Source organism: Bicyclus anynana, chromosome 13, assembly GCF_947172395.1.
Source record: "Bicyclus anynana chromosome 13, ilBicAnyn1.1, whole genome shotgun sequence".
Classification (NCBI taxonomy): Eukaryota; Metazoa; Arthropoda; class Insecta; order Lepidoptera; family Nymphalidae; genus Bicyclus; species Bicyclus anynana.
Window position 1 is genome coordinate 9325599 of NC_069095.1, and position 288358 is coordinate 9613956.

The 288358-nt window shown below is 35.0% G+C and overlaps 5 protein-coding genes and 3 long non-coding RNA genes across 11 annotated transcripts; 3 read left to right on the forward strand and 5 right to left on the reverse strand.

Annotated features, from left to right (window-relative positions):
• The first annotated feature begins 294 nt into the window (after positions 1 to 294).
• LOC112053605 (dehydrodolichyl diphosphate synthase complex subunit nus1) lies at positions 295 to 2644 on the forward strand. The gene is made up of 2 exons (XM_024093067.2): positions 295 to 959; positions 1530 to 2644. The coding sequence occupies exons 1-2, from the start codon at positions 662 to 664 to the stop codon at positions 1991 to 1993; spliced, it is 762 nt and encodes a 253-aa protein (XP_023948835.2). The 5' UTR covers positions 295 to 661; the 3' UTR covers positions 1994 to 2644.
• A 1201-nt stretch (positions 2645 to 3845) lies between these two features.
• LOC112053604 (arginine/serine-rich protein PNISR) lies at positions 3846 to 32660 on the reverse strand. Its single transcript, XM_024093066.2, has 12 exons — positions 32184 to 32660; positions 31188 to 31302; positions 30417 to 30569; positions 28857 to 28972; positions 28339 to 28505; positions 26566 to 26706; positions 21418 to 21523; positions 21161 to 21226; positions 15219 to 15289; positions 6158 to 6299; positions 4693 to 5503; positions 3846 to 3949 (listed from the first exon to the last, which is right to left on the reverse strand). Exons 1-11 carry the CDS (start codon positions 32476 to 32478, stop codon positions 4716 to 4718), a joined length of 2160 nt encoding a protein of 719 aa, XP_023948834.2. The 5' UTR covers positions 32479 to 32660; the 3' UTR covers positions 3846 to 3949; positions 4693 to 4715.
• Positions 32661 to 35271: 2611 nt separating this feature from the next.
• Positions 35272 to 113008, reverse strand: LOC112053606 (uncharacterized). The gene is made up of 2 exons (XM_052884972.1): positions 112777 to 113008; positions 35272 to 36373 (listed from the first exon to the last, which is right to left on the reverse strand). The coding sequence occupies exons 1-2, from the start codon at positions 112871 to 112873 to the stop codon at positions 35502 to 35504; spliced, it is 969 nt and encodes a 322-aa protein (XP_052740932.1). The 5' UTR covers positions 112874 to 113008; the 3' UTR covers positions 35272 to 35501.
• Positions 59164 to 60565, reverse strand: LOC128198639 (uncharacterized). Its single transcript, XR_008251371.1, has 2 exons — positions 60268 to 60565; positions 59164 to 59994 (listed from the first exon to the last, which is right to left on the reverse strand). It is a non-coding gene; the product is annotated as an uncharacterized LOC128198639 (long non-coding RNA).
• Positions 113009 to 118425: 5417 nt separating the features above from the next.
• Positions 118426 to 134432, reverse strand: LOC112048019 (uncharacterized). 2 transcript variants are annotated; one of them, XM_024085352.2, is made up of 3 exons: positions 134134 to 134432; positions 126144 to 126520; positions 118426 to 119703 (listed from the first exon to the last, which is right to left on the reverse strand). In XM_024085352.2, exons 1-3 carry the CDS (start codon positions 134192 to 134194, stop codon positions 119245 to 119247), a joined length of 897 nt encoding a protein of 298 aa, XP_023941120.1. In that variant the 5' UTR covers positions 134195 to 134432; the 3' UTR covers positions 118426 to 119244. The 2 variants fall into 2 exon arrangements, with proteins under 2 accessions (XP_023941120.1, XP_023941121.1); XM_024085353.2 differs by lacking the exon at positions 134134 to 134432 and adding an exon at positions 128672 to 128948.
• LOC112048020 (uncharacterized) lies at positions 128963 to 174309 on the forward strand. 3 transcript variants are annotated; one of them, XR_008251378.1, is made up of 4 exons: positions 128963 to 129094; positions 130334 to 130460; positions 130917 to 130983; positions 174226 to 174309. It is a non-coding gene; the product is annotated as an uncharacterized LOC112048020 (long non-coding RNA). The 3 variants fall into 3 exon arrangements; XR_002886998.2 differs by lacking the exon at positions 174226 to 174309 and having other exon boundaries at positions 130917 to 131678; XR_002886997.2 differs by lacking the exon at positions 174226 to 174309 and having other exon boundaries at positions 129026 to 129160; positions 130917 to 131680.
• Positions 174310 to 212461: 38152 nt separating this feature from the next.
• On the reverse strand, positions 212462 to 214035 carry LOC128198645 (uncharacterized). The gene is made up of 2 exons (XM_052884990.1): positions 213236 to 214035; positions 212462 to 212692 (listed from the first exon to the last, which is right to left on the reverse strand). The coding sequence occupies exons 1-2, from the start codon at positions 213783 to 213785 to the stop codon at positions 212502 to 212504; spliced, it is 741 nt and encodes a 246-aa protein (XP_052740950.1). The 5' UTR covers positions 213786 to 214035; the 3' UTR covers positions 212462 to 212501.
• Positions 214036 to 280615: 66580 nt separating this feature from the next.
• Positions 280616 to 282289, forward strand: LOC128198664 (uncharacterized). The gene is made up of 2 exons (XR_008251381.1): positions 280616 to 281068; positions 281871 to 282289. It is a non-coding gene; the product is annotated as an uncharacterized LOC128198664 (long non-coding RNA).
• Positions 282290 to 288358: the final 6069 nt, after the last annotated feature.

Genomic DNA, 288358 nt, shown 5'->3' on the forward strand with positions numbered 1-288358 from the left:
GAGCCCCAAAGTAAGCTTACTGATAGCCTGAATGTAGGCATCACCATTCCAGCACCAGCGTCCGTCATTGTCATCTCTATATTGTATTGTTAGTTCATGTTGACTTGAAGTTTCCGAAAATCTCACAAAAATATTCAAAGGTTGGTCAAATACTTACCCAAATAAGATGGTAACTGCGTTAGCAAGTGGTAACCCTGATTCATTCGCTGTTGTAAAGTTAGTGATGTCACAACACAAGGTTGATTTGGCCTAACCGGCCTAACATTAATCTGTGTTTGTTTGGCCTCGTATGTCATTAAAAATGTTGGAATATAAAAGATAGACGCAATTATAAACTGCACATTATATTAGCTAATTCATTGAAGTCGACTTCTTTAATATCTTACCAAATAAATTAATTTTATTTTTTATACAATCGTGTAGTCATCGATTTTTGAACGAAGGCCTTTATTTTATGTTGGTAATTCTGACATTACACATTTACGCTCGTGATTGGATATCACAAGCGGTTGACGACTTGGATTTTGGAAATTGGTTATTGGAAGCCGACGAAATGATCACATTGAATTAAACCAGAAAATATGTAACTATTTGTAAAAAGCGAAGTGATGTAAAATGGTTAAATAGAGGAATAAAAATCTAGTGTCTGCAAACATCTATCATGCTGTCAAAAATACTTCGCCAGTTCCTATTTATTCTGATACACTTTGTTGTGAAGATACTTGTTGCAGTTCAGAATATTTATTACCAATTTTGTGAAACACGCATTTTACCTGATAAACATGTGACGAAGAGAGATGTTCTAACATTATTAGATAGTGTGCCAAAGTTGAAGAAGAAACTGAAGCATTTAGTGGTATTGGTAGACACTAGTGTACATTCTATGAGTGATCTTGCACTTCTGGTTATCTGGAGTCTTATAGTGGGAGTTCCTTTCGTCAGTTTTCATGATTTAACAGGTAAATAGTAAGAAAATTACCATAGTTACCTTAAGTTATTTGAATGATGTAATAACTAATTCATATATTTTTTCAAGTCTAGTAGCTAGTGTAAAGCTTTAAATCATGATGTCCTGGGTTCGAGTCCTGGAGTAATAGTTTCTTCCAAAAAATCCTCAGTAAAAGTTCTCAGCCCTAAAATGTGGGAGGTTGTTAATGTTACACTAAGCTTCATATTTCTTTTAAATTAAGGTAACCTTAACCTTGTAATGGGCCATTTATATAGCCTGATCATGATGTTTTTTTTGTTATTCTTTACAAGTTAGCCATTGACTACAATCTCAGTTAATGGCAAGTGATGATGCAATCTAAAATGGAAGTGGGCTAACTTGTTGGGAGGATGAAAGTCCACATCCCTTTCGGTGTCTACATCACACCAGAATTCAAAATCTCTTGGCAGTACAATTAAGAAAAAAGCCCAACTGGGGACCCCAAACCCAGGGCCTTCCTCTAGTAAATCTACTTCCCTTACCACTGCACCATGAAAATTATTTTATTTTTAATGTATTTTGTTTTTTTTTTGTATTACAGGCCAATTAAAAAAACATGAAGAGGACTTATTCATGGAAATAGAGAGAAAAAAGAAAGGTGTCCCTGGTTGCATTAAGTGGTCAAATAAACCAGATTTAAACGGTTACACAAATGGCACACAAGCAAACACAGTTTATATTAATATATTCTCACAAAATGACGGCAGACAGAGAATAGTCCAGTGCGTAAATCTTTTAGCCAAAGATAGATTAAAAAGTAGAAGATGTTCCGAGGAATACACGGCACAGGAGTTTAATGATGCTCTAATACAATTGTACCCCAATATACCAGACCCTGAGTTGGTCCTATACACAGGGCCTATGTGTTGTACATATGGTCTTTTGCCCTGGCACATAAGACTTACAGAATTTATCCAGTTGTCTGTCAACCATAATGTTAACATCAACAGTTATTTAGGTGCTCTGTATAAATACAATAAATGTGATCAAAGATTTGGCAAATAATTAAAGGAATTGTTAGTTATAAGACATTAATTATGTACATTTGTGAAAAGGTTGTATCTGTGCATTGTTTAAAACTTTACTCATATATATATAGTGAATGCAAAAAGTAATCTTTTGGAATTGTTTGTGTAAACTATTGGACTGATTTTAGAATTCCAATTTTTATAGCCCCAGGGTAACTAATTTCTAAAGAAATGTTTCTATTATGAGATTCATGTTTCATTCACTGATTACCTTTTAGAAATGCATGGTTACTATAGTCGGATGCATAACTTATGACGCATTGAGAATTAGCTGCAAGTGTGTCAGTGCAGGTCATACATAAAGGATGTGGATGCATAGCCGCTACGCCCTTAGGTTACCGCTGATACCTAAAATATTGTACTGTGCAGCTTAAAGTACGATGTTCCGAAATGTCATAAAGTTTGCATGCATAATACTTATTATACAGTCATGATGATAATATTACCAATTTTTTTTTAAATTTTTAACAAAAAGCTTTCAATGTTGAAAGATGTTTTACAGAATATGAATAATATAATTTATTATCACAGTACAATTTGTCACTGTAGTTACTATTATTTATTGAATGATGTAAATTGTAGATAATATATTTGTACAAATATGGAATATAAGTTATATGCTTAATAAGGTATCTTTTCATTGATCTCCTTAGTAAATATTGCAACCCATGTTTGCGACTTAACCAAGGCTACAGACCTTCAGGCTATCAAGGCTACAGATCTTTCAATCAAAATTATTAGAAAAAAAACGATACAGTTACAACTGATGTAACAGTTCGACTGTACAGTTAAAACTGTAGGTCTGTTGTAACCATTGCATAGGTTTTTGAAAATTTGTTTAGAAAAACGATTACTGTACTTTGTTGTGTTAACCAGTTAGTCGTTAAAATGTAACTCGTGACTACGTGTAACGACTATACATAAATCCCGCGGGAACCTAATGAAATTATGGGTAAAAATTATAATCTATATTTATTCAAGATTTCATCCAAATCTGTACACTATTTGAACAACGTCACGGAGTAATAAAAAACAAACTTTCGCATAGCGTATTTTATGGTGTGAAATTCAAATTAATTTTTAGTGTACCACGCATTTACAGTGCCTCAAACACGTTTAAACGAAAAGTTTTTCCCATGTGCTTACCATATTGATGAGACTGGCGACAAGGAAGCTAGTTTAAAAAATATTTATTGATATATGGTCCAAGATCCGGCATTAGAAGTATAATATACCCTCATCTGTTATTCATTAGTGCTATGAAATAAATGTTAGATAATTTTCAGTGGCACATTGCAAATAGGTTGTCTAGTTAAAAGGCCAAACACATTTTTCATAAAAAATCTAAGAAAACATGAACTAGATGCAAGGCAACCTAATAAAGTTAAATTAAGCATAATAAAATAAGTTTTTATTTGCCATATTAGACGACTAATTATCTGACGAGGGTTATCTCTATAAACATTTTTTTCAACTGTTTATATCTGGCAACCCCACAGTTGCAATGTTAAAGCTGGCCTTTACTTTTTAATTCTTTTGTGTATATATTGTTTTAACTAGTGCACGAATGTTTTTAATTAACCAATGAGGGAAGGAGATTAAATAAAGTAAAAAAAAAAAAAAAAAAATTTAAATTTATATCCCAATAGTTATTTAATATCCCAATTAAATAACAGATAAGGGTATTCTTATGCCGGATCTTGTACTCTGTTCGTCACGACCTTAAAATTGTATATTTTCTTATCGTATGACTTTTTATCATCATTGATTTTTATAGATCAATTGACTGAGATATTTTAATAGGAATATAAAAATAAATTAAAAATCAATTCAGAGTAATAATTTTATTGTAATTATTACACGCTAATTGCAAACGAAATATGCACAAAACACTATTTACATTTGAAGCAATAATCTCTACAGCCACCAGAACCTGCAAGAATAAAGAACACTAATTTATCACAGTTCTTTGATATTTTTCATATACCTACATTATCATAGCAATTTACATTTGATTATTTGAATTGACGTTGGTACTTGTGGAATTCAAGATTAATAAAAACCCATCAATTTTCCTTCTCAATAAATTTGAATAGGTTAAAATTAATCGTATTTTTTATTAGCTTGGAAAACTTATTATATAGTTCGATTAGATTAATTATAAATTATTTAATAATAGGGTAGTTGACTCATTTCAAATTTAATATAAACAATATTAATTTCGTGTAATACATGGAATAAGGGTCTGAAATATATCGATATCAATTAATAAAAGTTAAGGATTTCTTTTAGAACTTTATTTAACTAATATTTTGGTCAAACTCTCTATTTGTATGGGATTTATTGTAGTGACGTCGTAAAATGAAACAGTTGAAATATAGACTGTCATGGCCGACAGGCGTTTTAGCTAGTATTGTTAAAAACACATTTAAAAACTAAAATTTTCATATAATCTCGTCTAAAAAAATATGAAAAAAAAAAGAATTTTTCAGTCTAGTAGAACTATATGATCATTTAAAAAAAGCGTCAACTAGCCTATTGTTTGAAAGGTTTAATTATTATTATAATTTACAACACTTATGTACATACTGGTCGATTGGAATATAAATTAACAAGGGATGAGATTTTTGTCACATGATTAGACATAACTGATAAAAATGGAAATAAAAATACCACCTGAGCAATTGGTAACCTGGTGTTCATCGGCGATGGCGGGAATAGCTGTCGTGGCGGTCGTCCCTAGAGCGCTCATACCTATCGTAGTCTCGAGACCTATCGTAAGACCTATCCCTCTTGAAACTATCCCTATCGTAAGATCTCTTATCGCGCCTACGAGATCTATCTTCGGACCGATCTCTACTTCTCCGTCGTCCGGACCGCGATTCGTAACTAATCGAACGTGATCTTTTCGAACGTTTCTTCGGTCTGTCATCGTCCGATTCTTCCCTATACTTCTCTTTGTGCGACTTCTCGTAATCCCTACTTCTAGATTTATGTTTGTCGTAGTAATCATCCTTTTTTCTAGACTTGGATTTTTCTATTTTCTCGTAGTCGTCTTGATGTTTTGACTTGGTGTAACTTTTTTCACTGGATTTCTGATATTTTTCTTTTTTATTTTTCTTCAGTTTCTTTTGGGATTCACTAGAATTAGAGCTTCTGTGTTTGCGTTTCTTGGGGCGAATGTTCTCTAATTTGACTTCGGGATCACTTTCCAATGACGATTTGCTGGAACTAGACGAGGAATCATCTTCGGAATCACTAGAACTCGAGTTGGAACTGTCTTTGCTAGATTTGCTAGGTTTCTGCGGGCTCGGTGTTTTGTCGTACTTGTTGTTCTTTCTTATTTTCTCTTCTGGAATCACCTCTAATTTTTTTGGACCATCTACTTTATCAATGGCTTTGTGATTCTTTTTATCTTTTGAAAGGCGACGTTCCGGTTTTTTCTCGGGCGTATCACCTTCAATCGGAGGAGGCGGTGTTGTTGACCCTAAAAATAATAACATCTAAATAAAAAAATATGCCCGCTTACATACCTACTTACTCCGTACACGGCATGTCAACTTTTTGATTTAAGATATTATGTTTTAGGAGATCACTGTTAGACTTGCCGTGTAGTATGGATCAGGAAATTGGGCAGCAAAAGGGACCGACCATTAACAGAAGAATTAATGGAAACGAAATGCGTATGTTGAGATGGATGTGTAGTGTGATTAGGATGAATAAAATGAGGAATGAATATATATAAGGGGGAAGTCTGAAAGTGGCACCAGTGACGGAAAAGTTGAGGAGTAAAAGCTTAGCGTGGTATGAACATGAGATGCGGATGAAAGTCATAGTATCAGAAGAATGATTGAAGTTGAAGAGAAATTGCAAGTTTTAGGACACAAGAGGAAAGGAAGGCCAGAATGTTTGGAGTGTGTGAAAGAGGATATGTCTGTAAAAGGAATAGTTGACGAATGTTAGAAGCGAATGAAAGAAATAGATATACCTATTTTGCCGACCCCACTTAAGTGATAAGACCATTGATATATGAAAGATAAGACAAGTGTGATAAGAAAAAGGAATTGATGAAGAAGATGATGATGACGATAACGATGATGATGATAACGGTAATGATGATGATTATTTAAAGAATACTCACGAGGCTGTTTCGGTCTCTCTGGCGTGATGTTGACAGGCGTAGCGGGGTCCTCGCCGCTCTCTCGTAGCTCAGCGCGGCGAACTTCCGCTTCTATGTCGCGCGACGTTCGCTCGAATTCCTGTTTCTTTCGCCTTATGATATCCTAGTACATACAAAAAGCAATAAATAAGTTCTAATTGAAAACTATACCCCGTACATATACAGGGTGCTCGGGAGTATTTCCCATAACTCTAGGGTTATATTCTTCAAGGAAAATTAATTAAAAATGTCTAAGGAACATGTATCCTAAATTGAATATTTTCGAAGTAAAAAAATATTTATTTTGTAAATAGATCTAAATTGTGTCCCTTATATCGCCTCCTTATATTATGACCTAGCCAAACTTATTTATTGATAAATATCATGAAGCAGCTTACTAGTGAAGTGCGGAGTGCCAGTTGCAATATCACATCGATATCGACAGTCTTACCTACGATTACGTATTTTAAAATGCAATGATTAGATAAAGGCGTGTGTTACATGGATAGTCGGAATTATTTGAATTACTTTGTATAAAAACATAAAAAGTTTTCTTTTTAGTTAAAAAAAAAGATATGCAGTTCGGCTCCTATAAGTGAACTTGTCAACACCTTGAAGTTATGGAAATACTCCGGAGCACCCTGTATAATTACATTGTGATAATGGATACGACCCCTGTCTTCGTTTCGGACGGCGTATAGGTTCGAATCCGGTACGGCACCTCCAACTTTTCAGTTAGGTGTGTTTGGTGTCATAAACGGTGAAGGAAAAACATCGGAAACCTGCATACCTAAGAATTTTCATAATTCTCTACGTGTGTGAAGTGTGCCAATCCGCATTGGGCCAGCGTGGTGGAAGGCTTAATCTGAGAGGAGACTCCTGCTCCGAATATGGGTTAATGATGATGACACATATAAAATGGAGACATAAGGACTCTAGTTGCGGGAATTGAACCCATGACCTTTGATGCAGAAGGTTGGGTCACTACCGACATCAAATAATCATCAAATAATTGTTGCAATAATTAATCATTATGGCAAAATAATTGTCTAATTTAAAATATTTAAATCTGTTATAAACAAAATTCTTGCTAAAATTAAAAGTGTGGTTAAAAAAAAAAAAAAATTAAATCTAATTTGCTTATTGTGCGAAATTTTTCACAAACAGGGTTCAGATTGTGGCCACTGTCATTGACCATTGTGAACAGAGTGCATTAGGTATTGAACTTACTAAGGTCATTTTACGTCGTAAGGTCAAAACAATAAATTATTAAGCAAGTTTTGCCACAACAAAATGGTATTTTTACCCGCCTGCAAGAAGGGTTATGTTTTTCACCCGTATCTAGTATGTTTATATGTAATGTTCTTTAATACCTCATATCTTCCAAACCGGTGAACGAATTTACGCAATTAAGATATCGTTAGGTTTGTCTTAATAACCCAAGTGTTCTTAGATAGGTGAAGTTAAAAAAAACCAACACGACGGCTGTGAGACGCTATAGATTTAGGGTGAATATATATATTTTTTTTCCATATAGATATGGGTATCAAATTCAAGGGATCATCAAGGACTTCAAAATGGTATGTCATGACAATATTAAAAATCCTACAATGACTAGGTGCGAGCAGGTGCAGGAGCAGGCAGTCGGGCTATTTTATTATTTTTTTAATTATTGACTTGTTTCCATCTAGTTTCAATTAGGCAAAACTTAACCCTGCTAAGATTTACTAAATTTATTCGGAAGTAATAACTTAACATTTAAAATACAAACCTAGGTTTTTGTTGTATATTCATATCTAGGTATTTCCTCATTTTGTAATCTCGTAGGTACATGTATCTAGACAAAAATAACATAATATACAGTATCAAGTTAGAGATAAAAATCTCAACTTTGTTTTCATTGAAATTTTCATCGTTTTGAAATCGAAATTGAGGAAATGCGTATCAAATTGTTCTAATTTACGAAATACTTAGTATTTTAAGTTTGAAATCTAAATGGTATTCATAGATAAACGATATAAAAGGGAAAGTAATATTTTGAAAACCAACACAAGAAGGTTAATAAAATTAATAGATACCGCTAAATATTAAATAATAATTGGAATACCTACCTAGGTCAAAATAAGCCAAATCAACACATAACATTTGCAATATAAGTAGGTACATAGTAAGTACCCACACGTAATTAATGTCTGGTCTGCAAATTAAACCTAGGATTGTTTGTGCATTAATTATTATTTTTATCATTATTACACTATTGTTTAACTTTAACTCATTAAAAAAAGAAGTTACAATTTAAATGACCATGACTTGAGCTTAGTTTTTTTGTTTTGGTTGTTACTATCTCGAAGTTATTAAACAGCCGATGGACGTCCACGGCTGGACTTAAATGGACTTTCAAACAAAATGGTCTTGAACCGCCATCATCCAGGATGTCCTCAGTCCACCTAGTGGGGGGTCGACCAACACTGAGCTTTCTGGTGCGGGGTCGCCATTCCAGCACCTTGGGGCTCCAAAGTGCATCGGTTTTTCGAACTAGTTGCCCTGCTCATTGCCACTTCAGCTTCGCGACTCGCTGAGCTATGTCAGTGACTTTGGTTCATCTGCGGATCTCTTCATTTCTGATTCGATCACGCAGAGAAACTACAAACATAGATCGCTCCATCGCCCGCTGACTGACTTTGAGCTTTATGGAGGGTCACAGTTAGCGATTAACTAAAACTGAAATGGTTTTGGGGCGTGAGCGATCATGGTTTGAATTCTAGGTCGAGGTGTGAAAAATTGGTTTCTTCTTTCAGAAAAAAATCTCGTTTGCTTAGTAAGTTGATGGTGCCTCGGAGAGCACGTAAAGCTGTCAGTGATTTCACGCCCCGATTCCAACGCCGATTGTAGATCTAGACGCCCAAAAAACGTTCTTTACGAACCTGACGATCACATAAAGAACGATAATGCTCCCCAGGCAACACAAACACAAGCTACATAGCGTCTTCGCCGGCGAAGACGAGGTCCTCAATATCTGACGTCACCCGGACGTGGGCAGTCCGGCCAAAACACCCTTTCCGAAGGACCCTCTAAGCCGAGGTCTGAGTCTCAGAGGACACGTCACTAGAGAGCTCCTAGAGAGTTGGGAGGAGGGTAGTTTATCAAAGGTTGTTGCTGACCAGATGTATTTTTTAATGATGATTAATAGTTATACTACTTAACAGCCACAATATCCTACAAATTGTGTGGCACTTTATCTCGTTCCGGCGCTCAGATTTTTTCATTTTCTGGTAGGTAGAATATTCGTAAATAAAAAAGTTGATCGTCTCATCGAGATGAAGCTATCTATACTCACGAAAAACTGTTCACTGATAGTAATCAGTTGTAAAAAATGTTTTACGGATCCCTGACTATTTTTTTTACACAATTTTGTACGACACTAAGCATATAAAGGTAATTTTAGAATTTAAACTATCGTGAGTGTTATTCATATTAATTGTTTATGAAACACGGCTGACAAACTGAGAGTTTGGATCGTGCCGCGATGCAAGAACCAGCTCATGACTAAGGGCCCCGTATGGGTTCGAAACTAGTCGGGCATACTCCGACGTAATATCACGTGAGTTTTAGCCGTGTTTCATAATCAATTAATATCATATAAAGGTAAACTATAATAACGAATTATGATTTTCTATAATAAACATTATATCTTTAAAAATATGCAATTTGATAGAAAACAAAATAAGTAAAATCAGGATTTTTTAAATAATTAGGTAGGTAAAAAAATAACGTGAAATAAGAACCTGATTGTATGACGTCAAACGATGAAAATGATGATGATGAAGTCAATTGATATTTAAATGAAGTGGACCTATATGGGATTCCTAAAAATGCGTGACCTTGGTTTTTCGCTCTCTATAATATGAGTGTACACATTCGTTATCAAAATTTAAATTAATCATTATTATTTTATCGTATAACTATAATGTATTGTTAGGGTTCCGTGTAGGTGATATTATTATCATCATCATTTATAAATTATTATTAAAAATCTGGGAAATTCGACTAAAATCACAAATAAATAAATAATCAATTATTATTTAATACTTTAGAACAATTCAGGAGTTTAAAATTATTTTTAAATATTAAACCGTCTTCCAAAAAGGAGCAGGAGGTTCTACGTTCGGCTATATGTATGTATTTTTTAAATTTTTTGGGTTGTAGTTATGATATTTTTTTTTTTCAATACAATCAATCAATCAATCAATTTATTTCTTTGCAGATACATACAAGTTAGCCCTTGACTACAATCTTACGTAAGTAAGATGATGGTAAGTGGTGATGCAGTCTAAGATGGAAGCGGGCTAACTTGTTAGGATGAGGATGAAAATCCACACCCCTTTCGGTTTCTACAAGGCATCGTACCGGAACGCTAAATCGCTTGGCGGTACATCTTTGCCGGTAGGGTGGTAACTAACCACGGCCGAAGCCTCCCACCAGCCAGACCTGGACAAATTAAGAAAATCCAAGCCCAGCCGGGGATCGAACCCAGGACCTCCGTCTTGTAAATCCACCGCGCATACCACTGCGCCACGGAGGCCGTCAAACCTACGCCTCTGAGGGCGTAGGTTCGAATCCAGTCCGGTCCAGGTCGAAGGCAGAAGTCATATCTACTGGGTTAGCGAGTAATAAGGGCCTGTAGCCATGTGGCACGTCAATTCTCTTTCTACAAACGCTTCATTCCCATGCATATGTTGCTGTTCGGAGGCCGTAGGTTCGAATCCGGGCCAGGGCATGCACCTCCAACTTTTCAGTTAAGTATGTGCGTTTTAAGAAATTAAATATCATGTCGTGTCTTAAACGGTGAAGGCAAAACATCGTGAGGAGGAGGAGGAGGAACCTGCATATCTGAGCTCGCTGATAATATAGCTTTTCATTGGTGATTTCATTTTTAATCAGTTTAGTGGTGTAGGCGTTTAGAATAACAAACTAAGTCACATTTGCATTTGTAATATTAGTCACGATTTTCTACAGAATTGATATATGTATAATAACAGGCTTTAATAATTATAAAATTGACGTAAAGAAACTTGAAACGCGCAAGTCACGTGAGCCGCTAGTAAGAGTATACTTTAAAGGTCAAAATCAAATCAAACAACGAAATCATCATATTTTTGCATCAAAATTATCTAAAAATTTAATATTTTGAATAACCCCCGAAGGTCATGAAATTAATTATTCCACTCTCGATCAAGTCTTCAATAATCTCTTTCAGTGCGCTTTCATTTGAGACCCCATTAAACAAAATCAATCTTAGATGGATCAAAACGATCCGTCGAGAGTTGAATTTGCAATGCGACTACTTGAAAAGTCCACCTAAAATTTCTTTTTGGCACTCATTTAGTGAGGACGTTTTTGGGTTGCTGATTGTAAGTCTATTTTTCGTTTGTCATTGCCGTATTATCACTAAAAGTAGTCTGCTAGTCGTAGATCTGAATTACAAACATCCTTAACCCATCTGTTTAATGGATGTAAAGTAATTTGTATCAAATATGTTTTGTTTTTTGAGGCAACCTACTCGCAATATATTTTTTTTAACGTAAGTACTAAATTTGTCATGAGACACTTTCATCCATTAAGGTGAAGGTCGTTTCTAATACGAATCTTAGACTATAGGTTAAAACTTTAGATAGCAGACGGGTATAAAAACCGTTGACAAAATATACATAATAGCAAGCGATTTACCCAGGACAAAAGCATCAACATGAATACAGATTTCTAAAAACTAGTAATAATTACAAGATAGGTTTTACCTGTTCCTCTACTGTATTGTTTCTTATCTAGGTGGTCTTAGCATAATATTATTCAAAACGTTAGAATTTAAATTACACTATTTTACTCGTAAAATTACGTTTTGAACGTTAAAACAGGGGCGTAGCTAGCGCCGTAGCGCCGTATCAATGATACGGGACCCCCTAACTACAGGGGCCCTTTACACGTGAAAGCAAAAATTAGTAAAATGTAAGCCAAGGTGCTTATAGAATTTTCACTTCAGAAAAGTAAAAAAAAAAAACAATTTTTTTTTAAGCGTGCGCCCAAAGGTTGGAAATATCCTACATAGATTAACTGTCATTTTTGTTTCTTTTGTGTAGAAAATAATTTGAGCCCTAATTTGATACGCACGCTACGCCACTGCGTTAAAACAAGTGTTGTTAAATAGTAGTCGAGTTAAACAAATATAAATAATAATTAAACTAAATAAAAGTTAAAATAGTACGGTTATCTACTGGAGTGCTTGAAATTTTTATTTAATAAGTTTTCTTGGAATCCTTTCATATCATGCCATACAACACCTGTTTTTGTTCTTTACAAGTTAGCCCTTGACTACAATCACACCTGATGGTTAGTGATGATGCAATCTTAGATGGAAGCGGGCTAACTTGTTAGGAGGAGGACGGAAATTCACACCCTTTTCAGTTTATACACGCCATCGTACCGGAACGCTAAATCGCTTGGCGTTACGTCTTTGTCGGTAGGGTGATAATTAGCCACAGCCGAAGCCCCCCACCAGCCAGACCTGGACCAATTAAGAAAACCACTATCGGCGCAGCCGGGGATCGAACCGAGGACCTCCGTCTTGTAAATCCAACAAGCATACCACTGCGCCACGGAGGGCGTCAAAAGGTTTAAAACGTAATTTTAATAATTATTTAACATAATAATAAATAAATTAATTTAAAAGTTTGGATTAGTTAAATTTATATACGTTAATTAAAGTTTAAACGCACGTGAAACCGAATGGCACAATGAGTATTTTAAATTTATTTAATTACAGTTGCTCAATAGAACATATCAATATCGATAAATTTCACGTTACTGCACATTTTATCAATTGAATACCGTGATTAACTTATTTATATTATTATCAGAGCACAGTATAATGAAATCACTGTGATAAAAACAAATAACACATTTTAATTTAAATACTGGCGGACGCCCGCGACTTCGTCTGCGTGAAAATCGATGTAAACTTTCAACCCCTATTTCACCCCTTCTATTTATATTTTCGCATATAATAAATAGTTCGCTAACCATTTTACAAAACTAGCACTCAAAACATGAACGATTTATATTAAGAAAACTTAAACCCCTTTTTAATCATTTAGGGGCATAATTTTGAAAATTCTCAAATGAATTTATTTGAAGTGTTTTTGTAGTATTTAAATACCAATTTTTACAAAATATGTAACTAGTAAAAGAAGAAGTACAAACTTTCAACCCCCCTTTCGATTTAATTTTCGCAACTGAAACTATCTTATTACTCTACACTTCTATTCGATATATTATGAGCTCAAATCGTGCCAAGTTTCATTTAAATTCATTCAGTAGTTTCAGCGTGATGCCCGGTCAACAAAAGGCACGGACAGTCAGACAGAAAAAAGAAAAATATTTTTGGTTTCAATATCCAAATTTTACTACTAAAATTTTCAAAATATTTTTTATGTACAGAATTTGACGTGTTACATTTTTATTATACGTAAGTACCTATAAATTGTTCACATTTTGACGACCATAAAAAATTATCCATAGCCCATTACCCGACTGTGGTATAGGTTAAAGCGTTTTATAATGGATAATAAAAGTCAATTGGTTTAAAGTATTTTTCATAGGGAAAATCTCTTAGGTAATTTTACCTGATTTAAGAGCAACGTACCAGTATCGAGTACCTACATTTAAACTTTGTATTTTTACTTGATGATTTAGAGAATTCCAAACACACGCTATTAATTTATTTTTTTGTGCATCACTCATAAGCTAATTAACTGGTTTTCGCGGGTAGTTTTTTTTTACGATAATCTGACTCAGGTCTTTGACTCTTTGACTTCTTGAGCCCAAGAAGATACCTACAGTAAAAAAAAGAACCGTGAGTCAGCTCCGACGCACTGTCATTCGTTCATCAAATTTATATATTTTATATTTTTTCATACCGGGGGCTATATATGAAAAAATCCCTTCAACTCCAAAAAAAATACGGGTATGCTTTAACAAGTATGTGTAAATTATAAATATACATAAGTATCATATTTTTTTGTTACCTCACAACTTCGTTATTTATTAACGAATTTTGAAAATAATTTTTCGTTTGAAAGAGTGTACTTCCAGATTGGTTCCATTAAATTTTCACAAAAAACGGTCCATAATAACTAAAATAAGTGAACAAATTGCCCATACTGTGGCGTTTACGTTCACTATGCTTGGACACACTAAAAATAGAATAAATAAAATCTTTTAACAAAAAACAAAGATGCATATATGCAGATACTATAAGAAGCAAAAAATAACATCTTACCTATATCCTTTCTATTGATCGGTTTGATGGCGGTGCCAAAAAAACGATATAAACTTTAAGAGACTATTTGGCAGGTCTTCAAACCGACTTTATAATTGTCGGGCCCGGTCATTATCATCTGACAGTGATTCATCATAAAATTAACATTATTACCACCAACCTGCATTGGAGCAGCATGGAGTGTCTGTCTGTCAGTATGGAGAGGGGATATAGAATCCCCTCTCCTGTAAGGGGCTGGCTCTGTAATGGTCGTTAAAATAGGCTCATAATAATGAGGCTCTAATCCAGAGTTTCCCAAAGATTTTTGTGTCGTAGACCTCTTGCCATGTTTTTCCGTGTTGGGTAGACCCCCTACTAATTTGATATTGATTTTCTGTATCCTACAACTTACACAATTTTATAAACTTGTATAATATTTTTTTTTACTTCATAGTTACTTTTAAAATAATGTATATGTTTTGATATAATATAATACTATCAGTGTAGTCATAGCCTATAGCTTTCCTCGACTATCTAACACTGAAATAATTTTTAAAATCGGACCAGTAGTTCCTGAGGTTAGCGCGTTCAATCAAACAAACAAACATTCTTCAGCTTTATAATATTAGTATAGATTGCTACCTTCCTCCCGGCCCCCGCGGACCATCGGGAGTGTTACGAACGAATTTGCAAAGCTATAGTGAGTTATAAGCTTAAGTATAGTATAGTCACCTGCAGCTGTTGATCGGTGACGTCATTGGTTTCCTCTTCGCTGTCATCGCTGCTCTCGTACGCGCCAAGCCCTGCACACACGCGAGAGCGTCAATACGAATCCAACACGCAAATACTACGATTTCAATTACCTTTCTTTTTTCGCTTTGAACGATAAGAACGCCTTTGTCTATTTATCTATCTATCTTTTCTGTGTTTTACGTATGTATGCTTCTTTTATTTTGCAAATTTTATGATTAACGTAACTGTTCTTTTTTCGTATACCATAATTTCATAAATATATTTGTGACTATAAACCTAAATATACATTGTAGGTTTAGAGTAAATTTATTAAGTGGGAACTTACCCCCAAGTACATAATCTAAATAGCCAAAAAACATAATCTAAAAAGTCTTTTTGATAAAAAAAAAGTAAAATTCGTTCTTCCCATGAAGTTTCAAAATTAAGGTAAACCAATTTTTGTTATACATACCTACCTAGTATGAGCAAGTTGAATTAACTTATGTCACAAAAAATAATAACAATCAATAGCATCTTAAAGTGTTTATCTTTGTACAATAAAATTTAACTAAAAACCTCCTAAAAATGTAACCTACACAAAATAAAATTTCTGCTTAGAATATTTTTATTTGTTGAATTATGTCACACTTGTTAATGTCCTTATATGATAATGCTAATTGCTAATTTACCACTATTCTTTAGGATTTCTTCGCCAGAACTACATTTAGTAGGTATTTTTTTTTAAAGTAAAAACAGGTATCTAGCTCATTTAGTATTCAAGGAAAATATTTCATGATTATGGTTACGTACTGGATTTTGAACATTAAAAACTTGAATTTTTTCGACACCACTTTGTATAATTATTATTATTAGTTAAGCTACTAAAATCTATAGCGCTGCGGCCTTGATTTTTTAAATTAAATTTTTGGACTTATTAAGACACACCTAAGCGATATGCATATTTAAATGTAATTTTCTTTATATACATAATATCTATTTAAATATTATCGTAGAATACGTTTAAATATACCCACCTATATTTTCAAAATAGCGATTAGGTACATTTTTTTAAAATAAATGAAACTTGTGTAGACACAGCCTTACCAATTGAATTCCAAAAAAGCCAATATGTTCATAACTATAACCATATTGATGGTGTTAAGCTGAAAAAAGGTACAAGACATGTATATGGTGGCTTTTACAGTAGTGGCAACAATTTAGACTATATACTAACGCGTTAAAATAGGAAGCGGAAGGAACTCTATGTACTGTTTTTCATACTAAATGTTCACGAGAAAAGCTGATAATTCACAAGCACTAGTGTGCATTTCATAAATTCAAAAATACATTGCCTAATGAGGACTTCTTTATTCTCTGCGCTAACTAATATCGTTTACATAAAATTTCTTATATCCATTTAAATAAAAACCAATGCCAAATTACGTTGTTATTTTATAACTCAATAGCGAAGAAAGAAGCCTAAACATTGATTAGGCTTACGGACTATTTAGTAGATGGTTTATGTGAAGTTTGCACAAAATAGGTCAAGTGGTTCTACATTTATCAGATTTTTTGTAATAAATGAATTTAGGGGTAGGGTAAAGTAGGGGTAGTTAGAAGTGCAATTAAGTCAAAGCGAAGCTTGACCGGGTCAGCTAGTTTATGTAATAAATTACAAAATTTTAAGAAACAATTTTAACTTTGTTTATTTATTGCCAAGCACAATATCTTATATGTTTTTCTTTTGTTTTACGTTTACGAGTTTCTTATTAAAATCATTACATTTAGCAGCAGCCTGCATAATTTAATTGGATAATACTTTTTATTGTGCATATTAAAATTGTTGGTGCAAAGTTCCTTCCGCCGGAGGGAAATTACGTTTGCAATGTTGTAACTTTTATCTCGCAGCATCCATATTCCTTCAAATAATCGTAAACATACTAAAGTAGTAAGTAAAATGATAATTAAAGTTAAAGTAGTGTACACAATTTGCGAGATTGTTCACAACATATTAAACAATTTTCAGCGCAACAATAGCAATAAGTAAATTAATTTTAACATTACAAAACCACCATACACACGATTTAAGTATCTGGCACACTCGTTTTTATTAAAACAGGATTTCAGTAAAAAAAAACATATTTTTACACAATTGAAGTGTAGGTAGGTATATAAGCTACTAAATATGTAGCTAAATGCATATAATATTATATTGCGTTTACTTACATATATTATTGTTGTACGAACTACAATATTAATATTTTTGCAGATAAACGGTTCACCTGAGCTTTAGAGGCATGCAAAATGCAAAGCCCTGCGCACGTCATCTTAAAGCACAGGTTCCCAAACTTTTTTTCCTCATAGACCACTTTCAAATTTAACTAGTTTCGATAGACCCCTACTGAATTTATATCCATAACTTGACCAAAAATGTGATTAGCTGAATCAACAACCACCACAAAATGACAGTTGAAAAAACAATAAAAAAGACTTGATTACTTAGTTAATTAATTAATTGTGCTGTGAGTGTACGACAAAAAATAAAATTGTCCAGGCAAAAAGTTATTTCAGCCAACTTTAATTTTTGATATTTAGTTACAGCACAATGAAGCAATGCATTCCCAATTATTTTATTTAGAAAACTCCCTATTCAGTATGAAACCAAATAAATTTTCGTGGACCGACGCTTTCGTATCGTGAACTCCCATTTTTATGTCACATCAACGTAGACCCCCGCCGAGTCTTCCGTAGACCCCTGGGGGGTCCACATGGACCACTTTGGGAATCAATGCTTTGAAGCATTTATTGTTTATTAATTTAGTTTTTCCACCGGCAACTATATCCTTCAAACCGCAACATACAGCGATGCTATGATGCTTGGAGGCAGTATAACTTGAACAGTCTGAATGGATGATTGACTCTCGAACTAGCTATCTCTCTACAATGACGGAGACGGGGACCCAGGTACACCCCCGTATAAAAGTATGTGGAGATAATATTACGATGTACCTAAACAAGGATCTGGTTTAATAAAAGTATGTTTCTTGAAAAAAATCATTTTCGTTATCACTTTTCACGTTTCTTGCTCAAAAAGTTCGACGGTGTACCAAAACAGCGAAGTAACATTTGAAGCTGTATTATTTTTTTGAGGCACCAACAAGTTTCACAAAAAAGAAAACGAACAAACAAACCAATCTTCAAAAAATGTCGTCAAATTACTGAGGGCAATTAGAGGAGAATTAAAAATGTTGTAAAACAATTGTAGCAAAAATTTTTAATTTCATTATCAAAGAAGAATTATTAAATTTTATTTTTGATATAAGTCTAGTGGTTAGGGTAGGCCAGAGCCAGGGAGGGACAACTCCTCCTTGTTTAAAAAATTGTACACCTAATTTATAATGGCACTACTCACACTTAATATTAATACAATGTAATCTTATGAAAAGATTAAAAACAATATATTGAATTTGACATTTAAATCAAGTTTATTACATGCTTACGTCAACATTTTTTGTCACATAAAATGCAAACTATTATAAAAATACGTATGCAGAACGTAGAGGAAACATAAATCTATGATAACAATAAATTGCAAGGCAAGCTACAATTATACAGTTATACACACCGGTTTCTATACGTGCGTTCAGGAATATGTATATTCCAAAGGTCTTGACGGTCTCCGTGGCGCAGTGGATTTACAAGACGAAACCGAAAAATGAAGATGGTAAGTGATGATGCAAACTAAGATTGAAGCGGGCTAAAATCCACACGCCTTTTGGTTTCTAAGGCCTAGTTCGGACTACTTTAGTATTTTAGTCGAGTACGAACAATTTTTGGATTTACCGCCCAAAATTCGTTCGTACTCGACTAAAATACTAAAGTAGTCTGTACGGCCTTTATCGTGCCGTAACTCCAGAGATTAGCCCGGACTAACAGACGGACAAAAATTTATAAAAGTTCGTGTTTTAGTATCGTGTAAATAAACATTTGAGAAAATGGTTATTTTGAAATCACAGATAAGACACTTAAATTTTTCATGTACGAGTACCTACAGATTTAGACTGTTCTTTTCAGGTAATACCTACATTCATCATTTGTATTTGTATTTATAAGCGAATTCAAAAATAAACAATACCAAATCGTTCAATGAACATTAATGTGTTATTAGTTACTCGTAGAATAAAAAAAGTCGTCAAATAAAATTGACAAACTTTATGGGCAGTATATACATTTCAGTATAGATTTATTTATCCATTAAGATCAAAGTGATAATCATGCTAGAACTGTCAGAATAAAATGTACTAACACAAAAACATGTAGCGTTTTGCACCTGTAAAGTATTTTTATTTTATGAATATTTTTTGTAACAGCTGCGTTTTAAAAGCTTTGAAAACACTAAAAGTGTCGAGGTTATTTAGTTATTATAATTAATTAGATTTTAAGATAACATGCATTGAAGGCACTCAGTTTAAAAAAATAACACAAGGTTTTACAACAAATTAAACAAAAATCATAAAGCCGAAATTTAACAGAGAATAAAAAAAAAAAAACAATTAGATTTTATCATAAACGCAAATAATAAAGCAATTTTATATAATGCTAGCCGACGACTCGCGGTTTCACTCGCGTAGTTTCCTTTCTCGTAGGAATACGGGGATAAAATATAACCTATAATACCCGTGGATAATGTAGCTTTCCAACACTGAAAGATTTATTCAAATCGATTCAGTAATCAGTATATCCAGAGATGACCCCCTACAACACTACAAATGCTGGGAAAACGGGAGAAGTACCGTCGCTTGTGCAGCCTTAATGGGTGGGGAAGGGGTAGGGTAGGGTAGGGTAGGGTATGGTAGGGGTAGGGTAGTTGAAAGTTTACATCGAGTTTCACGCGGACGAAGTCGCGGGCGTCCGCTAGTGCATACTATTAATTTAATAAGTACATAATACAATGCTCAACAGTGTCGACTACTCGCCAGGTATGTGACGGCCCTTATGAAGGTTGTCATTTAGAAAATTTAATTTATATTTATAGATGAGATTAATCATCATTTTATTTTCAAGGAAAAAACATATTTTTTTTTCATTGTAGTTATTATAATTTGTGTAATGAAAATTAATTGATACATTACTCAATTGCCTACATGTCAATAGGTTTTTTCTAACCAGCCATAAATATTTTTAATTGAAGAATTGTATATAAATTATAGACATATACTACACATTGTGTATTCGTTTAACTCATTCACTAGACATAAACAATTTTATAGATTTTATTAAATTAATTAAAAAGAGTACATTAATGATTATTTGTTATGCAACGCAAATTGTCGATAAATATATGAAATCGATACCTGAGAATTTCTCGAGAAGACAAGAGAAAAAAAAAATCAATCGTATTCATTTTAACTCTGCCAACCGCCACTTACGTCAAATTGACACTTGAACCTCTAGCCATGTTATATGTGGATTCCCTTTGTACAACCGCTAATGAAAGCTGTATCGATAAGAAATGTTAAAAAATTGCATGTTGTATCCATAAATTACGGGACACCCTGTATATAACAGGTTGTCCCGTAATTGATTAGACAGATATTTTCATTTGTTTTTTTACCCGATTGCATGAAGGGTTATGTTTTTTTTTTATGAAGGGTTTTATTATTTCATATCTCTTACGTAATTAATATATCGTCAGATTCGTCTTCATAACCATAATGTTCTTAGACAGGTGAATTAGAACATGTTGAATACTTTGATACCCATATTGTATACGGAAACAATATGGGTATCAATTTCAAGAGGCATCATGAGGATTTCAAAATGGTATATCATGACCATATTAAAATACCTACAATTAGAAAAACGTTATTTTTTTTTAATAATTACTTTTTTTAGTCGAGTGTGCGAGATACTTGCGTAAGGTATAACAAGGGGCCACTCACCGAGCCCGCTGGCGATGGCCGCGAGAGCCTTGGACTTGCTCGCCTTCATAGCGTTGAGTCTCGACGCTTTTACCATATAAATAAAACCAACATTAATAACACACTACATGTATTTCGCTCGACATCTGAAATAAGACTCTGTTAATATACACATAACACATCACTGGTAACACTATGCACTAATGGTAAAGTCATTACTTGTTCTCGGATGTATATCATAGGCCCTGAGGTTGGGCCTAGGGCTGGGAGACAAATACCTTGTGCGGCGATATACCGCGTGAGTTCCTCCTGGCACAGCGCCGCCACCTCGCCGTCGGTCACCTCCAGGAGGATTTCTGTTAGCGAGCGCCGGACGCATAGCATCTGCAACGGATAACATCGTTATCAACTCATATTCGGCTCACTGCTGAGCTCGAGTCTCCTCTCAGATTTTTATTTTATTTTCTTCAAGTATTTGTTTATTTATTCATATTCAGGCAATACCATATATTTTACATTATACAGGGTGCTCGGAAGTATTTCCCATAACTCTAGAGTTACATTCTTTAAGGAAAATTAATTAAAAATGTCCAAGGAACATGTGAAAAATGAATATTTTCGAAGTAAAAATATTTCTTTTCTTAATACATCTTAAATTGTGTCCCACATACGCATCTTTATAATTAAGACGTTGTTAAGTTTTTAATATGCAAGGGTAAATAAAGGCGTGTGTTACATGGATAGTCGGAATTATTGTAGCTGGAATTAAGAATGACTAAAGTCCGTTTCATGAAAGAAGTCTAATGTCTTAATGGCGCTCATTGTCATTTGGTAATGGCGATCTTATTGTCATTTTGTGTAAGGAGCTGTCAATTTAAGATCAGGTTTTAGCCGCGGTACTGCTTTTGTTAGAAATTGGTATCACCAAAATAAACACTCACTAAATTATGTATCCTCCGAGTATATATAATCTATGCTTAAGTCTATTGTCAATCTTCATCCTTTCTGCTTCTTCCGGTGTCCGCCATTGTAAGTTGTAACTTGTAACCAGTGTGTGAGTAATAAAGATCCGTAATTAAATCCAGTAAAGCCGTTTCTTTTTAATAGGTTATGGGCACAGTAAGCCCGAAATTAATATTAAAGTAAAACGTATAAAGTAATTGAATACAAATTAACAGTGATGGCTAGTTCGAGTTCCAGTTCATTCCTGACTAGCGTGCCCAAGCTGAAGGGACGCGAGAATTATCACGAATGGGCGTTTGCAGCGGAGAATCTTCTTGTTCTGGAGAGCATGGATAAGTGCATTAAAGAAGAGAGTCCAGAATTAGTAGCCGCAGAAGATGCAAAAGCGAAAGCTAAGTTAATTTTAACAATAGATCCATCTTTATATGTCCATATTAAGGACGCTTCCAGCACAAGGCACCTATGGATGAAGCTGAAAACCATGTTTGACGATTCAGGATTTTCAAGAAGAATAACATTATTACGGAATTTAATTTCAATACGCCTGGATGACTCTGATTCAATGACAAATTACATTACAAAAATAATGGAAACAGCTCAGAAATTGTCCGGAACCGGTTTTACTGTTAACGAGGAGTGGATAGGATGTTTGATGTTGGCAGGGCTACCTGAAAAATACTTTCCCATGATAATGGCGATAGAACATTCTGGAATCACCATTAGTGCCGATGTCATTAAAACCAAGTTAATCGACATAGACAATGAAAGTAGTGTGGCCGGAAGTGCATTCTATAATAAAAATATAGGACAACATGGCCGACAACTTAATAAAAAATTTGTCAGACAAGGCAATGAAATGTCAAACCGTCATGGCGCCGGAGATGCCGGATTATCTATGAAATCCGATAAAAGTAATATCATTTGCTTTCGGTGTAAATCGCCTGGACATTATAAATCACAGTGCAGGAAACAACCAATAAAGAAAACGAACGCGTTTTCCGCAGTGTTTTTAAATGGAAACTACAGTAAATATGATTATTATTTAGACAGCGGTGCGAGTACGCATATGACCACGGATGTAAAAATCGTGCAGAATGAGTGTTTTACACCTAGCACAAAAGAGATAATTACAGCAAATCAAAGTATTATGCCAGTGTTGTGTTCGGGTGACGTTGCAATAGTTACTTTGACTCCACAATGTAAATATGAAGTGATTTTAAAAGACGTTCTATGTGTACCTAACCTCACTACGAACTTAATATCAGTAAGTCAACTTATCAAAAATGGCAACAGAGTGGAATTCAAAGAAAAGTGCTGCTATATTTACAACAAACTCAACAATTTGGTGGCCATAGCAAATGAGATAGATGGTGTATACAAGTTAGCCATAGAACATAAACAATGTTTGTTTACATCAACTCCAGCAGTCAGTAGTCAAGTTTGGCATAGGAGACTGGGTCACTTGAATATAAACGATCTGAACAAAATGAAAGACGGAGCAGTGACAGGTATGTCATATACAGACAAGTCAGATATAAATATACAATATACATGTGCAGTGTGTTGTAAAGGAAAACAATCTCGCTTACCATTTGGCCATACAGGAACAAGGAGCAGTGCAATATCATTCATGCAGATGTGTGTGGGCCGATGGAGACCATCTCGATTGGTGGAGCAAGGTATTTCCTAATTTTTGTTGATGATTATACCCGTATGGTTCATATTTATTTCCTTAAGGCGAAAAGTGAGTCATTTAAATATTTTAAAGAATATAAGGCGATGGTAGAAAACCAACAAAACCAAAAAATTAAAATTTTTAGAACGGATAATGGCTTAGAGTTTTGTAGCAATGAATTTGAGAACTATTTGAAGCAGGCCGGCATTCTTCATCAGAAGACTAATGCATATACTCCTGAGCAAAATGGTTTAAGTGAACGTATTAACAGAACCATTGTCGAGAGGGCTCGCTGTTTATTATTTGATGCAGGTCTAGATAAGAAGTTTTGGGCAGAGGCAGCCAATACTGCCGTCTATCTTAGAAACAGGTCAGTTGCATCAGGCTTAAATAATAAAACGCCATATGAGCTATGGACAAATACAAAACCAGATTTAAGTCATGTAAGAATATTTGGCAGCCAGGTGATGGTTCACGTGCCAAAAGAGAAGCGGCTAAAGTGGGATACCAAGTCCAAAAAGCAAATTTTAGTTGGATTTGCTGATAATGTCAAAGGTTACCGGGTGTATGATCCTAGTAAAAGATGTATTACTACGAGTCGAGATGTAATTATTCATGAGAATATAGAAAATCAGCAGGACTCATATGTACCAGTTTCAGTTGGGGATATTATCCAAACAGAGGAGTCGAGCAGTGATGTTAAGAGTATAGACATAGAAATTAAGAAGGAATCTACGTTGAATCCAGATCTTAATATTTCTTCGGAGTCAGAATATCTTAACGCTATGACTGATTTGGATACCACCTTAGAGCAATCTCAGAAGCTTGATGAGCAAGCAGAAGATAAAGGCCCTGAAGTTGAAAAGCGTACAAGAAAAATACCAGAGCGCTACGGTTATACAAACCTAGCTACCACATCACCTCCAGTTATGAGTTGTGATCCCATTAGTGTTCAGGAGGCTTTAAAAGGACCTGACAGAGACTATTGGATTGATGCAATGAAGGAGGAGTTACAGGCATTTGAGGAAAATGATGCATGGGTCCCCGTGGACTCATTACCCAGTGATAAAACCTTAGTGAAGTGTAAATGGGTGTTTAAAAGAAAAGTTGATAGTGATAACAGTGTGCGTTACAGGGCACGTTTAGTGGCTAAAGGCTTCACACAGAGGCCAGGTATTGATTATGATGAAACTTTTTCACCAGTGGTAAGACACTCTACCCTGAAATTGTTATTTGCTTTATCTGTACAATTAAGTTTAGAAATCACTCATTTAGATGTGAAAACAGCTTTCTTAAATGGTTATCTCAAAGAGGATATCTATATGGTCCAACCAAACATAAATTATGATATTGATAAAAAAGTAAATATTGTAAAATTAAATAAAGCAATTTATGGGTTAAAGCAGTCCTCTAGAGCCTGGTATGAGAGAGTAGAGCAATGTTTATGTGAATTGGGGTTTAAAAAGAGTAATTTAGAGCCATGTGTTTTCACAAAAATGAATGATAAATGTAAAATTATTATTGCATTGTATGTGGATGATTTTTTTGTTTATTCTAATAACAAACAAGAGACTGATAATTTAATTTCTGTATTGTGTTCTAACTTTAAGATTAAAAATTTAGGACAGGTTCAGCAATGCTTAGGCATGAGAGTTAAAATTGATAAAAATTCTAATTCTATTACCTTAGACCAAGAGCTATATGTTGAGCAGTTGTTAGAGAGATTTAACATGATTAACTGTAAAGATGCTAGTACTCCGATGGAATGTAAGTTAAATATCAATAAATCAGAAAGTTTTGATGGTAATATTCCATTTCAACAGTTAATAGGTAGTCTCATGTACTTGTCAGTCCTTACAAGACCTGACATAACTTATTGTATAAGTTTTCTCAGTCAATTTAATAAGTGTTATACTAGTGTCCATTGGAATTATGCAAAGAGAGTACTAAGATATTTAAAGAAAACTAAAAATTATTGTTTAAAATATGTTAAGGAAAAAGCTGATCTTGTAGGATTTGTTGATGCTGATTGGGCTAGTAATATCATAGACCGCAAATCCTATACTGGCTATTGTTTTGTGATGTCAGGCTCGGCTATTTCCTGGGAGTGTAAGAAACAAAAGACTGTTGCTTTATCAAGTATGGAGGCTGAATATATGTCTATAGCAGAGGCATGCAAAGAGGCTATGTATTTAAGATCTTTGTTGTATGAATTAACTGGAAATTCAAGTTCTGTAATTTTATATAATGATAGCCAGAGTGCTCAGAAGTTGGTGGCAAATAATCATTCATATCATAGAAAAAGTAAACATATTGATATTAAATATCATTTCATTAAGAATGCAGTTTGTGAAAAAATTATAAAATTGGAATATTTGCCAACAACAGCCATGCCTGCTGATTTTCTTACAAAGGCTTTAAGTATAGATAAACACTATAAATGTATGGGGGGTTTAGGACTATGTCAGATTTGAATTTGTTTAATTAATGAGTTTAGTTTATTTGCTGAAGTTGGGGTGTTAGAAATTGGTATCACCAAAATAAACACTCACTAAATTATGTATCCTCCGAGTATATATAATCTATGCTTAAGTCTATTGTCAATCTTCATCCTTTCTGCTTCTTCCGGTGTCCGCCATTGTAAGTTGTAACTTGTAACCAGTGTGTGAGTAATAAAGATCCGTAATTAAATCCAGTAAAGCCGTTTCTTTTTAATATCTTTTATGAAAAGTACTCTACATAGAGCGAGGCAATGATTGTCACAGCAGAACACAATTTGTATACACACCACTTCCTGCATTATCTCCTCTTTGCTCTTCTTAATAAGAGGAGACTTGGGTTCTTCTACGAGCTCCTCCGGTTCCTCAGGCTGCAGTGCTGGCTCCTCGGTCTGACTCTCTTCCACTTCCTCGCTCTCTGATTCTGAGTCCTGTTTAAAATAACATAGTTAAAGTTACTCAAACATTTTCCTACACTTAACAGCCTGGAAGATATCAAACCCAAGACCTACGAAGACCACCTCTTTTTGTACTACTTCATCTTCTTATTTGTCTGTTATGTTGTTTGTTTCCTTGTTTTGCGGCGTCCAAATAAATAGTATATAAAAATGAATGGCTGTTTGTTAGTCTAGCCAAAACTCAAGAACGGCTGAACAGATTTATCTTAGTCTTGAAATGTTCGTGGAGGTATAGGGAAGGTTCAAAAGGTGAGAAAAATTAGAACAATTGCCGGGAAAAATAGGGTGCGGTAGGGTAGGGAGAGAATCGGTATACATTTTCATTCCACATGATGTGAGAAGAAATAATGGGTATAGAAAGCTACCATTAAAAAATAGATATGTGCTAACGCGGATCTATATGTACAAATTTTTCAAGGAACACATCTTCCTAAAGTTGTTTTACTGATCTCAGATAAAACTAGAAGACAAAAAAAGCGTGTGTTAGCTCCGACGCACGAATGGAGTTTACTCTTTCAGATCTACTGTCTAAATAGGCGTATATTGCCCTGCAGCATATACTATGTACATCTCAATACCTACGCCTAATAAGTGAAAGGTGCGCAAACGAGGAGCAGCAGGTAGCGGCGTGCACGCCCGCCAACAGCGTACACAAGCGTGCTGGCGCGCTAGGGCACGCCCGCACGTCTAGTAGCATGCTTGTGCACGCTGTTCGCGCACGGTGAAAGGTGCGCAGCATAGGTTACGCACAAAAAACGTAACGCTGGCATTCGTTCATCGAATTTTACTGCCCATATTTTTTTCATATATATACAAAAAATGTATTTTATCTGGTCCACCAGTGACTCTTGCAGCATTTACACAAATACAATCTAAAAAAACACAAACACAAGGCTTTGCACAATCAAATGAAGGTAGACACGGCATGCATATTTCCGTAATATTAAAACAAATTAACAATTACATAAAATCAGTTTACATAAGAAAAAAAAATACAAGATAAATACAGTAACAAGAAAAGGAAACATTTTACAACTACTATTTGAATATACTATATAATACAAAAAATAAAATGGAATTTTATTTGCGATATGTCCTTGGTGAGTCTTTGTGGATATCTATAGACCAACTAAGTGCGTTATATAATTTACATAGCCTGGGCATAGTAGAATAGGCGCCAAAAACAGTTCTAGTGTGTTGCGGTACGAGTAAAATAATAGCTTTGCGAGGGTATCTACTAGGTGCCCAAAAGTTAATTTTGCTTAGAAGATTGGTCTATCTGGTTTCTCAGTAATTTGTATAAGAATGTGAGATCTAATAAGTCCCTTCTTTTATCGAGCGTCAAAAATCTAAAGTGCCCTTATACAGTAATGGATTGGATGGATTAATTAATTCTAATAGATTCTCAAGGAGTAAACTCCAAAAATAAATTTGTCATTATACAAATTTATATAAATTATAAAAGAGCAGTATTCCATTGTTTATATTTCTCTTGTCTGCGCTGATAGATAATTTTCTGGCATGGGATTTTAAAATACCGCAAGTCGACGCAACGAAGCTCGAAGCTCTAATGGGGCATTGCTTTGTGGTAAAGAAGTTACATACAAATTTGCTCTTGGCTGGTATGGCAGGCTCCCCGCCGGCCTCCGCCTTGAGTCTCGCTAACTCCTCCTCCTCCAACCTCTTCCTCTCTAGCTCCGCGATCTCCCGCGCTTTCAATTCCTCTTCACGCTCTATTGCTTTTTGTTTCTCGCGCTCCATTTTTTCTAGGCCTGAAAAAAACACAAGGCCCATGTAGATAGAGGTTTAGATACTTGTCTAGAATTTCAATGTGTGAGTGATTCTGTCTGTGTGAGCAGGATTTAAAAGCAATAATCGTATTTTAGTAGAGAGAAAAACTCCGAGCAGAGTCCTGGACTTGTGACTTCAGGATGTAGGACTAAGGAATTCCTTAACCACCCTACCGACAAAGACGTACTGTCAAGCAATTTAGCGTTCCCGTACGATGTCATGTAGAAACCGAAAGGGGTGTTGCTTTTCATCCTCCTCCTAACAAGTTAGCCCGCTTCCATCTTATTGCATGATCACTTACTACTAACTAATAAAGAATAAAAAAAAAATACCTTCTCTAATCCAAGCTGGTAGTTGCCTTCGTTTAGCAGCATCAATAGTCGGAGTGATGACAGGTGACGGAGGCACCACCGGCTCTATCACTGGAGGTATCATAACAGGCTTTTCTCTGAAAACAGTATCAAGTATTGTTATAGAGAGCAGCTTAAATATAAGTTAATGTTTGTACAGATGTTGATTAAATTTACAATAATGAAAACCATTGAAAACTGGTTAATCATATTTTAACAACAATCAACATAATATAGGTCAAAGAAATATGGCCACATAACTAGCAAAACCCCACAATTTTACCCATGCAGTTCCCATTTCCATGGGCGTATAGTGATAAAATATATTACTCCGTGATAATGTAGCTTTCCATGGGTGAAATAATTTTCATATCAGCCCGTAAGTTTCAGAGCCTATGCAAACAAACAAAAAACCATCTTTCTGGTTTTTTATGTAGTTGAATGACATAAAGAACGGCCAAAAACTTTTAGTTTAGTAAAAGATGGAGTAATGTTTCATTTGTAAGTAATAATAATAATAAGCCCTTTATTCTGTGTTAAGAAATTACAATTATATATACAATACATTTTGTTTTCATTTTTTTAAAGAATATCTCTTAACATAGTGTGCCTTTCGGCATAGGCCTCCTCCAGCGACTTCCACTGCTCTCTCTCTAATGCGACCCTTCTCCACTTTGGACCTGCTGTGAGCTTTAAGTCATCCTCCCATCTAATGAACTGTTTACCCCGATTCCTTCTGCCATCTCTAGGGTACCATTCCGTCACCAGTCTGCTCCACTTCCCCGTAGTGTCCCTTAGCATGTGGCCTGTCCATCGCCACTTTTGCTGGTCGACACGAGTTAAAACATCGGTGACCCCAGTTTTAGTTCGAAGGTCAGTGTTTCTTACCCTATCCTTTTTCTTGTGGCCAGTCATGCTCCTCTCCATGGATCGTTGGCACCTGGCCAGTTTAGCCCTTTGAGCCATGGTGAGCGCCCAGGTTTCATTTGTAAGTATTTCTACCTTAATTTTATCAAATTTGTAATATAAACAATTTTTAAAAAGAATCGATTCTTTTGATGGAACAGCAAAAAATCAATCAATTAATCTATTATTCTATGTATATATTCTGTGGAGTCTACGCCTGTGTAGACTCCACAGAATATATAATGTATGGACACAGAATATTTATTGGTGTTTAATATTTTCGTTGTGTGAGTTTACCTTGTCCCCCTCTAAAAACAACTACTTTTTTTGTTAGTGAATTTTGGTGTGAATCATGTCCATAGTCTAAATAGTCAAAGCAGAACTCTTAGAACCCACAAAAGCTTATTAGTATAAGCTCTAGAAGATATCAACTATGATATACTGGGCATCAGAGAAATGTGAAGAGCAGACTAAAGGATAGGACGAGATAGGATAGACGATAGACAAGAAAAGTACATATTATACCAAAATGGAGAACCAGGCTGTCAAAAGGGAGTAGGTTTCCTAATAAAACAGACTGAAGAAACACCTACGAGCTGGAGGAGGCCTATATTTTATTATTAGTGATTGAGTTACCTAGTTCTATTTCTACTGGATTTGTTATCTCTATTCTTGCTCTTGGAGCGTCTGTCTCGACTCCTACTACTACTCCTGTTTGTCTGCTCAGCTTGAGGTGCCGTCCAATATCCGTGCTGGAATGTAGGCCCTGGTGCTGTGCCTGTTGTATATCTGTAAAATTTTAAATATGTTTAATATTAAAATGAGCATCCAAAGGATCCAAAATAACATACTAAGGACTATCATGGATGCCCCTTGGTTCACTTGCAACAATGAAACCCACCAATACCTTGAAAAGCCTCAGAAAATTTCTGTTGGCACTTTAACAACAAATACTTACATACAGAATAAAATAAATACCTGGCTGGGGCTGCCTACAACAAAAAGAGTGATTGTTTTTGCTTTGCTTTTGGTAGTCATAGACAATAGTATGGAACTCTTCCTGCACAAGTCTGACTCGCACTTGGCCAGTTGACAAGTTAATCTATATAAAATCTATGACCAAGTATGGAAAAGGTGTAGAAATAAAAAAGAAGATATATCTATAACATCATAAAATTCAAAATTCATGTATTTGAAGTATGCTTAGCTTACAAGCACTTTTGAAATATGATGTTTCTACAATCACGGACGCTTAGAAAATTAAAAAATGTATGAGAATGACATTTGCAGCCCCAGGTCTGTCTGTGTGCATTGACTAATGCCCTACCACTGATTCAAAAGGCAGAATCTGTTGGGAAGAGACATGCAACAAACTCAACAGTTGCTCTTAAAAACAAGGATACTCACCCAGGCATTGGTGCAGTGTTGTCTGCTGCAAAGCCATCCATGATCGGTGCCATGTTCATTGATGGATCTGCAGCAATCTTGGAGTCTCCTGGCCCACTGCCAGGCCAGCCCCAACCTAAAATTGTACAAATTTATCATCTAATTATGTAAAAATTCCATGTAGAGATAAAATATGTTAGCATTCCATGGATTCATTTTTTTTATTCATTCAGGATTTAGTGTGGGCCATTGTGTTTCAAAGAGAAAAAGGTAAGGTTCAGGACATCCTTGACAGTTAACTAACACTCCCTTTCTCCGCTCATGTTTTTCTCCCTGCCTAGCCAAATTTGGTATGATCCTACTAGAGCAGCTTTGGATACTCTTTCTAATTTAAAACAAAACTTGCTGCCGTTCTAGTGAGGCCAAGGTCTTTAAGCAAGTTTTAGAGATTTTGCTGGTAATCCTCTTGTGCCTACTTCTACAACATACAAACTCATTTTTAGTTAGTTCACAATATGTATTCACTTTCATACTGTGGTTATTCTGAATGATTGTCTCCCATGGCACAGTAAGCTCTACAAGAACTATCTGTTTAGTTTGTATGGAAAAAAGGAAAATGTCTAGTTTAGATCTCACAATACCGATATCCTCTGGGATTCTTTGCTGGTGGTAACTAGCCTAAGAAAACCTCAATTAGCCCAGCCAGGGATCGAACTCAGGACCTCTATGTTGTAAATCCACCGCGCATACTGCTGCACCACGGAGGCCGTCAAATTTCCACCAAACAAACTCTTCAGCTTTATAATACTTGTACAGATTAATCAAATTCAATAACACAATTTTTCCAACAAACCTTCGGAAAAACAAACATTGACAATACAGAATTTTAGGTACTAATCTGTACTTTTTCATACTTCATAGAGTTCTTGAACTTAGATGGTTGTACCTAATAGATGAAACTCATAAAATCTTGGCAATGAAGGTGATCCGATTAAATACTGGTTGGTAAATACTAACCCCATTGATTCCATGTACCTCCCCATGAGTTAGAAGAGGCGTTCCAGTCAGAGCTGCCAGCATTAGACAGTTCACAATTGGTTTCCGGATTTTCAACTTCCATCGGAGCTTCGCCTTCTTCCTCTGGTTTCGGCGGCGGAGGAGCCACAATGGCCGCAGCTTCCTTCATAGCAATCCATTGCTGCGCCAAAGCGGCCCAGTCTACCTGACTAGAATCTACATTTTGATAAGCAGTAGGATTTAAAGCCCACTGCGTAGGATATGCAGAGTTTGCGGCATCTTTTCCGGAGAACATGATGGCAAATTGTTTACAAGTATCACTTTGTTAATCTTACATTTAAAACACATTTAAAACATTTCATTAGCGTTTGCACTTAAAAATTATAATAAAGGCATAGTTATTGCTTAAAATATGTTTGCTAAAAATTAAAACAATTTACAAGTGCACACATTTTTCCATTACAAAGTTTTTTTTTTTAATCTTGGTTGTAAACCATAGACAAAGAAAAGATATTTTTTAAACTAGAATAGATTAAATTTTTATATCTATTTGTCTATGATGCAGATAAATAAGTCTTTACATTTTAATGTAGAATATATTAAACTAAAAAATTATTTATTTTAAATTCAATACATTAATTAATAATGTCTCTTTAGTTATTGATAATAATTATGTACTTGAATCATAGATACTAGATGATTATTTTTAGTTAGACTATTCACTACTAGATGGCATTGTTTTAATTTTTTTTAATTGCTAGGTACCTGCTTGAGTTCTAGTCTTTTTAATTCAAATGAACTATGAGGTGCCTACACCCCGCGGTTTCACCCTCGTAGTTCCCGTTGCCGTGAGAATACGCGGCGAATATATAGCCTATAACACTCAAATAATGTGGTTTTTTTAAAAGAATATTTGCCATATCTTTTTTTTTTAAATATGACGAATACTCCAACTTCCCTCCAACTAGTCGGGAAAGACTGTATTAGTCGGGTATGACATTAGGCTAATGGGTCGGGGATCGAACAACCAACCCTCGGTGATGAGTCCGACCACTCTTACCTTTGAGCTATTGAGGCTCTTGAAGTCTTGAGGATTGATAAAACAATATTCAAAATGTGGAGTGGTAAAAGAATATACAAAATCGGTTCAGTAGATTGAGCTAGTTTGGCTAATGTCCATTACATTAGCCAAACTAGAGACTCAAATCGCCCGGCAAATTAAAAACAATTCCCAAAATTATAATGCAAACAATGGATTATCTCAGTTGAATATTTGCAATTAATTTTTTGAATTTTGTTGTTGTTGTTTCTTTTAAATTGTCATGTTGGTTTATTTTTTCATATATTTTTTTTTAATTTGTCAGGTGATTTCAGTCTCTATTTTCAGTAGCCAAGTTATTTTCACTATAATTTCTTATTTTATCAAGTTTCTCATCTACGTAAAGATTTAATAAAGGCAATCATTGAGACCGTCAGTTCGATGGTAAGTTTTGGGTTAGTTTTGGGTGGACAGCTTTCTGTCAAAAAATGTAGGTAGGTACTTACCAAGCAACTTAATATTTCGATTTTCGGTATAGATAGAGTTCAAATTAGGTAAAGTTAGCGCTTTACTATTTGAACTGTGGCATCACTTAACGCCTGGAGAGCATTGAGATGGCATTTAAGCGCTACCCTCAGACTATAGAATGGATAATAATAATTAATTAATTGCTATCCAGCTCGAGTGTTCGTAAATATCCCTGTCCCATATTTCTCCACAGTTCCTTTTTCTCGGTAGGTAGATTTATCACCGATTTGCGGATATTCTGAAAAAGCTACCTAAACAGGCTCATAACATCGATCTCCTATTATAAAGTGGATGCACAATCAGCGACCAAAAAATGTCCCCACTCAATGAGTGCCAAACACAACTTTTTGGCACTCAATTCAAGTACCTAGTCGCATTTGCAAATTCAACCTTAAACTCAATCTAGGTTGAATTTGCTCTAAATTTGGGATTTTATTGAATATTGGATTATATTTAAAGGCCTTTATTATAATTTTCTTTACCAATAATTCTAAAATTGTCAAAGCAAAATTGGCCAGTTTTTAAGTGAAATTTTTTACATGATTGTGCGTCCTTTGCCGCACCTTTAAAGCCGTGATAGCCGAGTGGATATGACCTCTGCCTCCGATTTCGGAGGGTGTGGGTTCGAATCCGGTCCGGGATCATGCACCTCCAACTTTTCAGTTGTGTGCATTTTAAGAAATTAAATATCACGTGTCTCAAACGGTGAAGGAAAATATCGTGAGGAAACCTGCATACCAGAGAATTTCTTAATTCTCTGCGTGTGTCAAGTCTGCCAATCCGCATTGGGCCAGCGTGGTGGACTATTGGCCTAACCCCTCTCATTCTGAGAGGAGACTCGAGCTCAGCAGTGAGCCGTATATGAGTTGATAACGACGTGCGTCCTTTTATTATAAGAAGTCAATGGCTCGTACGCGAGGGACCAGCCGATGTTGAGTCAAAACTAAAAAACCAAGCGCTGTTACGTGCATAACGGCACTTTTAGTCTTAATTTGATCTAACTTTGGCGTCCAAAAGACATTAAATTATCTTGTTATTGTCGTGTGCGCGGCCAAGTGAAGTGTTAGTGAACTTTCTTTTGTTTTTTAATTGATTAGCTATTAGTGCGATGAATCTGAATCTCAGAAAAAAATGGAGTTGTTACCTCATAACTTCGTCATTTCTTAACCAATTTAGAAAATTCTTTTTTCGTTTGAAAGAGTAGATATACTTCCAGATTGGTCCCATTTAATCTTCATGAAAATCGGTTCAGTAAAAAGTGTGTTAAAATATAAATAACGAAATTGCCCGTACTGTGGTGCTTTCGTTTACTATGCTAGGACCTGCTAGAGTGCTAGGACACAATAAAAACAGAAAAATAAAATCTTTTTAACAAAAAAGTCGAACCGACTTCAAAATCACAAACATAAACTAAAAAGCGAAATTAAATGGATTCGAGTATGGCTTTAATATACTTGTAGGTCCTAGTTACTTAAAGTTCTAGTCTTTTAATTCTATAATATTCGCAAATAAAACAATACATTAACATATAATATTAATTTATTTTCCAGTTTTCACACAATAGCAGTCATTCTCCGAGCATAATTTTAAATTCCTCACAGCACGAGTCACACTTGGCTTATATTAATTTAGACAGTGAGCCTTTTATCACATCTTTGAAGTGACAAAATAATTGCATACTATTTCTTATCACTAACACGTATACAACGCAAGTCTTTTCACATACAATACTTATTTTACAAACACTAGGCTTAACTTAAAGCTAATAATGGTTCTTCTGGATCATGTTTTTGGCTAGGATACTTAGAATTGCTTTTCTTCCACTGCTCTTTCTTGCGTAGCATTTTTTGTTTCGTCGCTTCTAACTTTGATTTAGCTTTTGATTTCTTTTTAGGCGGGCTCGGTGTTTCGAGTTGTTCTAACGTTTCTATAATGTTTTTAGGTTTCGACAGTACATTTCTGGTTTCTTCACTGACTTCGTCTAATGTGGCGTTTTTGTTAGCATACACTACCACATAGTGTGAATACGCTTGGTTAGCTGGAGCATTAATATCAGCGAAATCTCTGAAATTAGCAAACTGATCTTGGTTGTAGTTTGGTCTAGGATTCGCTATGTATCCAACATTAAGTGACGGTCTTCCATGTCCATTGTTGTAATAGTTATTGTAGCCATCGCCGAATTCTGCTGATTCCTCGTCGTTTTGCGCAAAGAATGTACCGCCTTTTATGATGCCGAAGTTTCCAGAGCCAAGAACACTCGTGCTTGCATCTACTAATTGCTCAGACGCCGCTGGGGTGTTTTGTTTTCCGAATCCTTCTAATCCCTTGTAACCATTAAATAGGGGAAAGTTTAACAACGATCTGTAAGAATTTGGTCGTTGGCTATATGCTGCTTCTTGGCTGCTAAAGCCCAATCTGAAGTTGTTTTGCTGCTGTCTTGGTTCGAAGAAGTTGGCGAACGTCGGGAAGAAGTTCTGTGAGTCACCGACTACTTCTATAGAGTGGTCTGTTTGATCGGCGGCTGCGACGGAATCTGGGGCTTGTCGTACTTGTAGATTTGGCGGTGGGACTACTGCTTCTGGTATGATTTCTGACGATTCCGCAGCCAGATCTCCTTGCTCATCTGAAACAATTGAAACTATTTTGTTATTTCTTATAATGTTGCTAGTAAATTGTTTTATTTATGTCTTTTACTCGAGACTACCTCTAAGTTCTGTATCTATAATATTATGCATTTAGATACCATCACGCTTTATGGTACGACCACACAATATACGGTGGACGTGGAACATAGTTGCTTAGATAGTGCAGGGGCCTAACCACAATCTCATAAATCCGTAGCGATTCTATAATATTTCGACATTTGGCAGCCTGAGGATAAGGGGAGGGGAAAGCAAGCTTATCGCAGAATTTGATAATTAACTCTTGATCAGAAGATTTTCACTTTGTATGTGTTTTCTTGTTATGTTTATTCATATAGTTAATCTTTGTATATTCGTATTTAAATGATGTATAGCTTGCACATATAATACTTTTTAAAAGCTAGTTTCGAGTACCTATCTGAAATCTACAGAATTATTTCATTAATAATTATCGAATAAACAATGAGAGTGTCGGGAAGCCTTGCTGAAACATTGCATTTGCTTATTTATGAATTATGTATTAGACCTTATTACGTCGATTATACTTGTAAATGTAGTTTTACGACCGGTGGGCGTAGGAGTTGTGCGAGGTTTGAATAACTCATTGCAATCGTCAAATTGACTTGTGTATCTATTGTCAAGTATTGCTACTTGATTGTGCGTGTGTCTAGCGAGTAGTATCAAGTATGTTCTTCCTGTTCGAATAAGTAATGTGCTGTGAGGTAATAGAGGAAAGCTAACGTGAGATAATTTCCGTATTCTCGGTGTCTTGTTAAGAAACATGGCTCAAGTCTTGAATTTGTGGTTTTTATTATGCATTAGCTTTTCTCTGCGGTTTTATTATAGCACAAAAGCCTTAATCTATCCATACATGTTACAAAATCATTAATCTGAGTACGTAAGTTATATTTTTTCCATTAGGTAGGTAATTACTGTTTTTCACAAATTCTAAAATAAACATTTTGAACTTTTATCTTTTACTGTTCCTTTGTTTCCTTTTTATTAATAAATAAACGGTCCGGTTTTCATACAGTTTTGCAAATTAAGGTAAATTTGGAGCAGGCTTTGTGTAATTCACAAAGCAATTGATAAGTTTCTTTTTTTTATATACTTCTAAAACTGAATGAAGCTTATTCATTGAAATGAACAAAAAATTTGAAAAAGAAATGCAGGATGCAAGTAGAAACAAAACTTAACTAAATAGCATTTACCCACACAGGTAATTTCATATTAAGTAAATGTAAATTTGATGCATTATATTATTTTATTTATTAATATATGGGTATTAAATGTTAGATTGCAATGTATAACATTGCGATCTAACATCTAATTTCATAATAGACAAAGATTGTATTAATTCTGTTTCCTTAATTATGATTTGCGAAATAGAAAAACAGAAACCACGTCTGTAAATATTATTAAACGTTATGTAAGAAATAATTTGATTAACACATTAAATACAAATAGGCAAAATAAAATTGATTGCAACATGTTATTTTATTAAATTAATTTAATTCATTGGTCATCACCTCATCATATGATAAATTTATTAATAAATATCAAAGGCTCATTAAAGGTACTATTTATCAACGCTCGTCTTAGAATGAACCGTAAATTGGCTTAGTATGGGTTAGAAGAGTTGAAGAATAGTTTGTGGAAAATAAAACAGAAAGTATTAATTTAAATATAAAAATTGCTTAGACGGACACATAATGTCGTAAAGTTAAGTTCGTAGGAGCACGTTTTTAGAATAGAACTTGGAGTAAAGTCTCAACCCATTGGGTTGTTACCGCAAGTGCAAAAAAGAATATAGAAAGGCAATATACGAGTAGCTGGTACCTAAGAAGAAGTAGGTACCAGCTACTCGTATATTGCCTTTCGATAATATACTCGTTTATAACCTTTGTATTTTAAGGAAAACTTTAATAAGAAGAACTTATAAGAAAATCGTACATTGATTTTCAGTGTTAACAGCGTCAACATAAAAGCACAAAGTTGTTTGTAAATACGAGTATTTATTGCCTTAATACAGTTTAAACATAGAAATATTATTACTTAATATAAAGTATAAGATTATTTAAAAATAAAACAGAACTTCACGCGGATGAAGTTGCGGGCGTTGGTTAATATTAAAATAATTGGAAAAAGAAGTCTAAAATATTAACAGCTCATTGCTTTAAAAAATCAAAGCCTCTTGTACTTATAAAGGCTTAATGACATTGATGTTATAGGGTTAACAATAGGATTTTGTTCAACTTATACAATATATTTAAATAAATACCTACAATGTGTTGTAAGGCTTAAGTTTAATCAATCCCGAGTAAGCCTTTGTGTCGGTTCGTCATGTATGTGGGTCACGATTCGCAAATCACGAACCAAGTGACACATACAAGTTCATGGAAGAACAATTAATTATTATCGAATCCTTTCTAAACGCTATAGTTTAATACTACTGAATGTGATCTAAAACCTGAAATTGAAGAACCCTGTTATTTTTTTTTTATTTACAAACAACGTACCATATTTTGATAATATCTATTATTATTCGTTATAATCGGACTATTCTGTCCAAGTAAAAATTTTGTTCCCGTTTAATAGATAGTCTTATACATGAGAAGGAAAAATGGCACTGATATACTTCCTTGGGGCACTGTTTCTACTTATGTTTTATAACCAACTGTCTCGATGATAACATAATAATAGACCTAAAGATGGTTTTGTGATTTGAGTTTAGATGAGTATGTAGTAAATGAAATTTTAAATATTTCATATCTATATCTAAAAGTTTAAATGTTACGTTGTCTTCTTGTAGTGTTTGTCGCTTCACCAGTACCATGAGATTTACGGAGAAACTCGCATACTATTATGTCATGTTAGGAACAAATATATTATTTGCCCGAAGATATCATGCGTGTGTTTAATGACTTGAAGTGCTTACACTTATCTACGTATACGTATGTTAAGTTTACTTTTAAGTTTTAAGTGTGTACGTCTTTAGTGTCAAGGATGATGGACATCCACTGCTGGACCTAGGCCTCTTCCAAACAAAACGTTCTCGAGCCGCGAGCATCCATCGACTCCCTGTAACCCACTTGATGTCCTCGGTGGCTAGTGGGTGGTCGACCAACACTGCGCTTTCCGGTGCAGGGTCGACATTCCAGTACCTTGAGACCCCAAAGTCCATTGGCGTTTCCAACTATGTGCCCTGCCCATTGCTACTTCAGCTTCACGACTCGCTGAGCTGTAGCAGGGCCTTTGGATCTTCTGCGGATCTATTTTTGATTCGATCACTGTCAATTGTACTTCAGTGTAGTCAATATCAATTACAATGGCCAATATGTAATTTAAATGATCCAAAATAGAAATATAAATATCATATCTATCACTGAAACATTAAAGTATATTGTGACGTTTTATTTAACTACCTACATATAATGACACATGATGGCGACATAATGATATGATAAAACGTAGGAAGTTATTATAAGCACGAAATCGAGAACAGATTAAAGCAGTTCCCGAATGCAAATATATTTATAAGAAACAGCTAATAGATATGTGAGAATAAAATTAAGTATAAATTAACATCTACGATCCTCAAAGCCTAGTAACCTCCGACCCGCTATCATAATCAATATTTGCATTTCTTTCAAAAACAAAGTGTATTTTGAAATTGTGCCATAGGTCAGGAGAAAGTTTTAGGTTAGCAGATAATAATGACGATATGTCTGATTTATTAGAAATACGTGACTGCGATTTTACTATTAATATTTGGTCACGTATTTATAATGTTGTATTTTGAGGCTAATTGGCTGATTTCATAGGATTCTGTTTTCGTGTTTTTTCAACGAAATGTGCATTTATTATTCGTATTACATCGATTGTGTTGATATTATGTTAATTTTGCCGTGAAATTAGATGTTACAGATTGTTGACCAAGAATGGACATGCTATAATAGGTATTGATGCGAAATCTGGCTTACACAAATCGATTAAAATTCAGTATACAACCTTTCAATAGTCAAATGGATTTCAAATAAATATATTATAATTAAAAAAATTAAAAATCCCGACTGCACTTAAATTTTGTGTAGTGAATAAATAACGTTTTTCTAATTATACGTTTTTTTTTAATATGGCCATGATAAACCATTTTGAAATCCTCTTGATGAGCCCTTGAATTTGATACCTATATCGCAATATTCGAAAGATTTTTTTTTACCACGAGTCTATAGCGTCCCACAGTCGTCGTGTTGGTTTTTGTTTAATTTCACGTATCTAAGAACACTTGGGTTATTAATGCAAATCTAACGATATCTTTATTACTTAAATCCGTTCAGCGGTTTGAAAGATATGATTGAATAAAGAATATTACATTCATACATAGGTACATACAAGATACGCGGGAAAAACATAACCCTTCTTGCTTGCTTGGTAAAAATTAATTAAATGCGATGTCAATTAGAATACAGTGGTAAGGTGTCAGAATTTATCATTAATTCGTTAGGTATAGAATATCACCGTAAAGATAAAGACGTACCGCCAAGCGATTAAGCGTTCCGGTACGATGCCGTGTAGAAACCGAAAGGGGTGTGGATTTTTATCCTCCTCCTAACAAGTTAGCCCGCTTCCATCTTAGACTGCATCATCACTTACCATCAGGTGAGATTGTAGTCAAGGGCTAACTTGTAAAGAATAAAAAAAAAAAAAATAACCTCAAGACAAGTTATATAGCATTATGCGTAAACCCACGCTTGAAAGTAAGTTTTTACTTTGTTCTAAGTAGCACGTAAATGCCATAAAATATTTTTGGCAGTAGCGTATTAAATTTTGTAGGGGAAAGCTAGACTCTGGCCATACGTGTTAGTGGATGACCTAGTTTTATCGTAATGATACATGCGTGTTACGTGATCTTTATGTAACTTATGTTTTATAGACATTACCAAAGATGGCACGGGATCATACAAACATGCTGAACATCGAACGGATTAAGATAAGAATCTAAGTAGTGGCTCAATTAAGACCGTTTTCATAAATATTTTTTTGGTCCGCTTAATTTTTGCGTAACAGCACTTGCAATTATTTTGTTTATTATTTTAAGAAATGAGCTGTTTCTTGATTTTACTGTCTTATTATCCCGTTTCCGTATTTTTTTCGGGTCAAATAGTAACTTCAAAACTAACAAAATGTTAAGAATGGCAGATTCGATCGATAACTTGATCACGTGACCTGTCTATTGAATGACATTGTTCATTTTCGAAGCATTAGCGTTTGTAGAAAGAGAATCGACGTGCCACATGGCTACAGGCTCGGTATAGAACAGACTGGTGGTCATGACGCTACATATAAGTATACATCAGTTTATTCTGCTCATTACGGTTATTAGATAATGGTGAAAAAAGTGAGTTTAAACCAGCTTATTCTGCTGACTGACAGAATCGAGTTTTTAACTGCAAATGCCTATTTGAAATAAATGAATTTGAATTATTAAACTGCAGTAGATAATATTATGTTATTTATAGATTAGACCACAGTAGGCAGTAGTCTACCATGGGTAATCAATGGTAGTTACATAAATCAAGCTGCAACGGTGTAAGACTATGGTTCAGTATATTATTACGTACCTACTGTAACCACTTTTCTCGGCACTGTGATGACATTCGATAACCCACAAAAATTACCATAACGAAATGACATACTACCATGTGAGTACCATCACACACACATGGTTACATGTGAGATGGATGGACGGATGGAAAGATGGTGTTTTATTACCCAAGCGTTTTTTAAATACTTGTTCAAGAACTTTAGACATCAAGAGTCTTTAAAGTAGGTATGTTTTAGATAGACTTGAAGACTCCGGTCTTTTTGACTAACTGCTTATAAAATAGATTGAAGTAATAGATTTACGTGAGTATGACGTGTGCAATGCACATCATTAAATTAAATTGGCTACATGATGACACTGATAACCTGAACGTTAATTACACAATGCAGATATATAAAATAAAGCTTTTATGACTTATAGGAAGAAAAAAGCTTTAAAGCTTCTAAACTCTTCTTATAAAATACAACAATACACATATCAAAATGTTGATCTAAAAATGTAGCTGACGTTATGATAGAAGAAAATTCAAATGCATAACTTGTAGCTACGCTATTTAGATAACGCTTGAATCAAGAAAAGTAATCTATAGTTACATTTTGTGATTGATCAACTCATAAACTAGAATGTGAAGCACATTAGATAGTGTGAGTTAGACATTATGACCATTAAAATTGTGCGACTATTGGTCAAAGCGATTTTGGTCCTCGGGTAGGTTCTCTCAGGGCTTCTGCGATCAACAAAGCCTCTAGTGACCCTACTTCCGACTAATTAAGGAGCCTAGAGCAGGTACATAATCACCAAAAATTGCGGCGTAGCAAATCTCGTTACGCTACAGAAAAAAAGGAGTAAACTTATTTAAGAAAGCTCATAGAAGATGGCTTTATCACAAAAACAATGGGCGAAGTTAATTGATGTCAAATTGTGTATTTGTAAGATAAAATAGCGGTAAAAATAATAAACAAGAGAAGAAATAGCACAGGCTGCCGTCCTGTTGGAAAGAACAACGTAATAATTTAGTCTTAATTGTAATGTAGGCACAATACTTGTATAGCCCGAGGCAGTCAGGAAAACAGCGCAAATTGCTTGAGGAAGCGATTACTTAGAAAATAACTGGCTTCTAGTCTAACAACAATTACACAATGGTATTGAATATCGTTTACTTTACAAAAAACACCTTAATGCATATGTGAATATTTTAATTAATATCTTTAGGGAGAAGACGAAGGTAATGAAATTTGGTACAACACGGTTGTGTACCAATGTATATTAAATGTTTGTAGGTAATAGGAGAGATTCGCGTACAATGTCAACGAACCAATGCTTTCTAGGCCAAGTACGCAAGAGGACAATAAGAGAGGAAGAAGAAGAGGGTTGAGTGCATCCGTTCTTGTAGGTCATCATCATCATCATCATTATCAACCCATATTCGGCTCACTGCTGAGCTCGAGTCTCCTCTCAGAATGAGAGGGGTTAGGCTAATATTCCACCACGTTGGCCCAATGCGGATTGGCAGACTTCACACACGCAGAGAATTAAGAATTAATTAATATTTCCTCACGATGTTTTTCCTTCACTTTTTTGAGACACGTGATATTTAATTTAAAATGCACACCACTGAAAAAGTTGGAGGTGCATGCCCCAACCGGAATCGAACCCACACCCTCCGGAATCGGAGGCAGAGGTCATATCTTTCACAGCACTTGTAGGTGCTGTTACTATTATTAATAATCATATCTTGTTATCAATCCTGGTTTCCATCTCTTCTAAATTAGCATGGAATCCTTGTCACCACAATGTGTTTAAAGGGACATTGCAGTCAAGCGTTTAACTATCTCCACTCTAGAACTTTTCTAGGACCATCGTCTCTACAAGTATTGCATGACCGTAGTTTAACACATAAATTACATCAAACTCAACCTACTAAGAGAACAAAAGTTTTATTGCCCCTAATATAGCACCATAAATATACCTAGTATTACATAACGACTCATCTTTTAAAATTGCCTATTGACGAAATGTGGAGCAGAATCGATTGTGTCGACAGTCGCGGTGTCAACGTAATGGGCCGTAAGTTAGTATTATTGAGTATGTTAAACTGTTTTCGTTTTGTTACGCTAAATACCGTACATTTGTATGTAACTCGTGCGAACTTATTTGTAAGCTGTGGTAACTAGGCGTATTGGCTAATCGTCGTTGTCATCTTCGATGGACCATTGGCTATTGTTCAACATTGGTCCCTAGCACAAATTTTGTTCTGGTGTTTCTTCTACTGGCTCATAAAGTTAAGTGTTCAGTTAGAGCCATCAGGGTAATATCACCTAAATGGAACTTTTCTTTTTTTTTCAATTAAAAATTAAATTAAAAATTCAATATCTTCAAAGCAAAAAGAGATGAAGAATCGAGGAACAAGAAAAAAACTGAATTCATTTACTGAAGTTAAAACGTAGGTAATATAATGACGATCGTGAGAACAGCATTAAAAGTTAATGGAAATCTGTCTGATCAAACTTAAGGAAGCTTTAAAGAATATAATAATAATTAAAGGCCTGTCCGCGCGTGTTGCTAGTAGACATCTGAGTATAAAGTTAAATTAAAATGTTGAAAAATCCTCCGACAGTTATTAATTTAGAAAAGAAGTAAAGGTTTTCTCTAAATTATATTTTTTAGGAAGTTCTTTGTAAACAATAATTATTAAAAGATTTATTTATTAAAACCCTTAACTTCATCATTTTACAATTAAAAGATATCAACACAATCATCTTCTTTGGTGCGTCCGACTAGCGTTGCCGATTGAATTCCTTACATTTTAGCAGACGATATAAAATAAGCAATTATTCTTTGTAGATAAAGTTCCAGTGACGATGGTTATGTTACAATTGGAAAAATGCTTAAATTTAATGATCATCGTACATAGTACAAAAACCGTCTCCTGCATTTCATCTTCCTATTAATAGATCCTTCTATCTATACTAAAGTTATAAAGCGATAAAGTTTGTGAGGTTCTAGGGGTAGTCTCTCTGGATCTACTGCACCAATTTTGGAAATTCTTTTACTAATAGAAAGACACGTTATTTGTGAGTGTAATAGGCAATAACTTATGTATTCCCGCGGGAATAAAAATGCGATTATGTGGATAAAACCGCAAGGCGCCTGATGAAAGATGAGTTGCAGACTCATCTTTCATCAGCTAGATCTTACGGCGGAGAGACTGCGTTAACGTTATTACATAGGAAACTACATACGAAAACTGTATTATGCGCACATAACAGCGTATGAATTGATTAAAGCCACAACAGTTACGTAGACAATCAAGTTGATGACCACCGTTGCAAAGTTTAAGAGTCGCTCTCGCTGTACAATCGTTTGCATAACACATAATGGAACATATTAGTCGCGTTCTGTTAGCGCAGGGTTGCAGCACAGGTTCTAGATATTTATGTTCTAGTTATATCTATATACTAGCGTTTGAGCCGTGATAACCCAGTGGATATGACCTCTGCCTCCGATTCCGTGTGGGTTCGAATCCTGTGCGGGGCATGCACTTCCAACTTTTCAGTTAAGTTCATTTTAAGAAATATCACGTGTCTCAACGGTGAAGGAAAATTATCGTGAGGACATACCAGAGAATTTTCTTAATTTTTAAATTTCTCTACATGTGTGAAGTCTGCCAATACGCATTCGGCCAGCGTTTGGCCTAACCCCTCTAATTTCTGAGAAGAATCGTGCTCAACAGTGAGCCGAACATGGGTTGCTAATGATGATGATGACTAGCTTTTACTCCGTATTTTCACCCGCGTAGGTAGTTCCCGTTTCCGTATCAATGCCGGGTTCACTGGCGGTAATCTCGTGAGCAAGCAAGGTCCAAGTATTTGGTACTTTTTCCTTTTCGGCTTTAACCAGATTATCGTCATGTGGACCAGTAATATCAAAAATTATTGCACGACGCTCTGACCGACCGACTAGCACTATAACAGGTCTATTGGCCACAATATACCTGTCAGTGATAATCGTTCGGTCCCAGTAGAGCAATGCACTACTATTTTCAAGAACTGACGCTGGGTCGTACCTATAGTAAAGCATCTCAGAATCAATAAGGCCATACTGAAGAGCAAGCTGTTGGTGGATTATCTTGGCTTATTATGTCTATGCAAGTATTCGCCGTTAGCAAGATGAGAACATCCGAACACAATATGGTTAAGGGACTCCCCAGGACGATGATACGCTCGATAGAATGATGTCTAGAGTGTCACTTTTCAAATGTATCTCGTCTTTATAACTTCGTCCATAATTGCAGATAAAACCCTCGGTTTCCTTATAGAGTTAACCGAATTGCAACCAAGATACAGATGTTATTTGATCTACATCCGGGCGTGTAAGGGCCTTGTAGAATCCTGCAACTCCTTGCTTTTCCATACTGCTTCACGATCTGAGTTTCTAATTACTATAGGCTTGCGTCAGTTCTCTATGCCTAGGGGTAGCGGGTAGCTTATTTCTTAGTACATAGCAGGCTGACTGGAATCGTCGAATACTCTATAATGTTTCTATCATTAAAGGCGTTTATCAAAAGGTTCTCACCAAGCTATGTGCATTGGGATAGATTTCTCATATTATCACGAAGCAAATATATGAAGACTACGCTGTAAAGTCTATTTAAACCTGCTACTTCACAAAGCCATCACACTCCAAACTTTATAGTTGTTGTTTATTGTGGGAGCATAATATATAGATTTACAATCTTTCAGTTACTATAACATGACGTAGACTGAGTCATCACACGCTTTGTGTATAGTTAAACTTTAGAAGGTAATGACCTTCTGAAAGAGTGTCAAAATAAATAATTACACGCAAACATTATAGCGCCATTATTATTTTGAACGCAGGAAATTGAAGCTAATGCTTACGGGAGTCATTAATTAAAGTATCACAATTATAATTAATAGTAGGTAGGTAAGTACGTTTGAATATTGCCGGTACTGTAAGTGTAAAATAACTTTTTGTCTTATGAGTCAATAATAAGACATGCTTCGTCCATGAGATGTCAAGCAGACATCATAGTCATGTCAGTTTAAGAATTAGTTTGCAAATAATAATTAATGCAATTAAAATTTGTATGCAAATAATTTACTACAATTAAGTGCCGCATATAATGAATGAACTTATTTTTAATGCCATTTAATTTGTAGAATGTAGCAAGTCACTCAATACAGTGAACAATTTTATGTTTAATGTTTATACATATAAGTAGTTGTATATAATGATTTAGTAAGTTATAGACTTTTCTCATATTTATTTACTCATACTATGTAGGTACCTATAGGTAATCAATATAAGGGATTAAGTAGTCGAGTATATCCACAAAAAAAAAGCATCAAACAATATGAAATCAGTTTCAATTTTAAAAATAAAATAATTTTTTCCATAAATGTTTTTCGCCATATATCTAATTTGCATTTATTTGTATATATGTATATAATTTTGTATTTATTTGTTTTTGTAGATAAATTCTTCTTATATATAAGTACCTAAAGGTTCTGTTTATTTCTGATAAGTGACAGCTTATTGGTTGCTTGCGTAAATTACGTAATTTGTACCTACTAGTCAATGGGTTGAAGTTGTCAAGTCAAAGTGAAGCTTGATTGGGTGCCCTAGTTGATTTATATGCCATGTTCATTTCTAAGCAACAAAATTGTGACAACGCCAATGTGATTTTTGCATTTCATCGTCCAGAATCATTTTTGCTCATATACGTACAGATGTCGCAACAAAGCACCGTGTCGACCATCGTGCACGATCTCACCTATTCATTGTCGTTGCCTGTCGTGTACATGACTTTGAGTGGACTTCCAGCGTGACGAACTTCGAGTACATTAAACAAAGACATTGAGGTTCATGCACACATGTCAGTATGCGAGTTTCTTGTCTATAGTAGGTATCTTACTAATATTATAAACGCGAAAGTTTGTAAGGATGTTTGTTACTCTTTGTACCGAACCGATTTGGCTGATATTTGGAATGGAAATAAATATTACTTTGGATTAACACATAGGCTACATTTCATCCTAGGAAAATCCGGGGTTCCTGAGGGATTTGTCAAAAGCTAAATTTCACATGAATTTTTATTTAATCAATATAACACGTCCGCTAGTGTTATACAGATCAAATAAAAATTCATTTATTTCAATAGGGCTTAGTTTACAAGCACTTTCAAAACGTCAAGTAATAATATTATTAGATAATGGTGATAATAATAATTAACAGTATTACTTACTGTAAAACGTTGTGTATTCTGTAACAAAGTTTCCATAACATAAACTCAGTAGAGCTATTGCTCTACTACTACGAGTCAATCAATAAATTGACTCGGCAATAAATTTATTTTAAATAAAACTGTATGATGATAATAATACTTATCGGAACTCATTGTCTAAACACGGGAAAGTGTCATGATTTATTAATCCAACTTCGGTTTGCTACTTATAATAATAATAATTTATTTGAGCAAGATAAACTTTTTTAAGTTTGACCCGGACCTATATCTTGGACCTCAAGATAACAAACAATGGAATAACCAGACCAATAAAGCAGTTACCGACAAAAATGATTGAAATGTAGAAGATTGTATAAAGCGTATTGCTCCACATCTTAATCACGCGTTAACTGACGTGTCTAACAAAATTCCAGATTACCCGTGACATAACTGAGACATAACTGAACGTAATATTTTAAAGATTTTGTGATTTTCTATACACTCGAAATGTTCTATTAGAGGTACGAGGCCTCAAGGATTTATTTGTTTGGTATTATTACTGCACGAATACAATGAACTAACTCAAAGAGCGAGGTGAACAAATTTGACTTTTAGGCTTTAGTAGGTAGGCAAGTCAACGGCATTCCGATGACTCATAGTAGTTTAGATATTATTTACCTAGATAATTATTGTATCAAGCGTAACTTATCAATTAATATCTTTTACGAGCATGTTAGCTTATCTTATATCGGAAAAAGATAACAGTCCGAGAGGTTATAGCGCTTTTGGCCATCTTGCTTAGTAAGAATTTAGATGGAATAGATATTATACTAAACTATTTCTTTTATAGATTTTATAACAATAAGAAATTGCTGCACAATAACAACAACTATTTCTTTTATAAGTAGATGTTATTGTGCAGCAATTGCTTATTGTTATAAAAGCTTTAGTTTAATAAAATAAAATCGAAACGTAATCCTGGATGACAAAAGATTGTTGGTTGGTTTTCGATATCTATATCATGGTCTAAAGTTTATCACCATCCGTTTCACTCATCTCATTTTCTGTAGAGATTTTACATGATCAAATACGCGTTCTAATTTTTACTTTATACAATTACCTAGTGTGATAGCACCTTAATCTGATGTGTGAAGATGAGGCAACACAAATAAACGATATAACCAGGCATCCCTTTGAGTGGTTAAGTATTCAAATAAAGCTCTCTTCATTTACACAACATTCAGACAGTAAATAATTATTCTAATTTGTACGCTCTTTATGCGATTGCCTGAAGAAAGTTGTATGCATCATCTCACGGTGAGGTAACACCTACGATTAATAGGCATCAGTAGGATAATAAATATTACGATTGTAATACAAATATCAAAGAGGAAAAATATTTTTTCTCAATAATAACTAAATATATGCTTTAAAATTGTGTTTAAAACTATTTCATAATCAGCCGATGGACGTTCACTGCCAGGACATAGGCCTTTTGAAAGAAAGAAAGAAAGAAAGAAAACTTTTTGTAAGGACTTCCAAACATCACGATCATATCCAGCGAATCCCTGCGACTCGCTTGATGTCGTCTAGTGTGGAGTCGCTATTCCAGCATCTTGGGACCCCTACGTCCATCGGCTCTTAGAACTATGTGCTCTGCCCATTGCCACTTCAGCTTTGCGACTCGTTGAGCTATGTTGGTGACTTTGGTTCTTCTGCGGATCTCATTTCTGATTCGACCACGCAGAGATACTTCGAGCAATTATGTTTGTTTCATCGCCCGCTGTATGACTCTAAGCCTTCTTAAAACTACTTACTAAACGTATACTTAAAATTATTATAGCTTTTGAAACAAATAGTAAAATTGAAAGCTTTTAATTATATGTCTACTACTTAGTAGTGATTCTAGTGCGATTATATCCATGTCATTAATCTGGTCAAAGCATTCACTAAACTTTTGTAATAATCAATGTATTATAAATAAATCAAGATAAAGAAGACATGACGAGTGTAAATGTATATTTCGTCACTGACTAGAGAAGCTTTCGTATGTATGAAAGACGTTCTTTTCACACCTTCGCGTTCAAGTGCGAAATTAACGGACTGGCTTATGTAAAGTGGAGAATTGAATGCAAACATATATAATGTATCCGTATAACCGACATCACAAATAGTAATTTACTATACGAGGATGAGACGTTAGTGAGATGCTTATTTATCTTTCAATGAAAAATTAAAGCTTGACTTCGATTTCATCTTATGTCATCTAGTTTACAGGGCGCTAATTTAGCACCAGTGTTATTAATGTTATCTAGTTTATAACGCGCTAACTTAGCAGCAGTGTTATTTATGTCATCTAGCTTATAACGTGCTAACTTAGCAGCAGCGTTATTGATGTTATCTAGTTTATAACGCGCTAACTTAGCAGCACCGTTATTGATATCACGTAGTTTATAACGCGCTAACTTAGCAGTAGCGTTATTGATGTCATCTAGTTTATAACGCGCTAACGCCGCGTTATTTAACTTACTAATAGCGAAGAATTCGAAACTCTCACTGTCGAGTTATAAAAATAGTTAACGCATTATGGCACTGGTTCCTGGTCTTAATTTATTCATTAAATTTTCCAGAGTTTAGGCAAATAGTCGCGAAATTTCCCAAACGAGTTGGATTCGACGGTCCACCTCGTTACTTGAGTTAATGTTACTTCTAAGTTTTATGGTCTTTGTTGATAAAGAACGGAAATCGAATCAGTTATCAAGTTATCTAAAGTTGACAGCCCCTTATATTTCCTTCGCTTCAAAATTGCGTGTTATGCTAGTAGCCCGTACTATGCGTTGTTTACGATGGCACAACATAATGATCAAGCGAAGCAGTGGACCATAAAGTGCAATGCGTGTAATATCTTTATTAACTATAAAATTTTATAGCTTACTTACAGTACATTGTGTTATTTGTTTAGTGAATAAACATTTCAATCTTATTTTATTAAGAATGATAATTTGTAGAAACAGAATGATAATTTGTAGAAACAATTTTACGGCGTAGGTAAACGACGCAACAGTTGTGTTTTCAAATGTGCTACTGTTATATTATGATGTTACTTCAGAATGAAGAAGATTACTAAAATGAAGATGCTAACGGCTAACCAAGATAATATACCAGTTAAAAAAGCTCAGCAATTATGTTAAACCATTTCCACTGTACATAGTCTGCAGATTAAATCTACTAGCGGAGTCGGTCAAGTTTTTCTTTGACTTATGTGCACTTCTTCCTTACCATGGCCGTAATCTACCCCTGTCCCTACCCCAACCCTACCCTAAATTTAATATAGCCTATAGCACTCGGGGATAGTGTAGCTTTCCAACAATTTTTCAAATCAGTTCAGTAGTTTTGTAGTCTATTCAATGCAAACAAAAAAATAAATTAGTATAGATTATAGTATAAAACTTAATAAGTTATTCGATAATGGATAGAGTTAGCGATTCAAAAAACCATGATACACTATCTTAAATAGGACGCTATTGGCTATAAAACTTTTTACTATTGCTAGTTACGTTTTGACGCTTACTGTTCGTGTAATTTTACCAGTGTATATGTTTTGTTAACCAAGGTACAACGTTTTGGCGGCAGAAATGAGCAAGTTGGATACTCAATTAAATCACATAGAAAGTTCAAATACCTACCTTTATTTACCAAATGAAATGGCAAAGCCATAACGCACTTTCTTTGCCACAGGCAAGTTACATAAATGTCACGCGTTAGTAGCTTATGACCTTTGCAGTCATTAGATTAGAAAGATGAATTCCACAATGGCGAATGATGGGAAGTAATTAGCTTTATCAAGATGTAATTACTCTTTAGACCACCACGTATAAAATTGCCTTTTGAACGAAATTATGCAATGGATAATACAATACGCCAACTATTGAAGAAAGAGTATCTCGTTGTTTAACGATAGATTTCATTTAACAACTTATTAGGTTGCTCAATGAATCAATAGAAATAAATGAGCTTGTATAAGCATTTCAGAATAAGTAATAGCTTGTTATTCTATCCTTGAAAGTGACCGCACAAATATTTCCGTAACTCGACGATAATGCTAATCTAGATTTCTTTGTGGGTCAATCTACAATATTGCACGAGAATCTAAAACACGTTTAATGTTAGCCTAAAACTGGTTTTCAATGCTCTAATTTAGATCAAGCGCCCCACAGAGTTGTTAAAATAATAATTGTTTATTAAGATAATACGTGGTTTTCATTGACCTCACCTATTAGTTATGTTTATATTCTAAGTGCATTATATAATTAGGAGTACAAGTTCTTCTCCTAAGTCATTGACTTTTGGCTTCTTCTGCTATTTGTTAGGTTTGAAAATTTACTGCTCTTACCAGACTGTCTTTTCATTTGTAATACTTATTGCGAGAACTAGCTAGAGAAGGGTTTTAATGACTGGGGTTAAATTAGGACAGTTAATTTAATGACCATCGGATGGACTAAATTTATGGTGTAGGGAATTTACAACGTGGACATGTGTCCTTTTATTCAACTTTGCATGACTACTTTCGAAGGTGCGTTTTCTTCTTAGCACTAGTTTATCAAGCAACAGCTATGATAAGCGCGGATGATAGCAAAATAAATAAATTATTATCTATTCATGATGAACTTCCGCGAAGTAACGCCTGCTTTTATTCAAGCAACAACTATGTTAAACTCCTTGAATATACCTTTAGAGACGTTTGAGTGATGCCCTCATTAAACATGAGATTACAGACACAATCTGTCTTAATCTCTGTCTCTCAGGTTCATTGGCGGCATTGTTATTCCTAGGATGTTCTGCAAAGTGCTTTTGGGCAATGGTTTATTATTAAACGTTATGTAAACGATTTGTTTATTCCCTTAATTATACATTGTAATATTAGTAGCGTCTATATACATAACACTAACAAACACCAAAGTTACAATAGTTACTTAAGTACTGTAGACTACATAATTATTATTATCATCAAAGATCATTTCCCATTACTTTTTCTAAATGATTTCCAACAACGCATATCCAATGCCCATCTATACCGCCTTTGTAATGTAACAATAGGTATTTGCATATAAGTAACATGTGTAATCGAGAAAGTTGAACATACGTGTTACATGTAAAAAGTGACGAAGGAAGTGTCGTGTGTTTATAATATAAAAACGCCAATACAAAACAAACAATAGTAATTAAAAGAAGTTATTATGGCCTTATCAGAGTCAACATCATGATATTAAACTATTGCATGTTACTTGGATATTTACCATAAAATGATACAGCAATGCTCAAGGTACGTCGTCTTCCTGTTGTCTGTTTGTTTATATAATGTATATAAGTTATAAGATATGATGAGCTTTAAGTTATTCTTAATATTATTACATATTGAAAAGAATTTGCTGACCGCATGTAAATATACATAAATAATATCCAGTCTCGAGGTTATTTATGAGAAGTTGTTGTATTATTAATTAAATTGTATACCTTACAGTATTCGTAAAAAAATTATAGTTAGCTCTATTTTTCAAGAACTTCCTCTTGTGTTTTAATCTTTTTTTCATAATCGATTAATAAACCCCCCTTTTTATTGTTAAATACATTGATTTAAAATATTTTTTATGCAATTTTTGTGAGCGGAAGTTGTTTTTTTTTTTCAAAAATTTAAATTTTTCATGCTAAAAAAGTGTGTGAAAATAAAGCAAATACATTAGCGGCGATACAGGCTGATTCCTGTCGAGTTACCTTTTAAAAATCCATATATACATATTCATAATTGTAATGAATATATACTCGCATGAATGGATGTATGAGAAATTTGAGTTTGTATCAAGCGGTATGAATTTCATTTTCTTTAGTACGGCTTGCCTTCGTCAAAATTCCATCATTCGCCACTGAAATACATACAAGAATCTGTCTGAAATTACATTAGAGGTATCTATAAAATACATATTATTATTTATTCCTACATTTATTTTCAGATTTTTTTGTTGTTTTCCAATTAAAATAAAATTAATCTTTATGATATTTAAATTGTACATTTATAACAACTACTGTAGGCTGTGTCAACAATTTATAATGATGCATGGTAACCATGAGTAATATAGATAAATGGTAAAGATTATCAAGTGTTTTACATTTGATGGAGTAGGTGTCTGTTTATGGAGATCTTACTCATGCAATAATAACATTGTGCATATTTTGAATTAATAAGCAGTTTGCACATCGCAAATGGTAAAGAGACTTGTAAAACAATTAAGGTTACATGGATTTTTTTATTTGCATTCTCAATCTAATGTAGTCTGTACATTACCATGTATGTACATTTAATGGTACTGGGAAAAATAAAGGAATTTATATTATACCTACTTATTTGAATAAATCTATACTATTAATATAATTAGGTAAAGTGTGTGGTGTTGTAGGGGGTATTCTCTGAATTTACTGCTTGATTTTGAAAATTCTTTTACCACTAGAAATACACTTTATGTGTGAGTCATAGGCTATACTTCATCCTCACGGGGACAAGAACTACGCGGTTGAAGCCGCGGGGCGTCGGATAGTATAATATATAAAAATGTCATGTCTCGGTGTCTGTGGTCGCACTCCTCCGAAGAGGCAGATTTTTTTTGTATTATTAGGCCGAAATTTTTAGCTATTTTTAATTTTTGGCTGATTTAAAAATATTTTTTATGGATCAGTTAGTCACTAAAAGAGAAAACCGCACTGGAAAATCGAAGTGGCCTTGTAAAAAATGTGTTCAAAATATTTTTTTTTTAAATGCAAAAAAATATTTTTTTAATTTTAAAAGTAACATTTTTTCTGAACAATATGTAGGTATTGCTTTTTTCTACACACATTACAGGGTCTAGTATTTTTATTTAATTTGACACCATACAGAGAAATAACTTGCATTTATTTCGATATAATTTTTTGCTATTACTTTTTAGTAGTTTAATCTAAAGAGCGCGATGACTTGAGAAATCACCAATCAAGGCTGGCCTACGAAATTATTTTCAACACTAACTTCATGCTTTGATGGATCACGCAAGTGATGTTCTGATAACGAAAACTGATTTCAACAGTTATTGTAAAGATGTCTTATTACAGCGAACCGATCTATGGAGCATGCAATCATAATATGCTATGTCCCGACGTGTCACGCTCAATTTCAAAGTCACTCAATGAGACGACGTGAATGTTAACATCTCTGGCTTGTAGTCAAGTTACACATCGATTCGCTTTAGTCTTTCTTCAAACGCTATAGCTACGATAACTATAAAATGTATGAGAAGACTAGCGGACGCCCGCGACTTCGTCCGCGTGGAATTTAGTTTTCACAAATCCTTCGGGAACTTCATTCTTTCTTTCCGGAATAAAAAGTAGCCTATGTGTTAATCCATGTTTTGATATATCTCAATACCAAATTTCAGCTAATTCGGCTCAGTAGTCGAGGCGTGAAAGAGTAACAAACATTCATATCATCAAAATCATCAGTTTTTTTTTGATTGAACGCGCTAATCTCAGGAACTATAACTAGTCCGATTTAAAAAATTCTTCAGTGTTAGATAGCCCATTTAACGAGGAAGGCTATAGGCTATATATTATCCCCGTTCTCCTACGGGAAGGGGACCACGCGGGTAAAACTGCGCGGCGTCAGCTAGTATATTATAATTGGGGTATCTAGTTAAATATAAGTCTGTGGTCATCATATAAAATAAACGCTTCTCAAATTGACATAGTGACATAGTACAGGACAGTAATGAATTGCTTATTACTCGTAAATCGTAACAGCAGGTTGGTGTAAGTTGAGTAATAAAATGTGGGTATGCACTACTTTTATATATCAGTAGGCCAATGATTAACCGGTAAAGTAGCTGGTCTAATAATTAATTGTATGGAGTATCTAAGTATTGAGTTAATATATATTGTATAATAAAGGCAAATGTGACGATATGTTTGCTAGCTTAGCTTAGTCTCATCACGAAGGGGTTGTTTAGTTATAAAAGCTGTGTGTAAATTAAATCTAAAGGATTGTCGGGAGTGCAGAAATGTGATGGTAAACTATTTAGAGTGATACAGGAGGTGTGTGGCATAGAAGCCCGTTTACCTAATGTAGCTTAGCTACGTCTTACGAACTGATGATAATAATTAATTAATAAAAATGTTTCTTCTTTGCTTACGCTTCTATAACAAAAAACGCGCCTTTCAAACGTCTATCTGTTATAACCAAAGTCAAGCCGGTTTACCAAAATAAGAGATCTATACGTTATAAACTTTGATAGGACTTGAGAAAGCTTTCGTTTATAACTAAGAGGTTTTGATTTTAGTTCTCTACTATTCACTGTATTATTTTAGTTAGACATGCGTCATGGTTGAAAAAAAACACGACTAAATAGTCATGACATTCTGCTTACTCATTTTCAAAGAAGCTTTATACTATAAGGACAGCTTTTCTTCAGAATAAAATCGGTTGTCTGTAAAGTCGGTTTACTGACAATAGTTGAACGTGACAACGTCAAAAGAAAATACTGATGGAATGGTTGCATTTTTTAAAATAAAATGTTCGTTTTTCTAAAATACTGTTTATTAGTCTTCATAGACCAGAATATACTTTATTTCTTGTAAAAAAAGTTGGCAACCCTAGAGCGAGGGAACGACGTGTGATGTCATCTTTGTATCGAGTGTGCACCCGGCTTCATCAAATTATAAGTCGTTGTCACGTCAAAAGTATTATTTCAGAGGGATAAAAAATATAAATAAACTTAATGTCAATTGTGCAGCAGAAAATTGGATTGAATCAATGAAAGCTATTAATAGCTTGTATGACATAAATCGATACATTTAAAACCTCACGTCTTGCAGTATTACGAAGATATTCCGTACCTGTAACAAAAAGTGTATAAATAAATAAATGAGCCAAAAATTATAATTATTGTTATCAAAGCCAGTAAAACAAGTTAATGGTGTAGTGTATTATTGTAATTGGTAAAATTTAGTTAAAATTTAGTTAATGTTCATTGCTTATTTCCAAAGTTTTTGTAACGAATGGCCGCCCTAGGCCCAGGCTTACTGGGCTTTAGGATAAATTCGTCACTGCTGCTACCTCCCAAAGCAATGTATATGGACAATTAAAGAATAATTTATGCTCTTGCCAAATTCGGCTATAAGCACGAAAGTGTACTACCATTTTCTATTATAATTATGTGGACACAACAGCCACTATTATAGTAAGCTTTTTTGTTATCATCTGATAAAGGTTTTTTATCTAATAAAGTAATTATTTAAAACTTGTCTGTCACCATTAAGTAATGCTTCTATTGTTGACTTATTACGCAGACTGAATTGTACTGGGCAAAGTTTCACATTTGAATAAATAGTATAATTAAATTTAGCTTTTTTTGCATTTGTAAATTATCCGCACTATTTACACTAAACACCTTGACCGTATTTCAATTAAGTGTCAATACAGATGATTGTTAAACCAAATGGAAACTCGTTTGGCGGAAGGTGTGCATTATTTATTGGTTAGTAATATTATTTATGTATTATAATCCACTATGCAAACACAATATGTATTATGTGTCTTTATGAATCTTTCAAATCTTCAGCCACTGAGGAATTTTGGACCCAGCCGAAGCCGAGTACTGCCCAGCCGAGATGAATTCGGCGGTTCCTTCCTCACTCGTTCTCGTATTATGTCCTTAGATAAAAGTATTCGTCTACAATTTCGGGTGCAGCGTAATTACAGGCACATGAAGCTTAATCTACGCCTCAGGTTGACGTAAACAGGGCAGTACTTCCTAGGGCGTGTTCATTGCATGCCCTGCAAAATGTTGCTTGGTTTATATGCGTCGAGTTTCCACTCATCGCATATAAACCACTCAGGTGGGTAGGTGCCAGGTATTTGCAGATTTGAAGATTAAATTTACCCAACGATTTACCTAACCTAACCTAACCCAACAGGGATAGCCCGGCAGCCCGCCTTAGCCGCCTTAACTTTCCAACTCCGGACTACTAGTCCCTGCAAGAATTTTCGGTAGCAGACCGAATATTCATGTAAGAATTAACAGCTCAATGATTATTCTGCAGGACTTTACAGACCGAAGTCATATAGACATACCGCTACTAGACCAACAGAGAAGATACTAGGTGTTTTTTGCATGCATCTACTTATTATGTTTTGCATACCTATGAGGTTTAGTTATTAACAAATTCAGAAGTATTTTCGGAGGACAGAGAATGTTATTAACAAAAATCTATAGGTAGGGGAGACCGTGGCTGGTTGTGACATTGTAAAAACCATTAAATTATTATTAATGGAGTAAGTTGATGTTTTTCGGGCATTTAATTTTTGTATGTGTATGTTTTATTTTTTATTTATTATTATTTTTGAATTATTTTGTTTAATTATTTTTCTTTTGTCTTCCCTTAGATGCCGTCTTGTTTTTATGTTTTTCAGGTTTTCATGTATGTATGTATGTATGTGTGTATGTATGTATGTATGTATGTATGTATGTATATATGTATTTATTTGTATATATGTATGATGTAGTTAAGTATAGTCTATGTATTATTATTATGTATTATTGCTTTGTATTTATGTATTTAAATTACTTAACTTTTCTTATTTTTGTGTGCGTATACCCGAATAGGTGCTTACATTTTTTTTTTCTCTTCCACAGTGGTTGTCTGGAAGAGATCGCTCTTTAGCGATAAGACCGCCATTTGTACATTAGTTTCTAAGTGTTATTATAAGTTATTGTTTATTTTTGTTTTTAATGTAGAATAAAGTATATTTCTTCTTCTTCTTAATTTTTATGTTTTGTTAAATTGTTAAGTATATTATTGTTATTGATTAAAGTTTTTTGTATTTAAATTATTAATGTTTTCTTTCTTTCTTTCTTTTTTTTTTTTTTTTTCTTTTTTATGTTATTTTTGTTATAGTTTGTATTATTCTAATGTATGTATATTCTAATGTATGTATTCTAATGTATGTATAGCCTGGGAAGACGAATTGGGCAACTGTAATGTCTTCCCGGGTATTGATTAAGTAAATAAATAAATAAATAAATTTTTTTTACAAACTGTCATATTTTTTAATTGGTTTGATTGTTTTACCCGAGTATAGGCTTGTTTGATAAAATAACTATCCAGGATCATTATTTAAAATAAAAGTTATATTGTAGACTAATAGTATTGACATAAATGTGTGATTTGTGAAAAAAAAAACCGTGTAACATTCAACCCCGTGCTTGGGGCTGGTTGTTACACTACATGGGGCAAGTTGTTACAATAAAAAACAAACGTATTATGACTTTTTATTAGGAACAATCATCATAGTTAGTTACTTTTCTTAATTGAAATAACATAACATACATCTAGAAAGCAGTATATATTACAAAGAAAACATAATAATCTAAAATGAAACAATGATTTTCCTGTCCCATCTTCTTTCCTGTAGATTTCCACCCTTTGGCTGACTTTCCTTTCTTGGATTTTTTTTCCTTTTTTTACTCTATTCCAGTGCCAAAGCATTTTTCTCTGGCGTATCTGTTAAAAATGCTGATTTACGAGATTTTAATTCATATGCAAACCTTACAAATCAGCAGTTTTAACGCATACGAATAAAAATAATCCAAAGTCTTTTAGCTGCCGCTTGTTTGGAAATGTCTGTAGATATTTCTCCCCGCTCAGTGTTTCGTACATACGTCCTCATCCTATAATAAAAGCATAACACAACTTATGTTAGTTGGCTACAAGAACTACGGGGCATGTCACAACCTGCCCCGAGCAAATGTAACTTTTAGCCCCAACGCCAAAACTGACTATTTAAGGTTACGCAGTGAAAACATCAATAAATATAGCTGTAAAAACGCAGATTCATTGCAAAACGTAAGCATTATTGAGTAAAATTCACAACAAGGGTATCTCTGACACTATCGAACATAGCTTGTAAACCGATATTACTAAAAGAGTAAAATTTTACTAACCTGCAATTTTAATGAAGGTATGCTCGAGCTCTTCTCACAAAAATGCTGGCGTTTTTGGCTCTCGCGGCACGCTAGCCGACGGCGGCAAGAGTATTTGTCTCTTTCTAACGTCACTATTGCGCTTTCTGTTTCGCGGCAATTGCCACTGTAACAACCTACCCCTGTAACATCCAGCCCCGGTCTCCCCTAAGTACTAAAGCAAGCGAAGCTGCGAACAAAATCTGCTTGAAATATATTAAGCTTTAACTGATTTCTCATTAGCTAACCATAGTCGAGGTTTTTCATAACAATTCTATGTGAAAAAATCACATGATAATGCACTTATAATTAATGAACGTGAGAATGATCTTACTGTAGTTATAATTTGAAACAATCCCTTTATGCTGAGTGTTGCGTTAAAATTATACAAGGTTTATGCATTAACTGATTCCTAAAATGTTTTTTAGATGAAGTACTTACTGTAAGTACGTTATCAAGGGGCTGAGATCTCGATCGTAAGACTTACTCATTGTTTTATGTAGGTAAAGTCTACAATATATATATACGTTTGGTTGAAATATAAATTACAAAAGGCCTCTGTTGCTTATTTGATTTTAATAAATAAGCTATTGTTGATAATTATGATTATGGTATAACAACAATAGGGATGATGACTGTTTTTTAAATTGTATATAAGTTAAGAGTATGCTAATAATAAAGCAATTTTGTAAAAGTAACAGGGTATCTGCGATCATTACTTTCGGAGCTACAGGGATTTAAAGGGTCAGATTTGCGGCGCTGCCGCGGATCCCTGAAAAACGCCCCATACAAAGTGGCACGAACTAATGACGTCGTAGGCACTTAGTGATAGTTAATTTGTATGGGCGTTCAAACAAAATTACCAATATCTTTGTTATTTGTGCGTTTATGTTTATAGTTCATGTATTAAAAAATGTCACATTTAATGTAAGAAAGCTAAAACTGTATGAACTTTTATCTAATTACAATAAAAGATTTTTAATAAATTTTGAAATTTTATAGTCTTATTTATTTTGCAAATATCCAGTTAAGTTTTGCTTTTTATGTATAAATTAGTTAACATTGACCTTATTTATCCGAATGTATTATAAAAATCAATATATTCAAACTTAGTCATCATCCCCATTAAAATGATATATTTTGTAGTAATGCTCGTATCAACTTTTTAAGTATAATTAATATTTATTGTAAAATCCTTAAATAACTTTGGTATCCTGGCTCTGACTGGCCAGTGACTTCCCGATTTCCAAAAATCTTTTTTGTTGTTAAAAATTATCTTATTTTCTTGTAACACCATCTCGTAGAGTTTTGAGATTTTACATTCTCATAATAAATACCTCAACATTGCCTTTACGTGATAGTACCAACATCGAAAAATTATTAGATGTCGTCACCAGGAGGTATGTAAGAGTAACGCACGCCATTGACGATCAATTATTCTCACGTTTCTGCAGCATCCACGACTATAATTGATCGTGTATTGGTCGCTGCGTGCATGACGGCTCGACTTATAAAACTTCTTCGCTGCCGTTTGCGCTGCAGAAACGTGAAAATAATTGACCGTCAATGGTTGACTTTAAGTTGAAAGTTTTAATCATCAACCAGTGAAGTTATAGCTAGACTAAATTTAATTACATATTTTTTACATTATATATGGTAGAATATCAGTATACATATATTGCTTACAACTTGGTACATATTTATGTTTGCATTCTCTTCGTGTTCATGACACAGCTTTCTATGAATAAGCCACATAGTTTTCTCGAATTTGCACACAATGCGTGTGGTATTGACATTTTTTGTTGTAAAATCGTCATAGAAAGCTTTCCTCATTCTTACTCATAAATTACCTTACGTTTCATTTATCAATTAATCAGGAAGTATTTGCGATTAGATTTAGATACATCGTATAGAGCGGGAAAGTGGACACTGACGTTTGGCCTTATCCACAAGCCGCTCAGTGAGCTATGGAGAAGGCTATGGATAGGATTCTCTCTCTGGAGAAAGAGAGGAGAAAATCTGTAACGACGAAATCCTCAGACTAAATACATAAGGACTAGTATCGCACCCAAATTCACGAACAAAATTTTCTGCCATTTTCTAAGGAAAACTAGCTTAGATTTTATACATATTTTAAACTAAACTAGCAGTTTTTGTTCGTTTTTTACACCATATAACTACATAAAAAGGTATTTTTACGGAGGTTTTTTACCGACGGACACGATTTTAAACTATGAAACATCGATTCTTTAGAGACAGTGTTTATAATCGCATAAGATCGTTGATCATATACGTTGACAGAAAAATAATGTCTTGCGAGGCAGGTCTTTATCTAATTAGTCTGAGACGAAATCCTTAGCAGAACGAGAGCAGCCATAAGGGTAAGCAAACTGAAGTGGCAGTGACGCCTTCCAGCTCGATGGTCCAACGATCTCAGGAAGGTAGTGGGAAGTGGGTCTCGCGCGCTCTTAAAAAGGGCTATGTCCAGCAGGTTTTTTTTTTTTTTTTTTCTTTACAAGTTAGCCCTTGACTACAATGGTAAGTGATGATGCAGTCTAACATGGAAGCGGCCTAACTTGTTAGGAGGAGCATGAAAATCCACACCCCTTTCGGTTTCTACACGGCGTCGTACCGGAACGCTAAATCGCTTGGCGGTACGTCTTTGCCGGTAGGGTGGTAACTAGCCATGGCCGAAGCCTCCCACCAGCCAGACCTGGATAAATTAAGAAAATCTCAATCTGCCCAGCCGGGGATCGAACCCAGGACCTCCGTTTTGTAAATCCACCGCGCATACCACTGCGCCGCGCATACCTACCACTTTACGCAGCGCACGCAGCGTAAGCTCTCAATAGGAAAAAATCCCAGATTTTGAAACATCCTCCATTGGTGCTCCGCTGCTATTGGTCTTAGCGTGATAATATATAGCTTATAGTCTACCTCGATAAATGGGCTATGTAACACTGAAACAATTTTTCTAATAGTAATAGTAATAGTAGTAGTTCCTGAGATTAGAGCATTCAAGCAAACAAACAAACTCTACAGCCTTACTATAATGTTAGTATAGATTCGAATTTTGTCGAAATAAATACACAGCGTATTTGTTATTCAAAACGTAAATGGAACGTTAAGAAATTACAGTGCTTGAAGCACTTAATAGTACACTTACAAGTAAAATTAAAGCGATGATAGTGCTGGTAGATGTGAAGTGTTATAGGTCAAACTCTGAATGCCGCGAACCTCACGTTTGGTCGTGAATCCCAGCAACTCTCAGGCTCTATGTTAGGTCGAAAGGTCGGTCATTTTTCGACGACTGGGATATGACCTCCGAGTGTAAACATAATACAAGCTCATTGTTCAATCAACCGTTGAATTGAACAATGAATTGGAGTGTTGTCAATTGAAGCTCGAAAGGTAAACTTTAAACTAAAAGGCTAAAACTACATTTTTTACCATCATATGCACTGCCCACCCTGACGGCGCATTATGAACCTGCATTAGAGAAGGAATTTCTCTACTTTGTACTATTCATAGGTATGTATAATAAATAGGCCAATGATCATATTGTAGGTACCTTAAATCCAAATAACTACCTCGTTGGTCCAGTAGTTGACCCAAATGGCTTTGGACAACGAGGTCTTGGGTTCCAGTCCTGCGTCAAACTATGAAGCTTTTCTTTTTTATTAGAAATTTTCAGACGAGAGTTGGGAAGGAAGTGTTACACCCCCGGAGAGCACGTTTAGCCCTTAAAGACGTACCGCCAAGCTATTTAGCGTTACGGTACGATGTCGTGTAGAAACCGAAAGGGTTGTGGATTTTCATCTTCTTCCTGACAAGTTAGCCTGCTTCCATCTTAGAGTGCATCACAACTTACCTAATTGTAAAGAATAAAAAAAATATATTAATTTGATTTAAATACGTAAATAATCTACATAATGCTACCAAATCCCAGCGGTAAAAATATCAGATTACATACATGTTTATTACCGTCATTCGTAAAACCATGTTGTAACTTAATACCAACTTAATACATGCTCGGGTGTCAAAAGAAATTAGTAAGTGCTGTTTATCAAAAAGACTTTAACTTTATTTTGTTGTGAAATTTTTAATGATGACCATAATATTATTATTTTCATCCGAAGGCCACCATTATAAATACTTATAACTAGCGGACTTCGTTCTCGTGAAACTCGATGTAAACTTTCAACTACCTCTATCCTACCCCTATCCTATCCCTAGCCTACCCCTAGCCTACTACCTCTACCCTACTCCTACCTACCCCTACCTTACTTTTCAAGTTGATTTTTTACACCTTGCGTCCGAAAAACCCAAGTATCTTACGGAATCCTATTTTTTTCCAAAATAAAATTTAGCCTATGTTACTTGTGGATAGTGTAGCTTTCGAATGGTGAAAGAATTTTTAAAATCGGTCCAGTAGTTTTTGAGCCTATTCATTACAATCAAACAAACAAACAAACATACAAACAAAGTTTTCCTCTTTATAATATTAGTATAGATATAGATAAAGAGGTAGAGTTAGTGAATTTGCAGGGAGTAATTTCAGTAGTAAGCGACGTTCTTTTTTTAATTTATCTTTTCTGATTGTATAAGTGCCAAAGGATCCTTAATGGGACCTCAGCGGGATCACTGAGGGTTTTGGGCGAGCGCAGAAGCATCGCCAGATGGAGCCCCAAGGCAGAGACAGAAGTTGTGGCAGGAACGATTCTCTAAGGGTGCCTCCTCTGAGACTCGGACCTCGACTTAGAGGGCTAGGCTTCTTCTTTTTGAGTGTATAGGCTATATTGTGTCCCCACTCCTAGTGTTCCTACATGAAATGGGAACTACGCGGGTGAAAGCGCGGGGTAGCTGCTAGTCTTCCTATATGAATGGGTCAGGGTCAGAACTTCCTCCATGTACCTCTAACATTAATTAATTTTGATTGTTCACACAAATTCCAGTGGACATGATCTCTGCCTTCGATTCGAGGGGCGTAGCAATCCGATCGGGGGAGTTGTGTGCAATTTATGAAATTAAATATCACGCGTCTCAAATGGTGAAGGAAAACATCGTGAGGTAACCCGCATACCTGAGAATTTTTCTTAATTCTCTAGGTGTGTAATGTCTGTCAATTCGCAATAGGGTAGCGTGGTGAACTATTGGCCTAATCCCTCTCGGCTCGTTCTCGTCCTGCTCAACAGTGAGCCGAGTATGGATTGTAATGATGATCATGAGACAATGTGGTACAATACCCAATTATATTTATTACCAAATAAATAAGTGGTAAAAACATTAACCCTAAAATCTTTTATGGTAAAATAATAATAATAATAAAATAAAAAGCCTTCATTTACTGTTTTTTTTACATAATATTATTGTAATATATCATTGACACTGATTGTCCTTTCTTCAGCTTGCCCTCGGGCATAGGCCTCCTCCAGACACTTCCATAGTTCTTTATTTTTTGCTTTCCTTCTCCATGTGTCTCCTGCTGTCTGTCTGAGGTCATCCTTCCATCTTTGGCAGGGTCGACTTCTTTTCGTTTTTCCTATCCTACGATACCACTCCGTCACATCCCTGGTCCACTCGTTTTTTGGTATATATAACCCTTATATTAAAGGTTTAATCAATAATTATTAACAGAATGCAACACGCAACATGCATAGATCTTCGAAGTACCTAATTATCATGATCCAACATCCTGCCACAATTGGCGTGCAACATCAATTTGTAAAATAATTAACAATTGAAACACGAACAAATCTAGAATGATGTACATAGATTAAGGACAGTACCAACTAATAATAAAGAAGTACGATAACTCATAATCAATTTATAAGTGCAACACCGAGACAGCGAAAAGTAATATAAAAACATTATGTATGTATTTTGCTAATCCGCGTTGGGCCAGGGTGGTAGACTAACTCCTCTCAAATAATACTAATACTAACAAAAATAATACTAACAAAATCAGGGGATACAGTTTGCTATTGCATCTACATAACTATCATGTCCATACAAAATTGAATAATACCATTAGATAGCTAAAGGATCATAGAATTTTCTACGTTAAGAATATACTTAAAAAACTACTATGCAACGCACGCACGGGAGCGCTGCAGATTATGATAAAAATAATAAAAATATACATACCAACATATTTATATACATAATATTATTATTGCATAGAAAATTAAATTACATACGAGTATATACAATTCAAATTTATGATAATCTTATACATAACGAAATCAACGAAATTAAGTGCGACATTCAAACGCTTTTGTTAACACAAGTTACTAACTCGTACTTGTCTAGAAGGATGCAAATAATTATTTGAATTGGCTTCACCTCGGATTTTCATAACTACGTAAACAGAAGGTTAATTATTATACATTTGTACTTAGAAACGGTTTCTACATCCGATCAAGGCTGTTTTATTGTTTTTAGTGAGTGCACAAACTAACAATGGGCATAATGTTAGAAATGTGCCGAGATGTTCCCTTGTTTTGGAATAGTAAGTTATTGCTACTTCAAGCTTAATGCAATAACATTGAGATAATCTGAATGTAGTTTCTACAAGAAATCCTTTAAAAAGAAGACAGTTGGAATTTAATATATTATGTATAGTTGCAGAGTAAATTATTGAGAGAAGAATAGTAAAGACGCTAATTTCCTAGAGCCTATCTTGCAGGGTATGATCACGAACTGTTTGTCTCAGTTTACCCCTTCATATATTTTATATATCTGTCTGACTTTTTCACGTTTGTTATGCTTGTTTGCATTGCGTATTGTCATGTCCCTAGTTTGCTTATAAACTATTTGTTTTAGTTCGCCTCGACCTCATCCCATCGCCATTTATCATATGACCACCTCAATCTCCTTATATATATTCATCTATTTCTTTTAGCAACTGCAATATGGTATTCTAACTTACTTCTCCATCACAGGCTGCAACCTCATTCATTGAAATTTTGTCAAAGATAGGAATCTCCATTCATATCTATGACGTGACGAATTTTCATTTATATAAACGAGTATCATGCCATTGAAATTCTTCTAAACTTAAGGTTGCTTGGAAGATATAGCTATGAAGCGACCGTTTTGTATCTTCTTATTTTCTCATTTGTTTGTTATGTTGTTTGTTTCCTTCTTTTGAGGTGTACAAATAAAGTGTATAAATAAATTCTGATTATAATACTTACATTAACAAAAATATGCGCATACCTCAGCTGAAATACAAATACACAAGCAAAAGGCATGTTTCTAATTATATTTATCTTCATACCTATCTCATTGTTTCGACCCCATCCTTGAACCGTGAAATTGGAATGCTAAATGTGAAGTCGTATCTAAATTGCGAACCCCGCTTTAATAAAGGCATGCGTTTATAATCCTTATAAACCATTGTTTGTATTAATCTTTTATAAAAACATTCTAAAAGTGTATTGTGTGTAGTGTGTGTATACATTCAGAGCCAGATCTGGAAATCTAGTGTTAAGATTTTCTTTTTCAATTTAGAGCAGTCAATGGATGAAGTAAATGTTAATTTATTGGAGGTAACTACTTACATAATGAATTCAAGACCTACACACAAACGACATTGCTAAAATCCTGGTGAATGGATATTATTTTTATCAAGTAGGTGTATCGTATTTGCTTGCGATCTTGAAAATGTTATAGCCATATTTAATGTGTACAACTTCAAATATCTTTTAACACCTGAACAGCAAACGTAATTGCAGCTATATTTAAGCAATATTTTTGAAGTATTAATAAGTATTATTTATAACTAGCTGACGCCGCGCGGTTTTTCCTGCGTGGTTTCCGTTTTCACAAGAATACGGGGATAATATTTAGCTTATAGCCTTCCTCGATAAATGGGCTATCTAACACAGAAAGAATTTTTCAAATCGAACCAGTAGTTCCTGAAATTAGCGCGTTCAATCAAACAAACAAACAAACTCTTCAGCTTTATAATATTAGTATAGATAGATAGACGCGGGTAAAAATACATTTTATATAAGCAAAACAATTGATGTTAATTATGTAATTCCTCTAAAGTTACACATTGATGGAAAATATACAAAAAAATGTGGCATAAAATATTTGTGACTCGGTATTGGAATATTTTTTGTATGCAAATTATAAAATGAAATAATGTTCTTTAAGGTTTTATAAAATAGCAAGTAAAATAGGTGGGGTAAATGTGTCTCATGGTAAAGATTACGAACGCGGTAAAGTGGAAACAGGAAAAGCTGTTAAAGCACCTTGTATGTGAGGCAAGGTTTTCACTGAAGCTGAGAGCAATGACTTTATATAGATATCAATGATATTATTGACAACTTGAAAACGTCACGTATCGTAAACATGTTATGTAACAAAATTAAATTGTATTAAGTTAAGTGTCATAATAAAAGATTTAGATACATAAATGTATAACTTGTATCTAATAGTTTAACAGATTTCAGACTATAAGACACAAATTATGCATTTAAGTATCTAAATCTTTTATGATGGCAGTCAAAAAGTCCGATAGTTAACTTAATACACTTTAATTTTGTTACATAACATGTTAGATATACATTATATTTATGTATAATATAATGTTATAATAGATAGATACATTATTGAACATACAAGATACTTTAACCAATAGGAAGCCACGATATATGTGAATGTCTGCTATTGCTGTATTCCCACAGAAACGTGAATTACGCGGAGCAAACCTCTGCTAATATTTAGTAAGCGTGAAGTAACATTAAATCATATTCCAATATCTTTATAAGTATAAAAAAAGAAAGTCGTTTAAACACTACTCAAGAACGGCTGGACCGATTTTGCTGAAAATTGGTGGAGAGGTAGTTTAAAACCAGGAGACTGACATAGAATACTTAGGGTAGAGTTTCACGCGGATAAAGTCGCGGGCGTCCGCTAGTTGTCAATACTTGAATATTGATAGCGCGAATACTGATCACTGAGATTACAGTGCTTGTGCATAAATTTGAATCGACATTTTTTCTGCAACTTCTTTAACGTCTTGTAACCTTGAACTAATTGACTCCGACGCTTTTTAATTACTAAATAAAACGAATTGCGGTTACATAGTTTGTTTGTAATTTGTTTATGGATTGTTTTTAAAGCGCCGTTCAGTATGATTGCGTTGTATTATAAATACATAAAGGAATTTAGAGGTCGCTGGCGGTATGTTTGACTTAACTAGACGACTAGAGATGGAATTATTGGTATATTCAAATATGGAGTAAACGTGACAATCTATCTTAAGGTATATAAGGAACCTTAAGAGATTGTCACGTTAGAATTTGTAAATCAGTAGATATTTTTTAACAACACTATGTATTTTTGAAAACATCCCATATTTTCCTTTCAAAAGAACCTTATTTTTTATTTTAAAACTATTTTATCTTTAAAGTTGTAGTCACTTCTTTTAAAAAAAAATCAATTTCAATTTGTAGGTTGTTATTTTCTATAAATATGCGTGGAAGCTCAAAACCATAACACTGCAATTTGCGCTTTTATTTTATCAATCGACGAATAACGGAGATAAGAAGAAGAAAAATTATCAATTTAAAAAATTCATTAAAAATTATCAATTTGAACTAAGAATTAGCATGCAAAGACGAGACGAGCAATCTCTACTAGGCTACTCCTGACGAAATGACTTGCGAAGAAATAGCGTTATTCTATACCTAATCCTGCTAATAGACCAATCCGCGTGGAATTTAGTTTTTCAAAAATCCCTCGGAAACCATAGATTTTTCTGGGATAAAAAGTGGTCTATGTGTGTAATCCAGACTATAATCTATGTCTACTTAAAATTTTAGGTTATTTGATTCAGTAATCGCGGCGTGACAAACATTCATACCATCATAATCATCAGTTTTTTGGAAATCTCGGGAAACAAAGAGTAGCCTGTGTGTTAATTCAGAGAAAAATCTATTTCCATTTCAGCAAAATTGGTTCAGTAGTTGCTTGCGGCTTTAAAGAGTAACAAACATATAAACTTTCGCGTTTATAATATTAGTAAGTTTATAATACATAAACGAGTATATAATATAGCCTTTAACTATGTATTTAGAAAGCGTAAGCGCATTTGATTGACGTAAGATGAATGCGCACAGATAAATAACAAGTAAAAGTAAACGCGGCCTTGACCGCGGGAACAATGGCGACGATGCACAGTAGTGGGAATGGGAACACTCCGGTACTGAGGACACGCTTGACGCATCCGAGCTTGACTGACTCGAGTAATAAATAACATTTTGTTTGAAATTACTATTTCATGAGCGACAGTTGACATTTCTTTGTAACCAAAACGTTGACGTTTCTTTGACGCAAAAAAGGGGTGTTATAAGTTTGACGTGTCGGTCTGTCTGTCTATCTGTTTGTGGCACAATAGCTCTCGAACATATGAAGCGATTTCAATTTAGTTTTTTTCGTAAGAAAGGTGACTTATGTGCGAGTAATCCTACTAATATTATAAACGCGAAAGTTTGTATGGATGTTTGGATGTTTGGTACTCTTTAAAGCCGCTACTACTGAAGCGATTGCTGAAATTTGAAATGGAAATAGATTTTACTAATAGGCTTCTTTTTATCCCGAAAAATCCATGGTTTTCCGAGATTTGCGAAAACTGATGATTTTGACGGTATGAATGTTTGTTACTCTTTCACACCTCAACTACTGAACCGAATTAGCTGAAATTTGGTATTAAGATATATTATAGCCTGGACTAACACATACGATGGACGAAGTCGCAGGCGTCCGCTAGTCTTAGATATGCTTGATGAAAATCAGTTGAGCCGTGTATAAGTTTTGGGGGTTGAAAGTGGAGAAGAATAACCGAATGTCTGCAAATATACTCGAGTGGGGTCTCAAATGAAAGCGCACTGAAAGAGAATATTGATCAAGAGTTTAATTAATAATTTCATGACCTTCAGGTCGGGTCAAAATCTTCGTTTTTCAAAATTTTCATTGAAGTCAGTTAATAACGTTTTGTTTGAAATTACTATTTCATGAGCGACATTAAAATTTCCCCATAGGTTGTTGTTTATTTTTGACTGGGTTTTGTTGTTGTTGTTTGTATGACATTGGCCAATTTGTTTTTTTTCTTTTTACTTATACAAGGAAGGAAATGGTCGCGGATAGCTTTCACAAGAAATTAATTTCTAGGCATATTAATTTTTATTACAATAATTATGCGTCAGTTTTAGCGTTTTCTATGTTCAGTGGTATGTACTAGATGTTCGATTTGACGTTTTTGCTTTGGTTGTAATTGTAAAAGCGCATTCATAGAACATCATCACCCTTATCAACCCATATTCGGATCCAGTGAGCCACGAGACGACTCCTCTCAGAATGAGAGGGGATAGGCCAAATGCGGATTGACAGACTTTACACACGTAGAGAATTAAAGAAAATTCTCAGGTGTGCAGGTTTCCTCACGATGCTTTTTCTTCACCGTTAGAGACACGTGTTTTTTTTTTTTAATGCACATATTTGAAAAGTTTGAGTTTTTTTCTTTTTTTTTATTCTAATTCTTATTTTATAAAATCTCACCTGATGGTAAGTGATGATGCAATCTAAGATGGTAGCGGGCTAACTTGGTAGGAGTAGGATGAAAATCCACATGCCTTTCGGTTTTTACACGGCACCGTACCGTAGTTGCATGGTCCAGACCGGATTCGAATCTACGCCCTCCGTAATGGGAGGCAGAGGTCATGTCCACTTGGCTATCACGGCTCTTTGATTTTGTAAACTAAATCTTCAACATAAGAGAAATGTATTGCTGAATTATTTAAAGGCAGGAAACTTTAGTCCTCAAAAACCGTTGCTTAACAATCACTCACGGGCAGATGATAGTTAATGTTTTAGTCAAGGAGTAAAAAACAAAGTCGATGATGGAGTCAGAATCTTTAGAATTTAAAACTGGTCTATTTTTACATATTATACAGAACTTGCAAACTAATAACCAATAAAAAACTTTACATTAATCCTATATGTACAAAATATATATACCTACAATAAACCACCTTCCATATTAGGTATATATCTACTAATGCCAAAATAATTTTATTCATTAAATTATTAATCTTGCAGTTCCATTTTTTCTGGCAATTCTTTTAATTATTCATATTGATTTAACTGCTACACGTAGCCTGTGGAGTTGAATCATCCTATAACTGTCTTTTGACTATTGATTATATCGTATGGTATACGGTACTGCAGTATTAATTTTGCTTTGTGCTTTTCTTAAAGTTGGTTTGTAGTCGTTTCATTTTCTTGAAATTAAAATTAAATAAAATTCAGATAAATGAGATGTCTTTTCCTATAGTTGGTTGTAGTCGTTTCATTTTCTTGAAATTAAAATTAAATAAAATTCAGATAAATGCGATGTCAAAGAATTAAAAATTATTATTATAAAACAATAAAACTATTATAAACTTTGGTTAACAATATTTTATTAAATTAATACACACTTATAAGTATATTTTCTTTATCGAATTTTATGACGTCATAGAAATACAGTAGAAGTACGTACTGTATTTCTATGACGTCATGTTATGAGTTTCAGTGGAGTTTTAATTATTTCCAAATCAAGTAGATATATATAAAGTATCCTTTGTAAAATATCACTGTTAGTTGCTGGTAATATGTGTTGGTAACTGATTTAATAAAAACAGCTTTATAATGTACGACCGCAATCAAGATGCTGTCAAAAAGAAAAATGCGTAGCTTCGTAGAGCGCGTAGACAGCGAAATACATAGACAAATATAAAGCACTAGCTGACGCCGCGCGGTTACACCCCCGTAGTTGCCGTTCCCGTAAGAATACGGGGATAATATAGCCTTCCTCGAGAAATGGGTTATCTTACACTGAAATAATTTTTCAAATCGGTCCAGTAGTTTCTGAGATTAGCGCGTTCAATCAAACAAACAAACTCTTTAGCTTTATAATATTAGTATAGATTTACCGCAAGAGACCAACTTATGCGTGGACTACAAAAAAAGACAAGGCGATTCGAAATCTGGTGTACAATGAAAGTTCAGAAAAGAATATTATGAGTACGAAATTACAGCCTCAACTTTTTGCAAATTGATAATCACTATCAGCTTAAAATATGTTCTTGAAAAAATGGTTTATAGTGTAGTGTTGTGGTATGTCAGTCAGTCGTCTATTGACTACTCTGTCTACGATATAGCGGTTCCCCGTACAGTTAGGTACTTCTATCAATACTTTATGCAATGTTTCCTTAACCAACAATGAGTCAGACGCCGGTATGATTGCTTTATTAGCGATCATTGGCACCATAGAGTTTATTGCACTCGTTTGTAAATATCAGGAATTTTTTCGCTTATTGACCCACTTTTGATGCGTAAATTGGATTTCTAAACAGATTTAAAAGCGTTTGCCATTGAGATGTAAATGGTGAATAAAAAGCTTTCGCCATGAAAATTTAGCAGCTCTTCTCAAATTTTTTTGTATAGGTAATTTATAAATACAGTTTTAAATTAGAACAGTAAACTATATATTTTTTTATTACCTATGCACTATAGGTAATAAAAAAAATTTTTTTCGTTGTGTAAGTTTATGGAGATATTTTTTTCTTAATTTAGACAACTTCTTACTTAATAATGAAGTTAATACAATTTAAGTACAAGGGCGGAGATTGAATCTAGAACCTTAAAATTTTTTATTCCGAAAGTTTTCCGAAACCATTCAGCAACTTTAAATAAGACTGAAGCAAATGAGTTCTAAAAATAGTTTGACGTCTGAGAAAAATACGCCAAAGAATATATTTTGGAATGGTATATGGTAATATTTATATGTATTTAGAAAATGGTTCAAGGAAAATATATTCGTAGTTACTGCAGAGATGAAAAACGGTTGCGATATGAAAAAGTAACTACAAAGAAATCTAGAGTTACAAAAACATTTAGGTACACGTGATATGGGAAAGTCTATACAAAATACCAACTAGTTTTGATCGGATTGAAACCAAAGAAGACAGTTAACGTATGGGGTCAGAGTTAAATAATCTTAAAACTTAAAGTTTCTACTTACTATTCATGAAATTTTAAGTGATGGATGATCTTTCTGGGCTACTACGCAATGTTTTAAATTATCTGTACGAAATTTATTTAAATATTTACATTCAATCCCAACTTGGTATGTATTTATTGACATTTCTCACTTTAACTTCCCTATGTACTTAAAGTATTAAGAAGATTTTTTGTGTTCGAAGTGATTTTTTGCATTGACATTATAACATGCATACATTTGATAGCAATTATAAAAACACTACTTTTAATTATATACGTAATGTGTCATTTGTCAAATATTCGCACCTACCAGGTAGAGGTTACTGAGTAGCTTAATTTGAATTGGATATTATTTATGCGTTCATACAATGTATGAATGAAGGTGTATGCGTATTAAAATTAAGATTATATCTTCAACCGGAAGGTGTTTAAATGGAAATGAGGATTTGGTTACGAGCAAATCTTTCGATCTCTAAGTGTACGCAAAGGCTTGCTAAAGCGTAACAATTAACGTAGTACAACGCGTTTCACAATATTCAGAGCTCTTTCACTGTATGGGATTACTAGCTGACGCCGCGCGGTTTCATCCGCGTGGTTCCCGTTCTCGTAAGAATACGTGGAAAATATATAACCTATAGCCTTCCTCGATAAATGGACTATCTAACACTGAAAGAATTTTTCAAATCAGATCAGTAGTTCCTGAGATTCGCGCGTTCAAACAAACAAACAAACAAACTCTTCAGCTTTATAACATTAGTATTGACACAGTAGATATATTACAAGCAGTATAATAACTCGGCCATATTTTTGAAATAAATACCTACAGCCGCGCGCTCCGTAAACATGTGATAGGGCTGCCTGTCTCCAGCATTTTAATTACATTTGCCAACTTTGTGTTTCCATTTAGTTATGTGATTGTAAATATACTTTTTTTTAAATAAACAAATAAAATACTTTATAAATTGTAGTAAAATAGGAAGTGATCATAAAATGCGTGTTGTTTTTTGATTGGTAGATTTAAATAAGGCTGATACTAATCAATGATCTTGAAGGACCTTCATATATTTATTTTGGTGATGCCATCTATCTATTACCACCACGCTAGGTGACCAAATAATAAAAAATCGGTCAAGTGCGTGTCGGGCCACGCGCAGTGTAGGGTTCCGTAGATTATGTTAGCACTTTAACCCCTTATGTAATGTACAAAAATACCGATAACGATACCCCCACACTATAGAATAGACGATAAAAAATTGACCCTGACTTGGCATGTAGGGAAGGAACTACAAAAAACAAATTGAGATTGACCGGGTTCGCTAGTAGTTTAATAAAAAAATCTGGATAGGTATATTGATATCAGTTGGCTCTTTACTTTTTTTATTCAAATACATTAAAGTATGAGCAACACAATAATGTTGTTAAATTCAAACAACTTCTTTACGTAACTTCTTTATTACCTTAAAATACAGGTATACAAAACATACATGTCATAAGATTTAAATCTATGTATTACATCATAATCAAAGAAAAGAACCTAAATGAAGAAGTTAATAAATAATTATTTAATAATATTATATTAACGTTTACGTCATTTACCTATTTACACAATTTTATCATTTAAGCATTTATTTATATATATATTTATTAAATTATGCCTTTAGAATACAAAATATTAATCAAACTTTATAAAAATAATAACTTTTTTCCTAGTCGTCATAATTAAAAAATCCAATACACTGCGTTCGTCACCGCGGCACAGTCGCAACGGTCTTCACCCCACGATCACCCCACGTACGAGCTGCGTAGGTATAGCTCGCGTTTCGACCTTTAGTATGAAGTCCAAGTACTGCTTGTAATATATCTACTGTGGTATTGATTTTACTGGCCGACGCCGACGCCCCGCGGTTTACCCGCGTGGCTTCCGTTTCCGTGAGAATACGGGGATAAAATATAGCCTATGACACACATAGATCATGTGACTTTCTAGTAGTAACGGAATTTTCAAAATCGGTTCAATAGATCCAAAGATTACCCTTGACAATACCACCAACTTTACATCTTCATAATATTAGTATAGATCACTTTTGAATGAATATAAGAATTAAGTATATTATTTTTGTGTGAGTGTGTTTTAAAATCTAATGCAAAAAGTAATTTATTACAAACTTTAACATATACAATAATAACATATATATATACAATAATAACTTTAACATATATAATAATAAAAATACATCTATATATCTAGTACGAACTGACTTTTATTGTTTATAAAAATGACGAAGATCTAGCCGTACCTACTTGTACTACAGCAGTTCATAAGGTAATTTACTTAAGAATAATTCTAATTGAAATCTCAATAGTTAATAGGTAAAAGGACTGGAATCAATATCGAAAAATTATGGGTCTTTATGGGCCTTTACGTATTTTTCATTTCGTATCTGTTCAGTCAAAAAGCACTTTAAATATCTATTTGACTTTAATAAAGAAACAATATTGAAAATCGTATTTTGAATATTCGTTATCGACCCATATGCGGCTCACTGCTGAGCTCGAGTCTCCTCTAAGAATGAGAGGGGTTAGGCCTTAGTCCACCACGCTGGCCCAATGCGGATTGGCAGACTTCACACACGCAGAGAATTAAGAAAATTCTCTGGTACGCAGGTTTCGTCACGATGTTTTCCTTCACCGTTTGAGACTCGTGATATTTAATTTCTTAAAATGCACACAACTGAAAAGTTGGAGGTGCATGCCCTGGACCGGATTCGAACCCACACCTCCCGGAAACGGAGGCAGAGGTGATATCCACTGGGCTATCACTGCTCAGAGCAGTGATTTTGAATATATATAGCCTCAATACCTCAACGGTATGAGCGGTCGGAATCATCACTGATGGGTAGTGGTTCGATCCACGCCCCGTTGGTCTATTATCGTACCCACTGCTAATACAGTATTTCCCGACTAGTTAGAGGGTAATGAGAATATTGGTGATATATTTTGAAAGATATGGCAAAAAATATTCTAAATTAAAAAAAATAACAACTAGATAATAATTTGTGTTGTCCGCACACAATAGCGTACGCATCTATTATTATTATTCTTTATAAGTTAGCCCTTGACTACAATCTCACCTGATGGTAAGTGATGATGCAATCTAAGATGGAAGCGGGCTAACTTGTTAGGAGGGGGACGAAAATCCGCAGCCCTTTCGGTTTCTACACGACATCGTACCGGAACGCTAAATCGCTTGGCGGTACGTCTTTGTCGGTAGGGTGGTAACTAGCCACGGCCAAAGCCTGCCACCAGCCAGACCTGGACCAATTAAGAAAATTTCAATCGGACCAGCCGGGGATCGAACCCAGGACCTCCATCAAGTAAATCCACCGCGCAAACGTCTAAAAGAACATGTATGTAATAGGATTATGCAAGTAGCAAATCGCAATTATACCACCATTGTACACTTCACCGCCAAAGAATCCAATGATTACTTGATTATACCAATCATGCTTTTCAAATCCATTGAAAGTTCGCTGTTTTCGATAATCTTGTATCTACGAGAGTGTGTCAATAATGTATTGAACGTAGGTACATTTTGTCTAAATTATATATATATATCTAATAAAATCCATTTGGCTGGATTTGCGTGACAAACTTTGGTTGTGATAGACGCAGTTGATAAAGCTTAATTACCATGGACATCCTGATTTCATATTACATCTATACAATAGAAAATGATAAGTATTCGTACGAATAACTGGATGCAGGCGGCTTAAGCCGCAATATTTAAAAATCTACAAAATAGGACTTTCTTCTGCGCTGATAATTGTTTTTAATTATTATTATTACTCATCGGCGTATTACTACGCGTAATAATAATCATAATTAAAACGTTATGTAAGAGTAAGTAAGTAGTAGTAAAATTAAAATTTTTTGACAATAATATTAAATTATTATTATTGTCAAAACATTTTAATTATGTACTTACTCGTCCTACTACCTAATATTATAAACGCGAAAGTTTGTATGGATGTTTGGTTGGATGTTTGCTACTCTTTAACGCCGCAACTACTTAATCGATTTGGCTGAAATTTGGAATGGAAATAGATTTCACTCTGGATTAACACATAGGCTATTTTTCATCCCGGAAAATCCATGGTTCCTGAGGGATTTGTGAAAAACTGAATATGAGTCTGCTAGTATAACATATAAAATTTGCACGCTGACTTTATCGAAACGTAAAATGTATTCAACTCTATTCTGATATATAAATTATTTTCACTATGGAAACAAAAAGCCTAGTTTAAATATTTGAAACAGTTAAAAGAAGAAATTGCGTAAAACAATGCAATTAGTGTAAAGTGCTTTCGTAACGACATTGTCACGAAGAGCGTTTGAAGCGCTTCCCGCGGTAACCGCATTTACGGATTAAGGGCCGGTGTGCAACGAGGAGATAAAAAAGATAACTTTTAAGTAATTTTATATTAAAATACTATTATAATTGTTTAAATAAAATGAAATAATTTATAAAATGAATTCAAATCTTATGACTGAAACAAGAAATAAAAAATGCAGTGCAGTGCTCGCCACAGATCTTTATGTTTGTGAAGTTAGCTGCGGAATGAGTATAGGCTCCCCGCCCGCGTCGTTTGTGCCGTTATTGATTCATTGCGCATTCATTTGTTGCTAACTTCACAAACGCAATATCACTTGGCGGGCACTGTAGCTTTTAAAAATCGTCATAAGAATATGTTAAACCTCTGTGATTTTTATGTGTGATTTACCTTTTATTGTAAACTCTGTATTTATTTATAATAATAAAAAAAATATATATAATAATTACTCAATATTATGCCTAGTCGAAGGTTGATCTAACTATGAATCCATGACTGATTGCTATCTTACGCTTGAGTTGGTGTATACTCGAGCGTAAGGTGTTAGTTGAATAAGTTAGCAAGTATACTTATAGTACCTATAAATTATAATTTTGAACAGATCTAAATATCTATCTCATTGCCGAGCCATAGAGTATATAATTCATTCTAGTCAGGTTGGTGTTAGGAACCCTAACATTAACAAGTTCAACCCTAACTTAGGATCTTACCCAACCCAAAAACCCCATCAGTCCCACCGTACCTTTAAGTCAAACATATTTGAGTAACATATCTATCATAATACATGCTAATTAAATCACAATACAACTATTATTATAATTATTTATAATTAGTCTTAAAAGCCATCTATGGCGTGCCGTTAATTTGTTATTGTGCTTTTGTAATGTTCTGCCTCTTGTCGTTGCTTTTTTGTTATTAAGAGAAAACAGATAGGTAATGTTAATAATTAGATGGAAAGTCCGCTTTTCAAATTTAGGTAATAGCAGAATCTTGCAGTTTCACCCGCGTAGCAAGCAAGCCCTTCGGAATACGGGGTTAAAATATAGCAAATATTCCTCTCTAATACTGTAGATTTCTATTGCTGAAAGAAATTTTCAAATCTGTCTAACAATTTTTGAGTTTATTCGTACATACACTCTCATTCGTACAGCTCTCTAATCTATACTTATGATAAGTATAAATTAAAGAGTTGCCATCTACTTAATTGTGTTAAAAGCAGTAAATTTGTCCTACTCCTCGTATAAATTTTAGACCATGGCGGCTTAGGGAACTGGCAGGTTTCAAAGGCAAAGTCAGGTCGCAGGTCGCGTAAATTCATACTAAGCAGTTGGTCGCGCGGTCGCAGGTCGCGGTCGCGCGTCGCGATCGCCAAGAACGGAAGGCTACCTTAAGTGTCTGGATATATTATTTCAAATATTCCGTAGAAGATGTAAAAATATACGTTTGTTATTTAGACAGTTGAGTTGAGGGGACCTTCAAAACCTTTTAACTCCAAAAGTCACTACGCTAGAAATTACTTAGCTACTTATAGCTTGGCAACTTCGTTCGTAACACACTCGATGCTCCGCACGGGCCGAGAGGCGTGTAGCGATGAATGAAAAACCCACGACTGATGCACCTGACTTTCACGCACGCACAATTTCACACTCGCGCAGTCTTTCCTCCCGTCGCCCGCATATCATGGGAGTGTCAAACTTGCCAGACTATACTTACCTATGTTAGGATCATGAGCAGACAAACATACAGATTTTACTGAAATGACGAAAGTCTGACCATAGCAGCCTTTTAGTCCACTTTAGAAACTGTGTAAAAAATACTTCCTATGAAAATAGAAAAAAAATAAAAAACCACATTCAGATTATATAAAAAGGCAATAAGGAAACTAGATTTTATTTACTTACTAGCTAGGTATTTATAACTTCCAGCTTCGGTTTGTACGTGTTCCTGGTTTTTTTTTAATTCAGAACACCTAACAAAATATAGTAGTTTTTATTTAATTTAATTATTTTAGTTTACCGTAAATGTGTACTCAACTTAAGTTGCGTTTGCATCTGATTAATTTGTTACAAAAGCAAAAGTTTACTGAACTTACACAAAAGTGCTTACTCGATTGATTCTGCTTCTGTAGCCTTGTTACTAGTAGGTAAATCTATGTCATGTTTAGCTAAAATACCTTGTTCAAAAGTAGTTCTTTGTGATATTCGTTTGTTGAACCTATCGTCAAGCTTTTTGGGGCGGTTTTCAGAATACATCTGATCGTTCAGGCCGATATGAAGGGTATATGTTTCCTGGTGAAACTAAAATCACTCAGATTGACAGGCACAAACCGGCGGTTCGTAGAATGTCTTGCAAGCTTTACGAAGCGTATGATTTTCCTACAGGTCTTCTAGTTATTCCTTACAGTGTTGCCATCGAAGGACTAAATATTTTTTTTATTCTCTACAAGTTAGCCCTTGACTACAATCTCATCTTATAATAAGTGATTATGCAATTTAAAATGGCTACTGAAGGATAAATCGCTTGGCGGTACATCTTTGTCGGTAGGGTGGTAACTAGCTACAACCGAAGCCTCCCACCAGTTAGACCTGGACCAATTATGAAATCCTCAATCGGCCCAGCCGGGGATCGAACCCAGGACCTCCGTCTTGTAAATCCACCGCGCACCACTACGCCACGGAGGCCGTCAAAAAATACAATCTGCATTACAATAATTCAAAAAAATCTAAACGCTAGGCGAATTAAAAACAACCTCTTTAAACTCGACAACGTAATCAAATGCATAATAATCTAAAATTTATTTAAGTAAAAATTTTACTTTCAAATTAAAATCGCTATCAGTATTCCACGAAGCAAATCTTATATCTTAAGCGTTGTAACTATAATAATGGGCTTAATGATTTGCCGAAAAATTATTATGAATCTTATCTGCATTATATTAAGATTCTACTGCGATAAGAATAACAGTTATTACAAATCGTTCCGCACATTCACCATCTTCTCTTACGTTTTCTTACGTTTCCTACTTAATCATTGTTTAGTAGCATAATGCTCTCGTTACCTGTGACTTATCTACTGTATCGAATACAGTAAGTGTGATTCGAGTTACCTACTGTTATACAATTAATTGCTATTGTTATCTTTCAAAATGCGTTACGTAGTTTTTATCTAGGAATGTTTAAGAAATTACGCTTGATCTTTTCGATATCTAGGTGTTTATGTATATAATTACCTAATTATTCTTGGTAAGTTACATTCCTTTGTTTTTTAAACAAATTCTAAAGGGTTCTGAAATGCGTAAGTGTATTTGCTTTTGTATGTACAATTGCATCACACAACATAATTTAAGTCTCTTCGCAAGTGCTTGGCCGGGGAAATTCTGATATTACTTTTATTTTGTACTATTGTATTATGGCTGGATGTCTAAAAGGTTTGATTGTGGGTGATTACAGGCCCATGTGGCTTAGCATTTGTGCTTTATATGGAAAGGTGTAGGGTGTGTCTTTCGGCGTAAAAGATTTCCACTTAAGAAATGGCAAGTCTGCTTTATCCGTTCACTTAATCGGAAGACGTTCTTAACCCAAATAGTTGAGACATCATCTTCATCATCATCATTATTTAGATATCACCATTGGATAGACGTCGTTGGCCCTTCATTGTACTTGAAGATATCTTATAACTAGTATTTCAGTAAGTAATTCTCTTCACAATAACGAAAATAATAAAATCGTTCTATCTTATTTATATAGTGGTGATAGATTTATGACCACCTAGTTATATTTAAATTGCACTGTAATTTAAATTTATTTGCTAAATATATTTAAAACGTGACTGACAACATTAAAGTTCTTTGCACGAATTTTCAATGAAGGATGCAATGACCGTTATTCTTCATATAAATAAGTTACGTTTCTCATTCGTGATGTTGAAGCTATGAAGATATCATTATAATTGAATGATACATAACCTCTTGCGTTGCTGAAGTTCATCTAGGATTTATGGCTAATTACGGCTAACTAGATTTTTTATTAGATTATTATCTACATTATATTAATCCGGATAATATAAATTATAGGTACTAATCGTTATTTGTTATAATGCTGGATGACCTGTTGGTTCTTGTTGGTAGGTATAAAACCAACAAGAATTGGATAATTTATTTTTAATTGTACAAGTAAGTTTTCAAACTACAGTAGTCTAATCAAAATAAACTAATTTGTTTGTTTTATTGTTCGCCTGTTCTAGCTTTTTCTATTTTTTAATAGTTTTCTTGTATTTATCCTACAAATATAAAAGTTAACTTGGTCAAATAATAATCTGCTACAAATATAATTAACATAGTTTGACAACTCAGTCATGCGTCAAATAGTTTCATACGTTAATTACTTACTTAGTTTCATTTAATGTGTTTTAGATATTAATCGACCATGTAACTATTATGGCTTTTATTACAAGTGACATGACATGTAGATATCATTTTTGGTTTAAGTTAAGTTTAAATTTTATTAATTTAAGATAATCTTTATATCCAATGTATTTTTTTAAAGAAACAGCAGAAAAATACTCATAAATCGCATTACAAGTATTTTTCTGCGCTGGTTTTTCTTAAATTTCATTTTTTAAACGGTCCTTGTATCTAACGTAAGTCGTTTTTGAGTTTTAATGTTACATGAAGCAGTGCAGGTAATGTTTTGTTGCAGTTTTAATAGAATAAATGTCTAGTTGAAAAAAAGGCTCGGAAAAAATGGTTACGTGACTTATTTGTACATGTACCTTTAACTATAATATAATATGATTATGGTATGTCGATTGTATAATATGAATATTCATTATTCAAGGTGAGCATAAATCTGCTATCTGCAAGCATAAAACTTTATATAGAGCGGATGTAATTAAGGAATAAGGAAACAACTATAAAACAGGTAATATAGTGCAGCTGAACGTAATGCATCGAATCGGGTGAAAAACAAATTATAGGTATTATAACGATTTTATTAGTGAATTTGTTTTACAAGTACAATAAAATATATACTTGGTTATATTTAGTAGTTGATGTAAAATAGATTTAGCGTGTTTATGTTTGTGTGTGTATGTTTATGTGTGTTGACTAAAGGAATGCCAAATGTGGATTCTCTATATAAAATCATGTAGTGTGATCCAGATAAATGTAATACTTCATCTATCCATCCAGACGTTCTCATATATCATTTCAATCGTATGTGATTATTTTATTATATAATAAGGCCTTGGCTGTAATCTGAAATAATGCTTAAAATTATGTTGATTAAGAACATTAAGATGATGCCGTTAAAGAATGTAGCGGGTTAACTTGAAAGACAACTTTAGTCTTTATAATTCACCTATATTGCCAACATATTTTTTTGAGAAAAATATAGTATTTTTCAGATTTAACCATAAAAAAATATAGTACGCTTAAAGAAAATATAGTATTTTTGGAAATAAGCGATATAACACGTTTGTTTTTTTAAAAATTATATTAATTTACAGTTATGTATTTTTCAAAAATTTTTGTCTTAAGTAAGTTAAGTATAAGAGATATTATATTATTTTCATGTTTTCAAGCTCTTTTTTTAATCGTTAATTTTAAGTTCGACATTCGATATGCTAGACAAGTTCGGATTCAATGATAATGTTCATAAAATGTAAAGTTCATAAAGTTGTTGAAAATATAGTATTTTGCGTACTATATATTTCTTCAACAGTATAAAGTATGCAGACCCGAAATATAGTATAATACTATATATTAAAGTACGGTTGGCAACCCTACCTATAGGCCATACGTTTGTTGGTTTCTAAGCCGACGTTAGGGTAATAACTATCTATAGACAAAACCTACGTTAATTTACAAAATAACAAATCCTTCGAACGTAATCGAAACTAAAGCGATGGACAGATCAGCAAAAAGAAATTTATTAAATAGAAGTGTCTCAACGATGAAATGACATAATTTATAGGTGTCTACTGCTGCTGCGCAATACTAAAACGGGTATTTTATCTTAGACTAAACTACTACTTAAGTAGACAGGAGAAAAGCGGAAACGGTGCACGTATGATCTCATGAAGTAGGAAGAATTAGTCTCTATACATCTGTGTGAAAAAGCAATTACAAATTATGTAAGCCAATGAAGGAGATACGTGCGTGCCTTGCTATCAAGATTATTTCTTAAAAGAAAGAGAGCCAGCGGCTAAATTTCTCACGTTTGTTTTACAGAGAAAAAAATAGAAAAATCAAACAAAATCCAACATTACATACATTATGCCTTATCCAAGTTTCGTTGGGTTAAACTTTTAAGTCAAAGACAGAGTTTCCATTATCACGCGTCTTCTCAATATGAAATCTTACTAATTACCTACCTAGTATTATTTTACTTTTACATATATGCCTAACTACAATATTTGAGACTCATTGTGTAACGTCACTTTTTCATTTTTAAATATTGGATATCTTTTACCACTTGAAAGTTTCGTTATTAGTAAGTGTCATAGTGAAAATCCCCATATTTTCACTGGAATGGGAACTACACGAGTGAAATCGCGAGCGTCGGCTAGTAATTAATAAATTCAAGGCCCACTCGGAGTCTACGTAATAACCGTACAAAAGATTACTCGATTTTTATCTATTTGTTTAATTAACAAAAGATGCGCTTATAAAAGATTCATGTCGGCTGCGATTTCCGGCCATTCTTTTATAATCAACATAGTGGGAGATAATAATTACAATATGAAGGCTGAGAGTATTGTCGTGCTGGATGACATCACGCACTTAATTAGCTGCTTAATAAATACCACTAATTATTAAATTACTGTATAATTAGTTTAATATTTTATACTGACATTGTGTTTTTACTTGACTTTTGCTTTAGTACTAAAATCAGTAGGTAGGTACAGTTAAATATACAAGTCGTAAAGCTTTTTTAAAACTTGTATTTCTTGCATTTCCAATAGTAAAATTTATACCAAAACATTGTACAACATAGATTAAATAACATAGTACCAGAGATTAAATAGTAGACATTTTCTATCCACGAAACCTATCGAAGAATTTACATTGTATTTTAGTCAATACATAATTATTAGGCAGGCAACTCCTAGCCTATACAATACTTCTAATGGATATCTAAGGTTATTCACATTTTCACGTCGGCTATTTTCTGTGTTTTGACAAATGTTTGATAAAAGATAGACTGTCAAAGGTAAAGATTGACAGATGATTAAGTGACGAGACATTAGTCAACGTTTTGTGCAATATTTGAGGCGTAATCTCGAAAACAATCGATGTATTTGTATATAAAATTATTCTATAAATCAATTTCAAAATTCCAATGTAATCCTTATTCGGAAGCAAACTTATGCGTTCGTATTGTTTACGATACGTTTCACTTATCAATTATGAATCAACGTTGGAAGAGCTTTCAATATTAGGGTACAAGCGGTCGCTCGCGACTTCGTCTCCGAGAAAACCGGTGTAAACTTTCATTGTATGTGCCGTTTTTTAGAAGATATAATGGGTATAGTAAGCTATATCCTTAAAAGATAGATATAGGCCATCGCGGATTTATTTATCTATACTAATATTATAAAGCTTTGTTTGTTTGATTGAACGCGCTAATCTCAGGAACTACTGGTCCGATTTGAAAAATTCTATCAGTGTTCTATAGGCCATTTATCGAGGACGGGAACGGGAACCACGCGGGTGAAACCGCGTGGCGTCAGCTAGTAGATCTATAAAACAGAAGTATATCACCACGCATAGTTTTGTTATATCTGAAATCTGTTTTCGATGTTGATCTCACACGGCTTGACTTTTTCCGTCTCTTTTAGCAATTATCATTATATTTCAATCAATTTACATATAATAATTACAAGTTATACCTATACTTAAACCTCGCTCAAGAACCACTCTATGTTTAATGAAAATTGCATGAAAATCCGTTCAGTAGTTTCTGAGTTTGTTGCGAACCTACAGATATAATAATAACCTACAGACATATTATTTTCGATGACATTATTACTGAAAATATATTATTAGCACTGAAAAATTAAAAATATTTTTAAAATACACAGTTTTAGTAAAGATATTTTTATTTTTACAGAAGTACTGTTATTAAGTAATTAAGACAAACAATATAGCGTGAGCTTGCGCAGTGCGCGTAAAATTTTAGGCTTTGACGGTATCGACCTTAGCGCTGACGGATGCGAGTGGTCACGGTTATGTCAATGTCACTCATTAGTTGCGTAAACATAATTTTTAATTACTCAGATAAATGGCTATTATGTGTGTGATGCAATATTATGGTAGTTCAACTGGCAGAATTGGCGACTACGATAATCGCATGTTACAGTCGCTTAATCTATTACAGACACAGACAGAATAATTACTTCAAACTAAACAACTGTTAAACTAAATTAATTTCAAATTTAATTAAAATATTTCTTTTATTGAATCGACTGTTTTTACACTAAGTATCCTACTAATATTATAAACGCGAAAGTTTTTATGGATGTTTGTTATTCTTTAACGCCGCAAGTACTGAATCGATTTGACTGGAATTTGGAATGGAAATAGATTTTACTCTGGATAAACACATAGGCTACTTTTTATCCCGAAAAAAACCATGGTTCCCGAGGGATTTGTGAAACACTAAATTGCACGCGGACGAAATTGCGTGCGTCCACTAGTAAAAATATAAATATATACGGACAAAACACACGTCACTTTTTAACCCCAAAGAAAGCGTAGCTTGTGTGTGTTAAGTATAAAAAATATAGCTGATTTTAAAATAAGTACATAGTTGTATGTTGCATAAATAAAACAGATTAGATATCGAAAACAAGATATTCTGTGGCTCATTTAGCTTTATAGAGTTTCAGTTCAATAATCAAGACATTTAGCACATATGAAGTCAATATTTTAATATAAATCGTGGACTGTACGACGATTTGTGTAACAAGTCTGCTTATTACCATTATTGCAAGATCATTATTACCTACACATTAGGCAACACATGAACCGAATGTGTCTTTTAACGAGTCCACGCATTTCTTTATTAAGCAATGTAAACTCTGTACACGAGTAGTGATGTGCGTAGGGAATCTTAATCGATTTCCCGTTGTGACAATTCGACTCGTGTAACACATGCATCTCGGATGTGTTGATCCGATTCGATTACGTAAGCCGCGGCATCGTATCGTGCTCAACACCCATTATACATTCCAGTTTCACTTTCGCATAAGCTACGGTTTCACTGTGGCTTAAGACATTTTTTTTTATTTTGATTTACTCAGCGGTGATTTTTTATCCAAAACGACACTTAATGCACGTAACCTCTTAAAGAAAGCATAACTTTCGTTTACGGTCGGTTATAATTGGGCTCTAAATGTTTATTAAGAAATTTGAAATCTGTTACATAAAAAGCTAAACTGCTTATTTTTTATATTCTTTAATTATATTATGCACTGCAAATCTTGTCGAGCCATGCGTAACGCATTTAAAATTTAATGCTCAATTTTATGTATTTACAACTTCACGCATCTAAAATTATCTATGAATCACTTGATTGACTTGTTGATTATTATATTTCTTCACGTAAATAACTATATGTACAACTATTTAGGTTATAAATAATTGCTGATTATGTCTATAATACAAACAAGTACAAGAACTTGTTTGAAATGATATGTTTACTTGCATGACCAAGTCTTCGTTATAACACCATTTAATTAGTTAGTTATAAATTTTCATGATCAATTTTGAATTAAAACATGATTTTTAAACAAAATTAGTTCTAAAACTTAATTAATATTTGTTTACCGCATTTCAAAATTCTTGAAAATTAAAACGAAATTAAAATTCCGATCAAGACTCGTTGGTTTAATCTTGACCTACTTCAATCGTCCTAAATGCCAAGTTATCAAAACATTGGATTCGTTCAACTGAAGTGTGTTACTGATGTTTTTGGTGAAAGTATCGATACAATAATATACTGCACTATTGTGCAAAGAAGGTTCGGAGGTAATGAATACAATTTTTGTCTAAATCGTAACCGTAACCTTACCAATTACACAATAACTGATACTAATAATGAAAATGAAAATAATTGTTGATGTATGAAATGTTGTTTTTCTACACAAAAATTATTCGGTAGTAAAGTGAGACATGATTTTTTTATAGTTTTAGTACTCGTAAAATAAGTAATAAAAACAAACAAGAAAAGTTCCTGAGGAGGCCAAGACTCACAAAGGGTTGTAGCGCCGAAGGAAGACGAAGAAGAAGTAAGTATTCGTAATAATGTAATGTAATAATGCTACCTAAAATAAACGAATTAATATTTATAATTTTTACTGTCTTACTCTACAGTTAAATTGTTAATCAGCTTTTGGTATTAAATAAAAAAATAAAAATCTTTTACAATAGCAATCGTAACTGTGATAGCAATATACTTTTCACTAACTTCAAATTTAAATATGGAAGATCACGTGAACCAAGTGACCTAAATACGTAATTGTAAGACTAAGATTAAGTTATTAGAGATTATCTTAGAATAATAATAATAAATTATAAGTTTAGGTTAAAGTTAAATCACTAATTAGTCACATAAGTAAGCTTGATCGTAATTTTTACAACAACGAAAAAAAATATTTTAAATTGTTGTTAAGTACAATCTACTTAAATCTATGACAGGTCTGATTTCTCAACACACGAATAAACAGCAGCGTTCAAGTGCTGACAATCGAGCTTGTAAGCAAACACCCAAACGCAAAAGAGAAAAATACAAAATTGAGATCCTATGCAATGGCGTGCACTTCATAGATGCAAACATCCGCTGCCTACGTAAGGACTCAACGAAATTGAAGAAAATTGGCTATTTTTATTGATTTTTACGTATCGTGCATATCCTAGTTAAAAACTTGTGCACGCCAATGATTGTATGATTGTAACAAATGTCATCCGGTGCCTACTGACAACCCGTCGTGGATATCATATAGTAGGTAGATGGTATTTCTCAATTGATTTGATGTTTATTTAATTCAATTGGTTATTAATAAAGAACAAATTAGTGAATAGGCCAGCAGGACTGTCAGTAGCTATTATTTGACTATAATGTACAATAAAGCAGTGAGGTGTAATTAAACTATGTAATGCAATATGTTTATTTACTATACACTGTAGGTATTGCTCTTGTGTCTTGACCCCATACAGTTTTGTAACGCAAGTATAATATTGAGTAATTTTATAAACTCATTACCTAAATATTTATTCTGTCATTGATACTCCGAACATTCTTGTATTAGCATATTCATTATTGCATAACTTTTAAAAAGTCTTCTTTAGGAATCTCTAACAATATTTGTACCGCTTTTAAATGTTTGCATTGGATAGTCATTTAAGACAAATATTTTCAACTAAGAATAATCTATTTGTCACTAAAAATGGTATAGATTAACTGAAATCCAAAATTCCAAGGTTCCTGCCTGTTTTCCTGCACTTTCTCACTCCGGAATCGGAGGCAGAGACCATATTTACTGGGCTATCACGATAATCACTTTATGATACTAATAATGACCGGGACCGAAGGCTTAACATGCTCCCCGATGGCGTAACACCAAGGACTTACCAACTTAGGGTTGCTAATGAGAGTTTATTGTGTCAAATAATAACACCGTCTTCACCGTTACATAACCCTGTTTTACGTGGAGAAATCCTCATGCATACTTTTCCCCACGGGGAGTTCAGAAAGTTATATCAGATTTCAACCGACTAAAACCTCAAGGTGTTCCGACTTACCTCTGATGACTGGGCTACGGTAACATAAGTAAGCCACCACAACCCAGCCAGCGGAAATACACCGGGTTCTCATGTAAGGTTGTCGAAAGCGCATCGGAAACACTGAAAGCGTCAACTCGAAGGCTTATCTCCGGTGGGCGACAGTACACACACGGAGGCTGAGCTAAAGCCGTGATAGCCCAGGGGATACGACCTCTGCCTCTGATTCCAGAGGATCTAGGTTTGAATCGGGTCCGAGGCACCCCCAACTTTTCAGTTGTGTGCATTCTAAGAAATTAAACATCACGTGTCTCAAACGGTGAAGTAAAAAACATCGTGAGGAAACCTGCATACCTGAGAATTTTCTTAATTCTCTACGCATGTGAAGCCTGCATTGGCAGACTTGGACATAAATACATACATGTGGATTGCCGCATTGGGCCAGCGTGGTGGACTATTGGCCTAACCCCTCTCATTCCAGGAGGACACTCGTGCACACACCCACAGAATATGGGTTGATAATGATGATGACACGGAGGTCCTCGTCAAGGAGGCTCCTTACATAGCCTTGACTTAGGACTGTAAAATACCCTAATGGTCTGAGCGGAGCATTTCAACTACTTACTGGATCTCTATGGCATACTCTACATAGAGAATTTGTCACACTTACTTTGCGCTATAGTTCAAAGAGTTTAGCACTTATATGTAATTACTTTAAAGTGCTGCAATCATTGCGACGCCTTCAGCGTTGTTGTCACAATGCCACTTTATTGTTATACGTTATTTGCACACTCATTTTAATGTATTTATATGCTGTGTTTCTTTGAAAAATATTATGAAACTTGATCTACTGTTGAATTAGTGGCAATTAAGGTTTTCAATAGCTCAACGTTAGATAGCTTTATGCAATAGCTTTGCAGTCAAGGTAGGCAAATACTCAGTGCCGAGTATTTTATATAAGCATTAATGCGCTGCTAACCCTGAAGATTTTAGTCATCTGTTAAGGTATTTCGACTTACGGTCATTTTTGGGTGCAGGTACGTGGTTTGCGTTGTGTGTTTACATGTTTAAAAATATTAACATCTTACTGGGACAGTTGGTTTGTAATACAAAATAAATTTAATTATTTTTTAAGCAGAGTGCAAACGAACATCATGCAGATCTTTTTAGCCCAAAATTGTTTCAATTTGATTCAGTACTATTCATGCTACATGAATGACGCAGGGGGACCAAAGAGCAGATTTTTTGGGTTTACTCGAAGATAAACTTAAAGAAGGATTCCTTTTTTAGATCAAAAAAATCTATCAACAGAAACACTAAAATATCCTTATAATTATACAAATCATGCCCACGTGGAATGGTGGCAAGAATAATGGCTGCATTTCCACGCTGGACAGCCAGGCTGATCCTATGCGCAAAAAATTAGTCAGCACTTCTGTTACCAGTCGAGGCAACTAGCCGCAATGAAGTAATTCGGACAAATATTGTATATTTTATCCACATTAAACATTCTGCCGTTAATTTTGCACATAGTATGGAAAAACATGAAACAACTCGTAAAATAAATGACTGCACAAATAGAAAGCGGAACAATCGAAATCGTTAACATGAATTGCAGACAGATCAATTCGAAGGTCTCACGTTTAGTCGCTCTTGTCAATGTTTAAAACAATTGAATGGCGTATAGATAAAATTGGTCATTTCGATTAGGACACACCATAGCCGTGATAAGTGTTTGGCAAATTACAGTGTTTGTGGTGCCTTCAAAACCCTATGGTCACGAATTTTCATCTCGAAACAGTTCAGCGGCTAGTGACGAAATTATAATTGTACGTGCCACGATGATTTAGCAATATGATTTTTTGAGGAATTTTTTGTTAATTTTATTAATATAAACTTTTGTTATTGCATTGCTTCCTTATATATTACTCTGATAATAACTGAAAGTGTTAGAGTTTGGCTAATAAAAGGTTGAGACTGAACTTCTCCGGCAAATTTAAAAAAAATCCCAAAAATGCCAAATATTGTTAAGAATTTTTTTCCATCCATAACATAATCTTAAATATTAACATTGATCCTCTTATTTCATTTACGACGATTTTTGATTGAATATTTTAAGAAACATGCATGAAGATGAAACTGATTTTATTTTAAATTAAAAAAATCCAATCATGCAAAAACACTGTACTCAATTTATGCAAAATCAGATGCAGTACGCAATTTGTAGTACCGTAAGAAGGAAGAGAATAAAATAACATTGATGATACGGCCGGCGAAAAAATGATTGCTCATATTTTACCAAGTTATGCTTTCATGACAATTTAATCGTTTCATATGAAGTGGTTTGGAGGTGATTGCGTTGATAATAAAAAAAATAAGTAAGACACTTAATGAATAAGCTATTGTGTAGACGTAAATGGTGACGATGAATTGAATTCCGACTGACTGATGCAAAAAAAGGTCAGAAGAGGAATCGTGCCGATGTATCTTTTTGGTATAATCTTATCACTTTCTTTTACATTATAATATCATATTTGGTAACAGCTTACATCAGTAAGCAGGATGACTAATGCGTATATTTGTAGCCACTTGTATGAAGCATTTATCGGCATTTTTCTTTTTTGTTTTGATTGAATTTCTTTTCAACTCTGTTATTCGCTTCGTATGCGTAGGTAATTGCTGTTCATGTAATGGTTAGCAACACACATATTTAAAGATATAAATGTATGTTTATATGTGTGTGGTGTCGTCTATGCATTCTTAAATTATTATTCATCCCATTGTAATGCAACTTCAATCAATAAGTGGCTTAATATCCATTGCTATTTTTATTCTGAATTCGTAAAATCATAATACATGTGTTATGAGAGTTCATATTTAAGTATTACTTCAAGAATACGCCCAAATTTTTTGTAATTTTTTCAATACATACTAAATACCTGTCAATTTTATTACATCTTCGATATTTAGGTGTCTTAATGACTATATGAAATATGATTTCAGTTTTACAGTTTACAGTTCAATTTTATTTTCCTTTGGCATATCCAAACTAATCCAAATATTAAAATAGTCTTTAATAATCTTTTTTCTTTTACCTCAATTATTACTTTTAGGAATTATAAACGATGCAATTGAGGCATATTATCCAGATTTCCTTCCTCCTTTTATTTTTTTAGTTATCGGTTTAAAACCAAATTTTTCATTTTTATTGCATGTTGTTTCATATTGTCTGCGTCCGTATAAAAGTAAAATTGTAGCAATTTATCAATCAAAGCAATTTCTCTTTTCATTGTCATATTTATTGGTTAATATAGTTCATACATGCTGTCGGATTGATACGAGCAATTTTGTTGCAATTTATTAATATTGTAAGTATTAGACAACCTTGTCGATGTCGTGTATTTTATCGTGTATTACTGTTGCGAAACTACAACATGCATTGTGATCTGTGTCGCAACTGAGGTGGTTATCCCATTCAGCCGTTCCGACATTATTCCCTTGATGACATTTGAGATGATTGCCGTCGGGTCAGCTATGATTGTTGACGTTGCAAATGTAGAAAATACTCACGCATGCCCTACACTCGTAATGCCCTACGTAGAAATATGCAACTTGGAGATTGACGCCTTGGTAATTGGCAAACAACATTTGCATCTACCTTATAACTAGGTGCTTTGTTTATTATGCTTATAGAAGGAAGTTAGAAGGAATCATCACTACCGCGTCTGATAGACAAACAGGACTCGGTTTTTTTCAGATGATCTAATTTTGTTGAATTTCGGCTTATGGTTTTTGGCGTTACGCTTAGAAGAAGGTAATGGTCAGCTGGCCTGTTGTCTAATTTGGTTTTTATTGAGAACCCATTAAAATGAACATCAAATCAAGTGAGAAATGTTATCTACCTAATGTATGATGTCCACGAAGGATTGTCAATAGGCACCGGATGACATTTGTTACATAGAATCTCAATTTCGTATATGTCAACTAACGAACATCAAAGTTAGTGAATTAACCTGCAGATCTAATAAAAAATTACGTTAATGATAATGACTGAGACCGTTAAAGTGCGACATCCCCACTCCGGTTTAGGAATTTTTACTGAAAATATTTTGGAAGAAAGAAAAGCTAAGCTACTGAAAGTATTTCACAGCCCCACTCAGAACACGAAACCAGCCCCTGTAGCCAAGTGGCTAGTCAATTCTCTTACGATGGCATATACTTCGAAAACTAGAAAAATGTATGGGAATGACATTTGGTAGTGACCCTTTCTGCATCCACGGCCGTGGGTTCGATTCCCACAACTGGAAAATATTTGTGTGATGAGCATGGGTGTTTTCCAGTGTCTGTGTGTATACATTATATAAGTATTTATATGTAGTATATAAATGTATATTAATATTAATATGTCAACTATCTTAGTACCCATAACACAAGCTACTCTGTATGCTTACTTTGGGGCTAGATAGTGATGTGTATTGTTTAAGTATATTTATTTATTTATACATTTTTCTAGTTTTCGAAGCGTTTGTGATCGTAGAAAGGGCTGGTCCTTGTGACCCCAAGTCACATAAGTAACCACTGGAACCAGTTATCGAAATCTACTAGCACGTACATATTTCTCTTCCGTTGTTAGGTAACTAATCGAGTACTTTTTCTGACAAAGTTTCATTAGCATTGCAATATCAAATTCAAATAAGCATGTTTGCAATTTTGGATATGCAGGTATTTCTACACCTACTAAATTACATATTGAAAAAAGTACAGTGAATTGATTTATAAAGGCACTTTCGATTTTATGCGCTTTCACTCTACCTTGAGTTTGGAGCCATTGAACTCTGTCGCAATACCCTTTAACATAAGGCTCTACTTCTAACATATTCATTTTATTTGTGTTAGGTACAGGTATTTCTAGTGTACCTAGTATAACATCGTTAATTGGAAAGTGTTCTTACTCGTAGATCGTACCAATGTGTTCTAAATGTATGATTAAAATTATCTAATGATTACTTTATCTAGCTTTAACCTGTATCTTCACTCGCAAAAATGCAGATTTGTCCATCAATTTAATTTTGGACGATTTTATAATTGTATTTCATTCCCTTTTAAAGACCTCTGATAATATTTGATTAGATACTTAATATATATCCTTAAGTTAACGTCTTACAATTTTAAAACATAAAATGGAACATTTATGTACGATTGAAATTCAAACGTACTGGATATCGTGAGAAAAAAGCAAGCAATTAGCGAAGTTAGACAAAGAATAATGCTCAGTATGTGAACTTGCCGCGCTGTGTATAACACATGTGACATGGTTTCCATTATTTAAGCTCATTTCCGTACTAGTTTTTAAGCCTTTTAGCTTAGCGATTAGTGATACTTACATGCGATAAGTTATTAATGTACTTTAGATTATGGTTCTTTTTTTGCAATTATTTAACCTTTAAAGCTCTTGGTAACTTAGCTAGCCGAAAGTCCTTTAAGCCTTTAAACCCGAAAGTCTTTGGATTCGAATCCTGCCTGTTGAACTAATAGGTAACTCATGAGCGCAGTTAAAAAAAGAGAATATAAGTCGTGTTGAAGTTCATGTTAAGATTCGTTGTTCTGTATGTGCACGTTCCTAGGATGGATTTCCAGCTGTAATTTAGAAATTTAGATACTTTTCTTAAATTGGCTCGGGACGTATACTTTCTACTGGTGCGAGTACCTTACCTTCCCAGCAGTAAGTTGTTTCAATGTGCCTCTAATAATTCGATGATCCGTTAATACTCTTTTGATTACGTAAACAATCAGTATGTATTGTTTGGATGTTGTTGTCTTTTCAAATGTTCTTTGACATTACAACTAGGGCACAGGCAGCTTCGCTGGGTTTCGTTGGGTTGGGTTTTTAGTAAGTATTTTGCTGCTTCTTAGCCAGCGACACTAGTACTACGTTTCACATAGACCTCCGATCGCAAATGTATTTCCCAGCAACAAAAAAATAACAATAATACGATGCAGCTAGAAAGTCTGTTCGGTTCCAAGTTAGCTGACTAAATACCCACTGGAAGTGAAGATATCCTAAGCCTGCCTGATACGCACGTCATACAACGTCGGAGTATGGACTCATTTCGAACTCGTACGGGTCCATCAGAGCAAGAATGCAAGAATCAGCTCATGACTAAGGAGTCATAAGCTGATTCTTGCAACGCGGCACGATCCAAACTGCGACGTTGTGCTAAGAGGGTCTGAGGGAAGAACCAGCTCATGATTAAGTACCCCTCGAAACTAATCCATAATTCGACGTTGTATCACGTGAGTTTTAGCCGTGTTTCATAATCAAGTAATATGAATAACACGTTAGTTTAAATTCTATAAAAATCCTGCTACGCCACAAATTTGCATGACATCTGTATAGGTTTTTAATCCTGATGGCCTATTCACTAATTTTCTTTTTGGTCTTTATTAATAACCTAATAATATAAAAATCAAATCAACTGAGAAATGTTATCTACCTACTGTATGATATCCACGAAGGGTTTTCATTAGGCACCTTTGTTACACAGAATCTCAATTTTGTATATGTCAAATTGTCAACTAACGTCAAAGTTATTCTACAGAGGACAGTTGAGCTATTGACGTTTAAAAAGTAAGAAACTCTTTAACCCATAAATACTCGATTTAAAAGCGGCATGCGTTCAAAACTTTTATGAGTATAACGAACTCAAATGCTTACCTTTAAGTGCAAGTTACTTTTATTGCTTCGTCATTTTAACAAAAATATTGGCGGTATGCAATAATCTTTAACACGGCATAAAATGGAGTTTATAACTGGTGCTTTGAATTAGTGCAACATAAAGGATACTACACACACGAACACCGCGTTAGAAAAATTGCAATTTTTTTACCATTACTATTCTTTTTTTTAAAATACGTTTACAATTTTCTGTATTCCTGTAATATTTTTATAACGAAACCTGTTACACCGTCCCGCTTACTTTTTTTCAAGTTTCTGTCATCAGGGATTGACTGTAAGAGATTGCTTTTGCTACGGCCGCTAGTAAGTAGTGGTAGACTATTGGCCTAACCCCTCTCATTCTGAGAGAGACTCGTGCTCAGCAGTGAGCCGACTATAGGTTGATGATGATTATGATGAATAAGGCCGCCTTTGCATGCTCACACGTATTTGTCTTATTGTTTTCTTTTACTGTTGGTTATCAATTGCTTTGTGTGCACATGTTTTTCTTGACAATCAAGCAGTTGACCCACCTCAAGGTTAGTGAAAATCGTCTAGAATTTATCGCATTTGAATGATTTTTAACCGACTCCTGCGATATTTCCGTCATTTGTGGACCGATTTTGAAAATTGTTCATAACATAATCATATCATAATCGTATATGTACCTGTGTTTTTTTTAAAGAATAGGAGCGAAAATCCTGTGCTAATACGACAACAGTCCATCGGAGGTATCCTCACGGATTTGAGACCGGCACATCACCATGAAGATATACTTACACTCCAGTAATGTTATCATTTTGTCATTTAATGTTATCAGCAATTTGTGTGTGTGGTTGAAATGTGCGCTCACCATTACAGCGCTCTTTAAAAATATTAAAAGCAAAGTTATTATTTTAAAAAATAAATGCACAGTTAGTAAGTATAAAAATAACTATATTATTAACGTATTGTTTACGTTTTAGTTCGTTGACTCTCCAGTGGTCGTTTTGAATGCACAATAAATAAACACATCGCGGCCTTCGATGCTAGTTTTTATGTGAAGAGCGATGACACATTAAAATTTAAGAGCTCCTTCAGATGGTATACGCCATACGCGCGACTTAGGTACATATAAGTGAATTTTTGCGTTTTAGTTCATATTAACCTTTGCAGTCAGTGTGAAATGTAAATTTATACCAATTACTAGAAATATTTTGGAGCAGCCACAAGTGATAAAACAAACAATGCGCTATGATGTGTTTCATTAAAAATAATTTGATTTTATTTATTTTAGATATTTAAATAATATTTTAATATTTATTTACACATCTTTTAGCTTTGGATTGATTAAAATTCCTAACTGATGAAAACATAGATCAGAAAACAGAACATTGACTATTTTGAAGTATATTTATAACTTTTACTATCAATGATGTAAGTACATCTAAAATCAAAGGTATGTTCGTTTTGCTCTAAGCATACACAAGTAAACAAAATATTGGACATCAGAATAAAAACAAATTAAAAAGGTTTGACTTTCCTATTAATTCGAAAAATCACGCGGCTTAAAACGCGTCCGTCTGTGAAAGCTTTTACAGCACATTATGAATAATAATAAATACCTATATCTTTAAAAGTGCTGTTGCTATATAATTTTCAAGGAAATAAGATTACAAATTATGTGTAATATTTTTCGCTTATTTAGGATTAAAGCGGACGCCTGCAACTGTGTACGCGTTGAAATCTTTTTTCAGTTCTTACCTGAAATACAACTGAAAATTTCAGTGCTAAGTAGCTATAATATAAGTTAACCTCCGGAAACAAAGAATTTCATCACAGTTTCCTTTTGAATCCTAGAATGGTATTCTCACTATTCAAGTAAAATTATTAAATTAGCGGTGCGTAAATTAATCAGGCTAGGGAAGTCATTTATATATATAGGTATGTGTAGATTTATTTGATCGAACATTCGTTTAAGAAAATATTGCCTCACAGTGTTTCATTACAGGGCTACCAGTAAAAAATGCTTGCGAGGATGTCGTGGCCCAGCTAGAAGCTATCATTAAAAACTACTTAGAGAAAGCAAAGTGCAAACACATAGGGCCTATTTACGCAATGATCTCTCAATATATATATCCCCATAATAAAAATTTCAACAAAAAAGTGTTACTTTATAGTCATTAGAGTTTCGTTTCCTTATATCAAACGTAATAACTTAGATAGCTTTAATAAAAATATATTTACTGTATTTTGTGTAACATATTATGTCGTTACAGTGTGATATAACCGATTATGACAAGTTTGTGTTGATAAAAGGAAATATTGAAATTATTTACATTTTTACTAAATATGTATACGGTATAGATTTTGCAAGTTTTTTTAATAAATTAAGACATTTATTGATACCATTAGATTACTAAATCTTTGTCACATTTTTTAAGACAATATTACAATTCTAGATTATATTGTTTACATGTATAATTGTGTAAGTTTTGGATTTTCGAATACGATCAATGTTATCCAACTAAAATCAGCCTGGCTGTCCAGCGCGGAAATGCAGCGAGTATTCTTGCCATCATTCCGAGTGGGCATGATTTGTATAGTTATTAGGATAAGTTAGCTTAAGTTCCTTATTGTATTCTTTCTCAAAAAAAAAAAAACTAAAATCTGGAAATTCGAATACAAATGTAAAATTTGAGCGTCTTTCAAATGTCGCATTCGTATCTGTATCGGTCACAGAAGCCGTAAAGGTTGTTTCGGTTTGAAAAGCAGTTTTGTGACTCTTGGGCGCAATCTAGAGCCCGATCAATCTAGGCCCGTATGAATAGAGGTTACTAAACCAAGAGTCCGTATATAAAAGCAATGTTGAGATCATTACCTTAATTATAATTAAACATAATAATGATCTCAAGTTACATGAACTTCAAGCTCGATAATGACTATACATGTATTTAGATGACGCGTAAATTCATCAGTGTGCGTGAGACTTTATGTAAAATCTACATAGATACGTGTATTTACGAAAATAATTGTAGGTATTTTCTGTTGTAACTTCAACAGTTTGGAAGGACCAACCAACGATCGATCGATCCAACGGTTATCGCGCAACCCTGTCTTTATTCATTGATTTTGCGCTACAGCTTCTATTTCGGAAATCAGAAATAATAACTTATAGATTGCCATCTTTAATTACACAATTTAAAATAGGTTACAATTTTAATTAACTAAATGGATTAGTTAATTTAAAAAATATATATTTATTACCAATAATTGTGTTAATATTTTAGTAATTGCATTAATAAATAACAAGAAATCAAAATTCGTAACGATTATGAACATTTCGAACGTGCCGTATCGATAGCTGGAATATTGATGTTATCGGGTTACACAATGTAAACAAATCACTTGTTAATTACTTGGTTATGAATCATGATATATTTGACATTGAAAAATTGTGTTTTTTTGCTATATGGGAGACCATTACGAGTATGTACTTTGTTTGCTAATGGATAACTTTTTTATTAAACAGATTCTGATGAATATTTTTATGAAAGTGGTAACTATTCGTTTTTGACGGCCACCGTGTAGCGCAGTGGTATGCGCGGTGGATTTATAAGTCAGCGTCAGCCGATGTTTTCATAATTGGTACAGGACTAGCTGGTAGGAGGCTTCGGCCTTGGCTAGTTACCACCCTACCAGCAAAAACGTATCGCCAAGCGATTTAGCGTTCAGGTACGATGTCGTTAAGAAACTGAAATGGGTGTGGATTTTCATCCTACGCCTAACACCATCAGGTGAGATTGCAGTCAAGGGCTACTAAAATTAAAATTGAAAAAAAACCGTGTTTAAATATCGAAACACCCAATTAATGTCTTCGATATAGAGGACACACAGTCAGTTATATTAATCCAAAAACTTTCATAACTTTGTGAATCAATTGTGTTACAAATATAATTATTTTGATGAAACTCCGTAGATAAGCGTAGCAGCCCATAAATCTGTCAAAAAATGATTTGAATTATCGGTTAACTAATAAAAATTTAATTCTCTTTTTTGACTGCAGATCAAAATTATTATGATCCTATGACTCGAACGCGTTAATGACTGTATGGAACTAAAGTGCAACATAAAAACGTATACAATACATACAAAATTAAATGAGACGCTATTTCCGCTATTTACAGATTGAATGAGAGACAACTTTAGCTCTGTTTTCGACGACTGTCCTAGAAAGATGTTAATGAACCCCTTTAATGAACATCATAAAAATAAAATATTAATTAGTAAGAAAGATGCTGAGTAAAAGCAAATTCACGAGGAAGTGTTAGTACAAAAAGATACTAAACTTTAAAGTGAGTAAGTATCCTTACCGCCTACGTTTAAACGGGTTGCAAGTTATAAACAATTTTTACGAACACCATAAGCCCTTCTGGAAGGTAAACCGAGAACCTTCGGGCAGTAAAAAATCGTAAAAGTCGAAGCACATTGTCAATATTTGTGGTAAGTTTTAAGGGTATTGAACTTTGGCGGAATGACTGCTATATTTCGTCTTGATCATATAAAGTGCTCACACACGAGCCGTATTAGGACGTAGGTACTGAAAATATAATTTATTAGCCCCTAGGGCAAAATTGTTTACTCTTCTTAAATTTTATTGAAACTTGCGGATGCTCGCGACTTAATCCGCCCCTAGTTTAGTGACCTCCTTAATCGAGATCTGTCGCAAAATCAGCGGTTGCCTACTGACTACCTCCCTGTCAAATTTCAATTTTATACGTAAAGTGGTTTATGATATTTCGTGATTATAAATATCTTGATATGAATAGCAGCTCAATGAGTAGGAATATTTCAAATACGAAGAACATTTCCACATAGCTTAGTAAAGACTGCACAGCAATGTGGGTAAACTGTCGGACCTAAATTAATATGGTCGTGAGTTCGAACCCTAGCCAAAATGTCAAAATGTCTTTTTTAATTTATAGGGAATATGTATGACGTGTATTAGTTATTTGCAATTAATTAAAATTATTGTATCGGCCATTTTGTGGAGAGATTGAGTTGAGGTCAGACGGTTGCATTGTGTAAGACGTCGTCGCTTCAAAGCTACTACTGTGTACAGACATTTGTGAATAATTACTGTCAGTGATTTAGTTTTGCTTTAATTGTCTAAAGTATATTTTGGATGTGTTGAGAAGGGTAAGTGTTAGACTAATATAAAACTCGCGCATTACTTAATACGTAGGTAACGATTAGATTAAACATGATGTTGTTTCTATTGTTCTTAGCCTCTTGAAACGCCTTCTCAGCACGAGGGAACTGTATCACATTGTATTCACAAACCGGATCCCTGAGGGTCAGCTCCGAGCTAGCACTATTGAAAGGCTTGGTAGGGTGCCTGCAGAACAACTAAACGCAAACCCTCCTGGCGTCCAACATTAGTTCAATACCCGTAACATATGGCGCCCAACGGAAAATAATTATGAAAATAGTAATTAAAGTGTCTAGTTAAAAAAATATAATATTAAAATAACTGTGTAAGAACGAACATTACATTCTTGAATTGTAGAAACGATTCTACACTATACCTACCCGCCTATCTAAAGTGCTGAACGTTTTACTTTTGGACGGAGAACTTTGTATTTACTTACTTATGTTTTACGTACTATAACTTAGATGTTCTAAAGCTGTAACAAATATAATAACTTGATATAAGATTCTTAAAGATTGTGTGATTTGCAGTGTAGGTATAAAGAAGGTATCAACCTAGTGCATGTGTTATTGAAGTTTGATACTAATAGGTTTAATTCAGATTAGGGAGCATTACTTGAATTGATATTATATTTTTGCATGAACTATTTTAATTAATTGAAAATAATATTTACTGATAAAAAATTGCATTGTTGTGTTTCAATAAGTTTTGTGTGTTACATTTACTAATATTATGTCAATTTATTATGTTGAAATAGTGCCTAGATTCAAGATATTTTGTCAATAATTAATTAATACCTAATAATACTTTGTTAGGTATATAATTGAGAATTTATTTATTTCTGGATTGCTATTAATTTTAATTAAATATTTATGTGTTTTTATCTCTGTTGTTGTTGTTGTTGTTGTTGTTGTAGTTGTTGTTGTTGTTGTAGTTGTTGTTGTTGTTGTTATTTTAAATTTATTTGATATTACATCTTTATCTTTTCTTTAAAGAGAGAAGTTTATAAGATAATTTATAATATTATTTCATTGATGGGTAAATATGATTTTAAATGAAATGTTTTTTTTTTCCTTGTTATTTCGTTCTAGTTGATCATATATAGTCCTCTTTATCTTGTCTTTAAGGATAAATGTTTTAAAAGATATCTTTTTTATAATTATTTTGTATAATTCATTCATTCATTAATAATGACGATTGATTGGTTTTGTATTAAAGATTAATTTCAGCAATATTATAATACTTTTTATCAATCTGTTAATCTATATATAGATATATATCAGATATTTAATTTTATATGTTAATGAAAATTTTATACGAAATATTTGTTCATATTCTGGTAACTCTTTACATTTTTTTTCACATTACAGGTTTACTGATGATTTAGATTTACTGTTCTAATAAGTAATTGATTTAAATATTATTAATAAATTATTCTTTTATAAATAAATTAAATTAATAAGTCAATTATTAATATAATAGTTGTAAAATAATATTTTTGTTGGATCAATATTGTTATCGATATTTATAAAAATGGAGGTCAACTTTTTATTGAAAGATGAGTTGGAGTTCGAACTTGCGTCTCGCGGAGTATATATTAAAACTTTTGTATCAGTCATGAAAAAAATGCTTAAGGAGCTAATGAATTCAGAAGAAAAAGGCGACTATTCATATCAGATTAAAGCCCCAAAACAAAGCTTCGAGTGTCCTGCTCAGGAGTTAGAGGTGTGTAAATCAAAGGTGGCGATTCTATCAAGTTATATTTCAGAAATTTCAGAAAAACCAGACAGAAATTTATTTAGACGATTAGTGTCTAGGCTTTACCATGTTAAAAACAGGGTAGATTTCATAGTTCCTAAATCAGATGATGAAACCGAGGTAAGAGAAAATTTAAGAATTAAGATAGATAATTTATTAGCACAATTAGAAGAACAGGATGATAAAGAAGAGGAAGAAAACCTAACATTTAAAGATAAACAGATTTTACAAGAAACATTAGGTACGGTAGGGGAAAGAATAATAAAAAAACTAGAAAAACGATCTCAATCTAGGGAACACTTAGACATCAGCAACCAAGAAGATGATTGTGATAGGTCAGTGAATTTTAAAGACAAGCTTGAGTCTCGTAAGGCTAGTGGTAAAATAATTTCTTCATCATCAGTAATTGAAGATGAGAGTCACATGCAAAAACGTAAACTAGTGCCTATTACACAGTGGGGTGTAAAATTTTCCGGAAACAATAAGGTCAGTGTAAATGCGTTTATCGAAAGAGTAAATGAGCTCAAAGAAGCAAGAAATGCTTCAGATAGGGATCTTTGGAGATATGCAATAGACTTTTTTGAAGGAGACGCTTTAATCTGGTACAGAGCGAATAGAGAAAATATATTAACTTGGAATGAATTAACACTTTTACTGAAACGAGCTTTTCAACCACCTTGTTACCAAGAGGAATTACTAGACGAAATTAGATCTAGAACTCAGGGAAGAAATGAATCAGTTATAATATACATGTCAATAATGCAAAACATGTTCAATAGGTTACCAGAAAAAATCTCAGAACATAATAAGATTACAATTATCTTGAAAAACATTCAGCCTTACTTCCAACGCGCGGTGTGTAGGGACCGGTTCGCTTCTATACCGGATTTGATAAATGTACTCAGGGTGGTGGAAAGATCAAAAATAAATTGTGAACAATTTCGGGAACCAGGAACCAACAAAAACTTATTAGAACCAGACTTAGCCTATAAAACGGAGGAAGTTAGAGTGCCAGATAACCAAATTCTCGAAATAAACGACAATTCATTAGGAATAAATAAGAAACGTTGCTGGAATTGTAGGCAAAATGGACATTTATTTCGGTCATGTACCATTCCAAAGCAACGTCTATTTTGTTATAGGTGCGGTAGATTTGGCACAACTTCAAAAGATTGCTCGTGTAAGGGAAACGGGGCAGGGGAGGGCAACAATCAGAAATCTGCCTAGTTGGATCTCCCCTTGATAGAAATAGCAAAGAATGGCAGAATTGGTTAAAGGTAGTTAGTAAAATGTTCGTAGGCCATGAAATAGATAATCTTACTGTTTCCAAAGAGAACGATAACCGGTCATATGTAATGTTAGAAATTTTAGACCTTAATTGCACAGGTTTATTAGATTCGGGAGCAAATAGGACTGTTATTAATCCAGATTTTGCTCTGACCTTAAGATCTTTGGGACTAAAGCCGTATAAAAGAAAATTTGACGGATACATTTCTACGGCGGACGGTACAAATCATACTATTTCTGCGTTATTTGATGTACCCATTAAATTTGATGGTCAGTCTCACGTCATGTCTCTATTGGTAATGCCAGGTTTAGTGCAAAATTTGTTATTGGGGAAGGATTTTTTTGACCAATTCCATATCAGGTTCCAATTTAAAAGCGATATACCAATTGGTGATACTCAAGTTAATACAATAAATCTACATACAACCAGTACATTAGTATCACAAAATGATTTAGATGAATTTGAGCAGGATGAACTCTCGAAAGTAATAGAGGAAATGAAATGCACTATAGGGGTTGGGTTAGGCCGAACGAACTTAATAGAGCATAAGATAGATACGGGTGACACCAAAGCAATTTATCAAAAACCATACAATTTCTCACCAGTCGTAAGAAAACAAATTGAAGCTGAGTTAGATGACATGTTAGCTAAAGATGTGGTGGAACCATCCTATAGTTCATGGTGCTCACCCGTACTTATAGTTAAGAAACCAAACGGTTCTAACAGGCTTTGTTTGGATAGTAGGCAGCTGAATAAAGTGACTCGAAGAGATACATATCCCTTACCTCGTGTTTCTTCCATTTTGGATAGCTTACGTAATGCTAGGTATTTAAGCACTATAGATTTAAAGTCAGCTTTCTGGCAGTTGCCACTGGAGGAGTCCAGTAAACAGAAAACAGCCTTTGCGCTGCCAGGTAAAGGCCTTTTCCAATTCAAGGTCATGCCTTTTGGTTTAGTAAATGCATCGCAGTCCCAGCAAAGACTGATGGATATGTTATTCCAGTCAAAAAATGATAACGTTTGGGCATATTTAGATGACATAGTAGTGTGTTCGTCCACCTTGGAGGAACACTTAAAGTTGTTGAGATGGGTCACTGAAGTGCTTAAGAAGGCAGGCTTAACAGTAAATATGGAAAAATGCCACTTTGCTAGATCATCCCTGCGATATTTAGGATACATTATTGATAAGGACGGATTGCGCACTGATCCCGATAAAGTGTGCGCTATCTTAAATTTTGCAAAACCAAAGAATATTAGAGAACTCAAAAGATTTATCGGTTTAGCTAGTTGGTACCGCAGGTTTGTAAGGAATTTTTCCGAAATAGCAGCCCCCTTACATCAGCTGACAAAAACAAAGGGTGTACCTAAATTTAAGTGGACAGCGGAAGCTGACAAGTCATTTTTAGAGTTAAAAACACTTCTAACTACCACTCCAGTAATTACTTGTCCTGATTACTGTAAACCATTTTTTATACACTGCGACGCGTCAAAACATGGTATAGGAGCGGTTTTGTGTCAGAAATCAGATAATGGAGATCAGGCAATTGCTTATTTGAGTCGTAAGCTTAATAACCATGAAATAAAATACTCCACGTCGGAACGAGAGTTACTTAGTGTAGTGTTTGCAGTAGAGAAATTTCGGCCATATATTGATGGGGCTCATTTTACAGTTGTGACTGATCATAGTGCATTACAATGGTTGCACAAGATGAAAGACCCCCATGGTCGATTAGCCAGGTGGGCTATGAAGCTTCAACAATTTGACTTTGATGTAGTGCATAGACCTGGTTCCTGCAATGTAGTTCCAGATGCCTTATCACGCTCTTTAGAAATAAATGCTATCAAAATTCAAGATAAAAATAAAGACAGCTGGTACAAAAATAAAGTAAAAGTCATCTGTTCTGGGGCTGATCAAGATCCAAGTTGGGCGGTTGAAAACGGCTTGCTTTTAAAATCAGTATCATTGAAGCAATTTCCAGTAACTAGCCGTTGGAAAATTTATGTACCCCAAAGCTTAAGAACAGATGTATTGCAAAAATGTCATGATTTATCTACTTCAGGACATTTCGGTATTAGAAAAACATTATTCAAAATTAAGCAGAATTACTACTGGCCTAGCATGTTGAGAGATGTAAAGGATTATGTTAATAATTGCAAAACATGTGCTAAGGTAAAAGTATCTCAGCAACCTTCTTTTGGAAAAATGGGACAGCATAGAGAGGTATCAGGTCCATGGGAAGTGGTAAGCTTAGATTTGATGGGTCCGTTCCCAAAGAGTAGAAAGTGCAACACTATGTTATTGGTTCTGACATGTTGGTTTAGCAAATTTACCCTACTATTCCCTTTACGCACAGGAAAAGCAGATAAAATATGCGAGATTATAGAAAGTCAGTTCCTATTATTTGGTTCTCCGTCAGCTATAATCTGCGATAATGGTAGGCAGTTTTTGTCTGAAGACTTTAAAAATGTTGCCAACAAATTTAATGTGAAAATTTGGTACACACCAAATTACCACCCACAAAGTAATCCGACAGAACGGGTAAATAGAGTCATAGGGACCATGATCAGATCATATATTCAGTCAGGAAAACATAATAATTGGGACATCTACCTCAATGATATAGGTCATGCTATACGTACAGCGGTTCATGAAGGCACGGGCTACACACCATCTTATTTATTTTTTGGTCGGGAAACAAACGTACCTCCAGTAAATCAGTTTGAATATTTAAAGGACATTAAGGAAATTTTGCCACTACCAGACCAACAATCATTCATCAATAATTTAAAATTGCGTGGCCAAATTAATGAAAACGTTAAAATTAAGTTACGGCAAACACACGACAACAGTAAAATAATCTATGATCGTAAACATAGACAAGCACATTTTAAAGAAGGAGATATAGTATGGAAGAGAACCAAATACTTATCAAAAGCTTCAAATAAATTTATGTCTAAATTAGCACCCAAATTTGAAAAGGCTGTAATCACAAAGAAAATTTCGGAAAATATTTTTAAATTAAACAACGCTTTTGGTAAAGATATAGGTCTCTGGCACGCAAAGGACTTAAAAGCATACTAAACTGAATGCAAAAAAAAAAAATATATATATAAATATATATAACTTGCAATTTTTTTTTTGTGTGGGTAGGGGTATTTGATATGAATAGCAGCTCAATGAGTAGGAATATTTCAAATACGAAGAACATTTCCACATAGCTTAGTAAAGACTGCACAGCAATGTGGGTAAACTGTCGGACCTAAATTAATATGGTCGTGAGTTCGAACCCTAGCCAAAATGTCAAAATGTCTTTTTTAATTTATAGGGAATATGTATGACGTGTATTAGTTATTTGCAATTAATTAAAATTATTGTATCGGCCATTTTGTGGAGAGATTGAGTTGAGGTCAGACGGTTGCATTGTGTAAGACGTCGTCGCTTCAAAGCTACTACTGTGTACAGACATTTGTGAATAATTACTGTCAGTGATTTAGTTTTGCTTTAATTGTCTAAAGTATATTTTGGATGTGTTGAGAAGGGTAAGTGTTAGACTAATATAAAACTCGCGCATTACTTAATACGTAGGTAACGATTAGATTAAACATGATGTTGTTTCTATTGTTCTTAGCCTCTTGAAACGCCTTCTCAGCACGAGGGAACTGTATCACATTGTATTCACAAACCGGATCCCTGAGGGTCAGCTCCGAGCTAGCACTATTGAAAGGCTTGGTAGGGTGCCTGCAGAACAACTAAACGCAAACCCTCCTGGCGTCCAACATTAGTTCAATACCCGTAACAATCTTTCGGTTTATATATTTAGATAAAAAATATTTTTTCTTATCATTCAAAACTTCACATTACAAAGTCTTAAAAAGACTTATATTTACTTTGTTATTTTTACTCTAACAATTATGTTACTTAATCTGCCCACAAACTCTCTGTGCCATCTAGCTCTCTATTTTTCTCTGTGTCTTCTACTGCCTTCCTGAAAATCTTAAATACAACCAAGGGGATGTTATTGATCGAGTCGATAGATATAATTCTATAATTTAGGATGCTACCTTTTATTTACTTTATTAATTTAAATATATATCTTTGTTAATTTTATACATCTATCAAAAATAGAGAAAAGTTTCGTGTTTTGAGAAAAGTTTTGTACCACGAAATTCCAGTGGATTCAAACAGTGACGTTCTCAGTGTCAATATGTTACAGACTACGTGTGGCTCTTGTGCGAATAGTCTTATAATCTTTGTGGTTTAGTCGTGATGGGTAAATTATGAGCATTCTTAACTGTGGAACAACATATCAATCAGAGATAAAAAAGTCGAATTAATTTTAGTTTCAAAGCGCATCCTTCGTTTTAGCAATCTTATAATTCATATCATTTAAAGATAACAAAACAAAATATATTTTGTCAAATCTTTTCTCTGATTGTAAAAGTCGAAGATGATTCTTTTTTAATTTCGAAATACAAAAGTTTAACATGATAAATATAATTTAAATCTTCTGACAAATCTGTGTTATGTTTTAATTCATCATCCTCATCATCATAACTGCCAACATCCAAACAAAAGGATCTCGAGCCGCCAACTCCCAGTGACTCCCTGAAATCCGCTTGATGTACTAGGTTCTCTTAGTTATCGGTTGTTTTAATTAGATCTTTTTTTTGAGTACTTTTGCCATTCAATAATACGGAGATACGAGTATAATTACTTCAATAATGAGTAAGTTATTTATGAGCTGCACCATTCCCTTAATTTAGCTTCACGTCTGTAAAATTATAAACGATGAGCATGGGCATGAAGGGAAATTGTAGACTTTTACGTAACTTTAATAACAATGCATATTTTTAATACCAGCCCAATAAATTCTGTATAGATCACGTAATCGGAGACAATTTTGTGTTCGGGCCGTGACGCGAAGTGGGAACGAGGTAATAAATCTGAAGACAACCAAGCCCAGAGATGTTGCCCCGTGAAATTTCGCACGTTCATTGCACAACAAAGGTCCACACACGTCGGTGTACAGTTTCTGAAGCAGACATGAGTGACGTTGAACTTATTTGTAGTTCGTCTAAGCAAACATTTTCCTTTACACTTTTGAATACTTGTTATTTAATTGAAGTATTTATTTTAGTCCCTTTTCCGGCTTATATCCGACTGCTGAAGGAGGTATGTTCTGAAGGAGGTGTATGTTGAGAGTATGTATATTGTAAGAATGTATATGTTTATATGCTGTATACCCTCGTAACTGTAAGCTGGAACCCTCGTAATTTTAATATAAAGTTTTTAATTATTATTACCACAATTATCTAATAATATTATTACCTGACGTGCTAGTAAAGTAAGCCTAATTGAAATAAATTAGAAATAAATGATTTTTGAGTTTGAATTCGAGTTTATAATCAATAGGTTTAATATGAGGTATGTAGGTAGGATGTATGAGTAACGTAGAGTTTATTGTTTCCCCGATTTTCAATTATGTTTCAGCAGTCGGGTTTTATTAATTATCTTATACGTTTAGTTATGAAAGTACATTGTTTATATCATCATCTAAAACTGTTTAAAGTCGTGACTTCCCAAAACTATCTAGATTTAGATACGTGATAATAAAAAGGTAATACAAAGCTTTCTTTGAAATGTATTAAATATTCTAGGGCGAATTAAACTTCGGAAGTGAATGGTTCCGTTCCCAAAAGACAATTTAAAACAATGCTGTTGAAAAACCAACTGGGTCTGAGCATTAGCTCGAACCTTGGCGTCTATTGTTATTGCCTTCTGTTGGAACAATTAGGCAATTTAGGAATTGAAAACCTTGGTTAGAGAAAATCTACCGAACTCAATACAACGATGAGCTGCAATTGCATTGTCTGGGTTGTTTTAACAGGCTTATTTTGTTTCAACATTAATAATGACTGTGGTAGCTGATAGATTTAATTTAAAAAATAGGTTATTTTTAAAGTCCGCTTATCTAGATACATTTATTATGACAGGAAAAAAAATAATTTTGCTTCCCCGTATAAAAAACAATAAATCCCCAATGAAATTATTATTTTAAGATTTTATTTTTAAATGAAGTAGTGTCATTTCCGTTTATATCTATTAATTTGTTTCGTCTTTATTTATTTTATTGATTGTCTTTATTTGTTAAAATTCGTAAAAATGAAAAAAACCATAATGTGGATATTATTGCATTTATCTATGTACCTATATGTATACTGTATAGACTACTGAACCGATCTAAACAATCTTTCACCAATGGAAAGATACATTAAGAACGAGTAACATAGGCTATATTTTATCCCCATATCTTACGGGAATGGGTACTACGCGGATGAAACCGCTGGGTTCTGATAGTTGAGTATAAATTTAAACGTATTAAATTCAATTTATTTCATTAGTAGTTCGGGGTTTACCTTTAAATATAGTCACATTTGAACATATTACTCTTCGCTTTAATGTATATATTACGTGTATATTAATAGAATAATTATTGTACATTGAGTTATGCTTAATTGATTGTTCTCTCTTCTCATAGGATACCGTTCGATTGCAATTATCAAAAAATGTAGGTTTTATTTATTTCGACGATTTTTTATGATTATTTGTTGGCAATATTGTACTTACAGCTATCTGTTTACGTATTTATTTACGATAACTTTATTTAAATTGTCTATTAGGAAACGATGTTTGATGTTTTAGTTTTTACAAGCATCAAAGCGTGTCGTTGCCACCAGTAGGTCATTGTCAATCGGCGGCGAGCAATCGCATTCAGTAAAATTATCCGTAAAACTCTTATCGCAATTTTTAGCGGTGAATTCTCTTGCAACAGTTTTTTTGCAACATCGCTCAAGTTTTCCTTTCTTTTTTGCATATCAGTTCAAGTTCACAACACGGACCATTTATTTGCAGCAATGCGTGTGCAATTCGCCGTTAATAATAAACAATTCATTCTATTAATTAGTGATGTCTTTGTTAGTTCAGCAATTTCTTTTCATAGTTCACTGTTATAGCTAATTAATTGATGTTTTATTAACAAAGCCGGTTTTATTAATTGGTTTTGGTATTATGTCAGGTTAAATGACAGATGTTTTTTACCATCCAGAACAAATTTTTATTAAAATATTTTATGGAACAATAGAATAGTCTAAGCTGACATAAATCGAAATATATAACTTAAAAAATAAATCTTCTTATGTAGTAATTTGTTCATTTTTGTAGGCTTTTGTGTGCAATGGAAAAAATCGCAGAATAGAGAAAATTTCAAAATATGTCTAAAAGAAAGTATTGTTGTGAGTATGACTTACCATCGATCTTTGGAATCCATTTCGAGTTTCCCGCAGGTACGGCGACCGCTGCAGAAACCATAAGAAACAGGACAATAATCCTCACACAGGCACCCATTTTATTGTTTATTTATTTTTCTTTTTAATTTATTTTATTGTCTTTCACGACGCAACTATCTCCCCCGTGTCGGCCGGTCACATTTGCGTCTATACGTACGATATCTACCGCGTGCTGTCAACAACTGAACTCGAGCGAACACTACTGGTGTACTTTCTACCAGCTGGCTGTAGGTGCAATCGAAGCATCGCGCGTGCTTGCCCATTGTGCTTTGTACTGACGGCTTATCAATAAGAAAGCAATAATTGACGTAGGGCGGATCGGTGAGTAATCGAAATTTAAGTAATTTGTATTTCGAACTGACAATTAGGCAATGCAACATTTGATAACATACTTTTTGGTTGATTAAGGCACAGTTAGGTGGCAACTCCTCGTATCGAAACTCAGTCCACGTGGAATTCAAATTTTGTCATTTTTGTTTACGTGTGATCTCAATGACACTAAATATATTTCAGAGATTGTGAGCAGGAGCTTAAGCTAGTACCACCGTCATATTAGTGCATCATTGGCAATGCAAAACATAGGTTAGTTGTGACTTTCTTACGATTTTATTATAATGATACGTTCCCAACGTGCTGGAATGGTGACCCCACACTAGAAAGCGCAGTGTTGGTTGATCCTTCAACGAGTGGACTGATGAGATCAAGCAAATTGCAAGTCGCTGGATGCAGGCGACTCAGGACCATGGTGTTTGGAAGTCCCTACAAAAGGCCTATTTCGTGCAGTACGTCCATTGGCTGATATGATGATGATTATGATGAATAAGTGTTCAGGTAGGTGTATGCGATTGTTTTTTACTTAACGTCAGATAACCCTTATGTTTGTTACATCAACTCCTATTGCAAAAAATAATATAAATACAAAAATAAATCTATTCATAGGCACTCTGAGTTGATTGTAAATAGTTATGGAAAAGTGGGAAAACTTTCCAATTTCTCTACAACATTTTCATTTATTAAGCAAATTAAATGCAAACTCTTTTTGGCGCGTTTTTTCTGTAAGTGAAATATTCGTACGGTATTCCAAAGTTGGAAAAAAATGATAACTTCTTCAGTAACAGATTTGGCAGTAGGTATAATAGCAAGAAAATAAATTTTTATGCAATTTGTTATTGCATAAAAAACTATTTATTTGCAATAGATGTTATCTATATTGTTCTAATTAAAAATATCAAGATGCTAACTGCGAGTAATAGACTCTGTTTTGTAATAATAGGTACTTAACGTATTAAAAAAATATTGCTTTGCTGCCTTTTATGTTCCACTACCAGCTTTTCATTTTCATTTCATTCAGACCGGTAGCCGGCATTTTACATTTTGGCGGTTTTTATTATAAAGTTGATGCAAAACGTTGATGCCATTTTTCACAGCATCTCCCTGTTCTGTGGAGATGGAGGATTTTAGTAGATTGGAAAGTTTCTGTGCACACTCTTCAAAGTATATCCCAAAAAGTATTCCTTAGGGTTCCGTAATCCACATGGATCCCTTAAAGTTTTGTCATGTCCGTCCTTCAACGGTTTAGCGCAGAGACTTTTACTCCTAATAGAAAGCTGTAAATTACCATGAATATGTAAATTAAAAATGTGAATAAAGTCGTAAAATAAAATTTTGAAAAATATTTTTTTAGGGTACCTCCCCATACCATGTAAAGTGAGAAAATTTTTATTTACTCGTTTATCTCATTATGTGGGGTATCGTTGGATAGGTCTTTAAAATATATAAGGGGTCTTTTTCCAATACTTTTCGATTTAGGGAGCTGTTTGCAAAATATTAAGCTTTTAAGAGCTAATTTTTGTTAGAGTCAAGTGTGCGCACACTCTATGGCTAAACCTAAACGGCTTTTTATGGATACGTTAAAAAAAATCACAATTACACGCTACTTAAAGAATAATAGTCGACCGACTTAAAAACCCGACACGCTTTTGGCTGTTTTTTTAATACCATCTTGAATTGTAAAGTTGATTCATCGTTGTAAAATAAAATAACGAAACTAATAATATCAAGGACACCATTACTAGTCTAATCATTATTTTATCAATCGTTGTTTACCGTTGGATAGACAAACAAACGGCCCTGTTAACAGAGCGTGTAGGAAACTCGGAAAAAACGTCATTAACCCGCTTTTCATGGATAACTGGACGCTGAATAGTAACTTATGAAGTAATTCTTGTTAACAATTTACAGTATCGGATTATGTGTAAGTAAAGTACCGAGTATTAAATATCACGTGTTTCAAATGGTGAAGGAAAAACATCGTGAGGAAACCTGCATACTAGAGAATCATTTCTCTGCGTGTGCGAAGTCTGCCAATCAGCATTGGGCCAGCGTGGTGGACTATTGGCCTAACCCCTCTCATTCTTAGATGAGACTCGAGCTCAGCAGTGAGCCGAATATGGGTTGATAATGATGATGATAGTACCGTGTTATTTCGTTGTCAATGTGGCGACGAGATTGACAGTTATACCTACCTACTATACCTACTGGTAATGGTCAAATCATGGTAAGATACCGTTATTTTTTTTGCTATGTCATTTTATAAGCTTAAATTGCCAGAAATTTACCTACTACTGTAAAACTGAAAACTATTATAATAAATCTGTAAACATGGTAAACTTAAAAACAGAAACAGAACGTTCGTCATTTTAAAACGCTGTTTAGATTAAATAAAGATAATCACTAAGTATGAGAAAAAAATATCAAAGTAATCATTTTGTATATGAAAATGTGTTAACATTTCAAAAATGGAAGAACAACAATAACAATTTGCAAATTGTTTAGAATATGAAACAATGAAAACCGGATCGTCTGGCGGCCTTCATACCTCGCGCCGCATTTCGTCAAGCAACAAACACCTTCCGACCGACAATTGACTCTGTCGCAAACGCCCGCCGTGGTGCCTGCCAACTATTTTGCCAACCTAAGGGCCTATAACTCGGCAACTTCGTTCGTAACACTCCCGATGTTGCGCGGGCCGGGGGGCGTGAATGAAAAACCCACGACTTACGCACTCGCGCAGTCTTTCCCCCTGTCGCCCGCATATCATGGGAGTTTTATCAACGAACTTGCCAGACTATAGTGGCATTAGGTGGCAGTTTAAAACTGTGAAAATCACGTTAACGTAAACGCGAATTTCTAAGGAATTGAAACAGCGCCATCTAGTGGCACTACTGCACAACTGTTTCAATTCATATAAATTCGCGTTTACTTTACCGCGATATTAACAGAATGAAAACATTGAAAACTCCCACTAGGCACACTGATTTATAATTTCACTAATCTTATCTCGATAAATCTCGATCCACCAAGCGGCTCCCTGCAACTCGCAATGTCCTCGGTCAATCTAGTGGGAGGTCGACTAACACTGAGCTTTCCGGTGCGGGGTCATCATTGCAGCACCTTGTGACGTCCAAGTCCAAGCGACTTTGGTTCTTCTGCGGACCTCCTCGCTCCTCGTTTTTGATTCGATCTCACAGAAAAATTCCAAGCGTAGCTCGCTCCATCTGAGTGGCTAAGCCTTCTTGTGAGGGCCACGGTTAGCGACCAATTTTATAATGCTAGGCTTAATAGACAGGGTTTCTAGGCAAGTTCTAGGTGCATGAAAAAGATAATTATTGACAAAATTTCTTTTTAACTCCCGACGCAAAAAAAAGGGTGTTATAAGTTTGACGTGTCTGTCTGTCAGTCTGTCTGTGGCACTATAGCTCAAAGATAGCTATAAGTAATGTTTATAAAGCACATTAGTTTTTGGAGAAGACCCATGATTTCAAAAAAGAAAAAACTACAAGAAAATATAATTATAAAACCATTGTTAAATTATAATTATTAAACCATTGTTGTTTTTTTTATTAGAAGTAAGTAGGTATGTATGTATCTTCCAACAAATCTTTTATATTAGTAACTACATTACACTAGTGATTTTTACCCGACTGCAAGAAAGGTTTGTTTTTCGCGCGTATCTTGCATGTATGTAATTTTCTTTCTTACCTCTTAACTTACAAACCGCTGAACGGGTTTACTTTACGTAATTAAGATATTGTTAGATTTGTTTTAGTAACTCAAGTGTTCTATAAATAGGTGAAGTTAAAAAAAAATGATTCCATAGACATTGCAATTTTTTTATATAATATCTTAATAGTGACATCTATTAGGTTGATAACTAAATATAGTTTACTATTCTCTACAAGATGGCGCTGTCGTTTGCTTATCTAATAGTGCCATCTATTGAGCAATATAGAAACTATAATGTAGTTACCCTAGAGTTCAGCTATTCAACACTAGATGGTGGTGCCAAATTAAAAGGTTTAGTGAATTCATAATGGTTAATTTCTTTTTTTTTCTTAATAATATTATAGTTAATATTGTTAACATTATTCTAATAAAATTATTAATTTAAATATTTTTTAGCATTAAAGATATAGTGAGTGTTATTCATATTAAATTTATTATAAAACACGGCTAAAACTCGTTTGGAAACCATACGGGGCTCTTAGTCATGAACTGGTACTGCAACACGGCGCGAGTCAAACTGCGAGTAAGCAAAATTTAATATATAAATATAGTTAATACTCATACTTTTTTCAGCATTAGTACCCCGTGTCAATACAGAATCTTTGATTGCACCTAATATATTTTTAATAATTTGTTAAAAAATAATTTTCAGTACATTAATCTATACCAATTAAAAAAAAACATGTTCTTATTATACTTGTTAACTTGTAGGTACTAAAGCCTGCTTCCATCCTAGGCTGCATCGTCACTTAACACCAGGTGAGATCGAAAATTACAGATAAATGAAGCTTGAAATGCCTATTATGCCTCAGTGTAATTGACACTGGCCACTTTATTAGGATGTGTTTCTTACATGCCCTGCGAAGTATCTCTGTTTAGAGAATGGTTTTCCACTTACCATTATAAAAAAATCTATACTAAATACTAAATCTATGCTAAATATAGAGGCAAAGTTTGTGGTATTGTAGAGAATAATCTTTGGATTCAATGACACGACTTTGAAAATTCTTTTTACGTTATTTGTGAGTGTGGTAGGCTATATTTTATCCCCGTATTTTCACGGGAACGAGTACTACGAGGGTAAAACCGCGAGGCGTCGGCTAGTAGATATAATATAAATGTATCTATTCCTTATTATACCTACATCATTTATATTCGTCCAATAATATAAATGTTAAGTTTTTATAGCAGGTACTGATGTTTTTTCGTGTTTTTTTTTGTCGTGATAGCCCAGTGGATATGACCTCTGCCTCCGATTGCGGAGGGTGTGGGCTCGAATCCGGTCCGGGGCATGCAACTCCAACTTTTCAGTTGTGTGCATTTTAAGAAATTAAATATCACGTGTCTCAATCGATGAAGGAAAACATCGTGAGGAAACCTCTGCGTGTGTGAAGTCTGCCAATCCGCATTGGGCCAGCGTGGTGGACTACTAGCCTAACCCCTCTCATTCTGAGAGGAGACTCGAGCTCAGCAGTGAGCCGAATATGGGTTGATGACTGATGTTTTGAAATTAGAAAATCATTAGTTAAAATAAAACAAAATATATAAAATTTATAAAATTATGTATTATTTCTTATTTCTGTATTATTTTCATTTGCAGTAACAAAATTACAAATATAGTAAAGCTATGTACACTATGTCGGTGACATTCACATGGTATCAGTTCGTTCACTACAAACTAACGGCACATTTTCTTAATACTAAATTATATAAATAAGCACCTTAATTAAATAGGCTAGAAGTCTTTCTTTCCTAAAACGGCAACATATGCCCGCTAGTAATACTTATTGAGCTTAAGAAAATTAAAAAAAAAACATTCGAAAACAGATCAAAAGCAATTGAAATAAATATTCACTGGTAGAGAAAATAAATTATCATTGAGACAGAAAGGAAAAAAATATTTACAAAAAGATCGAAAATTTTATCAAGAGCTTAAGTACAAATGAATTTGCTGAGGAACTTATTAAATACTTTCAATAAATTAATATTTATCAACTAAAAATACTAAATATCACAGAGAAAGTACCCATTACTTAATCAACGTAAGGTATCGTCAACTATTTCATAATATCCAACGTCTCAAGTATTAGAGAGCTTAAGCCGCCATTCGCACGAGCGTTTTTTTACGAGCGTTAAAAAAGCGTTCAATAAATGAAGATCTATTTTGACCCAAAATTGAAAACAACACAGCTCGAAAAAACAGCGTCGCGTTTTTAAAACGATGACGTGTGAACTTTTACTTGGGAATGCATTTGTTCGCTCGTGCGAATGGGGGATAAATATACTAAGTCTAACAATAAATAAGTACGGACAAGCGACAAACGGAAATGGGAATAAATATTTTTAAAAATAGAACAACAAAACTCAACTCGTTATAGAAACGTTGTTTCGATTTTTATACCGTTTGTTGCCGAGTTTTTCCTTCATTTTCGCGTGGAATCCCGCGCATTTCTTATCGCTTTTCTTATTAAGCGGACACCTGAATTCGTAGTACCAATTGTTGAGCAGGTTCCCGTAACCCCTGAAGGCAATGTAGTCATTCTTTAAACACTGCGTCGCGTCGACTTTAGTCTTTAACGTTTCGAGTTTCATGCGACTTTCGTCGAAATGGGGTATCGGCATCTTGACAGCGACCATGTTTTCTTGTATTTCGGCGATCGTGCTGTATAACTTCGCAAGTGAATTTGACAGTAAATGCTTGCGGACGGCTACGTAGCTATTGAACGATTCGTCCGATGTATTCAGCTGGACATTTTGCAGGCGCTTGAATATGACTTGGTACTCCTTGAGCGTCTTGTGCAGTTTTGGCATCAGGTATGCAAACTGTAACAAAAGAAAATTGAGGTTAATTATTTGTTATAATAATACTCGATTAACCGTGAAAGAGTTCATAAGAAACTTTTTTAACCGACTTCAAAAAAAGAGGAGGATCTCAAGTCGACGCGTATGTTTTTTTTAATGTTTGTTACCTCATTCACTTCGTCATTTATAAGCCAATTTTGAAAAATCTTTATTTGTTTAAAAGAATATACTTCCAGATTGGTCCCATTTAATTTTCACGAAAATCGGTTTAGTAATTTTGTGGTAAAATCAACTTATCTGATATACGTCTTTTATATCGGTTCCATTTTCATGTTAAAAAAATTATTTACGTAATATTTTTCTTTGATAAAGATTGTATATTGGGCATTGTTTGTAAGAATTATAACATTAATGATCCACTTAGCTAAAATATTTCTAATTGTAAACGCTCATTAACATGCCAAGAAGATATTAAGTTAGAATTAATATAGACTTTATATTGCGAATAGGTAGTTCGCGAAGCAGACAATTTGTGTCGAGGCTGTATAATCTATAAATATTTGTGATGTATGAGTTTATCTGTCTTGACATTAAAGGAACCACGTTTATTGGATGAATGATATTAGATATACGCTTCGGTGCCGCCATCAAAAATCATGGTATTTCCAAAACTTTATGCAGACACAAATAGGTATGATTGTCTACATAAACAATTACTATGGAGCTGAAGAATTTGTTTGTTTAGTTGAACACACTAGTCTCAAGAACTAGTAGATTGATTTAATATTTATTTCAGAGTTTAGTTGAAGAAGCCTTTGGTAGCTTTAAGCAAGTGAAATTGCGGGACAAAACATTCGTATTAAAGTTCATAGCTTTATTTAAGTTCATAATTTTATTTGTTGCCCGTTGATAGAATGTGCTTTCCAAAACACGAAACAATAATACGATATTTTATAAAAAATATACGATATATGTAATGCGAGTTCAAATACCAAGCATATCTAGCCAATAGTTATTACAACGAATTAAATAATTCTAAAGAAAAAAAATACAGAAACAGGAAATAAGTAAAGTCCCATTTTAATAGTACAAATTAAATAGATTATTTATGTGATAATAGGAAAATCGTTTCGAAGAAATAATTGTTATCTGCAGTAAGGCCTTCTTTTTCTTAGTAAGTAATGAGTTAAAAATAAAACGTCTATTTTATAACTTTGTTATATTTTTGCAATCCATTGGTACTTGTTACGTTTAGCGACGTTAAATAGGTATTACTTGTTTTCTTTGTTTGACTGATTATTACGTAATCGTACAATATACTGTTGTTATGTTACAGTCCCTTTACATTACTGAACAAACGCCAATGATAAAGATATTGGCGTTTGTTCTAAGCGCAAACAAACGCCGCGGCTATGCGTTTTACCGCTTTGCTGATGCTTAAACACTCAATGATAAATTTAGCCCAGATCCAATCCTGGATCTACGTGCAGATTTTTTTCATACAGCATTAAAAAAAATAAAAAAACAAATATGTAATTTTCATTTATAATAGTAAAGATTTTGACATAAAACTTCATAACAATTCAAACACACGAACAAGAAAAATTACTTAAACGAAGTGTTTTTGTAAAATAAGATTTTGTTTTTCTCATATGTAGGTACCTATATTATGATTTTAGTGCCTCCTATAAACTCTATCAACTGGCCAATGGCTGGAAGACTATAGTAAAACTATTTAGCACAGCGTTCAGCGCGCGGCAAATATACGACAAACGCCTTCAAAAACGCTAATGTAAAGGGGCTGTTAGATCTACGACCTACGACAACACGATTGTTGATATCCACTACAATGTTGTATACTTTAGTCAACTAGTTAAACGTAAATACCAGAAATTTTACTTTAAATAGGTATCAGTGAGTTTGCAAAGTATCTTGTATTTCCTTTTTAATATAAAACATTTTAAAGCATTCAATCACAGTAAGCTTAAAATATATTATTAAAAAAAATGGTTTTTATGATCAATTATTAGACCCATCGATCAGGATAGAACTAGTTTGGTTTGGAAATTCCCTATTACTGCAAACTATACTTCCCAAGTGACATAACGGATATTAAAACGTTTTACCTCAACACTAAATGACGTCATCGTCTGAAAGAGTACAATTTTCATGCCGCTATGAATGAACGGAAAGGACTCATTCACGATTCCAGGAATGATAATACGAAGCGCCACTCGGAACTAACGTACTACTCGTGAATGATAGATGCTTCTTCAGAAATACTTGTGAATGAACCTGACTCACTAATTAGTGTAGTAGCCGCGGATGATTGTTGTATTGCATCTGTTATTGTAAAATATAATTTGTATGGCTTCCGTTAATGTCTCATATATATGTTGTGGCATCTGCGGTTAGGTCTGTATGATTTCATTCATCTCTACTCAGTTGAATGAATAATCACTTTAGCCTGAAAAATAGGGGCGAATTGTGTAAATAAATTATCGTATTATATTTTTGTGAATTTTTACACTAACCAAACAGAATACGTATGTATCATACATACTCTATAATATAATATCAACTTAAACATCAATTAAAAATTATTGACATATATATTTGTACAAAACCGCACACTTGATATTCGTACAAATAGCCTCACAGAGTTCTAAAGCCGGAAACCTCGACTGGTTCACCTAATCTGGGTCAGAAGAGCATTAAGCTAAGCTGAGGCATAATAGCCTTTAAAGTCTAACTTAGGGATCCGCACTAAACAATCGGCCCTAAAATTAATCTTAAACCCTTTTACAGTGTCATAAAATCACCTGGCTTAGAGCTTCGTCCACGATTGTGCACGATAATAAACGCGGGCAAATATGGCGGACGTCGAAAATATAAAGCTGAAAACTCGACAATAAGCAATACGTTAGTGCTAAAGCTCAGAGTTAAGTTGAACGTGTCGCGGACAACGGATCGCAGGCCGACATTCGTCTCACTTGGACAAATAATGTGTTTTTAACATTTCGTGTTGTTTTGTTAAATCGTAAATACTGAGCAAACACTAACGTGGCTTAGCGCTTGTCAGCGTGAAAGTGTTCGAGGTTGACACCTGTGGAATGTCTGTCCTTTAGTTTTCTTAGCGCACTACAGATATTAAAAGCTTTTACAATAGACACTTTGTAATATATTTATTATACATAAATTGGTTTTTAAAAAAGTTACTTTAATTGACATTTTAGGAAATTTTTATTATCACCACAGTGGTAAAATTTTAGGTATTCTGTATTTCCGATTTGTCCGATCTAAACCAGAATTCTCCGTCATTAAATTGCGTCATTATAGAAATTGAGTTTTCCTTCATAAATCAGATTTCATTTAATTTTAACTCCATGAGAATGGTATTAGTGACGTGTATTTTAGTTAAATTTGATACATTTAACACAAAATACTAATCAGAGTCGTCTGTTAACTAAGTATGGTATGGGAGGATACGAAAAGTTTCCGTTATTATTTGTGATTGTAACACACAATACAAATAAAGAAATCCATATTAGGCTTTAGCTAAGCCCTCAATGGTGACGTCTCATTTAACCTGTATTTAATTTTTAAATTGTTCGTAAGTCAACTGACGCCGAGCGATGCTGAGATCACTTGAATTCTAACGCTTTCCTTTGCCCAAAGTTAAATATTTGAATTTCTTAAGTGGGCATGCATTGACGAACTGTTGAAACATACACAAGAAATATTTAATATTCATTGACATGGATACCGGGCGACTGCGCTCACTTGTTGGAAATTAATTTATCTAAATGACAAATCTTATTTGGAAGAAATAATTTCAGACATATAAAGATTATTCAAAGTTATAATACTTGCAAGCATTTCTGCCAAATGCACATTTGTAGAAAATAAATATTTTGCAGAAATGTGTGTGTATTGAAGTAAAAAATGCATGCTTTTTACTGTTGAGTTTAGCTGAAATGGCTCAGTCCTCTGTTGTTTTTTTTTCAGCCTGAAAGCTGACGGGGTGTTATATTTTCTTCGAACGCATCTTTGTAATTTACAAGTATGCATATATATGACATGCTTTACAACCTGAACCGTAAGACAGATTCAACATATTCAATTGTAATGAATTTTAGCACTCTATTAATTTCATTTCTGTTCTTCCAACAAGTTAGCCCTTGACTGTGATTTTCACCTATCGTTAAGAGATGCAGTCTAAGATGGAAGCGGGTTTACTTGGGAGAGGTACAAGTCCATTGTTTACAAATCTCTGAAGGTTTCTATGCGATACGCTAATTCGCCGGTACGTCTTTGCCCGTAACTAACCACTATTTTATTAGTCATTATTGACATCTCAAATGCTGAAGACGTGAAACAGCTGAGACTATCTATTTATATAAAAATCAATGCCACTTTTCGTTGTAATTTTATAACTCAAGGACGGGCTCACGTATCCAAACCAAATGTTTAGGCTCTCGGACTATTTAGTAGATGGTTTATGGGAAGTTTGCACAAAATCGGTCGAGCGGTTCTTCATTTATCACATTTTTTGTAAACAAATTAATTTAGGGGTAGGGGTAGGGGTAGGGTAGGGATACCAAATCCGCTAGTAAATGTATAAAATATGAGACATACACTCGAAAAACACAATTCTCCGTCGACAGTCTGACAGTCAGATAAACAAACACAGCACGACTGTCGAGATAAACTAATTTAATATTTGTTGCGAGAAGTTGGGTCTCTCTGTGTATAAGGACATCGGACACTGAGTGTACACACACCGGCCACGTATCGACTGCCTCGCATTAACTCTTGTGTACTAATTAGTGGGTGTCCAATATGAATACATAATAGAAAGTCTTGGTCCAGATGTGTGTTCGGCAAATAATAAAAGCTTTGAAAGCTCCGTTACGGGGTACTTGTGGATTTTGAGCTTACGCGGAGGTGGTTTGTATAATGCCTGTGTTAGATGTTTGAAATTATTTAACGCCATTAAAAGATATGCAAACACGACAAGTGTTAACTCAAGTAAAGGTATTGAAACAATGCTTTAATAAAAGCGCAGATTATAATGCATTTAAGATGCTAATAAAAGGATAATACGGATATAAAAATAATAATTAGAGTGGGTGGTATTGATGAACACTCATCATTATTATACATATACTGAAATGAATAAAAAAGAATAAAGAATTGTCAATAATACTATCAGAGTAGTATAAAGCCATAACTCTCGTATGTACTCAATTATAAAATCATGCGGGTGGTCCGTGTCTAGATCATCTGTCAGGAATATTTATTGCGATAATTTTGTTACATCTAAGATTGCTTAATTAGTACTTATGTACATAATATCTAGATATAAAAAACTACAGAAATACATTTTGAATTTCGAACAGTTTTCGATATGCAAAAAATATTTTTAAAAGGTTATTTGACTGAACGCGTCTTAACCGTTCATTTGCGATCGCGTGCAAGCAGCGGAATCTGTCGGTCTCCATCTATGCAAATTCCTCGAAACATTTAACTGGATCCTCGCGCTCCCACTGAGACTAAACAAAGCCAGCCTCACGTGAACTTTTCACTTTTTTTTTCTTATTAATATATTTACAAAGAGACTCGGAGACTCGACATTTTATTTGAGATCATCTCTTGTCCTTATAGCGACCAGTATCCATACTTATACTGTGCGAAGGTATGTCAGTTTGTTTGTTACCTTTTCACGGCTTAATTATTGAAATTTGGTATAGAGATAAACTTCGAACAGAACATAGGCTTCTTTTAATTCCGAAAATATCCATGGTTCCCGCAGGATTTCTAAAAAGCAGAATTTCACGCGAACAGATTCGCAGGCATGCGTTACTTTTATATGAAAAATGATGTTTATTTAGTCAGCATCGTGTAAGGAATATTGTCTCAAATTATCGGTTGCAAAAATGTTGCGTTTCAAAAAATGATGTTCAGCAAACCAAATGAAGCGATATCGATCAAAGGGGGAGACTAATAACGGTTTACAAAATGTTAAAAATTTCGCCCCAAACGAAATGCGGCGAGAAAATTAAGGGTTTGCGCATTTAGTTATTGCCCTTAAGTACAATGTGAAGTAAATAAACGTGGTACAAAGGACGGCCACATGTAATTTGGCTCAATGAAGCCTTATTTAAACTGCTACGGTGAGACCGGGTACGCTCAATATTCTTTGTCTCAAACAAAGCAAAAATAAATTAAAATATTGTAAAAACACTGAACGGGTAACAAAAAGAGTGATGGGCTGGACCACCACACCCTCGAGACGCGAAATGATCGGCCACAGTAATTACACTGTCAGACTGTTTAAAGCCAACTTCAAATATTAAAGGCGCCTTCAAATCATAAGTCTTCCTAAATGATAATTCATCAGTCAACGAGACAGGACTTGATCGAAATATTAACATAAAAAAACTAATGCAAAAGCTCACCTTTCGTTCTGTGATTGATTTCCCAGCTTTTCGCGGAGTTCTGTAGTCGTGGAAATGGATGTCGACGAAGTTGACCGCCGGCAACCAGACGGGCATTCCGTCCCTGTACTCTTTCGTCTCGTTCAAGCGCCTCCGATCTTGGTCGAAGAACCTCTTTGTGTTGCGTAGCTTGTGTTTGATTTTCCTCGTGGCGTTCTTGTATTGTTCGGTGCTTGAGTTTTTTGGTCGTTTCATCGTGTCTTTGGTGAGTTCCGCCATGGTGTCCGGTCGTCTTTGGTGTCGCCTTCTGTGCTCAACTGAACGAGCGTCGGCCGGTGTCACGCACATCGCTAGCACTATGACTACGGATACAGCTACTAAAAGCTTTTTGGGAAAACCTGGAACAATAAAACATGCATGTTTAATATACCGTGGGATTAATTGAAAGGAAATGTTGATTGCGCTTATGATGCTAATTAATTCCAACATATCGCCAACTTCTATGATTCAGCGAATATATTCGTTTAGAAAGTTGTATATATCTATTAAAGTTTAGCCAAGAAATACTACGCTACAAAGCGATGCCCACGGTTCACGCGAGCGACAGTGCATTCCGATTAACGGGCGGGAGTCGTCGGGAAGTCACATAAAAAATAATAAGCTTCGTGATTATGGTAAACGCACTTCTACGACGTACATTTATTACATGCACAGAGTGCGCGCACAATCTTCATCTTCAGACTACTTTCTCGACGACCATTAGCCCCGGGTAGGGAGTCGCACGTGATTTTTTTTCCATCAATTCCTCCGGTTGAGTGGACCAGTTTTTTGGTGTTGAAAAACGTGAATTTTGAGTAGCTTTTTGCAAGAAGCGTCAACTGTCCGAGGTGCTATTGTGAAGAAATCGTACATGTTCACTTCGATTTAGCGTCGGGCCGTTTTGATGTTTGCGCCTGTGTCATAAAACATATTTTATGTTCGGACAGACTTGCAATTCCGCAGCCGGCGTTGTCGAACTTTTAAAAGAGAAACATCGTCGAGTTTGACGCGCTTAGCTTTGTGCTTCGAGTGCTAAAACGTAGAAAGTTACCCTTTTACAACACATTCGAACACTAACATTTTATTATGTGTACATTATAACAGAGACGAAGTACCCATTATCCTAGCTTAGATCGAATTTTCCGACGGCGGTCAATGGAAAATATATTTAATGGAACTAACTCTTTCGCAGAACATTCATTAAGATGTAAAACGTCAATATGGTCGCCTATAATTAGTTATTACAGGAATTCGTGTTACCTATGTTACGTCAATGAGGATAAGTCGAGACTTATGGTCAGTGAATCATTAGGTCAATCCGTGTCGTTGACAATTGAATGTATGTTAAGTAAATACGGCCTTACGCGTATAGATAAAAATAGGCGATGCGCGAAATGTGGGTAAACTGCTAAGTGCCGAGGTTTACATTGCTACGTTTTTATACTCTGTAACCACATTGTTTGCGATCACTGACATCTATATCTATATCGAATGCATTGTCGAGATCAAACAATGCTTACGTGTATTACCACGAAAAGCTGGTACTAGGTTATACTTATTTTCCACTGGGATTTCCCGATCATTATCGTTACACGGAGTGCGGTTTAATGTCAACGTTAACGCTACATCTCGATTTTTTTGTCATTACGAATGTGCGTCAGATTAATTAATTCCGAAACTATAGACATGACTAATATAGAACCGAAGCGAATTGGGTACGTATAAAATATATAATTAGCGGTGTCCAAAAAAGTATGTGAGGTAATCAATCGGGTTTGGAAAGGTACAGTGCTCAGTATCGGATGTCATCAGGCATTTCAGCGAACGCTGCCTTTGACGGAGAGCCGACGAAGGCATGTTGTACATTCCCACACGAATCGCTTCGTAGTCTATACCGAATGCTCTCTTGATTTGTATTGTTTGATTCCGAAAACGTTCATGAAACGAATTAGAGCGCTGCTTTAAGAATAACATCCAATTATGTTTTATGTTATCATAGCGTATATGGCATGACGGCTTTAAGTTGTTCCAAGATAAACTATTCTGCTATTTAGTGTGGCAAAGTATAAAGATTTACTTGTATATAATTTAAATTTAGAACCGATATGGCGCGCTCCTTCGTCCGCCCTTAAACCTTTCAAATTGCCGGATTAACCCTTTCCCAAAATCCATTCTTAGCGGACGGATTTAATTAATATAATCTCCCTGTTTGCAAAATTTCATATTTGTACGTCAAGCGGATTTCGATAGCTTTCGTTTTTATATATTTAGAATTTTATTTATAACAATTAAATAATTTAGTTATTATAATAATTAAATTATGTTCAATAACAAAATTGTATTCAAATACACCTGCATAATGATGACGCCAAGTTTGTTTACATATTGCGCTTTTTTATTAATCTACCTTCAAATCTCGAAACGTCTGCATTCGTTTCTGTCAACTGACTTTAATTTATAAACCACCACCGAAAATAATAAAAACAAAAATAATTATTTAAAACACACACCAGTTAAAAACACATCCATGAACAGTGCATTGATGTGGCTCCTTCGGGCAAGTCCATATTCATTTGGCAATATAATTTCCGACAGAACGATCGAAATTATGAATTAATTAATTGATATAAATAAACACTGATATGAAACACTTGTAAGCTAAAGCACTTCACTAATCGGGGAATCTATTCAGGCACTGTTCGATATTTCTATATTTCGCACACGAAGTTTTGTCGAGTGTCACCGAGTGCGAGCGAGAGTGGCGCGCGGGCAATCGTCGCTCGTTGAATGAGCGCCGAAATGCGGCACCGTATATGAAATAGCCGGTCAAACTACGCGAAAACCCTACGCCCGCCGGAAAGCGACAAGCGACCCTCTCGGAGACGTCCTGTGGAACCTTCAGTGTCATTTTTCTTTGAAAGTCCAAACAAATTGTAAGTTGAAAATCATTCTGTCGAGTGAAAGGTGCATCGTTGTAGGGTGCATTGAAGAGTATACGCGTAAGTTGTAATTTTTTTTTGAAAGCCAAAACAAATTGTAGACTGAAGTTGAAAATCATTTTGACGAGTGAAAGTTGCATCGTTAGTAATTTTATAGGGTGCATTGAAGAATATACGCGTAAGTTGTAATTTTTCTTTGTATGTCCAAACAAATTGTGGGCTAAAGTTTAAGATTATTCCGTCGAGTGAAAGGTGTCTAGTTAGTAATTTTGAATTTAGTAGGGTGCATTGAAAAATATACGCGTAAGTTATCATTTTTCTTCGAAAGCCAAAACAAATTGTAGACTGAAATTGAAAATCATTTTAACGAGTGAAAGTTACATCGTCAGTAATTTTGTATTTTGTAGGGTGCATTGAAGCATATACGCGTAAGTAGTTTAAGTTCTTATATCGAATAGAACTGATAAGATTATATTTTGTAATTTTTATATCCTTAGATTAGCGAAAATGTGATATTAAATTTATCTTTTGTTGCTAGAGGACTGCAAGTATCCTTTCAATATAATCAAATTTGGAACAAAACTTAATTGCGTGTGGATTCAAATATTTCTATCTCTAAATTTGCTTTTTTAATAAGCTTTTACTTTGCTACAATATTCATATAAATTTTCAACAAAATTAGTCAGAAGCAATATATCTACTCATTAGGAATTACATTTGTACTGTGGGACGAACTGTTATTTAAATCAATTATTCAAATCTGTTTTATATATTACAAAATTTGTTGAAATAAGCTACTAGACAAAAAAAGAATATAGCTAGAAATACAATAAGGACATAAAATGCACTTTTGGGGGTCTGTAAATATATTGTGGGTTCATTATATAAAAGTTTCACATATTGTAACTCTCCACGCCATTCGCTTTCTACGTCTTGTGCAAGTGAACAATTATTCGGTTAGACTTGGCGGTGATTCATCGATGAGTCTATCCTAAAGTGACTTTATCGGGCGACGCGAGCACGTGTGAACCTGAACACCAACACAAATACTTTTATCGTTATTCGTTACCGGTGTAGAACAAGCGATAATGTGCTAATTCGTTATCTATTGGTTCATAATTGCGTAATTTGGCATGCGATTTGCGTCTTGAATCTGACTATTATTATTGTATATAGGTAATTTATTACTGTATTTGTTGAGTAACCTACTGGAGGATATGTTTTAAATTTCAGGTATATTATCAAAAATTGCGGAACTCACGGAAATCGAACGCATGGTCATGGCTATCTCAACCAGAGCGTTGTTCTACTAGACATTCCCACTACCGACTACTTTTAGAAACGACAGCGCTAATATTAGGTATGATTTTTTAAATAAATAATTTATTTATCAACACAATGAAATAACTTTTTTTAACGATGACAGCCACTCTCCACTCTCCAGTGACATATCGACATATCCATCGCGTTCGCGACTCAATGGGAGTTATGACAGTGATCTCATAGCAGGGCAAAATATTTATATAGCCGACGCCCCGCGGTTTCAACCACGCAGTTCCCGTTTCAGTGAGATTATGGGGATATAATGTAGCCTATGACACTCACAAATAACGTGGCTTTATAGTGGTAAAAGAATTTTCAAAATCGGTTAAGTAGATCCAGCGATTACTCCCACATTACCACAAACTTTACTTTATAGTATTCGTATAGATTTATCAACAGAACTGTAAAAAAAATCTAAATAACATTTATGCTTATTATACAGCAAATATTTTACTCGTGTGTACAATAAAAGTAATTTTGCTTTTCCTTTTAGCGCGCGACGTCTGTCTTCGTGAATAGCAAACACGACGCGAAAAAGAACCCAAGGACCAAATGAGAAGGTAAACTCACTTTAAAAATAGAAAAAGTATCAAAGTATGGGAAAGACTCGAGTCAGTCACAGATAGCCGCACAGATTCACCTACGTAGCGACGTGGTTGGACAAAGTAGTCGTAATATGTTACAGTTGTTATGCGACTCGAGCCACATCTAAGGAAATGTTAGTACAGACCGCGGTGATACTGGTTATATTGGATTATATCGTACTCTATTGAACTCGGCTGTGGTTTGTGGTGTAAACGTTTGAACGAGCACCTCAAGTATTTACATTGACACGTTTTTTTGTCTCGTGGTTAACAAGGCGATGGCATTGTACCCGACCGCTTATTGATAGTGTCAATAGAGGATTATTATGCCCATGATTAATAACACTTCCCGAAAGTTATGCCTTTGTGTTTATATTTGTGAAATGTAGATCAATGTGCCGCACGTAACTTAAGTGTACTGATTTAAATCTAACTTTTAAGGTTTCATACCCGGGATGTTATTTAAAAAAAAATATGAGAATTAACTGCTTTTTCTCATACATTGAACCATGAGATTATCATCAATGGTGCTCTAGTGCTTAAGCCTCAATATTACTCGAATAATAATTTATACGTAGTATCATGACTTGATAGAACCAATATTTAGAATTGCTAACACAAGTAATGTTTAAATAAAAATGTAAAATGAATATTAAGGTAATGTCAATAAAAAAATCTAAAATATACAATTAGTGTCCACATTTTTTAAGCAATGTTTTAACTGCATATATACGGTAAATGTTAAATTTTTTTGGTTACTTGACGTAATTCATAGATTTTTAATAGCAACATAACGAGACTTAAGAGACACGCAACTCATAATGAATTATTACGGCAAATTGATTAATAATGAGTGAGTACTCAATACAGTTATTTTTTGCTACAAGTACGTTAAGGAGATTCCCAACATGATTCCTTCTTGCGAGTTGATGACACAGCTTTCGTCGATTTGTCGTTTTTATGCGAAAATGAGTATGCAATTAGCTTAAGTAGAGGCTTTTCCGGTCGGCAATTGTTTTCTGTAAGTCTCCCGGCGGTTGTTTTTTATTAAATGACGTCTTAAATTTCGAAAAAACCCGGTGAAAGTAATTACGGATAATTGAGCGATGAATTGTTTTATAGGGTAGGGGGACGAGTATTGAATATTGAGTCCCTTATTACTGGTACAAAATGCGATTCATTATCTGTGTGTCGTGATCGTAACGCGCGCTCTTTTTGTTTGATAACAGGTTAGCTATTGACCGTACTTGAGAATTTATGTTTTATACTAGCCGCGACTGCGACTTCATCCTCGTTTTTCACAAATCCCTCGGGAACCAGCCTATGTGTTAATCCAGAGTAAAATCTAATTTTATTGCAAGTTTCAGCCAAATCGCTTCAGTAACCGCAGCGTAAAGGAGGTACAAACATACACCCACACACACACACATACAAACTTTCGCTTTTATAATATTAGTGTGATATAGGAACAATTGTTTCTTAAAAAACTAGATCTCATAGCAAAATACTCAACATAACATGGTACAAAATATACAGGTACAGCTACATAAATAATTGTCTATGATTTAGTGCTAGCATTGCTTTATTATTTCGGGTGATATTTCTTTGTAAAGGTTGGATAGCTAAGTTATGTATCCCACAACCTACAGTGGCGATAGTCTTAACGATGAGTCAGGGATTTCCCAAATTTTCGCGGAGACACGTCATGGTGAAAATCGTCCGAAAGCCTACAAGAGCGGTGTCGAGTCTCCGAATGAATTTTCTATTACTCATGCATAAGGAAGTTACTCGTATATAGATTAGTTTGTTTAGATGGGTCATACCTTTACTTATGATTTAAGTATCAGCGTAATTTTCATAGATCTAGATTTTACTTAACTAAACAAAAAACGATGTTTTCCTTTAGCTTCAGTTCTCTGCGTGTGTGAAGTCTGCCAATCCAGCAAAATTGGGCCAGCGTGGTGGACTATTTGCCTAACCCCTCTCATTCTGAGAGGAGACTTGAGCTCAGCAGTGAGCCGAATATGGGTTGATAATGATGATCATGATGAAACAAAAAGATCGTAAGGTATCTATGCAAATGTTTTTTTTTTATTCTATGACAAGTTAGCCGTTGACTGCAATATCACCTGATGATAAGTGACAATGCAGTCGCATGGAAGTGGGCTTACTTGGAAGTGGTACAAGTTTATTCTACCCATAGCTCTGGCCGCTTATACGATTACGTGACATCGTACCGGAACGCTAAATCGCTTGGCGGTACGTCTGTGATGTGGTAACTAGCCACGGCCGAAGCTTACCACTAGACCAGATCTGAACTAATTTAGAAAATATTAAACCCTAAACTGATGGGAATCAAACCCAGAACCTCTGTTGAAAACCACAGTACAACTGCGCCAGAGAGGTCGTCAAAAAATTGCTGTGATTTTTCCTTTATAAACAAACTTTTCGTCGGACATATGAAATGGAATAACCAACATAGTTTCAGTTAATTTAGCTTTACCGTAAACTTTGGCTTCCGCGCCTAAGCTTTAGCCTTTACCATTCAAGTATTGTTCCCGCCACAATATAAATCATGCGTGCCCGTACAATCCTAACTTATACTTTAACCCCAATACCATAGACTATGAAACTGTCAACAGACGCTACACGAAATGTTACATAAATTGTAGAATGTTAGTAAATAATTGTAGACTTTGCATGAGAAGTTTGTGGTGAGAAATCTAGGATTGGATTTGAAATTAACTTATGTTAGGGTTAGTATTTCCACTTATAGAAAGTTCAAGTATATACTTCTTTTTTCAAAATTTTTCAATACAATTACGTATATAATCGAAAGAATAGTAGTAATAATTTCTAATAATACTAGGTAAAATTAGGTCATCGATAATATTCTATTATTCATTTCGCGAAAATGTTATCAGTTGCAATTGATGCATACCTATTCGGTATTAGTATTAAATCATTGCCTTGACACATTCTCTTTCGTCAATTAGATTTAGTTAATATTTTTCCTACATTGATTCCAATGCTTGAGGAAAATTTCACTATTTATATACAATTATATACCTTATTGAACTTATTATTAATTCATCAATTATTATTAAAGACGTAATCGACACTTACTGTTTTTATAGGAAACAGGTGCTTTTCTATCACTTCCACAACAGGTACAACAATCGATCATTGTTTATTGTTTTTAAATAATATCACAGTTTAATTAATCTTTGGTACAGTTCACTTGTCACAAATTTCACTAAAATTATTTTATACGAACGCATCTGACAGCACGCAACAGAATTTAAAAAACACAGATTTTATCTATGGTCGTATTTAAAAATCGAACGTCTTCGCGGCTACCGCGTTCGGTTTGCGTTCAGGCTTGTGTGGCGGTTACGTTCAGTTGGCCGCGTTACGTGTAATGTATGTCCTGAACGGATTTCCACGGCTTTTATGTAGCTCGCTCCCGTGATAAAGGGTGCAAAAAACGGATTGTTTGCAGGAGGGCCCGCCATTACGTCACGAGCTCAACGTCATCAGGACGTACGAGCACATGCTCTTACGCAATGCCTTGTTCAAATAAATAGCATATGTTCCTTAACCGGATCCTGGAGCGGTGTGAAAATGGCTCTTATCACTTGACTATCGCTGTTTGTTCGATTACATTTATAAAGAGACTGAAATATTTACACATTTTAGATCGCTATTTAACAAGTAGTAATTTTAATTTTATATTTTATTATTTTCATTTTATGACAAAATACATTAAACATAAAAAATGCCAAATTTAATTATTATTATTAATGATGTATTTTTGACTAGCCGAAGCACCGCGGTTCGTAATTCCCGTTCCCGTGAGAATATGGGAATAAAAAATAGTCTATGATACTAACAAATAACGTGGCTTTCTATAAATACAGTGGTAAAAAGAATATTCTAATATATAAATATACTGGTAAAAGAATTTTCAAAATCGGTTCTGTAGTTTCAGTGATTACTCTCTACAACAACATAAACTTTACCCTTTTATAATATTAAGTATAGATAATAGACATAGATATTTTAATCGTAATACGAAATAAACATCATTGATTTTACAATTTTTCTTATACGTGAAATATTATTCTTATATAATGGTACAGCACAGTAGGGCCCTCTTGTAGATATTTCTTAATTATATTCAATAGTATCTATTTCGTATGCGGTATTTATAAGAACATTTTTTTGGAGATAAAAAATAATAATAAGGTAAGTGATTCCTATTTGAAAACAAAAACATCGCATTATGTTGGCACACCTGAAAGCCATTAGCTTAAGAAAAAAGAAGAAGTAAACAAAAATTGAAGGTCATGTTTTTGGATGTGCTATGGAGTCTGGATTGCCATTAGCAGTGTTAAACAAATCGTCAGTTTAAGGTATTGGAATTTGAACTTTAACTGCAAATCATAAAGATGATAATGCAATACATACAGTTCCAGGTGTTACAAATTAATCGATGCTCTAGAGAAAACTTCAAACGATGGCTCAAATATCCAAAACATTATAGAAAGATGTTTGACAGAGCATGGCCAGTGTTACATCAGAATATTATAAAAGTGGTTCGCAGTGTGCAACCTATTTTTGGGGATCTGTAGTGAAATCAATTTCCGTAATTTATAATTTAATTGTAGCTTGACTTATAAAATTTCTTATATTTTGTTAATCAAATACAATCATGTAAATGTACATGTAAAATAATGCATACGAAAGCCTGTAAAGATTAATTATTTAGTAGCACCAGATGATAAGTTTTTCCTTTACTATATTTAAAAAAATAGGAAAGGAAAATCTAAGTGATGTTTTATGATTTTATCTACAATTACGGTAGTATACCTATAAATGTACAAAACGTGGCCTTGCTAACTTCTAAGACCAGATTTTTATGTAAAAATCTCTTTTCCATTCCCTCCCATTAAAGTTGGTTGGAAAAAAAAGTGGTGAAAATATCAGGCTTAGTACAATACTCGGATAGTCTATGAATGTAAAATAAAATCATGTTCGGAACTCGTTTACAAGAGATCGTATAGAACGTCAGTGAAACTGAACTGAAAGTGTAGCTTATATTAAGAATAATTGCAACCTCGGAAGGTTGTGTTCGTAGTGATAATATCACGCATCGTATAAAAAATGTTCCTACCTACTCCTATTTGTCTTTATTTATAACTACGGAACCGGTTTCCAAAAGCTACTCTTTCTTCTTGCATTGGTGTGAAAATGAACTGAAAGTGCAGCATACGTTAAGATTATTTGCAGCCTCGGAAGGTCGCGGTCGGTGAAAATATCGCGTTACAAAAATAGTACTTGTATATGTCTTTCAATTTAATAAAAATCAATAACATACGGAACCCGTTTACAGAAGCTCGCCTCGCATTGGTGTGAAACTTTACTGAAAGTGTAGCATACGTGAAGATTAATTGCAGCCTCGGAAGGTCGCTGTCGGTGAAAATATCGCGTTACAATAATAGTACTCGTATATGTCTTTCAATTTAATAAACATCAATAATATACGGAACCCGTTTACAGAAGCTCGCCTCGCATTGGTGTGAAACTTTACTGAAAGTGTAGCATACGTGAAGATTAATTGCAGCCTCGGAAGGTCGCGGTCGGTGAAAATATCGCGTTACAAAAATAGTACTCGTATTCTGTAAGTACGATATCCATTTGCAATTTCAGTGGGGTGTAGCGCGGTCCATCATCCCGCCTCCGTGAGAGTCCGCCTCTCAATTTAATCCCGAAATAGTCTCATTTGATTGGTTGCTCAAAATAAGCCCTTCGCCTATTACGTACGTACTAGAGTATTTTGGTCTAAGTGTAACACTTTGCACGCTCCCGGAATTGCGATGTTAGGTTACTATGCTGAAATCGATGAATTATAAATGGCTTACAGATTTCAGATAAATAGGAGTACATTACGTGTTTTACGTATATTTAGTGTGTGTGTTGACGTTTTATTTTACTTCGTTGTAAGGTATTAATCATAAAGTCGTATAATCAAAATAAAAGTAAGTGAGGGTTTAATCCCACTACTATTATGAAAGAGAAAGTTTGTACGTGTTTTAGTGTAAGTATATTTGTTCCTTCTAGCCGTGGCTACTGAACCGATTTGATTGAATTTTGGAATTAAGATATATACACCGTGATTAAGCAGGCTCTATCCCGTAAAACCCTTGTTTTCTGTGAGATTTGTGAAAAAAAAAAATTCATGCAGTCGCAGGCGTCTATTATTGCTTAAAATGTTAAACATTTAAAATCGTATAGACGCCATAATTGCGTATTGAATTCTGATGAACGATTCCAAATGGTTTTCGCGGAAAAGAAGATTTTAAAAAAGAAAAAATCAGCAAAAACAAACCCAAGTTGTTAATGTAGATTTTGCGAAAGCAAAGTATACTCAGAGGCACAATTATCCGCCCACTTTAATATGACGCGAGTATATCAAAGTGGGCGGATAATTGTGCCTCTGACTATAGTATGGAAAATTTTAAGTCTTAAGTACAAGTCCATGGGAATATTTTGTATTACGTGACTTGAAACCATTGCAGCATCAAATTAAACCTGGCAGATTTCAGCGAAAACAGCCCAGGTCCGGTGAAAACCCCGAGATGCGTCGACTCATTGTCTATGCAAATCCGCATTTATGCTAATGCTGTCATATCCGATTGTTCGTTGAGTTCATAGGATTACTAATACGTCCATATATTATAAGAACTAGGTAGCCAAAAACATTTCATTTGAGGAAAATTTTAATCCTTAGAAAATTTAGAGCTTTAGAAAATTTTAATCAATTAAAAACTGTTCTAATTGAAAAAAAAAAATATTTATAATTTTCTTTAAATCTCAATTGTCACTAAAATAGGGATATTAAGAGACTAACTATATATATTGCCTAACGTTAAGTGAAGTTTTACTAACTATTATAATTGTCACAAAATTATGAGATATAATTGATCGAGATATCCATTGCCGAAAATTATTCACAAAGAAAATTCATAGTACAAGAAGAAGAACACTAGTAGCTACATATCATAAGGAAACTGCAAATGATTAATAAAATATCGTTGGGTATCTGCTAAATAAAATACAACCGAAATATTGTTGGAATTTTCAAATTATGCTATGATATATGGTTGTGAATTTTGCATTCCTCTATAGGGCCCTTTCTCAGTTAGTCACCTTTATGATTTTAGGCTATTCGTGGAACCACAAACGTTAGAGGAAATACCATACATGTCTCGGACCTCAGACGAGACAGGTATCTTGCAAAATTAACTTTATGTACCTGTAATACATATCAAAATTAAATTTTTAGAATTGGTGTAGCTGAAGATGAATACGATAATGAGATTCGAAGGTGGAACATGACGTAAGAACAATAAGCCTGAATGCGCTGGTAACAGTTAGATCATATAGACAATACATATGTGCGAGTACTATTACAAAGTGATGTGGGCTCATTTCTTAAAAGCGATGTTAAATACTTTGAATTGTATTTAATTTTCCTTGTTCCTTGAACAGTGGATGTAACTTTATTAGTGCTTTGATAAAGCAAAAATATTTAGATTGTTTAAAGAACTTTTCAGCCCAAAATCTTGGGAAAATAGAAACTTTACCGCTTTTAAAAATCAGCCGTGCGATTCCGGTATTTCTTCACCTAGTGTTATTCGAATTTCAACTTTATGTTTATCATCATCATCGTTATTAACAACCGATGGATGTCCACGCATAACCCTCTTGCATAGACTTCCAAACTCAACAGTCTCGAGTGGTCATCGGAACCGGATCCCCTACTAGGGGGACACCTAGTTGACCAACACTGCATTTTTCGGTGCAGGGTCGCCATTCCAGCACCTTGGGACCTCTATGTCCCGCTGAGTGACTTAGAGCCTTCCTAAGACGCCCATAGTTAGTCACCAAGTCTCTTCTACACTAAGAAGGAAGTTGCCATGGAAACGCACAAGTCACAGCACCGTAAATTTACAGAATCGCTACGCAAGTATACATTTGAAACAAAAGTATACTTCGCCGTATATGCGTATGATATTAAATGTAGTGGACGTAATAGGAAATAATTAATTGATTATGTCACATCTAATTTATAATACATTTTGAAAGGGTCAAGCTCAGGCAGGCTAAAAGCTTAACTTAACTCACTGAGTTAACATTGAGCTACAGTACAGTGAACACTCAGGGATTTTTATTTAACTAGATACGTACTATAAAACAAATGTCTTATAGTACCTAGCAAATCTTTACCAGGTTTTTTTTAAATAAAAGTAACTTATTGTGTCATGACTAAATGACATGAATAGTTAGGCTTAAGCTGTCGCGACACTTTTTGTAAAATTTGTTCTGCAAAGTTATAGTAAGTACATTATTTTGTTCTAACATAAATAGTTTTTAAGAAGAAACGCATTTAAGAAGTTGTTTTCGTTAAAAGAAAGGTGATATATAGATTAAATGAAATCTAGTTTTGGAAAATTTGTGTATTACAAACATACACCGATAAAATTATAGTTTAGGTGCCCTGTCCTTCGATATCAGTTCAGCCGTTTTTACATGACTGAAGAACAAATAAAACTACCATACCAGCGTAAATGTAAAAACATTTTTTTTACACTTACACTTATTTATCTAGCTAACGCCCGCGACTTCGTCTGCCTTTAGACCTCCTTAATCCGGCCCTCTATCAAAATTCGTTCTTAGCGGACATCTACTAACTGTAGGTAGTAAACTACCTCCCTGCCAAATTTTATCTTTGAACGTCAAATTGTTTTCGACATTTCGTGATGACCTTTCGCATTTATATATTAAGATGAAGTAGGATTTAGTGAAGTAAATTATTGGGAGTTGGTTTTTAGTGCATAAGTAAGATGAATATTGATTTTATTTTTACATTTTTCCTGTACTTATTTACATAAACAATGTACGCATATTATTATACTAATTTTCTTAATCAGTCATCAAACCAGTCCTAAATAATGGCATAATTGATATCTCGTCCAATAAAGCGGCACTTAATGATGAAATACTGACAAAACATTATACAATAATAACTTAACACAAAGGCTGATTTGAATATAAAAGTACGTAAGTTGAGTTGTTTGTAATTATTTTAATCTTGTTTAGAATCGTTTGATATGAGAATCAAATCTTACATTACCGGAAAAACAGGTAAATTTTCCCTTAAAGGTACACCCACACTCTTCTTATTACACTTGAAGTCTACTTATTTATAATTGAGTTTGCAAAACTGATCCTAATTTCAAACCTACATATGTAGGCATTCCATTTACAAGGACTTATACTAATAAATTGTAACTACTTCCATTTTTATTGAATAACAGAATCAAAGAACAATAAAAAAATTAAAACTCATTTATGCATTGTATTTAGGCAAGTATAATATATAATTATTATAATCATCATACTCGTAATATATTATTATAATCTCCTTATCAATTCATTCACCTATTTAAAAGGTCTACGTGATTGTAGTATGAACATAAGATTAGCAATTCATTCATAATTTCACTATCTACTGAGTATTGATTCTATTATAATATATTCTAGCTATATTTGCTTATCTTTCATGTGTAATGAAGTAAAGTAATGGCATTGGTAGCAATGGCATAGAACTGTTACAAAATTATCTGTATGAGTTCTAGAAGTGCTACAGGTACTTTAAATGACACATGAGGTGCCTCAGTTTGATTGACGCCATCCAGTGCACTGATGGTGACGTATGTTAGTATACAGCTCGTGCGGATTAACTGACACCAATGGCGTGCCTAAGGTTTTCAAGTAGGGTATGCAGTATATGGGAAAATTGCAAAATTCCTTGAACAACTATGTATTTTGTGGTCCAACATAGTTTTGTATTGAGTCTTTGATGTTTGTACTGTGTTTGTTTGGTTGTTTGGTAGCCATGTGCCAAGTAAATGCGCACGAGTTATAAGTGCGTGTATTTTATAGGAAATGGTCTCTACATTTTATGATTAGGGTGATCGTCTAGTTGTCCATGCAACTGAATTATAAATGCACATATAAGTTTTGTTTGTTTGTTACGCTTCTCCCTTAACTACCCATTTAACGCAATGACATATTGCTTTTTATAGTAATACGAGTAATAATTGACGGGCCAAGCAGTTAGTACACCAGATAGTAAGTGGAAAACAATTGCCTATAAGAACAACACTTGCAACAGGCATGCAAAGTCTTATAGGGTCATTATAAACACTTCAGGAGCTTTTCCTGAAATTAAGCATCTAACATTTACCCCTGTTTTAAAGGTTTAATTACAAATAATTTTAAGATTTTTTCTTGTACTGATGGTACATTACAAGTAGTTTTAATTCCGTCGAGAGCGTCAAAATCTGCGTCTTTTTAAAAAAAAAACGACCGTCTCTTATTTATGTAATCTTAGAAGATTGATTTTTTCACAACTTCATGTGACTGACTTAAGAATACTGTTTAAATTTAAACTTCCTTTCCGAAATAAAGAGTCTTGACTATCACACAGACAAACAAAAAAGTGATCTAAGTGATATAAGGGTACCGTTTTTTCCTTTTAAGGTACGGAATTCTAAAAACAAAAAAAAAGTAAAAAAAAATGTGTCTCTACGTAGAAAATATCTCGACGTCTCCTCGCTCTAAGTATGGCATCACCTTACATAGTTTTTCCTGTGGAAGCTATTTGAATACGGTGCAACGCACGCTCCCACGCTCGCTCGCCGACCTTGCTAAAGCGCATCTTAACAATCGATACAGATTATTATGGTCTTATCACATAGCAGGGACGTAGGTTTATGCATTACGTGTTGAGTAATTGCCGATGGCTCCATGTGTCAACTACGGCGTCACCGGGGGTTTGGGCTCAGAAGCATCGCCTGATGAGACCTGAAGGTTGAAAGAAAGACAGAGGGTGGAACGACTCTCTAAGGGCGTCTCCTATGAGACTTGGACCTCGGCTTAGAGGAACGTTCTGGAGGGGTGTGTTGGCCTGAGTGAATCAGTCTACATACTTATTTATATTAGCCTATTTTACAGACCCTGTTGTAGGGTCAGGGCTCCTTAAAGGAGTGGGAATATGGAGCTTAGACTCACTACGCTGCACTATGCGGGATGACAGGACCGACGGCTTAACGTGCTCTCCGAGACTCAGCATGTAACACCACCAACTTCCCAACTCCGAGTTGAAACTTTTATCAGAAAGCTTCCCAAGAATTCGAATCTAGGGCCTTGTGATCCGTAACCACATAGGTTAACCGATGGACCAACGAGGTAGTTAAATACGGATACGCAGAAAATAAAAGTCATTGCTTCTATTAATAATCTATTCAAGTACTAGAATAAAAGATAAGAGAAACTGCATGTGTGGTGTGTGTGCAAGGTTGGTAAAGGGGGTTCACCTGTGTTGGACTATTGTTGTACTGTTACTAATTGGAGGGCATAGACAATATTCTTAAAAAAATAAAAAATAAGATTATTAATAATTAATGAAATAAATAAAAATGATGTTTTTCAGTTTTGCTTAAAATTTAAAATGGTTCGATCAGTTTAATATTTTTTGTTTTTTTTTTGTTCTAAATGGGGGTAAATTAAAAACCTAAAACAGTATGGTATGGTATTCAATAGTATGAAGTTTATCCGTAGAAGTAGATATTTTATTAAATTACCAAAATATTGCAATATAAAAGCGAACACAAAATTTAACTATTATTTTCTTTTAATTGAAGAATTAGAGAATTACAAGATAAAATTCTTGGTATTATTTATTCGCGTTTCGGAGCAATTTTGGACGATCATTTTGTCACAATAGATCAATGAAATCGAAGTGAAATCATTTAGACCACACTGAGTTTGAAGTCAGATAAAACCGTTAAGCTTTCAATTTCGATGTTAATACAAATAGGATCTAGGATGTTGGGTATTTAAATTCAGTGATGTTTTGACACTTTCTCTTCTCAGGAGGGTCGTGATCTTTGCCATGAATCACCTTTTTTTTACATTTTGAATAACACGATTAATGAGTAACAAGGTGAAATAAGTTGCACAACTTTTTTCTATGTCTATAACAACAACAAATTTTTACGTTAAATGATTTTGAATTATGAATTTTCAGGTGTATGTGTCCAGTTACGGATTTATTTTGCACAGTGATAATTTTTGATATTCTTTACCAAAAACCACCGTATTTATGTTTGATTATTATAATTATTGACTATGTAATTGAAAATGAACAAGTTGATAATAATATCTAATCATGTTGAGCATTTTGGAGTAGACATTGTGTAGGATATTTATTGTTCGGTCGTGGTAACGGTGCCACTTGAAATCGTTCAGTTTTTGGAATATAGCAAATAGCAGTTCATAAATCGATGATTTTTTTTCTTTACTACATCTTGTATTAATTTTCTATACTGAAAATAAAAAAGGTAAAGTTTGTGCTATTGTAAACTCTGGATCTACTGCACCGATTATGAAAATTCTTGTACTATAAGAAAGACACGACAAGACAAAAAAGACTTCATTTGTAAGTGTCATGCGCAATATTTTATCCCCGTATTCTCTACAGGAACGGGAACTACGCGGATGAAACTGCAAGGCGTTGGCTAGTCTGCGATATTCATCATCATTAACAGCTGATGGACATCCACTGCTGGACATAGGCCTCTTGTTTCCAAACAAAACGGTCTTTAGCCGGAAGTATCCAGCGGCTCCCTGCAACCCTAACTACAACTAAATATGCAGATATGTTATCATTTGTTTCATATTGCTATCTTTGGAAACAAACTTATTTATGTTATTATTTTATATTTTTTAATTCGATAATGAGGGATTAGTCTAGTTGCTTGGTATTTAGGTCTAATTTAAAATGACTAATGCTAGCCAGTCTATATGAAAGTATCTTACGAAATTAAATAGGTCTTGTCTTCACATAATTTACCTATTGCATATAGAAACGGTTTATTAGTAAAAAGTGATCTGGGATACCCGTGCCGTGACAATGCCCATGTGCAATTATAATAATAATATGCACAGGAGAAGTATGCGCATAATTATGATAATTGTAATAATCGCGCACGTAAATTTAAATATTACAGATTATGGGAATTCAAATCAGGTTTTGGTGTTTATATAATTCATCTCTTTGTTGTAGAGATGCATTTTTCATTCGTAATTCTTTAGTTTTTTGTTGAGCTATGTTTCTGTGTCTCTGTGACATTGTAATTTTGACTTGACTCCCGAACTTATGTACCGTAATGGTATATTATGATAAGAAGCGATGTCGTGGCATAAAAGTTGTTTTAAGTGTAACGTTAACCTAATTTGACTTTGTAAAATGTCTAATAAATTTTTTTTTCATTATGACCTTTTTGTTTTGTCGTCCAAAAGAGCATGTCTAGGTTAACTAGTATCTTTTAGTAGCAGATATTAGTTGTAACTAGATAGTTACTGTAGACAACTATTTTTATTTTAGCATTATGGTAAAAGCGAGTTCTAAATAAAACTTCATACCTGCGATACTACGCATTATATCATGGCAACAAAAAGGAAATCTAGGAACCAATTTACTGATTACAATGATATCGTGATGCAAAAGCATTGGAATTCGAAGCAATTTCACATAACACATAGGGAACAGGAAATACAGGACGGGTAAGTATAAAACGGCGACAACAGTCATTACCAGACCATTACCTTAGTATGAGTTAGCGCAAGTCGACATAACACATCGTTTTTCGAGAATTTCTATTATATACGGTCAGAGTAAGTAGTTGTAATACGCAGTAAGAGTAGCAAGTGCTTAAGTCCGACTGTTTTACTTATTTCTGATATACAAGTACTATAAATATGTTAATTAATGTTTTCAAGGTTTAAAAAGTATGTTATTTTTGTAAAATTATCTTAGGTTACCTGACGTAGGTCTATGACAGGATATAATTATATACATGCAGGCTGCAAGTTCTGTTACAGTTAATGGTCTTTTACTTAAGATCAGATTGACTACGATTTTGTTAACTTATAACACAATAACTATTAAATCCCACCTTTAATTTTCGCTCATGATTTTTGATCCATATATATATATATATATTTAATATTAACTAGAAATGTACCTTAAGTTTCACACTAAAGGGTTCGCTTTGTTCCCTTAATATTTGACGAAAACGTATTAATTATATGTATATCGGCGCTGGGCAGTCACAAGTCGCTTTGTCGAAGCGATCAATGTCTCGCCACTTCTGTCAGCGTGCGTGCCACGTCTCCGATATCCATATTGTACAAAATAAGTAGTCTGAGAAGCGAATTACTGCAAAGAAGACAAGCTAAAGTATTACTTTAAAGTTTTATTTTAGCTTTTCTTCTTTGCATTTTTATGAATTTAGATGAAGACACGAGTCCGTTCGTGGACGGTCACAAATCGTATAGGTACGTGTTCGGGACACAGGGGTCTGTGCATACTACACATGTGTTTCAGTATTCGGAGTATGGTCGATCCGCTAACATCTCTCGTGGTGTAAATATTTTGAGTTAGGCAGCGAGAATCTGTTGTAAACTCCGTTTTATTTTGGTTACAGTTTGATTGGATTTGTTAATTAAGTTATCCTGACAAGTGTTGTAAATTATAACCATTGTTTAGCATTGGTGTTTATTTTTATTTTTATAATCACTTCTGAGTTTCCCAAAAATATATTGAAACCAGCACATCTCGTAAATCGAGATACACTAACTCGTACTAAGAGTACTGTTATCGTGTGAAATTTGTCTTTTTTGCTACGTTAAGGTTTATGTAATTAAGTCAGGACTTTTGTATCTTGTGGGTGATTGAAAAGCAATTAAATACTTATCATTTAGAAGTAAATGTTATGTTAATATTGATAAAATGTTAATATTGATATATGATTGTCTTTTTATAGGTTTCGTTTAATTAATTAGTTGTAAAAAAATTTCAAGTACCTAGTAAAGAAAAAAAAAATCTCAGCTCATATTCCTTTACTGCGTGTTAGCTGTCATTAAATTAATTAAATTTATTTTCTTTTTATAAATAATCGCAATTTAAATTCAATTTTCTTCTAATGCACTTATTTAAATTCTCAAGATAAATTAAATTTTACATTTTTCGCTAATTCCGTATTATTGGAGCATGCTTATTTGACAGGTTAATGTCAGTTTTGCATTGCAATTTTATTATGTGAAAATATTTGTTATCGTACTATAATCTATGAACATTTTAAAAGAAGAAACGATATAAGTGTCAAACGAGTTGTTGCCCAAGTCAAAAAAGCGTGCGTATAAAGGTTTACTTCAAAAAAAATTGTTATGTTTAAGTGGATTGTTTTTATTATGCTGGCTTTACTGCGTACTGCTAAAAGTGCGTGCAGAAAAAGCGCGAGATTGCCCAAGAGGATATTGACTACGTGGCATAACCTGCCCTATGTCTATGCCCTTGTCTCTGTGATGTAATATTTTGAAGATTCTCTTCACCCCTGAACGGGTCATGTACGTGGTCACGCACGTTCCCTTACGTGATCGAACGAACGTAAGCAACGGGACTGAAGTCTCATTATGTTCTTTACCTTACCCGAATAGTGACTCTTCCCGTTCATCTCAGCATACTCATCTCCGTTAATGACTAGAATGTTTTCAAAGTCACGGAAAAATGATTTAATAGGGGAATTAGTAATCTTAATTAAACATCCTTATTTCCTTGAATTGTGTACCTATTTATGACATTATTGCATAAATTCCTTAATGAACACATCAAACACAGTTGCAGTCATAAATACGAGTAGTTGTTACCGTCATGTGTAGGTACTGTAATGAATCTATAATGTTTGTTTAAGTATATGTTACGTTTTGTTTCACGTAAGATGTGCGTATGTACTCTTTAAAGACGTGATAGCCCAGTGGATCTTACCTCTGCCTTCGATTCGGAGGTCGTAGGTTCGAATCCGGCCCGGTGCATGTACCTCCCACTTTTCAATTATGTGCATTTTAATAAGAAATTAAATATAATTTGTCTCAATCGGTCAAGGAAAACATCGTGACATTTTCTCCAAGTCTGCCAATCCGCATTGGGCCAGCGTGGTGGACTAAGGCCCAACTATTAGGTTACGAGTTAACTAAAAGTCACAGGATTATAATGTTCGCTTCTGGATCGATTCCTATTAAATGTAATAATAACTGGGTCGGTTTACGGTCCCTCCAAGGAAATGGGATGTAACAACACCAAATTATTAACTCTAAAATGTTACGTAAAATATCTTGGCATAGAGTAAAACTAAAATTTTCGTAGTCTTAACGTCGACGTCAGAGAGTCGTTCTGCCCATCTACTTTGCTTCTGCCTTCGGGCCCGATCAGGCGATGCTTCTGCGCTCGCCCAAACCCTCCGGTGTTGCCGCGGCAAAAAACTGGAAAATAACCGCCGCTGCAAACTGAAAGAAATTTAGACGAAAAATGAGTAGCGTAATGCCGTATACCATATTAAAAAAATACCCACAAACAAAACGTTTCCAATATGAAGTTTTCTTCTGAAGTTTTTTGAGTTTGCAATACTGGAAAATGAAATGTGTGGCATAACTTAGCATCATTCTGTTACGTGCGGTCGAAGCATAAAAGCAATTTGTTGTATGTTGAGTATGTTATGATATGCAATGAATATGTAAATCGTGACAGCTTAGGATGGGTGCTAGATTTGCTTATGGTGCGTAACTAATTTGTGTGATGGTTTCACCGCCCTCCGCCCACGAGGTATTAAACTGGACTGAGCTTTGGGACAATGCGGAATACATAACAATAGTTAGTAAAGTTGTACAGTACGATTTAGTGATACCAGCTATAGCCGCACTTTTGATTTGCACGTGCTTTGATATTAAGAATCTACTAACTACGATTAGAGCTGTGATAGCCCAGTGGATGTGACCTCTGCCTTCGATTCCGGAGGATGTGGGTTCGAATCAGGTCGGGGGCATGCACCTCCAACTTTATTACACGGCACTAAATATCACGTGTCTCAAAACGTTGAAGGAAAAACATCGTGAGGAAACCTGCATACCATTTTATAATTCTCTGTGTGTGTCAAGTCTGCAAATCCGCATTGGGCCAGCGTAGTGGACTATTGGCCTAACCCCTCTCATTCTGAGAGGAGACTCGAGCTGAGCAGTGAGCCGAATATGGGTTGATAATGATGGACTACGAGTTACCTGTTATTATCAGTATGACTTCAGCTAATGGAAGTCCATTTCAAACGCCTATCGTAGGAACTTTCAAAGATAACCAAACTGTAATTTTTCAATATTATATCTCAACCACTGTATATCATGAGCTCGAGGAACAGAGTGCCAAATATTATCGAATACATTCTGTATTCTATAATATTCGGATTTACTGTAATGAATGTTTTCTTAGTAGCCCAGAGAGAGTTTCAGGTGGTTGGAAATACACGACTAGTCTTTTTTGTATTATTTTTTTTTAAAGTATTTTGCCATATATTTTATTATATATGACCAATATTCCTATTCTTTTCCATCTGGTCGAAAAATATTGTTAGAAGTGAGTACGAAAATCGACCTCTCTGGAACAGTTGATAATACCTTGGTAATATACCTTAAGATTTTAAATTCTTTACCGGCAAAGATGACAAAGCGTCATTGTTGCATTTCGTTAAGATGTCGTGTATAATTCTTTTCAAGGTTCCTTTTACGAGTTCCTAGTCAAAAAAATTACATGAAGTTCAATAAAAAACATATTACATAGATAAACTGATCCCAACCATCTGGAATTCATAGCCATTTGCACACGTGCATTTAGTTCCAACATTTTTGGTCATTGAATTCTAAATAGTATTTCGATTGTGATTTAAAGTTACGTCTGTCGTCTGTCTAGACTGAAAATCTGGTGGCCATATGTTACATTTTATTAATGTGATTAGATTTACAATCATCTTTACATTATCTTGATAAACAACAACAACTTAAACTTAATTGCACATAGATTATATTATGATAATTTATTTTTTATCAAGATTGTAACGAAGCAATAAAATTCATGTTCGCGTGGAAAATTGGCTCAAATATATACTTTCTGTTCCTTATCTTTATGTTAAGCAATAATATATAGGCCTAAACACTTAAACTGTACATATGAAAAATTTAAATGAGAATCCAATGTGAAACCATCTAAAACCAAAAAACTGACTGAAGACTCATTTAAATTATCAAATGAACTCCAAAAACCTGTTAGCAGTAGTTTTTATTTTATACAGATAATTGTCTCACGGTGAAATAATGAATCATTGCATTAGATCACTGTTTAAATTTTATTGATTGCTATAAAAAATTAAGTTCAGGTTGTTGAACCTTTAACAAAACATTACGTGCCTTTTGAGAGTTCCAGTTATTCTTTCGATGTGTTTGTGTACCTTTCGGTATTTAGATCTATTACAATTATACTTAATACGATTATGTTTAGCTACCTACTCATTCCTACTTATATAAATTCTTTTAATATAAGAATTTAAAATACAAGGCAAGAGTGAATATTTAGATTAGTGCCTACTTACCGTAGACTTTTAATTTTATTTCAAATTTCGGCGGATTTTTAATTTTACGATAGATTAAATCCGTTTGATGCGATCCGTACGATGCCGATTAGTGGACGCACTTGTATGACCTATATACAAAATATACTACAATCCGATTGATGCGATGCGTCCGATACGTACGATGTGGATCTGTGGACGCCTAAAATTAGACATCATCACTGCTTTCGCATTGCTTGCGCACGACTTCACAACCGCGCGATCCATTTCCCCCGTCGCCCGCATATCATGGCAGTGTCATCAACGAACTATATAACACAGTCCAATATATAAATCCATTCACAGTCTATAAGAACTGAACACAAAACATCAGACGTGGGAAGCGTTTTAGTTTTCCTCTTTCACTATATTTTAGAGATACCTGCATAATTTTAATTTTCTAACACTGCATTCCTTAGGTCCTTATAGTCGTATGTCATAGATTCAGAGTCACAAAACCTGTGCATGAATTTTAGTGAGCAATAAAGGTTTATTACCGTTTTAGCTCGCTAGTGCTTTATTGAATTAAGTTAATAGCATTGTAAAAACTGAGCTTTAGATGCGGCCGTGACAAGTAACTGAATGGACATGTTTGGATGACGTCACCGCACTGTAGGGCTATTCACGCGACTTCGCGTGGAAATCGATGTAAACTTTCAAACCCTATTACACCCCTTTCTATTTATATTTCATGTGTGATGATAAAATAGTCCACTGATCATTTTAATTTAAAAAAAAATCAAAAACATCTCAACCCCTTTTTAATAATTAAGTGGTAGAATTTTGAAACATTTTGAATTACATTACTTTTAGTATATTTTTAGTAGTACTTAAACCATTTTTTTATAAATGTAACTTGAAAAATTAAGGACTTTCCATACAAACTTTCAACCTCTTTTTCACCTTCTGATTTAAGTAATTTTCGTGACTAAAAGTATTCTATAACCTCCTACGTACTAGGGTCTCAAATTGTTTCAAGTTTCATTTAAATTTATTTAGTAGTTTCAACGTGATGCCCGGTCAACATTAAATACGGACAGACAGACAGACAAAAATAAAAAAAAATCATCTTTTCTTTCTATAGTATCGTGTTAAACACAGGTGATACAAGAGAATTCGCAAATTGCCCTTGTGCGTTATACAAGCATCGTTGCAGAATAGCCCTCCTGTCCTAAAGAATGAATGGTTTTACAGTACGGTTATAAGTTGCATGCGTATGAGTATGTGTGCAGTTATGAATAGATTTGTACTATGAACATATATGTACTTATGTATACATGTTATGTACATACATAAGTACATATATGTTCATGGCTCATAGGGATAGACACTAGGCCGAGACCACGTCCTTCGACTTGCTACAATCCTTGCATATTGTAACCCTTGCTTCTTATATTTTTAACAGTCCTTTCATAAAATTTCATTGTCAATTGTTACTAAAAAAATCTTCGTTTTGAGACTACTTTTTACGCAGTCTATTTTTTTAATTACTCTAGGCGCTACTGAGATGTGGTATGTATACCTACCATGCGTTTACGGTGAGACGATGTTTGCGCAAATCAATGTCGCCACTTATCTCCAAACTACCAGGTCGATTAGGATAAGTAGAGTATCGGAAGGTGAAGAAGGAAGAGATTATCCATCAGGGCTGCCTTTTAAATTATAATACAAATGCATACTTATATGTACACTAGCTAGTTTCACCCGCGTGGTTCCCGTTCCCGTAAGAATATGGAGATAATATATAGCTTATACACAAATGCATACTTATATGTACAGTGCTATCAATATACAAACATACGCATGTACATGGCTCAATGCCATAGGGATAGACACTAGGCCGAGACCACGTCCTTCGACTTGCTACAATCCTTGCATATTGTAACCCTTGCTTCTCAATATTTCAACAATCCTTTCATAAAATTTCGTTCGTGTTACTAAAAAAATCTTGGTTTTCAGACTACTTTTTACGCAGTCTATTTTTTTAATTTCTCTGGGCGCTACGGAGATGGTATGTATACTTATGCGTTTACGGTGAGACGATGTTTGTGCAAATCAATGTCGCCACTTATCTCCAAACTACCAGTTCGATTATGATGAGTAGAGTATTGGAAGATGAAGAAGGAAGTAATTATCCATCGGGGCTGCCTTTTAAATTATAACACAAATGCATACTTATATGTACACTAAACCTTGGCTGAGTTTGTTGTGGGCTCTTCTCGGACCAAGGCGCGTTTGGAACCCTCGTAACTTTGATTTTAAGTTTTCGAATGATTATTATCACCATTATCTTAAGTTTAATATTATTACCTGACGTTTCACGAAAAGAGCTTGTAAACTAAGCCTATTTAAAATAAATGAATTTTGACTTTTGACTAGCTGACGCCGCGGGGTTTCACCCGCGTGGTTCCCGTTGCCGTAAGAATATGGGGATAATATATAGCCTATAACCTTCCTCGATAAATGGGCTATCTAACACTGAAAGAATTTTTCAAACCGGACCAGTAGTTCCTGAGATTAGCGCGTTCAAACAAACAAACGAACAAACTCTTTAGCTTTATAATATTAGTATAGATGTGGTACTTATATTAATAAAATATCTGCACTTATTCATGTTACTTTAAAATTGTAAAACTTCAGTTTATTCAATGGCAGTCCCGATGGATATCCTTCATATATATCAGGGCAGATTAAGATTTTTAAATTATTTCATCCTTTTTCAATTATGTTTCAAGTGTCGTAGATTTTTTCGTAATTTCTAATTTTGATTTTTATTAAATGTTATACAAAATTTGTCTACACTCATCACCTGTATTAATTTGCCTGTGTTTGAAACACCTCGGGCACGAAGTCGGGACGGCCCACGCGCGTTATGGAAATCACTAGGTCACTAGGAGCTACACTACTCATGTTCTGTTACGCTACATTTGTGCTTCGATTCATACGACGACTGTAGGCGACTGTACACAAGGTCGATGTACTCGGTACCTATATTTGCATATCATCTGCTAGACGAAAAAATTACGGCCAAGTGTGTCTTGCTCTCGCACTGAGGGTTCTGCACAACTGCAGACCGATAAACATATCATTTACTTTTGTTTGATTTTTTCTGTAGGTTGCTTTTTGTCAAACATTTTAAATCAACGGGTTAGTTTATTAGGAAATTTGGATTTTTATGCGAATTTATATGGAAAATGGAGAATAAACGGCCCTATCCTTTGACTTTATTTGACACACATGTAGGTCGGTTTTATTTCTTCACAAGATGCGCTACAAACTTTCAGTTTTAACTGCACAGATTTATCTAATCGAAATTGCAATCAAAATCTGTAGAAAAAACTGTAGGTATCTACAGTTAAAACTATCGGACACTACACACGGACGATTTAACCAAACTGTTCGACTGTATAGTTAAAACTACAGGTCTGTAGCACGGATAAGGGACTGAATGTTTGGTTTTAATTTCATTTTTATACCTTTAAGATTAACGCGTTCCTGAGTAATAGAGGAGACGGACAAAGAAGTGATTTTATACGCGTTCCTTTATTTATTTAGGTATACGGAACCCTAAAAATGACACGAATTTGCGAATCTACATGTGAATCGATATCAAGGCCACGGTCTGCTCTCTCCTTTACTAGGTAAGTGTAACGCCTAAAATCAACTTTGCTTATGATAAATTACATATTGTAAGGAGATAAGTTTCGTCTCTGAGTGGTTTCCTGTGTCGGCGAAGTGAAAGCTACTTTGTTGTGCTTTATTAACACGAAGGATTTAGGATAATGCATTATATTTTTTAAATATCTATACTATTTATAAAGCTGAAGAGTTTGTTTGTTTGTTTGATTGAACGCGCTACTATCAGGGACTATTAGTCCGATTTGACAAATTTTTATTTTCCGTGAAAAATCGACAAATTCAAGAGATCCTAGATTCAATTCTCGGCTGGGCGGTGGGAGGCTTCAGCCGTGGCTAGTTACCAAACTATCGGCAAAGACGTACCGCGAAGCGATTAAGCGTTCATGTGTGATGTCGTGTATAAACCGAAAGGTGTGTGGATTTTCTTTCTCCTCTTAATAAGTTAGCCCGCTTCCATCTTAGATTGAATCATCAGGATTATGGCCAAAATCCAAGTGAATAAACATTCGCAATAGAAAAGTCGACATCTACTGAGTGTGATCCGGTGTCAGAATATACGTCTTAACTTGACACCTGTTTACTCAACACAACCAGACAAACATAGTACCTACAAACATCATTCAGGTGTCAAGTTATCCGCACGGGCTGTATGTAGCTAATTTTTGTCAGGTTTGGGAGACGTTCTTAGATTCGTAATTTTTTCGCGGAGTGTTGCAAAATAATAATTATATGCTGTTTATGATTTACTTCCGCAAAGTAATGCCTGCTTCTCTTCAATTAATAACATGTTAAATATTATACTTTTCCCCTCATATTATTTACACTTAACAATATAAAGCTAAAGAGTTTGTTTGTTTATTTAGTTGAATGCTTATCTCCGAAACTTCTAGTTCCGGAAAAAATATTTTTCTGTTGTATTTCTTTTATCGAGGAAGGCTATAACAGGCCTTATAAAATCATCGCTACGGCCAATAGGGGTAGATCATCAATAAAAATGTGACAAAGACTGGAAATATTATGAGAGCTTCCGTTACGTGTGATGCGTAAACATTACGCAAAAAAATATGACGGAATTTAAAAGGGGTTCCGAACGAAGTCCCGGATACCAAATAGTTTAATCATTAAGACTACGCTATAAGTGTAGACTATTGGACTTAGCCCTTGACTGCAATCTCACTTGATGGTAAGTGATGATGCAATTTAAGCTGGAAGCGGACTAACTTGTTAGAAGGAGGATGAAAATCCTCCTTTCGGTTTCTACACGACGTCGTACCGGAATGCTAAATCGCTTGGCGGTACGTCTTTGTCGGTGGGGTGGTAACTAGCCACGGCCAAAGCCTCCTACCAGCCAGACCTGAACCAATTAAGAAAACCTCAATCGGTCCAGCCGGGGATCGAATCCAGGATCTTCGTCTTGTAAGTCCACTGCGCATACGACTGCGCCATGGAGGCCGTCAAAACTACTATTGGACTATTATCGAACCTAAGACCTCTCGGGTCTCCGGGCCCAAAACCGTGTAACTACATAAGCTCTTAATTAGTACTTCCTGCTTAATTAATTTATACTAGTGCGATGCGAAAGCAATTTTTGTTACATTCTCACGTCTTAAGCGGTGAGCCAATTTTGAGGAATTTTGGTTTAGTTATAAAATCTTGGCTTCATTTATATAATCTTACGTCATAAAAATAATTCTTCAGAGGGCGATGTAGAGAAAGGTCGTGAAAGTAACTTTGTCTATTTATTTGTTATATTGTGTATACACTACAGTATGTGGTATAGAGACTTGAGTATAGATGATGGAAAGGAAAATACCTTAGGCTAATTAAAAAAAAATACTTAACAGAACAGAACTGTTCTCCTGTTTTCTCTCTCTCTAACCTTCTGTTACGTTGTAGTAGGTACGTAATTTAGGTAAAAAGATACATCAGATAATATTAATAAAAACTATATGAAAAGTATTTTAATACGGTTACAAAACTCACTCAAAACATTGATTAGGTAGAATAGTCTATTATTTTAACTAAAATATTCATCATTATCAACCCATCTTCGACTCACTGCTGAGCTCGAGTCTCCTCTCAGAATGAGAGGGGTTAGGCCAATAGTCCACCACGCTGGCCCAATGCGGATGCGGCAGACTTCACACACGCATAAAATTGAGAATATCCCTGGTATGCAGGTTTCCTCACGATGTTTTTCCTTCACTAAAGGTGTTTAACAAAAATATTACCTAATTAAAAAAAAACTGGAATATTAATTTATTTAATCAGCTAGTTACTTAATATGTATAAAGTTAGAAGATGACACGAATGATAAAAAATTAAATACGAGTAAATTTCACGTGAGTTTCTTGCCTTATTTATGAATTAAAGGATACAAATTTAATGGTATAAAAAGCTCTGCTACCTTCTTAAAGGCGGTGGTATAATGCGTTTCAAATGACCGCAGGAGCCTTCATTAAGACTTCGGCATGCTTTGCTCGACTGAATTGCACGTGGTAGTTTATTTCTGGTCACGGATTCATTCGATTAAGTATATCGAAATCAGTCTGATATTATTTTGGTTTTTTTTTTATTACCTACTTATAGAAGGGAATCGTCGAGGGGTAGATCTCCAACCCGATGGGCTGATTAACCTAAAAAGTTGCCTGTACCTATTACAGTGTCGTCCAAAAAGTCTGCAGGCTAATTCACTATCTTTCACGTATGCTAGTTGACATAATTTTACGAAATTGAGATTCTATGTAACAAATGTCATCCGGTGCTTACTGGTGGACATCACTCAACAGGTAAATGACGTTTTGTCAATTAATTTGATGTTTATTTTATAGGTTGATAATAAAGACCAAAATAGTGAATAGGCCAGCAGGGCCGTACACGATGGAGGAATAAAGTTTATCGAAAGATTTCTTTCTAAGGGGGTGTTTATGATTTGTCATGAAGCACCGGCTGATGAGAGTGCCAATTTTGATCAATGATAATTGAACAAGACTCACCCGTTAAAAATTTGGATACACGTATTAAAGGCTATTTTTCATTTATTTTTCCTAATAGTGGTGTAAGGATTATGAATAGGAAAAAATATTAAAGTTACGAGCGAATCTTAGCTGAAATTATAACAAAAGAGTGAAAACTGCTAAAAGAGCAGGTATTATTATTAGCCAACAATAAAGCTAAATGAGATTACTAAACTGATTTTCATGCGGTTACTTCAGGAGAGTTGGTAGATACCTTGCGCAATAAATATGAAGCTTTATTTCATTGATATTGGAAACATGCAAAACAACAGAATTACACCCAGTTCGAAATAAGATTTCGATTGCCTACAAAAAAATAATGTTTTTAAAAATTACTTTTACCCATTTATATTTTACCCTTTTTGCAATAGCAATTATTGTAAATGCAGTGATCTCACCTTTCCCAGTTGTTAAGAAGCGCTTACAACGGTAACGCGTTGATTGCTGTGGGCCCATTTTTTTCGAAATTAAGGCTGCTTATTTCGCTTGTGGGTAAGGTTACACAGCTTATACACCTCTTATTAGGCGTTTATGCTAATGAGATATCTTTTGAAAACGAACTGTGGCCAAAATATAGCTGTACCCCTCGGTTTTGTCGGTGTAAATCCCCTAGCTGTAAGATTATGGGGATGTAAAGTAGATAACGTGCTATTCTTGGGCATAAATTATTAGTAGTAAATAGTAGCCCGACCGAAACTGGTTTTCTGGCCGAAACCGAAGCTGAAACCGAATATTCGGCAGAAACCGAAACCGAAACTCACGTGGTCAAGTATAAAACTAATGCATTAATTAAAACATGAAATGATTTAGCGTTCCGGTACGATGCCGTGTAGAAATCACAAGGTATCCTATCCTAACAAGTTAGCCCGCTTCCATCTTAGACTGCATCATCACTAACCGTCAGGTGAGATTGTAGTCAAGGGCTATCTTGTAATAATAATAATAATAATAAAAAAACTCCCCATGTGGTCCCATAGTCCTCGTGTCAGGATCTGATGATGGAATCAAGAGGAATCGAGTAGAACTTTAAAAAATTATAGCGACGACTAGTGTATTTTTTTAATTTATTTTAAATTTACTGAAAGTTTCTTTTTATTGTAAGTGTGTAGGTGTCTGATACGCAATTATATAAATTATACAATTATAGAAACGTTAAATAAATTCACACTTCAAATTTCACACACATAAAAATGTTAATTAGTTTATTTGCAGTTTCATACAAAAACTACGTTCCCTAATTAAATGAATCATGTACAATCGATAATATAAATGTTTAAATAAATATTACTTAGAAATACTATAATTTTGTGTAGCCATGTGGCGTTAAATCTAGTCATTCACTTAGAACTTTTATGGCTATCTACCACGCTAATGTCAGCGCATAGTTTAAGATAAATCTTTTCAATAAATCAATCAATCAAATAAATAAATATATTGATTGATTAAAAAGATGTAAGTATGTTAAAATTGTATAAAGTTCCATTTACCTAATTATCTGCCTTATTATTATTTTTAAATATTGCTTATCTATACATGCTATATCTGACGGAAAAACTGGGTCTACTGTACTCCTTTGATAAATCAACAAAAATAATAAACAAATTATAATGTAACTGAGGTAACCCTTTAGCGTAACGATTTACGATAAATTTCCATAAATTGTAAATGGAACAAATTATTTCGTACAATAAAATTTTCAAATACAGATTCGATAATTGAATTAAATTGTGCGTTTTACGATGTTAGCCAGACATTCGTGTTAACGGTCCAATTAAATATTTCAAATATAGGCACAAATAATTGTAAAAATACCTAATAATAATTGTGATGAGACACTTTTAACTGTTTAACAAAATCTTACTGAATGGCTGTGGTCGTTTTCCTTTGTGAGTCACTAAGCTGTGATGAACTAAATATGGTTTTTGGGATATCCTAATAGCATATACAGCTAACAGCTTTAACCAAACCAAAATTTGTCAGATCATGAAATGTGTAATTTCGTATCTGTTTGATTTTTTAATTTATTTATTGCTGGCATTCTTAAATAAAAGGGACTAAACACTCAGTTTGTCGATAGCTTTCTTGTGATTGGTTGCTTGCGTAACTGTCGAAGCTTGACTAGGTTCGCTAGTTATCTTATATATGACTAGTAAAGTAAATATTTCCACTGAGCTAGCTAGTAGGGCCATCAATTTAATTTTTTAAAAAATATAAATGTCATCCGATGCTTACTGGTGGATATCACATGATATTTTGTCAATTGAATTGTTGTTTATTTTATTAGGTTGATAATAAATACCAAAATAGTGAATAGGCCAGCAGTTCGACTGTACAATTAAAGCTGCAGGAGTTGCATAATATAGTTTTAAGCTATTGCATAGCTTTTATCGCTCTGAGCGCGGCGACCAAATCAAGAAATTCCGTAACGAAAATAAATCTAACACCCAAGCCGTGCAAGTTAACACATTTCGACGTTGTCGTATCCACTCAACTGGACAAGTGGTGTGAAACTAAGGAACAAAACATATTAAACCAGAGTACGATTCTAGGCCAACTTAAAGACATTTTTTATTTATTTATTTATTTATCTATTCTTTTCTAAAGAAAAAACTGCATAAATAAAATAAATGAATAATTATAATTGTATATTAATGTATCGAAATGGACAGTTAAATGATTCAACAGTACAAATAGCTGTGAAATATCCGTGTATGATTGACGTAAACACTTTTACTAATTATCATAATCTGAACGGTAATGTTTAGTCACAGCGAAAAGATTACATAAGTTTACAAATTGACTTCACAAGGTTCGAGGTCGACTCGGCTAGTCACTAGCAATATTTATTTCATGATTCACGTTATTCGACTAGAGATTTGTGATGACGAGACGGTTAGCGGCGCCCGCGCATGTCAGGCGCGTAGGGTCTCTCGCAGTATGTGTCCGGTTATGTCGCGTACTATTGTTTAGTTGATGAATGAAATGTATGGTACATTTGGGTAGATGCAGTGGCGTGCACAAGGTTTTTAACTAGGGTATACTGCATGTACAAATTGAAAATACTTCCTACAATATGAGTTCATAATGAGTCCTAAGGGTAGGCAAGGCATTTTTGCATCTATGAAGTGCACGCCACTGGGTACTAGGGTACACTGTATGATAGGGAGGTTATGTGGTTAAATACAATTTCCGCTTTCATCAGTAGGGAATAAACTTCAGACTTTAAAGACAATTTTTCGTCACAATTTTAAATCGTCACAATTTTTGGAGTTTCCTCTTAACATAGATGTTATATAGATTTTTCATACATAGCCCTCAGTATGAAAAAAATATGGGCAACAAAATTCTATGAACGAATGACAGCGTTACTTTTTTGTGCGCAACATATTCTGCACACCTTTCACCGTGCGCTGCCGCCAATAGCGTGCACGCCGCGGCCTGCTGCTCCTCGGTTGCGCACCATCCACTTTTCAGGCGTACTGAGACGTACATAGTGTATGCTGCGGGGCAGCATACACCTATTTAGACAGTCGATCTGAAAGAGTAAACTCCTTTCGTGTGTCGGAGCTGACACACACTTTTATTTACTAACTGACTGACATATCATCGTCCAGACGCTACTAATTGGCAAGCAGAAATATGTATTAGTTTTTGTGGCATATTGTTATCACTAAATAGCAGGGGTGCTAATAGAAGTCGTACCTACTCACGTAAAATTTATAATATTAAGTTAGTAAAGAACGTAATATCTATATCATAACGGCCTTTTTGGTCCATAGGTTAGTTCTTTTAAGTGTTCTAAGAAATTTTTATCTAAAAATTATCTTTCCGTAGTTGGAGTTAGTAGTCTTACACCGCCGTGCCCCAAAGAAAACATCAAGCCTTACTACCATCTGGTAGTGAGGCCCATTTTTTATTTGCTTTTATTAATTAAGATTTAACTGGTTCGATTTTATCAAGCAAGAATATTCATCAGCTCTTTTTCGTTTTCAAAATTGACAGTTTTAGAAGTTCAGTTCGATCGCTAATTTCTGGTAAGGATTAGAGGGCACTCTGAGCTTGAGGGCCCCGGGGCATTGCACCGTCTAGTCCCTGGGTCGTTAATGTCGTTAATGAATTGTATATTATTACCCTAAGCCCGCCAATCTGCATTGGAGCAGTGTGGTGGGTCCAAGATCCATATTCCCTCTCGTTTAAAGGAAGCCTGGCCTTGAAGTGAGCATATAATGATGAAAGAACATCTCATTTTAATGATTAAGGAGTGAAGTATTTTAATTGGCCTTTTAGTATGACGCTTATATGACGTGACATTGTGAAACGCCGCCCGCCCACCGAACCTATGAGTAAGTTAGTGTGGCGCCAAAAATGGTGTTATTACGGCGGCTGTGAAGTTGGTGAGTATTACGTGTTACTGCGTGGTGATATGATATCACGAGTGTGCCAATTAGTGAGATTGCTTAGCACACTTATGAAAACTTTCGTGAATGGGCGTGTACTCTATGCAGGCGGCAAAGGTATTTAGCCCGAAGATGATTAAAGAACCTTTATTACTTTTATTTATCAAGAGAGAGAGAGAGATTACTTGCTAGATCTATTAAATAACAAATCGGCATAATTCTATAAAAATCTGAAAAACGGTTATCGGGTTAAAATATTGTCAGTTTATTAACTTACTATGGAAGTTATAGACGTATACGACGTTGCGCACTGAATTTTCCTTAGAGTTTTTTTAATTATCTTTAAATTGTTTTTTTCTTATGACATAACTGACTCATAGTTAATTTTCCAAGACGGTTAAAGAACCTCTACTACCCTTATTTAATAAGAGAAGTTGCTAATTTACTTGTTAGTTCTTTTATGTACCAAACCAAACATAATTCCATTAAAAAGTCTGAAAAACGGTTCTCGGTTAAACTTTGTCGATTTATTAAATACCTATAGAAATTGTCGACGTTTCATTTCCTTGCGCACTGATTTTTCATTATGTTTTCTTTTATTAATTTATTAAACTGTTTTTTTTGTGACAACTGACTCATAGTAAGTTTTCGAAGGTGGCTATTTAATGAAACCATTAGTATATTTTTTATTGAAATAACGTAAGTTATTTAATTTATTTTTTAATTACACTACTACTGGTCGGAGAATTAAACTGCAGCAGTTAGTAAAGTGGTAGTATTATACGAGTAAAGTCCCCCTAGGAGGATGCCACTTCATATCATAGTCTCAATTTTATTACTTACATCAATGATTAAGTATGACTCATGTAAATGCATAGTATCAACATTATTAATCTATTACATCTACTGCATATAGTGAACATATATTTTGACGTTTCTCGCGTTTTACAACCGGTTATTTTACGTAAGTTGTTGAAGTTTATAACTAAAGGCGCGCGCACACGGAGGCGGGTCGCAGCGCACGGCAATGCTTTCAATTTCCATTAATAAATATCCAAAAAATAAGTTATGAGTCTATTGAATTTCTATCGCCAAGCAGCCTTCCTATATTTTGATTAGAAGGGTGAACAACTATGTTAGCTTATTTGACTATTTGAAGATGAGTTTGCTTTGGTTTTAGACTTTAGTGGTTACTTGTACTTTCTGTTTGTACGCGTGTGTTTGAAACTGAAGAGGTGTTGTGAAAACAAAAACATGTTAATAAATTCATCATCATCATGTTAACATAATGTCATACCAAAAAGAGAGTAATATAAGCTTACTTTTTTAATAACTTTTAAACTATTTATTATTAAATAATTAGAAAATATGTAATATTTTTATAAATATATATATTTGAAACGTTAAAATGTTGACAATATATGAGTCCATTTTATTTTTAATTCTTACTTTTTACCTTTTTAGGCATGAAGAAACTCTAATAAAGTTATATGAATTTTTTAAGTCAAATTTGGAATTTTATATATTAGAATTTGATATTTAGCTTCTTTGAAAATGATTATGTTTCAACAATTATCGAAGGTTCTTATCAAATTACTTAAGTATTTTGCACAACAATAATAAATAATATATATTTTAGATTTTACGTTGCGTAATGTAAGCAGACCCTTATAGCCAGTTAATATTGTGTATCTACATTCTACATAGACACGTGGGACAGTTTACGAGAGACGTAAAAGAGGATGTCCCGGCAACTAATTATGCATGTAGAACATAATTTTATACCGCCCTTATGGCAACATAAACATAAATAGACGTGTTATTATGTAGATTGCTTGTTAACATGACCAACTAATACATATTATTGCAGTAAAGTAGCACGCTATAGACAGGACGGGCAATATTATTGTTTGATATGTAAATTTAAGTTGGCAACTTTCACACCTGTATCATGTTGAGATTGTGGATCGTGTTTGCAGAAATTGACTTTAAAATTAATTGACTGAGTCATTTATGTTAATGTTTGGAAAGATATAGAGATTCCCATATATTTAATGTTTATATAAAAATGTTTAGGTACTATACTAAGTTTTAGATAAATTTAAGTGCATCTAAACAATAATAATGCGTCTTTTTCGGTGACTTATTTTATGGTTAAAACAGTGGAAAGTCTAGTAAAGTAGCAAGGAGATTATTTCACCGGTGTTAAGATATGTGCTTATAACGATTTTGCGACACGTTTAACATCAGCTGGGACATTTGCTCTTTCTGTTAACTGTTCCTATTAATCACCTCACATAATCAGAGTGATGTAGTTGCTATGGACTTATCGTTGTAGCTTTGATAAATAACTAATATTTTTAATGATTACACAATTATTGCTTACATGGTCGTAGTTGTTCATTTACGCGCAATTACCGCCGATCATGTAAACATACTGTTTACATGACTGCCCATCGCACAATTTGCGTATCTCGCGACGTCACGTTACCCGATAGACCTACGTGTATCTTGGAGCAAAGATCTTGATTCTTAGTTTTATTTCGTAATAAATATGTTGCTTTTAGTTGAATTTTATTTTATAAAAATTTTAATAAAAAAAATTCAACCGACTTCCAAGTCAAAAAATAACTTTAACTAAAAAGCAAAAAATAACATCCTACCTATGTGCTACCTTCTGATCAGTTTGAAGGCGGTGCCAAGCCAGTGATGTTTTAATTAAACACGTTTTAACTACAAAATTTCTGTGGCTCTTTCAGAAACAGCTTTAATTAAAACACGACACTGGCTTGGCACCGCCTTCAAACTGATCAGAAGGTAGCACATAGGTAGGATGTTATTTTTTGCTTTTTAGTTAAAGTTATTTTTTGACTTGGAAGTCGGTTGAATTTTTTTTATTAAAATTTTTATTTTTTTATTTTTAGTGTTAGCATACCTACTTCGTGTGTACAGTCACAACCTATCTAAGTGGAAAGTTCTTATCAATACAAAATTATCAAGTCCAAACACAAGGTAGCTACTGTGAGCCGTCGAGGAGTTCTCTTCACTGTGCTTCGTCTTCATCACCAGACCCTTAATACAGTCACAATCCATCTAGGTGGAAAGTTCTCATCAATACAAATTTATCAAGTCCAAACACAAGGTAGCTACTGTGAACCGTCGAGGAATTCTCTTCACTGTCCCTCGTCTTCATCATCAGACCCTTAATACAGTCACAATTCATCTAGGTGGAAAGTTCTCATCAACACAAATTTATCAAGTCCAAACACAAGGTAGCTACTGTGAACCGTCGAGGAGTTCTCTTCACTGTCCATCGTCTTCATCACCAGACCCTTAATACAGCCACAATTCATTTAGGTGGAAAGTTCTCATCAATACAAATTTATCAAGTCCAAACACGAGGTAGCTACTGTGAACCGTCGAGGAGTTCTCTTCACTGTCCCTCGTCTTCATCACCAGACCCTTAATACAGTCACAACCCATATAGGTGGAAAGTACTCATCAATACAAATTAATCAAACCCAAACAAAAGGTGACTGCTGTAAATCGTTGACGAGTTCCATCGTCTGTGTTTCGGCTCCATCATCAGACCAACTCCAAACCTTCATAAAATTGTAGTGGTTTAAAGTACCTTATGGAAACACTAACAAACGCACTAGCCGTCTCTACAACTTTCGAAAGTTCCCCTCAATTTCTCCAGGATGCCATCATCAGATCCTGACATGAAAAAAATGGGACTACCCTGGAAGTAAACCCTTCAAAACAAAAAAAGAATTTTCTAAATCGGTCCATAATTGACGGAATTATCGCTGGACATACATAAAAAAAAAAAAAAAAAAAAAAAAACATACATACAGCCGAACGTAGAACCTCCTCCTTTTTGGAAGTCGGTTAAAAATGCATGCGATGCGCCCATCTAAAGTTATAGTATTGGTACTAAAACCTTACTAGGGTGGTACCAATCGCTACATTTGATAAGACTTTATGGGTATTGATACGTGTAAATATTTTTGTTTTGTAATTGTAGAACACGTTTGTAGGGATAGCTAGGGCATGAGACGAGGAAAAAAGACGTCAGAGGAAAAGCTAGAGATAGAGGAGACGGTCGGATTAGACACGACAGCTTGGGATTCGGTATTGAAGTAGTTTAGGGAAAGCCTACGAAGAGTAGGTGACTTTTACTCACAGAACATGGCAAAGAGTGGTGCTTCTACTGCTATTATAAAATTAACAAGAAAATTTCAATTTTCTTAATTTTGTTTTCACTAAAATTAAAATAAATTTTCAATTAAGTTTTCTTTAAATTTTGAAATAAATGTTATTAGGCTATGGCATAATTGTCGTGTAACCTTTGATACTTGTCTTTTAATAATGAAACAAAGTACTAGGTTTGTATAACTCTCACAGAGCTGACCTTAACTTTAATCGAGTTCTATTGGTAATCAAAGCTCGTGACCGCATGTGCAAGAGCGTTGGAACGTCGAGCGAATTAAAGTTATGATCCCGACATGGTCTGCATCGTGAACTAGTTTTACAAAATACTACCCACTGGCTATTTACTCCATGAAATAACACGAAAAATATTTTGATGGAGTTTTTAAGTTACAAATGAGGCGAATACTCAGTGGCGTAGCGTGCCTTTGAGGAACCCTGTATCAAAATTATTTGGGGGCCTCTAGACACAAATTAGACAAAATTGTACAGTTAAACCTGATAGAAAACTACAGACGGACCATTTAACTGAACAGTTTCACTGTTTATTTAAAACTGCAGTACTTTCGTTGTCACCTAAGAATTTTAGTTTTGACTGCGGGTGGTTAAATATTTCACGTTTTTTTTACTTATGGACATACACAGTAGTAGAATCCTATTTATTTTCATAGCTGTTCATGTTATATGCCCGATTGTTGCTAAAGTGAATATTGCTGTGTGAATGAAGGGGACGAGGAGCTTTCGGTTGTTATGAATGGACTATAACTCCGGACCGCAATAAGTGTGCACGCAGTTATTGCCGGTTTAATACGAAAATATGGCTGTTGGCTTTTTGCACTTGTTTGACTATTGGACACTTTGCTTCCTTTTTTGACATTAGGTTATTATTTAGCTACGACATGTTAAACTTATTTTTAAGATCCGATGGCAGCGATGGGTATAAATAAATTTTGTATAGCTTTTACTAAACGCAAGCGTGTATAAATGTCGAATTAGTATTAATGATTAGTTAATTTATTACTTATTTATTACTAAAATGCACTCTACTTAAATGTTGTTAAAAATAGCCTTAGCTGAGTTAGTTGCGGGTTCTTCTCGGACTAAGGCGCGTATGGTACCTTTCTAACTTTAATTTTAAGTTTTTGCCTAATTATAACCATTATCTTCTCTTCTTTTTCTTCTTTCCTGGGCCTTTTCCGCACTTGGCCACTAGAGGTTGGCCATTGTGGGTAGGGAGTCACTCCAACCAACTCAGCTCTCTCCAGAAGCTTAGCAGGCCGCCCAGGTCGCCGAACCCCTCATGGAGTGTTTCTGGCGATCCAATGTGTGCTGCGCGTTGTTCAGATACACCTCTGCATCTAAGCATAATATGTATCGGGGTTTCCTCTTCCTCCATACATGCTCTGCACAGAGGACTGTCGGTTATAGCTAGAACCGAAAGCTGTTTATTTAGTGAACAGTGCCCTGTTAGTTCTGTTACTGTTTTAAGTTTGCTTTTAAGTTTAAGTACTTTTGTCGTAAGTCGTGGGTTGAGGCTTGGTATTGCCTCTTTTGTGTGTCCCGCAGCTCTGTTCGCCTGAAATTCTGTTTTCACAAATCCCACAGGAACCATGGACTTTTCCGGGATAAGAAGTAGTCTGTATTCTACTTCAAGTTCCAATTTATATTTGTACCAAATAAAAGTCGATTCAGTGAATCGGTTCGGTAGCCGTGAAAAGGTAACCACACAGACTTAGTTTCACTTTTATTAAGTTCGGATCATAGAAGGAACACGTAATAAAGGATTATTGATTCAAAATAGACTTATTGTTGCACTGTTATATTATGGCCACTGATTCACTTCATCGCTTCATATAGACTCAACGACCATAAACATCAGTCTATATTATAATGATGTGTGTACAGGTCGTGAGGCTTCAATGCGAACTGGTCGCGTGCTATGTACGTAGTCACTTGTGTATTGCAGACGCTTTAGTAAGAATAATTATAACGATTACTTAAAGTTTACTTATTTCCCACGCTTAGCTGGAAAAGCTTCCTTATTCCATGCGAGCAATTAATCGACTCATTCCGAACTAATTTTAATTCTAATTTTAATGTGTATCTTAATTTTACTGTTTGGCTCAGCTTTTTTTGTACACCAAATCAGATTAATTATTATCAATTAGGTGACTTCCTCCGTGTAAATCGAATTTTACACAAATTCCGTAGGATAGTCTGGAATAATTATGGATATTATTTTCGCTTTTTTAAGTTATCGAAGGCAGTCAAATTCTTGTGTAAAAAAAATGTAATCTTTTTACTCATTACTTGATAATTTTGATGAAAACGTACTATTTAACCATGCCTGTTGCATTTTAGTTATATTGAAAGAAATTTAGCAAATATTTGATTAAAAATTGCGACATTTTATTATGAAAACTTACTTTTTGTAAGTATTAAAAATTCTCAAAGTTCATATATTTCAAGTAGGCTTAGTTTCCCAGAACTTTTGAAACGATTTTTTTTTTAAATTTATTTAGAATTTTTGTACAAACTCTGCCAATCGTTCTGAAGGCAGGTTCTGCTGAGAAGAGCCATTAAGACACTCAACAGTTACTCTTTTGAAAAAGAAATCATACAATATTACAATAATTTACAACTGTTTACATCAAATAATAGGCGCCGTAATATTTTGATCAAAATAATCGTAATCCTAGCCATTTATGCAAATTAGTTTTACAAGAAAGTCCGTTTTAAATGATAAAAAAGTTTTGCAAGAAAGTTTTTATTAAACTATCTCTCTATTAACGAATTCATATGATAAGAGCGATATTAAATTAGTTGTAACCCATGGTTTTATAGCATTTTAAAAGCTTTTGCTATAATAGATTGATGCTTTCGGCTATTTCCATGTTATGTTGATGTCATAGTAATATTTAAAAGTTAAAAACATTTTGAAATTGGTCGTATCAGCGTATCTTTATCTCTTGCTAAAAGCTTTTACTATAAACGATTTGTTTGTTCTAAATTAAAGGATTTAGAATTAGTCTCCTAATAGACTTTTTTTATTTTACCGCGAATTTGTCTGCATGAAACTCGATGTAAACTTTCAACCCCCTTCTTTTGATATTTCTGCATGTTTTATTTACATATTTTAATGCCATAAAAACAACACTTGTAAAATGTAGCAATTCTCGCAATCAGTTATTCTACCGCAACAAGTTGTGAGATCCGTGTAATACCAAGTTGATTACTTTATTCTGTCCGTAATTACATACAGATACATAATCCACTAATCAGTTTACAAAAATAGAACTCAAATTATGAATGATTTATATTGAAAAACTTTAACAAAGCATCAATTATGCAGTACAGTACATGTGAAATAAAAAGTCTCATCTACAAGAAAAGTACAAATACAATTTAGTTGCTATTCAGTTTAAAATAAAATTACATCATCAGAGATCTGGTGATTTACAAAACTTGACTTGCCTAGGCGGGGAGAAATGGGTATACTCATCAGAAATGATTCGTTATAGCACCTTGGGAGTAAAGCAAGATAGTGCGAGTCCCGTAGCTCGCGTAGGTGGGTGCAGCTTGCACCAGCCCACATGCATGATAACTATCTCGCCGCCGCACTTCGTCTGTCCCGCCTGGAGTTGCGCAATCGTATTCTGCAATTGGTGTATTGAGTATGTGAATTTGTTATATAATAAGATTACAGTTTTGGAATTTCTACAGCATCGGAGAACATCCATATTTGATGTAATTTTAACATTACGTTCACATCAAATATAAATTCTTCACGAAATCTCAAAAACCGCACGACGCACAAAGATGACATTTGGCAAGGAGGTAGTCTGTAGTTATAAGGTATCGAATAGGGATTAAGGAGGTCAGAGGGCGGACGAACTCACGGGCGTCCGCTGGTAGAGTATATTGGACAATAATTATAACGATATTCACGACTAGTCGATGCCCCGAGGTTTCACCTGCGTAGTTCCCGTTCCCGTAAGAAAACGGGGATTAAATATAACTTAGGACACTCACAAATGACATAGTTTTCTAGCGATAAAAGACTTTTCAAATCCTTTCAGCAGATCTAGAGATTGCCAATTACTACACCACAAACTTTACCACTTTTTATTAATATTAGTATAGATACTTAATATTAATTAAAAAAATAATAAATTATGCAGCTATTCCACTTACTGACTTCCCACTTCCGGGCTGTTTTTGAGAATATTTTGTAAGGTGTGTGTGGTAGAAAGACTTTTTTCAAGGTTGTGCCAAACATGACAGTGTTGTGTTTCATGGTTCTGCTACTTGAGCTCATGAGTGTTGCCTTGCTCAGGTGGTTGAGGCACCGGACGCTACAATAGTGCCTAGGTAGAATAATTGTTTCTTCTTTCTTTCTTTCAAAAAGAAAACCAACCTATTTCACAATTATGGCAACGCCTCGAAACTGATTTGACTTTAAATTAAAAATGTTTGTCCAACACAAAATATAAACACGAAAGATTTATTGGTACATTTTATTTTATTACAGTGTTATTTAACTTTTCAAAAAGCATATCTATTTTGTTCTCAATTAAATCAAAATCCGAAACCGATTAGGCTTTGTTCAGTACTACGGTTAACCATAAAGTAGAGCGCTCAGTGCGTCATAGGACCACTCTTTGACGTAGAGATTTTTTGCGATTTCTTCGAAATTCGTAACCGATAACTATTTTGCCACAGTACAAATAGCACAGCAGTTCTATTTATAAACACTGATACAGTTTGTGTATACTGATAATGATTACTTGCTCATAGCACAAATGTTGTATTACCAATGTATCTACTTAAAAATTACCATTTCTAGAATTTTCTATTCACCAGTATACTAGTATTTTGATTTGTATACTTCGTAGGTACGTAGTATCTCGATCAACACACGGTAAATGTATACTACATAAAAAAACATAGCTTCTGACATCTTTAAATTTTCACACACCTACTCCATTGTTGCCTGTTGGTTCAGTGGATGTCTTTTATGACTTCGGATGACGAGGTCTTAGATTCGATTCTTGGTTCGGACTATGAAATATTGAGCTTTTTTCTAACAAATTCTTAGTAAAATTTGTTCTTAACCTGGAGCTGAGAATTTGGAGGTGTTACACCCCTATGAGAGCACATTAAACCGTCAGGCCTAGGCCAGGTCAGTCATCCTCATTAATACCAGCTGATAGTAATAATAATATTAAGCCCTTTATTCCGAAATATACAAGTTGAATCGTGCCATCATCATCGTGTGATCAGTTTGGATCGTGCCGCGATGCAAGAACCAGCTCATGACTAAGGGCCCCGTATGGGTTCGAAACTAGTCGGGCATACTCCGACGTAATATCACGTGAGTTTTAGCCGTGTTTCATAATCAATTAATATGAATAACACTCACGATAGTTTAAATTCTAAAATACAAGTTGAATATTGAATAATACACATATATATTATATTAAGTTAATTTGATATCGTTTATCCAGCTCGTTGACTGATGTCCCCTGCTCCGTTTACCGCTTCTAGGGTACCAGTCAGCAACGGTTATGCTCCACTTGCCCTGCTTATCTCGAATCATATGATCCATCCAGAGAAAAACTAGAACGCTGCCAAAAAGCCGTGGAAAGAAGCTTATCAGGAATAAAAAGGGTTTATAAAAAGCAGGATATAATCAGAAGCAGTTATATCAGAGAGAAAACCAGCTGATAGTAATTTATTCGTAATTACGAATTATTAATACCAGTACATCATCAGTAATTACGAAATCCAAATCTATCAACCTATGCCCGCCAGTCATCATGGTCGGTGTAAATTCCATAACCCATCTCCTATGAAGAGACTGAAGTGGGCTACGGATCCTTAATCATGATTTCATCATAGTGAAAATCTATTACGTTAGTCTATCAGGTTTTGACGTATATACTCGTACCATTTTCACAAAAGTCCAAGGAAATAATTTCATGCATTAATGAATTACGATTGAACATTGTTTTGCGTTTTTTACCACGTTTAGCGATTTGCTAGTTCATAGTCTGTTCAGGCTGTTCCGGCTCGGTTGTAGACCGTTTGATGACGTCACGGCGCGTGCTTTGACGCATGTTCAAGGTGCGAGTCCGATCTGTCGCAAACATGCAGCCAGCTTTTTGCCACTTCTGGGAAACTGTGCGACCGATGTTTTCGCACCATTATATTCTTAAATCTATATAAGAATCTGGTGTAACAGTGGTTGACTGAAACGGATTGACAAATTTTAATGTTCAGCACCGAGATCACGGTTTCCAAAATCTAGTTCCCGTGGGATTTATGAAACCAAAATTCAATTAAAAAATTGAAAAGTGAAATTTTGGTTTCATAAATCCCACGGGAACTAGATAAACCTATGTATAAGAGTAGCCTATGTTTTGCTCTAAGGTCCAATTTATATCCAAGCCAAATTTTATCAGTGGATTAGCCGTGAATAGTTAACAAACAGGCTTTCTATTAGCATTTATAATAGTAGTATGGATCTACAGAAACGACACGAACGAAATTATAGTTAAAATGTAGAATGTAGTGGAGTTAAAAATTGGATGAAAAAGATTTAGAAGAGCATTTCACAATTGAAATTTCCCATAGACTAAATCGCCGCCGAACCATGATAGCCTAGTAGATATTTCCTCTGCTTTCGATTCGGAGGGCGTAGGTTCGAATACGGTCGGGGGCATGCACCTCCAACTTTTCAGTCATGTGTATTTTAAGACGTTCACGTGTCTCAAACGGTGAAGGAAAAACATCGTAAGAAAACCTGCACACCTGATAATTTTCTCAATTCTCTACGTGTGTGAAATCTGCCAATCCATATTGGGCCAGCATGGTGGACTAAGGCCTAAACCTCTCATTCTGAGAGGAGTCTCGTGCTCAACAGGGAGGCTTATATCTGTAGTTAATGATGATGATGAAGTCGCAGTCAACAACTAGTATTGTAAAACAGTTTGAACAGTCAACGTTAATACGTAATTCGTTGAGCTTTGCAAATAAAGGTTAATCTCATGACGTTGCCCTAATCAAACAGCGTTATCCAAATATAGTGACTTGTCGATTGTGTGTTCTTATCAATTAGAAATGAAGGAAACTCGCTCATACATTTGGTCATTATGTCATTTCTAATCTATGACATCCAAATAAAAGTAAACTTTGAAATTTTCAGAATTGTTGTTGAGTCAGGCTAAAGTAGGTAGATTTGATTTATTTTGATAATGATAATATACATGCGTTTAAGGATTTTTTAAATTTTTTCAAGAATTTTGCAGCTTTTAGTTGCGCGCAAAGAAAGATTAAAATCGTTATTTTCTTAGAAAAACAAGGACTTTACTTCTAGTGTTGATTTATTTTACTCATGCCCTATACAGCAGCCTGGTGTGTCTAAGTTACATATCCCTTCTCCTATAAGGAAGGAGTCTTGTTCTTGTAGTGGACCATTAAAATAAAATCATAATGAAGATGGTATACTCCAGAGCATAACTTATTGGGAGAGCACACGGCCCAGTCTACATTTTAACCTCGACCAGTATGCAACAAACTTTAATCTCGTTTCGGGGCGTGAGGCGTTCTTAGGGAGAGCTTTCTTAAGGAGAGCGTTCTTAGGGAGATGGTTGTTAGGGAGAGCGTTCTTACCCAGAGCGTTCTTAGGGAGAGCGTTCTTAGGGAGAGCGTTCTTAGGGAGAGCGTTCTTAGAGAGATGGTTCTTAGGGAGAGCGTTCTTAGGGAGAGCGTTCTTAAGGAGAGCGTTCTTAGGGAGAGCATTCTTAAGGAGAGCGTTCTTAGGGAGAGCGTTCTTAGGGAGTGCGTTCTTAGAGAGAGCGTTCTTAGGGAGAGCGTTTTAGAGAGAGCATTCTCACAGGTCATTAGTGCGTTGCGTTGCGTCGTTGCAACGGATCAACGCATTGGATACCACACCTGCGTTGCGACGTTGTATCGCGGCAAACAGCGCACGTACCGTATAGTCAGCCTCAACAATAGATCGAAACAAGTGAGACTCTTTGAAATGTTGACGACCCATTATGGCATGTTATCTATTCTATACTAATATTATAAAGCTGTAGAGTTTGTTTGTTTGTTTGATTGAACGCGCTAATCTCAGGAACTACTGGTCCGATTTGAAAAATTCTTTCAGTGTTAGATAGACCATTTATGGAGGAAGGCTATCTGTTGGTTAAAAATAGATCGTGTTCAGGCTGATATTGCAAAATTGCAAGAACTTTGGAAATATTCGTACTATTAGGTATTAATTCTAAAAGGTATACGGATATGTTTTATAACCATCTATTTACTCGGAACAAATATTGAGAACTCTTCCGTGTTCTGGGCTGAAGGTATAATATGGGCATATATAAATATTATGTTTAATAATACGCTTTTTGTTTGTGACTTTGGTCGCGTTAATTTTTGACTTGTTTGATGGATGTATTAATTATTCAAATTCTAAAGTCTAGATATCTATAAAGCATATATATTGAATTGAGACATACATGACATTTTGTTTACCTGTATCATTGACTTCTTAATTGACCTCTTATAATAAATATGAGATCGATGGCCTGTATTCTTCTTCTTCTTCAGGTTAAACATACTGATGCCTTTGTGCCTGCAGTTTCTTGAACACATATAATATATATTGTATAATTTCAAATTGAATTGACAAGTATAGAAATACTGGCAAAAAATATAACATACTTTACTTTATAAGCTTTATTATATTGTTAGATAGCAGGTAAGTAGCAAGAAAAGATTAGGGATATTATCACAACTGACAAATGCTAACCTAATAATAAGGGTAAAGCTAAATAAATTCCCACCACGCTAAAAATCAGTAAAATTGTTTAAAATATGATTAAAAATAATATTTGAAAGTTCCCCATCTTTCCCCTGTAAGGAAAAAAAAAATTCGAGGTCTAAGGTCAAGAAAATTTGTTTTTCGTGATTTTCAGATAAGTTTTATTACAAAAATATTTAAAACAAAAATTGTAGATCATAAAATGATCACACCACGCATCGCCACACCGTACACACTATTTCATAGACTGTTTATACGCTATCATATAGCGTGGCGACGCGTCGCCATGCCAGAAATCGGTTTTACGTGCGGCTATAGATGTTTCACAGCAAAAATGTCTCAATGCTTTTTTCCTACAAGCCACCGTTCTTGAGATATAACGATTAAAAAAAGTGATCACTGTCTTTCAGCTTGATGGAAATTTATATAGCATCGAATGTCCAAATTGACCGTACTATTAAACGCATAGTAAACAAAACCTTGTTTTCATATTTCAGTTCAGTGGGTTCTCTTCAATGGCACTTCATGAAACAGGGATGGATTTGCGATCTACAAGCCTACGAACTAATCTACATGTAAGATTAGACCTATTGTTTGAAGTACCTACCTGCCTATTAAATATTAGTCAGTCAATTAGAAATTAGTCACATTCTAATTTTATCGAAGTAATATAATTTAGTATCAGATGTGACCGGATGCCGGATATGTCCACTTCATACATCATTTCAAGTATTTGAAGACGTGTTAAGTGTCCTATCACTTTAGTGTCGATTGCTACGATTTTATGGTAAACAATTTGAACTGAAGTATAATAATTATGTAAACCTTTGATTAATAGCTTTGATTAAATACTGGTTGGATGGCACAATATATGAAATGTATTTTTTAACAAACTTCAAAAAAAAGGAGGAGGTTCTCAATTCGTTGTGTATGTTTGTTTTTTTTATGTTTTTTACCTCATAACTTCGTCATTTCTTAATCAATTTTGAAAATTATTTTTTTGTTTGAAAGAGTATACTTTCAGATTGGTCTCCTTTAATTTTCATGAAAATCAGTAATTTTATGTCAAAATGAAAAAAACGAAATTTCCCGTACCTACTGTGGCGCTGTTGTTGCTTCGTTCACTATGCTGGGACTAGGACACACTAAAAACAGAAAAATGAAGGCTTAACAAAAAAATTTAACTGACTTGTGTTTGTTGGCATTGCCTTCAAAGTGAGCAGAAGGTAGCACATACGATGTTATATTTCGCTTTTTAGTTTAATTGTGTGATTTTGAAGTCGGTTAAATTTTTTGGTAAAAAGATTTTATTAACCCTATACTATTTATATATAATGGTAAATGATTCTAGTACTGTACAACACTTGGTTAAAGTTATGATCCTTGATGAAATTACGTACATCTGCTAGTTTCGTAATATTCAAGCAACTATATCATTCATTAGGCGTGAAAGCTTGCATACAAACTGTGTACTGAAATGTCTGCGTATAATTCAACACTATTCAAGTAAACACAGATTTATTGCGTGAGTATATTAGTTTGTGTACAGAAACATTAAATAGCGAATAAATAAAAGCAATTTGAATTTACAGATGTCATATTTAAATAATATATTATGCGATTTGTTGAAAATTTGTGTCTTTATGTTACTTAATTATCTTGTAAATTATAGACAATATATAACTAAATACCTAGGGCCTCAGAAATAAATCGTATCGTATAACCAAAGTTATAGAAGATGTCATTTAATGAATTTTCATAGGAGATTATGTTACTAACATTTTTATTGGCAATGGAAAACGTATTATTACCATCTTTCATCTTCATCCCTTTTTCTACCACGGAACAGCAAGATGCCAGGACACTGTCAATCAAGGCAAACTTGAATAGACATTTTAAAGCAAGCATGCTCAAGCTTAGAATTCTTGGTTTCCATCAGGCATGATTGTAGTCAAACGCAATGTATTAGTTGTAGATTATCATAAAAAATATTTTAAACAGATTCGGTTGACTTTATCCTTCAAAAGACACTGAATTAGTAAATAAGACACCCGCAATTAACTTCATTGCTTGTCAACAGGCTTATTCACTATCTTTGACGTATGCTAGTTGACATATATACAAAATTGAGATTCTACGAGTGTGTAAAAATGTCATCTGGTGCTTGCTGGTGGATATCACACAGTACGTAAATGATATTTTGTCAATTGATTTGATGTTCATTTTAATAGGTTGATATTAAAGACCAAAATAGTGACTAGGCCAGCACAGGTAATGCTGAGGCAATAATTAAATGACTTATAATACGCGTAGGTATTCGTTGTACATCTGCAAACAGATTGCTAGATATTATGCAACTGCAAAAGCGCACGGCTAAAAATACTTTGATTTTAAAAATAAACATTACCTAATATCAGTTTACGGTGTTTTAGCTTGCAGGTATCTACTTTCACCGTGTTTGTAGTATTGTTTTAAAATGCCGACACGTTGGGCTGAAATTCTTAAAGATTCGTAAATAATTTCGTTTTAGCTGAGTCTAGCCACGGCAATGTTTGACTTTTACTCAAAGAGACATGCGACACCGGATCTTTAGACCACGTCTGGAGGGACAATGCACATAGTATGGTTGAAAAATATTTTATACAACTAAAAAGGTTTCCATTTTTGTATTTGACATATTTTTGAAATAAATAAATATGCTTTTTTTTTTAGTTAAGTGCGTTTTAAGAAATTAACTATCATGTGTCTCAAACGGTGGAGGAAAACATAGTGAGGAAATCTGCATAGCTGAGAATTTTCTAAAGTTTCTAGGTGTGTAAGATCTGCCCATCCGCATTGAGCCAGCGTGGTGGACTAAAGCGTAACCCCTCTCATTCTGAGAGGAGACTCGTACACAACAGTGAGCCGAATATAGGTTGCTAATGATGATGAAGATGATATTTTTCATTGATATCTCCACATATTTTTCATTGACGTCTGCAGTCACTGTATTTGTGTCTCTTCGATTATAATTAAATAAAATATAGTATATAAAGTGCCAACAAAGTGTTTTTAATGTGTTAAAGTTTTAGAATTTAAAGTAGTTAAGTAGTCCCGTAGTTCTTTCAGAAACGGCTTAATTTAATACGTCACTAGCTAGCCACCGCCTTCAAAGTGATCAGGAGATAGCACTAATGATGTAATTTTTCGCTTTTTAGTTAAATTTTGTGATTTTGAAGTCGGTTAAATTTTTTTGTTAAAGAGATTTTATGTTATTAAAACTTCCTTTAAAAACCCCAATGAATATAAACTTTTTAAGATGTCAGTTTTTCAGATGAGACCTCAATGCTAAGAATGGCTATCGCCTTATTTCACAGTCTGTTATTGAGAAGGATAGCCATAGACCATCCGGTAATTTGTAAAACCTGTTAACTCATGCTGCAAGCGCTTGAAGCCGCCATTTGTTATTGTTGCAACTATAAGACGTACGCTTTTATTTTGTTCACAGACAGATGCGAATCATTAATAAGGTGAAGACAATCTTGTTAACAAATAATTAGATAGCAAGTTAGAGGTGTCGTATGCTAATTTAACAATTAATTTTTATCCATGTAACATTTTCAATACTTATCATAACTAACTTGGTTTATGTTGCACTGTGGTTAGGCTTAATTTTATTATGTATTTTGTGAAAATCAAAATCAAAATTCATTAATTTCAAATAGGCTTAGTTTACAAGCTCTTTCGAAACGTCAGGTCATATTAAACTTAAGATAATGATGATAATAGTTATTCGAAAACTTGAAATTAAAGTTACGGGAGTTCCAAGCGCGCCTTGATCCGAGAAGAGCCCACAACAAACTCAGCCAGGTTTATCCTTCTTTAGTTTTTCACAATTTAACAATAGGTATAGAAGTAGCCTGTCATGTATTAATACATTTCATTTCCAAGCAATTTTGTCGTTCACGTAATCATTAACACTATATGACATTTGTATAAGCTTACGTTTAATAATGTAGATAATAAATAAATAAGAAAGTACCTATATAAAAATCTAACGATTTTTTTATTAGCTATAGTAGACGCCCCGCAGTTTTACCGGTGTAGTTCCAGTTCCCGTAGGAATATGGGGATTCATTTTAAACATTCACCATATTAATTTATTAAAAAAACACTGCTAAAACTCACATAATACAACGTCGGAGTATGCCTGCATAGTTTCAAACCCATACGGGGCCCTTAGTCATGAGCTGGTTCTTGCTACGCGGCACAATCCAAACTCCAAAAACGCGGCATACTCTGACATTGTATCGCGTCAATTTTAGCCGTGTTTTATAATAAAGTAATATGGTGAATGAATGTCATAAATCGGTCCAATAGTTACAGAGCCTATTATATTCAATCAAACAAACAAACAATCAAATCCTTCCTCTTTATAATATTTAGTCTATATATATATTTCGTCTTTTAACTTATTTAATGTTTTATAATAAAATCATGACAGTAAATAATATTAAAAGGTTAATGCTAACAATGTTAGGAAGGAAACAACTTGGCCTTCCCATTGACAGTGTTGGTAATCCTGGGTTTTCTAAATTACGACTACAATTTAATTTTACCTAGTTTTTATAATTATTACAAAATATTTTATGATAAAATATTTTATTACAGGTGTGTAAATGGTGATTTGAATTTTATTTACGAGTAATAATTGACGGACCAGACAGACTCCCAAGTGAAAAACCGACGCCATTAAACAAAGCATATGGATTGTGGAACACGTCCTATGAAGTGTTTTCTAGATGTGGTTCTAGATGTGGTTCTGGTTAATGGACTTAGGACGTACACCAAGTCTATTAACAATTGTAAAGTAGGTGTGAAGTCTCATGTACCTGTTTAAAAAATAAGTAGGAATGCCACCTAATGTATGACTTGCATTGTTTTTAACTTTATTTAGATTGATAATAAAGACCATAACAGTGAATAAGCCAGGTGGTCAGATCGCAATCAAGGGTTAACTTGTCACTTGCAAAAGTGTACTTGAGGTAATGCACTCGGACAAAAAAAAATACTTCAAAAGCAAAACCTTATTATAAAGTCTGTGGACAAATGAAACCGATTTTGTCTTCCAAACGGTGCCAAATAGTAATTTTATGGTTTGAAATTAGAATTCCTTGTACAAATTTTGAGCACAATTCCGGGTTTTGTTGCCGCCACAACATGGCTTGCTCTGATTATGACGTCAGACATTTGTCACGCCGGAAGGTTGGCTATTTTTAACCGCCCGTGTTTTGCGGTTAAGTATATTATTTACGTTCAATATTTACCAATAGAATAACTGATGACAAATACATTACGTATTATGTCCTTTTAAGGATTTGTAGTCACTTGAAATTTAGCGCTATGTAAAGCAAAAATCATCATCATTATCAACCCATATTTAGCTCATTGCTCAGCTTGAGTCTCCTCTCAGAATGAGAGCGGTTAGGCCCAATGCGGATTGGCAGACTTCACACACGCAGAGAATTAAGAAAATTCTCTGATATGCAGGTTTCACGATGTTTTTCCTTCACCGTTTGAGACACGTGATGTTTAATTTCTTAAAATGCACACAACTGAAATGTGGAGGTGCATGCCCTGGACCGGATTCGAAATTACGCCCTCCAGAATCGGATACAGCGGTCGTTTCCACTGGGCTATCACGTCTCTTTCAGATAGTAAGTACTCAGTGGTACTTAATTATTGGATTATTGAAGTTTCTCCACCAATAAGGCTGCGTTACCTTACTTTACATTATCAGCCTATATACGTACACTGCTGGACATAGGCCTCATGCATGGACCTCCAAGCACGACGATCTCGAGCCGCCAGCATCCAGCGGCTATGAGGCTACAATACCGGGTAATTGAGGGTTTTATTGGAATGTGTCGTAGAAATTAAGACTATTTAAATATGGATCAAAATATTTAGCTACTTACTTTAGGTTAGCATGCTTATAACTAAGACTGCACCATCACGTAATGTTAGGTGTTAAATGCAGCTATTAAACGGTAAGTTATCTAATCATATAAAAATACCACAGTTTACTGGGTCGTATGAGTCAGTTTGCTAAACTGGTGCTGGTCACTGAAGCAGAACATCATCATATATTACAGCACCAGGTACCGGACATCCTTTTTGATACAAAAAATGGACTATAAAAAAATAGATTAACCCGTTTCAAATGCAACAATTGGGGGAAACCCATGAATGACTTTAGACTATTTTCGCTATCGTGAGTTTTTGTTAGCACGCCATTGACGTTCGTATTACGCGGCTTATCTAATCGGTGATATGGTAAGTTTACACTTTGTTTGTTTTCAGTATAATATACGGTTATGTCCCGGTATGTGTAAGAATTTTGCATGCATCAACATGCATATGCTGACGTCATCGTTGTTGTGTAAACGTACATTACTAGCTGTGCATCGCAGTTTTATCTGCCCAGTTTCGTTGTCCCATGGGATATTAGGATAAAAAGTAGCTTATGTTATTGCAAAGTAAAATCTAAACTCCTAACTTTCATCCAGATACGAGCACTAAACTAAACTAAACTGATTGAAATGATAAAATGATAGCTGCCGCAATTGAAATCTACAGTATTTGGATTTGGCTTTCAATAGGCATATTTGAATCTGGAGAATTCTATAACTGAGAATGTCACATACCTTATTGTCAAACAACTTCAAACGATTTTTATTTGTAGTCCATTGAAAAGTTACATTTGGGGTTGCGTTTTTAGAGGACGCAATTTTATTTTTTTGCTGTGTAGGGGAGTCAGTGTAAAGCTAAAATCAAGTTTGTGTGGTCGCCACCCTTGTCCCGCGGCCGCCATCATGAAAATAAGGGTTGAAATGGTATTTACGATATATCTCGTAAACTATTTATCTGATAAAAAAAAATACAACTTTGGATGAGTAACTTTTTGTCGTAGAACATTAAATAAAAGAGTTATAAGCAAAAATGTTCAGAAATTCCAAAAATATAATGATGTATATTTTTCGATATAACGTTTGTAAGGTGGGAGGCTGAACCCTGTAGTAAGCCGTTAAAACAAAAAAAAAAACAAATAAAATTAAAAAAAGACCGGCTGATAATTATGATGAATATCGATCGATCTTACCACAGAACAAAAAACGTCTATCCTTATCTTACATTCCATAATCATTGTCGGTAGTATTTATTTGTATTTAGTAAATTTTTCACACATTGCTATTAAGTTAAAAGGTTGCAAAAACTTGCAATATAATGCGAGATAATGCTCTAGATAGCCCATTAATGTACCAGCAATTTTTATTAGTCGGTAGCGAAACGTAACGAATACGTTCTAGGGTTGTCGACCTGACACCAATGCTACCGGATCTATTAGTCAGAAGGTATCTTGTCTTATGTAGTTATATTTTAAATGTTTAATTGATTACTAGTTAGCTAACCAGTCACCTAATTAGAAAAAAAAGGTCGATTCCTTACCTTATGCGATGTAGATTTTTTATTGACATTTTTTGTAGGACCGACTTTGTACGGATTTGTGATTTTTTCGGGCATTTTACAACCAAAAATGGACTGCTCTAGTCTAGGTATACTAATCAATATAGAAGTGAACAACTGTGACAAATAGCAGAATGCAGATCTAATTTTAGACGCTTTGCTTTCACATTTCTAATGCATATAAAGGAATATTCTCCAAGCGTTCGTGATTGGAAACATTTACACGGCACTTTGTAATAGGTATACCCTCCAGACACGAACAAATACATATCATTATTGCTTACTGGATAGGTGACGAAATTGGATGAAAAGTGTTCCTAGTTTGTCTTACAGCGTTCTCGAAACTAGGAAAGCGTATAAGTAATTGAATGTTTTATATTTTTAAGTTACTTTAATTGTATTAGGTATATTCTAAAAGTTACCTTTTACATTTTTTCAAAAAAAGTAAAAAAAAGTAGGTTAGCCTATTTGGCTTCGGATCACAAAGCTCTGGGTCGGGCTATGAGCTTTTCTTTTTTCTAAGAAATTTTCAGTGAAAATTTTCAGCCTGGTGTTGGGAAGTTGGTGGTGTTCATATCCATACCTCGGAAAGCACTTTAAGTCTTCGCTCCCAGTCAACATCCTTAACATCTGATAGTGGTCGTTCAAATAATTTGACAATATCACTCATGAAACAGGAGTTAAAAAGTTCTTTTATTTTTCTATTTATTTTCGTTATATTTTCAAAGTTATGTTTTATGTAAATTGATACACAAATCATGAGATAAACAAAAAAAGACTTTTTTAATTTTTATAAATATCAATCAGCCATTTTGTTTTAAGTGGTGAGTGTGACGGTCGATTAATGTGTTTTAACAATTTTAAAATTTTCAACTATATTTGATGACGACGAATCGATAATGACAAATGGCACTTTAAATTAAAATGCCAATTTTCCGCACGGAGAAAATCATGAGGATGTTATATATTTCACGAACGTGCGGATATGAGGAGAAATCTCTTTATTAAGATTGAAATCTATTCAATAAATAACTAAGCTACGATTTATCAGTAACGAAGTTGTGACAGGAATAAAAGCTAGGCGTGTAATAATTGCAGAGCGGCGGTAATAAGGCTCGGCGGCCTATCGCGAGCCGCAACTGCTAATAAATGGTAATTTTACACGACAAGTCAATTATGACCCGACATCGACATCAATTATGAGCCGACATCGACATAACCATGTCGTTTTGCCGGAATTTCGCGCGTAATGCCGGTTATTAGATATGCTATGTTTTTTTTCTATGCGTAGTGGCTTGATATCGTAGTGATATTTCGCTAATGTTATGACTTTTATGCTCGTTTTTTTTTTTATTCTTTACAAGTTAGCCCTTGATTACAATCTCACCTGATGGTAAGTGATGGTGCAATCTAAGATGGAAGCGGATTAACTTGTTAGGAGGAGGATGAAAATCCACACCCCTTTCGGTTTCTGCACGACATCGTACCGGAACGCTTAATCGCTTGGCGGTACGTCTGTCGTTAGGGTGGTAACTAGCCACGGCCGAAGCCTTCCACCAGCCAGACCTGGACCAATTAAGAAAATTCAATCGGCCCAGCGGGGGATCGAACCCAGTACCTCCGTATTGTAAATCCACCGCGGATACCACTGCGCCACAGAGGCCGCCGCCGTTTCGTGTTCTATCGGAAAGTTGGTCTGATTAGTTTCTATGAATGACAATGAATGTTCTGGGTGTACAACATCTTTGAGAATAATGTTGTACATCCAGAATATATAGCATTTGAAATCGAAAACATATTGGGACACTTAATATTCTTTTTAACCGACTTCAAAAGGGAGGAGGTTCTCATAATATAGTCTGCTCTGTAGATAGAGTTTCACTCAGTGGAAGAGTTGCTCAGAGTATCTCCAAGTGATCGAATTTTTAATGAGGAAATCTGCATAAAGCCAAAGTTACCGACACAGCTCAACGAGTCGCAAACAGGGGCGTAGCTATCGCCGTATCAGCCGTATCAATGACTAGCTGACGCCGCGCGGTTTCACCCGCGTATTTCCCGTCCCCGTAGGAATACGGGGATAACATATAGCTTATAGCCTTCCTCGATAAATGGGCTGTCTAACACTGAAAGAATTTTCCAAATCGGACCAGTAGTTCCTGAGATTAGCGCGTTCAATCAAACAAACAAACAAACTCTTCAGCTTTATAATATTAGTATAGATATGTGAAAGCATAAATTAGTAAAATATAGGTAATCCACAATCTCTTTTTTCTCTGGTTAAGCGTGCTCCCAAAAGTTGGAAACACCCATCCAAGTCACTGACATATTTCTTTTAAGCAAGCATTTTTGTTTCTTATGTGAGAAATCGTTACAACTTCATTTGGCTATTTTTGATACAGGACCCCTCCATGTCCCGCTACGTCACTAGTCACGAAGCTGTAGTCGCAACAGGCAGAGTTCGATTTGTCTAGTCATAGTAGTTGGGATCCCAAGGTGGAATGGCGAACACACTTTCCATATTTTTTGTTATCCCCAACTACTGGACATAGGCCTCATATAAGGACCTCCAAATACAACAAGTCTTGAGCCGCCTTCATCTAGATCAGCTACTTTCAAACCGTTTTATACCATTATTAAGTAATTAAATATTCCTACTATATGCTTAAAACACACCTGTTCAATAGACTGTATACCGTATATCACCTTACTTACCCCAACACAAGGACACTATCCACCATAGTCTTATTAAACAAAAATATATTTAACATGATAATGTCAGCAACAAGTAGAGCTACTCATTAATTATTGACACGTCTGGCGGTTAATAGATATGTAATTATGGATATTATTTAAATTGCTTGACAAATTGCACCTCGGCTCCACTCAACAAGTCAACACCGGTACATTTCGACTTGCATTTCTTGTACACTCGCGGATATTGTGGATTTCTCAGTACGTTCAATAATAAAGTATTTACTTAAAGCTGTTAATACCTCAAATATATTTTTATAATTCTACCCAATCTTTTAAAACATGATGTACCTTTTTCTTCAGCAAATAAACAAGTCTGTGTTAGTAGTGGGTGATGATGATGATGATGATGACAATTGACAAAAAATATTTAAAAAATCTGATATAAGCAAGCTTCTTATAAGCAAGAATTTTAGTTAGTGATATAAAAAAAATAATTTAATTAAATTTATTTTTTAAATTCTTCTCATTTGTTTACATCTTTAACCTATTTCTGTGTTTTATAAAACGTTTCATTGAAATGCATTAGATTACCTAATGCATTACCACTAATTAATATCTAAAAATAATTTGTATTTGAACTTTAAACGCCGATTCTTATAATCTATAGAATGTATGGCGTTATTAAGTATTTCCATGATTAAGCTATTAAGTGAAAGTTGTGAGTGTCGTTTAGTAGTAAATGCCACTCTATGTGACTCCACATTTGGCCCTTACTTCTAGGACACGAGTTGTCAATTAGTACTGGTACCAAAGGAAAATGTGGCCTTCGGGTAAAATTATGGTACTTACACTGTACACATGAGAGGTCACGTGCCAAAACATATCAATCAAATAACAGTTTTGTGTCAAACACGCAGATGTCAAAATAGAATGAAAGAATGAACGTTACGAGTGTTTGTTGTGATATATTGTACTGGCGTTTGTAAATGCCTCATCGGTCTCACTGCATACTTAACGAAACGTGCCGCTTGTAAATTAATGTTCTTAATTTTTTTAACTTTAAGCGGACATTCGCGGTGGAGATAATATTTTTTATGTCCTGTTGAAAAATATTTTTCATGCGACTGTTATACACGTAATTAAAAAAAAGATTTGTTAGTTTTAAACAGAATTTTGGATTTATTGTTTTGGTTTTAACTTTTTGTATCATCATCATAATTATTTTAAATTTAGGTGAGGACTGTCAAACATTTGGTACGACAGAGGGGGTAGTGCCGCTATTTTAACAAAAGATCGTTGTATTATTTTTGATACATTTTTTTAGCTATTTAGTGCTGAAGGGGAAAACAAAAGATCATAATAAATATTTAGTGCAAATCTTTAATGTAATTAAATTAACAAATGACATAATATGGAATTAATTCCATCAAGATTCAACCTTAGAGATCCGTATTTATTTGTATCACGTACACAATACAATGACATGAGTACAGAAGTAATGAACCGATAAATTCGCGAGTAACTGAGGTTGCTGCCAATTCTATGATAATGGGCTACCTAATTGATTCCTCATTGATACGTTTTACCGTTTAATAGCACAGTTTTACTGTGTGGGAGGACATTTGTTATTGCGTATCAATCTACGCTATTGTTTCAATCGTTTAGACGTTTATCGGTGATTGTCTATTCGATCTGTTAAACATCTAGGTGTTAAGCCCGCCGTTTAGTAAACCGTTTGGCGGTCTTTAGCCTGAGAAACTTTTATTTATGTGAGGTAACAAGCAACTCATAGATGTGTATCATCATCATATCAGCCGATGGACGTCCACTGCAGGACATAGGCCTTTTGTAGGGACTTCCAAACATCACTATGTTGATATTGTTGCTCTCCAGTACAAGGGTATTTTCCGTTGTAATTTCATAGGAAAAATGATAGATCAACATTCAACATATCTGCCTATTGATTTAACAACTTTTATTGAGAAATAATGCAATAAGGAACTTAAGCTAACTTATCCCAATAACTACATGTAATAGTGACAAGAATGCTGTCTGCATTTCTGCGCTGGACAGCCAGGCTGATCCTTTGCGCAAAAAATGAGCCAGCCCTATCACCAGTTAGGGTAATTACTAGCCGCGGTGAAATCGTCGAAGAATTTTTTAGAACTGCGACTCCATAGACAAAGCCAAGGGCAACAAATATGTAACTCTCAGTCAGAGAGGCATACTTGAGTCACTTACGGGTTTCAGCTTTTTCTGCTGCGGCTCCCAGTCTTGATACAAGAACTTGCTTAATGCTCGGATAAAATTGGATCTAATGGCTAAATGGGCCCGAATTGGCTTTCAAGCTGCTATTGCCAGAGATGTGTGGTTACGAGACCGATGATCAATTATTAACAGGCAAAAATATTATCCATCACCCGCGATCCCAAACTTGAGCAGAATGGTAGATCTAAGCACCATTTCTCCTGAATATAAGCGAGACCTGGTCCTCCAATGGGTCATTAAAATGAACTGATGATAAAGATTATCATAACGAATGTATAAACATTTAATTAATTTAGAATTAAGCATTTGTTAACATATTTATGGACGTGCATAAAATGATATTTCATTAATCTTAACTTATGACTGATTCAGAAGTTACGCAAATAAAATCTCGGGCATTCTAGTGTTAAAAATAAAATTGAGGTTGATTTTAGCATATCCGACCGAATACTCGAATGAACGGCACCTGCGAGTCTGCGACGGCGATGACGTCACAGCTCAGTAATGTAGGTAGCTCACATTATAGATTGCAGCCTGTGATAGTCAGAACTTCGTGATTTTCTAAGCGGTTAAAGTTTGTCGTCTACCAATACCAGCCTCTGTGGCGCAGTATACGCAGTGGATTTACAAGACGGAGGTCTTGGGTACGATACCCGGCTGGGTCGATTGAGGTCTTCTTGATTGTTTCAGGTCTGGCTGGTGAGAGGCTTCAGCCGTGGCTAGTTACCAACCGGCAAAGACGTACCGCCAAGCGAATAAGGGTTTCGTTACGATGTCGTGTAGAAACCGAAAGGGATGTATTTGTGTTTTATAGAAAAAAAACATAAATACGAGATAGTAAGTCAAAGTCAAAATTAATTTATTTCAAGTAGGTTTAGTTTACAAGCACTTTTCGAGTGAGTGAGTGAGAAGTCGAACACTAAATAATTAAAGTTACGAGGGATCTAAACGCGCTTTGGTCCGAGAAGAGTCCACAACATAGCTATAAAGTTTGTTCTGTGGCTTTAGTTAGTAGTTGGTTTCAAGTATCTAGACCGTCCAAGTATAAAGCGTGATTTTGCTACGAATAAAGTGCGCCTGACGCAGCTGGGACATGATTAATTGTGAAATCGTTTAGAAAATAAAATAAAAATACGTTTTGTATTAAAATAAAAAATAATTCAACAAAACACAAATCACTAATCTATGTACATTAATTACTTCGAGGGTTGAGGTACTATTTGACATCTGCTAATTCCTAAAGCCCGACTTAATAGTTGCCTATTGTCTTACAAAATTTCAACTTTTATAGAATGAAGGTGTGGCCACATCAGGCTCTTAGTCCATTATCACTAATCAAGGGGCCGTGTTAGAAGTTTTTGTTGAATTCAATTGGATTTTGATTAACATTTTATTACGCATTACGCGACTTTATATCTATGTGCTATAAGAATATCGGATTTCATAGAAAGTCAGGTCAGTCAGTCAATTACATATTTTACACTTAACTGTGAATTTCGTAACTGCTTTATTGGTCCAGCGGTTAATAAGTTCGGCTATGGATATTCCTAGGTATGATTCCGGCTACTGAAGCGATTTGTCTGTTTGGAGCGGAAATAGATTTAACTCTGGATTAACACATATGATTCTTTTCATATACCATGATAGACCAATGGATATGATCTCTGCCTCCGATTCCGGAGGGCGTAGGTTCGAATCCGGTCCGGGGCATGCGCATCCAACTTTTCAGTTGTATGCATTTTAAGAAATTAAATATCACATGTCTCACACGGTGAAAGAAAACATCGTGAGGAAACCTGCATATCAGAGAATTTTCTTAATTATTCTCTGCGTGTGTGAAGTCTGCCAATATGCTTTGGGCCAGCGTGGTGGACTATGGGCTTAACACCTCTCATTCTGAGAGGAGACTAGAATTCAGCAGTGAGCCAAATGTGGGTTGATAACGATGATAATACTTTTTATTTCGGAAAAATCCATGGTTCCTTTGGGATGTGTGAAAAACGAAATTCTACGCGGGTGAAGTCGCATGCGTCTGCTAGTTTATAATACTTTTGTGTGTATTCGCACTTCAAGCAACTACAAGGCATCTGTGTGCATAAATGCGTATCTAAGAGTACACGGTACGTCGGCCGCATTGCTAAGTGGCAATCATCAAGTGGCATGGCTTGATTGTGTGAGTGGTTCACACTTTGAGGTGTGACATATTTTCCGAACATTATATAGAACTAGCGAACGCTCCCGACTTTGTCCGTGTGGAATTCAGTTTTTCACAAATCCCGCGGCAACCATAGATTTTTCTGGGATGAAAAGTTAAGCCAAAATAAAACCCATTTCCACTCAAAATTTCAGTCGAATCGCTTTAGTAGCCGCAGCGCAAAGGAGAAACAAACATACACACACATACATATAACATAAACACAAACTTTTGCCTTCATAATATTAGTGTGATGGAAGTATGAACAAGGCTGGCAATAGTCAGAATTTCTTCATTATATGAAGGCCTAAAGAAAGTGCTTCATTTAAATTCTGAAGTTTGATTCATGGTGAACCATGGCCATGACCATGGTGGTTGTTTACATTATTTCAAAGTTAGTGAATTCGTCAACCTTGTCCAGTCCTTGAAGCCAGCTGGCCTATTCAATATAGCTTGGTAAGTTCGTTGATGACACTCCCATGATATGCGGGCGACGGGGGGAAAGGTCTGCGCGGGTGTGATTTAGTGCGTGTAGTGAGCGTGACATCGCTACCCCCCTCCCGGCCTGCACGGACCATCAGGAGTGTTACGAACGAATTTGCCAAGCTATAACTTTGGGTCTACGAGTATTAGCCACCTGAAAATCGAATTAATAACTTTTCAAAAGCTGGTATTCTTAGAAAAAAGTAAATTTAAAAGTTTTAAAAGTATTTATGTTGATATATATCAAGGAACTTGTGTGATAATATAAAACTATACCAAACAAATAAGAAAAAAAATAAGAATTTTAATGACCGTTTACGGGAACTTCATATTAATTAGAACGTCGTTCCATAATTGACATGAGCGAGTAGGTTAACCAGCACTATACGTAATAGAAGTTATGTAGAAACGGATATTATGTGGTTTAAACTACAATTTGTTTTTCTATTGCGACTTGACGACAGTTGGAAAAACCTTCAAGGCTTGCCTTCTTACCGGATAACGATAGCCATTATAAATTCAAATATTTGTGAATTTCGGTTTACATTCTCTAGTCCTGAAGCAAGGGGATTTACCTTAACAGAATAACAATTTTTACGCTGTTGTCATTGATTAGTACGGTCCATTATTATAATTATACCTGTGACATTTACGCAACAATCTCTCAAAAGTAATTCGTGACGTCAAACATGACATGCGCTTGAAGAAATATTAAATTTTGATATTGTGAAATATTGTCAACATCATCATAATCATCAATATCCTTCCTGTAGGACAGCAGATTCCCATTCCATTACCTGCTTGATGAATCAATTAATTAATTACTTACAAAAAATTAAATTCACTTAAGATATTACACTATATTTAATTTCCATCATCATCATTGATTGGCAGACTTCACACACGTAGAAAATTAAGAAAATTTTCTGGTATACAGGTTTCCTATGTTTTTCCTTCGCCGTTTGAGACACGTGATATTTAATTTCTTAAAATGGACATAACTGAATAGTTAACCTACGCCCTCTGAATCGAAGGCAGTTGTACCCATTGGGCTATCACGGGTCTGATTTCCATACCGTGGTATTTTTGTTATTACTATAAAAAACTTATATTTTGCATCCTAATATATAAATCTGCGTGTAATATATAGCGAGGTATTGCAATACGTTGCACCGAGAGACACGGACCGGTCTCGGTCCTGGCTGTTTATTATGACAAATGTTTGATTTATATTTACTTCCCATTCGCGGAGATAATATATCTGTGGCTTCTGGAGTATACCGATTGGTATATTTTATAGGCAGCCCATGTACTTGATATATGAGTAATTTATAACTAGGTAGTTTCAGCAATAACTCATAATACCGTTGGCTTTACTAAATACTAAACTCTCCTTTAAAGTAAAAGCCTGTGATAGGTAATTTATTTATAACCTATATAATACAAACTCCAATGTGTCTTACTTACTTACTTAAAGTAGTCTGGTTTTACTTCCTTACTTAAAGTAGTCTGGTTTATAGGCAGCCCATGTACTTGATATATGAGTAATTTATAACTAGATAGTTTCAGCAATAACTCATATTACCGTTGGCTTTACTAAATACTAAACTCTCCTATAAAGTAAAAGCCTGAGATAGGTAATTTATTTATAACCTATATAATACAAACTCCAATGTGTCTTACTTACTTACTTAAAGTAGTCTGGTTTGACTCCGTACTTAATAATTCTGTACTATTTCTTTGAATTATACAAGGGGGCGAGATGATTTTAAAACCTTAAATCCTGAATCATAAGGACTTAAATCTGGATTTTCTCATAGCAATCATTAAGTAAACTCCAAATTAGCTTATTGTACTTCCTAAAAATAGTGTGGTTTGACTCTGTACTTAATTACATATATTACTTTGACGTAAAAGGGGGCGAGATGATATTGAAACCTTAAATCCTGAATCTTAAGCCCTCAATCTGAAACATATCTCACACTAATATTTTAAATGCAAAAGTTTGTTGGTAAATGTGTGTGTGTAAGTATATATGTTTGGAAACAGATTTAACTCTGGATTAACACAAAGGCTACTTTCATCCCGGAAAAATTCATGGTTCCCGCGGGATTTGTAAAAAACTGAATTCCACACGGACGAGGTCGCGAGCATCCGCTAGTTGCAAAATATAAGGCATATCTGCGAAGTTTAGTAAAATGAATCCTTAATTAGAATTGTATTTCTCAATCTTTATATTTTGTAAGCATCTGTATAAAAAAGTACATGTAACGTGGACCTTCGCAGATCGTAAAAATTAGTCACTTTACGTAGGTTAGGCTATATTTACATAAAGCACAGACGTAGTTTATGTCTGCTTACTATAACTGTACAAAGGAAGCGACATAGTGTTGAGTGCGTTAGTTCGTTAGCTAGGAAGGTAAGTGATTTTTAGAGATAAGTTTTAGTAATGTAAATAATGTAATACTTTGTGGCGTCGTATTTCACATCGCACATTGGCAGACAGGGCCGGGCAGACTTTGTCTGGACTGTGTCGTGTTTGTCTTACCTTCTCAGGCTGCTTTCACACAAACATAATGGCGAATTTGTGTGCACTTGAGGTACCGAGTTTGATATTCGGTTTAGGCATTGACCTCTTATATTAAAACGACGCACAATCATGTAGAAAATTTCACTTAAAAACTGGCCAATTTTGCTTTGATGGTTTTAGAATTATTGGTAAAGAAAATAATACCAAAGGCCTTTAAATATAGTCCAATATTCAATAAAATCAACCTTAAGGATTAAGTTTAAGGTTGAATTTGCAAATGCGACTACTTGAATTGAGTGCTAAGAAGTTGTGTTTGGCACTCACTGAGTAGGGACGTTTTTTGGTCGCTGATTGTGCATGCACTTTTTAATATCGATGGGTTTAGGCTAGTTATAATCTTGAAAATAGTACATGACTGTGATAAACAATGGACGCAGATTAGTAAAGTTAATTTAGTAATAGAAAACACCTAGCGGTTTAACCGCGTAGTTTACATCCCCGTGGGAATACGTGGATAAAATATATAAAATAATTATTATAGCCTCTTTAGGTACCTACTGGTATGAGGTTTTCTAATGGTGAATATAATATTGTTTTTAATCGGTCCAGTAGTTTCAGAGTCAATGCAGAAAACAAAAAAACTATTATCTATTATTTTTGTTGTATTAATAAAGAGTAATCTATACTTACGAGTACAATAAAACTGTAACAGATCAAATTCTGTACGTTGAAGATACTGAAGCCAAAATATATATTTTTTATTTTATATTGACCGGGCATCACGCTGGAACTACTAAATGAATTAAAGTTGCAGGCCGTGTCAAGTTAATAAAGTAGACTAGTATCTCGAGTGCTGCACAATTATTTCATCCCGCGAAAAATATGGAAGAAGAAGAATAAAAATATTGCAGTCAAAGAAGAAGTAATCAGAGTATCAATTATATATTATTTATAGTTTGTACTAGCCCTTAGTAAAGCATGATCCGACGGGCCACGATTGATGTGAATTAGATTGCATCATTGCTGACGTCACGACCCAAGCGCGCCCGATAGTCGAATATGCGATTGCGAATAGAAATTTAAATGTGCCCTTCGACAGTGAGGTAACGCGGCATAATGATTGAGGACAGATTGATATTAAACCTTTGTTTGTCTACTGCCTTTTGTTTGCTGCTAATTGTTATGTTTGCTTCGGGTCATTTACCTACTTTGAAAGGGCAAACGGTGATGGGCTATGTTAATAAGCCGCAATAGCTCAACGGTGAAGGTGACGGACTCATACCATAGGTCACGGGTTCGATCCCTGTCTATACAATTACCTATCGTTTCGACTAAAAACATTTACTTAGTTGAGGTTACTGCACCATTGATGAGTTCCTTAATGATAAAGATGCTTGGAGGCCGTTGGATCAGCTTCCATCTTCACACAGTAAGTAAAACTTTAAGAAATTGTAATGTTGTCATCAATAATTGTAAATGATTTTTTTAAAAGAGTAACTGTTGAGTTTCTTGCTGGTTTCTTCTCAGCAGAACCTGCTTTCCACACCGGTGGTAGAATCTTTACAAATGGTTAACTGACGTATATCAAAAGTGCTTGTAAACTGAAAAAATTTTTTTTATATTTTGACTTCTAAAGCCGGCTCACTTCTAAATGCATTAAATCAATAAAAAATAGCAAATAGACCGGTCGCATACACTCATTTTCCATATTCGTTTTCCTAATGCGTAATTTAGATTTGGAATTATGTGAAACTACAGCAGATTTTACGTTTATCTTCATTCGGAATGTATATTGTCGCAAGGTCTCGCAATCGTTACGTACGCACGGAATTTGTTCCGTTCGGAAAAAATGTACATGTGCGTCATTTAATGTAGATATTTTATATTGATTTCATGCATTCGGTTTTTCGAACATGAAAAACGGATTCGGAAAACGAATACAGAAAACAAATTTATGCTGCCGGTCGTAAAAATTAAATTATTTTTTCAAGATGCCAAAATAAAATAGCGTCATTAAAACGTCAGAAACGATTTGCTTAAGGAATGTGATTGACAGGCGTAACTTCCGGTGCGGCTTCGCAAATGATTTTTAGGGTAAAAAAGTGCAAATTTTCTTATCTTTTGCGGCTTTTAAGGATGTGGCGCCTCTTGCGGCAGTATGCATTCTACTACACCTAATTTGGATTATGAGACAACTATATACAATAATAACTAAATATTAAGCCATAAATGTGTCTGTCAAATAGATATAATTATTAAGCCATTTAAAGACGGGCAGACTTACTTTTGCATTTATAATATTAGTATGCATATGAATTGATAAATGTACTAGCTTTAATAAATTTTTCCAAACGTCAAAAACTCCGTCGTCCATTTTGTGACGTCACAATGTTACTTGATGTACTAAAAGACAATATAATTGCTAACTAATATTTTTGTCAAATGCTCCATTTGTCATGGATTTTAAACGTGACGTCATGCAACAATCGAAATATAGACCATCATGGCCGACAGGCCATGATGGTCTATATTTCGATTGGAATGAATGAAATGAAAAATGAAAAATGAATGTTTTGGCTCATACTGTCAAAAAATTTTGAAAATGAAAGCACGTCTCAAAAAATATGATATTTCTTTTTTAATCTAGTAGAACAATAATGAATAATTTTACGATAATTTAAAAAAGTGTCAACTAGCCTATTGCCAATATTTATTCAGTTAATAATAAATATTTATTACTAACAAGTAACTAGATCTTATTTCATAATACAAAGTAATATAAAGTAACAGTAATAAATAAGTGGTAGGCGTGAAATATTTCAAATTCGGCGTCTATTAGGTAAATTTAGTAACACACTAAATAAGACCAAATCATTTTTATTTATATCCATCATAAATATTTACGAGTAGCCGCAGTAGACTGAACCAATCATTGATAGATAACCGCGGGCGACTGGGAATGGACTGATATAGTCGTATACCCAAATAAGTAGTTTCCCGACTCCGTTACTGTAGCATTTACAACTCAATAAATCACTCCAATGATTATCTTGTAGACACTGAATATACGTTGAGAGTCACGAAGTCTAAAGCCTATTAAGTTTCAATACGCTGATTGTTGTGCAGGTAATTAGACAGGTCAGCCGCCCTAGCCAAGTGGCACGTCGATTCTTTTTCTACGATCGCTAACGCTTCGAAAACTAGAAAGATGTATGGGAATAAGTCTTTAATAATAATTGTTATTGTTATTAATTGATTATGAAACACGGCTTAAACTCACGTGATGTTCTCACGTCTGAGTATGCTTGACTAGTTTGGAGCATGCCGCGTTGCAAAAATGCTCATGACTAAGGGCGCCGTATGGGTTCGAAACTAGTCGGACATACTCCGACCTAATATCACGTGAGTTTTGGGGACCCCAACGTCTATCGGCTTTTCGAACCATGTGCCCCGCCCATTCTTCACTTCACCCACTTCAGCTTAGTTGAGTAGAATATGTTAATGATAACTAATGATGGTAATTGAGAACACAAGAATGAGCCTACAATGGGAGTGTAACGCCACAAACTTTCCAACTCCGGCTTGATAATAATTTTGCACTGAAATTAGATAGGTCAGTATTTTATAGCTGGACCCAGGACTTCGTGATCCGAAGACACATAGGCTAACCACTGAACCAACGAGGCAGTCATCAATAAGTACGAGTAACTTATGTCTGAGTGTAAATGTCGATCAGTGGATTAGTCGCACAAAAACTTGCTTACGTCTTAATTATCGATATAGTTTTTTATTTGAAACGTGACAAAGTACTAAATAGATAATTTAATTAGTTTTATAGGTAGATTAGATATGTATAAAGGAGATGATCCATTTCAGGTTCACTCTTGTATGATTAAAATTTAAAAAATACAAGGATTTTATTAAAATTTAAATAAGTGAATAAATCTAACTAAATAAAACTTTTTGAGTTAAATCAATCTTGATTTTACGCCCATAAAGCAAGTATGACATGACAATTGACAGCAAACGTCAAATCGACTACTGCATTAAAAACATCATCAATCCGCCATTATTACCCATATTAGTGTTGCATTTCTTGGGAGATAATGAATATTAATTCGAAAGAACTAAAGTAAATTCGTAGATTTTAGCGGTAATAGCAGAAAAGCGAACAGACAGACGGACTTACGCATTTAAAATACTAGTATATGTGTACTATACTAATATATATGTGTTTATAATATTAGTGTATGTGTGGTGTACTCTTAGGTAAAAACTCAAAAGTCAAATATTTTTTAAATTAAAAATACACGGCGGTTTTTTGATACGGCAATAAATTATTATTACACCATTACTGTAAGGTGAGGTAAGGCCAATCTTGGAACTGTTTGTTAAATGTCAGTGTTAAAGAAAACCAAATAATACAAAGAAGATCATTTCCTTGACCTAACCCAATACTTATCAAGTAACAACATGCATTTCATTCAAATATTTACGAGTAGTTAAAAATAAAAGATTACAAGGAAAGAACTTAATTTTCTCACATTTGCTTTACAATATTCTTACGTTGCAAGTAGTTATTTGACATCAATAATTCAATAATAAATTTCATGACAGTACTGCTATTAATATTAATATAAACGATGATGTCATATTCCTTCAAAGGCTTAATATGTCAGCCGTTTAAGTTGCGTGGTTGAGGTTTATCTACATCTTATTGTTGGATTACCATTTTGATTTTGGCGATTTGCATTTTACACATCATTAGTAGAGTCAATAAGATTTTACGCTTATTGGGTGTTAATAAAAATGTTTATTCTCATTTTCATATTATAACGGAAGTTAACGAGACGTATGATTATTTGATGATTATTGTGTACATAAACCTTCTACATTAATTTAATATATTTATATGTTTAGTATAATAACTTTATTACACAAAAAAGAAAAATAACAAAAGAACACAATAATTTTACAAGCAAAAGGCGATCTTATTACTAATAGTGATCTCTTTCAGGCAACCTAAACGTAAATGATCTAAATATCCTGTGAGACGGGAAATTGCGATACAATAAATAAATACAGTACACCATAAATATACATTTTTATTTATTTATTCTATGACAAGCTTTGTTTTTTTAATAGTTGCTAATTATTTATTTAAATACGTATTTTAACCGAATTTAGAGATTGGAAAGCTCTCAATTCCTTATCCTTTTACTTTTATTAAGTAATCATCAATTATTACGTACGTATAAAATATGGACGTAACAAATTTCAATAGGTAGAAATTTTGGCGATGTCTAAGTTCGATCAGTAGGGTCGAGGTGTCATAGAAACTGGTGGTTTACTAAACAGCATACTATCAATTGTGATAAAACCAAATAAATTATAAGCTTCGCCTAAGAAAAATCGTAACCGCTTTTCATCTAATTTCACTTCATTGTAATGCCACCCGTGTGAAAGTCGCATGCAGAGACTAGTGTTTATTAATTTGTTTGAAACTGATAAGTATAGTGTCGGTTTGTCGTAAACAGTCTCACTCCAGACTTTATATTCGGCTATCGCATTATAGCGGGTTCGTAATTAAGAGCGGGCGTGTTCGCGACAATGTACTATTAATTGTGTCGAAATGATTTATGGCTCCAAGTAGGTACATTGTACCTATGCCGGTACGTTGTTGGCTGTAGGCTTGAGTTGCACGAGTGTTTGTTGTGATTTTATCTACGCTTTAGGTCTCCAGTAAAAAGGTTGACATGTTTCCAAGCTCTGACGCAGGGGTGCGTGTGGTTCAGTTCCTTTAGGATTATGTTTAAATTAACACAAATTAAACAAAAAAGTAAAAATTCATTTATTTCAATTAGGGTTAGTTTAGCACTTTTGTAACGTCAAGTTAAGTCATAATTTAATTTAATGGTAATTATAGTCGAAAATTTAAAATTAAAGTTACGAGGGTTCCATAAGTGACGGCCTCCGTGGCGCAGTGGTATGCGCGGTGGATTTACAAAACGGAGGTCCTGGGTTCGATCCCCGGCTGGGCAGATTGAGATTTTCTTAATTAGTCCAGGTCTGGCTGGTGGGAGGCTTTGGCCGTGGCTTGTTACCACCCTACCGGCAAAGACGTACCGCCAAGCGATTTAGCGTTCCGGTACGATGCCGTGTAGAAACCGAAAGGGGTATGGATGTTATCCTCCTCCTAAAAAGTTAGCCCGCTTCCATCTTGACTGCATCATCACTTACCTTCAGGTGAGATTGTAGTCAAGGGCTAACTTGTAAAGAATAAAAAAAAAAAAAGAAAAAAAAAAAAGTGCCTTGGTCTGAGAAGAGCTCACAACGAACTCAGCCGCAGTTTTGTCTAGTATAGGTTTCCTCACCGACAGTTAGCTATGCTCTGGTAAGATGCTGTAAATTTGCTAGAGATAAGGGGTTAAAAAATCTGCGCGGGAAAATTAAGTGAGGTCGTAGTAATGGGATGTTCTCTTTTTCTGCTTCTTCCTGGACTTCTTTACGCACTTGGGAATAATGTTGGCCCTTGTCCGTAGATCTACCGGTGGTGGTCCCCGTTGAAGTCATTCCAGTCAGCCAAGCTCGTTCCAGAAGCTTAGCAGGCTACCTAGGTCACCAAACACCTCATGGAGTGTTGCTGGAGAGCCAATGTAGGCTGTGCGTTGTTCTGATACTCCATTGCGCATAAGCATAACGTATATCAGTGTTTCTTCTTCCTCTAAGCATGCATGTGTGTCCGCTCTGTCGATTCCAGTGTTATCGTTGGGACTCCTTAGAGTGCCACAGTTTAAGTAGTTTAATTTGTACGATAGGTTTATAGTTGTTAATACCATAGTAGCTTAGCTTAGGTCGTGTGTTTAGCTAAAACTTTTACTAGTGCTTGGTAATCAAGAAATATTTTTTACTCAATAAAATCTGAGGACTTAATGCTTGATTTAACCATCTTCTGAATAAGGTAAGTGGGGAGGCAGCCGTAACTTGGCAGCGAAGGGTATGACAGATTATTAAATTTAAGTGACAGGTAATTAAACATCTTGGGAATGACACTGTAAGCTCAAAGTTTTTATTAAATGTTTCCGTCATGCCTTCGCTGCAGCAAGTCATCTACCTGGTTGGTGCATATGAATAACATAAAGGACATAAAAAAATCTAGACTTGAGAACGTTTGATAATAGTTTATTTCGGCAATCAATCGATATTGCATCGATCTCAAAACTTATTTGTAAGCGGATAGTAAGATGTTCAGTAACCTGTTTTGTTTTGTCTAGTATTTGTTGTCTGGTTGGTTCACTATGTGTAGTATTTAAGATTTTAAGATTAGACTACTGCTGTAGTTTCGTTTCATTAGGGATAATAATGCTTTTATATGTTTAGCAACTTAACATCAGTATGATGTTATTATCAATCCTCAATAGCTCAATAGTATGAGCGGTCGGACTCATCACCGAGGGGGGTGGTTTGATCCCCGCCCCGTTGGACTATTGTCGTACCCACTTCTAGTAGTCTTTCCCGACTAGTTGAAGGGGAATGGAAATATTGGTCTTATTTAAAAAAAATATATGCCAAATATTCTTTAAAAAAAATTAGATTGAAAATTACTTGAATGCAACAGGTAGAAATGGAAAGGTTTTTGACTTAGTAAAACCTTATTACAAGGTATTATTTAGATGTATAACATATCGATAGTAAATTGTCATAGGTAAATTCAAAAAATATAGTCTCAAAACATTACGCAACATAGTCCGTTTCACATAGTGTACCGCAATAAATATTTTGACACTACATTTTGTCTTCGCCTAATGCAGCTTGTTAAACGTCCGTTTAAATAATATTTATTAGTTAGGTTCAACTGAGGTCTATTTGCATTTACGGGCTTAAAATAAACTTGACTAGCATGAACTTTGGTAAACAATGAAATCTTAAAGATAATATCGCCGGAAATACGTACTGCGTGGAAAGCGGACGCAGAGAAACGTCTTGCATCTGGTGTGTAGGATGGTACGAGCTCGTGTTCATATTAGTTAGAGTCTAGTTATCGATGACCACCCAGCTACTATGACCTAATAATAATAAATAGCTTTAATATAATATTTTTTCTACATAAAAATGGAACAAACGTCAAAGGCGTATTTCAGTTATTTTGATTTCAACACAAAACTACTAAAACGATTTTCATGAAAATGAAATGGGCCTAATCTGTAAGTATACTCTTTCAAACAATTTTTTTTTAATTGGTAATAAATGACGAAGTTATTAAGTAGCACACATTAAAAAAAACATACACGTCGATGTCGATCGTCGTCGTTAATTGAGAGTCTTCTTTTTTTTTGAAGTCGATTAAAAATAAATATTTATAAGTCTCATAAGAAGGTTCAGAGTCACATAGCGGACAATATAATTAGCTATGCTAGGAGTAGGTCTGTGTATAAGAAATGAAGAGATCCATAGAAAAAAACAAAGTCTTATACCTACCAACCAACATAGGCGGCAACGCCACACTAGAAAGGGTTGGTCGACCCCTTACCAGATGGACTGATGACATCAAGCGAGATCGGCTCGATGCAGGCGGCTTACGATCGTGGTTAATTGTGGTAGTAAAATTCTCTACAAAAGTAATGTAAGCGATTATAAAGTAGAAATTCATAATAAATTATAGAGTAAAGTCTATCTATAGTGTGGTCACATTTGTCTATAAGATGACTATTTTTATACTTTACTTGAAAACATAAGCTTCAAGGTAAGGGCATTCGTCGCTTAGATTAGTCGATTTTTCAGAATAGTAAATTCAATCAGTTACTCAATAATTATCAACATATATCATATAATACAGATTTATTCTTTTTATTAAGTGTTTCTATATTTATATATTGACGAAATCAAGAATGTCGTCGTAATAATAAAGAATGTCTTTCGATGGCTTTCAAAGCCAAACTTTTGTTTTAAGACAATGCAAACAATCTCAAGAGTTGGGAGCTGTAGTAGATTCATTAATTTGTGTAGGCCCAACGTAACGGGAAGAATCAAGTGTTACACGATTGTTTGGTCAAATACTTACGCCTGAGAAGATAATTCCACCAATCTCAAGTATGAAGGGCTAAGTAGAGAGGTGAACCTACTTATTTGTACTCGGAGCTTGTTTAACTATGACCATGATCTAGTGATTAGCTTCTTCAATTCGTCCAGTGTTCGAATCCCGGCACAGGCCAAAAAATACAGGCAATTTTGATGAAGATCATTATTAACTGAAACTATATGGAGCTCGAAAAAAGTGATTGAGTGTCGAGAAATTGAAGTGGCACTTAGTTGACGTGGACGTTGGGGTCTTAAGGTTTCTGGGCCGATTGAGGTTTTCTTAATTGGTCCAGGTCTGGCTGGTGGGAGGCTTCGGCCGTGGCTACCGGCAAAGACATACTGCCAAGCGATTTAGCGTTCCAGTACAATGCCGTGTAAAAACCGAAAGAAGTGTGGAAATTCATCCTTCTCCTAACAAGTTAACCCGCTTCCATCTTAGATTGCATCATCACTTATCATCAGGTGAGATTGTAGTCAAGGGCTAACTTGTAAAGAATAAAAAAAAGGTGTTGGAATGAAGAACAGACAGAAAGTATAGTGTTTCTCGGTCCCTAATTAGGTAGATCGATGACACCAAATGGGTAACAGTGAGCTGGATACAAGCATGCAATGGAGCATGGGCTCAAGATAGTCTTTGGAAGGCTTTACCAAAAGCCATGTCCAGCAGTGGGTGTCCATCGGTATACACCTAATGATAATGTTTCACCTTGTTTCGTATATTTGCCAGATTTCTTTCCAATTTCAACATTTATGGATAGGTACAAATCAGGTCATCTATTCGATCTAAATAGAGCATTAGGTATACATGCATACAGAAAAATACATTGTACCTAATGATATAAAAAGACCACCCATTTCAATGTAACCTTATCAAGACTGTATTCACAAATAGTGATGTCATTTATATAAAGAAATAATCCAACAATTTCATTACAAAACAAAGCTATGGATTTTCTATGAATGAATGCGCGTAGGTTGCTATTCTAATCTTACAAATTATTATTTACCTTAAAATTAACCTTGTTTACTTGGATATAAAATTCATTTTACATTGCCGCTTTCTAGTAAATGATATTCAGGCGAAAGTATCCTGTATGATCTGGAAATTTAATACGCTATTGCCTTGAAGGTTCGGATATTAAAGGCAATTATTAATAGTACAGTGGTGAGAACAGGTGGCAATGCTTTAGTCGGTTTCGCTCGATGTAATTGCTCACTTCTGAGACTGTCGCGATAGCAGGAGAGACGTCCATAAGTTATGGAACCTTAAGGAAACTCTGGTCTATTATGATGTTGATTAAAATGATTTTCTACTCTAAACCTACGAACCTAAGGTTGAGTTTCCAATAAAGTTGGATGAGAGAAAATGTTGGTGATTTTAAATGTTTCTATCGCCAGTCCAGTGGGGTGTAAGGGGGAGGCTAGTACCAGTCAGTCTCCCCAACTGCCAACCTCACCTGCTCGTGGTGCACCCTGCAGATGGACCGACGAGGCTCTGGCGACCGACGAATGGCGGTATATCCATTCCCACAGGCTAGATTACGAAATGCCTCAGGCCGGTGTCGGGCAGCAGCGACACCGGCGCGAGTAATCTAGCACTGCGCTGACCAACCCGCATGCCCAGCGTGGTCAGTACTGGGCAAAACTTTGTATGGACGGCAAAAACAAAACACAGCCCCTAGTCCCCGGCAGCCCCGCTATTCCTGGCTCTGGCAGCGGTTATGGTAACGGCGGGGCAAGGGGTGTTAAGAATCTCCGGCAGAGATTCCGCTGCCAACCCCGACGACTAGACCTGGCAACATACAACGCACGCACTTTGAGGTCCGACGAAAAGGTCATCGAGCTGGAAGAAGTTATGAGCAAGTTGCACTGGGATATCATAGGATTGTCTGAAGTCCGAAGAGAGGGGGAGGGCTCGATAATCCTTGAATCCGGCAACATGCTCTACTACCGGGAGGGCGACCAACAGTCCCAGGGTGGTGTCGGATTTATCGTTCACAAGTCCCTCGTGAACAATGTTGTAAAAGTCGAGAGTGTGTCGAGCAGGGTAGCGTTCCTGGTCCTCCGAATTACCAAACGGTATTCGTTGAAGGTTATACAGGTTTACGCACCGACCTCGACACATCCCGACGAGGAGGTAGAGGTATTGTATGAGGATATTTCTAAAGCCATACATGCCTCAAACTCTTATTACAATGTTGTGATGGGGGATTTTAACGCAAAGCTGGGCGAACGTAGCGGTTCAGAGTTGAAAGTGGGACGATTTGGATATGGGCAACGGAACGATAGGGGCCAAATGTTGGCTGACTTCATGGAGAAGGAGGGCCTCTTTATGATGAACTCCTTCTTCAAGAAGCCACCACACAGGAAATGGACCTGGATGAGCCCCGATGGTTCCACGAAAAACGAGATCGACTTCATCTTGTCTACCAGACGGCAAATATTCAACGATGTTTCTGTGATCCATAGGGTGAAAACCGGTAGCGATCACCGAATGGTTAGAGGCACGTTGAATATCAACATTCAGCTGGAACGGTATCGACTGGTGAAGTCTACGCTCCGACCTACTCGTGCCCATATTCAAAACCCCGAGTCCTTTCAACTAGAACTGCAGAACCGCTTTGATTGCCTAGCAAATTGCGAAACTGTGGACGATCTGAACAACAGGTTCGTGGAAACTGTCCATTCCGTTGGGTCTAAGTTCTATAAGACCCACCGTGCGAAAAGAACCAAAAAGTTCTCGGACCAAACACTTAAACTCATGGAAGAGAGGCAAGAAATGAGATTACAGTCTTCAGCAGATGCGTCAAAATACCGACAAATCAGTAGACAGATCTCTAAGTCGCAAACCAGCGACTTGCGAAATTTCAATACCGAGCGTATTAAAAATGCGATTGAAAATAATCGAGGCTCGAAAGTTTTCGCCAGAGATCTGTCTATTGGACAGAGGCAGCTGACGCGTTTGAAGACCGAACACGGTAATCTAATTTCTTCCAAGCCCGAGTTATTAAGTGAGGTCGAGAAGTTCTATGGACAGCTATACACGACTACTCAGCAGCCTGTTGCCAATTTGGCTAAAGACCCCAGAGCCAAGTTGACCCGACACTATACCGAAGATATCCCGGACGTCAGCCTATACGAGATTAGTGTGGCTCTCAAACACCTGAAGAACAATAAGGCGCCAGGTGAGGACGGAATCACAGCAGAACTCCTGAAAGCGGGTGGAAAACCGATACTTAAAGTCCTTCAGCGATTGTTCAATTCCGTCATTCACGAGGGCACGACGCCTGAGGCGTGGCATAGGAGCGTGGTGGTTCTGTTCTTCAAAAAAGGTGACAACACCTTGCTGAAGAATTACAGACCCATCTCGCTGCTAAGCCATGTTTACAAATTGTTCTCGAGAGTCATTACGAATCGTCTCGCTAATAGGTTTGACGACTTCCAGCCTCCCGAACAAGCCGGTTTCCGAAAAGGCTTTAGTACCATAGACCACATCCATACGCTGCGGCAGGTTATACAGAAGACTCACGAGTATAACCAGCCACTTTGCTTAGCGTTTGTGGACTATGAGAAAGCCTTCGATTCGGTGGAAACCTGGGCTGTGCTAAGGTCATTGCAGAGATGCCGAATTGATTACAGGTATATCCAAGCGTTGAAGTGCTTGTACGAAAACGCCACTATGTCAGTCCGTATTCAGGATCAGACTACGAGGCCAATCCAGTTGCAGCGAGGAGTGCGTCAGGGAGATGTGATCTCTCCGAAGCTATTTACCGCCGCACTGGAAGACGTCTTTAAGCTTCTGGACTGGAGCGGACTTGGCATCAACATCAATGGCGAGTACATCACTCAACTGCGGTTCGCGGATGATGTAGTCATCATGGCACAGACTCTGGATGACCTTAGTACCATGCTCAATGACCTCAGCAGCGTTTCTCAACAGGTGGGCCTGAAAATGAACATGGGCAAAACAAAAATAATGTGTAATGCTCATGTATCGCTCCACCCAGTTATAGTTGAGAACGCTGCACTCGAAATTGTAGACGAATACATATACCTAGGACATATGATCCAGTTAGGTAGGTCCAATTTCGAGAAAGAGGTGAACCGTCGAATCCAACTCGGCTGGGCTGCATTCGGGAAGCTTCGCGACATCTTTTCGTCCGAAATTCCTCAGTGCCTGAAGACAAAAGTCTTCGAACAGTGCGTGTTGCCAGTGATGACCTATGGTTCCGAGACTTGGTCGCTAACTATGGGCCTCATAAGAAGGCTTAGAGTCACACAGAGGGCGATGGAACGAGCTATGTTAGGAGTATCTCTGCGTGATCGAATCAGAAATGAGGAGATCCGCAGAAGAACCAAAGTCACCGACATAGCTCAACGAGTTGCGAAGCTGAAGTGGCAATGGGCGGGGCACATAGTTCGAAGAGCCGATGGACGTTGGGGTCCCAAAGTGCTGGAATGGCGACCCCGCACTAGTAAGCGCAGTGTTGGCCGACCCCCCACCAGGTGGACTGACGACATCAAGCGAGTCGCAGGGATTCGCTGGATGCAGGCGGCTCAGTATCGTGATGTTTGGAAGTCCCTACAAAAGGCCTATGTCCTGCAGTGGACGTCCATCGGCTGATATGATGATGATGATGATATCGCCAGTCCAGTATGTGGGATGTTCTATTGTGGTGTGTTTTACGTTAACTCAAATAATTTATAATGTACGTTAATCTGTGTACAGACCACAAACGGTTTGCGGTTGAAGAGAGCTCAACGCGTTCAATATGGGTGCACGTTTTGTAGTACTAAATTCAGCAACATCGCTAGATACGTAGGACATTATATATTTTTTTAACCAAATGCTAGCTACCTTCATTTATAAACTAAAACCTTTCTTGAAAAACTTGCAGTAACAAATTAAAACTATACTACAGCCTTTCTTGATGAGTACTGTTTACCAACAAACAAATTTAAAACGGTATAAATCACTAGTCGTTTCACACCTAATAATAATTATAATTAATTTAATAAAAATAAATAAAATACAAAAAAAAAAAATAAGCCTTTTATTATTTCCCATTTACATAAGGTAATTATTCTAATACTTTTTAAACAGAACAAAGTAGGTAACATTTTTATACTTAGTACATTTTTTTGCATTTTATCTTTTTATTAATATTTTTTATGTTATTTGTATCTATTTATTTTTCTTTCTTTTTCTCTATATATTATATATATATTTCCTTAACTTTTTAAATGAGAACCCCTCTGTAGGGTAAAGGCCTCCTCCAGATTTTTCCATTTTTCCCTATCGTTTGCTTTTGATTGTCTCCTACAATATCTTTGATGTCGTCGACCCATCTTCTGTAGGGCCTGCCTCTTTTCCTTTTACCCCTAGGGCCCTTCCATAGGACGACACGCTTCGTCCACCGAGCGTCCTTCGTTCTAACGACATGGCCTGTCCATTTTCATTTCAGTTTCATGGAGTTAAGTAAGAAATCTATTTGTTTTGTTCTTTGTCTTATTTTCGAACCTCAATTTTGTATATGTCAAGCGAATCAGCGAATTAGCCTTAACACCCGTAGAGAATTAAGAAAATTTTCAGATTATCTCACAATGATTTTCACAGTTTATGACACGTTCTAAAAATGCACATGGTTCTAATAAAACCTGAAAAATTGGAGGTGCATGCTCCGAACCAGATTCTAACCCGCGCCTTCCGAGTCAAAGGCAAAGGTCAAGTCCACTGGGCTATTGTGACACTTTGAAAGAGTACGGTATAACAATTTTCACATCATCATCATCATTATTAACAGCCGATGGCCGTCCAATGCTGGACATAGGCCTCTTGCATGGACTTCCAAACAAAACGGTCTCGAGCCGCGAGCATCCAGCGGCTCCCTGCAACCCGCTTAATGTCTTCGATCCACCTAATGGGGGGTCGACCAACACTGCGCTTTCCGGTGCGGGGTCGCTATTCCAGCACCTTGGGACCCCAACGTCCATCATCGTTAATTTCACATATACAATTTAATTTGTTTAGAAAGTAGGTAGGTAGCTACCTAATAAATACAAAACTGGAACTTAAACGATTTATTGCCAACAGGATTTATTACAGTCATAAAATTGACAATAAAATCAAATGATAGCAAATTATAAGATGCAAATTTGATTTGCACATATTGTAATATATATATCACATATCAGAAAAAGTAATTAATTAAACTTTGAGGGAGCCTTTTAAAAGAACACGCAGAATTATTTTAGTCGCGTTACCGCTTCGTTATTTGGTTTATTTATACTAATATTATTAAGCTGAAGAGTTTGTTTGTTTGATTGAACTCGCTAATACCAGAAACTACTGGTCCGATTTAAAAAATACTTTCAGTGTTAGATAGTCCATTTATCAAGGAAGGCTATAGGCTATAATTTATCCCTTTATTCCTATGGGTCGGGAACCACCCGGATATGGATAGTTGTGATTGTGTCATGGATAGTTGTGAAGTAAATCAGATCTATACTAATATTATAAAGAGGAAAAAATAATTATTTTGTTTGCATTGAATAGGATCTGCAACTACTAAACCGATTTGAAAAATTCTTTCACTGTTGGGAAGCTACATTATTCCGGAGTGCTATAGGTTATAGCAACCACGCGGGTGAAACCACGCGACGTCTGATAGTGAATATTGTTAAATATTCCCATTTAACTTTTACAAAGTCTAAGTTCCATCTTTAAAATCTTTATGGATACGTTATTCATTGGATTATTCACAAAGCGATTAATTGAGAAGAAGGAAGAGAATTAGGATTGCCATACAACATGGCATTACTGCCAGCCTTCTGGGCACTTTAACAATGAATGTCGATTCCGTTGAATTCTACAACGCCTATACTGAACTGATGTGTTTAGTTATAATTTTATGTTTCCTTTTTTAGGTTTAGATAATTAATTTAGTTAAATATTTAGTTTTAGTTAGTAAATAATTATAAATGCATCTGTTTTATTGTACAGAACAAAAAACCATGCTTTAGTGATGATATCTTATTGTTCGCAATGAGTACATTGACCTTTCAGAGATAGGTTATGACTTGTGACCTAATATCACAGTGAGCTACAAACAAGTTGAGACGTAGGCTGCGGATAGTGACCCACGCGTTCTTCAGTAGCCTTTACGTAGATCTCAAGGAAGCCGGTAATAATGGATCTTTCGCAATACTTAAAAGATATATGTATAGGAGAGAAACTAATAAATGTGAACAGTGATAATATGATTATTTTAAATTAGATGAATGTAACTAGAAGAAAACTATGATCTGTAATTTTCATAGAAAAAAAAAAAACAAAAATGAATAAAACTATGATTGCTAAAATTGCAATAAACAGGATAATTCTTGTAGTAGTAGTAGAACATAGTTCGAAGAGCCGATGGCCGTTGGGGTCCCAAGGTGCTGCAGTGGTGACCCCGCACTAGAAATTGCAGTGTTGGTTGCAGGTGGCTCAGGATCGTGATGTTTGGATCCCTACAAAAGGCCTATGTTCTGCAGTGGACATCCACCAGCTGACATGATGCTTTCAAGCTACATACGAGTACATCTAGGCATTTACAAAAAAAAACGTTACCGATGTATAGATTAATTATCGTAAACATTCTCATAATTTTCACAACTTTACATAATATCTGTCTTTAAAAATAAACACATTAATAGCTATGGGTGAGGTCTTCCTCATAATAATTAAGTTAAGTTATATTCTTTTGTTCCTTGTTTAGTATTACATGTTTTTTTAGTGAGTGTTGTGTACACTTGTCATAGATGTACGTATATGTGAATGTGAGATCATAAACATTATCTATTTGTGCATGTCTCTATATGTATATTGTAAGTGTATATAAATAAATAAATAAATATAGACTCTGATTTGCAATTTACCGTAACTTGTGAGGCGAAAATAATTATTTCTGAGCATGTTAGGATGTGATTACGTATTAAATTATATACCAAATAAAGATACCAGAACTATAAAATTTTATAATTAAATTGTATCACACATTAAAAATCTTATATAGAGTCCTCTATTCAAATAAAGAAAGTCAACTTTCTAATAAGGAAAGGAAATTAATCGTTATTAATTAGCCGATATAACAATATATCTTAAACCTCATAATGTGTGAACAGCTACGTATTTCGTGCCACAACTCTATATATCAAAGTGTTCATCCATTTTTGTATTAAAGAAAGCACAGGCTATCGAATTGTATTCATTATGTTCAAATATACAGAAAGTTCATACCAATTAACCTTATAGTTTTAGTATCAAGCTATTTTAGTCCTTTCTTCTGAATGGTACGTCTTATTTTAGAGCAGTTACGTAACCAAGTCATCGTTGTGTAGTTGTTTGAGAAAGTTTTGTTTATTTTATATCATTATCAACCCATATTCGGCTCACTGCTGAGCTCGAGATTCCTCTCAGAATGAGAGGGGTTAGGCCAATAGTCCACCACGCTAGCCCAATGCGGATTGGCAGACTTCACACACACAGAGAATTATTTCCTCACGATGTTTTTCCTTCACCGTTTGAGACACGTGATATTTAATTTCTTAAAATGCACACAACTGAAAAGTTGGAGGTGAGTGCCCCGGACAGGATTAGAACCCACAGCCTCCGAAATCGGAGGCAGAGGTCATATCCATTGGGCTATCACAGCTACATATACTTTGTATAGTCAATTATTATTGTGTTCAAACATTAACAGGAAGATTTTAACAACACTAAATATTCAAAATTAAATAATCTATGCTAAAATGTACCTATTCTAACGGGAAACAAAATTATTGTATGTTTGTTTGCATTAAATAGACTCGAAACTACTATTCCCAGGTGCTACAGGCTATATTTTAGCCCCGTATTCATACGGGAATGGGAACTATGCGGGTGAAACCGCGTGGCGTCTGCTAGTATTTTGTAAGAATGATGGTTGTTATCTTTATAAATCGTACACAAAACTTATTGAAAAATGATCGCCATTTTTCAATAAGTACCTCTCATATTTGTAAGGGGTATGTCTTCGGGTTGGTTGGGTTAGGATTGACACTGTTAAAGTCATTAACGATTTCTCGGCTATCGGCTGTTAACGATAATGATCCTGGTCATTATCATTATCAGCCGACGGCTTAAAACGCTCTCCGATGTTCGTGCCAGGTTTAACCAATCAACTTCCTACCTTCAAATGGAATTGTAATAGAAGAATTTTTACTGAAAATTTACAAGAATAAAGAAAGGCAAGGTTTTAATCCAGTTGGCCTTATTGTAAGCCTGTCGTTAAAATAGGCTGATAAAGATGATGACAAAGAATACTTATTTGAATTAAGCCGTGCGTTTTAACGGAAATTTGTGACGTAAAGAGACACGTTAATATGAAAATTTCTCAGAGTGGGCAAGACAAAGTGCCTGAATCTGCTCATACATCTCGAGCCCCGCAGCGCTATCACACGTGTATCGTAACGACCCCGCGCAGTATCTCCTGTCGGCACCTCGCATTATACTTTACGGCCTCAAATATTCACATACACCTAACACGATAAAATCAAAAATAACTATTCATTAAGGACAAGACGTTTTTATTGCAGGAAGAACATGGCTTAGCAATTTATCTGGCTAACAGAAAAAATGGTCAAGTGAGAAAGTGGTTCGCACACCGATGGTTCTGTATAAATCTTACTAATATTTTAGACGCGAAAGTTTGTACGTATGTTACTCTATAATGCCGCAACTACTAAATCGATTTGGTTTAAATTTAAAACGTAGTTAGATGATACCTTAGATTAACACTTAGGCTACTTTTATCCCGAAAAGTCCATGACATTTTGCGAGATTCGCGAAAAAAATATGGTTATGGTAGTGTGAATGTTTGTCACTCTTTCACATCGTGACTACTGAAAAGAATTACCTAGCTGAAATTTGGAATTGAGATTGTGTATAGTCTGAATTAACATATAGGGTACTTTTTATGTCGGAAAAATAACATATGTATTTTATATGTTTTGACTTAGAACTCCGTTTATTTCACAACTCCAAGGGATTACAAATTTGAATATTAGATATTAAATTCAACTTAATACTTATTCGGTATCAATAAACTAAGATAATATGATGAATTACAAGAGAAGGATCTTAGAGGGTGGATTCTACTGTTTCCCTTTTCTAGGCATTCAGCCGAACCATGCTCAATAAACACCGTTCAATCACTTCTATATCTACGTCATAAATGCCTGGGAAAAAAAGATTTAGTTAAGCAACGAAGTGTTTTCCCTTTTATTATTTATTAAAATGAATAAATAATAAAAATCAAAGCTTTAATAAATTTCTTGCCAAACTGGATAAACCTTTTTTTTGCGTGTCCATTACCTGTTGAATTACGGAACCCTAAAAACTGAAATGACAACGTTATTGTGTGTCCGTCCATAAACAACGTTCGATTACTCACATAGCCACAGTATAATACATTTTATTACGCAGTGCGTGCATTAAAACGACTGCAAGCAACGACCACCTCTAGCATTCGCAACAAAGAACACAAAGGCCCATTTCGCATATAAAATGATAAAAGATCATAAAGAAATAAAGTTTAACAGCCAGTAACAAAATCTGGCGTGATATAGGCGATGTATGCGCTAATGTAACTTTATCTTGGAATAAATTTATATGCGCTAGTTGTGACGCGGTAATGATATTTATGGGCGTTGGATAGCTTTATTTTGAAATAATATTAATAAATAATAGCGATTTTATTTTAATTTTTTTTAGAAAGAATACAATAAGGAACTAACTTACCCTAATAACTATACAAATCATGCCCACGTGGAACGGTGGCAAGAATACTGCCTGCGTTTCCGCGCTGGACAGCCAGGCTGATCTTTTGCGCAAAAAGCCAGCCCTTCTGTCAGCATTAGGGATTTATTAAAAAATATTGAATGTTCGCCAACTCTTTTAAACATGATAAATATTTTCATCTTCATATAGTGTCATCTCCTATGACAAATTAGCAACCATTAGGGTTAGTGTAATAAGACTTGGTTAACTGCTGCCTGAAACAATCATCTGGAACTAATTCTGAACCATTGACTTTAAGTTTATTCAAATATTCGGTAAAGTATATGTTTAATTCATAATCGACCTATATTTGTATGTATCTATAATACTTTTTCGTTCTATCTGAAATAATAAATCGGTCAAATCACAGTCGATATGAAGACAATATTTCGATTTATTTTATATATATGATTTTAGGTTTGTCTTGACTACGACTTAAAGTTGAACATTAAATTGGAGCATAACATAAATTGCAAAAATGAAAAATTTTTCACACGCGGTAATTTAACTCTAAAAAGCATAAGGGCCGGAACAGCCGTTTTAAGTCAAACTTTCTGTAGTAAAGATCATATTAGATCTACTCAAAGTGATTTTGAACATGTATGACCAGTCCTTCGTTTTCCCTTAATCTTTCTTCTATATTCTGACAAATAAGCTTGCGTGGAGCAGGTCATATTTAGAATTTCGTATTATATGACCCATCGAGCGTTTTCGTTACGATTAACGTTAACGATAGAACCATTCCTCCATGGTGTTCACGGCATCCCCCCATACACCCACATTTGAACGTCTCAAGCTTACTACACATTGCTTCTACATAAAGAACGTAACATTAATATTTTAAAACAATAAGTTTCCGGTACCCTCAAATTAGACAAAAATATTGTACCAGACAATATGGCCATCTCTTTCAATCGCTTCTATCATTCGTCAATTAATTATCATCTACATCTTTTATACCTATTCATACTCTCTTTTACGTACTCCCACCATCTCTTCTCTGGTCTTCTTCTTCTCTTTTGTCCTACTTGCATTAAATATACAAATATGTTTGTCTACGGTGCTTCTTCTTCTTCTTCTTTCTTCTGGGCCGTTTCCGCACTTAGCCAAGTGTTTGGCCGTTGTGCGTGGGTCCCTCCGGTGTAGGTTCCCGCTGGATTTATTCCATCCAGCCGAGCTCGCTCCAGAAGCTTAGCAGGCCGCCCAGGTCGCCGATAGCCTCATGGAGTGTCGCTGAGGAGCCAATGTAGGTTGCTCGTTGTTCCGTTACGCCTCTGCAACTGAGCATAACGTGTAGCGGTGTCTCGTCCTCCTCCATGCAGGCTCTGCACAGAGGACTGTCGGTCAAACCTAGAATTGAAAGGTGTTTGTTTAGCGGGCAGTGACCTGTTATTAGGCCAACTACTGTTCTCAGCTTGTCTCGTGTGAGGTTCATAAGTTTCTTTGTTATCCTTGGGTCGAGGCCTGGGAGTGCCTCTTTTGTATGTCTACATGTGGTTATGCTGTCCCATAGTTCGGCGTGGGTTCTGATGGTTTGTTTGTGCAACCATGTTTTGTATTCACTGAATGGTATGGGTACTATTGGTTCGGGCCCTACTACCTTCAGTGTCGTGGCGCGACGCGCCAGTTCATCAGCCGCTTCATTACCTAAGATTCCGCTGTGTCCCTTTATCCATCTTAATGTAACTAAGTTATTTGTTGCAAGTTTTGTTAGGGCCTTGTGACAGTCTAGCAGTAGTTTTGACGTAGTAGAGTGTTTTGCCAGTGCTTTTAGTACTGCTTGACTGTCGCTAAGTATATTAATGTTAAAATTTGTTACCTGTCTGTTGGTCACGGCAACAGCCGCAGTTGTGATGCCGACGCATTCTGCCTGGAAGACTGAGTTGTGCTTACCAAGCGCTTGTGCAATCCGTATGTTGAGGTCTTGGCAGTAGACTCCTGCTCCAGTACCTGTGTCAGTCTTCGACCCATCCGTGTACACATCTAGGGCGTCAGGGTTTGTGTAGTAGTCACCGGCCTCCTCAGTGTTGATTTTGTAGGGTTTGTCCATCACAAATTGTTTCTGTGTTTTATCGCATATCCACTCCATACTTGGAGTCACTTGTATTCCCTCTTTTAAGATGTTAGTGTGGGCTGTGTTTGTTTGTTTCCACAACCCGCATGTTTTTAGTCTAAGGGCTGTAAGCGTTGCTTCCTCTTTTATGTGGAGGTGTAATGGTGGGATTCCTAGTATTACTTCCATTGCAGCCGTAGGTGTTGTGCACATACTGCCCGTTATGGATAGCAGTGCTTGTCTTTGGAATTTTTGAAGTTCTTGTTGTGTTGTTGTTTGGAGCACTTTTGGCCACCAGACTATAGAAGCATATGTCACTGAGCTTCTTACGACTGTAAGGTATAGCCACTTCATTATGTGCGGTTTTAGTCCCCATGTTTTGCCTATCATGCGTTTGCACTGACATAGGATGATTGTAGATTTTTGAATTTTCGTTTCAATATGTTTTTTCCAGTTTAACTGTTGATCTAGTGTTACCCCTAAGTATTTTACTTCTGTGGTTAGCTTTAGGGTTACTTTGAATAAAGTCGGTGTTTTTGGAATGTTTGGTTTTCTTTTGTGTGTGAACAGAATGAGTTCTGTTTTTCTGGGGTTAACAGATAGTTCGTTGAGTGTACACCATTTCTCTATCTGCTTGAGTGCATCTTGCATTATTCCACTAAGGGTGTTTTCATGTTTTCCTCCTATAAGTATTGTTAGGTCGTCGGCGTACCCTATTGTTAGGAAGCCTTTGTTGTTCAGTTTGCTGATTAGTTCATTTACCACCAAGTTCCATAGTAGTGGTGAGAGTACACCTCCTTGAGGGCATCCTCTGGCAGCGATGGCTTGGATTTTTCCATTTATGTTTATTTGTATCGCCCTGAGTGCTCTACGGTGTGAGTCTACGGTGCTTTTACAGTATTATTGCGATAGATAAAGATAAGTTACTTATATCACGGAAGTTTATAGATTTTATCTTAACTGAACCGATTAAGGTGTAATAAATAATAATGAATAATCATAGATAATCAACAAGTGCAATGCAAACATAAGTTGCAATAAGTTGCTTGATTACTCTAGTCATAGTATTTTTTATACTAGTTTATATGCTACTCGTATATATATTAAAATGAATGTATAAAATGTGTTGCTAAGCGCAAATCTCGAGATCGGCTGGACAGATTTCGCTTATTCTTTTTTTTAGAATACTCCTTGAAGTACGAGGATGATGAGGATGATGATGATGAGGTCATACGGAGAGTTTTTATTAATTTAGGGTAGGAGTAGGGTTGGGTAGGGGTGGCATGGGTTGGTAGGGGAGGGTAGGGTAGAGGTAGGGTAAGGTAGGTGCAGCGTGGGAGTAGAATAGGATAGGGGTACGGAATGAGTCAAAGCAATGCTTGATCGGGTCCGCTAGTGTTGTAATATACCTAAATGATAAATATTTATTTAAAAAATGTTATGTATTTCAACACCGATTCTCACATTTCACATTATTCACATTTCAGTACACTCTAGACCTACTCTTGGGTTATTTTCTTTTACTACTAAGTTGAGAAGACCATAAGCTACTCAAGTTGGAAGGTGAATTAAAGCAAGCTGATATAATATGAATGGGATGGAGGCTGAATGAAACCAGTCCAGGATGTTTAGGCTCTGTGTTCACTTTAGATAACGTATAATAATTTATCGATTTAATTAGATAAATACACAAAAATTAATACATTATTTTTAAATAACTTCAAATTGAACACAAGTTAAAATTGGAAATTTTGGAAATACCCAGCCAGTTATGAATTCAGCTAGAATAACTTTTAGTCCTTACAAGAGCCCTATGTCCAATTGAGGATGATAATTGGCTAATCATTATAATGATGGTGCATAAAAAACTCGGTAAAATAACAAAAATCTCGTAAGTATCAGCATTTTCCACATTTACCGTGTTATGGTAATCACTTACGATAACTTGAATTCTAAATGAAGATAACTTTGACTTTGACTTTCCACACGTGTGTACCAGCTCTAAGGTAGTGTTGTCTAGTGCGCGTAGGCCATAAGTCAGGTGATGTGTCAACGAGATTTACCGCCATAACACCATAACTCGCCGCCATTGCGAAAGAGCGGTGCGCCCGCCGCGCGGTTTGTGAAATAACCTCCTGTTGGCGATGCGCTGTGAGGAAATGTTTGTATAACTGTGCAAGACAAATAAATGGACTAACTGATCGAATAATTCATCTTATAATCCCACGATAAAGTACTTTATATTATATGACTCAAAAGTGATTACAAATATAAGAAAACTAATGTCGAACAAAGGTTATGATTCACAACACTTGTCAGGATAACTTAATTAAAAAATCAAACTGTAACCAAAATAAGACCCTAGAATGGCAGAAAATGACCTTGAATAGAGTCACGCACTTGTGAATGATGTGTGTAGGGTTAAAGGTGCCTTTGACTGTTAACAAACACTCCCCCTTTTCCACTCAAATCACTCTCCCCGCCTATCCCAAGTAACCCATAAAGAATTACACAACAAGAGATGTGGACGGCTGGAACGCCACGAGCACACTGAAGCCGTCCGTACCGCAAGACGTTGCTACGCGGCGATAACATTTATAGTGAGTAATATTAGTCTAATCCACGGTATTAGACACAACTGTAATACTTATTAATTTCAATAAATTTACGACTGTATATCTAAGACTATCCGATACCTTGCGGTTTCACCGGCGTAGTTCCCGTTCCCGTGAGAATACAGGGATAAAATATAGTCTATGACACTTACAAGTAACGTGGCTTTTTAGTGGTAAAAGAATTTTTTAAATCAGTTCAATCAATCAATCAGTCTCTCTATAATATTTACGATTGTACGGTTACGATTTAAATTGTACATGTACGATTGTACATATAAAAAATATCCTAAAAAAATAATCGAGATAAGAGTTTCCAGATTATGATTGACGCAGAATCCTGATTTCCTAATCTGAAAAATGATCCTATTTTCTTAATTTTTTTCTCAATAAATACCTATTATCATTTTTTTCATATAATTATGTACCTAACTGTACCTACTAAAAGATTAAAATGTATTGACAAACATCTAAACACTAAGGTATGAACTTATTAGGCATAAAAGCGTACGACCAATTCAAGTATAAGGGACAGTCGCCACTAAAATTGAAAACACGTTTATAGAGTCGTACAGAACTTTATGCATACGGCCGGCGGAATGGGCTTTCTCGGCTATATCGGACAGTTATACTTATTTATAACTCTTCGCGATTGTACTGTGGACGCTGAGGTCGTAATAGACGATGTGAGGGTTAACTCCATTGTGTGTGGCGCATAAAGCAACTAGAAATATCTTTAGTTTCCGCCAAACATAATGTTCGTTGACTTTGTGTTTAAATCCGTTGAATGTTGAAACGCGAAGGCAAATATTTTGTCTTAGGTGTTAATTGTATAAATAGGTTACGTAGGTAATATATTTATACAGTTACAAAAGGTTTTTTTTTAAGATTTTGGAATGTAATTATTCCGTTAAGTTTAATATAGTAGCCCTCAACATAATGTTATTTTAACTTTCGAATACTTACGCAAAAAACAAAGAGATAATTTTCTTCCTGGCGCAAAAGTTTTCTTCAATAATTACATTACATAAGATAAATTATATATAAGATTATACGTGTTAGTCATTATCTATTACTTTATAGATATGAACATTATCTTCAGATAATACAAATCGTATGAGAAAATTGTATGGCTGTCATCAATTTATTAACAGCCTTAAAAGGAGTTGTTGCAGATGAGCTAAAAAGATTGACGTTAATAAAACCTCTAGTTTTTTAGTACAAAGTGATAATTAAACGTTACGATAATAAACTTCAATGGAATCCTAAAAAAAATACAAACACGTGGGTGTTTCTTAATAAAACTCTTGCAGTCAACCAACTACAGTTACAAGTTGTTTTAAGTGTTAATCTTTATCAATTAAATCTTAATGGTCCGAATGTTTGCCAAACATAGCTAACAAGATCGCCAAGATACACTGCCTTTGTGCCAGTAAATTAAAAAAAAAAAACGGTTTTTAATCTGTTTTGCGGTTATGACATCATAATTAAGGGGCCCGTAACACCTACATTAGGACGATCGGAGATGAGTCAGTGCCCGCCGTGAGAAATGGTCTAAGATCCGGAATTAGAAATATCCACCCTCATCTGTTATTTATTAGTTATAAGATATATAAATGATAGATAATACTCACAGTATCACATTGCAAATAGGTTGCCTAGTTAAATTGCGGCCAGACATATATTATTCATAAAAAATTTAGGAAACTATGAACTAGATAAAAAGCAACTTAATACAGTTAAATTAAACGTAAAATCAGATTCAATTTGACATATTAGACGACTAAACAACAGAGGGTATAAATAACATTACTCATTTGTTTATAATAGCAACCCCATAGTTGCAGTGTTAAGCAGGCAACCTTAACTTATGATATTCTTTTAGCTAGTGTACCATTATTTTTAATTAACCAATGAGGGGGGGCACAATTTTAATAGGCAACGTATTTGCAATGCATCAATATGAATATTTTCTATCATTTATTTTTTATCTTAAATAAATAACAGATGAGGGTATATATTTCTTACGCCGGATCTCGTACTATAAATTGTTTGCAATAAAAAAGTAAAAGTGCTTTCTTTGTACAGGAGCACGAAATTGAGACTCGATTATATGTGCCTTATTTTGGGTTACATGATTTATTTCGGAGAGGCTTGAAATTTAAGATAGCATGTTGTGAATTTTCGATTAGCAAGGATGATGTAACCGTTGACGTGGTAACGGTATATTTAATGCATTGGGAGCATCGTCGAAGTGTTCTGAATGTTTTTAACAACGATAGGGAATGCGCTTGTATAAAAATTGTCTGATGGTAGATTTTCATATTACGGAAAAAAAACTATAAATACCGATTTTCACAGACGACTAATGTTCGATTTTTGCCAATATAACATATAATAAATACTTATGTATAATATACAAAGTCAGTATATTATAATTATTGCAAGCTTTTATTCAATTTGCATTATTATTATTCAATTTGCATTATTATTATTTAAAATCTGGGAAGCTAAGAATATACTCAGAGGCACAATTATCAGCCCACTTTAATATACTCGCGTCATATTACAGTTAGGAGATAATTGTGCCTCTGAGTATATTAGTGTTTGCTTTGAAACATATTTGGTATACGTTTATACCTTGGGTATAGCAATAATATAGTGTAACATAGAGTAAAGCTTTGTCATAAATTTTCTACTACTGATAAACTACTTAAATTTTACTAGATAAACTACTTAAATTGTACTAGATAAACTAATTAAATTGTACTGATAAACTACTTAAATTGTACTAGATAAAATAATTAAATTGTACTGATAAACTACTTAAGTTGTAAACATATTGTGTAGGTAAATTTTCGAAGTTTAATTACATAAACACACGTAAATTATATTGAACATAGGCAATACCGTCAAGTCCAATTTGGATTTAGTTGCACTTAATATATATTAATAAAAAAACAAATTCAATTTATTTTAAATTTAATAATTCCAATGTCAATCAAAGTCACCACGGTATAAATTTCACGCGTATTTGACTTGAACGATATGGAACTTCGAGTAGAGTCGGTCACCCATATTCTCGATTACGAGACATCGATGCACTGCGACATTCGTGTGATGCGTCATTTTTTCACAGCGACCGTTATTGCATTGGAATGGATTCGATAATTAACGGTAAAGGTAACGGATTTTAGGGCAAATGTTAGCAAGATAAAGGACGAACTGATCTTAATACGTGACTTATGATAAATGACGTGTATTTGTACCATTTTTTTCAACTAATGACTGTTTCTTGAGCCGTGATAGCCCACTAAATGACCTATGCCTCCGATCCCGAAGGACGTAGGTACGAATCCGGTCCGGGGCATGCATCTACAACTTTTCAAAAATATGCATTGTAAGAATTTAAATATCACGTGTCTCAAACGAACATCTTGTGACGCCCCCGTGGCGCAGTGATATGCGCGGTGAATTCACAACACGGAAGTCCTGGGTTCGATCCTCGGCTGGGCCCATTGAGGATTTTTAATTGGTCCACGCCTGGCTGCTGGGAGGCTTCTAGTTACCACCCTACCGAGAAAGTTGTACCGCCAAGCGATTTAGCGTTCCGTGTCGTATAAAAACCGAAATGGGTGAGGATTTTCATTCTACTCCTAAGAAGCCCGCTTCCATCTTATATTGCATCATCACTTACCATCAGGTGAAATTATGGTCAAGGGCTAACTTGTAAAGATTAAAAAAAAAAACATTCGTCAGATAACCGTTTTCAGTATTCCAAGCGTGTCTAATGGATAGCACCGTGGTCTCGATGTGAACATTTCGTAACGGAATCAATTACGGAACCGCGCGCCAGCCAATAAACTGCCCGCCACACGTGGGCGGGGCCTAACGTGCCAATTGTGGTAAATGGAGCTTCACTTGCGATGGATAATGCGGAAAAATAGCTGGGGATAGGCTTACCATCACTTACGCTAGCAAAACGGGATATCGTCTTAATATACAAAAGGTCAGTAAACACGGAATATCAAAAACCGCTCGACGTTCAAAGACAAAATTAGGCAGGGAGGTAGTTTCGAGTTAACAGAGGTCTACTATGAATGGATTTTGCGACAGACCCGGATTAAGATCATAAATACCCCGTAAATAGACCGCCGGGCTCGATGAATTTACATCCTTCATCATTTAGAAATTATATACGGATATCCACCAGTAAGGTGGATATCACACAGTATGTAAATGACATTTTGTTAATTGATTTGATGTTTATTTTAATGGGTTGATAACAAAAACCCAAATAGTGAATAGGCCACAACCAAAAGAAGATCTATACTAATGGCATTTAGGAGCATTACAGAGTTCAGCATTGTTGTTTACTGTGCCTGCATGAATTAGTTGTTGGCGTAATTACAATACCTGCACCTCAGACTGAGTGGGCAGTACTTTCTAAAACGTCATACGTCATCATTAACAACCTATATTCAGCTCACTGATGAGCACAAGGCTCCTCATGAATGAGAGGGGTTAGGCTAATAGTCTACCACGCGAGCCTAAAGCGGATTGGCAGACTTCACACGCGTAGAGAATTAAGAAAATTCTCAATTAGGCAGGTTTCCTTACTGAAAAGTAGGAGTTGTGACCTATGCCCCGGATCGGATTCGAACCTACGTCCTCCGAATCAAAGGCAGGAGCCGTGATATCCCAGTGGATAAGACTCCAATAGGATATCACAGCTCACAACTTCTAGAACATAATGAGACGATAGTGTCAATTACAATTACGTGGATCCTCTGCTTGGTATACATCCATTATTGCTTTTATACTGTTACCTCTGTATGCCAGAGTTAGTCCAGGGAATTAATATCGTATTTTTGGTTTCTTTGGACTTCAAGTTATAAAACTCGTTAGGAACCTAAGAGCGTAAATTATTGATTTTGTATTTTAAAGTATTCTGTACAATTTTATCCCAGCAGCCAGCAGCGAGGTAGTTCTACTAAATGGACGTAATGTAATATTATTGGTGTTGTTTCTTTAAATTACAACATAATTTCATACAACGCACTGTATTTACGCAAAACTAACGCAATTACATGGAATGTTTGTTGTGTGCGTGTAAACCATCACTAAGTACTGTTATTAAAATTGTTATTTCCATCGTTCCCTGTCTGACAACGTGTTTTTTTTATTTTGCGACAAGTGAGCTCTTGTCTACTATTTTACAGTGCATTGAATCAACGATATTTTATACATAAATATGTTACATACCTACAAAATATAGATATGTTACATTCCTACAAAATCAACGCAAAAAGTGATCCGAACTCAACTATTCCACTGTCAACTGCAAACTTATATAAACAAAACATAAACATAATATAAATAAATAAATAAATATAAATATACTTAAACAATACACATCACTATCTAGCCCCAAAGTAAGCATACAGAGTAGCTTGTGTTATGGGTGCTAAGATAGTTGATATTATAATATTAATATACAATTATATACTACATATAAATACTTATATAATGTATAAATACACACAGACACTGGAAAACACTCATGCTCATCACACAAATATTTTCCAGTTGTGGGAATCGAACCCACGGCCGTGGACGCAGAAAGCAGGGTCACTACCCACTGCGCCACGCGGCCGTCAAAAATATTTAATAAGTCAAGCAAATAATATTTAACAAGTCAAGTAATGTCTATGATTTCAAAATAAGTTTGTTTTAACAAGTAAACAAAAAAACAACTAATAAGTAGTTGTTTTTTTTCATTTCAAGCCATTTTTAATCTATATTTCTAAATTATGTACGTACATTCCTTTCAAATGTTGTAAGTAAGGTTTCTTAAATTTATGTTAGTAATATAAATAGCCGTGATGGCCCAGTGGATTGAACCTCTGCATCCGATTCCGGAGGGTGTGGGTTCGAATCCGGTCCGGGGCATGCACCTCCAACTTTTCAGTTATGTGCATTTTAAAAAATTAAATATCGCGTATCTCAATCGGAGAAGGAAAAACATCGTGAGGAAACCTGCATACCAGCGAATTTTCTTAATTTTCTGCGTGTGTGAAGTCTGCCAATCCGCATTGGGCCAGCGTGGTAGACTATTGGCCTAACCCCTCTCATTCTGAGAGGAGACTCCAGCTCAGCAGTGAGCTGAATATGGGTTGATAACGATAACGAACGAACGAACGATGTTAGTAATAAAGGCCTTCTCCAGCCGTTTCCATTTCTCTCTGTCCCGTCCCGTTAATAGTTATTTACAGGATACTAAAACAAACAAATTTTATAATATATTTTGTCCATCTGTCTTTCTAACGGCTGAACAGTTTTAATGAAATTTAGGAGGTTATTGAGCAACACATAGACTACTTTTATATCCCAAAATCAATTGTGTAAAACTAAATATCACGCGAATGAAGTCGCGGGCGTCCGCTAGAATTAAATAAAGAAATAATAGACTGCTTTCTTAAATAGGGTCGATCATACTTAAAATAATTTAAATATAATACATAAAATAAATCAATGATTGCCAATTCAATATATTTACTTTAGCTTGTCTCTCCGTTAGATAATCAGAGATTAAATAAAGATTAGTTTCTATTAATCGTTTGCGTCACCTCATACTAATTAACTTTCACTATCCTCTCAAGTGATGTCATTTCGCTGATTCGGACGACGCTTAAACAATCGTTAAGTCTTAATGTGTTCGCTAATTAATTGAAAGTTTATAGATACATTAAATAACATATGGCATTGCCATATAAATTTAATTAAATATGATAAAATTTACTGCTAACTGTCGCAGTTGAAATTTGGTTTTTATTAGACAACTTTTTACCCCTACGTCCGATATCACTAAAACCAGTCGAATATGTATACTTTTAATTTATTATATATAAAATAGAGCAACTATTTTGTGTTATATTTTATAAAAATATATGTAGCAATTCAAAGATTGTAATATAAATTTCAAATAATATCTAATTACAGAGCTTCTGAGTGATTGGCGTACAATGGAAATACATTGAGAGCATTTTGTCTTTGTGCAGATATATTATTCAGCAAATATAGATGTAAACAGACAAATGATTGGCTAAGCGTTGTCAGTCAAAAGATATGCAATTCTGTCATGTTGTTAGCTACTACTTATAATTAGCATAAGGTTAAGACTGTAATGTCACGATCACAAATCGTATATTTATTCTTTTTAATGAAATCATAGACTATTTTCGAACCCACAATAAGATATATTCTTTAAAAACACAACTTTAAAACAATAATAAAAAATAGATTCTTTAAAATCAAATAGTCAATGATAGTCAATTGTTAGAAATATAGTATGGACCACCGTTGTGCCTGAAAAATCAGCACGCATCATGGCAAAAATTATGATAATTTTGTGAAAAATAATAACGCCTTCTCTCGCTTCTTTACAGAGTCCACATAAAAGCTTATTTTTTTAGAGTGAAGGCATTGGGTGCATTCTGTCTGTCTATTTACTTTTCTGTCTACGATTCGATGTGCATTAATATTTTCTTATGGACTTAGACATGATGACATCGATTTACACAACAGTATTATTAAAAATAAAAAAATAAAAAATAAAAAATAAAAAATAAAAAAAAATAAAAAATAAAAAATAAAAAAAGCCATTTATTTCTTACAGAAGTACTAGTTTACAAGGTTTGGTTAAGTTGAGTTTAGTTTAATTGTGTTAGTATCAAAAGTAGATGATTATTATTTAATAGTTAGTTCTTTTAAGGTTTTTTTTTTTTTTGAGAGTGCATACACACTATACATATTCATAAAAATGGAAGAAATGATGAAAGTACTTATGGAAATACGGGAAGATATGCGGTGCCAAAAGCAGGAAATAAATAGAGTTCAAGATAATTTGAAAAAACTAAATGAAAATATATCTCTAAAATTCGAAAGCATGGAATTAAAAACAAAAGAACTGGAAGAAAAAATTGAAGATCAACAGACATGTCTGGACAGAATGGAACAACAGCTTAAAAGAAGAAATATAGTATTTTTCGGACTAGAAGAAAGTGAAAAGTGTTACAGTGACTTAGAAGACATTGTATTAAAGTTATTGAACAACACTATGAAAATAACTTGCGATAAAAGAGACGTTGAATTAGTCAGAAGATTGGGAAAAAGAAATGAAAACACTAGGCCTGTGGTGTTATCGGTTACTACGATGGGCTTAAAAATACAAATTCTAAGAAATAAAAATTTACTAAAGGATTCGTGCATTTACTTAAAAGAAGACTTTACGTCTAAGGTCCTCCAAAAAAGAAAGGAACTGCACGACGAATTTATTTCTAGAAAACAGCAAGGAGAAAATATAATAATGAGATATGATAAAATAATATCACTGGATAATAAGTACTCTACCAAACATAGAGTTAAATCTAATCAAAAGAGTCCAAAAATGCGAAATAATATAAAAAAACTATATTCTTCTCCAGCTAGAATTTCAAGAGTATCGGAAGGTTTTTCGTCAAAACCGGCCATGTCGAAGTACCTGATTTATTCAAATAGAAACACAAACAACTCATCAGATCTGCAGCAAAATAAAAATGTTAATATATAGCAACTACCACCCCCCTCTCATAACGTAAAAATACAACAACCACTATCAGAACACCATACTTATCTTCCAAGCCGGCTGGTCACCGTGGAAGATCATGACCAAAACCCTCCAAAGAACCCTTTAAAAAATGAAACAACCCCAGAAAAATCGCTATACATTTTGACATACAACGCTAAAACACTCTCATCATATGAGCGTTTGATAGAGCTAAATGAAGCTCTCAAAGAAATTAAATGCGACATAATAGGATTGGCTGAAACAAGACGCCTTGGAAATAAAATCGAAGAGTATGAAAACTTCATTTTCTGTTACACTGGTCACACACCTGGAAAATATGGCATAGGTTTTATAGTTAAATACCATCTTAAAAATAATTTAGAAAGTTACCTCGGCCTTTCTGAAAGAGTAGCCATATTGAATCTAAAATTCGAGAGCACCAGCTTATCCATCATCCAAGTCTATGCCCCTACTGCACAAGCCAGCGATGACGAAATTGATAACTTTTATGTGACAGTGAATAGGGCAATAGAACTGGCGCATAAAGACTTCATACTGATGGGCGACCTAAATGCTAAAATTGGGATACCAAAAACTGAAGAACATTTAATAACGAAAGCACACGGATATGGAATCAGAAACGAGAGAGGACAAAGATTAATCGACTTCGCCACTGAAAACAAACTGTCAATTTTGAACACATTCTTCAAAAAAAAACCAAAAAATAAATGGACTTGGCTATCACCGGATGGAGTCACCAAAAATGAAATCGATTTTGTCCTGTCAAATCGACCTCGTCTATTTAAAAACATAGAAGTGCTAAATATTAATTATCCTTCGGATCACAGGCCAGTAAGAGCTACAATATCATATGATACACATTTCAAAATAAGTAGAACAAAGTATACTAACTGCCAACATACCACAATAACAAGCGAAGAGGAAATCACCAATTTCAAAGAATACTTAAACTTCTACATATCGAACGATAAAACATTTACTGAGTCTACTATCCCAGTCCAGAAACATTACGATAACTTAATCAGAATAATCACCTCAAGCCTGCAAAACTCCCGAGCAACACAAACCCCAAAGAAAGTCCACAAAATATTTTCAGAGCATACGCTAACACTTTTTAAAAGAAGACAGGACCTGCAAAAAAGTTCAAATAAAACTAGAGCAACAAGAAACGAAATTTCGGCGCTCTACAAGCTTGTCAACAGATATATAAAAAAAGATTACGCCAACTACAGATATAAAACTATAGAAAAACATTTACGCCAAACTGGAAGCACAAAAAAGGCATTCAAAGAGCTGAAACCAAATAAAACCTGGATCGAAAAGCTAAAAAAGGGCGAAACCACCAAAAACAACCGCTGCGACATCATTAGCATAGCGACAGAGTTCTATAGGAATCTTTACAGTACAAAAGAGCCAGAATATACTAGCCATGAGAGCTTAAATAATAACAGCGGTGACAACATACTAAAAATACCACAAATTGAAGAAAATGACGTCATTGCGGCACTGAACAAATTGAAGCTAGACAAAAGCCCAGGCTCAGATAACCTAACAAACGAGACTTTAAAGATAGCTGGTCCAATATTAGCTAAACCATTTACTAATTTATTTAACTCTATCATCAAATCTGGCGAGACACCCACTCAATGGTCTGAATCCAACATAACTCTATTATACAAAAAAGGCGACCCGAAGGATATTGGGAACTATAGACCTATAAGTCTGCTGCCAAGCGTATATAAGCTATTTTCTACAATCCTGACCAAAAAAATTAGCTCTACATTAGAAACAAGACAACCAGTGGAACAAGCAGGATTTAGAAAAGGCTTCTCTACCATCGACCATATCCACACACTCGAACTTCTCATAGAGAAATATCAAGAGAGAAATAGACCACTGTACTTAGCATATATCGATTACAAAAAAGCATTCGACTCCGTGTCACACAGTTATATCTGGGAAACTCTAGCAACACAGAATGTGGAAAACGAATATATAAAAGTAATCAAAAGTATATACAGGAAGAGTAAAAGCAGAGTTAAACTAGAAACGGCAGGTCCTTGGTTCCCTGTAAAGAGAGGCGTAAGACAGGGGGACCCGCTCTCTCCTATACTGTTTATAGCCACATTAGAGTCTATAATAAGCAAGCTTGACTGGAATGATTGCGGTATTAAAGTAAAAACGAATTATCTAAGTCACCTACGTTTCGCCGACGACTTGGTGCTAATATCAGAGAACGGAAATGAACTACAACGCATGGTAGAGTCACTAAATAAAGCTAGCAAGCTCGCCGGGCTAGAAATGAACCTCACTAAAACTATGGTAATGACCAACAGCAACAAGGTACAAATATATGTCGATAACGAGCTTCTCCAGTATACCGAAAAATACATCTACCTAGGCAAGCAAATAAGCTTCGACAAACTAAACAGCTACCAGGAGGTAGAGCGCAGGGCCCAGTTAACATGGAATAAGTACTGGAGCTTTAAAGAAATATTTAAGAGCAACATGCCAACCAAGCTGAAGACTAAGGTCATGAATTCTTGCCTTATACCATGCCTAACCTATGCTTGTCAGACATGGAAGTTTAACAAAAACATCATAGATAAAATTATAACATGCCAACGAGGAATGGAGCGGAGCATGCTAAACATAAAAAGAATAAATAAAATAAGACATACTAAAATACGCAACCTCACAAAAGCAACAGACGGCCTAGCTCAAGCTCTAGCATTAAAATGGAAGTGGGCAGGACACATAGCTCGTCTGCAAGATCAAAGATGGACAAAAAGAGTGACAGAGTGGAGGGGGCCAGTGGGCAAAAGAAAGAGAGGGAGACCTTGCAACAGATGGGAGGATGAAATAAAACGCGCAACGGGTCCAAACTGGATACAAATAGCGCAATCCAGAGAAAACTGGCACAATTTGGAGGAGGCCTTTACCCGCAGAGGGGTTCCTACAGAATAGTTGCAATATAATATTAAAAAAAAAAAAAAAAAAAAAAAAAAACAGTATTATTGCCAGTTTTTAATTAATAAAATTATCCTGATATCCACCCACAAATCATGCCCACGTGGAATGATGGCAAGAATACTCGCTGCATTTCCGCGCTGGACAACCAGGCTGATCCTTTGCGCAAAAAATGAGCCAGCCCTTCTGTTGAGGCAACTAGCCGCGGTGAAATGATTCGTAGATTTTTTTTGGCACTGCAAAATTTAGATAGATATTTTATTTAATATATTAAATAATATATCACCGCTGACAAGAAACACAACATTAACACTGCATATCGTACAGATCTAACAATAATTTATCCTCAAACGTTTTTCATTATCCACATATGAAATCATCGAGTCGTCACAAAGACCGTATTTCAAACGGAAAGATTCGAAGCTAAATCAGCTTTCAACAATATAAATTTTGCATTGGCACACATCGGGTCAGCCATAAATTTGGCACTCGTTTTGTTCTCTACCAACATTTTTATGTGGACAACTTCAAAAAATACTTCCCAAATAACTTCGGACATAAATAAATAAGGCGGTGTGGTAGTAAATGTCAATAATATGCAAAATAATGGATGTTAATCTCGGCTGGATTTGTGATTTGCGAGCGCGCTCACATCAAAGATTAACCGACGGTTAATATGAAGGGAGTTTTTTGTTGTGCTGCTGGGCTGTCGCTATGAACGGTCTCCAAGGCTAAGTATGGGTTCATGAGAGGTCAAATAGGTATGTTGACGATTGATTTATGTCATTCATTCCATATTGATTTGATAACTACTGGTTGGCTTTGAAACTATTTTATAAACAACTTAGCTTTAATACTACCGCACTACCAAACACGAGTTTTTATAAGAAACTCTCTTCTACCCCAGTAACTACAGTATAGGGTATTTCAGTTAGCATGGGTATGGTGACAGTTCGTTTTACTCTTGAAAGATTGCCGCGATTCACGATAATAGTACGTATTATGAACTTTATAAGGCAACTGTCACGGTACCCATGCTATTTGAAAAACACTTTAGGTACAATGTTGTAAAATCAATAAATCGATCTCAATCAGAGACAATACAAACCCGATCTTCCAAACAAACCCCGTTCAAGGTTATCACTGTTTGTCGTTAGTCTATTTTATTACATCACTCGTTTCATATTCATAATACATATTGGCTGGCGGGCAGTTTCGGCCATGGCTAGTTACCACCCTACCGACAAAGGCGTACCGCCAAGCGATTAAGTGTTCTGGTACTATGTCGTGTAGAAACCCAAATGGGTCTGGATTTCATCGTACTCCTAACAAGTAAGCCCGCTTCCATTTTAAATTGCATGATCACTTACCATCAGGTGAAATTGTAGTCAAGGGCTAATTTGTAAAAAATAAAAAAAAAACTACACAGCACTGTAGGAAATTCAAACGGGTAAAATATCTGCTATGTTTTTTTATATTTTCTTGCTTACATGGATATCATAAGGAATCATGTTTTTAGTTTTCAGACCCTTGACCAGAAAACCTTAAAGATTTGTCTTTAAAGCTTTTTTCAAAGGGATGCCACGAAGCTAAGGGGCTATTATGGTAGGAGCATCGGCTGGGAAAGCTTCAGTAGGTATGTCTGACGATTGCAGGCTACTTAGTCCATAACTCACATTGCTATAACTACTCGTAACATGATAATGTAAAAAAAACCGATACATTTTATTTAATGAAGTAACATCAATAATAAAGAGGTCACAATATCACTCAGATATAAAAGAGTAAAAGAAAAAAAAGGAGCATCGCGCCACCGCCTACGCGCGACCTAATGACATTGTTTATTATTTTTGTTATTGCTCATTGCGAACCGTGCAAATAGTAATTAATCCCACACACTTTCACATTTGCACTCGCCATGTATAGCGAATTCGGTCACTGGTCCGTCTGCCTACTTTTAATAAGGGACTGGCATCTATCAGTCAAGGCTGTCGCCTCAGATAAGATGGCTGTTTGGTAAATCGTGTATTGATCGTGGATTTATTTTGCTATTATTATGTAGGCAGACTTGTATTAGATTTTGGTTAATGTATCCACCTACGAGACCGCTATGATCATTGATAGTGATTGAGAGATTGAGAGATCTGAATGATTTTCTGAATTTAACCGCTCAGTTTTCAACTTTAACATCTCTTGAAAAACTAATAAATACGTACATAAATTTAAAATAACGACGCACGTCTAGTCAGTAATAAGTACGTATCATCAAATTATGTATATAACAGAGTGAAGTTCTTTTGTAAAAAGTAGAAAGTGTAAAATACATTAATAACAAAAAGGAAAAGAGCAACTGCCTACACATTTTCATATAAATATTTGTTCGCTGTGTAAATAGTGAAAACCTCCCATAATTTCTACATAAAATATTTTTTTACTCAAACCAAAAATAAAAAAGCACATTATATGCCTTTACCTTTGCCTTCGATTCAGAGAGCGTAGATTCAAATCAGGTCCGGGGCATGCAACTCTAAATTTTCAATTTAAGAAATTAAATATCACGTGTCTCAAAAGGTGAAGGAAAAACATCGAGAGAAAACCTGCATACCTGGATTTTCTCAATTCTCAACATATGTGAAGGCTCCCAATCCCCATTAGGCTATTGGAGGACTTATTTAGTTCACCACGCTGACTCAATGATACTGGAACTCAGAATGAGCGGGGTTATGTATTAGCCTGAGATCTGAGATAAGACTCATGCCCAACAGTGGGTTGTTAGTGATGATTTATATAAGAATTTTCTTTTCTCTTTTCAGACAACTTGTTACGAGTACAATACAAGAAGTGTCGACGCATGCAGTCGCCTACACGCGTGAACAGGATGCACACTCAGCTGTAATCGTCCTAATTGTTGCATTCTCTCTAATTTTACCCACACCTTCGCTCCGCCGTGGGCACGTGGGCGTCGCTCGCCATTTCCATCTCATTGACAGTTCTTTTGTCACTCGCAGTAATTGCGACAACCTTCATGTGACATGTGCAATATGTTGCAATGCAGTTTGATTTGTGAATTAATTTGGCGAGCTGAATTTCGGCTAATCTTTATCTAAATATATAAAACTCAAAGACTGACTGACATAGTGATCTATCAACGCACAGCCAAACCTCTGAACGGATCGGGCCGAAATTTGGCATGCAGGTAGATGTTATGACGTAGGAATCCGCTAAGAAATGATTTTGATTAATTCTACCCCCAAAGAGATAATATGTATATAATATATATAAATAAAATAGGGGATGAAAGTTTGTCTATTTTAAACCGATCGGGCTGAGACTTTGCATGCATAAAGCTACTATGACGTAGGCATTCTCTAAGAAAGAATTTTGATAAATTCCTCCCCTAAGGGGATAAAATAGAGGATGAAAGTTTGTATGGAAAGTCCTTCATTTTTAGAGTTACAGTTTTAAAAATTTGTTCATGAATCAAAAAAAAATACAAAATATAATGTGATTTTTAAAATTCAACCCCTAAAGTGATGAAATAGGGGTTGAAAGTTTACATTGATTTCCACGCGGACAAAGTCGCGGGCGTCCGCTAGTAAGTATATATTCAGTCATTGATCATTGTAAATTAATATTCAGCTTCTAAAAAATGCACGGTATGGTTGCTCGCACAAGTCCATATTATTGGCAAAATGTAGGATTGGATTTGGTTCCCTAAAGACGTATCTTGGCATAAGTCGTACCTTGGCAATACGTCAATAAGCTGTGTCAGATTGCTCTGGGATCTTATTCTATACGTTGCAGAAAGATGTTGCAGGCAGGCGGTTAGTACAGTTAGATAGATTAATTGTTACACATAACAGCAATATTCAAATATAGCTGAATAACATTAATGAATATAGTTAATAGTTATAAGTATACGTATAACCTTTTACTGCTAATACCAGTTAGTTAATTGAAAGTGAGCGTTTACAAAATTCATTTCAATTATATATTATGTAGGTACTTAATTAATTTTAATACGCACATAAATTATTATTAAGTCAGATGTCGACTTGGCAAACGCTAATCGTTAAAATAATCAAGCAAACAAATTGTAGGACCTATGCATAAATCGAACGTAAGAATTCAGATATATTATCTTTAAGGCGAATTCTTCAAATGTTACTAAATGAGAAACCAATCTTTAAAATGCTCGCAACAGTAGGTATGGTATTTTGTGTTCATTATTGAGGCATGCATAAAATTAAACGTGTAACCTACAGCAAAGGTACAGTACGCACCAATAATAAATCACTTTGCAATATTTTTTTTATCTCACACCTCAATACGATAACAGTTTGCTTGTGTCATATTTATGAAACGGTATCACTGAAAACAAGCTGAAAGTTAAAATTTAATGCATTGTTGTGTACAAAAGAATAATATTTTATTAAAGTTTATTTAGCAACGTGATCTTTATAGGTACATTGATGATCTAACAGCGTATGTACATACTCGTAGAAGTTAAAATTATATAAAAAATGAAGTTTATGTACTATAACCCGACTACGTTAAAAAAAGTCTGAAAAAGACGAAACACGAAAATAATTCAGATAGAAAGCGAGGAATGCACAGGCACAAAAGTGACCTAGGCAGTACTCATATATCTCCCACCATGTAGGTTTAACAGAGGTGTTCCAGGCAATATCACAGAAGGCATACAGTAGGGGCCGACCACGTCTCTACCTTGACCGCAGTCGGGTACAATTTTTTTAAATACTAACCTATTTGTGGTGTTTTGTTTATAGAAATTTGTTGTAGTAGTATTTTTATTACCATTTTTATCAAACGAAACCTTTTTCAAATTATACAGTAAAACTTTCTCTGTAAAATAAGCATTTAGATAGCAAAACATTTCAATGATTATTTACAGTACTCCTTTTACGAAGTAAGTTAAAAAAAAGAAAATTATCGCATTATCAACGCATCGATTACTTTTCGTTGCCGACTGTACATCGAAGGTACTCTTAAAAGCGCATAAAAAGCGATCATGTTCGCACAAAATTGCCAACACCGACGACACACTCAGAGACGTAAATGGGGAAATAATTGATTCTAATGACAAACAAGATGCGCAAAGTAATTTTAAACTGCATTCAATATGCACGTACGGCGGTTGCAATGATGTCACAAAAAATGGGAACGGTTTATGTTTTCCTATATAATTTTATGTGTGATTTAAGTGAACATGTCGGCAATAAAATGCGCTTTAAGTTGGCTGCCTCATTTCCTATATTTTGCACTGACTTGTAAAAAGGAGGTTCTTTTTCATAAGACACTTATCTGAGGGCCTAGTGGCAGTTTGATACTGTTACTATCGCGTTAACGTAAACACGAATTTCCAAGGAATTGAAACAGCGCCATCTAATGGCACTACTGCACAACTGTTTCAATTCCATATAAATTGGCGTTTACGTTCACTCGATAGTAACAGTGTGAAAATATTGAAAACTCACACTAGGCACATTGATAGTGTTTCCGTTATTTCAAATAATATTTATCAAGAAAATTATTCGATGGTGGTTCGTTTTTTCCTGTATGAAAAAAATGGTGATAATGGAAGAAGAGAAATAAATAATAACCGGGACCGACTTAATGTTCTCTCCATGGCACGAGGGTATAACACAACTCCATATATTTTCCAACTCCGGGCTGATATTTTAAAATGAATTCCATAGAAGAAAGAAAAAATCAGTATCTCATAGCTCGACCCAGGATTCGAACCCAGGACCTCTTGATGTGAAATCACCGAAACCAGGCTAACAAGTGGGTTAACGAGGCAGCGTGTAGTATGTTTTTACCTATTATATTTTTATTAAGTTTGTATTCATAGTTAGTTATCTAAAAAATCCTTTGATATTTGTTTCCCTACGAAGCGATTATGCTGAAGTCACATGAACGCCTATTAACAGCTTATCTCTGATCTCCAAGGTTCATTCATACAACGCGACCGCAGATCACTATCAGAGTATCAACCCTTAAAGCTTGCATTCCAGTTATAGCGAAGACTTTACACGTGAACTTTGTTGACGTGTAAATACCAATAAGGAAAGTTATAATTGAATTATCTACTTACTTAAAATGTAAAAAAAAAATACCGACTTAATTGAGAACCTCCTCCTTTTTGAAGTCGGTTAAAAATAAAATAATACCTGAGCATTATTTTATTTTTACGTCGAGGAAATATTTTGCAATCACATAGACGTAGAGGTACGTACGAAAAACGATGTTGGGTATAAAATACTAAATCTACACTTTTATTACTACACAATATATTAGAAAGAGGAAAAATTTGTATTTTTATACTATTGTATGTAACGAAAATACTGAACAACTACTAGACAATTTAAATAATCCTTTCACCAGCAGAAAGCTAAATTATCAGGGAGTAGCATAGTAAGTATATAGTATATACGATATTTTATATCCATACCAGCTGACGCCGCGTGGTTTCACCGGCGTGGTTCCCACTTCCGTAAGCCTTCTAATAATCTATCTTATCTTATCTTAGTAGTTCCTGAGATAAGCGCGTTCATGCTAACAAACAAACTCTTCAGCTTCATAATATTAGTATAGATTTACAGAAGAATGGGAACTACGTAGGTGAAACCACGATGTTCTGCTAGCTTTATACATAGAACAATTACTTTTTAACGTTCAGCCGGCATGAAATTGATATATATATATTTATGTAGTATAGGCTTACGCTTGACCACAATCAAGCCTGATGGAAAGCAATGATGAGGTCTAAGATAAAGCGCGCTTGCCTAGAAGATGCCTAGCCACTCTTGCCTTGAAGGTGCACAAATTATACGTGTCAGGAAACACAGACGCCGGAAGGGCATTCCATATTTTGGCAGTTCTTATTAGGAACGTTGACATCAAAGGGATGCCATTTTTCACGGCGTCTCGTCTTCTGTGGTAGAATGGGGACGGAGGAACTAGATCGTAAAGTTCCTGTGATATAAATTTCAGCTTTAAAATATCTTTGATCAAGTTATGTGTGCCGAGCTTTAGCATTCCGCCTGACCGCAGGCCGTCATACAATATGTCCAAACGATAGAACATTTTGTCCCCGCTTTGAAGTGGGCGATACTACGTGTAAACACGCTTCGCTCGCTCACGTTCGGCTTTATTGGCTCGATGAAATGCTTCGCTAGACGACGGGACAAATTAAAATACCGCAGACATTTCAATACAGTTCGGCATTTTTTTTGTCCTTGCTAACCGATTTTATAAAAGGATGATCTGTGTTTGACCTACATGTATATTCTAGATTATTAAAAAAAAAACTAGTAATACGGACATTTTGGCGGCCTCCGTGGCGCAGTGGTGTGCGCGGTGGATTTACAAGACGGAGGTCCTGGGTTCGATCCCCGGCTGGACCTTACGTGATCCAGGACTGGCTGGTGGGAGGCTTACGCCTTGGCTAGTTACCACCCTACCGGCAAAGATGTACCGCCAAGTGATTTAGCGTTCCGGTACGATGTCGTGTAGAAACAGAAAGGGGTGTGGATTTTCATCCTCTTCCTAACAATTTAGCCAGCTTCCATCTTAGATTCCATCATCACTTATCACTTAGGTAAGTTTGTAGTCAAAGGCTAAATTGTGAAAGAATTTTAAAAAAGATGCGAGTCGATACCAAAGTCTTCTCTTCTTCTTATTGGCCCTTGATTCATTGAAGAAAAAGCTTCTCAAGGATTGCATCTTTTCGCAATAACATTATTAACTGAAACGGCTATCCGAACGATAGTTTGACTCAACTTTGGCGTTCGTAACCAACGTTCAAGTATTTTTGATTTCATTCTGAGAGGAGACTCGAGCTCAGCAGTGATTAAAATATAGGTTGATACTGATGATCTGTTTTCAAAGCAATAAGTGAGCTGTCGATGTGGCGCCGCGGTTTCGTAGATGGCGCATACGCAATAGCCGATCGTGTCGGAGTCAACGCGTATAAATTAGGTGAACGCGAGCAGGATTAACAAAACTTCACCGCCCGACCAATATCGGTTTGTAGATCTTAGACTGTTTACACCATACGACCGCACGACAAATCGAATACTCTGTCACACTATCTGGCTGCCCGCTAGGCACGTTTATTAATTTTTTTTTGGAAAATTGTGTATTGTAATCCTTATGAATCAGCTTCGAAAATTTAAAAAATGTACAGGAATGACATTAGTTATCGACAGGTCACGTGATCAAGTTATCGATTGGATCTGCCATTCCCATACATTTCTCTACTTGTTAAAGTGTTAGCGCTTGTAAAAAGAGAATCGACGTACCACTTGGCCGAGCCAAGTGGTACGGATGCAGGGATGTACATGTACATACCTATTATTGTACGTTTTGTTAAATCTCTTTTTGTTGCGTTTTCTGACGTCGTATCTAGATAAATCGCGAAGTTATAGTAATTAAAAACAAAAATCCTAATCAATTCTTAGCCTGTTTTTCAATATTGACGTGGTCTATTTGATTTCGATTCGAAAATTTCAATACTATAAAGGACAATGCCAGACAATGTATAGAAGTTTGACCCACTAAAAAAATAATTTGCAACAATATATTATATATCATATTATTGGATATTTTGTACTATTAAACAAATATTACCTTTTAACCCTTTATAACTAGGGGTATAAAAATAAATCCAAGTTGAAGTTTGATTTTAAGGTTAAGTATATGTGCAGTTTATTATGAAATAGATAACGATAAAGCGTCGTGATTGGTTTTTTGTAAATACAGAAGCACTTAGCACATGCAATACATTAAAAAAAACGTGATTTAATTATTTTCAAATTACTCCGAGGTATTATTTTCAAATTATTACGAGTTTTGATAGTTTGACAGTGTTATGACAGTTTATTTTTACATTTTGATCTGACTTCGCAGCTCTGGATTCTAGCCATTTTGAACACTAAATAATTAGAATGCACTAAAAACGCTCTAAAGGGCTCGAACCCAAGGTCGAAATAAGGTTTTTAAAAAATAAGTAAACAATGTCAGCTATGAGGAAATAACGTAATGGATATAATTACTTTTTTTGGCAGATTTTTATTCCGGAGTTTAACAGTAAAAATGGTTTATTAAAAAACAATTATTTAAAAATTTAATATATTTAGTACATCTACATTTTCTGCAAAATTCCGAGTTAGGACTGGGTCAGGATCTGGCATTCTCCTTTGAATCTACCTAAAAATTTTAATACTATAAATAGACAATTAAAGAATCATTTGTCAGTCGTTTTCAGAAGCTCTTCTAAAGCGAAAATTATAATTGAACACGTCATTAATTAATTAATGATTGAACGACGCCATGTTGCGTTACTCCACCAGACGCTTCCGGTGACGAATTCCAAGACAATGAAACATATTATTCGTACAAGCTCTTTTAGAAATTAAGCTATTATGAATACTAGTGAATATAATAAAGTACTTAACTGCAAGCCAAAACTCTTTTTATTTTGTCGGTGTATATCCAACTACCCATCTGGAATCATGATCTAGTTCTTTTAAAAGCACGTTTTTCTACACGCCGCTAAAAACAAAACTTTAAACTTGTTTATGGTTTCAAAACTAATCGAACACTGCCAAAAAGTTAAATATCAATTTATGACCTGTGACAATCTGGCCTATGTTAAAGACGTACCTACCAGAATTTATTATATAACTAGCCTTGGCAGAGGGCTAATTGAAATGATTATCCTTATATTATTATTTTTTTAATTTACTCCAAAGTATAAGAAAAAACCCAATAATAAACTTGATTTATCGAAAAAATCGAAAACCCGATACATACCTAATAGTAGCGTAGATTAGCTATAGAGTGAAAAAATAAAACAAAAGCACATAATCGAAGACACGAAATAAGACTATGTTAAATAACACTGCTCAAAATAGAGAACTCTCAAATCAAGTATCGTAATTATCTATAAGTCAGAATCAAAAGTAGATGGATGTTTAAAACATAACCTAACTAAACTAAACTTCAAACATAAATATCTTGAATTCCAGACTTGGCATAATACTAAACCTTGAGAATAAATTGTTAAGAAAATAATTATCTATCATTTTATATTTTTTTCATTCATAGACGCTTAAAAAAAATGTCAGCAAAAATTTCTTTGGAAACAGACCATTGTCCATTACATTTTCACACATACAGTCTTGTATTTAATAGTCATTCAGGTAAAAAATATAGAAAGTAGTTCATATGGTGAATCGAAGAGTGTAAAAAGCCTCGCATTCACAGACGCCGCCGCAGCATCCGCTAGGCGCCGCTCGGTTACCAAAATGTAATCTTTTTGGACCTCTCGTCTTTTTTCAGTCTTTTGGGGGTCCTACATGCGTCCTTTTTTAATGAATCGGTGTTAACCTTCACATGGAACGAGTAACAGGGTGCCGATTGAAGATAAACACGACGCTTCATTTCGTTTTTGAAAAGTATATGGCGACCCCTTCTACGTAGCCACTTGTAGGGTCTTCGATTCCCAGTTGTAATTATTTTATAGATGAATATTGACGGTTTATTTTATTTATTTTTTTATTCTTTACAAGTAAGCCCTTGATTAAAATCTCACCTGATAGTAAGTGATGATGCAACCTAAGATGGAAGTGGGCTAACTTGTTAGGAGGAGGACGAAAATCCAAAATCGGTTTCTACACGACATCGTACCGGAATGCTAAATCGCTTGGCGGTACGTCTTTGTCAGTAGGGTGGTAACTAGCCACGGCCAAAGCCACCCACCAGCCAGACCTGGACCAATAAAGAAAACCTCAATCGGCCCAGCTGGGAATCGAACCCAGGATCTCCGTCTTGTAAATCCACCGCGCACACCACTGCGCCAAGGAGGCCATCAAAAACGGTTTGTCAATTATTCTAAATTCAAACTACTAGACTAAGAAAGAGCCGTGAGTGACCTCTGTAGGTTTGAATCAGGTCTGGGCACGCATCTTCTTTTCAGTTAGGTGCATTAAAAAAAAATATCACGTGTTTCAAACGATGAAGGAAAAACATCGTGAGGAAACCTGCATACTGGAGAATTTTCTTAATTCTCCACGTGTGTGAAGACTGCCAATTCGCATTGAGCTGCGTGGTGGACTACTATACTAGCGTAACCCTTTTCATCTTCAAAAAGGAGAATCGTGCTCAACAGTGAGCCGAATATGGGTTGTTAATGATAATGATTAGACTAAATAGGAAATTGACAAAGATGTTCGGACGCAGTTAAAATGTTTTAATGTATTTTTATTGTGATGTAAGTACTTAACATAAAAGAAAATGGTTTTGAACTAGCGAACGCCCGCGACTTCATCCGCGTGGAATTATGTTTTTTACAAATCCCTCGGGAATCATGGATTTTTCCGGGATGTTGAAAAGTAGCCTATGTGTTATCCAGAGTAAAATCTATTTCCATTCCAAGTTTCAACCAAATCGGTTCAGTAGTTGCGGCGTTAAAGAGTAACACAATTTGTATTAAATAATCCACCTTACAATTCAGAATGTACAGAGCAATGCTATTTGGCAGCAAACACACCATTCTTGGTGTGGAAAGTACCTACTTCCTTCTTAGTTCTGTCACAAAAAGCTATTCTCCTACTTACCTACTACAAAGATTTTAAAATCTTCTCGTAATATGAAAGATTTTCATCTACTCCCTCAAAGTAGTTGTATAGCAATTTTAAATAATAAAAAATTAAAAATGGATTTTATTGTATTGATTTTATGTACGTATCAGATTTAATTCTGAATAGGTAGTTCTTGAATAAAATATACATATTTTGGTTCTACTCATTTTTTATATTAACTTTTACATTAAACTTGTATACACTATTCATAAAATATTATAACTTATGAACAGTTTCAGATCGCCATCTATGGGACTACTTTGACAACTGTCCATAAAAATCCGTGTAAATATTGATCTATAGATTATCTACACGTATTTAAATAATTCATTAGGTGTGCCTAAGCTTAAAAATTATCTATTTGATGCTTTAAAATCAGTTTTGTTTCTTATAAAAAGAAAGATTTAGGTTAAGATCGAAATGTTGTTTTGCTACTCGTCGCTAGATGGCCATAATAGTTACTTAGACTAATGTATGGAAATTACAAAATAAATGAATGTTTTAAATTATCTAAAAACTTATGTTTGAAAGAAAGTTCATAAGGATACATTAACTGTATAAAACTCAAATTTTATTTATTTGTATTATTTTATAAAATAAAGTTTCTAATAGATACTTACTTTGGCAGTTTAACAGGCGTTCAGGGAAAGTTCCAGAAAATGAGTTTCGCATTGTACCTATAGGTATTTTAAAATCCAAAAATTCTAAATTTTTGATTATGGTCCAATTAGTTAATCCAATTCGTAAGTGAAATGAACATGAGGACTTTTCTGCAGGTTATATGTGACGTTGTCTTGGATCCGATTTTCGTGGAGAATTGCAAATAAAAACAATTTTTTCCTACAAAAAATATAAGAAGAAACCAAAGCTACCCACACCCCTCAACGGCTCGCAAAGCTAAAGTGGCACAGGGCGGGCATGTTTGAGCCGATGGACGTTGGTCCCAAAGTACTGGAATGGCGACCTGGTGGTCGACCCCCCATCCGCAGGTGGACCTCAAGCGAATTGCAGGGATCCGCTGGATGCAGACGGCTCGAAACCGCCAATATTCATTAGTGGACGTCTTTATCAGTGGCGTAGCGTGCCTTAGAGATGCCCTGTATCAAAATTAGTTGGAGGCCCAAATAAAAGATAAATTTCTCACAATGCTCGTTTAAAATAAATATGAAATGACTTAACCTATGTAGGATGTTTCCAACTTTTGGGCGCACGCTTAATCAGGGAAAAAGAGAGATTGTGGATTACCTACATTTTAGTAGGTAATTTTTGAACCAGCTAATATTATAAAGCTGAAGAGTTTGTTGGTTTGTTTGTGTCTTTGGTCCGATTCAAAAAAATCTTTTACTGTTAGATAGCCCATTTATCGAGGAAGGTTATAGGCTATATATTATCACCGTATTCCTAAGAGAACGGGAACCACGCGGGTGAAACCGCGCGGCGTCAGCTTGTCTTTGATATGGTTGATACGGCGGTGGATACGCCCCTGGTCTTTAAAAATATTGATGATTATAATGTATATGTTATAAAAATTTGTAAGATAAATCGATCCGTTATTAAACATGAAGACTGAACAGTAACACAATACCATATTAAACAAAACACTTAATTTGACGGCGTTCCCAACGAGCGGCTTAAACGTTTAGGATTTATGGCTTACGTACCGACAGCGGTTGAATTAGCGGTGGAGCGGGTCTTTGATCTCTCACCACAAGATTATAAACCGTTCGTTAGTTGAGGAGTGTTATTAAATCTCAAACTCCTAGGCGCCACCGGATATGGGAATTTCAAAACAAATTGGCGAGTTCGCAGACAGATTCGGAGATTTCTCGGAACTTTTTTCACGTTTTTCCTTTTCAGCGGTGGTCTGGTTCCACGAAGCACGGTTCATTGATAAAGTCTTATGAATTGGCACCGGTGGACCTACTTCTGTTGCTATTGTAAGCCTTTACTGTACTTCATATGTTTCAAGCATTTATATTACGGGGTTTCAAAACTAATTATAGCTATTTTCAGGTTATGTTACTTTGATTTACTGAATTAATAAACATTTTGAATTTATGAGCTTTTAAGTATTACTACGCGTTCCTACGACTATAATATTACATAGGAAACTAGTATGTAATCATCTTTATGAAATCTATAAGTAGTTTATTGGGATTTAAGGTAATCAATTATTATGAATTTCATATCAATCCAGTTACGATCCACTATGTTTTAGAAAACCCTATATTTAATAGCGTTAAATGTTTCAATTAGTTCGTTAACTACGTTTTTTATAATTATTATTCTTCTATTTAATTTAATGAGATACCTATTATAGTAGAACTTAGTAGACGTACCGACATTTACTTACAAAAAAAAACTATCAAGCAAGTAAATAGACAAACTTCCGCACACATAAAAATAAACTCATATCTCATTATTTTTATAATCTTCACAGCTTAAGCTTTTTTTTTATTTACTGTTACAAGATGTTTAATCTCGCTCAACATAAATGGGGCATGCCAACCAAATATCCCCGCAAAGTGCGGTCCATCAAAGCCATAATCCACGCAAGATCGCAGTCCAGATAACACGGGTATAGCTAAACCTTCCAGTTTGCAAAACTAACCACTTTGTTTTACAGATTAGCATCTGCGCTAAACACTCAATGGGCGTAACTGTACCTTATTCGAGTATTAACTATTTAACTAAACAGTTTCCGAATGTCTCCATCTCAACAATATACAAAAGTACAGTCGAATGCGAATGTGCCTATCTGGTACAATACGTGTTAATCCGTTAAAGTAGCCGACTGCGAATAATCATTTTTACAATAATTGTTACAGCCAAACAAAGTGCTGGGTTTCTTTTATGTGGGACACAAAGGGTTTGTAATGTACACTCAGCGTCAGATATGTTGTGTTAACTTTCTATTTACCTATCTATTCCTAATTATTGAGGTAATTTTGTGATTTTGCATTTAATGTAGAAACACTTTTCTTTCGAGTGTCAAGTAAAGCAAGATTTTAAAATAATTTACAACGTGTTAACCTCTTGCATAAATGACGCGTGTCCAAGAGAGCAAGGTATCTTATGCATAAATGTCTTAGAATCATAATGAAAAAACGTAAAATATATTTACTAACTATATTACCTGCATTTTTTGGAGACTTTCCAAACATATTATGAAATATCATTGTAATCGATACTTATTTTACATCAGTTCAAAATTTATAGATTAGCGGGCTTAAATTGACTGTCTTTGTATTGGTTTTTTTCTATCATTTATTTATGTCCTTTTTTTTGAATGTTAACAATGTCAATACAAAAAACAATACACTATTAAAAATTTATAAAAAATAGTTTTTATTAATATTATTATATTAGCGGCTGACTGTACTCGTACTTGTATATTGTTGTCAGCAAACGACATTACACTGGACTTGTAACGCCTTGACGCGTCCGAGGAGGCACATAATGTGCGCGGTGATGCAAATGAACAATTAGATGATTCATTGACGTCTTTCTTGCGTTTTGGGCCGCCATGTCCGGTAGGTAGGTACGCTTTCGTATTACATTTAAATTTTTATAAATATTATGTTTATGATGGTATATTTATTAACTTGTGGACACGCAAAACTTGGTATAAATATGTGAGCTTTTGCATAGATTTTTCAATAATTACCACTAAAATTCAGACATGAAAAAATAACGTGATACATTTTCCTAATGTAAAGAGAGACATTACAATTCAAAGTGGTATGAAAAATTAACGTGAAAATTTTTCATGACTGAATTTTCGTTGTAATTTTTGCAACATCTATGCAAAAGCCCACATATTTATTTATAGTAGGTACCTATAAATAAATATGTAATAGGCGCACGATTTTTATATAAAAATTTAGAGCAATCTGTTTATTTTTTCAATTAATTTATAACATGTATTTTATGTTTTTTGTTTAAGTCTTTTTTTATAATTTATGCACTAAGTTAAACATCCGATTTGCTTAAGTTTTTAAAGCCTTAAAAGAATTTAAGATTTCATCCATAAACATATTTGTGCTAATTGAACATAAATCTATGTCCATATTTGGCAATGTACCATCGGCCTGACAACAGGGAGCATCCCGAACTGGCATGTATAATAATAACAATACGCGTCCAACATTCCGCACGCGAAGTAACACCATATCCTTGGGAATGTAGCGCTCTCTCAACGAAATATTTCAAAACTCGATCACTATCTCGACGACTACGCAGCGAGTTATTGAATAAGACGTGAAAAATGATGAGCGCGGCCCAAAGGGCTGCCGACGATTGGTCGTCTCGTTTTTTTAAGCGCATTTTCAGCCGGCGAAAAGGGATAGCAAATTTGGGGGAACAAAGGCGGTCTGATGTGACAGAAGTGTTCGTACCTTCGCCCGATCGGTGAGGTCTGAACCAGCGGGGGACCATTCGACTTGCGAGTCCTCCTCGCCCACGGCGCGATATCTCACGGTTTTGTTGTCACGTAATTACCTAATTTATTGCACACTGCAACTGTAGTCGAGTGATAACTTGCCTAGCCGTGGCAGCGCAGTGGGATCCTTTGGGGGGCGGTGTGTTTGCTGACCGAAGGAGGTCTTCTTGAAATTGAGACATTAGCGGCGTTTGCTTTGTGAACTGCAAAGAGTCGAAAGTTTTATTAGTTATTTGAAAACGACGCACTAATGTGCAACAATATTTTTTTTTATTCAATAATTGAATGTGATCTTACTTATGGCAAGTAATAATGAAATTATATGAATTATAAGTACTTTTATAATTTAGGGTACAGTTATATACTTAATTTGTTCCTATAAACCAATACTAAATCGTGCAGAGGGTGAAAACCGCGCACGAAGTCTACTAAACTCTCAGACCAATTATGGAGGGACCGGGTATCGCACCCAAATTCACCGATAAAATTGTCTGTCATTTTCGGAGGAAAACGAGCTTAGATTTGGTATATATCTTATACTAAACTAGTAGTTTTAACCCGTTTTTTACACCATTCAACTACACAAAAAAGTATTGTTACGGAGCTCTTTAACCGACAAATACGTAATACAACTATGAAACATCGATACTATAGAGACAGTTTTTATAATTGCATTAGATCGTTGATCATATACTTTGACAGAAAAGTAACGTCTAGCGAGGCAGGTCTTATACAATTTGTTCTGAGACTAAATCCAATTTATATATTTTTTACACTTCCTAAACACACAACTTGACATTGTAGACAATATTTAGGTAATATGTGTATAAACAACTTTCGTTGATTAATAAGCGACTAAATGAAATTAAGACAATTTGTCCGCCTCAGTTTTTATACGCTAGTGCCCTATGTCTAGTATATCACCGACTAAACCACTATACTTTAGTTGATTTTAGAAAATTTAAAATCCACAAACTGACCCAATCAAAGAGTCAAATTTAAAACCTCCCAAGTATACTAACTACGTCAAAGTAATCGTTATTTGTATAAAATATTTCCTTTGTTAACTAATGCGAAAGTAACTGTAAAAATTACGAACGTTGATAATAACGACAGTTAAAATAATGATATTAACTGACCAAATTAGCTAGAGGTGACCAAAAGAAGGTCGCCCTGAGAACGGCTAACAAAAGCCTTAATGTAAATGAGCCACTCATTTGGAAAATTCGTTTCGCTAAATGTTAATGAGCTCAGAGTAAGTTCTCGAGTTAACAAATCGTTACACAAATTTAATCTGGATTATTTTCTAATTGCCACTTGTTACATTTTAATATTTAATTATTATTTTGCTTTGTGCAGTTTTTGTTAGTTTAATTAGGTGACACAAATCTTATTCATTAATTAATTATGCAGCTGCAACGTTAAATTTGTATAAATGGTAGCTTTTTTTCATAATGATATGTTAAGTTCTAACGAGCATAATAAAGCATGTCGATAAAAAAAATGTTACTTGACAATTAGTAATTTACAAATGGGTCAATTTTAAGCCGGACAATTAATCATATACCTTTTTATTAAAAATATCAATTATTGTGTGTACATAAGTGTGGGTGGGTCAATTTTATTTTTGAATTAATTTTTCTTTCAAAAGACGACAAAAAGTAAAGAAATTGATACAAATTGAAAACAAATACATACTTCCCCATCTCGTAAATTTAAATAACACGAGATGAAGTAAATATTAGTAAATTACAGTGACAGTACCTTAACTAAATGTAATGTTTAACTAATGCCAAAATTAAAACAGCAATTTAGGTAAAAAAAAATACTTAAAGCTATAAAATGAAGAGCGGCAATATATTTTTTCCATAAAAATATAGTATGGCATCTTGTGACAGAAAATGCTCGCTAAAACTAAATCTCGAGTTATGTCCATACCAGCTCCAATGTGAAAGGTTTACTAATGTGCAATTTCATACTTTAGTGGCAATAAAACCGGACGTAAGGGAATATGCTTATGCATAAATAAATGTAACTTTATGGAACAAACATTTCGTAAACAATTTTTCAAATAGAAAATTGTAACTTTTTATAAGATTTTATTTAACTTTATCACAATAATACTACTTAATATGAATAAAATGAAAGCGTCTGTCTGTGATTAAAAATAACATTTTCATCAAGTGCTTATAGTTATTTATACGGTGCCTACTTAGGTATCCGAAACTTGGTCGCTAACTGTGGCCCTCATAAAAAGGTTCAAGTCACTCAGCGGGCGATGGAGCGAGCTATGTTTGAGGTTTCTCTGCGTGATCGAATCAGAAGTGAGGAGATCCGCAGAAGAACCAAAGTTACTAATATAGGTCAGTGAGTCGCGAAGCTGAAGGGGCAATGAGCAGGCCACATAGTTCGAAGAGCCGATGGACGTTGGGGTCCCAAGGTGCTGGAATGGCGACCCCGCACCGGAAAGCGCAGTGTTAGCCCCCACTAGGTGGACTGAGGACATATTCAAGCGGGTTGCAGGGTGTCGCTGGATACTCGCGGCTCGATACCGTTTTGTTTGGAATTGCAAGTCGAGGCCTATGTCCAGCTCCAGCAGCTGTTAATTATGATGATGATGATGACTAAGACAAAAGAACTTTTTTTTACAAATAGCGACTACATACTGTATGATATCAACCAGTAAGCATCGCATGACATTTGTTACATAGAATCTCAAATAATGTAAACTAACATACGTCAACGATAGTGAATTACTGCTTGACTATTTTTGGATGTTTTTGATGATGATTTAATTTTTAGGAAAGCTTAAAAGGGCGTAAAAATTATACATAATTGAATAGTGTAGGGTGACGGGAAAGTAAAGACGCCGGCGGGTCGCGATTGGTCGGTTTCGTGGGGGCTTATTCTGTAGCCGATTTGTTAGCCCCTTTATTTGGTTACACACGGATGGATTTAGGGTTAATGTAATATAGGGTTGCTTTTTATAAAGTGTTTATATTATATGTGTATGTGTATGTCTATGAAATACATATTACATCTATTTGTACTCGTAATAGTTCAAATAAAAATAGGGGAATGTCAAGTTGATTTGATATAAGTATTATTTAAATTTATTAGTTCTTTGTTGTCTTTTCTGCACGGTTTCTCGTAGCCTCGATATATCTTGTTTATTCTATTTAAAATAAAACAAACTATTTTCTTGCAAATAATAGCAATCAATCGTCGATTTAAATTAACATACACAAAGATGCAGACAAAATAAAAGAACAACATTTTACACCTCGTGTTGAATCCTTCGACAAGATACCTTCCATGTTCCAGCGAGGAAAAAAGAATCAATTTTAAATATTCTGCAAACCCATTTAGTAACCGTTTAATTAATTAAGAATTGCCTATCTACAACCTTATTAGCATTTCCATAACGTTTACTTTTATTTGTTAACAACCACAAAAACTAATTCAATCTAATCAAGATCCAACAAACTTTAAGCCAGTTCATTAAAAAATCGCTCTAAATCTGACATAACTAGGTGAATAAACCCCTCAAGAATTCGCCCCGTGTGAGCGGGCGGCGCTGCCGATGATTATCGCGCGTGATAAATGGACCGTGTCAGAATTTATTGTGCGCTCTAACTCCACTATTGTCTCAATGAATACTTTTTTATTGTCATAATATTATAAAGACCACTTTGACAAGTGGCGTTAGGATTATGACGCGGCCGAATAGCTGCCTCTGTTATGACTAGCTTATTTCGTGCGATCGTAAATTGAATTTGATGTCTTTTTTATGTGCGATCGGGATCGATTTTAGATTTTTATAGGCGAATACCCTTTCATATGTTGATGTTGAGATTATTGCCTTTCATTGAGTAGATAGGTTATATGATATTTCTAATAGTATTTGTGTCTATGTAATGCGGAATATTAAACAGTGATATTGAAGTATTGAAGAGTATTATACACACACTATACAGAAGAGTACACTAGCAGACGCCGCGCGGTTTCACCCGTCTGGTTCCCGTTCCTATAAGAATACCAGAATAAAATATAGCCTATAGCATTTCTCGACAAATGGGCTATCTAACCCTGAAAGAATTTTTAAATCGGACCAGTAGTTCCTGAGATTAGCGCGTTCAATCAAACAAACAAACAAACTCTTCAGCTTTATAATGTTAGTATAGATATGAGATTATAAAGGTAACGAACGAAGGTAGCTTAAAAGTATTTTTTTTTAAATCATTTTTTAACTGTAAAGAATGTTTAAAATGTTTATGTTTAACATCATTTTGTTGATCTGTTAACAAGTTTAGAGACTTTTTATTGAGTCATTAAAAAAATGACGAAACATTTACGAGATTTATTTATAATTTATTGAAGAGACAGATTATAGTGTGATTCTACGTGACGGTCGGTGTAAGAGGCCGGGGCTTTTTAATTTCTAACAAAAGGACTTAAAATGAGGAACATAATATTTTTATAACGTTTATACCGTGTGAATACAAATTGAGTGTTCTGATTGTGCTATATATTACGTTTAAATTGGTCTTATGATATTAAATATTTGGACAGGGATTTTATCGGCAGGGTAATTTGATATTTTCGTCGGGGAGCTGCTTTGTTTTGGATTTTTATACTTGTCTATGCGGAACGACTGCTAAAATGTTTTTTTTTCTTTACAAGTAGGTGATAGTTTTAAATTTTAATCATAATCATGGTTCCAGCGGGATTTGTGAAAAACTGAATTCCACGCGGACGAAGTCGCGGGCGTCCGCTAGTAATTAATAATATCAATCTACAATAATTATTTATTATTTTATTCTCCATTAAAAATGAGCTTACTTACTTACTGTAGAAAAATGCAATTTATTTTGTTTATCAAACTACTTCTTATCTTTATAAATTGATTAATTAAATTGAAATCTTTATGAATTGATCATTGAACTTTCCTAACTTAATATATAGGTATTAAGTTAAACAGTAAGATATATATTACAAAATATGCCAATAGAACCGTCATCGTCAACTCTACCACCAAATGAATCGAATATCACACGTATAATCTCTGTATGCAGCAGCTGTTATGGACAATGCCAGCAAATAGTGCAGCGGCTGGGCGCGTGCGGAGACAGGTGTTAATTTTTTTAGTTTTAGTTGACGAAACTTATTTATATATAGCACTAGCGGATGCCCGCAACTTCGTTCGCCCTTATACCTCCCTTATACCTCGGGCCTCTAGCAAAATCAGCTCGTAGTGGATGTTTATATGAACTACCTCCCTTCCAAATTTCTACTTAGTGCGTCAAGCGGTTTTAGAGATATCGTGATGAAACCTTTCGCATTTATTGCCTTTCATATATCAATCTATCGCTATCAGCTGGTCAATTCACTAACATTGACGTATGTTACCTACCTGATAGAATAGAATTGGTGTAACACCAATAACTTCTAATCTCCTGGCTGATGTCGATAACTTTAGAAAGAAGGATATACCTGTATGTATTTTATTCATAGCCTTATTCAGAATTCGAGACTTTTTATTTGAAGTTAAAAAAAAGCAATGGCAATCCCGAAACCCCTAATTTCGTTACGATTTTTCTATAAAATTTGTATTATACTTTTTAGGTCATCTTTTCTTTTACGTATTAGTCTGCTTTTCCTGATCCTACAATTCTGATAGCAGAAAATAGAAAGGAACATGTAATTTAATCTTAGACCACATCCAAGCTGAGACCACGGTCAAGCGCGAGCTTAATTCATACAAATAAAAATGGACACCATGGACTTAATTTCAAAGACGTATCCTCGTCACAAAAAAAAAGAAATCACACCACAAATAGCATCAGGAGGACTATTCAGTAACGACGTCTTGTATAATTCACAAATGCGAGTTTCGAATTCATTTCTATCTCCTTGTTGAACACGATACTATAGACAAAGAGCGATAGATACGACTTAGAAGCTCACACTGTTGAAGAGATAAAACAGTTATTTATGCATCTGTCACGTAATCAGGGCCAAGGATAACGAGTGATTTTAAAGCGAAGCCGAATTACACAAAAGACAGAACGAGTGCTACAATGGTAATTACGTACAGTGGCATATTACAATACTTTTTCTACGACTATGATAAAATAAATAAAAGAATAGATTTTTTCGTTGTGGTTTCCTAGATAAAGTCTCGTGGCCTCTTAGATTTGGTCTTTTTTATGGAAGCCAGAATTTTTCATGCCAGTGCCATAAAAAAAAAAAAAAAAACTAATCATTGTAACACGGTTTATCCGTGCGGTAATGAATATTACCAAACTACGAGTAACTAAAGGAATGAATAGCTGTGTAATATGGTTTGAGGTTTTATATTAGTAGAAAAACATCGTTATAGAATAACCCTCCAGAAATCAGTACAGGCCCAGCAGGTGTGTCGACAGTTCAGATGCGTACAGATTTCGCCGACAGAAGAAACGGCTCAATGAAAAATCCTTTAAATTCTGTCGCGGTTATCAACTTACTTTCTTGTTGAATAATTAAAAGTGTAATTTTGCTAATTGTCATTTTTTTACCAACTCCGTAGCTTTGAAGTGTCGTTGACGCGAGACATGATCGAAATAATAAAAGTGTTGCGGCAGCTTATTGGCGTTTTTGAAAAAAAAAAATAAACAATTCGTACGTGTTAAATTGATTCTCTTTTGTAGCGAAAAGCCGAACCTTTAATTGATTTTTTCTTCTCCATTCATTTATTTTCAGGTTTTCATTATAGTATTGTAGGTACTCAGTATGTTATTAAAAGCAAATGAATTCTCAAAAATTAAATGGTCTAGATGTCGTCGACATTTAATTTTATTTCTAATATCATTTAGATTATATTACTTTTTTTGTAACATAGCATACATTTCTGAAAATTCTAGTTCAATAACATTGAGTCGTTGATGTCTTTTGTTCTAGCGACCTGTAGGCGTCTACCGAAGCTTGTGCGGTGCTACGAAAATTCGTAACACTACAACTGTTTGTACAAGTAGTACTACTTGTATATAGTCTTGTTGTTTATTTGTAAAAAAGTTGTGTAGTGTAAGTAAAAAATATGGTTTTATAAATTATACTTTTCCGTTTTCCATAATAATTTATTTTTGATACGTATTGTGCCTAAGTTTTAATTTACTAAGTTGGCTAAATTGTTTAGCCAACATAATAAAACAGCAATTTACTTTTGGCTTAATAGTTTTGTTATTTTTTTTTTAATTTTAAATTATTTTTAATCGATAATAATTGCGTTGCGTAGAACCTTACGAACTATGTATTTAATCATAGATGATATATTTCATTATACGTACATGCTACGATATTTTTGCAGAAACAGTGTACCTACAGATTCCTACTGGTAGTAGCTAAAACAAAACACCGTTAGAAACATATAGAGTTTAGATCTCTCATGAGATACACTCTAATCACAACAAGTTGAGCATGTAACACGATGATTATGTGAAAACATGCAAGTTCGCGCATAGCTCGGCCGGCTATATGACGTCGCAAAAAGCGCGCGTAGGCACAGCAGCGGAAATGCCACCAGCGCGACGGTGGCCGGCATCAAAGCCGCCGCAAATTCCTTCACACAACGCGCTAAAGCCTGTCAAAGTCATAAATAACGCTGAAACGATGCGACCGTCGAGCCCCCGCAAAAACTTCCATATTTGACATCTAAATTATTGCGAGGAGACACCAACTCCAACCCCCTAGCACCAACAAATCGCCCCCCGACGTAAGCAGATGAACAACCGTAACAAAGGAAACAGCAAATAATGCATCAGATAAAAGAATTTTCAAAACAAACTCAAAATACTAAAGCATTTGACAAGAGCATCCGCTCGCCCGCAAAAAAGGTGACCATACACGGCCGTGACGAATCCGAAATTGGACCTTATCATAACATTTGGAGGGGCCAGTTCGTCATGCAGCCGCGCACGCTTTGATCCAGCGATAGATCTCAATAGCGGTGATTAAAGGCGCCTGTGATTTTGGTTGAATGCTTTTTTTCCACACTGCCTCCATCGGCCATACAAAACGAACGGCACACTACTGTAAAAGAATATACAATTATTGGGCTTTGAATGGTTACAGCGGGGGTGAAGTGCTCATAAATTGTTATTTTTTTCCTTTCGCTCGGATGTTGGAAATCTTTTAAAAATCATAAACGACTCTTTGACAGTGAATTTATTGAAAAGGTGTCAAGGGACGTTGGACTATCGGTTACAGAACTGCTGTTTCCTAATTATACGCCTCGACGCTGCAATAAATAAGTGCTTATATATATGAATGATTACGAATAGATTTTCTAATTTTAAAAAATACTTAAAAGATTGCCAAGATATAAAAATAAATGATGATGAAATAATATGTACTTGAACTTGTGACTCTAATGACTTTATAAAAAATTTTAAGGTGTTTTACCACTGCATTAATTCATGTACTTAGTTAGTTTGAAAAACATAACAGTAGGTACATAATTATAATTCTATTTTGTATTGATTTAAGTCAAAATTACGAGACTCTCTTTTCTCTTTTCACTTATGCCCAAGTGATAATAATCTTGTTAGAGGTACATGCTCCGGACCGTACTCGAACCCACACCAAGAATCGAAGACAGAGGCCATATCCACTGGGCTAGCACGTTGTGCCCATTTTAAGAAATTACTTAAATAGCACGTATCTCAAACAGTGAAGGAAAACATCGTGAGGAAACCTGCATACCAGACAATTTTCTTAATTTTGTGCGTGTGTCAAGTCTGCCAATCTGCATTGGGCCAGCGTGGTGGACTATTGGCCTAATCCCTCTCGTTCTGAGAGGAGCCTCGAGCTCAGCAGGAAACCGAGTATGGGTTGATAATGATGATGATGAAGATAATAATCATAAAAAAGTCCTCGTTCATATTTTGAACTATTTCTCTTTAAGAAATTAACTGAATTGTATGCAATTATACGGTAAGTAGTGACGGACATGAATAGTTAAAATCAATATGTTATTTATCTCTATATTGTTCAAAGCATTTGTCTTTGGTTGTCGAATTTTATCTCAAAAGCAGTTCAATGAACATCTTCATTGAGTTCAAGGTGTTAATAGTCGCTGCCGCTCATTATGAGAGCAAGAGGTGTGCTCGTAAACCCAGACCCAAGACCCAAGGCCAACCGAACAAAAGGAACGACCGTCGCTCCGACCCAAAGTCGATTTTACAAGAGGCAGTCCGTGTGGGCACGATATCATAATATAGATTAGCATAAATTAAAATGATTTAAACTCATGACAAATAAATTAAATTGCTAATTTTGTGGTGCGTTTATGCTTGTGTTACAGAATTAATTGTGACAACTTATTTTATGGACCCTAAAAATATAATTTACTAATTTAAGAGGTTCTTTTTACTTTGTAACGGAAATATGGTTTTATTTCGAAAACATTTCGAAGATTTTTAAAAGATTAGAATAATATAAGCGAAGATCTCGGACTACTCAGGGGTAGATGCTAAGTTGTAACAATGTTCATAAATTGTAACTTTCCCAGATAATCCGTCACTTTTTTGGGAAAACTCGTAATAGTCGTAGCCATATTAAATAGGCATAAACTATGCGCGGTGACTAGAACTAATATAAAAATTATTAAATGATTACAATGAACAAAGAACAAATTGTAATTAAATATTAAATAGACAAAAAAGATTACAATAAAAACTCCATTTTAAGGTTGAGTAAATTTTCCTATTAATTATAAATTTTCTCGCCATTAATTGTATTAGTGTTTATTAAGCATACAAAATGTAACATTAAATGAAGTACAATAAAATTAATAAAATTTTAGGAATAAATAAAAATAAAAAAGAATATCCACACTTACATTTTATTAATGATCATTCTCAATAGGTCACCACTGTCCTTATGAATGGGTGGTATCGTCGGGGGACTCTTTACAACTCGCGTTTTGTAAGGAATGTTGTAACAAAAAAGCCTTAGATACACACCTCGATTACACAGCCTTTGCAGTTCATAAAACTAATGTCATACAGATTTAGACTTTAGTGTTATAGCAATAAGGTGGTAGCTGGTTTAGTAACATGTATGTACGGTTGTATAAGCTGGGGTATAACAAATAAAATTATTCAACAAGGCTGATCGGTCGGGAGCTGGGTGGAGTTTGTTTTAGACGCTTTATTAATTATGTCCAATTAATTCAGAAACGGTCTCCCTGACGAGCTTGCGATTTCCATTTTGATGGCTTGCTTGTAGCGAATTAATTAGACGATGAAGTGTTGATTATAAAGTTTTTGGCGCTTAGGTAACAAATTTAAAGTTTCTAGTGCCTATAGGTTTAAACGTCGTGGAGCTTAAGTTTTTAAAATTTTGAACTATTGCCAACATCTACACTTTTCTATACTTGATATATTTTATAGAGGTAAAGTTTGTGGTATTGTATGGGGTAATCTCTAGATTTACTAAACCAATTTTGAAAATTCTAGACTGATTTGAAGAATTCTTTCACTAATAGAAAGCTACATTATCAAGGAGTAGGAATTCACACGGGAATTGGAACTACGCATTTGAAACTGCGAGTATCTGCTAGTAGCTAATACAAGATAACTATAGTGATTTAAAACTACTTTAGCTACTCTCATTTTAGGCGCCGCGCCGTTAGGACTATCAGATACGAATTTAACGTGGTTTTGCCACCAATAGCTTCTAGAAGGTAGTCTGTATAAATACAATCACAGCTGTACAACTTCATTCACAATCAGTTGTAATCATAAGGTTTTTAACTAGGGCATGCACTATAAGTAAAAATTTGAAAATTCATTGTCCAACTATGTATTCTGTGGTCCAACATAGGTTTGTATTGAGTCCTAAGGGTAGGCAGTGCATTTTTGCATCTATGAAGTGCACGCCATGTTTTTTTTTGGACATTGAGGATTATTAAAAAGTATTTTGGAAATTGAAATGAAAATTGAGTATAAATGGTGGGAGAATACTTTGAAGTTAGAAATTTCAGGATTTTCCAGAAACCCGACGTTGCAGGCATCTGTTACTTTATTAGCATTGTTTTTATTAAACCATAATACAAAAATATTATTTGCAGTAAAAGCGGTAAAATAATAAAGCTGAATACCTACAATAAAATATGATTTATCTGTTTTTTCTAGCGGTATCACCCCCAATTTCACACGTTAAAGGTGTTCAAAGCTGTTAACAGGGTTACGTAGTGCAATACACATTAACAAAAGTTTAAGCGATGAGCCTCCACTTTATTGACTTGTGTAGATATGATAGATGGGAAAAATATAATAAAATGTAGTTTAAGTAATTAGAAAATAAATTATTTTAGTGTTAGTTAGGGTTAGGGTTAGTAATGGAAAATGGTCGTAGACCGCGTCCACGGTGATTATTGCCTATCACAATTTTACTTGCTATCTTATTTGGTTCTTCATGTATTAAGTTAATTGTGTCTAGTTAGATGATACGAGAGCTTTAACGCGTTACTGATGTTTTGTACTACAAAATATGTTTACTTTATTTAAATATATGTCCTTAAAAGCTCAACCTTACTTCAATCAATAGAGATATACTGGTAGAAGAATATGTACCTATAGCCAAATGGTTCTTAGAGTGTATCTATATCATTATCATCATCATCATCGTCATTATCATTAATCCATATTCGGCTCACTGCTGAGGTCTATATCGTCAACCACTGTTGGACCAGATCTTGTTTGGTGGGCTTAAACTCAAACTCAAATTACCTTCATCAATGAGGAGCAGAATTTGACTCCGCTGTTGCCCATTAAATTAAGCTGATAATAACAATCTATACCATAAGCAAATCGAAGTACGTTTACGTAAAAACGGGAAAGAACATTTAAAATCGAAGGTCAATAAAAGTAAGAGAAAAGTCAATATTATTACAAAAGGTGCAAACTCAAATACGGGTCCTTTTAAATAAAACATCGTTTACCCTTGACCGATTTAATATAATATTTGGTATTGTGGTAAGCTCGGCGGGTCGGCGCCGGCGCGCGGTCGTGTTATTGTTAAGGGCCGAAATCTTTTATTTGACCTAAACGACATGTCGAGGAATTTTGTGTTTTGCGACGCCACGGATGTTTGGTGGATCGTGTGTGTCATAGATCTCGGGGGCGAGATAAGGGGCAAATGATTGCCTGATTTCATAGGTTGGAATAATAGTCGACGATTTTATTTGAGTTATCGTTAAAGATTGTTGGATATATTTATATTTCGGTAACAAATTATTTTCAATTGATTAAAGCAATTACTTAAAAGTTATCTCTCCTGTCGCGCGTCCCAAATTACACACGTTTTTTTTTAGAAGAAATGGAAGTTCTGTACTTAATTCATATCTTTACACAGGAGCTCGTCATCCGAAGCTATGCTATGCTAATAATTAGACCATCGAGGCAACTAACGTACCGCTGCCTTATTACGTGGTCAATAAACTTTGAATATCAACGATCGTCAACCCATCGAGTTTTTAGCGTTAAATTAAACGCTTCGTTTTATGCAGAAGTAACACAAACAACGTTCAGGATAATTTGTTCTACAATTAGTGCTTGTTCTCAAAAAAGCTCATTACAATGCCTCGATGCAGTTTTATTGATCATTAAAAGCACATTAAAAATCTTAAACAGGAGTGGAAAAATTAAGTCGTATTTAGTCATGTACTTACCTACTGTTATGTGAAAAAGTAACAGCCAATTAACAAGCTGTTTCGAATAGGTATATAGGCCGTGTGCTACTTATTGATATATACTTGCTACACTTAAGTATGTATAATATAGTTATTCAACGTGCTATTTTGCGCGTTCTAAGAAAACAATAAAAGGTTTTGAAAAAGGAAAATGTCACAACTATGTGGAGTGTTGGATCAACTGTCAGGACAGTTGATCCAACACTCCACATAGTTCGATTTCACGATTCAGTATATGTCTTTATATTAAAAAAGTTTCAAGCGACATATAAAAAGGACTAAGGATCAAGGTTCAAATACAGCGTGTATTTTGAGGAGGTATTTTATTCAGAAATTCTGACACACGGTTTTCTTGAACGTTTTTAAATGCAATCGGAAGGTCAGATTATTTGCATTCGTTTCTAAGAGTTATCAAAATATGTAATAAGACGTTGACTAATTTTGATGAACATTGTTAAAAATAAAATTGGTAGAAAATAATTTTAAAGCCAAACAAAACAATAAAAAAACCAGTGACTAGTGTTACTCTTTAACGCCCCTTCTATTGAAGTGATTTGGCTGAAATTTTGAATGGAAATCGGTTTTACTCTAAAGTAACACGTAAGCTACTTTTTATCCCGAAAAAATCCATAGTTTTCAGAGATTTGCGAAAATTGATGATTTTGATGATATGAATGTTTGTTACTCTTTCACGCTTCGACTACTGAACAAAATTAGCTGAAACTTGGTATTGAGATATAGCATGGATTAACACGTAGGCTACTTTTTATCCCGGAAAAACCATAGTGAAAAACTAAATTCCACGCGGACGAAGTCGCGGGCGTCCCCTAGTAATGTAAAATTTTAATACTATTCGAGTCTTATTATGGCTACAATTCGATTCATATATTTCAAACAACAGTTTAGGTAATTTGATACGAACCTCACAGAAAGATCATTAAATTGTCGACCGATATTATCCCTCACAATAAGAACATAGTTATAATATCAGCTTACCTTCCGGCGGCGTTCACTTTCGGAATTATTTGGATCATTAGACGAATGCTCCCAAATTAGTGAAGCATTAGCTTTGTGTTAGTGATATTAATTTCACGTATTGTGATATTTAGACCTAGTAAAATCTTTGAGAAATAGTTCGAATAAATAATTATTTATTCTCTCATTTATTTATTTGTCTTCTTTTACTTTTAAACAATGATAATGCTAATAAAAACAATATTAAAAACTTATAAAAAAAAATTCAACCCTCCCGCTGCGGAACTTTGAGTGCTCAAGCAACAGGTGGTCAGGGTTCCAGAGTGAGGAACCTCCTCACAACACGCGCTGTCTCAAGAATTACTGCCTTCTTTCATCCAGCATCCGAATGCTTCTCAAACTGTTGGTCGAAGCTTTTCGCTATAAAACCATTGAACGGAACGGAACAACAATAGTTGTCTCAACATTCCACATGGCCGTAATTTCGTGAACAAGGTCCAAGTATGTCATTATCAGGCTAATTGAACGGCCTACTATAGGAGCAGTCCTCCTTCTCTATAGGGGAGAGGATCTGGAGCTTAGTCCCACCACGCTGCTCCAATGCGGGTTGACGGGGGTAAGGGTAATGTCTAACTAATTAACGATCATTAGTTTTTATAATCAAATTTCCTAGCTTACAACCATATCTAAGTTTAGCTGCTCTTACTTACTTCTGACACAGGCCCTCTTCGTTGACAAAAAACATAGCCTATGTCAGGAGTTTCCAAAGTGTGGGTCACGACCCAGTGGTGGGTCGCGAGCGAATACTAAGCCCTGAAATATAATAAATAATAAATAAATAAATAAATAAAAATAGTTTATTTCAGTAACATTAATCAGTAACAAAAAATAAAAGGCTAGAGTCTTCTTTTAAGAGTTGTAAACTCCTGTGACAGAAGACTCCGCTCTTCCATAACAAGCAGTAATACAATTTTTTAAATTAATCATAGTGGGTAAAAATAAAACTAATAAAAACATGTGTATGTGTGTGTGTGTGTGTGTGTGTGTGTGTGTGTGTGTGTGTGTGTGTGTGTGTGTGTGTGTGTGTGTGTGTGTGTGTGTGTGTTAGGTTAATCTTGTACTCGTATTATGTAATTGGCTTCAGTAGAGATTCAACTTCTTCATAATTTTGTGTTAATAAGTATTCTTTTAATATTTTTTTGCAAGTATATAAATTCAAAGGATATATATTCAGTTTTCTGTTGATTATGTTATACAAATAACTTGATTGTGAAAAATATTGCTTTCTAGCAAAAGCGGTTCTGGTGCGTTCTGTTTTTGCAACAATATATCTATTTCTTTTAGTAGTAGGCTTAAAAGTTAGGGATATGTGCTTTCTAAGAACCATATTTAAAACATATAGCTTCCTGACTGAGAGTAATTCCGCAATAGAGTATAATTGTGTAGTAGGGAACATATATGGTTTGAAGAGCATGACTTTTAGGAGAGAACGCTGGGCACGCTCTAGTTCCAGAAATCTTGTTTTAGATGCGCCACCCCAGGCAGTAATGCAATAGGACATAACTGATTGAGCTAATGCTAAATAAACGGTAATTAAAATTTTTTTAGACGCAATGTGCCTTAAGTTTTTGAATATCCATCCAAGTTTCCGAATTCTGTTTGATACTAGGTCAATATGAGAATACCAAGACATACGGTAATCTAGTATAACACCAAGGTATTTAAAGGTGGACACCTTTTGTAAAGTCGCGCAATGACAGCTGGGATTGTCTCCTATACATGTATGTATTTTTATTTCATATTTTGGGGTTGGTTGGGAACGTTCACAGATAGAAAAGCACATATAGTTTGTTTTACTAGTATTAAGTGTCAGGAGGTTTGAATTAAGCCACTTTGCAATAATTCTGAGCCCATTTTCAGCGTGGTAACGGACATCTTCCCAAGAGTTTCCAGTAAATACAATTGCAGTATCATCTGCGTACGAGAAAATATGTCCATTTCTTATCTTGAGATTGCAAAGTTCGTTAATATACACCAAGAATAGAGTAGGACCAAGAACGCTTCCCTGGGGAACTCCGTAATTGATATTTAATTCATTACTGATGTATTTATCAATCTTGACCATTTGAGTACGACCACTTAAATAGCTCTGAAACAAAGATAATGTTTTATCTCTCATTCCGATAGATTCTAGTTTATGCAAGAGTATGGGGACAGAGACAGTATCAAATGCCTTTTTCAGATCAAGGAAGACTGTAAGACATTTCTTGTTGGTATCCAGTTTTTTTATTATTAGTGTAGTAAGATTTGTTACAGCATCTTCAGTGGATTTTCCTCGCCTAAATCCAAATTGGGATTCTGATAGTATAGCGCGTTGTTCTAGGTAGCTTAGTAGTCGATTGTTAATCAATTTTTCTAGAATTTTTGAAGTAGCAGGGAGTACTGAAATCGGTCTGTAGTTGCTCACATCATCTCTATTACCACACTTATGCACAGGTGTTATGACTGATTTTTTTAAGTATGCGGGAAAAATACCTTTACTAAAACATAGATTTGCAAAGTGCACAATAAGAGGAGTTATTAAGTTATTAGCAAGTTTTAGGAATTCGGTAGGAATGTTATCCCACCCGGACGCGCTACTCGTCTTCAGGCTCATAAGTACTGCACTAACTTCTGCGATATCTGTATCAAGCAGTCCAAAAGACGAACAGTGGGTGTAGGATGTTGTAACTAGCGTAGAAGATTGTTGCTGCATGTTATTTTGGAGAATATTTTTAGCCAAGGATTCTCCAATACTGGCAAGAAAATAATTAACACAGTTAACTGATTCGGTAGGAGAGGACTTAGTTTTCAACAGTTCGGTAGCGTTATTGTTTGAGCTATTTAAGTGTGTAAAATTTTTAATATTCTTCCAGAGAGTAATATAAGGTAACACGACCGATCGGGCTTACAGCCGGACGGCCACGGATTAACTAAAGTTGTAAATTACAATCATCAGACGACACTGAATCATCAGACGTCTGATGATGATACAATATAAAAAAAATACTTTGAAACCAAGGGCGTTCGCATCCTAAAACAAACTTTCAATTGGTCAAGTGAGCTGAGTGAGTAAAACTGAGCAGTTAAAATTGGAGGATATCCTACATAGTGTTTTCTCAAGATAGGTTTTATCTGACCGTGACCGTTACCAATATTTTATTGGTAATGTTGGTGGGATCCCAACTTAACTTACATTTTGGTAAGTGGGTCAGAATTTGGGACTTTGGGAACCACTGGGCTATGCCTATGGAAATATCCTAAAATTGTTTAACTTTAAAGAAAACCGTCAATGTTACCTTTCATAAAAGCGCTGACCTAACTTAAAATTAATGACACCTAAACGTTACAATAATAAACATTATGGACTATCAACCCTATACTTGATTACTCAAGTTGAAGACCAACAAATAACTACTAAAATATCTCGATAATTGGACCACCGTGTCAAGCGGGTGCAAACAAAACAGATGAAAAGCAGAAATGGGACGCGGCAGCCTAACAAAACAACCAATCGGTAATTTGTCCCGCAAACTATATAAACACAAGCGAAAGAGAAAACAAGATGGTGTCATAAAACACATTCACACGACCACAGATTACGGTACAATTAACGCGGTCAAAACAAACTTTGTCTATGGGAAATTTTCGTCCTTTGGAATTTATCTATGGGCCTCTTGACGATCCGGTCCGTGACACTTTGCTGCATAAAAAACGTTATCGAGGCTTAGGAGAACAATATATTTGTTTAAAGAAATGACCACTAATCTCCCACTTTAAAAAAAAAGTAATTCTCGCTTCTGTAGAAAAAACGGAGTCACACCTTTTTAGACCGCTTATCTTTAAACAAGTGATTCCGGACAAAAGTAATCTTTTACAAGCTGTGAGATAAAGGAATCATGTTATACGGGAACCTAATTAGGATTTGCTACTTTATTGTTATCTTATCTTTTTTATGTTTCATATCTCAAGTTATGTAGAATTGAAATCTTTAAAAAATGGTCTACAGGTACCTACGAAAAGGTTTTAATTACAACATTAAAGAGTTCCAGTTCATAAGTTCTAAAACGAAAAATCTTATAATTTTTTTTTATTATTGTTACTTACTACTTACTTATATACTACTACATACTTGGGTATGACAATTTTTCGTAATATTTTCATACCAATTGAAATTAAATTGGCAAGCACAGTATGTGATACTGTCTGATACCTTTTTATTACCAAAAATTCAAAAAAATTTAAAAGCTTTAAATTGTTTTCATTTATCTACGAAATGCTACTGTTAGTTTTAAATGTTACCGTAAACAGACAGAAAGATGGTAGCTAACTTTTTATTTTCTGTAAGGTTCAATTTTCCTCGTAGGCAAATAGGTACTTACTAAGTTTTATTAAAAAAAAGCCACGCGGTATAGGAATGAAAATAAATGCGTAATAATTATACAAAGAGAGTTAATTATGTATATATAACTTATATGTTAATCCAGAGTATTTCCATACAAAATTTCAGTCTAAGCAATTCAGTAGTTGCGGTGTTTAAAAGTAACAAACATCCAAACAAACATCCAAACAAACATCCAAACATACATACATACAAACTTTCTCGTTTATAATATTAGTAGGAAGTATGGATATGAAATAAGTATGGACGTTTTCTCCAAAACATTGCGTAATGTCAATACAACTCATTAATCAAACAATAATAATAATAATATGCTCCCGACCGACTTTTTTTTTTTTTTCGGTCACGGCGGCTAATCTCATGGTGAGATTAACCATGTACGCAGGAGATATTATAGTGCACAAGTGTATGCGCAAGCACAGGTGCACTCTCTCTTCCCTCACTCTCGAAATCCGATGGGACGGCAGATCGACACGACCGGTGAGAGATCAGGCGCAGGACCGACGGCTTTACGTGCTCTCCGAGGCACGAGGGTGTACTAACACCGCCAACTTACCAACTCCAGGCTGCTATTAAGATTTTCCTTGTAAGAAAAATCCCAATTTGTTTTTGTTGGCCTGACCCGGGATTCGAACCCTGGACCTCATTGTCCGTAGCTGAACCAGCTAACCACGGGACCAATGAGGCAGTTAATCAAACAATAATTATGTATACCGTAGGTCATACTGTGAATCATTATCACTTATTTGTGTACAAGGTGTTCATTCACTATTTGTATACCATTCAATACAAAAAGTGTGCGTTTGAAGAAAATCGCCAAGAACACAAGTGAATGTATGCTCGGTGATTCATGCGTAGCTCCCGGTGAATCATGGTCCACAATCATCACATCTGTAGACGCGACGATCTGCTCTCATTACCGCAGTTCCTAGTAGATAAACTTTTTTTCGCCTTATTAGCGAGTAGCGGACACCCGTGACATCGTCCGCGTGGAAAAACTGAACCATGACATTCCTTATTATTCATCATCATCTCTTCTTTGCCGATTCGGCAACAGCGAATGGAAACTCTGCTAAATCACACGCGGACTACAATCATGCACCTTCATGTAACTTATATCATCATCATCATCATCATCATCATAATTAACGACCCATATTCGGCTCACTGTTAAGCACGAGTCTTTCAGAATAAGAGGTCTTAGTCCACCACGCTGGCCCAATACGGATTTTGAACGTATTATATGCTTATACTTTATTATAAACGAGTACATACTATAAGAAATGGGTGTGGATTTCATCCTCCTCCTAACAAATCTGCCCGATTGAATCTTAGATTGCATCATCACTTACCATCAGTTGAGATTGTAGTCAAGGGCTAACTTGTAAAGGATAAAAAAAATAGCTATGCAGACTCGTTCTGACTCACCTACCTGAAACGATTTCTCTCTCCATGGCGAGTAGTCTTCCAATTTAGGATGGTTCTTCCATCGTGTATGATCTTTGGCATTTAGGCACCTGTATCCTTCAGTTGGGGCTGACTATCAGGTTGGAGACCAATCCTAACTTTACCCCTTTCCTTTCCTTTAACATACCACAATAAATTTTTCTACCAAAGATTCTTTCGCAATAAAGTTTAGTCCTAGTTTTATGTAACTATTGTTCGTCTAATATGTATGTAACATTCGTAACAAAGTCACAGATTTTCTACAATTTACACACCATCATCAAATTACTCATCTCATTCTTTTGTAGACGTCATTTTGTATGATTCATTCAATTATATATTTGGGTATGACCTTGAAATATATTTAATAATAACGCTACTTGCGTACGATTGCACTGGTGTGTTTGGTATTTAGTTTGAACCGGTATTCAGATATTTCAACAAACGGAGTTTATTGTTTCATTAATTACTGTTTTTACTACAAATTGATAACAAAGAGCAGTGAAATGATTTTAATCATGAGTACTAGGGTCAGACTAGGTTCTCTAGTTATTAAGTATTTCAATGTAATTATTTTAAGAGATACACAACGCCTTAGTTATCAATTCTGGACGATTTTTTTAATTTAAGCCTTTTTATCTTAATGGGATTAAACGGCGTTTTTACGTAAAATTAAAAATGGTAATATATACGTAAGTGCCTACTTAAATAAAAACAAAAGAAATGTACTTACCACGATATAATTGCTTAATATTACAGTTCTACACAATTTAATAACAACAAAGAACTATATTTTCTGGTCAAAACTTCAGGATAATCCTGTGATCATACAAAATAAAACCTTGAACGTTGTCCATAAAGTTCAATTTTAATCGATATAATAGGTTGTTTATGTCTCGCGATAAACTGTGGTAATTGAAAAGTAACAGTAACAGTATGTATCGATTAATTTTGCGGTTTTCCAACCTTATTCCAGTGACCTACCTATACCTATACCTATAGCGCTATGATAGCTTCAAGAATGCTACCAAAATATTATCATAGAATTCGATAAAAGTTTGTCCGTGGCATTTAACTATATTAATTTAAATTTTGATGATGGTATTTTATTTAAGTTTAATGAATTTCTTCTAGAAAATTAATAAAACCAATAAAACGGTCGTGCGAACTCATTTTAGGGGGTAGTACAAAAATTTTGGTGATTCTTGCCTACCTACGCTAAGTTCGCAGGTATTTTTAAATATATTTTCATTTTGTAGTACATTTTAAGTGGGCAGCTTTGAACTACTTTTGGGCATATTAAGGCATCGAACGTCCTCCTTGTATAATGACAGGTTAAAATATGGTTTGTAGTTGGGAAGACTTCGATCGAAAGCTAGCTAGGCGATTCGAAGGCTAGCTTAAAAGCCGTTTATTGCAAGTTTTAAAAACATGTCGTCCATAGACCTGCCTTTGCACCGTTGGTATAAATGTAAATTACTTACAAAAATTATAACAAAGTGATTACAAATTTATTATCTAATCGAGTAGACACTGGACGATATACTAGTATATAGGTATGCAATATGTTGGAAGAGTCAAATAGAAATTGTCTGTATTGAGGAAAAGAAAACAAAAATTATCCCAATCAATATCAGCAATATAGACCGAAATAGTCTGCTATGGCTAGACATACCTCATTTTAGAAGGCTGACAGTTTGTGTATTACAGAGTGTACACTGAGGGGGCTTTGAAAGGTTTCAATGGTCTAAGTTTTATTTGGACAGTTGAGGATCTGGACCATTGATTTTTATTCATATTTTTATCGGCGTTTGAGAAATCATGTGTATCCAATGCCAATCACTTAGCTTCACGCCAATGTTTTAAAATAACACTATATTTTATATTTTCCAAGAGAACTTTAAAGGCCTTTAGCGAAGGGTTACCACGAAGCTAAGGGTCTGGCGACTGGAGAAAGATGCACAGCCACTCACAGATCTCCAGTTCTTTTTAATTTCAACCATTTGAAAGTTTTTAATTTCTGATTCAGTTATGTTATAATGAAATTCAAAAAGAACGTTGCTCTCTTTAACACTGACTCTTAAAAGCCTCTGGGCTTGCATAGCAGACGAATCTAGTGAATTTATTATACAAGATAGGAACGTTTTGGAAAAACAGGAAAATTGTGTAAGATCATGATATTACGGAAAAAAATACCAAAAAAATTACATAATATGCTATTCTATACTGCTACCTTCCAAAAATAACAAAGTCCTAACTCCATAATTAGCCACCGTAATATACAAGTGGCATCGTAGGCTCTTAAAGTATCAGCCTTCCTAAAATGAGGTAAGTCTGGTTCTCGCGGGCTCTCAGTCCAATACATTTCGGAGAAATAATGCTTTTTGCTGGGAGTATCAATCGAATGCCGGGACACGGTGACGGGCCTTCGATCATGTCTCATTAGTCCGAATGAAATTTAATTAGCCTGGATTTCATTGAACTGTATTACCGGATGTAACCACTATACGTGTTATACGGACAATTAATCGTGATACTTTCATAAAACCCATATTTTTTGTGACTTTTGTTATTATTTAGCCCACCGTCGAGCCAATTGTGCCCTCTTCAATTACGTTCTACAAGCAACTTGCAGCAATTTTGTTGGTTTTTTGAAATCATGTGAAAAATTAATAATTTGGATTGACAAGAAACATTTCAGAGAGAAATAGAGAAATGCATAGATACAAAAATAGTCACGCTAGAGCCGTAGTCACATCTACTATTTAAACATACCCAATTATTTTAGGAATACCTCCATTTTTAACATAGGTAGGTATTTATTGCGTGCAACCACGGCTCTACCTTAGCAATTTTATACCTATGCATTTTTCTATCCTACTAATATTATAAACGCAAAAGTTTGTATGGATGTTTGGACGTATGTCTGGATATATGATTGGATGTTTGTTACTCTTTAACGCTGCAACTACTGAACTGATTTGGCTGAAATAGGATAGGAATAGGAAAACCTACTGTGGTTCATGTCGCACTATGGTTAGACTTAATTTTAACAAATCTTTTTTGTAGATTAGTAAATAGTAATCTATACTAATATTATAAAGCTGAAGAGTTTGTTTGTTTGTTTGATTGAACGCGCTAATCTCAGGAACTACTGGTCCGATTTGAAAAATTCTTTCAGTGTTAGATAGCTCATTTATCGAGGAAGGCTATAAGCTATATATTATCCCCATATACCTATGGAAACGGGAACCACGCGGGTGAAACCGCGCGGCGTCAGCTAGTATTTAATATTTACATTGTCTATTCAATAGATATAGTACACACATAGTAAACAAACTTCTTAGCTAACTTCTGTAGCATTGCTGAGTTATGAATAAAAAAATAAATCAGCACTTAAACAATAGCAATGTAATAATGGCCACCAGTATTTATATCGACATGAATGGAAGAAAGTTCTCAATCGGAAGACTCGGCCAAGCGCCGTGACGTGCCGGGCATCCTCAATGAAGCGTTGACGTGAGAGATTTCGAATGATGTAACAACTATAGACAGAGAGCTGCTATAGTCAGACTTACCTCATTTACTCACAAAGGCTGAAATACATATAAAGGCATTACTTACACAAAGAATTTATTATTCTCAAAGAAAATGTAATCAAATAATTAATTACTGAGTTATTGATCATTAAAAAGTTATTATGACATAAAATTATTTGTTCCACTTTAAAACGCTCATAAATACTTAATAGGCTGAGAGCCTATTTAGATAAATACATACCTCTTTTTCGGAATTTTAGCCTATGCTACTACCATAAGTATGTACGATTAGTACGTTTAACCAATTAGGTTTTTGGTGGCAACTTTTAACGAATTTTAACGAACCTTTTTGAAGAATCCGGTTCTTTATCATCCAAGTACTTATAAAATGCAATTTTTGATATTTTTACAGGATTTCATGAGGAATCTTGAAAAAAAAATTTTTTTTATAACTGACTGTCACCCGGGTCTTAGCTGAAAATCAGCGCCAGATATTAATGCAGTTCATGGCATTTCACCACGCTGGTCCAATGCAGATAGCTCACAGGGCTATCACAGCCTTACTAAAATGTGGTATGTATGGCTACTGCAGGCACTCACTTTAAAACCATTTTAACATTTAATTACCTCTTTATCAGAGTCACTTCCGATTATTGTTATTTATTGGTAGGTTTCCTAGATTTATTGGTGTTGAATATAGCTGTTTTGTAATATACGAGTAATACATACATGGTAAGCGACGTTCTATGAGTTGACCACTACATTCTTCATTAAGTCCGCCGACCAATAGGTTTTGTTTATTCACACAGACCATCAGCACTCGGGCATATTCATTAAATAATCATGTTACTTTACAAGTAGGTAAAGTATTTATCAGGGTACCACAAATATCCACGAAAAATTGGCACATATATAAAGAGTAAAAACATATTATTGGTAGAGCTGAGCCGTTATAGCCCAGTGGATATGACCTCTGTCTCCGATTCCGGAGGGTTCGAATACGATCTGGGCCATGCACCTCCAACTTTTCAGTTGTGTGCATTTTGAAAAAAATAAATATCACGTGTCTTAAACGGCGAAGGAAAAACACCGTGATGAAACCTGCATACCAGAGAATTTTCGTAATTCTCTGCGAGTGTGAAGTCTGCCAATCCGCATTGAGCCAGCGTGGAGGACTATTGGCCTCACCTCTCTCATTCTGACAGGAGACCCGAGTTCAGTAGTGAGCCGCATATGGGTTGATAACGATTAGTTAGATTATCTCCTACAAGGAAAAGCATAGCCCCGCAGTGAGCCATTGAAATGGGCTGTTAGTGATGATATCTTTGATTCGTTTCAAACAACACACGTTCAGTGAGTCACCAAAGTGCGATGCTAAGAGCGGAACGAATTAGCAGGACCACAATCGCATGCGTATATTGAGAGTAAAATTACTTTTTTTTACCGAATGAATCATAGGACATCAGGTCGTGAGGTGCCGTGAGAAAGGTTCCACTGGTCTCAGAGAATGCATGAGTATCCGCTTGACCTAAATAAAAATTGTGCATTTTAATGCATTGTGATATTTATTGAGATTTGGATGTTATTGATGTTGTCGATAATTAAAAGGTCATGAGAAGTGTGGATGGTGACATAAAAACAGGTGGCCATAAGATCTGTGTCACAAGTTTGCGATACTGCAGATTTTGTAATTACCCTATGTAAAACAAAATTTTTTTTTCTTTGAATATAATCGTATGACTTCATACGCGTGAATATATGTTTTTCACAAATTCCACTAAAACCATTTTCATGTAAATCGGTTCAGGCGTTCCAGAGTTAAACCCGGACAAACAGACCAAAATTAAAAAAAAATTATTAATAGTGTTTTAGTATCGTGTATATGTAACTAAGAAAAAATTAAGTTATTTTAAAATTACAGACAGACGTTTAATTTTATTTAAATGTATTTATTAGTGCAAAATACGCCTATAGGTATATTCATTTTAAAATAAAGTTTTGTTTTTAATTTAGGAACATTGCGAGTTTAGTAAAATTTTAGTTCGAATCGAAAAAAAAATCGAAAGCCGATCTGGAATCTTATCAAACTTATCTTAAGATGTTAGATAAAGTGCAATTGTTCTAAATCCCAAGCTAAATATGCCTAATTATTCACACAATACAATTTAATTGTAAGATCGAGAGGTGCTTAGTCCTTAAGATTGCTTTAATTGCTGATAGCAATCTGGCGGAACGAATGCGTCACAGCCAGGAGCCGTCAACTGGGGGAAATACTGGTACTGCGGCTAGTGGATATTTCCATGTAATTATATCGTTTTTTGAATGATTATAATATCTCATTCATGCTCTAATGTTACAATAGATCTGGCTTACTATTGACGCACATTATAAAGTAGTTAAAATAAAGTACCTACTATTGTTTGTTAGATTGACCAATATAGTTTTACTATTATGCTTATTTCTGTTAAGTATCACAGTTAGCAAATCCACATTGTGGCAACGTTGTGGGTCTTCATATACCTTTTTTATAAGCAGAGAGTCCTGGCCGGGCGAGCCTTTATAATTTAATCATTATAAAGGCTTTCTCGGCCTGGACTCTATTTCTAAGACGTCATAATTGACGGTTAATGTAAACTCTCTCTAGGAATTCTCGCTAGGAAACGAGAGTGTCTTTAGGTAGGTTTCCTAAGCAGCTAAGACTAATAAAAGGCTATGGTATTTCTTATTTAAAATCTGGTACGTCATTCTATTATAGTCGTGTCAAATGATAACTTTGTACCATACATAGATTGGTTACGTCTCTACAAAATCACCGCAAAAAGTGATTCGAAAAATATGCTACAACACTGAGCGCACACATGCACAATTTTGTCTTTAATTCCATTATATACATAAGTATATATAGTTTTTACACTTCCTTAATATTACTACTCTACTACTACACTACTCGACATTGTAGACGATATTTAGGTATTATTTGTTTAAATAACGTTCGTTGTTGACTACAACTAAGATTGATTTGACTATAAATTACCTCTTTGAATATAAAGGCGCTCAAACCCTATTTTTCATGCGCGAGTAATACATCTAGCAATATTTACTACATCATCATCATCATCATCATCATTTACTACCTAGTATAGCCCTTATAACTGCTCCATTGGACCAACCCATACTAACCCCAGATTATTATTTACATTTAGCTTTAAATTTGCTATTTGTTGTATCCAGAACAAGTATCAGTACCTATATTATAAAATATGAGGGACTACAAGAGTTTTTATTTTAGTTCTTCATTTTAACTAATTTCATATATACCTTCCTAATTTACTTTATTTACCAAACTACATACTGTACCTACTGAAAATAAGCAAAAATATCTTATACAATTTTTCTTCGCGTAGTTTCATCATCTAATTATTTCTAACGCTTACGTATGAATTAATAATAAATCATTAGGTACTTGGCGACACCTGACTAAAGGTATGCGCGCACTTCCTGTCATAGATTTGAGACACGCGGTTATGAACAAAACGCCTCAAGTTATTGCATAAAGTGTGACACTTACGACTCTTTTCCATTGCAAGTTTCGCACAAACAAGGACGTATCGTTTAGACCGTGCGTGACCTTTGGAGACTGAAACACAATTAAGTACCTACTGTTATATCTACACATTTCGTTTCTCACCTATTAAAATTAGTTTGGGTTTGCTAAAATTGAATCGCGAAAAGACCTAAAAAAATAAAAAAGTGTGTGTCAGCTCGCCTGAAATGTGAAAGGTGCGCAACCGAGGAGCAGCAGGTCGCGGGGTTTTCGCTGTTGGCGGCAGCGCACATTGGTGAAAGGTGCGCAGGATAGGTTGCGCACAAAAAACGAAACGTTCTCATTCGTTCATCGAATTTTACTGCCCATATTTTTTCATACCGGGGGCTAAACATGAAAAATCGATTCTTAAGGAGTAAACTCCAAAAATACCTGAATAAATATCATAAAAAATCAGTTTTAAGGTTTTTTTTCCCACGTCTATCCCCAATATCCTTCGACTCCTCAAACTATGTGCTATTTCTGAAAATTGTTTTATAAGCAACAATTTGTATTTTCTATCCGTAAAAACCTGTTTGTAAAATTATGCAAATGAATTCATTCAGTGGTATAACCACGAAAAGGGATCATCGAGACTTACTTTCACATTTATAATATTTGTTTAGTATGAATAATTTTTCATTATTTAATAAAAAAAATAAGAAAATTTAATCTTCCTGTAACATGGTATGTAATAGAAAGAATTTCATAACACAAACAAAGGGGCGGTGACCGGGGTGGTATTTCTTTAATTGTTGTTCACAAGAACGTCGGTGTGCAATTATTGTAAAGTAAAACTAAATGAAGTGAGAGTCTGAGATAGATAATTATGAGCTAAACGCTTGTAATGTTGCCACAATTATGAGTAATGTTACCGCTGTCTCCGACATGGCATCTGTTTAATTTAATATTTGTCTAGATTACGGAAACATGTAAATTAATATCATCAACATCATAATTACGAATTGTTAGAGCTGCTTACATTCTTGTATTACGTTAGAAACGGTATCAATACACAATTATGAATGAATGATGAATGAATGATAGTTTATTCATGAAAATGTAAGTTTAACATGATGGTATATATAGAATTGAGTCTATACACATTTAATCTTAACTGGTGGAGAGTCTCAGCCCGATTTATATAATCACTAGCAGACGCCCTGCGGTTTCACCCGCGTAATGCCTGTTCCCGTGAGAAAAATATAGCTTATGATATTCCCAAATAATGTGACTTACTAGTAGTAAAATAATTTTCAAAATTAATTAATTTTGATTTTTCTATTTCATCCATAAGAATTTATTTATCACTTCTAAAAACTAGGTAATCGGTATCTTCAAAGTTAGTTAGTTAGAGAGAAGAATATAGATATAGATGAATTGTAAGTACACAATTTATCATCATCATCATTATCAACCTATATTCGGCTCACTGCTGATCTCGAGTCTTCTCTCAGAATGAGAGAGGTTAGGCCAATATAGTCCACCACGCTGGCCCAATGCGGTTTGACAGACTGCACACACGCAGATAATTGAGAAAAATCTCTGGTATGCAGGTTTCCTCACAATGTTTTTCTTCACCGTTTGAGTAATATTTAATTTCTTAAAATGCACACAACTGAAAAGTTGGAGGTGCATGCCCCGAACCGGATTCGATCCCACACCCTCCGGAATCGGAGGCAGAAGTCATATCCACTGAGTTGTCACGGCTCTACACAATTGAATATTTCAAATATATTTTTGTAACTTTAGATATTAATCTTTAACAGTTCAAGTAGATGAAAGTCCAGGGCATATCTTTATACTCTTATAGATCTAATAAGAATGTAAAAATCAGTTTATATTTAACTAGCTGACGCCGTGCGGTTTCAGCCGCTTAGTTCCTGTTCTCGTAGAAAGACGGGGGTAATATATAGCCTATAGCGTTGCTCGATAAATGGGCTATCTAACACTGAAATAATTTTTCAAATCGGACCAGTAGTTCCTGAGATTAGCGTGTTCAATCAAAGAAACAAACAAAGAAACTCTTCAGCTTTATAATATATATTGTATAGATTTAATATTTTTTCTATATTTAATGAATGTCTATTATTATTTCAGTAACGGATATGCCACTGAAGATTTGCAACTAGGCGGTAGAATACAAAAAAAGTTACAAATAACTACTTCATAATACTTTAACCATTCTGTGTGAGTTTCTCATATTTGCTTAGTGAGCTCGTAAAGCACACAGATAATGTCAAACAACGAGTGTTGGTCTTGTCTTTTTGTGTGTGTGTTTGCCTACTCGGTCACGGCAGACGTGTGGTTTTGCGCGGGTCAAGTATCATTTGAATCACGAATGTATTTGACGTTCTTAAATAGTGCGTATACTAGTATGTCAACGGATTCGAAGCTATTATACCTGTGGATAGTATGTTGGTTTTAAATTACGGATTTGAGACGGATTGAAGTTGATTTCTTTCCACTTTTTGAGAGTAAAATAATTATACAAGCTGACCCGGTGAACTTCTCATCACGTATTATTCAGTGCGATTCAGATAAAATTGGTTTCGGGAGTTATGCTTGAAAGATATATAGTACCTATACCATTTTTTGTATCTACAAAAAAATATTTATTTTAATATAATTTTATACATTGTTATCAATAAAGGAGGAATACTCCATCAAAAGTTCCACGGTTTTGTCGTATCTAGGAATAGATGCAGTTTTTGTTGTATCTAAGAATTTATCTCAATTTCGTATATGTCAACTAGCACGTCAAAGATAGTGAATTAGCCTGCTGAACTGCCTGAATATAAAATGTATTTTTTTTTATACTTCTACGAGACATCTTAAAAATTCATGTCCCAGTTACTTAGCATAGTGGCAACCCTTCGCTAGATACCCTTAAAATTATTTTTCACGTATCTAGGGTGTTGTCATTGGATGGCAAGTTGCAGCGAGGCTACCAAAACCACTATTATCTAAACTTATTTACTATCGTAGGTACTTAATTACTGAATAAACTTTCAACTTATTAAATCAAGGAAGTCTGGCGGTCATAGGCTTTCAATCGCACTAATATCATTAAGTTATAATACTAATATCACCTATAAAGTTTGTGTGTTGGTAGGTTTGTTACTACTTTACACCGCAACTACTGATTTGGCTGCAATTGAGAAAAAAATATTGGATATCGATCCTGGACTTAACTTATACTACTCGTATAAGTTTTATCCCGGAAAACCCCATGGTTTAGAATTTGTCAAAAACATCTTCTAATAATTATATTTTGACTAACCACAAAAATAAGTTAGCCATAAAAAATCAGTATTTGTAGTAAGCAGACCATGTAGGAGGCAGTCATAGATTAATAAGTAAACGAGTCCATTTATGCAGTACAAACCAAAGAGATTGTAGAATTCCAAGATGACTGCCGGGGGTAACACGTGACAAACACGTCGACGTTCGCCGGATAGTCAAATGCTCTGTAAAAAGGGTATATAAGACGAAACACGGAGCGAAACGGGGTAGTCTGAGTGAATCAGTGGGCAAAACATTACAGTACTTTTTAGTAAATGTCTGTGACATCATTGACCACTTAACTGCATCTCCTACGATTCGTTGTATTGCCTTTCACTGGTATGACTTGCAAGTGTCGGGAACATTGGGAATTCCTAAATACAGTACACTGGTATTGAAATGCACGCAGGCGGAATAAGTCAAATCAAGCGAACCGGACACGACAGACGTTGTTTTTTTAATTGGCGACAGTAGAATGACCTTTAGGTCGATCTACCGAGAGACGAATATCTTAGCAATCCATGGATTCGCCGTGCGGGTGTCAAAGAGAAAATCTCCGAGCAAAGTCCTGGACTTGTGACCAATGGATGTAGGGTTAAGGAATTCCTTGACAATCGATTAACACTCCCCTTCTCCGCTCGTGTGGTTCTTCTGCCTAGCCAACCTATTGATAAAACAAATACGTACATACCAGATAATATTAACCCATAGGCTAATTATAAAATGAAAGTTTTGTCAGAGATGAAAATGTTACAACACATGTGTTGTAGCTAATATTGTAACCAAGATTATCTGAGTCCAGGTGTTTGGATCAATAAAAAGTATATTTGCTTTCGAAAATTTTGAAAATGTTTACATTTAGATTGCTTGAAAATATTTAGCTTAAAGCTTTATAACATAATATTCATCATTATTTATAATATTATTTTGGATTTTCAGTTCAGAGTTCCAAAAGGAAGCTCCTTACGCCTCATCCAAGGATAACAGTCAAGCGAAAGCTTCTCAAGCTCAAGTTGTTTTTAAGCTTTTCGCCTTTGACTGAAACGACTATCAGATAATATGTTACTTTTATTGTTATAGTTATTCTTAAGTGGTGTGACTTTTTACGAGTATTATACGAATTTCATAACACGATAGAAGAAAATATAGAACACATAGTAAAAAAGAAAATGAGCAATGTTTTCCATCCCTATGTTTAAGTACATTGTATTTTATAATCGTGTCTAATGTGTTTTGTGCTATGTCCATTTACACCAAAATAGCAATATTTCCAAACTAAATGGACAACAAAGTTTTGCAGAAGCTTCCTCTTTTATTAAAACAAACAAAAGTATTCAAATCTCTCAAGTCAAGCTCGTGTTGTGTTTAAATAAGATTTAACATAAATTATGTGATCCTTTACAGAAGCTTTATAGGTCTGGCTGGTGGGAGGCTTCGGCCGTGGCTAGTTACCACCCTACAGACAAATAAGTACCGCCAAGCGATTTAGCGTTCCGGTACGATGTCGTGTAGAAACCGAAAGGGGTGTGGATTTTCATCCTCCTCCTAACAAGTTAGCCCGCTGCCATATTAGATTGCATCATCACTTACCATCAGGTGAGATTGTAGTCAAGGGCTAACTTGTAGAGAATAAAAAATAAAAACGTTTTGCGATAGTTTAGTTAGTATTTACAGTACTTTCCGTAACAGGAAAATGATCACCTAATTCCATTATACTGTCAGGCCACCCACCTCTTGATCGTTTCGGTTTAAAATTGCCAACAAACACTATTACTTTCATTGGTATTATTAAAGTAGCGGACGCCCGCGATTTCATCCGCGTGGAATTTACTTTCTCACGGATTTTTTCGGGATAAAAAGTAGCCTATGTGTTAATTCTATATACCATAATCTATCTTTACTTCAAATTTCAGCCGATTCGGTTCAGTAGCCGAGGCGTGAAAGAGTAACAAACACTCATACCGTCAAAATCTTAGGTTTTTCGCAGATCTCGTAAAACCATTAATTTATGTGTTAATGCAGAGTAAAATCTATATCCATTCCAAATTCCAGCCAAATCGGTTCTGTAGTTGCGGCGTTAAAGACTAACAAACATCCATACAAACTTTCGGGCTTATAATATAGAATGAGTCTTCCTCATATTCTTTACTTAAATATCTGGTTGAATGGAATCATTGACAACCATATACAAGAGGCTTATAGTAAGTGTTATACTTACCTACATGCATCGTTTTTATAAGATTAGCCAAGTATATTTGTTTTAATTCCGTGATAGATCCAAAGAGGTTAAAACCTCTGGGATACATTTACCATCTACATTTACCGACCACCAGTATATATAATGCATGTATCTGCAAATAAATAAATTGATTGATTGATTGATTTATTGATTTCAGTTTGGAGGGTGTAGGTTCGTCTATCCGCATTAGACCAGCATGGTGGACTGTTAGCCTAACCCCTCTAATTCTGAGAGAAGACTCGTGTTCAACAGTGAGTCAAATATGGGTTGTTAATTATGATGATGAATCGCTTTAATATTTTCCTTTTACAATGGCCCAATAGGAGCAGAGCAGTGAAGGGAAATGTTGGGAAAACGGGAGAAGTTACTCAATTTTTTAAGCTTCCGTCGCGTGGTAGGATAGGAGTAGGGTAATGGTAGGGTAGGGGTAGAGTAGGGTTTGGTAGGGTTAGGGTAGGAGTAGGTTAGAGATAGAGTAGGGGTAGGGTTGAGTATGTATGTGTAGCTGTAGAGTTGGAGTACAGTAGGGTAGTAGTAGGATTTCACGCGGACGAAGTCGCGGGCGTCCGCTAGTTTTAAAATAAGAGTCATCAGTCGTAGCTAGATCTTCATTTTATACCTAAAGGCTAAAAGTTTGCAAATATTCGCTTCACTTCCGCTTTTAATCGTAACATTGAGTTATTTAGCAAACGATTAGCCCCGCCTGCAAAGCGTAGTGTCAAGGAGAAGCAAAAGAAGCCGGATTTGCAATAATAGATGTATTTTATCATAAACATCCGATCTATTGACTTAAAGCCAGGAATACATGACGCGGGCGTAATTTATGAATTACTAGCGCCTAGCGGACCCAGAAAGCGTCGCTTTGTATTATGTACACTTCTTTCCTATCCCTACCCTACACTACCCTACCTCCCAGTAAGTTGTCTACACACACCTGAAGTTATCTTAATCAGTAAAGACTAGAGTTAAATCATTATTAGTGTGGTCTGGGGCTTAATAAGACGTGAAGCAGTCTCGTGACTGATCCGGATCGTTATCACTCATTGAATGTTGGCGTAACGAACATTTTTTATCGAAATAAAGTCTGAAATTAGTCTGTATAATAAAACTATAATGATCTATACACAGATGCATTCTGTTAAGTTACAGCGGTGTGACATCGCTCATTTCCTTGGCAACTGCATCGTTAATGGCAACCCATAGAAATAAAGTTCAAATTGTAATAAAACTTGTTATAGGCGAATAAAATCGACATCGACGTGTACAAAATAGCGGAATTGCACCCCTGATATATTTACTGTATATGCCGATTTTGTCATACAAATAGAGGCATTTGTTATCAATTAAAAAATCTGTAGGGCGGTACACTCGTTAGAAAAGTTTAACCTTTATTACCCCCTTTATTATTGTCGGGGCACAAAATATTTTCACATTCGTTTAACGATCCGTCGGCGGCCCACAATGACGTTTGGGGCACAGAACGCTCATGCGCCCTTTATCTCGCGCACGTTCCCTTGTTTTATTTATTAGATTTATTATTTACCGCGGGGCACACACACGTAGTGTCACGAATCTGGGACGAAGCACCGGGTATGTTAATGCGGACCGTTTGCACGTGACAATGGTTTTTTTTAATCGTTCCATTTTTGTCCAGCCACTTCCTACATTTTTTTTTATTTAATGACAAGCACTTAACTGCGATCTGACCTTTTTTGGTTGGGGGGTAAATCTCTCTCGGAGTTACCCGGCTTACTGGAGAAGAAGACGGTTTATGTGGGACTTACCACTTAAACTCCCTCGGTGGCCACACTGAGCGTTTTTTTTATTATTTACAAGTTAATGTTAATTTAATGAAGTAGGATGAAAACACGACATCGTACCGGAACGCTAAATCGCTTGGCGGTACGTCTTTGTCGGTACGGCAACTAGCCACAGCCGATGCCTCCCACCAGCAAGAAAGCTTTCAGAGCTTTTTGATAGATTCCGAGACCACTCTTGCGATCTCATCTGATTTTAAATGACGATGCAGTCTAAGATGGATGAGCTAAGTTGGAAGAGGTACACATTTATTCTATCCATACCTCTGACAGTTTCTATAAGAGGCATCGTATCGGAACGCTATTAATTGCTAGGCGATACGTCTTTGCCGGTAGGGTTGTAACTAACGTTCAAAGTCTACCACCAGACCAGACCTGAGCCAATTTAGAAAATATAAAATCCTAAACAGACACGAGCTAGGAATCAATCCCAGGACCCCTCACATAAGAAACACATCACTAACAACTCAGAGGTCGTCAACATTTGGCATTACATTTAGCATTTGTATATTTACATGAGGTTATGTTGTAAGCTGACATGTAAAGATTATGATTATTGTTGTGATTAACTTCTTCAGTTATTAATAACAATTGTTGCGATAACAATCAATCATTCGCGGCCGTGTAGTATAAATTATACACGGTGCTAATCTATAGTAATATTATAAAAGGTAAAGTTTGTGCTGTTGGTTCCCGTTAAAATAGAGAGATAAAATGTAGCCTATGATGGTCACGTGGCTCATTGGTATACGAATTTTCAAAATCGGTTCAGTAGATCCAGAAATTAACCCCTACAACACCAAAATGATTACCTCATTATAATATTAGAGAAGAAATATAGATTATGCATTTGGTTCCAGTCGACCTCTAAAAGTGCAAAATCTTGTAGCGGTATTAGGGAAAATCAAAAACATTTGTACTATTTAAAATAAGTTTTAGATAGAAATTGTCGAACATAACATTTACAAACTAAGTACAAAAAGTATTAGTTTAATAATATATAAAATTAATTCAGTATGCGAGTAAAATAAAGAACACAAAGTACTCAATAAAAATAACTGAAGCCTTATAAAAGTGGCTGTCTACTATAAAATTGCATTTAAATAAAGCCGTATTTGTTTCGTTAATTTAAAATTAAGTGGACACAGCGTCGCCGGTTGCTCTTAATGGTTATCTATATGGGTATCTACATTGTTTTTTTAATGGTGTAATAATGTGTTACTCGGGTACATTTGACTACAGTCTGAGAAAGAAGCGACTTTTCAAGTATTTGTGGATTACTAAAATTAGCCGCTCACATTGTTTGTTTCTCTTTGTACAGTTTGTTTTCTGATAATTAAGGTTCTACGCAGACGTAGTGATCTATATACTTACACGACAGTCTATATATAAATTACTCTATATATAAATTAATTTTGACGGCCTCCGTGGCGCAGTGGTATGCACGGTGGATTTACAAGACCGGAGGTCCTGGGTTCGATCCCCGGCTGGGCAGATTGAGATTTTCTTAAATTGTCCAGGTTTGGCTGAAAGACGTATCGCCAAGCGATTTAGCGTTCCGGTACGATGCCGTGTAGAAACCAAAAGGAGTGTGGATTTTCATCCTCCTCCTTGACAAGTTAGCCCGCTTCCACCTTAGACTGCATCATCACTTACCATCAGGTGAGATTGTAGTAAAGGGCTAACTTGTAAAGAATAATAAAAAAAAAAAACTCGTTTACACGCTTCAGTCACTCCTTCACATTTTCACAAGTTCATAAAAACCGGATATTATAATTCAAAAATTCATTTATTTAAAGTAAGCTTAGATTACAAGCACTTTTGAAACGTCAACTTCGACTTTGTTAAGACTCTACCACCAGTTCGGAAGTCAGGATAGCCGGCAAGAAACTCAGCAGTTGAGCTTTTGAGATCATCATTATTTACTATAGTTCTTATCATCATCAACAGCCTGTATTCATCCACTGCTGGACATAGGCCTTTCCGAGAGCGCGCCACCACACACGATCCTCCGCCTTCCTCATCCAGCCACTTCCCACTACCTTCTTGATGTCGTCCGACCATCTAGCTGCAGGGCGTCCTAAACTGCGTTTGCTGGTACGCGGTCTCCATTCTCTCCAATGGTAATTCATTCATTTTCAGTACCTACTTCTTGTGACCTTGCAGCATTCATTATGCATTTATGTCAATATAGACTTGGTGGGGGGTCACATATTTCGACGTAATGCACATGCAACTTCAAATAAGCCATTCACGAGTGTCGTATCGCGTTGTATAGGCGTTTGTGTACACGTTGATTGCTCTCTCATATGTTATCGCGTATATATAGAACGCCCCGCGGTTTCACCCACGTTGTTCCCGTTCCTAAAGCAATAAGGGAATAAATATAGCCTATACTACACGGTGAGAATGCAGTATGCTGAAATTAAAAAATATCCATAAAGTCAGACATGAAATGATTAGAGAAAGAACCAGAGCTACAGTTGCCTTAAAATATGCCTTGAAACTAAAATGGCAATGGGCAGGTCATGTATCGCGCTTGAAAGACGACAGGTGGACACTTACCGTCACTGAATGGCAGGGTCCACTAGGACTGATGACATTGCCCAAGGGGCTGGCAAGGGTTGGATGAAGTCAGGATAGCACAGAGGAGAATGGAAACTGCTGGAGGAGGCCTATACCCAAGACAATGGGATTCATACATAATATAAAATTTTAATAGAATTTTCTTTCCCATTGTCTTGGGTATAAAGACTTTATTATTATTATTATAATACACGGTGAAGATGTACCTTATCAACAAATCAAAACAAATTTGTCGACCTGCAAGAGTAACGGTGGAATTCATAGTCGTAGTAGGGGGCCCCTAAGGGGATTATTCAGCCGCTATGTGTCGAATTCAACCCCTACGCGTTTCATAGACAAAAGAAACCCCTCATTTGACAGGAGCTGGCGGCTGACTGCTGAATTGCCGATATTTGTCAGCCAAACCATCCCCTGGCATTTTTTTTGTTGTTATTCGTGATTTATTTATTAGAAAGTGGACGTTCGGATCGTTATAAGTGAAGTTATAAACAGCGAGTTATATCAGTGCCCAAGATATATATTCGCAATTGCGTAAACCCAGTATAATACTATGGCGATATGGAATGTACGAAAGATTCTCATATTAGGCATAATATGCCTCTGTTTGATGAAGAATGAACACAGAAGACCAAGAGAGGAAAACCAATACCGCTAGTATTATACATTCTAGCAGCACTTCGCTTCTATGAAAAGGGATGTTATCAGGTACGTACCTTTGTTCATTATCAATAATTTTTTGTTCATGAAGACGCCGCGCGGTTTCACCCTGTGTGGTTCCCATTTCCGTAAGAATATGGGGATAAAATATAGCCTATAGAGCTCGGGAATAGTGTAGCTTCCCAACAGTGAAAGAATTTTTTAAATTGGTTCAGTAGTTCCAGAGCCTATTCAAAACATACAAACAAACAAATCTTTCCTGTTTCTATTATTAGTAAAGATAAATTAGGAGTAGATATAAAACCAATTACCCCAGTGGGTATGACCCCTGCCTTTGATTATGATGGTGTAGGTTCCCAACAGTGATAGAATCTTTCAAATCAGTTCAGTAGTTACAGATCCTATTCAAAACAAACAAACAAATTTTTCCTGTTTATAATATTAGTATAGATAAATTAGGAGTAGGTCAAAATCCATATAGCCCAGTAGATATGACCTCTGCTTTCTATTCGGAGGGTGTAGGTTCAAATGCTGTCTGAAACATGCACCTCCAAATCATTTCAGTTATGTGCATTTTATGAATTTAAATGTATATTACATGTCTCATACGGTGAAGGAAAAACATTGTCTCTACATGTGTGAAGTCTGCCAATTCACATTGGGCCAGCGTGGTGGACCTTATCCCTCTCATTCTGAGAGGAGACTCATGCTTAACATACTCATGATGAAGAATTTAATTAGTTTGTTTGTTTGTAATCTAACCTATATAAATGTTAGGTATACCTATCTAGTTTTGATTTAGGAAATATATAACCTACATAAATGTAACTAACATAATGTTTATTTTCAGACTGTAGGTGCAGTCCATCAAGCATTCTATGAAATAACAGAAATGCCAAAAGTCAAGCTGTATTGATGTCACGCATAGGTATACATATAAACAACCCCGGAGGACCCTATACACAGATTTAAAGAAACCGGCTATCATGGCAGGGAATAGCAGTGATGAGCTCTGAGAATACTGTTTTACCAAGAATACTGAAAATACTTTGGTCCTTGAAAATCTGAGTTTTCAGATCACAGTAATTGGAAGACCCTCATACCTTGAAAAGTCAGCAGCATTTAATATCGAAGTAGTAGGAGTGAGTGCAGTGTATTGTAAGGTGGTCACTCACTCTGAAGTCCATAACAATAGAAAATATATACAAATCTTAATTGAATGAAATTTATTGATTCACATCTTTAATAAAGATAATTATTAAATGTTTACTTCTGCATTTTTCATTTAAGTCTGGCCCTATAGAAATATACAATAATAACTATAAGTTATATGTAAATTATGTATTTATTGTTGTTAAACTTTGTATCAAAAGGATATAGGTTTGATTTTAGAATTGCAATAAGTACTGTGTGGTTCATTATTATCAGCCCATTACCGGGCCAAGCCTACCTCCTAAATATATAATATTATGTGATCTAAAGCTTTGTGAAATGCAATTTTACCACTATTCCTATGGATAAGCTACACTTATATTTATTTACTGCACTTACTATAAATTGTAAGAAAATACAGCATAATAGTACCTACTTGTAATTATTTGAGGTAATTATAGGTGGTTTTGAGTAAAATAAACAAATTTCCTCTTACAATAATTTTTTTATTTCAAGTAGGATTCCACATTACAAAATTATGAAATATCAAACTACTTATACAGTAAATAGTATGCTTGGGATTTCTCTGCGTGATCGTATCACAAATGAGGAGATCCGCAGACAAACCAAAGTAACTGACATAGGTAGCACAGCGAGTCGGGAAGCTGAAGTGGCAATGGGCAGGCCACATAGTTCGAAGAGACGATGAAATCGCAGTGTTGGTCGAACCCCCACTAGGTGGACCGAGGGCTTCAAGCGGGTTGCAGGGAGCCGCTGGACGCTGGCGCCTCGAGACCGTTGTGTTTGAAAGTCCATGCAAGACGGCTATGTCCAGCAGTGGACGTCCATCGGCTGATAATTTTGATTATGATCATGTTCGTCTACATATCTTCAATATTTTTCTAACAACTCCTTCTTGTGAGAAAGAAACTTTTTGATAAAATTAATCTATTGTACTCTTGAACGAATTAAATTTTACTATGATAAATAAAAACAAAAAGTAAATGAAAATATTAGAAAATAGAAACTCAATTATTTTGTAAAATGTCAAAGAATTAACAAAATACGTCTCTCTGTGGTTCTGTCACAGAATTTTCAAAGATCTAATGTAAAATCATAGACAACATTTGCTTGAAACTCCAGTCACCTAGGGGCTCTCCAGTAGTTTGTTTATGAAATGCAATGAAGGATGATTCAATAGTCAGCCCCTGGGTGAATACTGAATATTGGTTTGTGGGGGATTGTTCACTTCACGACTATGAATTCCGGGGTTAGAGTTTTCACAATTCACAATCCGCAATCATTAGTCTGGTTATAGACATCGGCCGTGGCTAGTTCCCTCCCGGCAAAGATGTACTGCCAAGCGATTTTATAGTCTGTAATTAAGAAGTCTGAATGCGATGGAGCAATCATAGAGCCGCGAAGCTGAAGTATCAAGTAGTTTAAAGAGCTGACGTTGGGGTACCAATGTGCGGAAAAGGTCACCACGCACACACGGGCACTGTTGGTCGACCCCGACCAGATGAACCGATGACAGGGAGCCACTGAATGCATGCGGCTCAGGATTGTGGTGTTGGAAAGCCCATGTCCAGCAGTGGGTGTCTATCGATGATAATGATGATGATGATGATGATTTGGTTACTTAAAAACTAAAAAAGAAAAATCCTGTCGTGAGTTTTTATGAGGTTTGTTTTTTTGAGGTTTTTATGAGGTTTACTTCTCGGACCAAGGTGTTTGGAACCCTCGTAAATTTTTGAGTAATTATTATAACCCTTATCTAATTATATTACTTAATCTTTAGAAAGTGCTTGTAAACTAAGCCTCCGTTGTACGGCCTCCGTGGCGCAGGGGCATGCGCGGTGGGTTTACAAAACGGAGGTCCTGGGTTCGATCCCCGGCTGGGCCGATTGAGATTTTTTTAATTGGTTGAGGTCTGGCTGGCGGGAGGCTTCGGCCGGGGCTAGTTACCACCCTACCGACAAAGACGTATCGCCAAGTGATTTAGCGTTCCGGTACGATGTCGTGTAGAAACCGAAAGGAGTGTGGATTTCATCCTACTCCTAACAAGTTTGTCCGCTTCCATCTTAGATTGCATCATCACTTACTATCAGGTGAGATTGTAGTCAAGGGCTAACTTGTAGAGAATAAAAAAAAATTAATGAATTCTTACTTGACTTGACTTGATGATGAAGAAGAAAATTTCATGGCACAATAAAAGTAGGTACTTAGATACTCTAAGTGTGATCTTAATAATAGATCTTATCACTAATAGGAAACGTTATGCCCGTCTCTGGAACTAATAAAATATTGGATTCGAAATCATTGTAAAAACTACGCAATTGGTTAACTAAACTAAGCCTTGGCAATTATGAAAGTTATGATTTCTAAATCATTCCTAATTGCTGTCATTGAAATTATAACTGATTTTATGAATACTATAGACCCGAAAATTGCTAACTAAATAATTAAGTTATCTAATACGATATCACGATATCACGATATTCTTTACATTTTCACAGGAAATTAAGTCTATAGAAAAAAGGGGATGTAGAAAGGGGATGTAGGAAAGAAAATGTTGTTAAAATTATGATTTTAACAACAATTACGTTATTTTGGTGATCTGTGATTAACTCATGTCTATACTTTTAAACTAACATTATAAAGAGGTTGAGTTTGTGGTGTTGTAGGGGTAATCTCTGGATTTCCTAAACCGATTTTGAAAATTCCTTTACCACTTGAAATCCACGTTATGTCATGTGCTATATTTTATCCCCGTAATCTCACGGGAACGGGAGTTACTCGGATAAAACCATGAGGCGTCGTCTAGTTATAAAATAGAGGTCAAAGATGACAGCGGTGACCACGGGGGTTTTCAATAGATATTATGTAAACTGTGTTCAGTTATTAAATAGCAAGGTAGGAGGTCAAAAGCAAAGAAGTTTTTTATACTAATGTCTAATCCCTAAACAAATATAGCACCTGGAGGACTCCTGACGACAAGTTGCTACCACTAAGTTATTAAATAAATAAGTCGGCTAAGTTTTGATCGCGCCGATACTTACAGAAGCCGTACTATATGTTGTGCGAAACTCGCCTTTAAAATCAAGGGCGTAAGATTTTATGAATAGGTGAGGAAAAGTCTCGTATGTTTCAGGGATCCGTACCCAAAAGGTAAAATGGGAGCATACTATTTAAGCTCTACTGTCCATCCATCCGTCCACCTGTCACCTGGCTCGCCCATGAACTATCACGTAGTAAGACAATCGAAAAGAAAATATAAAGTAAAATACTAAACAGTAGAATGATAAAATATACAGGAAGGCTCCCATTCAACAACCATGGTTTTTGGCCGTTTTTATAGATAACTAACCGACGCCCGGCTGTTTCACCCTCGTAGTTCTTGTATTCCGTGAGAATACGGGAATAAAATATAGCCTATGAAGATCACAAGTAACGTGGTTTTCAAGTGTAGTGTAGTAGATCCAGACATTCTACAATACCACAAACTTTGCCTCTCAATAATATTAGTAGTACAGATGTTACAGAACCATTCGTATGCATTCGACTCGCACTTGGCCGGTTTTATTTTTTATTATTTTCAGCGCGAGCTCTAATTCGTCAAGGCGACTAAGTCAACCAATGCAAATACGAGTTTGCTTCGGCTTGTGAATGCTTTGAGCAAAGATGTGAAATTGTTTCCAGTCTCGCCCATGGGAACAAGAGTCCTTTGAAATACAGGGTGTTCTTTGATCGTCTAATATTTATAGATCAAATAAAATTAATGCCAAATTAAATGCATTACATAAAGTATATAAGAATCAAGCGAACATTCAAACGGTGAAGGAAAAACTTCGTGAGGAAACCTGCGTCTCTGAATTTACCTAATTTTCTAAGTGTGTGAAGTCTGCTAATCCGCATTGGGCTTGCGTGATGGACTAATAGCCTAACCCCTCTTATTCTGAGAGGAGACTCGTGCCCAACAGTGAGTTGAATATAAGTTGTTAATTATGATTACAGCGTTATGAAACGTTATTACTGTCAATAGTGATTGCTACCAGTTCACAGGTCTTTCTCTAAGTATAATTTGTGGTGGTTCGATCCCCGCCCCGTCTATTGTCGTACCCACTCCTAATACAGTCTTTCTCGACTAGTTGGAGGGAAATGGGAATATTGATCATATTTAGAAAATATGACAAATATTCTTTTAAAGAAGAAGAAGAAGAATTGGAAAGAATGTTGGTAGTTTCTCCTTTGGATCATTTGCAACATGTTTCTTGTGTAAACATAAATGCGACTCCAAGTAGTTTTGTCACTAAACTTTTCGCAATGATTCGCTGCTTTACTCGCTTGAAACTGTAGACTAGATTTCTGTTTCATTATATAAATATACTAGCTGAAGCCGGGCGGTTTCACTCGCGTGGTTTCCGTTCCCGCCTTCCTCGATAAATGGGCTATCTAACACTGAAATAATTTTTCAAATCGAACCAGTAGTTCCTGAGATTAGCGCGTTGAATCAAATAAACAAACAAACTCTTCAGCTTTATAATATTAGTATAGATATAACGTTGGCTAATAGTCCTGCATAATCTGTTTAAACCTATGTTCGGTGGTGGTATAATTATATTTATTTGCATATGAAGGAATATAAATAAAAGAAATAAAGTTTAGTGTAATAATAATTTAATATCACAAACATAGCATCATGTTTGCACAATTATAAATACTATTTGAACTATACAAATAATGATTAAGTCATAAATACACTGGCTCTGTACTTTACAATAATATAATTAACAGCTGCCGTATTAAAGCTAGTTATATTTCATTGGATTTTAACAGGAATATAAATAGTTAACAAATAATCGAGTTTAAGTAATGAAATATAATGTACAATTAAAATCATTCGCAGCATCGACTGCACCAGTCACAAAAGGAATAAAAAAAAACATCGTCAATAATCATGAACCAGCCATAGACACGACATTCATCTAATAAATTTACTAACACATCAACACCCAAGCCTGGTGGAATGGAGAATAATACTAATTTATATCATAAAAATATAATTGAAACTAAATTGAAGATAAATCAAGCAATAAATAAGTTAGGACCTTGACTAGGATATCGGAAAATTTCGAAACATTAGCTGCCAGTTAAACAATAAATAATACGTATTAAATTCGTCACTATTTACAAAAAAATATATATATGTATAAAAGGAACTAATTCGCTCTAGACCAAAATGGCAATGTAATGGCAAAGACATTTTCTACTTTATGAACAGCCAAAGGTGCAAGCAATTGAGCTACCGAGGAGATTCACTGTCGAACCAACGATGAGTCCCACACGAGGCAAGACTGTTCCGAGACACAAAATGCTAGAATAGAAAAAAAAATGTTTAATAAATACTGAAAAAAACTACGCTAACTAATAGTGCAACAGAACTTTCAAAGTTCGTGTTAGGTGTCGAGACAGTCTTGTCGGTGCGGGCTCTGGCGGACGACACCGTTTACATAATTACAAATTAAGTCATAAATAAAAGCACCAACAAATTAAGTAGAAGCCGAAAACAATTCGGGTCAACAACAACTGCCCGACGGTCGTCCGATGAGTTTTGCAGTAACGCGATCGGCGAAAGCCTTATTTATTCTTGGAGTGGACGTCGTGCATTTTCTGGAACACTTGAGTGAGGTACTCCAAGTAGTTGAGAGTGTCCCGGTACACTAGCAGGACGTTAGACAGTTTGTCGGGTTGCTTGATGTCTGGCACCTCCGCATCGGGCAACGGCGCGATTGGTAAACTGCGGGATCGCATTATTTCCTGTAACAAAAAAAAATATATATTAGATCAACTATTTCGAATAAAAAAGAATGTGCGAAAGGTGGACACCCGTCAGGAAAGAAGTTCTTTTTGTTTAAATTTAAATAAAAAATAGCAAATGGTAACAATAACAAACAAAAATATGTATTGTGAACCCTACCTTACTCTATTGTATAAGTAGGAACATAGACAGTGAAATTTCTGTCGAGAAAATTTATAAAACCTCCTAGTCTCTCTGTTACCCTGGTACTTTGTTTGACGCGTTTACGTTACGTCAATATTTCTGCCAGTTAGTTCACTCTACTTCTAAATCGCTTATAAGAACTTTTTTCCAAATTATACATGAAAGATAAATATTTAAAAAGT

Excerpts from the sequence above, each read along its gene's own strand:
- LOC112053605 (XM_024093067.2), top strand. The coding sequence starts at position 662 with ATGCTGTCAAAAATACTTCGCCAGTTCCTATTTATTCTGATACACTTT. Across the intron at positions 960-1,529 it reads CAGTTTTCATGATTTAACAG|GCCAATTAAAAAAACATGAA; the intron begins GTAAATAGTAAG and ends TTTGTATTACAG.
- LOC112053604 (XM_024093066.2), bottom strand. The coding sequence starts at position 32,478 with ATGTTCTCCGGAAAAGATGCCGCAAACTCTGCATATCCTACGCAGTGG. Across the intron at positions 30,570-31,187 it reads AACACTGCACCAATGCCTGG|ATATACAACAGGCACAGCAC; the intron begins GTGAGTATCCTT and ends AAAATTTTACAG. Across the intron at positions 26,707-28,338 it reads TACCAGCCAAGAGCAAATTT|GACTCAGAATCAGAGAGCGA; the intron begins GTATGTAACTTC and ends TATTTTAAACAG.
- LOC112053606 (XM_052884972.1), bottom strand. The coding sequence starts at position 112,873 with ATGGGTGCCTGTGTGAGGATTATTGTCCTGTTTCTTATGGTTTCTGCA. Across the intron at positions 36,374-112,776 it reads ATGGATTCCAAAGATCGATG|ATGAGCAAGGAGATCTGGCT; the intron begins GTAAGTCATACT and ends CAATTGTTTCAG.
- LOC112048019 (XM_024085352.2), bottom strand. The coding sequence starts at position 134,194 with ATGATCGATTGTTGTACCTGTTGTGGAAGTGATAGAAAAGCACCTGTT. Across the intron at positions 126,521-134,133 it reads ACCTGTTTCCTATAAAAACA|GTTTTCCCAAAAAGCTTTTA; the intron begins GTAAGTGTCGAT and ends TTATTGTTCCAG. Across the intron at positions 119,704-126,143 it reads AATCAATCACAGAACGAAAG|TTTGCATACCTGATGCCAAA; the intron begins GTGAGCTTTTGC and ends CTTTTGTTACAG.
- LOC128198645 (XM_052884990.1), bottom strand. The coding sequence starts at position 213,785 with ATGATAGGCAAAACATGGGGACTAAAACCGCACATAATGAAGTGGCTA. Across the intron at positions 212,693-213,235 it reads ACGGATTGCACAAGCGCTTG|GTTTGACCGACAGTCCTCTG; the intron begins GTAAGCACAACT and ends TTTCAATTCTAG.